Here is a 288,358-nt window from a genome sequence, read left to right as displayed (position 1 = left end):
TTCTTAACCCTTGAAACACATTTAGCATCCAATATTGCATTGTGTGGGATTGGATCTTGTGGGTTTCAACCCCTCTTTTGAATGTAAAGTCTCTCCCCTAATTGAAAACCATCAACCCTAGTGAATCTCCCTTCTCTCTCCTTGGAGTTGGAAGAGGGGAGAGCAACTAGGGTTCGATCGTGATTTTCCGCTTTACAGTTTACTTTCCAACTGCACCGATCACTTAACAATGATTGCCAACTCTCGAGCACTTCTTAGACCAAAATTAAAACATCATCGTTCAATATAAGCACGTGCAGAAACATACATCCTTAGTAACTCAAGTTTTACATGTTGGGAACCGGTAATATTAAAAGTTTGAAAGGTCAAACCGTCGCTTCACCCTTCTCCATCGAGGGCACGTGGCATCATCTTGTGATGCCACGGTCTTTATCTTCCTTGCACCTTTGACCATGGGGAAGCGTAGACCATTAGATCTATCCCGCCTTTATCAACCGACCAAAGAGTTAAAATATTACACTTGAGAAAATTAGATGGGCGCGGGCACAAATATTAAAATGGGACCGACCACAGGGAAATTTCTCATGTGACTTAGGAAAAACCATAGAGGGACCGGTCGAACACATCTTAATGCTTAGGAAAAAAAATGGCCCCGCCAACGATAATCGACCCTTGGCTAAAATGGAAAAAGTAACGATGAAACATAACAAGCTCAAGGTTTTTATTTAACAAGAAATAATCAAAAGACACAACCCCTAAAACCCTAAACCTTGAAACTTCGACAGAGGGCAAGATAAATCCAGAAAAACCAAAATTTACCCAGTGACCAAAATTTTGCAAAACATAATTTTAGGTCCTATCATGGTCTATCACAATGAAGTACATTTAATATTTGTCATTTTTTTATTAAACTATCCATAATACAAAAAAAGTGAGAGTTACAGTTAATATTACATAAATATAAATATAACAATATAGTTTTAAAATAACAATACTTTTTTGTTGGTAAAAGATGACAAAATAACCAATGTATTAAATAAAGTCAAAATATACATATGTAGGTAGCTCCCAAAAAATATGTCTACAAAATTAGGAGTCAAGGACCAAAAAGATGCCATAGATTCATAAAAATTTTAAACCCCAATCATTGGCATGATTAGAATATGGGGGGACGATGGACCAAAAAGAGGCAGTGCCATCTGTTTCATCACTTGTTAAACCTCATACCTCTCAATCAAAACCATGCAAAAAGAAAAAAAAATTACATGACAACAATACAATGTTTGTGAAGGGTGACTCAAAATCAAACACAATCAAGCTAACTTGAAGAAGCATCAAATGGAAGTAGAGAACTAGAAAAGCCACTAGTACTTGGCTCCTTTGATAGTAGAAAAGATGCAATTGGCACCATAGGAATGTGTAGTGTCACTTAGAAGGAGGTGAATATCGAGGAATTTTTCAAATGCACCATCTAGAACTTATATGTTGAGACTTGGGTGAAAGCAATTGAGAGTTAACATCATTTTCTCAAACTAATCATGCAATAATCCCATCTACACGATGTAGAGGAGTTCTACATACACAATATTTGAGCCCAAATCATGAATCTTCATGAACCTACTAATAGGATACAACCTACTAGAGAGGAAATATGAATTCAAACCACTTTCTAGATTCTTTAGAGAGAATGAAAGGTTGGACACACAAACTTACAATGGTGATGACCATTTTTGCGTCTAATAAGATGTCCATGTAGTTTGACAAAAATTAAGACATCACCTCAAAGAATACGACACTATAATTGGGAACGACTTAAACCACACACACTAAGCTTACACTTCTAGGCTTAAAAGTGTTAAACACTCAGATTTGACTGACATTTTATAGGCTTAACATATGTGGTCACACTAAGAATACACTTCTAGACTTAAAAGTATTTAACACTGGGAGTTGACTAATATTCTCTAGGTTTAATACGTTGCTTAGTGTGTGTGGTTTAAGGTTGGCCCTATAATTGACCAAAATCTTATTCTTGCCAAGAACAATCCTTACAAAAAAATTGCACATGATCACTTTAAAGTTTGAAGGCTCTGCCCAATTTTTCATGATTGTATTCTCTCGGGTCAGAGAATTCCTAAGACCAATGTGGCAAAGATAATATCCAATTTTTTACCATAATCACAATTCGAATTAGACCATGAGAAGACACAAATGATAGGAATCTGGAAAGGAAACAAATGAAATCCGTATTTAATGTCATCCTCCAATTGGAGAGTACAATGGCATTATATTGAAATTATATAACCACAATCAAAATGAAACGTGCATGATCTTTAGTAGAATGGATGAAATTATACTTGAGGCACATAGAGGAATGAACAAGTGGACACCAATTATGGACAGTCATAGAGTAATCTAGGAGAGCACCTACAAAAGGATGCAAAGGAGTTAGAAAAATAATGGCTGAGATCGAGTATAATTTGTTACAAGCTTAAAGGGATCCTCCCAAGAGCATATATGCAACAACAAATATGCTCCACACACATATTAACAATGTAAAAATGATGATAAAATCCTCCAAAGTGATTTAACATTTCAACCTTAGTATGTAATCATGAGAAAAGATGGTGGAAATTGGCTACCAAATTAGCCTTAACCATGTTGATTCATTGTTTGATCCAATAGAAAGTAAGCCACGCCCCCCAATTAGCTAAATTCATACTCTAACTTGGCCCTAAAGTCCAAATCATGAAGAAATTCCTTCTTAGTAAAGATTTTGAGTGATATCTCTTCATCTATAGTTTTATTTGCCAATCCATTTGCACAACCATGTGTTTTGGGAAAGCAATGCAAAATTTGGAATTGATTGAACTTGGTCAGGAGAGAAAGGATTTGATCACAAATGTATTTTGAATTCCCAAAGTTGATTTTTTGTTTATAAATGATTGGATTGTAATTATCGAATTACCTTAAAATGGATAATGTTTTGCAACCAAAATTAATTGTAAGGGCTAGTCAAAATTTGAGTGTTGAAAATTCTACTACATTATTTGTGCCAAAAGGAATGACCTTACATGTTGCATTTAAAACCTTACCAATATCATCTCTAAAAATGACTCCAATTACTAAAATACCTAGGTTCCCTTGAGAGGATCTATTAAAATTCAATTTTGCCCAATTTTGAGGAGGGGCAATGCATTTAGCTTGTTTTTGGAGCTCAAATATTGTTACGACATAGCTCTCTTGGGTGGAGGGGATTTTAAATCTTTTTATCTCTTCAACATATCTGCATCCTAAGAGGAGAAAATTATTTTTGAATTGTTGTTCCTTACAACCTAGGCCATTGTGACTTCAGAAATGGACTTCTCAATATTGGAAATAACCTTCAAGAGAAAGGAAAAATAATTTTTCAAAGTTCTATTGTTTCTCTCAAACCAAATGTTCCATGTTAGAATAAAAGGGCCCAGTTCCCAAATACTTGCAAAAGTTGAAGCTTTATAAAGAAGAGGATGACTTTTAAATTGTCTAAGAAGAGTGAGTGTGATGTAACGGGGATTTCTAATCCAACATAAATTTAAGCCAATTCCAACATTGTTAGGCAAAGCAATAGTCAAGCAAAATATGATCAATGCTTTCATTTGTTTTTCCATGTAAGACACAAGATAATAAAGGAGTGATCCCAAGTCCATCAAGCTACATACCAGTTAAAATTCTACCATTCACTGCAAGCCAAGTGAAGCTACTAGCTTTCAGAAGACAAGAAGAACCCCGAAATAATTTGAAAGGCCAATTGTCCAATTCATCTCTAGCAACGAGGCTAACATATCCCCTTTAATAGTGTATTATCCTAATGATAACTTAGTCCAAACGATTTCATCCTCTTTCTTAGGGAAGATAATGGTCCTTTTGGAAAAATTATTCTTCAGCTATACCTTCATACAAAAAGAAGTAGAAGGAAATCAAATGATTTTCATTTAACTTGGTGGGGAAAGGAGGAGACATCGACTAATAAATAATTTAAAACATTAGAATCCCAAATCTATTTGAGAATTAGTTTAATTAACAACCAATTACCCAAAGAACAAATATGTTTGTGTCCATTCCATACATCATCCCAAAAAATTTCTTTCTCCCCATTATGAATTACCCACACAATGTTAGGGAGAAGAACATATTTACAAAAGGACATAAATTCCACATTTTAGAGCTTGTTGGTAAGTTTCTTAGAGTAAAAATTATTTCTCTATCCATATTATCCAAATATTTGGACATCAACATCTCGCACCATCTAGATGAAAGGTTTGTATAAATTAGCCAAATCATTTTTGCTCCAAGAGCCCTATTTTAACTTTCCCTAAACCCTTTGAGGAACAAACCTTATGCCAAACCACCAAAGGAATTTTCTCCTCATCTTGAAGATTATTTGCCCATAGAAACTATTTTAGTATCATTTCAAGATGTATCATTATAACTTTTGGCATATGAAGGACAATCATTAGATATGTTGGTATTGAACTTAGGACAAATTTGATCATGGTTAGCTACCCCGACTAGTGTAAGGATTTTGAATTTCCAAGTGAGGATTCTCAAGAAAGTAGTTGAAATTACTTTTTCTCACAAATTATGTCTATCTTCACCCGTATATAAAGGGTGAACCCACAAAGCTGGTTCCCACTTTTTGGTACATCTTGATTTTTGCTGAAATCATACAATTTTTTTTTAAATATAATGATTTAAGCTTTAAGAGGTCCCATTTGAAGTAATTAATTGAAGAGAGTTAAATCAAAGGCTCTTAGCTCAAAATTTATTGGATAGAACCTCTCTACTTCTAAATCATACTTGCAATGGAGTCTCCTTTGCATCTATCAAATGCTGATAAAAAACCAATTTTACATTAGCTTTTGGGGGGTCAAATTAATTCATTTAAAAGTGTGTTTTTTAAGTATTTAGTCCTTATTATAAGCTTTCCAAATAGTATAACTTTTAATATATTTAATTTCATTAATATATTTTTATTTTATTTCTTATGAATGTAGGTTTTTCACCGAACATGAACTTCTTTGTTCAATGCATTGGGAAAAATAGTAAACTAATTCAAAAAAATTCCAAAAAATATCTATGCACTAGGTATTGGTGTTTTCTTTCTAACAAAAAAAAGAAAATTGAACTTTGATATATATAGAACAAGTTATGTGTTCAAACGTACACCTATATCCAAATTATAATTAGTCAAACTTCAAAACTTAATAAAATAAAAAATATTCAACATATCACTATCAAACCAAGTTCATGCCTTGGGTATTGATGTTACAAACCAAAATTCAAAAGAATTAAGTTTTTATCATTTATAGAAAAAAAATTATGCATTTCGGGATACACATCACTCTTAAAAAATATTGTTTGTTGTAAAGAACTACTTTTTGAGGGAGATGGAAAAATCAATAAAATTTTATTCAAACAAATTTACAAAAAATATATTTAGAATCTACAAACAAGATGTTAAAAATCACTAGTTTATATCATCTTCAAATTCTTAATGGTTTAAAAGTTATAGGTGTCAGAAAGTGAAGGTTTTTTTTAAAATATTCATCTAAGTGTCAAAGTTTGTCAAAAAGTGGGAACCAGTATTGTGAGTTCACCCTAAATGTAGTCCCAAATACTTACAAGGGAGGGATTCCCAAGAGAAGCCCCAAAATTCAATTAACCTTTGTTGTATCGGTGGAGACACATTTAGGAAAAAGACTTTCAGTTTTTAGAATTGTTGAAGTGCTTTCCCAAAGCTTTACAAGCTCTAAACATTGTTGTAAAGTAGATAGAGGGTGGTTTAAGTGCGTGTTTGACCTAGATGATGATATGAAGAGGTTATAAGCATAGTGAATAGTAATTAACCCACAAGAAGACTTTGTAACGTGACAATGTTTTTATAAGATGATAATGGGAGATCAAATTCAAATTAGAATCCTTTTGCAATGAAGACATAAATTCAAGAATAGGAGTATGTAGATGAATATATGAGAAAATTATGAGATAAAGAGGCTTTAATGAATGGGACACATGTCAAAAATTATCCTTGAATATCTCTCACACCCCGGGGAGGCTTTAGCCATTTCAATGTCTTTTTCATGTCTTTTTCACATGTCTTAAAAGCATGAAGATGAAGGTGGTGGCAGTTTTGAGAAGCAAAAGGAAATCATGAACAAGTGGAGAGCATATAAGAAAAGTTTGGTGAATTGGACAATAGATGAAATAATATCGGAGGAAATTTTATCAAGTCATCCTCACTTCTAAAAATATAGGAGCATCTTTAAATGTAACAAGTCAAAGAAATAAATAAAATCACACAACCACCATCAAGGAGCAGTTTCAATGGATAAAAATTATGAAACAAGTCTCCAAGGTGCACACGAAAGGTTTGAATCAACAAACTATCACAAAAACATACCATTTTTACCTCAAAAAATGATACAAAAGACAAGGAAATTTATTGAAAAGCTAATAAGGGGTGCTTAGGGTCATTTTTTAGTTAGTTAGATTGCTAGTGTCAACCAAGTATGGTAACTCATCTTTTAGTGTTAGAGTAATCGGGTCTTTACTTGATTAATTAAACAGTATTTGTTTAATTCTTTAAGTTCTCTATTATCTCTTTTTACATTTAAGCTAACATTAGGTGCATAATAATTAATTCTTTTATTAATTATTATGTGCAAGCCTAGGTTTTCCCTTTTAGGGTTTCTTGACCTATTTGAGGTTATTTTTCTTTTCCTTGTATTATTATCACATTACACATTTTGTGAATATTGAGCTCTCATCCTTTTTAGCATATTTTATGTGTTTTTCTTTTAGTTATATTGCTTCCTTGCTTCTCCTTGTAACAGATTATTGAGCTTGCAAAAGATCTTTAGGCTCCTGTGGTGTTGTGTCTCTCAACTCTCACATGGTATTAGAGCTTCAGATTTGCAGCTATTTGTTCTTGTTTTGAGAATTTTTGCATTGGAAGCAAATATGGGGTTTCAGGAAGTTTTTATTTTGTACTTAGGGATAGATCTTTTTTTCTGAGCACTTTGGGCCAAAACGGATCTCACCATTGTGCTCAGAAGGCCCCAAAACCCCTATAGTCACATAAAACTTGCCTAGTTTTAACTCCTGAGCATCTGGGGGTAATTTTTTCTTCAGTACCAGGTTGTATGGCCTTGGCACGCAGTTCGAGAACAAATATTGTTTTTGCCTTTTTATGACATGCAAGCTGAATTTTTTATTTTAAAAAATCAAAAATCAAAAAATCAAAAAAATCAAAAGTTTTTTTGCAAAGGCAAAGAAAAAAAAATCTTTTTTGGAAGGCTTTTTGGCAGTTGGGCGAGTCCGGCCCCCGCCGGCCCCACCCTGTCGGCCCCTGTCAGCCCCTGCCCCTGTCGCCCGGCCTTTCCTGTCGTCGTCGCCCGACCTCTCCCTGTGCCCGCCGCCCAGCCTCTCCCTGGGTCGCAGCCGCCACCACTCGGACTCTCCCTGCGCCCCTCCGCCTCCTTCGCAGCCTCGCCACTCTGCCACTCCTCCCTGGAATGTTGTCGGAGCACCATCTGAGCACCACCACCACCTGGCCCCTCCACCGGACAACCACCCTCTTGCCTTTTTGAGGGGGGGTTCATTTGTTGGCCATATCTTGAGCATCCGAAGTCATTTTTTAGAAAACGAATAGGCGTTGGAAAGATGGTTCCGAGCTGGACCTCGTGTTGTTGGATTTTTTTTCTGACTCTATTGTTTGAGTGTACTTTTTTCCAGTCAAAGTTGGGTGACTTTTCTGCACTTCCAGGTCCATAGAATGGGCAAACAGACTCTGTTTTTTGAAAACGAATAAGCGTTGGAAAGCTCTCAGCATGCTCTATTTAGATATGTGATCTTCTTTCTTAGAATTTTCATCAAGTACATGAGATTTCAGTTTGAAGTTTTTTTGCTTATGCACTACTTCCTTCTCATCAATATGTACTAGGGTTTGGGCTTATCTATTATGGGGGGTGTTTTTTCTTGCTTTCTGTCATTTATATCAGAAATCAGGAACACTGAAACTCTCAAAACAAACAAACCCTTCTACATATTTTGTCTATTCTGAAAGATCACATAATAAAAAAAACCAACAAGCAGGTGTAGGCACAAAGTTTTCATGGCAGATCCTTTAGTTGAGTTGTTGACTTCACACAACTATCACATTTGGAAGCCCCACATCATCAGGCTTCTCTAGGCATGAGGGTTGTGGTCTTGTTTGGATGAGGTTCAACCTCTCTAGCAGCGTCCTTATGAACTTCTTCAACATAGAAATAAGATGGATGAGGCCATGGGTTTGCTATCTTTGCATGTCTCTGACAATCTTCTATTTCACCTTGATGAGTTGCTCACTCCTCGGGCTATGTGGTTGAAGTTTGAGTCTCTCTTCGGGAGGGTTAATGAGATTCAGGCATTGCAGATTGAGACAGAGTTGGTTTCCTTGTCACCTAATTCCTTTCCCACCATTGAGGATTTTTTGAACAAGTTCAAGACTACCAGATCTGTTCTTCAGGGATGTGGCAAGATCAAGACAGACACAGAGTGCATTCACTTGATTCTTTCAAAGCTTCGGGGTCATTTTCAGTTTTTTGCCTTTACTTTCTACTCCACCATGGATGGCTTGGGTGCTCATTTCACCATGCCTATATTTGATGTTTTTTGTGAGTATTTGTCTCGTGAGCAATCTCATCTTTCTCAGCTAGATATTCTCTTAGGATCCAAGAACAAAGCATTGGTTGCTCAGTCCTTTAAGGAGAAGCAAAAGAAGAAACTGAAGCCAAAGAAGAATTCTGCAGGCAGTGAGCATTCCTCCAAGCCTCTTCCTAAGTCTGATTCTAAACCACCATTTCCTTTGAAACATGGGAAATCTTCACAGTCTGGTGAGTCTTCCTCCAAGACTAAGAAGAAATCAGGCGACACTTGCAGTTTTTGTGGCAAGGAAGGACATCCAGTTTCCAAGTGTTGGAAATGCTTAGAGGCTTTAGAGGAAGTCATGCAGCAACATCACATCTCCTCACCTCAGGTGTCTTCTCCTTCCATGGGGAAAGGTCATGCTCTCGCTACTTGAGCTTCGACCTATGGGTCCACATGGATACTTGATTCTGGTTTTTCTCACCATATGACTCACACTTGGCAGTTGGTTACTTCTCTTGCCTCTTATGGTACTTCACAGATTGCAATGGGTGACTCAGTTCAGCATTCAGTCTTGGGTTCAGGTTTTGTCTCTTTGGATGGGGGTACTCTACAGGATGTTCTGGTTGTCCCTGACATCTCGACAAACCTCCTGTCCATCTATCAGATTTTCCATTCTGGCTCTGGTAAGATAGTTGAGTTCTCACCCCATGATGTGGTTATTTGGGACCTCCATGACTCTGATTTGGTTGTGGCTACTAGGAGTATTGATATTGCATCTCGCTTGTACAGATTTGATGAATTTGAGCCCTTTGCGGGTGCAGGTTCGTCTCTTATAGCACTTGCAGATTTAGTGAGTAAGCTTTGGCATGAGCGCTTTGGCCATGTCAATTACAAATATCTTCAGCAGATGAGTACATAGGCACTTGTTCTTGGGCTTCCACAGATTTCCTGCACTGATGGTGTTTGTCATGGTTGTGTGCTTGGCAAGAATCACAGAGATCCATTTCCAAAGGGAAGAGTCCCTCGTGCTTTGGCATCCTTGGAGTTGATTCACAGCTATCTCGTGTTATTTCTCACTCCTTCTTTTTCTGGGGCCAAGTATGTACTCACTTTTATTGATGACTTCTCCAGATGCACATGGGTGTACTTTTTTAAGTACAATTCTAATGTCTTTGATTCATTTTGAATCTTCAAGACATTTGTAGAGAAGCAGTCTGGTTGTTATATTTGGCGGATACGTATAGATAATAGGGGGGAGTATGTGAATCAGGCTTTCAGATATTTTTGCACTGAGCATGGTTTGCAGGATCAGTTTAATGTTCCCTACACCCCTCAGCAGAATGGTGACACTGAGTGTAAGAGCAGAACTTTACGAGAGATGAATTGTATGATTCAGTCCAGGTCCATGGATTCATCTTTTTGGGCTGAGGCAGTCAATTGTGCCAACTATATTCAGAATTGGATGCCTCACAAGGTGATTCGACATATGACTCTTGAGGAGGCTTGGTCTCATGACAAGCCTGATATTTTTTTTTTTCGAGTGTTTGGCAATGAGGCATGGGCTTTTATTCCCGATGCTTAGAGGAAAGCCATGGAGTGGAAGAGCTAACCCCTCATTTTTGTTGGCTACTATGAGGATGTTAAGGCATACAGGTTGTTTGATCCTGATTCCAGAGAGGTCCTGTTTTGATGGGATGTTAAATTTGATGAGCGCCTTCCCACAATGGATACCCCGACTCTAGTGTCTACTCCTCTGCCCACTCCTTCCACTGCATCTCTTCAAGATTATTTTGAGGATGATTCTAATGATGGTGTTGATGTTCCACCATCCCCACATCCACCTCAGATGCCCAAGTGGGCTCGCTTTACTATTGAGGCGACAGGTTCTATGGTCGGTGATCCTTCGAATACTCATCACACCCGTTCTCATACTGTGGGTTCTAGTCTTTTGATTCATGCCATTTCAGATGATCCTTAGAATTTTTCAGAGGCTATAGGACACCCTAAGTGGGATTGTGCTGTGGAGGAGGAGTATTCTTCTTTGATGAGGAATCATACTTGGGATCTTTGTCCTCTTCCTAAGGGCAGAAAGATGGTTAGGTGTCATTGGTTGTATCGCACTAAGTATGTTGTTGATGGTTCCATTGATAAGTACAAAGCATGTCTTGTTGTGAAGGGTTTCTCACAGGTTGAGGGTATTGATTACTCCGAAACCTTTGCCCTTGTCACCAAGATGAACTCTATTCGCTTTGTACTATCTCTTGCAGCTTCTCGGGGATGGCCTATTTTTCAGATGGATGTGAAGAGTGCCTTCTTGCATGGGGATCTACAGGAGAAAATCTACATGGAGCAGCATCATGGATTTGTGCAGGACAGTTCTTTGGTTTACCAACTTCGGCGTTCATTGTATGGTCTCAAACAGGCCCCTCGGGCTTGGTATGAGAAGATGGATTCTTTCTTGCTCTCCACTGGTTTCACCCACAGTCATTCTGATCACACAGTGTATATTCAACTTGTTGAGGGTGAGATCCTGATTCTTGTGCTATATGTTGATTATCTCCTCATCATAGGTAGCTCATCCTCTATGATTCAGCATATTCAGCGAGCCTTGATGGACCAATTTGAGATGACAGATCTTGGCCTTCTGCACTATTTCCTTGGTCTTCAGGTGATGCAGTCTTCTGATGGGATCTACATTTACCAGTAGAAGTATGCTCTTTACATGCTTCGGTGCTTTGGTATGCTTTATTGCAAGCCTTCTCCCACTCCTTTTCAGTCAGGGGTTGTTTTGATTACTACTTGTCCCACTCCTTCAATAGATTCTACACTTTACAGGCAGTTGGTTGGCAGTTTGTTGTACCTGACTCACACTCATCGTGATCTTTCCTTTGTGGTTGGCCTTGTCTCTCGATTCTCCCATGATCCTCATGAGATTCATTGGCAAGCTATCAAACATATTCTGCGGTACATTCAGGGCTCTAGTTCTCATGGTATTCACTACACATCAAGGGAACCTCACATTGTTGGCTACACTAACTCAGATTGGGTTGGTGATGTCACTGATCGGAAGTCTACTTTTGGCTTTGTTTTCTATCTTGGCTCTAGTCCTATCACATTGTCTTGCAAGAAGCAGACTGCTCATGCATTATCATCTATAGAGGCTAAGTACCGCGTTGTTGTGCTCGCCAGTCAGGAGATCTTACGGCTTCGACGGTTGATGACTAAGTTTGGTTTTCCTTCTGATAGTCCCACTGTTCTTTGGTGTGACAATCAGAATGCTATTCATATTTCCCGTAACCCAGTAGAGCATCAGCGGACGAAGCACATTGAGCTTCACATGCATTTCAACTGCCAATTGATTCAGGATGGTTCTCTCATTCTGGAGTACATTTCCACTGCCAAGCAAGTTGCAGACAACTTCACGAAACCTATTGCATCAACGCGCTATCTTCAGTTGCGCTCTATGCTTGGGGTGAAGGAATTTGTCCTTGGGGGGTTTTATGAGGCCTTCCTTCCTTCTTCTTCTTTCAACATATTCTTTTATCTCTTTTTGGAGAGTTTTTTTCCACTGGGTTTTATCCTTTTTCTTCATTTCATAGAGATTTCATTGTATTTGGGTACCTGATCAGGCCTTGTTGTCGGGACCCATCTTTCCTGCTTTCAGTAGTTGTTCTAGATTTTAGCTTCTCCCTAAGTCTAGCTTAAGAGGGGGGTGTTAGAGTAATCGGGTCTTTACTTGATTAATTAAACAATATTTGTTTAATTCTTTAAGTTCTCTATTATCTCTTTTTACACTTAAGCTAACATTAGGTGCATAATAATTAATTCTTTTATTAATTATTATGTGCAAGCCTAGGTTTTCCCTTTTAGGGTTTCTTGACCTATTAGAGGTTATTTTTATTTTGCTTGTATCATTATCACATTACACATTTTGTGAATATTGAGCTCTCATCTTTTTGAGCATATTTTTGTGTTTTGTTTTTAGTTATTTTGCTTCATTGCTTCTCCTTGTAATAGATTATTCAGCTTGCAGAAGATCTTTAGGCTCCTGTGGTGTTCTGTTTCTCAACTCCCACATTTAGATCTTTCTAGATTTATGTTTAGTCTTGAAACTTGAATTAAGCTTTAAAACTAAGGATGGCATTGTAATTCCATTTTCTCAATTAAAAACAAGCATTTCTAAACTTACTCTAAAATATAAACACCTTTTCAAACAATTAAGATAAGCATTTTGGCCTTCTGTGATCTCCTTTATTGTGTGTAATTGAATGATTAATGTAATTTCTAGTGGTTTATGTGTAAATATTTGATGCCATGTCTCATTATCAACACCTTTAGGTATAACACATATGTATTGTGTAAGTTGTAGATTATGTACCTCGATGCAAATAGTCAATAATTGTGAAAAAAATGTTTTTGCTTTTCCTTATTAGATTGTGAATGATCAAACTTTTCTACATAATATTTATGCATGGCCATGTGTAAAACTTTTAGTTGTGTACGAAACAACATTATCATTAAATAATTTTGTGTCAAAACAACAACATAGGTCACAAAAATAATTTAGTGCATCATCTCTTTAGATATTAGGTTCCACTTTCATATAATTCCTAACCATTTTCTTCATAAATAACAATGTTTTGAGTTATTCCAAGTAATAAAACATGGGAACCAACCCTCTCTGGATGTTGATATCTAATTATCAAAGCCCACACTTCTCGAGATCTTCCCATGTTTCACTGAATAGCTAAGCTAGGTGCTTAACAAGGGTGCATGTTCTAATGATAACATGAACATTATTTATTTGATGATTTGAATTATGAATAATTGTAGATGGAAGCATTTTGAAGAAATTTATTTGCACAATAGGAGAATGCCTTATCTTTTCATAACTCTACGAAGGAATCAAGGGATGATCATGATTTATTACCAAGCTACATGTAGGTTGATTTGGTCCGTGCACTAGAGAAACCTATTTTAAATAATATCATGAAATGTGTATGATAATTTTTATGACATGAGAGAGTTCAATATGAAGTTGAAACCCAAGGGTGAGGAACTTCATAATTGTAGCTAAGGGATGTAGTGTCACAACCAATGAATCGAGAAGGTTTCTTCTTTACCAATTACAATCATGGGATTAAGTGACTATCAATTATTATTGTTGTGGTTGTATTTTTGGTTATTAGACGAGTGTTTTTGTTACTAATATTTACAAGGTATTTTTAGTATTGCAACTATTGTATCATTCTAATACTATTGGTTATTCAGGTTTTTGATTTTGGGTTGTTATTATGGATCATATTCAACTACCATTTTACAAATTTTTTGGCAAAATATGATGAATAATTCTATTGGTGAAAGACCATGTTAGTTATTTGATCTATAAAAATTAATTATTTTTAGCTATTGCATTAATGCTTTAGATGAGGTTTGGAATATGTTTTGTTGATTTGCAACCTCCTTTAGGCTTATATGCAAGTTGGTTGTTCCAAACTCATGAGGGTCACAACTTATAACATAATGGAAAGCGCTTCTATACTTTAGGTAGTTATCATCATCATGAGATAAAAAATATGGAGGCAAATTCGTATGCCAGCCCTTGAAATTGTGGGTATTTGTGCATATTTTCATTCTTCTTTGTGTCAAATGGGATTTTATGGAGAGTTAGACACTTTCATTGCTTGATCCAAGTATAATATGGAAAGTTACTAGATCCAAATACCATGGGCGCTATAGTGGGATTCATAATTTTGGCATGAGACACTTGAACATTTGGGTTTACATAAGATTCTTTGGAGGAAGATGCATCATCTAACAAGTACAAGATTTAGGCTCTATGAACATTATACCATGATTCAACTTATTAGCATAGAGAAATTGAAGCATCCCAATTTGTATTGCTTCAGGAGAAGCACTCTTAGGGAGGGAGGACTTATCATGTAACTTTTTAAAAAAATGTATAAAGGATTCTTCACTTGTGGAATCATCGGGGTTGAGGTTGGGACTTGCTACTTGAGATATGTTAGGGGATTGTCAAATTCAACAATCAAAGTTGTTTCTCGATGTAGGCCAATGATAGAGATTGGACATTGGGGGTCAAAGGTGAGGCCCGATACATTCATAAGAACCAAAGTTTGAGTTTTTAGGGTGATAACTAATCTAAGCTAGAGCATAAGAGTGGAGAACCAAAGAGTTGTCATGTGTGAAGGATCAAGGGTGAAGATAGATGTCCTAACACCATAGGAATAGTGAGAAACAATTGAAACACAACAAGACAAAGGGAACAATGGTAGCGTGTGAAATTGTGGTAAACTATAACACGATGCAAAGATTACAAGGCTATGACGTCGACTTGTGGTACTGTGTGGCATTTGCATTTGGGCCTTGGTTGACAAATTTATCTTCTAATAGTAACATATAAAATTAGAAATCATCCAATCATAATCATCATGGATATTATGTATTTTTGGAAACCTTATGTTCAATCTTTTGTGGATAAAAACCAATAGGAGATTTTGTTTAGTGGAGAAAACCCCATTCTTGTTGGAATCAGAGGACGCAAAATCTTTGGTTCTTTGAGGGAATTCCAACTTAGGGAGTGCATTGGAGCTTTACAACACTATAGGAAGGCTTTGTGAGTGATAGTGCATATCATTATTCTAACGGTGTGTTAATATAGTAATGATTATAAAACAATATAAATTTTGGTGTTGATATCAACATAAGTGTTGTGATTCAATTATGCAAGTTTATATATGTTTTTTAATTAATTTTTGTTATTGCCATAGTTTGTGCGAAATTGTGTTTATGTTACTTAGCGAATATGTTGGTGATATTGTACATCTATGTTTTTACTTAAATTCTAGAAAGGAACTCACATTTCCTCATTTGAACCATTATCTATTTATAGCTTTCACTATTCAATATTTGATCAACAAGATGACTTATTCTTCATAATACTACATTCACCTAATTCCTTCTTACATACTAACTCATCCCATCCCATTTTACTAGTCATTTCATCTATGTATCATGACACAACAAAAATATAATCATAAAAGCATCCCATTGAATATGTATATTTCCTGCATACATAAGCATGCATGTCATCATCATGTATCATCAAATCATTATCAAACTATAGTGTCCTAAATTATACTCAATTTTGTCCTCACTTAAGCCTCACTTTGGCGTTAGTCTTCTAAGGCCTAATTGAAGCACTGATTATGTTTAAACCAACTAGCAAGCACAACTTTTAACTATGTTTTTTTTTACTCCCCTTGATCTTGGATCCCTGATTTCTAAAGCCATGATCCTCTCAAAAAGGGCCCATCTTGGGGCCTACTAACGATCACCTAATTTTGGGCGGGGACCTAGATCTCGTGCCATCCCTTGTTAGAAATTTAATTTGTTTTTCATCCAACAAGTATAAAAGGAGGTCTACCCCTCTCATTTGAAACCTAAGCAATCACCTAATTGATCGGTTGAGAAATTACACTTCAAGTGTGTTTGATTTGTGCCTCGAATTCACTTGACTTGATCAACTTTGTTCTGATCTTGACGTTTTTGTTCGAACTATTTTTCATTTTGTTCTGGTCAGAGAGAGTCAGGTCGATGATGATCATGTTGGTGCGACTTGGATGGTCGAAGAGAGTTATGTTGATACAAGGATCATATCAGTGTGACTTGACTGGTCGGAGAGTGTTATGTCTATGCCAAGAGTTAGGTCTATGGAGATCATGTTGGGGTAACTGGGATAGTCAAAGAGTGTTATGCCAATGCCAAGAGTTAGGCTGATGGAGATCATGTCAGTGTAACTTGGCTGGTAGGAGAGTGTTATGTCAATGTTAGGAGTTAGGCCGATGGAGATCATGTCGGTGTGACTTGGATGGTCAGAGTGTGTTATGTTGATGCAAGAGGTTAGGCCAATGATTCCTGTCGGTCTAAGTTTGTGGGGGTTGTGTCGATGAGTGTTTGGAGGCCATAGGTGTTCAAACGGGTTAGCGATCAAAAGGTTGCCTCATGGACGGTTAAAGGAGTTGAGGCTTTGTATTTTAATGTCTAATGACTCGTGATCCGAATGAATGTGGGATAATATAATCCCATGAGCATAGAGTGACTGACAATTGAATAGATGGTCGATCCCATGAACACAGAGCAGTCGAAGGCTGGGCTCCCTGACAGTTGAATGAACTGGACAGTTGAACTATGCTTGTTTGAGACAGAAAGGAACTCGAGGTGTACAGTGATACAGTATACACTCTGTATGATTGTAATATTGTTGATCCAATGACTATACTGTTTTGTCTTATGAGGTTGATAAAAAAAAATTAAGAACAAATACCTGTGAAGAATGAATATGAAACTTTATTGAAATCTTTTGTTTACTATGAGTAAAGCGATATTTTTTTGGTGGTGGGTTTTTTTTTTCTCGTAACATAAATCTGGTGTCCATTCACTATTATAATTGTGGGTTTATTTTATTTATTCATTAGTGCACATCTTTATGATTTATGATTTGAATTTCAAGACACGTTTTCTTAATTCCCCTCTAAATTGATGTTAGGAGAGCGATTTCCACACTGATCTTTCCTTACAAGTGGTATTAGAGCCTGGGCAATTGTGTTATCCTTGATGGGTGGGGTTAGTTTTTTGTGTCAATTTGGTTCAGTGGGAGTCTTATAGAGATTTTATCTATCTTGATTGCAGATTGAGATGGCAAGCACTTCTAGGAGAATGGACATTAAAAAACTCAATGGCTCAAACTTTGAGTTGTTGAAACTCAAAGTTGAAGATTTGTTGGTTGACCGAGATCTTTGGGTTGTCGTGTCTAGAAATAAACCTTCAGGCATGAAGCAAGAAGATTGGGACTTAGCAAACTAAAAGGCCAGAGGATTGATAAGATTGAGCTTTGCAGATTCTATTCTATTAAACGTTCATGATGAGAAGATTGCCCATTCTCTGTGGAAGAAATTGGGAGATATTTATAAGGGCAAATCCTCAATGAATAAACTTTTCTTGAGGAAAAATATGTACTCTTTAAAGATGGATGAGGAACGTCTATAGCAGATCATTTGAATGCATTCTATATGGTTGTTGCACATATGACATCTGTTGGTGTAACCATTATTGAAGAAGAACGTTGTATGTTGTTGTTGTGTTCCTTACTTGACACATGGGACCACTTGGTAATGGCCACTGGGAGTACTACTACTTAGTTTAAAATGGATGAGGTGTTTAATTCACTTTTGTTAGAAGAGATGTGAAGGAAGTCTTTTGAGATAACTAAAGAGTCTCTAGCTATTCGACGCAGATGAAAGGAAAAAGACAAAAAGAAAGACAAGAAGACCAAATCCAAGTCAGAAGAGAGGTCAATGTCTCTGGGAAAGAAGTCCAAGGTGAAATGTTGGAACTATGGGTAGAAAGGCCATATCTAAAAGGATTGCAAAGAGGAGAAGAAGAAGAAAAATAGTACTTATGATACTAAGTCTTCTCCGAGCAATGCAGATACCTTTATAGTAGCTTTGGTAGTTCCTGCATCTGATGATGTATGGTTAGTTGATTCAGGGGCATCATTCCATATGACATCTCACAAAGAGTGGTTCTCAAAGTATGAATCGTATGTTGGTGGAAAGGTGTTCCTAGTGAGTGATTCAACACTGGTAATCATAAGGAGAGGAAGACTTTGAATCCAGTTCCTAGATGGAAGAATAAAGGGAATCGATGGAGCTCTTCATATACTAGGTCTGGCTAGAAGTTTACTCTATGTTAGTAAGCTTAATGATGTTGGAGTTCAGGTAAAATTTATGTCTGGTGGTTGTAAGATGACTAGAGGGTCTATTGTATTGGCTAACGGTGAACGCATTGTGATTATATATAAGTTAGATGCCAAACATGTATGCTGTAATAATGTCTCTATAAAGTCTGAAAAAACTAGTGTGTTAACACATGATGTAAACTCTATGGAAGTTAAACTTCTAGCAAAGAAAATGATCCTCTGGAATTATAGGCTTGGCCATATTGGTGAGAAAGGTTTAAAAAACTTGAAGAATAAAAACCTGGTAGATGGTCTTATCGATAATAATAAATTTAAAAAAAAAAAAAAACCTAGTAGATGGGCTGATGGATTGTACCCTTGAATTTGATTTCTACAAACATTGCATGTATGGAAAACAGGATCATGTTTCATTTTATTCAAACTCTCAAAAATCTTCTGGTGTATTGGACTATGTACACTCTAATGTTTTTGGTCTTGTGGATGTTCCTTCTTTGTCTAAGTAAAGGTATTATGTATCGTTTATTGATGATTACTTAAGGAGGGCATTTACTTATTTTTTGAAAAGTAAATTAGAAGTGTTCAGTCGATATAAAGAGTTTAAAAATCTTGTTGAAAATCAGACTAGGAGAAAAATAAAATGTTTAAGAACAGACAATGGCGGTGAGTACTATAATGCAGATTTTGACAAATATTGTGTAAACCATGGAATTAAGAGGCATAAGACTACGTCTTATACTCCTCAATGAAATGGAGTTGCTGAAAGGTTGAATCGATCTTTGATGGAGAAAGCAAGGAGCATGTTATGTATTGTTGGTCTGGAACATAAATTCTGGGCTGAGGTAGTTGCTACAGCATGTTACTTGCTGAATCATTCTCCCACTTAGGCATTGGTTGACAAAATGCCTATGGAGGCATGGTCAGGTAAAAAACCCTCTTTAAGACATCTTTGTGTCTTTGGTTGTGAGGCATGCACTCATGTGCTTGAAGTAAAAAGATAAAAATTGGATAACAAAGCTAAAAAATGTATCTTCATTAGCTATGGCAATGGTGTGAAAGGATAAAAGCTTTGGAATCCAGTTACTGAGAAGGTGTTGTACAGTAGAAATGTTATCTTTCACGAGTTGAAACCTGTCTCAATAGATCTGTAGTTAGGAAAGACAAAAAAAAAAGAAAAAAGAAGTAGTTGAAGTTCCTCTAGCTCCAAAAAAGGAGGAACTACAAACTCCTTTTGTGCCTGAAAATAAGGAGAGCTCAAGCAACTCTGAAAATTCAAAAGAAGACCAAGACCAAGAACCTCCACCTTAGTAGTTGAGGAGGTGCACACGTGAGAGAATACAACCTGATAGGTATGGTTTCTCGATGTTGGATGTAAATTGTGCCTATGCTTTGCTTACTGATACAAATGAGCCTAGGACGGTGAAATAGGCTATCAACATGTCTGATTCAAATTCTTGGTTGGAAGCCATGAATGATGAAATATCGTCATTGAAGAAGAATGGGACCTGGGATCCGGTACCTTTGCCTAAAGGTAGAAAGGTTGTGGATTGTAAGTGGGTGTTTAAAAATAAATATGGTTTGGATGGTAGTATTGAAAGTACAAGGCAAGACTGGTTGCAAAGGAGTATTCTCAAAAGGAAGGTATTGATTATGGAGAAATATTCTCTCCTATAGCTAAGCTGACATCCATTAGATTTATTTTGTCACTTGCAATGGCATATGATTTTGAAGTTGAGTAGATGGATGTGAATACAACTTTTCTTCATGGTGATCTTGAAGAAGAGATTTATATGTCCCAACCAGAGCACTTTGTGGAGAAAGGTAAAGAACATCTGGTATGTAAAATTAAAAAGTCTCTTTATGGTTTGAAACAATCTCCCAGAACGTAGTACCAGAAATATGATACATATGTTTTATCTTTGGGATTTGTGAGGTATAAATATAATCATTGTGTGTATTATAGAATTGAAGGAGATCAGATACTTATTATTGCTTTGCATGTAGACAATATGTTGTTTATTGACAATGATAAGGGTATGATCTCATATTTAAAACCTTAGTTGTGTTTGAAGTTTGAAATAAAAGATTTGGGGGCAGCAAAATAAATTCTGGGAATGAAAATCAAAAGGGATAGATCTAGTAGAAAGATTTGGTTCAGCTAGAGCAAATATATTACTAATGTTCTTGATAGATTTAATATGTTTGATTACAAGCAACAAGTAGTTCTAATCGTGCAGGGAACAAAACTATATGTTAATGACAGTCCAAAATCTCTAGATGAGATTGATGATATGAAGAATGTACCTTATGCAAGTATTATTGGCAGTCTTATGTACACAATGGTTTGTACCAAACCAGACACTGCCCAAGCAGTTGGAGTACTTAGTAGATTTATGGCAAATCTAGGTAGGTCGCATTGGGATGCTATGAAGAGAGTTTTCAGATGTCTGAGGGGAACTTCAAACTTTGCTTTGTGTTATCATGGTAAATCAGTTGATTCACAAAGGACTCTTAGTATTCGTGGGTATGTGGATTCTGATTGGGCAGGGGACATTAATAGGAGAAGGTAACCTATGGATATATATTCACGTTGAATGGTGGTGCAATCAGCTGGATGAGCAAGCGGCAAGTTGTAGTCGCTTTGTCCACCATAGAGGCAGAGTACATGGCAGCAACATGTGCCTATCAAAAGGTCATTTGGCTTAATCGGTTGTGTTCGGATATCAAATTTAATACAATTAAAATTATAATTTGTTGTGATAGTCAGAGTGCGAATTGTTTGGCAAAAAATCCTACTTTTCATACCAGGACAAAACACATTGATGTGCGATATCACTTTGTTTGTGACATGATGGAAGATAGAAAGGTAAATCTGAACAAGGTAGACACTCTAGAAAATATTGTAGATGCATTGACAAAACTTGTGAGAACAACTAAGTTCAAATGGTGAGAAGATTTAATGGGTCTTGGCATAGTTCTCAGTGACATTTAAAAGTGATTGGCAGTCCAGTGAATTCCTCATCAAGTGGGAGTTTGTTGGTTTTTGTGCCTCAAATTCACTTGACTTGATCAACTTTGTTCTGGTCTTGACATTTATATTCGAACAGTTTTTCATTTTGTTCTGGTTGGAGAGAGTCAAGCTGATGATGATCATGTTGGTGCGACCTGTATGGTCGAAGAGAGTTATGTCGATGCATGAATCATGTTGGTGTGACTTGGCTGGTGAGAGAGTGTTATGTCGATGCCAGGAGTCAGGTCGATGGAGATTGTATGCTTGTTTTAGGTGTCTACAGAGATGATGTTGGTGTAACTTTGTTGGTCAAAGGCTGTTATGTCGATGTCAGGATTCAGGCCGATGGAGATCATGTTGGTGTAACTTGGTTGGTCAGAGAGTGTTACACCAATGCCAAGAGTTAGGTCGATGGAGATCAGATCATATCAGGGTGACTTGGATGGTTGGAGTGTGCTATGTCAATGATTTCTTGTTGGTCTAAGTTTGTAGGAGTTGTGTCGTTGAGTGTTTGGAGGCCACAAGTGTTCAAATGGGTCAGCGGTCAAAAGGTTGCCTCATGGATGGTTAAAGGAGTTGAGGCTTTGTATTTTAATGTCTAATGATTCATGATCCAGACAAATGTGGGATAATGTAATCCCATGAGCACATAACAACCGACGATTGAACAAACGGTTGATCCCATGAACACAAAGTGGTCGACAGTTGGGTTCCCTGACGGTTGAAAGAACTAGACAGTTGAGTTGTGCTTGTTTGAGACCAAAAGGAACTCGAGGTGTACAATGATACATGATATGCTTTGTATGATTGTAATGTTGTTGATCAAATGATTGTATTGTTCTGTCCTGTGGGGTTGATCAAAAAGTCTAAGAATGAATACCTGTGAAGAAGGAATTTGAAACTTTATTGTAATCTTTTGTTTATGTGAATAAAGTGATCTTTCTTTGAGGGTGGTTTTTTCTCCCGTAAGGATTTTCCCATGTAAATCTGGTGTCCATTCACTATTATAATTGTGTGTTTATTATGTTTATTTATTAGTGCACATCTTGATGGTTTATGATTTGAATTTAAAGACATGTTTCATTAATTCCCCTCTGAATTGATGTTAGGAGAGCAATTTACACACTAAGCTTTCCTTACAAAGTGCAAGCAATCGGTCTTCTATCAAGCATTGGAGTTGAAGTGAAGTCAAGATTCAGGCATTGGAATAGCATTCATATTCTATGTTTTATGAAGACTATCTAAATAAAATCCTAATTTCTTTTGAAAACAAATAAAACTTTATTGAAGGTATACCATTAGGTTTTCATTCATTTTTTAGCCTTTCCCTCAAAAGGAAAGTATTGTATTGTAGTACTTCATTTACATTTCAATTCAATCTCATGGTTAATTCCAAAATCGGGGTTTGACCTAAGGGAAACCCCTATTCGCAATGATTTCCTGGTTTTTACTATGTGTAGGAACAAGTACATAGTTGCATTCAAGAGGATCAACAAGATTCACAGAGATGAACAATTTAACCTTTTGACAACAAAAAATTCAGAGGACTAAGGTGACCAGTAACACGGTCTTGAAAAATTAGGCCAAACTTCTAGGAACATATCTGACTCTTCATCTTCTACTTGGATCCAAGTTGGTGGCTCCATACGACGATTGTAGCTCACTGTTTATGTATAATCAAGCTTCAATAATTCACTATTTTGCCCTAATCTTTTGCAATTCAAAAATTCAATTCAATCTAGGAAGAAAGAGCCCCATTTAGGATGCTTGGAATTTGATTATAATCTTGGTCTATGAAGCCTAGATCTATCAAATTCCATTCTCCTCTAATATAATGGTAAATTAGGACATTTAGTGGTTTTGTTATATTAATTTTTAACCCCAACCCTAATTTTTCTCCTATTACATTTTGGTGAACCTGACGTGAAACACCTTAATTTTTTATTTGTGATCTCAAATCTGATTGTTTATGCATTTCAAAATTTAAATTTACACTTACAATTTTTATTTTCAATCGAATTACAAAAATTTAGAGGTTAAATTCACACAAACCCTAATCTATAATTCTAAATTTAAAATTGTGAGATGCCTAATTTGGATTTATTATCTTGAATCTAATTGTTTGTGCATTTTAAAATACAAATTGCACTCATAGATCTTATTTTCAATTGAATTACATAAATTTAGAGGTTAATTCAACAAAAACCCTAATTTATAATTCTAAAATCCATTTTTTAGATATAATCTTTATGACATGTTATGCTATGATTTAGAGGCATTTATCTTTCAAATTCACAAATCAAGTTGCTTAATTAATTGGTTAATCAACCACTTTTACAAAAATTTCCATTGTTTAATCACAACCTTCAATTTGTGTTCGAATTTCCCTTTGATATGCATGAGTTTTGTTACCATTAGTATACCTACAATATTCCCCTTAAAAGAAGTTGTAAAATTTTGGCTTCTCAATGTTTAATTACTAAGGATATGGAGCCTAATTTGGATAACTTATTTCATGAGAATGTCAGTGGTTCCTCCAATCCAACAAATGATGTCATTTATCCCTATTCTTTTCATAATTGTTGTGATGAAAATGAATCACTAACTAGGTTTACCATTGACCAATTGGAGAAAATTCATAATGAATTTGAAAATATTCAACAATGGATGAGTCAACAATGCCCAACAAGTGAGAGAATCCCATTGATTGAAGGACTACAAAGAATGGTGCAAAGTGATAAAACTGGTGTTGATTTGTTGTGTGGCCTTTCTCATATTGTTGATACTAATATGATGCCTATCAAAAGTTGTGCCAAAGTCCTTTTGTTATTCTCAACCCACTAGTTAAATAAATCATCTATTCCTATGCCTACATCCTTGCCTAGTGTGCCTACATTTACATTTTCTATCATGACTACTTCCACACAAAATGTTAATCCTACATAGGTTAGTCAAGGGGGAAACCTTTGTTAATCAAAATTCTTATATATCTCCTCCTTTGAGTCTTCCATTTGAGTCCCAATCATCTCCCATACCCACATATCATAGTGTTCCACCTCCTTACTCTCAACCTCTATCTACATACAACAATGTTACTCCTCCATCACAATCCAATATATTTAATTTCAACCCATCCATCGAAGCAACCATCAACAACTTAGCCCAAATTGTTTCATCCCTACAACAACAATTAACTTCCATTACCTAATCCAAGTTTTAATGTGCGCACATTTGATGTAACAAGCCCATTATCTAATGGCATTGTTTGTATTGTCCCTGTAGACACCTAAAAATGTCTCATTGATCATGTATTAATTATTCCTCTAATTGATTAAATAATTCTTTATTATTTAATTAATTTAATTAACTATTTCTTCTAATTTCATATTTCCTCATCATCTTATTAATTATTCTACTTTCCTATTCTATCATCATTTAATCATTTTAATCATTTCCTAAAATATTAATTAAATATTTATTATTTAATTAATTATGGCTAATTCCTCAATTTAAATAATCTTCATTATTTAAATAAATAAACTAATTATTCTCAATTTCTATCTCCAATCATCTAATCATTCAACCCTTTTCTAAATATTAATTAAATATTTATTATTTAATTAATTGTGATTTAATCCTTTAAATTAAATAATATTTATTATTTAATTAAATTCTATTTCTAAATAATTAAATAGTTTCTTTTAATTATTTAATTAACTAATTAATTCTTCAATTCTAAATCTCCAAATTCTAATTTCATTTAATTTCATTATTTCTTCCAAATTCAATTACATGTGCATGAATTCAAAAACCAAATTGAAAATCAAAGTCAAGTTCTAAATATATTCAAATGCTAAATTGAATTAAAATAAATTCAATTATTTGAATAAATCTCATGCAAAGATTAAATTGAAAATCTAAATCTAAATGCAAGCACGTGCTAAATTAATTAATTAAATCATTTATCTCTCCAATCTCTATTTCCATCTTTTAGTTAGCTTTTTCTAAATTAAGCTTTCTGTGTCATTTTCTTTATTTCCACCAATCATTATTTTTCTTCCTTCAATCAACTTTTTCTCAATCAATTAACTCAATTAATCTATTCAATCTATTGAGTTTCACTCCTACAATCAGCAGTTCAACTATCAATTTTCATTTGAGCTCACCTGAGTTCCACCTTTCAATCAATCTTCTCCAGTTTTCTATAAATTGAGCATCCAATCTCCATTTTCATCAATCATGAACTTCGAATCTTTGTGTCACTTGTAGGTTACCAGCGCAATATTTGAGAGCCATCATACCATGAAGAGGAGAAGAGCAATGGAAGCAATATGCGATCTTGGGATAGGGAGTTTTGATTTCATTTGATTATTTTAATTCCTATTTGCTTGATTGCGTTATTCCATTGTCTTATTTGTTAAATTCTTTGGTTATGAGGGATTCATGATTTCCCTTTTGCTTCTAATTGATTACTTGTTTTTAAGATGAATTTTACATGTATGACATTTTGGTGAACCTGACGTGAACTAACAACAATTTTTTTTTCTGTGTGATTTTTGCAGATTGTGCAGATTTTTCATTTTTTTCAGGTTGCATGAATTTCGAGAAAAGATTTTTCTGTCATGCAATCGAGCATTCATCGTCACGCAATCGCATAGATAGATTCACGCATTTGACCCTTCGAGGTCACGCATTCATTCTGACAGGGTCACGCAATCGCCCTGTCCAGATCGCGCAATCGCCTTTTCTGCATCACACATTCACAGGAAGCTTTGTTGTTTAATTTTTTCTTCCATCTATTATTTGTTCTATTTAATTCGGCCTCAAATTTGGTTAATCCGGGATCAACTTGCTTTTATTTTATGATTTAATTAATACAGTTTATGGCAAGAAAAGTACAGTTCAGGATTTCAGGTGCAAGAAGGACCAAACAACAAAGAAGAGAAGCCAAATGCTATCAAAAGGTTCTTTAGGCAGAAAAATTGATACAGGATTCGGAAGAACAACTAGCCTTATCTGTAGCCTAGTTCTTTCTTATACAGTTAAATATGATATAATCAATATTGAATGGATGATGAGGGATTTGGCTAGGGCTTCACAATTGGTTTCGCAGGTTTCTGATCGGGTTTAGTTTTCTTTTTTTTCTTTTCTTTTTTGAAACTTTTGTTGTTGTCTGCCTTCTGTCATGCAATCGACCTGTTAGTGTTACGCAATCAACCAGATATCATCACGCATTTGGTCTGTCAGATTTACGCATTCGCTCTGTCAGATTCATGGATTCGGTCTGTAAGTATCATGCAAACGCACAGGTAAAATTACGCATTCGCCTCTATCAAGTTTTGAGTTTTTGTTTTCTGTTAGTTTGATTGTACTACTAATCTTCTATTTACAGCTTGTGGCAGATTTTTAGAGAGGATTAGATTAGTATTTTTGTATGCACACTTCACACTTCATTTTTAGTGCTTAAAATCAACAACAGTTAAAATGGACATGCATGGATAATCTCACATTTCGTTGTTGGTGCTTAAAATGAACATGGGCTAAAATTGACATGCATGCATCTCACACTTGGTTTTTGGTGCTTAAAATCAACAAATGGTTAAAATTGACATGTATGCCTTCATACTTCGATTTGGTGTTTAAAATGGACATGCACATGCGTATCTAACACCTAGATTTGGGCTATAAAACGAACGTGAATCAGGCTGCATTAGATTAAATCATTTTTTCATTTTCTTAAGGTAAAGAACTTTTTATTGTGTCTGGGGAGGACCTACAGTTGCACTAACTGACTTTCTACCCGCCATCGGGCTCTTGGGAGAAAGAAGGAAGGTGACAACAACATCCAAATTTTCTTTTATTCTACGTAGTGAGGGGTATCTTTGACTGGGAATTTCATCACCCCACAGAGGTACTTCGAATTGGGATGCGTTAGGGATATCATCTCTCCTAGCGTACTCTCGAGCAGGTTTTTCAAGCCACTATATAAATATATTGGTCAGGCGGCTAGAGTGTTGAGTGAATTCGACATATGTGGGGGCCTTCCCTGCACTGATAAGCTCAACTAAAGTCTTAAGTGGCTTGCTCTGAGAATCCATTGTTGGATCGGGACCCCTCGAAACCTAATACTAAGAACCAATTTAGTTGCTAGAAAACCCTACATTCAGTGATTCTGGGAGTGCGGATCGTACCCCGTAGATACCCTTCATGTACCTTACACTATGATACAGGAATCCCTCGGCAATAAGATCTCCGGATCTTCAGGGTAAGAGAGACTGGCATGCCCGAGAAGTGTGTGCTGTGGAGTGGAGCCAGTGCTACCAGACTCTCTATCTGTTCATTTTGTCTCAATATTTTATTGTAAGGGCCTCACTTGAATGGTTTCCACTATCAAGCCTAAGATTGTATTTCGTGCTTTTTTATGTATTGATGTGCTAGACCAGTATTGAGTCGGTCCCTTGGGCTATTTCAGGCTCTTTCTCACGTATCTCCAAATTTTCCAAGATTGTATGAAAATTGAGTCAGTCAGCTATACATACCTACCAGCAATTTTTCTCAGATTTGGAAAGCTACAAAACATTGTCCTACACACAAAGCTATGGAAAACAAAGTCCATTTTGAAACCAAAATTCAAAAGTCCTTACATACTTGTGACCCTAGGCAGTTTCTTACATAGTCCCACTTACGTCCTCATTATTGTCCTACATCTTTTGCATAGTCCCACTTGCGTCCTCATTATCGTCCTACATCTTTTGCATAGTCCCACTTACATCCTCATTATCGTCCTACGTCTTTTGCATAGTCCCACTTACGTCCTCATTTTCATCCTACGTCTTTTGCATAGTCCCAATCACGTCCTCATTATCGTCCTAAGTTTTTTGCATTGTCATCTATATTAGTTACATAGTCCTACATTATCATATACATCTTCATCTAGACCTCATATACGTCTCAGTCCATAGTCAATTTTAGGTTCATAGCATGTGCCTTCATGGGTCTCCCAGGTGATGGTTTTCTCCCCTTTGAGCAACCTAATTTAGTTCCAAATGGCGGTCAATGAGAAATCATTGATGGTCTTGCTAACTTAGCTTGGGATTTAAGAAGAAGCGCACCTCAATATATAGGAGTCATACACGAGATAAACATTGAGTCTAGGATTTCCCGTATAATTGATAGAGAGATTGAGGCTGAACAACTTCGTCAACAAATGGAAAGACTTGCATTACAGAAATCTTGGAATGCTCAAAAGGTCTGACATCAAAATCCTCAATAGAGAGTCTAGTATAGTCTTGCATACCTTGCATTTACGTCTACAGTCTAGGGTTAAGTCATCGTCTTGCATAGAAACATCCTCATATAAGCAATTTTAGATGCCCGTCACAAGGTCGCAAAAAGAAAAAGGAATAATGGACCCGAACAACACACAGTCTGTAAACCCTACTTGGAATTTAGACATGTCAATAGGTCAACACTCAGGTACACAGACAATGTCCACCATAAATGAATTACAACAGCATTTGACAAAGGAAGAAATTGAGTCCGCTCAGCAAGACCCGCATGTCCTCATGATCCTAGATGCACTTATACATAGCGATAGGGACAAGTATCTTTCATTGTTAATACAAAATGGGGCAAAACTACCTGAGGATTTTGATGTCACAAAGATTTTACCACCAGGAAAAACTTTAGGTCAAGATAGCAGTCAAACACCACCCTTGACACAAATACAGCAACGACGTCCATTTTTCCTCAAAACGTACCTATCCAAACAAATGTCAACACAAATGCAAAATTTCAAACAAGTGTGTCATCCTTAGCAATCAATGCTAGTATACCATCACAGAGCATACCGATAATATCAAGTGTCTCAGCACCTATTCAAACGCAAGCAACAAGTGCAACCCAACCTCCAGTTTCCTATTCTATGGGATCCACATATAGTTATCAAAATGCAAATCTAGGTCATGCCAATACAACAAATACAACTCAACCAAACATGGGCCCGCATATCATCTATTTCACAGTACATGGTGGAACATACAACACACAAGGTTATAATCTTGGTGCCTTCCAACAACCTCCTAGTTATGCAACCACGAATCCTTTTGTGGGACATACACAAACACAAGGTATACCTTTGACACAAACAGATATTCTGACACAACAAATACAGAATTTACAACAACAAATGACAACCATGCAAACTGGTAACAACAAGAAAAGCTACACAATGCAGGACTTACGTCCTTATCCATTCGATCACACATTATACATGTCGCCTTTCCCACAACATTTTGAAATGCCGAAATTTGATAGATATCAAGGGAAGGGTGATCCTAGAGATCATATCAGAGAATTTTTTACGACATGTATAGAGGTTGCCTCGGAAGATACTTATCTAATGAGACTATTTCCTAAAAGTCTGGGAGGACCGACTTTAGAGTGGTTTTCACATTTACCACCAACCATCACATCATGGGGAGAATTAGTTGAACAATTTATTGCAAACTTCTTGCACAACATTGATGCCTCGGTTACTTTGATGGATTTGTGTGCCGCTAAACAATATGAGAATGAAACATTTGCATCCTTCATACAATGATGGAGGGCTCTCTATAGGAGGTGCAAGACGGTTATCCCAAAAACAGAGCAAGTGGATATGTTTTCAAAAAAATTGATTCCTAAGATTAAATATTCGATACAAATGCAATGTTTAACCACATTCAAACAAATCACAGAAAAAGCTCTCAAATGTGAGAAGGGACTAGTAGAACAAGGTCTTATTAAGTATGGCAATACCAACAACAATGACAAATCTAAGTTTTGGTCGAAAAACAAAAATGTGACCAATGATGGTATTGTAGATACCAGAACAATAAACAAAACTCAACCCGTTTTATCTTTGGGAACGAGTATGTCATCTAATCCACATACAAGGAATAACACAACCTCAACAAATGTAAATGCTACACAAAACATGAACACAAGATACCCCGGGGTAAATGCTCCAAGAAGAAATTACACACCTCTAGGAGAACCTATTGAGTTAGCGCTCAAAAAGTTAATACAGACAAACATGATCACTTTACCTAAGGTAAGAGTGTATGAACCAAGTCCTTTCAAACCCACATGGTGGAATGATAATGATTTCTGCAATTATCATAGGACTAAAGGTCACAAAACGGCAATTTGCTACAAATTGAAAAAATTGGTCCAAGATATGATAGACCAAGGGGACATCACAATTGATACCAATAAAACCTTAGCAAACACAAATCATATGATTTTTAAGGATCCTTTTGTTAAGCATGACAAGGGGAAAGCTACCACATCAGGTACCCAAGACAATACAACTAAATACACAAAGGTCTCATACGACTACACTATTCATGCCATTAGCTCTGGAGATATAGCAAACAATGATTCACAAGAAACACTTGATAAAGATGACCAATATCAAAACACTCACACAGATGAAAACCAAATTTGCATGATATCAAAGGCACCAAAGTACGATGATGATAGAAATCTTTGTCTCAGAGATTGGGGGCATGATCAACTATCTCTTTCAGGTTGGTTTGAAGATGAAATCATAGAACATATCATGGATGTCAAACATACCCATAAAGACTATGAAGAGGGATTTAACATAAATCTTGATAAAACAGCCTATGATACAAATGATACAATAGCTACAATCACCATTAACTCCCAGAGACAGAGACTGTGCAGTAGTTACTCGCAGATCAAAGGTAACTTTACAAGGAATACTACAAAATCAACCACCAGCAGTAGGAACTTACAATGTTGTTGACCAACTTAAGAAAACTCCTGCACAGATATCATTATTCGAACTATTGCGAATTTCACACAATCATAGAGCTATACTGGACAAAGCACTTCAAGATTCGATAGTGAACAAAGATATAGATGAAAATGCCTTCCAGTCTATGGTGGGAAATCTATCACAAGGTACACATATTGTATTCATAAAACAAGATATTCCTAGTGATAGACTGCTTCATAATGACCCTCTACATCTGGAAGCTTACATTCATAAGAGACAAATCAGAAGAGTACTCATAGATGGGGGAGTTGGTCTCAACATTTGTACTTTAAAGTTGGTCAAAGCACTAGGGTATTCTGAACTTCACATTGATTCTTCTAAGAGGAAAAATATCAAGGCTTACGATGATGAAGAACGTCCATCTAAAGGCATTGTAACCTTACTTGTACAAGTAGGACCAATAACGATAGAGGTCGCTTTTCAAGTCTTGGACAGAGAGCTGGGATATAACATGTTATTGGGCTGCCCATGGATCCACACCATGCAAGAAATACCATCCACATTCCACCAATGTGTCAAATTCCCATGCAATGGTGTTGAAATCACCATAAAGGGTGATCCAAATCCATTTCAACATTGCAATTATCTGAAAGACAGTGTGGATAATCAGGTACCTATCAATCAAGCCGCACCTCTCACTACACAGCTGGAAACATTAAAGATCACAGAAACAAAAAAGGAAATGCGTACAACATCCTCCTTACAAATCAAAGATATTGGTTGTGGAGAGTATTCTATTGCAAATACTTTAAGTGGGAAACAATTGTCTCTTTCTCCTAAGTCCTTTGAGAAACCTCACAATACAATACACAAACAGGGCAAAGGAAAATAAATTGTCAGATACACAGACTCATGCTCTTTCATTAGATCGGGTGACTTACAAGAAGAATCCCTGAACGAAGATGTTAACCATTGGATATATAGAGAAGAAGATCATATGACAATACCTAGAATACACAAATCAGTATGGCAATGAATTCAAAATACTCCAAAGACATGGATATGATGGTACCACAGGCCTTGGGTTACAGAAACAAGGAAGGCTAGAACCTGTTGTTCCTAATGATAATCCAAGGAATCGAGGATTGGGATACAAGCTTGTACAACATATCACAGAAGCAAGACAATGTAACCTTGATATTCTAAATCGACCAAGAAAACCATCAGATTACATATAACAAAGGAATTTGTCCACACAGGCACTTCCATCTTCATCTCAAATAAGTAATCAGGCACCTACATCACCTAGTGTAGAATCAGATGGAGAAGACATGAGACAACTCTTGCAAGAGCCTACCATTGAGTTACTAAATGATGCAGTTATTGACACAACAACACAGGCTAATGTGGCAACAAATGCAGGTTTACCACCACCACCCGAATCCGATCCATGGTTATTGTCACTGCTTCTACCATGAGAAGCAACTCAGGCTCCACCTAATGAAACAGATAAAGAAAGATTGCAAAGGCTTATACCAGGCTTAAGAAGGGTAACTCTAATTAAATCCCACTCTTTGGGCCTACAGAACAGGAGTACGCACACCTACAGGAGCAACACCATATTCCTTGGTCTATGGGACAGAAGCGATACTCCCCATTGAAATAGAAATACCGTCTCTAAGAATATCCTTACAGAACACCATATCAGAGGAAGACTACAGGGTAGCAAGGTTACAAGAACTCGAAACCCTTGATGAAAAAAGACAAACAATGTTTAACCATCTACAAGGATATCAAAACAGACTGAGACGAAGTTATAATAAACGGGTCCGCCCACGAACTTTTCAAGTGGGAGATCTAGTACTTAAAGAGAATCAAAGGAACCAAGCGGAACGAGAAAGGCCAGGGAAATTCGAACCTAACTGGCTAGGTCCTTTCATTATAACAAGGGTCATAGGTAATGGAGCATATAATTTGGCTACCATGGAGGGAGATCCACTCTCTGACCCTATGAACAACATGCACCTCAAGCGATATTTTACATAAGGGCTGTGTAGTTTAGGTTTTACTTTTCGCATTGCATATCATATCATTTAAAAACATTTTCATTACCTATAGTTTCTTTTTTAAATGCATTGCATTCTCAAAAGTTTCGACAATTACATATAGCAGCATCAACAAAACAAGGCAACTGTCCAAGTTTATCATCTGTTTGCATCTAAGAGAAGCAAAGGTCATCTCCTTTCTTAGATATTCGGACATGAAGTCTTTGAGGTTCTAAGGTCATTCATTCTCAACACTACCCTGTGACGATGCTTTACTTATGGTTGGGTAGTGATTTCACTGTTTGAGACTTCTTAACCCACAATCTATCAATTGCTATATCTCACACATTAAGAAGATCTCTAATTCATTCTAGACACCTAGTTGATCATATGACTAGTGGAAAATCTAAAATTCTACTTCAGCGCCGCTGTAATTGTCACACCCAAGTAGGTTTCATTACTTACAAGTCAAGGCAAGAAAAGAAAAAAGAAAAAAATAGCTATGCCAAATATCCATCTTAAGGCAAAAGAGCAATGATATATAACTGAAATATCATGTATACAAATGCGATAAAAAGCTTGACTATGGGAACATGCAAGTAACTCCATCAAGGCTATGAACGCCTACTAGCAATGGAGCAATATTTGAGCAATTACAGTCTATAACCTCGTCGGAGCTCTCAAGGCTTGCTGGTAGCGAGGCTCTATTCAGGATGCTTTTGAAGTTAGGATAAACCATGTAGCTAGTCATATAGGATGCTAAGGATCTTTAGTGAACACAAGAGTAGGAATTAACTCATCTGCACACACATGGGCAAATGAAGATCAAAGTTTCAAGAACCATTGGGGGAGTTTTCTGCATCTCCATTTGTAAATCCTAGTCACTAAGTGTGTTGAGATGAATGATCCCAGGGATCTTAGAGATCGATTGACCGCTTATCTATGAAAGGTTTTTGCACCTTCATTTCAATTGGTGTATTACAAATGCAAAAACAAACGCAGTCAACCTTGTTCGAATAGGAAATGCATCTTCCTCCTGCATATTGCATTCACATAGGTCATGTCAAAAATTCATTTGTCTCCGCATACATTCTGCAGATCATTATGTCATATAGGTCTGCACACTGGGGGCATAACTAAAAAAATCCTAAAAATCAGATAAAGTCATGAAAAAATCCAAAAAATCAGATAACGTCCTTCGAAAAATTTAAAAACAGTGAAAAACACAAAAATGCAAAAACAATGAAAAACTCAATATCCAAAAACATTGAAAAACTCAAAATCCAAAAAACATTGAAATATTCAAAATCCAAAAACATTGAAAAATCATAAAATACCAAAAACATCCATATAAAGTCTTGAAAAAATCATCCAAAAACATTCAAATATGGAAAACATAACAACCAAAAACATCCATATACGATCATGAAAAAAATCAATCCAAAAACATTCAAATATCGATCCACATTATCCAAAAACATCGAAAAAGCTCTTGGAAAAGAACTAAAAATCGAAAAATCAATCAATCAGAAAAACTTGCAATAAAATGTCTTGTGAGAAACAAATACCCTAGCAGATATCCAACAAACACTTCGCACGAAGTTAACAAAGGATACAACTATCTAGTCAAACATCTGCAATCAACTGATCAAACTGTCTTATCAATCGTATCATATCCATATCAAAGTGATTATTATCTTGTCTTAAATAGAAGAGGATACACTCGAAATCAGATAGGTCAGTCTTAAACAGGGTCCGCAACTTTCTGAGATCATACATTATCAACCATCACATCAAACAACTAAGAACGAAGGCACAAGGTCAGTATAGCTGTTGAATTTTGTCCGGGTTAGTCTTTATATTTTTATCATTTGGCGACAGATATTGTTCCTATGCTACTCAAGGATGTCTACAAGTGACTAGAGGAGGTATGATGGGAATTATCTTTTTTTTTGTTTCTTGTTTGTGGTGTGAACCGATGAAATTCTAGGGAAATTGCGCTAGTGGGTGTCTGTGATAAGAGCCTTCACATCAAGGTGAAATCGCCACACATACCTCGACCCCTAGCATAATTCCCAGAATGGAGGGTTCACTCCTTGTCTGCTACGTGTTTGTTTCTACAATGAGATATCTTTGCATTTTAGTTCCTTATACCCTAATGTGCTAAGTTTCATTGTTCAATAATAAGGCTTAGTGATGAATATATATTGACGCAATAAAATATGTGACACAGGTTCGTGATTCATTGAATTTCATTCTCATTCTCATCTCATTTGCTTATTGATAGTTTGATGATTTCGCATCTTCTCTCTAAATCACATTCTTTCTAACATTCTTTCTACCATCCATTTTTCTTTCTATCATCTAACTAACATTTCTTCAAGATGTATCTGAGTTAAAATTGGTTCAACCATTATCATACAAAAAACATTCATTATAGATCTCATTAAGCATTCATATAGATTCCATTTGCATTCATTTAGATTTCCATTACCATCATTAATACATACATGTACTATCATTGCATTCATAATTATATAGAATCGAATAGATATACATCATAAAACTCATAGCATCATATAAGTATACATGAGAAGCAAAACATACATAGATCACTATCAAAACCCGCATGTCATATATATATAACTTAAAAATGATAATGTGTGTGAATACAATAAATAAGCTCGAAGGCTCAGATAACATGATCAACCAACACTGCCTCTGTCAGCAGGTGGATCCTGGCCACTAGATCCTGCCCCGGGATGTCGAGGTGGTGCCATAATGCCACTGCTAGTCTGTTGTGAAGTAGATCTACTCGATCTCCTCCCCATAAATGCACTGAAGCTAGGCTCTCTCTGACCCTCGGGGATGGCTCTCTCATATGTCTGCCGATAATAAATAGACTCCTGCGCAGCAATGAAATACATATCTACCTGGTCACGCGCATTTGTACCTGCTCTAAAAAATTGATCAAAGGCATCCATGGTAATCTGACATCTCTGCACCACCTCATCTCTCTCCCTCCGGAGACGATCTCTCTCAGCCTCAAGGGCACCATAATCTGCACGATAAGTATCTCACTTGATATCTTGTCTAGCAACCTCATCCTCCTCACCAACCTGTCCTATCCCACCCTCAGCACCAGGCATATCCTCTAGCTTCAGCATATCCTCGTCATCACCTCCATCCTCGCTACTCGATGACTCAGAAGAATCATCGTTGTCCACACTGCTAATAGACTTGGTGTCTCCACCAATGTCTACATCCCATCTCCCTCATCTCCACCACCTCCTCCCTCAACTCCACCCTCTCCTCCTCCTCCAGCTCTATCCCCTACGTCTATCCTCAACCGTTGTCTAGGATGGCAAATTTGTTGTGCTGTAATGGGAACAACAGGATCAGTCAAAGGCACTAACCTGTGCCTAGCAAACCACGCATCATACTCCGTCGTCATCCTTGGATCCGCTCCACCTCTACCCCAACCCTAAAGTAATGGTTGGAGAGAATCAAACTTAGCAGAAGCAACATGTGGTTGTATGCACACACCCCAATCAGATACCTCTCGCGATACACAAGCAAAATACGCAGTAACCACAGGTGTCACCTATACCTCACTGAACTATCTCAGAACCCACCCTAGAAGATACATCTCGATAATTCGTTGGGTCTCAAAGGTCCTACCAATAAGATATCTCTACTGTCAGCAGAAAGACAAGTACACTACATCATCAGGCCAACCGAGGCAATCTAAGTATGGTCTCCAAATAAAATGCTGCAATATGTCCAACTGATGTCTCCAGTACAAGGTGTTCCTCGAACCTCTGTGTCTGATACCTGTTGTATACCTGAAAGCATAAGGCTCACCAAGATGCAAATCTACATGAATAACAGGCCTCGAAATAGAAATGTGCTCCCATGCCCATGTCTAGAGCAAAGTAACACCACAACTGATAGAATAGTATCCAAGATACACAATACCATGCATCTGATAGTACAACATGGCTAGTAGACAAGGACCCCAAGCATACAGTCGATGATGAACAATCATATCATGGAGCACTCTGCCCCATCCAACTGGAAACCCATGCCCTTGTCTGTCAGGTATCAGTAAACCACCGACAACACCGCATAAAACAATAGTCAGATCATCATAATCTAATCGGGCCCAAGGGATGTCATAACGACCACTGATTTGCACGTCTTGAATCTCACACTCGAAAAGTGCACATAGTCCAACAATGCCATAATCATGGTCATATACAACTCTCTCACCATGAATGGGAATCTGTAGTATACGCCATACATCCTCTAAAGTAATCGATGCCTCACCAGTCGGAAGATGAAAAGAACAGGTCTCAGAATGCCACCGCTCTATCAAAGTTGTAATCTTGTCCCTGTTGGCCGTAACCTATGGCAAATGTAAAACATGATATAGACCAAGTTGTCGGATATGCTTGATCTCCTCATCTGGTAAGTCAGCTCGAAGATCTAATCCACTAGGTCTGCTCTGTCGGCAGTATAACACTCCAATGTTCTCCTGCAACGAGAAAATGTTCAAAATATCAGATATCGGATCTCGAAAAACAAAAAATATTTTCAAATGCATGACAAAAAATTACACATACAATGAATGCGTGATAGTTATGGCTAATGCGGAACAATTATGACTCTTGTGTGATGTTTAAAGCTAATGCGTAATTAAATGAGCGCATGCGTAACACTTACGACACATGCGTAGCATTTAGAGTGTTTGCGGTATAGTTAACACTAATGCGTAAAAATTGACAAGCGATTGCATGATACAATGCAAAAATGGATCCTGGAATTTTTTTTGGAAAATGACATAAATCAGGAACAAAATTGGAAAAATACCATGCCGCCAGTCCCAGGAGGTCTATGATATGAATGTACTCAGTCAGACAGATGCAATCGAGCTCTATATCCAGCTATGATGATCAAATACTCAGAAAAAAGCACAAAAATTGCAGAGAAAACCAAGGAATTACCAAAGTGCAAATGAGCAAATGAAAACCTAAAATCTCTATTTATAGCTCAAAATTAGGGTTTTTTGACACCTCGATGCCCGTGGTCCCCGCCAGCATCAAACACCTCGTAGCTTACTCAAACGGTTTCGAAATCCCATGAAATTTCACATGCTTGCTCATTACACTGATATCGAAAACATGGTCTCAATTTTGGAATTTTCCGACCACCTTTTCCGAGGGGGCATATTTACACTATACAACAGTATCACCAAGGCATATTGGGGCAGAATTTTTCGTTTTCTTTGAAACAATGTCGTTCCGACTTTGTCTCAAAGAGGGGCAAATGTAGACACCTAAAAATGTCTCATTGATCATGTACTAATTATTCCTCTAATTGATTAAATAATTCTTTATTATTTAATTAATTTAATTAACTATTTCTTCTAATTTCATATTTCCTCGTCATCTTATTAATTATTCTATTTTCCTATTCTATATGGCTAATTCCTCAATTTAAATAATCTTCATTATTTAAATAAATAAACTAATTATTCTCAATTTCTATCTCCAATCATCTAATCATTCAACCCTTTTCTAAATATTAATTAAATATTTATTATTTAATTAATTGTGATTTAATCCTTTAAATTAAATAATATTTATTATTTAATTAAATTCTATTTCTAAATAATTAAATAGTTTCTTTTAATTATTTAATTAACTAATTAATTCTTCAATTCTAAATCTCCAAATTCTAATTTCATTTAATTTCATTATTTCTTCCAAATTCAATTACATGTGCATGAATTCAAAAACCAAATTGAAAATCAAAGTCAAGTTCTAAATATATTCAAATGCTAAATTGAATTAAAATAAATTCAATTATTTGAATAAATCTCATGCAAAGATTAAATTGAAAATCTAAATCTAAATGCAAGCACGTGCTAAATTAATTAATTAAATCATTTATCTCTCCAATCTCTATTTCCATCTTTTAGTTAGCTTTTTCTAAATTAAGCTTTCTGTGTCATTTTCTTTATTTCCACCAATCATTATTTTTCTTCCTTCAATCAACTTTTTCTCAATCAATTAACTCAATTAATCTATTCAATCTATTGAGTTTCACTCCTACAATCAGCAGTTCAACTATCAATTTTCATTTGAGCTCACCTGAGTTCCACCTTTCAATCAATCTTCTCCAGTTTTCTATAAATTGAGCATCCAATCTCCATTTTCATCAATCATGAACTTCGAATCTTTGTGTCACTTGTAGGTTACCAGCGCAATATTTGAGAGCCATCATACCATGAAGAGGAGAAGAGCAATGGAAGCAATATGCGATCTTGGGATAGGGAGTTTTGATTTCATTTGATTATTTTAATTCCTATTTGCTTGATTGCGTTATTCCATTGTCTTATTTGTTAAATTCTTTGGTTATGAGGGATTCATGATTTCCCTTTTGCTTCTAATTGATTACTTGTTTTTAAGATGAATTTTATATGTACGACAGTCCCTCCTAAGCATATGGAAGTCCCTCAATTGGAGCTCTACAATGGAAAAAGTGTTCCCTTTACTCATGTGAAAACATTCCAAACTTTGTGTAGTGACTTTGCTCATGACCAAAGACTTACATGGCTAAATTGTTTACTCTAACCTTTAGGGATAAAGCTTTGCAATGGTATTATTATTTGAATCCTTATTTTATACATCATTTCAAAAATTAGCTAATGTTTTCATTCAACAATTTCATAATAATATTGGTCCTAGGATTACTTTGATTGATTTGATTCTTTGCAAGCAAGGAGTTAAAGACAAAATGATTGATTTTATTGGTAGATATAAATATTTGTATTCTCAAATTGATTATCCTATGCCTAACCATTGTTGGCATTATGGATGAACTGATTATGTGTTGCAGTGATGTTTTGTCATTGATGTCAACACTAGTTGTTATGGTTGGTTATCGGCAGACAAGTTTTGGTTACCGGTAGTAGTGTTACCGGCAGACAAGTTTTAGTTACTGGTAAAAGATCTAGTGTTACCAGCAGAAAGGACTATATGTTGGACACTTCCAGCATGTTTGGATCAATGGAGTATGTTTGACTTTATGTATTACATGCTTCTGAAGCATGTTTTGGTCAGTTGGTATTGACTTGGTAATTGGATGCTATTATACACTCTTGTAAACCCTTACCGACATGGGTTTAAGGTTTAACCGACAGAGCTTTCACTGAGAAATCTTGACAAGATGCATAAGTGGTGTTGGTGCAGCTTCTAGATGGATTTCAAGATACTGAATATGTTCTTTGATTGTGCCTCAACTAATTGAAGACATTGCTTTGGCGTGGTGGACCCAGGTTAGATTTGATGCCTATCTAGGTTATGGATCAATATCATGTTAACGTGTTCTCTACACATTACCGGGATGATTTATGGATTGGTTATTGTTGTTTTGGTCTTAAGACGACATGGAATATCATTGTAATATGGATGTATGTAATGATCAAGTATTGTAATATCTTTTAGGTGACCAACCTAATTGGTTTAGGCATTAGGGTTGGTATAAATTGATGTAAGATCTCATTGTAGATTATAAGATCGTGGTCGTGGAATGTAATATCATATGTGAAGGAGATTTGGTTGATCATAAGTGATCGAATTGGGATTAAGGAAGAGGTCAAAGGCCTTCGGTATTGAGCTTAACCGAGACTGTAATCAGGCATGGTAGATTCTATCTCTGACAGTTCATTATTCTGGATTGTTGTCCATTTATCTTGAGGTGGTTATAACCTCTCCGTAGTCAGTGAGACTCTTTTATAATGAGCAGTACGCTCTAAGCAGTGTGCCTTCCTGCATGTGCAGACCCTCATTGTATCACATATTTTTTGCAGAAGTATCATCTGACTGTGGGTAGGCTTCCCACCGTGGTTTTTCAGGTTTTCCACATACAAATCATGGTGTTATGTGGTATGGTTGCATTGTGTTGACTATTTGTTTTATTGTCAAGTTGTATTTTTTACTAGTATCTGTTTCTGCTATTCTGGTACTTAATGTTTATGTGATCCGGTTAAAGGTTATAAAGTGGTTTGATTGACATAATTTGTTAACAACTGATTCACCCCCCCCCCTCTCAATTGTTCACCGGTTATCCTAACAACCATGATGTTCAAAAAAAAACTTTATTTCTAATTTACAAAATGACATTAGGGATAATCTTCTCTTTTCTGAGTTTACTTCCTTTACTCAGCTATGTGCAATGCTTCATAATTATCAGCTTTGAGTGAGTCAATTTGATTCATCTCTTTGAATGGCTCCAGGGGATAAGTATGAGAGTTCTCGACAATATTTTGCATAAGTTTAAACTAAATAAGGGATACATCAAGATAAATGGAAATATCAATACTCGAGTGGCAACCATGACATCAAATGTGTCCCCTTTATCCAAATAATTTAGAAAAGAATTTACTCCTCCTTCAGAGTCTTTGCATAGCATAATGTCAAAATTGATAAATAATAATGTGTTGAAAATTCCTCCCATCAAGCCAATTGATACCTCCAAACTTTTGCCATCTTATTATGATCCCAGAGCCTTTTGCCAATATCATCGTCAACCCAATCATGATATGAAAAAAAGTTATACCTTAAGGAGTACGATTCAAGACTTCATTGATAATAATACCATATCTGTAGCTAGTGTGAATGACAAAGGAAACAAATATGTAGCTCCTCCCAATCAAAACTTCCAAATCTCTACTAATCCTTTGCCTTCCCATTCTACTAATGTGTTTGAATATGAGCCTCTTGTATATTCTCTATATGACCTTGGTGTTGAGTCCAACAATGTTGTGAATCTTGTTGACAAACCTACACCTCCTAAGGATCTACACATTACCTTTGATCCCAGTGAGACTATTGATGCACTTAATGGCCCACTACATATCACTGTGAGGATCAAAGACAAACTCTCATGAGTGGTGCTCATTGATCCAACGTGTATGGTGAATGTTATCACCAAAGAATATCTTTGTACGTTACAATTGCATCAAGTAACGCACGATAAATTTTATGTAGTGGTAAAGGTGTCTAATGGTTTCTCTTTCCCTTCTATTGGTTCTATTGCTCTTTCTATTGAGGTTGGTACTAAGTGCTTAGATGTGACTTTTGCTATCATTACTACATCGGATCAATTTCCTATGAAGTTGGGACATCCTTAGCTCTCTTCCATGAACATGATCCCTTCTACTATCCATAAATGTCTAAAATTCCCTCATAATGACACTATCATAACAATAAATCATAGCCTGTACCAACCCATGGTGAGGCATGGAGATGTCACCCTCAATTACTTTTGGCCTAAACAATTTGAGTCTCTTGAGCCTCGAAGTGATGCTCTCTTTCTATCTTATCAAAGGTGGAAAAATGAAATGATCTTATCTCTGAGTAAGTCTAGAGACCCTAGACCTATTCCTCCTCCTCATGATGGACCCGGTATCCTTCCTACACCTTTTATTCCTCCTATATATGCCGCAATACCGCCTCCTACATCTTACAAAGGAGAGCACTTGGCATCTCCTATTTCTCAACCTAGTAGACCTTCTCCCATTCCTCCTTTAAAAGAAGAAAAGAATCTTATGTCTATTGATCATAAACCTTCACAATCCTCAACTAAAGCTAAACAAAACCGTTGTGTGAGAGAACACCAAGGAGATGTCATGCTAAGGCTTGTGAACTAGCTTCTCAAACCATTTTCTCCCCAAAGAAACCAAATGTTGACTTGGTCCCATTTGTCCAGCCTTTGCCTAAATCCAGGGATGAAGTTCAACCTAAATCACCAAGACTAAAAATGCTTAAGCAAAATGATGGTTCATGCTCTTTTCGTTTGAGAGATCCTATTTTTATTAATTTTGATGAAGAAATTGATGATAACATTGTTCATGCTAACAATGTTGATTCTAATGATTCCAATGATATGTATGAGCTTGTTGATGTTAATAATGATTTATCTACACAATTTTCATAAGCATTAATCCTAGCTCCTAGTGACAAACAAAGTGACTCCTCATTAGAGCATGGTCCTTGTTTGGAACTTGTAGTATCTAGTATCACTAAGGTCCGCACCCCTAGTTAAGCCTAGACTTAGCTAAATCAGATCTTTCTATGTTCACAACTCTGCTTATATAATGTTGATCATAAATGTTTCATGTAGAGGTTTTTGTTTTCCTTCCAGTTTTGTTTGAAGGTGAATGGCATCACGCAACTACAAATATCTGAAAATGAACATAAACACATCACATAACCTTATCAGATCACTATATTGCTTGCCCAAACATCATGAAAATGAACATAAACACGTCACATAACCTTATCAGATCACTATATTGCTAGCCCAAACATCATGAAAATGAAGAAGAAACAAAGGATTTATGAAAATCACAATGTATACTCAGAAAATTCATATAAACATAATGACAGAACAAGAAAAATATGTAGGAACAACTGATCTTTATTAATTATCAAGAAAAGGGTGACTACGATGCATGCATAAACTGCATAAAAACTCAAAAGTGTTTGAGTTATAAAAAATTGCTTGCTGATGCAGTAGAGACAAAACTAAGAACTATAGAAGAATGGAAGGAAAAGAATGACTTATAGTCAAAAGGATCCAAAATTTGAAAATTTGAAATGCTTGGTTGGCTTTGACTCATATTGACTATTGCTCCTCAAAATCAACTCCCAACTGACTGAAATTTTGAAATCGTAATTGTTGGGCGAGATGACTTGAAAATCCCTCAAAAAAGGGCCTTGAACTGCTATTTTAGAGTTGTTGAGACTCCCAAAATTTCCCTTGACTAATAGTCAACCCATTGGAGCCCTCAAATCAAGGGTTGAACTACTGTTAAGACCTCAAAATCCCCCTCAAATCATGGGATTTGCATATTGGTCGTCCCTTTTGAATTTGAAGGTTGTATTGATGAAATGACTTGTACTTGAGATTTAAAATTGAACTTGGATACATTAATGAGTAGGTTTGAATTTGAAATTCAAATTTTGCTTTTATTGATAATTAGCCCTATAACACTTGTACATTTGATATGACATCAAATCATCTCAACGTTGTGATCATCTCCTCAAACTCATACGTTGGTTGGTGACTATCACATCTATCATCAAGATTGTATTTTGTTATTTAATGCTTACAATGTTCTATGCCAGCCTATTCATCTTTCTTGACCTATAACCTCACTATCTTTGATAGAGGATATGATAATTGTTCCTTTGGACATCTACAATGACTGCTACTGTTCTTTGTTACCTGAGTGTGACTGTATCTTTTTGATATTGTTCCCATGATCGTTGTCTCTTGATACTATGACTGCATTCTAGTTGTTCACATGCACTGTTCTTGAATCTTTAGAGCTTCCTCCATTCTATGTCTTTCTGCTATCATTCTCATGCTCTCTGTTGCACTGACTATAAGTGTCTTGTTGGAGGATTGTCTCATGACTGCATAACAAGATTATATTTGTATACCAAATACTGTCCAAGCATTTGATTGTCTTAACCATAAAAAGACTGTCCTTTGTCTCTGCTCATACACCCTCAAGATGCACAATGCTATGTATGATTGCTATAACCTTAGTTTGTTATCACTTGTGGCAAGGTTGTAGCTTTATTATGAGACTATGACATTTACTACTTTCTTTTATGCTATAAACCTTTGAACACCTTTGAAATTTTCCCACCTTTCATGCATGAATGACACTGTCACTTCTTTAACTGTTCTTGGAGTTGCAACCTCTGAGTTTATGGAGGCTCATCTTCATTGGCATTGATAGCGTATTCACTGACCTATTGTCAATCCTTGCTTTGATAATGATGACTATCATGGCTATGATCTTTTCTGGACTGGCACATGATTACAACCTTGCACATCAATAACACATGACTATCCTTTATCCTATGACATTCTTTGTGATTGCTCTAACCACCTAGAGTTATCATTGAAACATTTCGACAAAGGCATTAACATCTGGTGAAATCTTAGAAGGCTTTTACAAAGACTCTATCATTTATGAACATGAAGGTCATGATAATCCCTTGACTGTGATTAAGTCTGTAATGTATTTGAAAAGTAGATGTGAAAAACTTATTACTGCGTGACAATGACAACATTGATTCATTGCTTATAAATTGTGATTGATCATTGCAAGCTTTTAGATTATCTGATTTTGCGAGCTACTGATTATGATCTATGATAATTACTCATGAAATGATTGTGTTGCCTTTTCAAATCTGCTACACTGTATATGCATTATCTTATGGACTGCTTTGAAGGTTGACCTTGATGCCTCATTGTTGATATGTTCTCACTAGGCCTTATGATTGATCATTATGCACCAGTCTTGATGATTGGACTACCTTGTGGATACCCTGCCCTTTTTGATGACTGGTACATGTACTGTCAAGAAAATCTCGGTGTACTTGAAGGATGATCTTCATGCAAAGATCTCTTATTGTTCAAGGTATAGCTACCCTTTGAGATAAGGACTGCTTACTTTCCTTAGTTTGCTCATTTTTCTCTGTCCTTCATCTGTCTCAGGTCTGCACACTGAGTCTCAATGGTTGTTTTGATTTTGTGACTGCTCTGACTTGGAAAGTCACTGTATTCTCTCTGCGGTTATTGAAAAGGCTTATGATTGTGGTTAATGAGTGGCCTAATTACTGTTTGCTATGAAAAGACTGCTCTTTGCTATTCTATCAAGGTAAGTTAGCGCGTTGTTTAAAAGAAAAAAAGACAAGAAACAGTAATTCAGACCGAGGCCCAATACTCCTGAACTGATGATTACTTCTTCCTTATTGTATTATTGATAGAATATCAACAGTCCCCATATGACTATCTTCATGCCATTTTATGACTGTGAATGAGCTATCACTGATCACTTTCTTTTGACAGTGAAAACAGTGTCTTCAAACACTGTTTGCTGCTGCTAAAAAATTGTTTACCATTCATCTAAAGTTTGTGACTACTCTTTTGATTATCAAATGTCAATGTGATTGCTCTATATCTTGGGGATCCTAATGATGATTTGCACCAAATAAAAGACTGTTGCAGCCTTGATGATCTGAGACAATGACTGTCCCAAATGACATTATGCTTCTATAACTTTGGGACTGCATCTTGTCTTATGTATCTCTGATGATACTGATCCATTGTACTTCAAATCAGTACATTTCCCACCATGTCTACAAGGCCTGAATGCTACTTTCAATGACCTCAGGGTCTACTATTCATCGTGCTCAACTTTTACCTGTCTCATTGTTCTATTCTTACCTCTTCTGACCTGTATCCATTCACTGTCATGGTAGAGATATTGCTTCTTTGGACTTGGAGAAAGGCTCTATCTCCGTATGAACATCTTGTTCTTCATTACTCACTACTTTCACTCTTGTATACATGCAAATATAACATTTAGTAGAGAAAACAAGAAGCTTTTAAAGAAACTATACTAACATCTTGGTAACCATGGAGAAGTCCTTATATTCCATAATGGTGAATACGTTTTGATCACAACAATAAAGATGCAACAACGAAAGCTTTTGAGATAACAACGACCTTCATAAAAATGTATGTGCATACGCCTCGGGGAGTTATTGAAAGTTCTAAAGTAGGAAAGAATCTAACCCTTCTCAAATAGTGAACAAAACCCATCACAACAAATAAAGTAACCAAATAATACAGTCATACCCGTGGAGCTCGAAGGTTTTGATGAAAACCTTGCCTCTTTTAAAAACCGTTTAATATTTACACTTGAAGATTGCAAATGTGGCTACCAATCATCAAATTTGATGCTCATACATTTCTTAAACTGTTGTTCTTGCGAGATCTCTGCTCAATAACTCTAAGTCCTCTGTTGTTCTGGGTAGATTTGCTGCTTCTTGGTGGGTGTAGAGAACAAAATGAAAAGTAGAGCTTCAAAATACATTTTCCTCTTCATACATGGGTTAGGGCAACTTTTCAAGCATTTCCTTTTGGAACACATAAATAAGTCAAAATTCCCTCCAAATGTAAGTGAACTTAGGCTACGTTGGAGCTTGAAACATAAGGCCCTTTTTTTATTGAAACCTTAAAAATTACCCCTAAAACCTCAGACTTCCTTTGACAATTCAACAACATGGTCATAAAGAAGGTTTTAACAATGATTATTGCTTTTATTCAATCTGACTTACAAACTATTCTAAATATGAACTCGAAATGAAGCTTGAAATTATACAAGTAGACCCTTTATGCACAATTGACATGAAATGTAAATTTGATAATAGTAGCTTCATCTATTGTGATCAAAGTGGCTCCTCTTGCATCTTGTCCACCTTCCCAAAACAATGTTCAACAAGATTGGGATACAAGTGATTTCCTTGATTAGCTTCCTTCCTGCCATAGAATCCATCTTCTCTCTTGCTTGTTGTAACACGTTTCCCCAATGATGTGTTATGTTAGGTTCTCTTTGGATGACCCTTGTCGCTTTGTTGCTGCAAGTTAATAAAGAGGTCGAATTTGTTGTGACATTCTTCTATTTGTTGTCCCTTGTGTTGTCTACTTGGAGACAATGCAAAGCATTGAGATCTCTTTTGGTCTTTTCCACGTTGACTCAAAATACATATGTGCTCTTCTACCATTGTATTTGTGGTTCCACTACCTTTGGGGGATGAGGTTAATTCAATACAAATATTCATGATATACATTATTTATCACAAGAGCATACTGACCTCTGAGTAAGTGAATCCCTTATGTGTTTTATGTCTTGTGACCATTATCCTTTCATTTATCCTTTCTTGGGGACATATCATTGTGGTAACATGCTTGTTTTTTGGATGCATGCTACCTTAAAGCAATTGCTCTCGAGAAGGCACATGTAATCACTTTGACATGGGGGCATGCACTCCACTCACAATTTCACTTTATGCACACACCATAACATGTTTCGACACTCAAGTTACTTTGCAAACTGAGCCTTTTGCTTTGTAATTTGGTATTTTTTCTTTTTCATGACTAATAGTAAGCAAACCTTACTAGGGTAGAAGTCATTATTATCTCTCTCTTTCCTCTTTCTCATGATGTGCCTTTTATCTTGATATTGGAGTAGTAAGACCCTAAAGTCCCTGGGGGCTTAGTATGTCTTATCTCTTTGATGTCTTGATGAAAGCTTTCAATGCAGACCTTTGAACTTTATCATGAGTATGCTTAGTCTCATACTCTTGCTAAAGTGGGGTTTAAATGCAACATCCTAAATTGTACTCACTGAAGAGGGAAAAACATATTTGAAAGGTAAACTGATCAAAACATAACGAAATAAACATGCAGAATGCTAAAATATCATTAAAAGACCATTTCACCTTGCTATTTTACCTTCTCCTTCGGATTGAGCTTGATGAAGTGAAGGCGCCCCTTGACAATGCTCCACTTGATGTGCTCCTTTTATTGCTGGATGTGGATGACTCTCCAATATTGTGCACAAATGATTAGGATGAATGATAAGGATGAGATGATCAAGTTGCCAAGATGATTTCCTGGGCTCAAAAGGGCAGCATAAGCTTACTGGATTTCAAGATGTTCTGAATGAAGGGATGGAACCCTATTTTATAGGAAGAGGAGAGGAAAACGGATGGCTAGGATGAATTCAAGATGAAGGGCTAAGATTTACTTGCGAGCTCACACAAGCTCCAAGAGAGGGTTTGGAGACCAAGAAATATGCCTTGAAGGTATTTCGTATCTCCACACTCTACAAGATGCATTGGAGGAATTAAAAATTCTCCAAAACGGATATTATGGGGATTAGAAGAATAAAAAGGAATTAAAAATTCTTTGGGAGAGGGAAATGCCTAGAGGAATGTGAGATTTCGAAAATCTTACATTCATCTAGAAAAAGATCATTTAAAGCTAGTGGTTGGATGAAAGGACAAAGAGTTGACTTTGTGGCTAATCATGATGATTAGCCATTAACGACTCATTTAGAGGAAATGTTAGGTGGGATTTATATTTGTAGGAGAGAGAATGAGTGGAGGGAATAAAAAATTAGAAGAATAATGTTAAGTGAGTTTAGGGAGTTTCTAGAAGAATTTATTAGGTTAATGATGAATTAAGAAGATGATTTGTAGGAATCATGTAGGTTAACTAATTAATTGAAATTAATTAGCTAAGAGGAAGATTTGTGAGGATTTGATTTTTTAGAAGAATAAAAAAAGGGATTGATTTATTAAATAAATCTTATGCTATAGTGACAATATTGATTATATTTAATTAATATTGAGAAGAATTTTAATTAACATAATTAATTAATTAATTATGTGAGGAATTAAAAATAATTAAAATAATTATTTTTAAGTGTCTACATTTTGCCCCTCTTTGAAGCGAGGTGTGATGACACATTGATTCAAAGAATAATCTTGTTTTGATGCTGATATTGGTTTGATAGGATGCCCTAGCTCTTGATTTATAGATTACGGTATGGTGATGCCCTCTCGGGAGATCAATTGAGGTATTTGATCTTTGGAGTTTTGCAAAATTGATATCCCGATAGATTTGATTTGATTCGATTGATAAGATCTAGATTCAATCTGGTTTCAAGAAGAATTCATCCTGTATAAGACAGAGATGATCAAAGTGTCTGGTTTCAAGAAGGATTCATCCTGTATAAGACATGATTGATCACAATGTCTGGTTTTGGGAAGGATTTATCCTATATAAGACATGATAAGAGCGTCTGGTTTCAGGAAGGATTCATCCTGTATAAGACATGATCGATCACAACGTCTAGTTTCAGGAAGGATTCATCCTATATAAGACATGATCGATCACAACGAACATCTGGTTTCGGGAAGGATTCATCCTGTATAAGACATGATCAGAGTGTCTGGTTTCAAGAAGGATTCATCCTATATAAAACATGATCAGATCGTCTGGTTTCAGGAAGGATTCATCCTGTATAAGACATGATCAGATCACAACGTCTGGTTTCAGGAAGGATTCATCCTGTATAAGACATGATCAGATCACAACGTCTAGTTTCAGGAAGGATTCATCCTATATAAGACATGATCAGATCACAACGTCTAGTTTCGGGAAGGATACATCCTGTATAAGACATGATCAATCACAACGTCTAGTTTCAGGAAGGATTCATCCTGTATAAGACATGATCAGATCACAACGTCTGGTTTCAGGAAGGATTCATCCTATATAAGACATGATCAGATCACGACGTCTGGTTTCAGGAAGGATTCATCCTGTATAAGACATGATCAGATCACAACGTCTGGTTTCAGGAGGGATTCATCCTGTATAAGACATGATAGATCACAACGTCTGGTTTCAGGAAGGAATCATCCTGTATAAGACATGATCAGATCACAACGTCTAGTTTCAGGAAGGATTCATCCTGTATAAGACATGATTAGATCACAACGTCTGGTTTTAGAAGGGATTCACCCTATATAAGACATGAATCAGAATCAGAATTGATTATGTGAGGAGAACAAAAAAGAAATAGAGGAAGAAAAATTAGGGTGGAAGGGATAAATGAGGAAGATATATGAAGTAGTCGTGAGGTATTTGGAAAGAAGAATAAGAGATGCGAGACCGTGGAGGAAAATGGGGGCAATTGAGAACTCCATGGGATTATTGAGTTTAGGATTTGATGGAATGATGGTGAGATTTTGTGCACAATAAATGTGGGGAGCCAACCTAGTTTGATGTTGCCCTGAATGACTTGCACCATTGATTATAGAAATCAGGATGCCATGAGAAACCCAGGGCGTGGACTGACTCTACAGACAAACGGGAATTTCTTGCACACAACAATGCAAGTGTTAAGAAACACTAATACAAAGTTGTGGGTTCGTGCAAGGAAACCCTCAAACACACCGATACCTCTTGTACACGAGAAGGTAAGTGTTGATAAACACTAGTACCAGGTCGCTGGTTTATACAAGAAGGATCCAAAATATGCCATACTATGAAATATGCCCCAGTATGCACCTATCATAACATACCTGGATATGGAAGAACCCAGGCAGTCGTAAATAGTGGCAGTCGTAGGGCAAAAGATGCAAGCCTATATGAAAAGATCTAACAAAATCTAACAAGTCTCTTCCTTGCGACCAAATGATACCTCTTGCCAAGAGTAGAATTAGGATGGACTTGGGATTGTTTCTCAAGACTTCTTGAAGCTTATATAGAGGCATAAAAGCTTAGTTTCACTGGGACATTTCTTGTTCATGACTTAGGCGAAGACTCATCCTCATACGCATGTTTTATTGGGAGGCGGAAAAGAAGGAATGTTGTGCATGGGTGGGCTGGATGGTAGATGATTTGTAGTATCAACATGATAGACAGTCAATCCGGTTATTTACCTTGGCGCCTGCACAGAGGTTTTCACCAAGATACTTGCCCATAGTGCCATGAATTGCTTTTCTTTCTTTTTCTGATTTTATTTTTTTTCTTAATTTTTTTGTATCATAAGGTGCCTGTTTGTCAGGTTTGCACCAAAGTGACGATTTTTTCAGGATCTTTTTTTTTTTCTTTTTTTTTTTTTGACAATTTAAGACTTTCTGAAGACTAAGCATAAAACCTTTTGAGGTGCATGATATTTATTGGATCATCCAAAGGATCGCCTTCAGGAGTAGCCAACTGATAAGCTCCTGATCCATATTTCGCTGTGATTACATATGGTCCAAGCCAATTAGGCTCAAACTTGCCTTTCTTTTCTCTTTCTTGTAGATTTTTTTGATTCTCCATGAGGACAAGATCACCAACTTGGAATTCTCGGGTTCTAACTTTTTTATGATAACTCATGCGCAGACGGTTTTGATATACCCGGAGATGATTCAAGGCCTTGAGGCACCTTTCATCTAACAATTCTAGCTCTTGTAAGCGGACAATTCTGTATTCTTCCTCTGGTAGGATGTTAGAAAGGGGATCTCGGTCTAAAGGGGAAGGATAGCTTCGGAACCAAATACTAGGGAATAAGGAGTGGCACCTGTGGGGGTGTGGATGGAGGTGCGGTAGGCCCACAATGCAGGATGGATTTGGAGGTGCCAATCACGGCCCGCTTCATTGACTATCTTTTTGAGGATTTTTATTAGGGTTTTATTAGAAGCCTCAGCTTGGCCATTGCCTTGGGGATAATATGGAGTGGAGAAGCGGTGTTCGATGTTGAATTTTCGGCAGAGTTCTTTGACATCCTGGTTTTTAAATTGTTTACCATTATCTGTGATGATAACTTTTGGGATGCCATATCGGCAGATTAGGTAGTTCAAGATGAATTTGGATATTTGCTTGCCGGTGGTGAAAGTAAGAGGGATAGTCTCTACCCACTTGGTGAAGTATTTAGTGGCGGTGATAATGAATTTATGTCCGTTGGAAGATGAAGGGTGGATTTTCCCAATGAGATCGAGCCCCCACTGCGAGAAGGGCCATGGTGTAATGAATGGCTGCAATTCTTGTGACGGTGCATTAATCTTGTCGCCGTGTTGTTGGCAAGGGATGCATTTCTTCACATAGTTGTATGCATCTTCTTCCATTTTAGGCCAATAGTATCCCGTTCTCAAAAAAAAATTAGCCAATGTGAGTCCACTTGAGTGTGCCCCACAGATGCCCTCATGTACTTCGCGTAATGCCCATTCGGCTTCTTGTTTATCTAAACACCTTAGGAGGGAACCATCAAAATGCCTTCTGAACAAGGTGTCTGCAAGGATGGTGTAACGGCCACATTGGCGGATGAAAGTTTGTTGCTGGGTTTTGGTGAGATGTGGGGGAATGGTGTTGTCTTTGAGGAAAGCCAAGGTTTCTTGATACCAAGGGGACTCGGGACCAACGAGAACACACACCATTTCAGACTCTGGTAGGTCATATGCCGGTATAAACAATTGCTCGACCAAGAACTCGCACTTCTGACTATGTGCTGGCATTTGAAGGAGGGAGCCAATGGTGGCCATTGCATCTGCAGCCCTGTTGTTTGTTCGTGGGATTTGATCAAACTTGATTGCCGTGAAATGTTGCTTAAGGTCTTCAACCATGGTACGGTAGGGAAGGAGTTTATCATCTTTTGTCTGGTATTCATCATTGACTTGTTTTATGACGAGCTAGGAATCGCCATAGACTTGTAATTCTTTTATTTTCAAGTGGATAGCCAAGCGTAAACCTGTGATGAGGGCCTCGTATTCTGCTATGTTATTAGTACATGCAAAGGTTATCTTGTATGATTTGGGGATGCCATCTCCTTGAGGTGTGACCAATAATATTCCTGCCCCCGATCCATTTTGAGTGTAGGAGCTATCAAAATACAATTTCCATGTGGAGGATGTGGTAACAGTCATAATGAACTCATCTGGTAATTCTATGAGAAGAGGATGGTCGCCTAGAAGTGGAGCTTCAGCCAACTGATCTGCAATGACTTGTCCCTTGATTGCCTTTCTGTCCACATATTCAATGTCAAACTCGCTTAAGAGCATGACCCATTTGGCGGTTCTGCCAGTGAGAGCAACTTTGGACAAGAGATATTTAAGTGGATCAATTTTAGCAATTAATTTTGTCTTATTATTTAGCATATAGTGTCGTAGTTTCTGTGTGCTGAACACTAATGCCAAACATGCTCTTTCAATGGGGGTGTAATTGAGTTCATATCCTACCAACGTTCGACTGATGTAGTAAATGGCGTGTTCCTTCCCTTGATCATCTGTTTGCGCCAATAATGCCCCCAATGCCACTATAGTAGCACATATATACAAAATGAGGGGTTTTCCAGGGGTAGGTGGCATCAAAACTGGAGGTGATGCTAGATTATCTTTTAATTTTTCAAAGGCCATTTGACAAAGGCAATCCCATTTGAATTTTGTGTCTTTACGTAACAGGTGTGCAAATGGATGGCACTTGTCGGCTAGCTGTGAAATGAAATGCCTGATAGACTGGAGTTTTCCCTGGAGACCGCGTAGTTGTCTGAGAGTTTTTGGCAGAGGCATTTCCATAATAGCTTTTACCTTTGCAGGATCAACCTCAATACCTCTGCGGGAAACAATGAATCCTAATAGTTTTCCCGATGTGACTCCAAACACACACTTTTTTGGATTCAACCGTAGTTTGTATTTTTCCAATCTTTTGAAGATCTATTTTAGAATAGGGATGTGCTCTTGTCTTGTCTTGGATTTTCCTAGCAGATCATCCACGTAGTCCTCCATAATTTTGTGCAAGAGGTCATGAAAAATTGTTGTCATTGCTCGTTGATATGTAGCTCCAGCATTTTTAAGGCCAAAAGGCATGACCCGGTAACAGAAAGTACCCCATGGTGTTGTGAATGCGGTTTTATGTTGATCCTCATCTGCTATCCTGATTTGGTTGTATCCAGAAAACCCATCCATTAGCGATAGCATTTCATGTCTTGCTGTAAGATCCACAATCATATATATGTTTGGGAGCGAGAAATCGTCTTTAGGACAAGCTATATTTAGATCTCGAAAATCTGTGCAAATGCGGATGCCCCCAGCAGGTTTGCCGACAGGTACAATGTTGGAGACCCATTCAGCGTAGTCTATGGGTTTGATAAATTCAGTGTCTAACAAATTTTGAAGTTCTGCCTTGACTAAGAGAGCAATATGCGAGTGCATTTTGTGGAGTTTTTGTTTTACAGGTTTTGCATCTAGGCGGACGGTGAGATTGTGAACCACCAAGGCAGGATCCAACCCTAGCATATCGGAATAGGACCATGCAAAATTGACTTTAACCTCTGTAAGGAAGTTGATGAAGTCTTGTTTCTCGATTTCAGTGAGGGATTTGGCAATGAGCACATTTTTCGGAATGACTTCGGTGCCCATGTTGATGCTGTCTGTTTCTTCTATCAACAAATTTGATTTGTCCTGTGGAAGGTAACCAATGGTAGGGAGGTCAAATCCCTCATCGTCAAGTGCCTTTTCTAGGTTTTCACTTTCAGATACACCCTTTGTTTTTATTTCTTGTTCATCCAAAGGCACCTTAGGGAGGTTTTCACCTAGGAAATCGTATCTTTTTCTTTTATTATATTTTTTGTGGATAAGGGCATTAACTTGACTACCAAAGTATCCCTTTTCGTGTAGTTGAATACCCTCAATTCTATTACAATCTTCCATATTTTGTGTTGTTAGGAGAGCAATGAGAGAATTATCGTCGGCGCAGATATCTAAAGTGGGTTTGTCTCGTTGGCCCCAGTCAATGAGTTCAGGATGGACAAGATGTAGCTCATGTGAAGTGGGAGGGGTTACGGGGGTGATGGTATTGATGTAAGCGTCGAAGAAGGTATCTTTCTTGTATTCATAATGCATTTCGTGGAATTCCTCTTTGTCGGCGCTTTCGATATTCGAAGAAGGACTAGAAGGGGCACCGGGGTGTACCCCAAGCCTCTGTTGTATCTGTAGGAGATACGATTTATGGGTGCTTTTCTTCCTTTCTCCTCTGGTCCCAAACCGTGTCCTTTGTAACCCATTTTTTCAACTATGGCAAATGCTTTTGGGTACATTTCTTTGGATATTCTTGTTGGATCATCATCCTCTTCCCGGTACAGCCATGAAGAGATATTTGCTTCAAGGTTCTCATTATCAAGTGGGCCCCATTGCTGGAAGGTGGTGTTTTGGCATTGCATGACTGGTTTTGGGTCCTTTTTTAGCTCTTTTGGTTTGCCAAATGACTTAGGAGAGAGAGGGAGGTTGCCTATTAATAAGACGTCCTCCAATTTGTATTCTCCACAACCATTGTCCAAGATCTTGATTTGATTATTTGGTTGGGATGATGTGGAGGCAACATTTGATGTGTCAGATGGAGGCGTTGGCGAAGGTCTATTTAGTGGGCAATGATACGGATGCTTCCCTTCTAATAGTTTGCAATATTGAAAAGGTTGGGGATCACCTTTGATAGTGATCACTTTTCCATTATAGGGGAATTTGATGCATTAGTGATAGGTGGAGGGTACGGCCTGCAAGGAATGAATCCATGGCCTCCCGAGGAGAATGTTGTAGGGGAGATCAAGATCGAGTACTTGGCAAGGGGTTTCAATTGTAATGGGGCCCACTTGAAGAGGTAAGGTGATCACGCCCCTTGAAATTCTTTCTGCATCATCATACGCCTTTATTGTGATCCTTCCTGATGTGTCTATCAGATCCTCAGAAAGTCCCAATTGTTTTATCAATTTGTATGTACACAGATTAAGCCTGGATCCACCGTCTATCAGGATACGTTTGACCTTGTGCTTATGGATGAGAGCTTCGATGTGCAAAGGTTTGTTATGGTCCTCATCTGCAGGAGCATCTTTGGAGTTAAATACAATGTGTTGTTGGGCAGCAAAGTTTCCAATTAGGGTTTGAAATTGGGTGGCATTGATGTTATCAAGAACGCGTGATTGGAGAAGGGCTTGTTCCAAAATTTCTTTATGACCGGAGAAGTCTTGAGAAGTTCCAAAATGGAGATTTGTGCGGGTGTCTTCCCAAGTTGATCAAGGAGGTCATATCGGTGGGTGGAAGACATGGGTGGGGGGTTTGGTGGGGGAGGAACTCCTTGGATGGTGACTCTTCCTCGGTGTGTAGTTGCATTACAGTCATTCTGGAAATGGGAGGTGGAAGGCGTGGCACCTTGAATGACTATTCTAGCCGAATTTGGTCTGCCTTGGGAAGAAGGAGGATTAACTCCTTGGATGGTTATGACATTGACATGATTGTCTACAGGTTCAATGCGACTTACTAGAAAATCAAAATCGGTTACGTGATTTGCATAGTCATAACCCATTGCGTTAGATGATGAGCCTTTTCCTTTATCATGCTTTGGGAAGGGTTCCTGGTACATTTTGAGTTTGTCATTGTTATTACCAGGTTTTGCATTTGCTACCTCAATCTCACCTCTATCAATGAGATCTTGTATGTAGATCTTTAGTTTCATACACTTTCGTGTATCATGCCCCTTGATACGGTGGTATTCACAATACTCATTTTCATTATACCATCTTGGTTTAGGTTGATTGGGATCAAACGGGCGAGTGACTGGAAAAACCACTATACCTGCTTGGACAAGTTTTTGAAACACCACTTCAATAGGCTCAGCAAGAGGAGTGAAATCTCTTGGAGTCCTGTTATTTGATCTGGGTGGTCGTCCCTGGATTGATACATTGTTGTGAGGTTTTTGAGATTGATTTGAATTGTTTTGATTGTTGGATTTTGGGGGAGCGGCCACGGTTTGGACCTGCTTTGCTCAGTTACACCATCATTGACCACGTTTTTATTTTTAGCCCAGAATTTTGGCTTTTCGTTATGATAAGAGGAAGAACTTTGTGATGACTTCTGGTAATGTTTCAAGGTTCCTTCCTCCAACAAGACACGTTCGAGGGCGAGGCCCTTATTGGTCAATTTTTGGAAGGATTTGATACATTGAGATATTAAAGGTCTTGAAAGTTCAGGCACCAAGTTCTTTTGAAATAGTTCAATTTGATGTTGTTCTGGCATGTCCCACTGGAATTTTTTGATAAGATGTCACCATCTTTGTAGGAAATTGGCGAAGGTTTCTCCAGGCCTTTGTTTTGTATTACATAGGTCCATCATAGAAACATCATTACCCATGTTATATGCAAACTGGGCCACAAATTTTTCTGCCAAGTCTGGAAAAGAGACAATGGAACCTCGTGGTAAAGATGAGAACCATGCCAGGGCGTCTCTCGTGAGACTCTTGGGAAAGAGTCTACGAAGATAAATGTCACTATAGGAGACTTCTTGGCATAAGATGTGGAATTCGCGGACATGGTCGTGGGGGTCTCCTTTGCCTTCATACTTGGTGAATTTAGGGATCTCAAATCCCAGGGGATACGGTGTAACTGATATGGATGGGTTGTAAGGACAAGGGAAAAACTCTTCAAATGAGTAAGCTTTCCTTTTATTAGTCTTTTCTTTCATGTTTTTGATGATATTCTTCATGTCTTGAATTTCCTTAGTGAGGTCTTGTTGTGGACTTTGATATTGATGGATTGTATTTGCCCCAAGAATTGGATGAACCAAAGAAGGTGCACCATCACCAATATATTGATATGATGAGGAGGTGGGAACGTGGGATGTGATGACTGATGTTGTTGGGGTTTGTGTGATAGTTGGTTGCGGTCTGCCAACTGTTGTGATGAGATTGAATGCGGTCTGGACAAAATTTGCGACATTGCTGGGAGAAAGGGAAGTTTGTGGAATAGAAATATGTGGTTGAATAGAAGGAGGCGGTATAGAAGTTTGTTGGAGAATGGATGAGATTGGATTTTATAGTGGTATGGATGGTAAGGAGGAAGAAGGCGGGATGGAGACCGTGGTGGGAGGTGTCGTGGGTGGCATTGATTGGGCTTGGATGATTGATGGGGTTGCAATTGATTAAGTTTGAATAGTAGGTGCAACACTTTGTGTGGGAGCGAGGTCTCCTTGTGGTTGTTGGACGAGAGCAGATCTATTAAATTCAGATGGAAGTTTAGCTCCATGTTCAAGAAGAGTTTTCAGAAGTGTAGTAGGATTGTGTTTAATAAACTTTTCCATCATCTCTTGGTTATAAGAATCCGCTAGGAAAGTTTGCACTTCCAGACAAAGTTCATCTTGGTTAACCATGTCAAGATTTTGGCTTTGATCTTGATCGCTTGGCTGCCCACTTTGTGTATGATCTTGCGTGGGATCTTCATATAAGACACCGATGTCTGGCATGCCATATTGTTGATCAACCATCTTTTTCTTTTGGGATCGAGTTGCGACCATACACAATATTTGTGATGAAAAGACTTAGGAAAAATGTGATGAAATGACTTAGAAAATTTGTGATGGAAAGATTTTAGAAACTTGTGATGAAAGGACTTAAGAAATTTGAGGATGAAAGGACTTAAGAAATTTGTGATGAAAGGACTTAAGAAATTTGAGGATGAAATGATTTAAGAAATTTGAGGATGAAAGGACTTAAGAAATTTGTGATAAAAGGTCTTAAGAAATTTGTGATGAAAGGACTTAAGAAATTTGAGGATGAAAGGACTTAAGAAATTTGAGGATGATTGATGAAGAAAGTATGGTAGTGATGGTTTAGAAGAAAACTTGATGACTAGGTTGTCTTTGGCATGAACATGAAGGATCTATTTAAATGGCAAGTTGTATGAAGGGATATGACCACCCTGATTTGGACGATAGTAGGTGTTTCAAAGGACAAACTTGAATGTTGACGTAGAGGATAAACTCTTAGCTTCTCTCTTAGGTTTATGAAAAATGGGACGAACAAAGTTTTGACGCAATTTTGGACTTGGTGTGGGTAATGACTTGGACAATTTGTTTGTGTCTTGACAAATATTTTTGCAAAGTGTTTGGGGATAGTGATGTGTTTTTAGTCTACTATTGGCAAGTATATATCAAACAAAGCAAACACAATGATTAAATGCATATTATCTCAAAGACACTCATGCTTATATACAACATTCTTAAGGCTGGCAAGGACAATAGTCATTGAATCCCAATTGGTTTCCCATCTACGCTTACCCAGAGTGGACACTTAGATGCTTGACCCCACTGGCTCCCCTCTACAACATTCACTTCTCGGGGCAACCAAGCATCAATTCCCATGAAAACTCCTCATGGAGAACTTTGTGTCTCTACTAAGGGTCGTAAGAATATGGGCCACTTCAGAGGTGTGACCTCTTGCACCAATGACTAGAGGGTTTTTGGCCACTATGAACAAGGTGTTTGGTAAGTCTTTCCGTTAGAAGCTACCCTTCGAAGTTGCGCAAGCGCAATTGAGGCCTATAGCCCAACGAAGCACCAAGAACTTAGTAGTCACGCAAGCATGATTGAGATCTCTAGGATCCTACTAAGCACCCAATGTGAGAGTGAACTCTCATATAGCCCCAACCATTAACCCTTTCGTAGTCAATGGCCTATTTATTATAGTGAGTTGGGAACCCCAAGTCCAGGTGTACTCACTTGGGTCGTTCCCCTCTTACCTTCTCAAAGAGAAAGTTGGGAGGGTAGGCCCTCTAGAGGTAAACACACAATCAAACAAGAAAAGGTTGGAGGGTCTGGATTTATGATCGTCTAGTAAGACGAGAGCATACTTTCCTACCTTTACGCTTTTCTTAAAGACACATAAGACAATGGTTCATTCCATTTTAATTAATATCTAGGTGCCTAATTTAAATAAATGCACAATATTTGGTTGAATCAGCTAGGCAACTTGCAAAACCACTTGATTAGTAGTTTGAAAAATGGAGTCTTCAAAAAGCATCCTGCAAAACAACTTGATTAGTAGTTTGGAAAAATAGTCTTCAACAAGCGTCCTGCAAAAATCAACAAAATGACAAAAATATTAATTTTTATTTTATTTTTTGGGAATGAATAGAAAAACATGAATAAAAACATTTTTACTAATGACAAATGTGGATTTGAAGAAAGCTTTGATGGGTAAATGGGGTTTGACTAGGTTTTTACCACTTTCCAAGGGATAGGCAAGCGAAAAATGGGGATTTTGGAGAGAGATGAAGGAATGGGAAAATTTGTCCAAGAGGGACAAAGAAGCAAAAGTTGAAGATGAATAATATGGAAAAAATTTGGAGGTGATTGGATGAAAAGGGAAGAAGTTATGGCAAACCCTAAAAATAGAGAAATATGGGATTTTGGGCTTCAAAAAGTGGATTTTTGAGATAAGGCCTCCAAGGAAGAAAACGTGGAAAATGACAATTTGGAGAATCTGGTGAAGTTTGAAGGGAAATGGAGTCAAGATAAAGAAGATATGGCGAAAAAATAGAAACCCTAAATTTAATAGAACAGACCCTAAATTTAACAGAACCGAAACCCTAAATTTAACAAAACAGAAACCCTGAATTTAACAGAGCAGACAGAAACCCTAGATTTAACAAAGCAAATAGTCGCACTAAACAGAATAAAATAAAAATGTCAAAGGTCTGGATTTCTAATTGTCTAGATAGACAAGACAATACTCTCCTACTTTCACACTTTCCTGTGGTCAGACAGATTATGATTAAACAAAGCAGATAACACGAAATGAAAAGAAAATGTAGACTACTGTTAGCGCCTAACAAATTTCAAACATATTAACAGAGCAGACAGTCGCACTAAACAGATAGAAAAGTGCCAAAAATCTGGATTTCTGATTGTCTAGATAGACAAGAGCATACTCTCCTATTTTCACACTTTCTTGCGGTCAAAGCATACAGTCGCGCTAAACAGAATAGAAAAGTGTCAAAGGTCCGGATTTCTGATTGTCTATATAGACAAGAGCATACTCTCCTACTTTCACACAGATTATAAATAAACAGAACAGATAACAGAGTTGTCGTGCTGAAACAGAAACAACAAATAAACAGAAAACAGAAAAGTAAAAGAATAAGGAGGAGCTGTCACGCTGAAATGCAGAGCCGCTATTCTAGAACTTGCGAAAAAGATAATTTTTTTTTTTGTTCTGCAGTCACACTATTCTGGAACCTGCATCTCACAACTCACAAAAAACATAAAAACACAACAACATTAGTTCTTAGGGACATGGGTCCCACCGGGCGTGCCAAAATGAAGAGGGAAAAACATATTTGAAAGGTAAACTGATCAAAACATAACGAAATAAACATGCAGAATGCTAAAATATCATTAAAAGACCATTTCACCTTGCTATTTTACCTTCTCCTTCGGATTGAGCTTGATGAAGTGAAGGCACCCCTCGATAATGCTCCACTTGATGTGCTCCTTTGATTGCTGGATGTGGATGGCTCTCCAATATTGTGCACAAATGATTCGGATGAATGATAAGGATGAGATGATCAAGTTGCCAAGATGATTTCCTGGGCTCAAAAGGGCAGCATAAGCTTACTGGATTTCAAGATGTTCTGAATGAAGGGATGGAACCCTATTTTATAGGAAGAGGAGAGGAAAACGGATGGCTAGGTTGAATTCAAGATGAAGGGCTAAGATTTACTTGTGAGCTCACACAAGCTCCAAGAGAGGGTGTGGAGACCAAGAAATATGCCTTAAAGGTATTTCGTATCTCCACACTCTACACGATGCATTGGAAGAATTAAAAATTCTCCAAAACGGATATTATGGGGATTAGAAGAATAAAAAGGAATTAAAAATTCTTTGGGAGAGGGAAATGCCTAGAGGAATGTGAGATTTCGAAAATCTTACATTCATCTAGAAAAAGAGCATTTAAAGCTAGTGGCTGGATGAAAGGACAAAGAGTTGACTTTGTGGCTAATCATGATGATTAGCCATTAACGACTCATTTAAAGGAAATGTTAGGTGGGATTTATATTTGTAGGAGAATTTGATTAGGAGAGAGAATGAGTGGAGGGAATAAAAAATTAGAAGAATAATGTTAAGTGAGTTTAAGGAGTTTCTAGAATAATTTATTAGGTTAATGATGAATTAAGAAGATGATTTGTAGGAATCATGTAGGTTAACTAGTTAATTGAAATTAATTAGCTAAGAGGAAGATTTGTGAGGATTTGATTTTTTAGAAGAATAAAGAAAGGGATTGATTTATTAAATAAATCATATGCTATAGTGACAATATTAATTATATTTAATTAATATTGAGAAGAATTTTAATTAACATAATTAATTAATTAATTATGTGAGGAATTAAAAATAATTAAAATAATTATTTTTAAGTGTCTACATTTTGCCCCTCTTTGAAGCGAGGTGTGATGACACATTGATTCAAAGAATAATCTTGTTTTGATGCTGATATTGGTTTGATAGGATGCCCTAGCTCTTGATTTATAGATTACGATATGGTGATGCCCCCTCGGGAGATCAATTGAGGTATTTGATCTTTGGAGTTTTGCAAAATTGATATCCCGATAGATTTGATTTGATTCGATTGATAAGATCTAGATTCAGTCTGGTTTCAAGAAGAATTCATCCTGTATAAGACAAAGATGATCAAAGTGTCTGGTTTCAAGAAGGATTCATCCTGTATAAGACATGATTGATCACAACGTCTGGTTTTAGGAAGGATTCATCCTGTATAAGACATGATAAGAGCGTCTGGTTTCAGGAAGGATTCATCCTGTATAAGACATGATCGATCACAACGTCTAGTTTCAGGAAGGATTCATCCTGTATAAGACATGATCGATCACAACGAACGTCTGGTTTTTGGAAGGATTCATCCTGTATAAGAACCCCTACTGCAGTACTTCATTTATATTTCAATTCAATTTCATGGTTAATTCCAAAATTGAGGTTCGACATAAGGCAAACCCCTATTTCCAACAATTTTTCCCCTTTCACTATGTGCAGGAACAGGTAAGAGTTGCATTTAGGAGGATTAAGAGGATTCACAGAGATAAATAGGTTCACCTTTTGACAATAGAAAATTCAGAGGACCAAGGTAACTAGCAACATGATTTTGATAAATCAAGCCGAATTTCTGGGAATAGATCTAAATCTTCATCTCATGCTTAGATTCAAATTGGTGGCTCTGTACGACGACTGTAGCTCACTATTTATGCATAATTTATTGAATAATTCACTATTTTGCCCTAATATTTTAGAATTCAAAAATTCAATTCAATCTAGGGAAGAAATAACCCCATTTAGGAGGCCAGGAATTTGATTAGAATCTTGGTCTATCAAGCCTAGATATATCAAATTCCATTCTCCCCTAATGTAATGGTAAATTAGGACATTTAGTGATTTTATTATCTTAATTTAACCCTGACCCTAATTTTTCACCTATTACACAAACCATAACATTTATACATCATCATCATCATCATCATCAACAACAACATGTGTGTGTATATATATATAAACCATAACATCATAACATGATAATTACATCATATTAATAAACCACAACATCATAACATGATAGTTACATCATATTCATCGCATAAAAGATAACATCATAACATTATAATCAAAATACATCCATCACATATAGATTTCATCAATTGCACCTGCATCATTAATAACATATACATGCATATATTATCATCATCATTATATTATCATAAAATAACCATCACATGCTTCATATATATATTACATTCACATGCATCATCATCGTATCATATAATCATCACACATCATATAAATTATTTTATCACATCATCATCATGAACATCATAATAAAATCATCACATGTTAATCACCAAAACAATGTCTCATCTCATATACACATCAAAGTTTGTGTCACGATACATCAAATGTGCAGTTGTGCATAATTAGCATCAAATCACTTGTCAATATGATAATTTTTTCTAATGATGCATTTGATTAGAACTACTTATATCCACCACAAATTTTCTCAAACCTACCCCAATAACCTAAAAGTTAAACACATATTGTTGGGGATGACTCGATTAGCTATTGAAAAGTTCACACATGCTTTGCTCAATGACTCGTTGTTGGATTACCTACCCTAGAGGCTTTGGATTTCTAATAACGAGGAATGCAAATGAATAGAAATGAACCCCTCTACACCCATTTATAGTCTCAAAACCCTAATTTTCACCATATTCTTCACCCCATCACCCATTTAACCCAATTTTCCTTCATTTAACTTTGTTTTTTTTAACCTTGATCCACTAGATGTAGCCTATTCTTCCTATGTATAGTTCAATTGAAAAACCAAATTTTCTAGATGGATCTTTCAAGGGACCCTACCTCTATCATTCAATAAATTGGGGTCCATTACTAGCCAATTTTTCGCATACTAACATGTTTTTTGAAATAATGCAATAAACATATTATCTCAAATATGGGCAAAATGTAGATTCCTAAAATGACTCACATATTCCTATCTCACCACCTCATCATTTCTCATCAATTATACAATCAATACGAATAAAATAATGTTAATTATTTAATTAAGCTAACATTAAATTCTCTCACTATTTAATTAATTTGTCAACCCTCTCCTCCACATCTAATTAATTCACTAATTTATCTTTTTCATCCACATTAATTAAATACTTTTAATTATTTAATTAATCCATTCATTTTTTTTTAATAGGTAATGGGCCGAAGCCGATAAGGTGTACTTACCCTACCCCCTTTATGGGATTTGAACTTGTGACCTCTATTTCAAGAGCATAAGTTCTCCACCACTAGGCCAACTCAAGTTGTACTAATTAATCCATTCATTTACTCCTTTTTATCCATATTAATTAAATAAATTTTAATTATTTAATTATTTCATCTATTACTTTTTCTAATCCAATAACATTTCATGTAGAATTAAATAAATAAATACAATTTACTTACTAAATTTTATATTTTTATTTTTCATAAAATAGATAAAAATTACATTTTATTTGTTTTCTATTCTTCTAGCCATACACATCAATTAATTTTTTTATCAATTAATAAAATAATATTTAGTTATTTGACTAATTCATCAATTTATCTTTTTCATTCACATACACTAATTTGTTCATTTAATTTTTCTCGTTTATATTAATTAAATATTTTTTAATTATTTAATTAATTCATCCATTAATTCTTCCAATCAATTATAATTAAACTATTTTAATTATTAATTTGCTAACATTTCCTCTACAATTAAATAAATAAATAAATTTAATTATTATTCTATTTATTTCTTCTTTTGAAATAAATAAACTCAAATATTTATTTATTTTCTATTATGTTAGCACATTATTTTCCTTTTTATCCACATTAATTTATCCATTCATTTTATTATTCTCATCCACATTAATTTGGAATAAAGGGGTAAAAACTTTATTGAAAATCAGAATCAAGAATTACAAAAGAGAACCAGAGCCTCAAAGCCCCAAAAAGGAACCAAGAGCCCAGCCAAAGATCAACCAACTTCATAACTATTCATTTCCTCAACAAAGATCTTTTCCAAGTTCTGATAGTAATCCAGGGAGAGATGCTCCCAACCTTCAACTTTCCAATCATTACCATGTTTTGAGGCCCACTTAGCCAAACAATCAGCTGCTCGGTTTCATTCACAAGGAATGTGGATGAAAGACACCTTCTCCATCATAGTACTAATTTGTAGAATCTGGTGAACAATCCCTACCAGCTACCAATGAATCCCACTCACCTTCTGCTCAATCAATAGGTTAACAATAATTTGTGAATCCGATTCACAGATAAACTTCCACCAGCCCAACTCCAAGGCACGCTCAAGGGCGTAGAAAATTGCTAATCCCTCCATAAAGTTATTAGACTGCCGCCCTTTATGCACCGAAAAGAAGAAAAATACCTCCCCCCTACTACTCCTACCAACACCACCAATCCCAGCTGGGCCCAGATTACCCCTAGAGGAGCCATCAATGTTAATCTTGATAAAATCATCTTGAGGGGACATCCACCTTCCCACCCTTTGAACCTTCTTCATAGCACGTCTACCTCTCTTGACACAAGCTGAGGTGGGAGACATCTCTTGCAAACCCAACCTACTCACAATATCAGCCTCACCTCTATCCACAGGAAAAATTACCTCACATTTAGCTTCCACCGTCTCTCGAATCATAACAATGATTTTGTTTCACACTTGTTGAACTAATAGTTTGACCTCCCTAAAGATCCTCCTATTCCTCTCAAGCCAGATCTTCCATAGTATGAAAATGGGCCCAATATGCCAGACAATGTGGAGAAAGGAGGACAAAGTAGGAGGTCTGCCCAAACTACTCCAAAACTCCACCAAAGAATCCACATGAACATGAGGGTGCTTCCACACCCCCCACCACTAATGCCAAATAAGCAGCGAGAAAGGGCATCTGAAGAACAGGTGTGAGGAATCCTCCTCCCCATTACCACACAAAACACAAATGGAAGGCCCGAGGAATCCCCACTTGCGAATATTATCCCAAGTTAGGCATCTATTCAAAGCCAAATTCCAAGCGAAACAGTTACACTTTGGCCAAGAAAAATTATTCCACACATATTTCCACCAATGCACCTCCCTCCCCTCCAATCTACGAGACAACAACTCCTAGTACCCACTAGCCACAGTAAAGACGCCCTTAGGATTCAAAGACCAAGCAAGTCCATCCCAACTACCCTTGAGGGAACTACAATGTCTACTCGCCAAAATGCCATGAAACTCAGCGCACTCTTCATCCATCCCAACAACCGGCCACTCATAATGAGCCTTCCACTGATCCAACTCTAATCTCTCACATCTATAAACAGCCTTGAAGTCACTCACCCTAGACCATTCTGCCTCCAGGAACCTCTGGCAAAGACTCCTAAGGTTAGGAAACCGATCAAGGATTGGGGGGGTATCCATCCCAAGAGTCATACTAGAAAAGGACCTCTTCCCCCCTCTTACATATCCAAAAAATTCCTTCCTTTATAAGAGAAGCCCCTTTCTTGAGACTACTCCAAATCGTTGAGCCTTTTCCCTCAAGTGGGTATCTTGGGATTTCCTCCTTCGGGATCCTCTACATATATTTGTAGGCCAAAATCCTAGCCTAGCCTTGATCCTGTTCAACGCACCACCTCCAGTACAATTTAGCTGCCAAAGCCTCCCCAAATAAAATAGACTACCTTAAGCCAAGCCCACCTGACTGTTTTGGGCTACACACCAAGTCCCAATTAACAAGACACCATTTGCAAGAGGACAGATTGCCTGCCCATAAGAATTGCCTAGCTAGAGAATCCAATCCCTTCAAGAACCACTTAGGGGCCACTTGAAGCATACATCGATAAATTAGAAGAGGTTGAACCACCGATTGGATCAATTGAGCGCTCCCAACAAAGGATAACCATCTTTGTGTCCAATGTTCAACCTTCATGCAAAAATTGTCCAAGATACCCTACCACTAATCCTTGGGAGAATTACCAAGAGAGATAGAAATACCCAAGTAAGTCAAGGGAAGAGAACCAACCTGGAATCTCAAGATATGAGCGATCCTCCTTTGAATAGTTCCAGGTGTGTTGAAGAAGAGAATGACATATTTATCCTCATTGATCAATTGGCCCAAAGCCGCAAGATAAACATCCAAAACTTTATGCAGATTTGTAGATTCTCTTATCCAAGCTACTCCCATCAGGGTCGTGTCATCAACAAACTGCAAATGAGACTGTTGCTGCAAGTCATTACCCCAACTCCAACCTTGAATAATACCCAGACCCACATTATGCTTAATCAGCCTCCCCAAACCCTCAGCCAAAAGAATGAATAAGTACGGGGAGAGGGGATCCCCCTGGTGAAGACCCCTAGAAGCACCAAACAACTCAATATGATGTCCATTAATTAGCACAGAGAAGGAAGTAGACCTAACACGATTCATTACCCATTGTGTCCAATCATCAGCAAAGCCAAAAGCCCCAAGGATCTTCTAGAGGAAGGACCAGTGGACTCTATCATAAGCCTTAGCCATATCCAACTTAATAAACATAGCATTTTCCTTGGAGGTTGTCATAGAATGAATGGTCTCAGTAGCAATGACCACACCATACAAGATTTGGCAACCTTCCACAAACCCACTCTGCTCCTCAAAGATGATATCCATAAGCCAATTCTTCAACCTTTACGATATCAACTTAGAGATGATCTTATAAATCACATTACAGAGAGAGATAGGGCAGAACTGGCCTAACCGGTAAGCCCCATCACACTTGGGGATTAGTGTAATGAAAGTTGCATTCAAAGCCCGAAGCATTTGCTTATTCCTCTGGGACTCTTGGACCACTTCCAATAAGTCCAATTTGATAATATCCCATAAATCTTGAAAGAACTCAATCGAGAACCCATCTAGTCCAGGAGCTTTTCCCTTCCTCATGTGAAAAACAATCCTCTCAATTTCTTCCAGCAAAATAGGACCCATAAGTTGCTCATTCATCTCCCTAGTAACCAGAGAAGGAATGCAAGCAAGAACTTGATTCTCCTCTTCCGATTCCCCTTGAGTATCCTTGCTAAAGAGGGACTGAAAATACTGTAAAGACTCCCTATAAATCTCCTGCAAGGATAAACACTGATCACCTATATCATTGACCAGAACAAGAATGGAATTGCCATGTCTTCTTGCTTTCACTAAATTGAAGAAGAATGCAGTATTCTTGTCCCCCGCTTGAAGCCAATCAATACGAGCTCTCTGTTTCTAGTAAATTTCCTCCCTAAGCTCTCATTCCTCTAAAGCCTTGACTGCCCTATCTTCCTCCCTAAGCAAGGATTCAGACAAACCATGCTCTCTAATTTCACTGGTAATGCCATTCAACACTATTTGAGCAACTATCTTAGCATGAAAAATATTCCTGAAACACTGGCAATTCCATCGTTTAAGTTGAAACTTAACAAATTGCAACTGCTTAGCAAAAGTGTACATAGGAGTGCCAAACGTTGGCCTCTCTTTCCTCCACCACTCCGCAACATGATCCTGCAAAGAAGGATCCCGTAACCACATAACCTGGAATTTGAATGAAGGAGAGCGAGCGACCCGAGTAGAAGAAGACACCAACTTTATGGGCTAGTGGTTCGACCCTCTCTAGTCTAGAATCTCATAACATGTGGACCACCCCCCACCAACCCAGAAACTAGAAACCAGAAAGGGATCCAGCCTCTCCGAAATCCAATACTCCCCTACCCTCATGTTGTTCCAAGTGAACAAACCATTACCAGGCTTAATGTCAACAAGCTGCAAAGATGATATACTATCCCGAAGTAGGAAGGAAGAAGGTTCCAATTGCATAACACCACCCTTCTTCTCACTCAACTCTAAGATGGCATTGAAATCACCCGCCATAATCCAAGGATGAAAAAGGAACAACCTTCGCATAAAAAAAATACGAGACCATAAATTTTGCTTACCCTGAAGATCAGTGAGGGCATAAATGTTAGTAAACAAGATATATTCCCCAATCTCAAGACTAGAGGCAACCCCGAATAAAGAAGATCTGGACGCAACCCACCAAATAGGATGAATCCTCAAGGGGTTCCAAAGATAGGCCACCCCTCCAGAGAAGCCAACTGCCCCAATACACTGACACTGATTTCTCCCCTATAGCTTCAACAACAAACCCAACATACTTTCCACATGAAGTTTAGTTTCATGCAAGAAAAGGACATCAGGAGAATTGCTCCTTATCAACTCCCATACAAATTTTTGTCTAGGGCCACTGTTCAAGCCCCTCACATTCCATGATAGCACAATCATTTATGAGGATTGGAAAAATGAGAATCCAGAGTCTTTATTGACCCTGACTCAACCAAATTCACCCCCATCAATTTGATCTTATCCAAATCCTTCTTTCTGCCAACCTTTGAAATCTTCTTCATTGCTCCTTTCTTAATGTCTTTTTGATGAAGACCCAAATGTAAGGAGATCTTGTTACTTTTGACCCCAACAGGTTCCAATTTTTGAGCTGCAGGAGAACTATCCCCCCCAACCAACTTTACTTCAGCACCAGAAATGGGTCCCAACTGAGCCACTATTGGCTAATCCATCTCCATTTGCTAACTCCCAACTAGTTGCAGAGCCTGGGTAGAGTCCCAATTCACACTATCAGGGACCAACTCTGATGCACCTTGATCCAAAGGAATTAACCCCCAGTTCACCTCCTATTGGCTAAGGTTGTCCAAGGCTTCAAATCTGTTAAAGGTATCCTCCTCCTATCTCTCCTGAAGGGACCTCTTTTGTCCCCGATTCCTGTTCTTTGTCTTAACTAGGACAAAACCATCAGCACCCACTACTTCATCAGACATGACAACTTTTCCTTTATCAACCCCATATAGGTTACGAGTCTGTTGTTGAGCTTGACGCACCACCGGTTTATACCTAGGACACTTGCACTGCAAATGACCATACTCATGACACATACGACACCGAAATGGTAAAGTCTCATAATCCAACTGCTGAACCCAAGAATAAGAGCCCACACACACATCTATAGCATCTGGCAAGGGCTTACTAAGATCAATTTCAACACAGATACGAGCGAAAGTCATTACCTTTCTCCCCAAGGTTTGCGTTGAGGATCCAATTGGCTTCTCAAGCATTGAAGCGAGCATCCACAACACATCCTCCCGACAACATTCCACTAGAAAACACGGTAAACGAACCCATATTGGGACCCTATTTGGGAGCTCCTCTGAAGGGTTAAACCCCGCATGCCAAGGTTTGATGAACAACCCCACCTAGTTGTAAAAATACGAGCCTCCTTCAAAAACCCTATTGCGATCCTCCATGCAGTTGAATGTAACCATGAAGTAGTTGTTTGCCAACAACATAATCTCTATTTCCCCTTCCGGTGCCCAAGTCCTCTGAGCCTAATTCTCCAAAATTTGCAGAGAAACCCTCATTCCCCAAAACTTGCAATATAATGAGTATTTTGAAAAGTATTCAACATCTTCAGCTATCATCTCCGAAGGAATAACCAACCTCGGCCTCTCACTGCACCTCTTCAGACAACCATTAATCTTCGTAATTCGAGAGCCACCAGCACTACCAAACCCCGGATTTGAGACAAAAAGATTATTATCAAAGGTCTTGACACTTTGGGATGGGGATTTTGAACCCACCACATCACGAAAATCCATGTTAGGAGATGCCTTTGAGGCCTCTCCACCAATACTAGACATTGCACCTCATGAAAAACCCACACCCCAAAAAGAGATGAGCAAGGGATCCACGCACCCCTGCAAGGCACCAAACTGGAAGAAGAAAGCCAAAACCGCAAACCAAAGAAGAAGAAAATATCGGCCCAAATCCCAGCCGACAACTACAAAGCACACCCCACACACTTTGATCACCCCTACCCCCCACTCAAACCGACTCAACACGCTCATAAACACCATCGCCAGACGCCTGCACAGTCAATAAGCCTGCATGCAGGCCACAACCTGCACTAGGCTTGCCCTCACAACTCCAGAGCCCTCAATCGCCATTATCATTTTTCTCATCCACATTAATCTAATAATCAAATAATTATTTAATTAAGTCGTCCATTAGTTCTTTTAATAGAATAACTAAATATTTTTAATTAATTAATATTTTCTCTACAATTAATTATTTTTCTATTTTTATTTCTTCTAAAATAAATAAAATTAATATTCTTCTATCCATGTACAAGAATTCACTTGTTTAATTCTATTAACAATCTATCAAGATCCATGGAGATTTACAAATGAGTTCACTCATAGTCACTCTCAATACCACTTATTAATCAAATCCTCTCCACTTATCAATACAATGAGTTGACTTACCATTTAAACCTCTCACATGTACACATGTCGCATGCACATTCCTCGTGTCCCTACAATCAACTTGATCCATTGATTCCACTCTCTCAATTAATCAATGTCATAGAAAACTATAAATTTGTCAACTTCCAAGCTATTAAGGATACACAAATTTTGAGAAAATTCATGCTCTTATCCAATCCATTTTCTATCAAAAGATTATGCTATAAGAAAGAGTAATCCATATATCAAACTATTTGAAGTATATCCAAAATGAATGGAACTAAGTGAGACTATGAAGAGTTAATACCATTTAATATTTAATTTGATGCATTGTTCTAATGTTCTATTGTAAGTGATTGTTGAATGTGAAATTAGGTACCTTTATAGTCATTGGACCTTTATTCTACAAATTCAAAACTTCAAATATGATATATTTTAATTCTAATAAACTTTCCACATGAAATATGATATAAATTTTTTAATTCTACTTATTTTTCTATTATTTTATAACAAAGTTCAGCAATTCCTATCTTGTATATAATGCATTTAATAAACTATATATATTTTAAATCATTTTTGGTATGAGTTAAATCTATTAAAATTTTGTTATCAATGTCTCTTGACCTTATAGATCTAATTGCTAATTAAACTTTTTCTTTTTTCTTTTTCCTTTTTTATTGAAGAAGATTTGAACTTTGCCATTAAACAACTTAAGTGCCATGAAACACATTAAGGAAAGCTATGTTTTCTCATTATTTTGTTATTAGCTATTATTTACCTATCTACAAAACTTTGCTATTGACTAGAATGCAAGTGCTAATATTCTATAGTTAATTAATTAATTAATTTTAATTGAAAACTAATTAAGCCTACATACATAATGGATGCACAAACATGTGTGAATAAAAATTACAAGCATTTAATTTGCTTCATTTGTGACATTAAATGCATGAAAAACAAGACAAAAAATATTTTATTTATCTTCCCTCAACTATTAATCAATTTTGTCTATCAATTTTGTAATTATATCAATCTAATATTTAAATAATAATAATATAAAGATATGATAATATAAAAATAATAATTAGTTTTAATAGATTTTTTTTGCTTTGATGAAGAGTTCAATAAAAACATAATAATATCTTATTAATAATTTAATATCAAATATTTATTTTTTAAATAAAATAATGAACAAATATGATCTACTTTATCTACATTTCTCATTTACTAGTTTTGCTAATTTTATAAAAGCAAAGCCAGGTTTTTATCAAATTGATGAGAAAATAATTTGGCCACGTATTAAACAAAACAGAAGTAAATAGCGACAAATTTTTCAAAGTCAAAATCCCTTCCTTCCACCCTACAAATAGTAAATAAAAGATCTAAGGAAAAAAAGAGAGGGAAAAAGGCCCAGGATTGCCGGGAGGAGGAGGAGCGAACCATGTTGTGAAGATTTTTTAATTTCCCTCTCACACAGGCAATCTTTTATCAGAAAAAAATAGTATTCGGTAAGTTTGATATGCGTTTTTTCAGTTATTATTAGTTAATTTTGTAAACTTGTTTTGAAGATCAATGGTCTTTTCCACAATTTTTCCTTTTTCCTATTCAGTCTGTTGGTTTTTTCCCCTTTTTCTTTTCAAATTTTTGCGTAAACACTGACTGCTGTTTTTGCCGACTGTTTTAATAATTATAATTTTTTTCTGGGCTAGATTTGGAAAAATTGTCTGACTTCATATAATGCCGGGGATCTGCTTTGTTTTTATCAGTAATATCGATAATTTATTTTTGAGTTAAATTTGTTCAACTTTTCCATTGCTTTTTACACAGGAGGAAAAAATTGCTTGGATCTCATTTAAATCGAACTAGCCATTTATAATTCATAAAGAAATTTGTTCTCTATCTCTCTTTCATCGCTTCTAGAAAACGTAGTGAAGATAAGCAAATTTTCTGATTAATTCTTTTCTATGCATCTCAGTTTAGAAGGTTTTCATTGTTCGGAAGACATTTTTGTTTCACTGGGTTGGGTTGTGCCCCAGGTTGCTTGGGTGAATGTCACAATTTGCTGAAATGAAATAAAATGATTCTAGTCATATTTGCAAGATCCAACTGTGCACGGGACCACAAATGTCATGAATATTGATTCTGTAGAGAGGTGAACGACCATTGTAAATGCTAGGTGGAAGTCCCAAGGATATTTTGGCAGAATAGAAAACCACTGGATGTGCCATCCTAGCAAAGTAGTTACTCGAGCTCAATGGTGTATTGCCTGAGCACTCAGAGATGACAGTGGCACTATTAACTCTAGATATGTATCCATCATTGCCAAGAAATCGATTCCATTCCCTTAGAGGTGAGTGACTACTGCAACACTTTTCGGTATAGTGATTAATGGGACAATTTCTACTTCCAGTCAGATTGCTTCATAACCTTGGTCTTGTGGCATTTTAGTGAAAAAAAATCATTTGTGTTCAATAAGAATTATAAACAAGTAATTGGAAGTTCTAGAAATGGGAGTGACTAGGGTTGGAAGTTGGTGGAAACCATAGTGTATATCTTTTTTGAAATAATGGGAAACTTGAGGACAAGTCATTGAAAAAAATAGGAAATGACATTGGGAACTAGCACAAAAAGATATGAAACATTGAAACTTGGAGATACATGTCGTAGGGTAATGATCCATAATCAGGGTGGATATTTCACACCTTTATCTATTAACACAAATTCTAATTGTGAAAGTAATCTGGATAAACTTGCACAATTAAATTAAGAGGAGAGGTATAGAAATGATATATAGTTTTAAACACAAAAGAAAGAATCAACCATAACAAAACATATACTATGGGAAAACCTTTTCGAGAGAGAACCTAACCACCAAATCTCGACTCAATTGTATTATCAACAACAAAAATAGTGTTACAATACAAATCCAGGCTCAGGCTTTCACAAGAGATTATACCAATGTACAAATCAAGAGATATTTTGACAACGTTGTTTTTTGGGTTGGTAATAGATCTAAAGCTTCCCTATCTACCCTTTACATCGCTGTATCATACAAAATGCAAAAACAAAATTTGCCACCTATATCAGACGTCCATGCATAACCTTACGACACCGCCTAAAAATCACAATACCATTATTACAGGGGTATGCAAAAAAGAAAACCCCTTTCAGCCACAACCTAGTGCCAACCCCTAGACCATTCATTCATGATTTTTAACAAAAAATACAAAAAATTACAAGACATAATGGATGCCAAAAAGAGGGACATCCCTCATTCTTTACTTGCTTCGTCCACCTCAGCTCTCATTTTCTTAGATGCAGCCATCTTCTTCCTCACTGCCTGCTTCTTCTTCTCCTTGGCTCCCATTTCTATGACCGCAAAAACATTATTTGCCTCTGCCTCTTTCAGCTGGAGATACACCTTTAGGGATTCCCACCCAATTATGGCTTCAACCCTTCTTTCATCTCTGTTACACCCTATTGGCCAATGAATGAACGAGATTAGCTCATACACCTCATTAGCATCCAAACAATCAATGCCTTCTTTGATATCGAAACCCGCTCCAGGAATAGCCCATTCCATCACAGAGTCTAACCCGTAAATTCAATCCTCCTTCACACTTGTCTTCATGACCCATTTAATGGTCTCCACCCTTTCTCCCAGGTCTAATCCCCACACTACCACCATGGCAACAATGTCCATGTTGGTCTGGTATTGATGCTTGGTTTGCAAAAAAAATCCCCCAACAACAATTCAATTACCTGCAAAAACTCCACATCACCAAATTTAAAGAGGCTTTTAAGCCTCTTTGCAGAAACCAGCCCCAAGAAAGCCACCTGCTGCCTAGTCGCGATCAACGTAAATGTCGCCTCCATCACCCTCACTCAACATAGCACTTGTCACTTCTGTTTGAGGAATAAAATCACCCTTTGCCACCTTTTAAAACCACCCTCTGCCACCTTTTAAAACCACCTAGAGACCCTTGTCCCATCAACTATCTTCCTTTAAATTCTCATTAATGCTCCCTTTGTGTGACGTGCCAAAGATGTCAGAAATTGAATGTGAGATTTTGAAAATCTTTAATACTCGCCTCTCCTTCATCATTTAAAGTTAATGCCCACTTTGATAACACATTCTCCGCCTCATTACCTGCGCGCCGTACATGTGAAATTTGGTAACTATCAAAAGTTGCCAATTCTTGCTTGATTGCCATAGATGTACTTTTGTAAATTCCAAGCTTGCACTTCACCCGATTTAATCGCATTGACACTGATTAAAGAGTCACCCTCCAAATGAATTTTTGAAGGCGCAAGCGTCTTCCAAGTTTGACACCATGAAGAGCTGCCATAGCTTTTGCAACATTATTTGTCTCATCATCTAGCCGCTTTGCCCCCAAGGTGATGATATTCCCTTGCCAATTTTTGACCATGAATCCCGCTCCTGAAGTGCTTAGATTGCCCTTGGACGCTCCATTGAATTTAATTTTAAACCATCCCTCCATCGGTTTTAGCCATGTTACCTCCTTTGAAAGACTAGTCTCTGGATGCACTCGACCATGCCCATTAACAAGCTGAAGTTTAATGTGTGGCCATTCCATTTAAATTCTTTTGTCCTCACTTGTAAAAGGGCCATGGATTCTATAAAACTGGGAAGCCGCCGCACCAACCATTTTCTCAATCAAATGATTGATCCTATGACATACCCTCTTAGTAGACTCCTTTTTCTCTTGAAAAATACGTCTATTCCTTTCCTTCCATATCTCCTAGATAATGGCAGATGGACAAATCGTCCAAATACATGAGAATATCGATTTCCTGCCCCCTTCTGGCCAACCAAGGAATAATTGCTTTAAGGTTACCGAAAGAGGCCCTTGCCATTCCAATTTTTGCATTACCATCCGCCAACATTTTGTAGCTGCCTCACAATGTAACAACAAATGATCCATTGTCTCCTGCTCCTTCTCACACATCACACATTTCAAAGGCCCCATTAATCCAAGTCTTTTCCTTCTTTCTCTTGTCAAAATTCTACCTTTAATGGCTAACCATGCAAAAGCCCCCGCTTTTGGAAGACATTCCTTTCCCCCGGATAATCGAGAAGGCAATCTTTCCTCCCCATCTCTCCCATCCAACAATTGATAGCCAAGCTTCACCGAATACTTTCCATTTGTGGCTCCACATCGCACTACCCTATCCTCTATATTTGTTAACAAAACCTTCCTCTGTTTGAAGATTACAAAAAGTTTGTTTTTCTGCTCATTAGTCAAATCCGCATTCTCCAATGATTTCCAAGCCCACTTCTTGCCTTCTTCACACCATCTCAATTACATATAATCTCGAACTTTGCTCCCCCATCTTTGGCTGAGATGCAATTTTAGATCATTTAGATCTCCATCATCACCTAAAACTTTATTGCCCTCCCAAGAATCATCCCAAAAATTTGTTGAGAGTTCATTACCTATTTGCCAAGTGATGTGATCTATAATCTCCGATCTACAAGACACAATAAAATTCCAAATTGGAGATCCCTTCAGAGGATTATGAATTGTGAAAATCCTTTTGGCTATCATCAATATCCAAATATTTAGCTTTCAGAATTTTAACCCAAAGCTGGTTCGGGTTTGAATAAATACTCTAGACTAGTTTTGCACCCATAGCCTCATTCATTATTTGCCAATCTCTCAGCCCAGCCCCCTTGTCCTTCTTGGCTATACAAATCTTTTCCCACTCTAGCAATGGAATTTTGTCTTGATCTCTAGCTCCATTCTAGAATAATTTCCGCATTTTTTGCCCAATAACGCTCACAACTTTTTGAGGTATTCTCAATCACATCATAGAAAAAATGGGGATAGCAGAACTAAGAGATTTCAGCATTAAGATTCTTCCTGCCGAAGTGAGCCATCTGCTTTTCCACCCATCCACTCTTCGCATACAGCAATCCACTAGATCTTTCCACAAAGTTGATCTACATGCTCCCCCAAACAAAGGTGTTCCAAGATACTTTCTAGGTAAGGAGCCCAATTTCATTTTAAGGATCCTACAAATCTCCCTTTGTTTTTGGCTCACCATATTTAAAAAAAAATCTCTGATTTTCTCCGAAACTCTGCTATACTTATCTATCATTTCCTTCATGGATATTTTGACAACATTTCAATACTTGCAAAATTGAAGAACTTTAAACCTCCATCGAAAGCTCTCAATAAATAGGAAAAGCAATACTTGAAACCATGAGCTAAAATCAAACAAAATGTGGCTTTCAAATCCATAGTCAAATTTAGATGCCCAAATCGCAAGATAGTTGTATAGGCTAAAATAGCATATTCTTCATACCTATTATAAGCTTTCATAACATTGTCACTATTAACTTATCAACTTGGGTGCTCCATTTTGGTTCTATTACATCCATTTAAAGAAAGATGTTTTATGATGTGTCATAAGCTGCTCAACAAGTGTAACTTTCTCTTACAACTCTTATGCATCATAGATCCTTGCACATTTTTGATGTGGGAGGCCCAACTTTGGGAGGCATAACTTTTGATTTGGGAAGCTTATTAATCTTTTTTTTTAAATTGAAAATTTTGGAGTATATTTGACAACTAAAGGTCCCAATGCTGATCTTGATGCGTTTTGGGGTCAAAATTGACCATCTAAAGTTTGAAAAACACACTCTTCTTGTTTTTAAGATCAGGGTGCAAGGTTGAGACACTTTTCCTAACATTCTCCTATTTACTGAACACCTTGCAAGACAAAGGGAATACCAACATTGACAACTATTTGCTAGGGGCCAAGAGGCCCATAGGCTTACCACTACACTCGAACTTCTCTATGTTGATTGGTTTTGTCAAAGTATCTTTAACATTCTCTAGAGTATCTATCTTTCTCCACCATATCACCAACAATAGAATTAATTCAACACTCAAACTCTCCATGTTGATTGCCTTTGTCAAAGCATCTACAACATACTCAAGAGTATCAATCTTCTTCAACATGTCTCTCTCCTCCTCCACTTTATCACAAACAAAATGATATATTATGTCATTGTGCTTCATTTGTTGGAGTAAATAATTCATACATTAATTATTCACTTAATTGCATTAATTCACTAAATAATCTTATGCCTTAATTAGTAATTAATTATTGGCATTTATTATTTAGTTAAATCAATTTTTATCTCCATACATAATGCAAACTAGGAAAAACAAACTATGTTTAGATTTTGAGAGTTTCATGCATTTAATTAGTTTATTATGTTTTTTGTGCATACATGACTGATTCATGCATTCCGTTTTAACTCTCAGTCTATCTTGTAAACTCCACCATTTAGGGTTTCTATCTTTAGAGTTAGATTTCTTTATAAGGATTTCATATCCTTCATTGTAACTCAAGCAATTTCAAAAAAAATCAATCAATTTCATTGTTATTGTCTTCAACTATTTGCTGTTCAATTCTCTCTTTTTGTGTGACAAGCATTATTGCAAAAGATAACTGGGCTTGTGGGATTCTCATTTCACGAATTTTAACATGGTATTAGAGCTCCAGATTTGAAGATTCCTGTTCGCTTTTTTTAGAGATTATTTGCATACATAGCAAATCATTCATCTTGAGTTAATTTGGAGCACACCATTAGTTCCAGAAGGCTCGAGAAAGTCAGGATTGCCTTTTGTTTCGTTGAAATTGGATACATGGAGTCCATTATCCAAGGGTTCAAAGTTCGAGGGTTTTTCTTTGTTCCAGAGAGTACTTGAAAATTCGGAGCGTTTTGGGCCCAAACGGACCTTGCCATTGGTTTCAGAAGGCCTTTCAGACGAATTTTGATATATAATTTGCCTATATTGGGTGATGGGAACCTCAGAGGCAAGTTTTTTTTAATTTTTTTATTGGCATATTTTTCGAGGCACGAAAATCCGTATGACCATACCTGCACCTGCGTCAGAAATTTTTCCAAAAAAAAATCAACGGGCTGGTAAAAAAAAATTTAATTGTTGGGTTTTTTAATTTTTTCAAAAGAAAATTCACGTGGGTGCATGCTATTTCAATAAGGTTAATTGTTTAATCAATTAAAATAAAGGAATTCAAAAGCAAAAGTACCTTCTGCAGCTTTTCCAGCCGTTGACGTCAACGGTACAGTCAGCATCATGGTCCATTTGGATCCTCTTTGTTCCTTAAAAAAGGGGTTTTTTCTTTTGGCCATAACTTGAGCATACGGAGGCGAAATCGTGCAAACTATATATCGTTGGAAAACTCTTTTAGAGCCCAATCCAGAGGTGGATGTATTTTTTTTCTGATTTTTTCAGATTGCAGGGTTTTTTTGCCAGTTGAAGTCAAAAGTTGTCGTTTGCACTCTCGGGGGCATATCTTGTGCATCCAGACTCCGTTTTCGCAAACGAGATATTGTCGGAAAGATGATTCAGAGCTCTATCCAGATCTCATGTCCATTTTTGCAGATTGCTTACCAGACCACTGTCTCTTCCTTCCGAAGTCAACGGTGTTTTTTCTGGTCCTATTCTGCCCTTCCTGTGATCCAAGCTCCACCTTTCTTGTCTTAGATCTGTACTTTTTCCAGCATTATGGAGAATAGCATTCAGATTCAATGTACCTGTCATACCTCTCCCTTGTCAGCATTATGGGGGGGTTTCTACTATTGGTGCTAATGCTTCCTCGGTTTCACATTTGAGGTTTGATGTATTCAATGTAGGATTTGAGAAATACAAATCCACAGAACCCAAAGAAACCTACATGCAAGAAACCTGTCACAGAGAAAGAGAGAGAACGAATACAAGGGTTTTGGCTCTAACAAAGTGAAAAGATGTATTATCAGAGAAAAATGAATCAAGAATATGAATAATACAAGAGATCAATCCTTATAAAGGAGATCAACACCAAAAGGAAAACCTAACCCTAAGGTGAGAGCATTTAATAATTAAATATTAATTATTAAATGACTAATGTGTGCATAAAGAGAAATCTTAAGAGGAGAGCAAAGTTAATTAATTACTTTACTCTAACACCCCTCCTTAAGATGAGCTACAATGCAGCTACAAACAATGCAGAAGAAAGCAAAGGAACTACAATGCAATAAAGGGTCCCGGCAACAAGGCCTGATCAGGTACCCGAATACAAGAAAATCTCTATAAAGCGGAGTAAAGGAGAAAACCCAGTGGGAAAAAACTCCTCTCCAAAAAGAGATAAAGAATCATGCTGAAAAGAAAACATGAAGGAAGGAAGGCCTCATTGAGACCCCCCAAGGACAACTTCTTTCACCCCAAGCATTGAGCGCAACTGAAGATAGCGCGGAGATGCCAAAGGTTTAGTGAAGATGTCAGCAACCTGCTCCTCTGTAGGAATGTACTCCAAGATGAGAGAACCATCCTGAATCAACTGCCTGATGAAGTGCATGTGGATTTCAATGTGCTTTGTCCGCTGATGCTCCACTGGGTTGCGAGAAATATGAATGGCACTCTGATTGTCACACCAAAGAGTAGTGGGACAATTTGGAGGAAACCCAAACTTTGTCGTCGACTGCCGAAGCCATAAAACCTCCTGACTGGCTAACACTGCTGCACGGTACTCAGCCTCTGTAGATGATAATGCAATAGCAGACTGCTTCTTGCAAGACCATGTAATAGGACCAGAACCAAGGCAAAAAACGAAGCCAGAAGTAGACTTCCGATCATTGACATCACCAGCCCAATCGGAGTCAGTGAAGCCAATGATGTGAGGGGATCCTGAAGTGTAGTGAATGCCATAATGTGTGGTGCCCCGAATGTACCTCAAAATACGTTTGGTTGCTTGCCAATGGCTCTCATGAGGATCATGGGAGAACCGAGAGACAAGGCCAACCGCAAAGGAAAGATCAAGACGAGAATGTGTCAGGTACAACAGACTGCCAACCAACTGCCTGTATAAAGTGGGGTCTACTGAAGGAGTAGAGCAAGTGGAAGACAAAACAACACTTGACTGAAATGGAGTGGGGGCAGACTTGCAATCAAGCATGCCAAATCGGTGAAGCATATCAAGAGCATACTTCTCCTGAAATATGGAAATCCCATCCGAAGACTGAATAACCTGTAGACCCAGAAAGAAGTGCAAGAGACCAAGATCTGTCATCTCAAACTGCTCCATCAAAGCTCTCTGAACACTCTGAATCATGGAGGATGAGCTACCTGTAATGATGAGATCATCGACATATAGCACAAGAATCAAAAGATCACCCTCCTGACGCTGAATATACACTGTGTGATCGGAATGACAGCGTGTGAAGTGAGAGGAAAGCAAAAAAGAGTCCATCTTCTCATACCAAGCCCGAGGGGCTTGTTTGAGACCATACAATGAACGGCGAAGTCTGCAAACCAAAGAAGTGTCCTGCACAAAACCCTGAGGCTGCTCCATATAGATCTCCTCATGTAGGTCTCCATGCAAGAAGGCACTCTTCACATCCATCTAAAACACTGTCCATCCCTGTGAAGCTGCAAGTGAAAGTACCAGGCGTATAGAATTCATCTTGGCGACAGGAGCAAAGGTCTCAGAGTAGTCAATATCCTCTACCTGAGAAAACCCCTTCGCAACAAGACGGGCCTTATACTTATCAATAGAACCATCTGCAACATACTTGGTGCGATACACCCACTTGCACCGAACCAACTTTCTTCCCTTAGGAAGAGGACAAAGATCCCAAGTATGATTCTTCATCAAAGAAGAATACTCCTCATCCATGGCCCTATCCCACTCAAAGTGTCCTGTCGCCTCTGAAAACTTTTGAGGATCAGCTGAAATGGCATGACTCAAAAGACTAGAACCAGATGTCTGAGCACGAGTGCAACGAGTATCGGAACGATCACCTGCCAAAGAACCAGCTGCATTAACTGTATCACGGGCCCACTTCGGCAAAGACGGAGCAACTGGTGGTGGTGGAGAAGGTGGATCATCATCTACATCATCCTCAAGAGATAAGTAATCCTCAAGAGATGAAGAGGAAAGAGTAGGCAATGAGGGAGAAGCTGGTGATGGAGAATCCATCTGAGGATAGCACTCATCAAACTGGACATCCCACCGAAACAGGACCTCTCTGGAATCAGGATCAAACAACCTGTATGCCTTAACATCCTCACAGTAGCCAACAAATATGAGTGGTCGGCTCTTCCTCTCCATGGTGTTCTGTTGAGCATCAGGAATAAATGCCCAAGCCTCACTACCAAAAACTCGGAATGTAGAAACATCAGGCTTGACATGGGTCCAAGCCTCCTCAGGAGTCATATGTCGCAATGCCTTATGAGGCATCCGATTCTGAATATAATTGGCACAATTGACTGCCTCAGCCCAAAATGAAGAACTCATAGCTCGAGACTGTATCATACAATTTGCCATCTCCCGTAAGGTTCTGTTCTTTCTCTCAGCAACACCATTCTGCTGAGGGGTGTAAGGAACGGTAAATTGATGCTGTAAACCATGCTCAGTGCAAAAATCTCTGAAAGCCTGATTAACATACTCCCCCCCATTGTCTGTGCGTATCCTCCTGATAGAAAGTCCAGATTGCTTCTTCACAAATGTCTTAAAAATCCTGAAGGAGTCAAAGACATCAGACTTGTACTTAAGAAAGTACACCCATGTACGTCTGGAGAAGTCATCAATAAAAGTGAGCACATAACGGGCCCCTGAAAAAGAAAGAGTCAGAAAGGACATAAGATCACTGTGAACCAACTCTAGGGCTGCCTTAGCACGAGAGGCTCGACCCTTAGGAAAAGGATCTCAATGATGTTTGCCAAGGACACAACCGCGACATACACCATCCGTACAAGAAATCTGTGGAAGCCCAATCACAAGTGCCTGTGTACTCATCTGCTGTAGATATCTGTAATTGACATGGCCAAAACGCTCATGCCAAAGCCTGCTCACTGAATCGACATGTGCTATAAGAGAGGAACCAACTGTGTCTGAACTCTCAAAGCCATCAAAACTATATAAGTGAAATGCAGAATCCACACTCCCAGTAGCCACAACCAAGTCAGCATCATGAAGATCTCGAATAACCACATCATGAGGTGAGAACTCAACTGTCTTACCAGAGCCAGAGTGACAAATCTGATAAACGGATAGAAGGTTTGTCGAAATGTCAGGAACCAAAAGCACATCCTGAAGACAACCACCATCCAATGAAACAGTACCAGAACCCTGAACGGAAAGTTGTGCTGAGTCACCAACTGCAATATGTCTAGTGTCGGTAGGGGCAAGAGCGGTGACCAAATCCTCTGTGTGTGTCATATGGTGAGAGGCACCAAAATCGAGAATCCAAGTGGATGCGGAGGACAATGCTCGTGCAGAAAGAGCATGACCTTTCCCTGTGGGCTGTGAAGGAGGCTGTGGTGCACTGATATTATGCTGCTGCATGGCTTCCTCCAAAGCCTCTAAACGTTTCCAACACCTGGAAACGGGATGTCCTTCCTTGCCACAAAAACTGCAAGGATCATCTGATTTCTTCTTAGTTTTGGAGGAAGACTCACCAGACTTTGAAGATTTGCCCTGTTTAGAATTGGACTGTGGTTTTGAATCAAACTTAGGTGGTGGCTTGGAGGGATTCTCGCTAGCCTCTGAATCTTTCTTAGGCTTCGGTTTCTGCTTCTGTTTTCCTTTGGAGGACTGGGCTACCAATGCTTGGTTCTGTGAACCTGAAAGTGAATCCAACTGCTTAAGCTTAGCTTGCTCACGAGTTAGACGATCACAAAAGACCTCAAAAGAAGGCATGACATGGCAAGCACCCAAGGCATCCATGGTGGAATAGAAGGTCGAAGAGAAGATCTGAAATGGACCCCGAAGCTTGGAGAGGATCAGGAAAATGCACTCTGTATCAGTCTTAGTCTTACCACAACCTTGCAAGATAGATTTTTGCTGTTTGAACTTCATCAAAAAATCCTCAATAGAGGGAAACGAATCAGGTACTAAGGAAGTTAACTCTGCCTCAAGCTGCAAAGCTCTGAACTCGTTGACAGTACCAAAAAGTCCTTCAAACTTGGTCCAAATGGCTCGAGGAGTGAGACAACCCTCAAGATGAAACTGGAGACTGTCGGAAATGTGTAAAGCCATCAATCCCATAGCCTGATCCATATTGTTCCTGTGCTGCATAACCTCAAAGGGACGTGTCAACTGAGGTTGAATCTCATCCAAACAGGACCATAACCCTCGAGACTGGAGAAGAGTCATCATGCGACCCTTCCAAGTGTGGTAATTATGCGATGTGAGAGAGTCAATAGGTTTGTCAGCGATCTTGTGAACTGTGCCTCAACTGCTCTGAATTTTTTTGTAATTATTATTAAGTGGTCTTTCAAAACTAGACAGAAGATGCAGAAGGGGTTTGATTGTTTTGTATTGGTGTTTGTATATTCTGGTTTTCTGATGTAAATAACAGAAAGCAAGAGAAAAACACCCCCCCACAATGCAAAAAACTAATCCCCTGTACAAACTGAAAGCCAGAAAATGATAGAAAGCAGTAACGGGTGGAGACAAAATTTTGAGCACCTGAAGAATTTACTGATGAAATAGATTGTAGATCTGGAAAGAGCACAGAACCACCTTTCCGACGCCTATTCGCTTTCGAAAAACGGAGCAAAAACGAGCAAGTTATGTCCCTCGGAGTGCAAAAGGGCTCATTGGACTTTGACTGCGAAAAAGGGCAATCAAACTGGAGAAATTTGAAAAAATTCCTGCACCATCAGAATGGGCTCGGAGTCAGCTTTCCAACGCCTATTCGTTTTTGAAAAACGGAGATCGGACGCCCAAGTTATGCCCGATTTTGTAAAAGATCTCCAAAAGACCCAGATGGGCCCTTATAACCCTCAAGGGCTTAAAAAAAATAAGCCCTGGGCCGCTGGGCGACCAGGGGCTAAAGCAGGCGGGTGGCTCTGCAGCGGCGCGGGGGCGGCGCAGTTGGTGTTGGCGGACGGCGGGCGGCGCGGCGGTGGCTGCCGGGCCGTTATCGGTGGTTACCGCCGGGCTGCTTACCGGCAGCGCGGCGGTTTACACTGGCTGCGCTCGGTTTTTTTTAAAAAACCGTGGTTTTTGTATTTTTTTTGGATTTTTGTGCCTCGAACTGCGTGCCTTGGGGCCGTACGGCCTTGGGGCATAAATTTTTTTGCCTTCTGGAGCAACTGTGTCCAAATCGGACGAATTTTATATGAAAATAGGGGTTTTTGGGCGCTACGAGCTCAACGGTGAGGTCCGTTTGGGCTCAAAGTGCACCGAAAAAAAATACCCCCCTATTCCAAAATAAAAAACAGAAGACAAACACAGATCTGATGCAACCAAAACCTGGATCTCAAAATCTTTCAAAAGTCTGAACAAGCTGCAGCAGATCCAGCTCTGATACCATGTAGGATTTGAGAAATACAAATCCACAGAACCCAAAGAAACCTACATGCAAGAAACCTGTCACAGAGAAAGAGAGAGAACGAATACAAGGGTTTTGGCTCTGACAAAGTGAAAAGATGTATTATCAGAGAAAAATGAATCAAGAATATGAATAATACAAGAGATCAATCCTTATAAAGGAGATCAACACCAAAAGGAAAACCTAACCCTAAGGTGAGAGCATTTAATAATTAAATATTAATTATTAAATGACTAATGTGTGCATAAAGAGAAATCTTAAGAGGAGAGCAAAGTTAATTAATTACTTTACTCTAACATTCAATACTTGTTCCTATGTACTAAGAAGATGCAGTGGCTAGTTACCTATGCATTTTGGTGAGATGAAATACTTAACATATGGACACTCTTGCATTCCTATTTCTGGAAGTTATTTTTTCAGCATCATAGCACTCTTTCTACGACAGAGTTTGTAGCTTCTTCGTGCTTCAATGTTTCTTCATTTTCTTTTTTGTTTCTCTTTTGGAGAGGAGTTTTGTTCCCACTGGGTTTTCTCCTTTTGCTCCGTTTTTGAGAAACTTGCATGTTTGTTCATGGGTACCTCATCAGGCTTTATGCCGGGACCCATATTGCATTCATCTTTGTGTGCTTTTTTCCTACTTTTTGCCCCTCTCCTAGTTGTGCATTCAAGGGAGGTGTTGGAGTAAATAATTCATAAATTAATTATTCACTTAATTGCATTAATTCACTAAATAATTTATGCATTAATTAGTAATTAATTATTTACATTTATTATTTAGTTAATTAATTAATTTTTATCGCCATGCATACTGCAAACTAGGAAAAGCAAACTATGTTTAGATTTCGAGAGTTTCATGCATTTAATTAGTCTATTATGCTTTTTGTGCATACATGACTAATTCATGCATTCTGTTTTAACTCTCAGTCTTTTTTGTAAACTCTACCATTTAGGGTTTCTATCTTTAGAGTTAGATTTTTTTATAAGGATTTCATATCCTTCATTGTAACTCAAGCAATTTAAAAAAAAATCAATCAATTTCATTGTTATTGTCTTTAATTATTTTGCTGTTCAATTCTCTCTTTATGTGTGACAGGTATTCTTGCAGAAGATAATTGGGCTTGTGGGATTCACATTTCATGAATTCTAACATCATTTGCTTGTGGAAGTTTGAGTTCTTCGCCAAGTTGATGGCAATTTTTTTTATTGCAATAAATGCTAACTATTCTTTGATGCAACCAAATGTCTGAACACAATCTTAGAAGGCAGATAGTCAACTTACATGCATGGGTAGTTGCTAGGTATATTGCTTATGTAGTGGATAAAGTGACCACAACTTGTTGCTTGCTCATCCAATTCACTACACCACCGAATAAGCTAAACATAGAGCCATTGGCAAACCTTTTGCTATCAACATCCCTTATCCAATATGAATCCACCCAACCCTAAATATCCACACCGTAGATTTCTTGTGGTCTTGTTGATGAGCCCTAAAATTGTCCTCATCAAATACTCCTTATTACTATTTTGACGTGAACTTCATACATGTATTTATCCTTTGAATAGCTCTCTTAAGTTAAAATACCTTGATAAACCAATAGTTTAATATGTACCTTGTTTATTATATGGTATATTAAAAATAGTTGTTTATTAAATAATATAGCATTTCTTGTCTTAGTTGTGATAATTGGTATGGTCATGAGTTGTTTAAGTGCAACAAAATTATTTCAACAGAGTTAGCCACTTGCTTTCAAAAACCAGGATTTACTACCTGCAGCCGTGTTTGTAGCATTTAATGCAACCAAGGTTGTGTTGATGTGTTTTTTAGGCACAATCGATCACATAATAAAATACCAAAAGTATTCTATCCTCTCTTGATCAAAATCTTCTTGGATGCTAAATGATGTGATCAACCAAGACGACTCCAAGGTTTCTATAGTCAGGTCATGACATGTGGATAGCTCAATTGGTCGATGTGATTGTTGGTAATCCAAGGGGACTTACATTGAATACTTGAATGCTTCAATTGTTGGAACTTAGACTCTCACTACTTGCTTGGAAAATAAAAAGAGCAAAAGATATGGGTTTAGGAAGACTATGCTACTCCTAAGAATGCAAGAGACAATGAATAATCTTTGGTGAAACCCCACGAAGCCTTGCTTTGACATGCAAAGTAATAACTCCGCAAAGCTTAGTGCGACCTTCTAAAGAAATTAGATGATTTTCGAATCATTATCAAGCATAGACACCATTAATTGAATGCATATCAATGATTGAATAACAATTGAACTTAAGCTCATTCAAGTATTCCAGTTGACTACACAAGGCGAATTTGCAATCAACAAATTGCTAGTGGTATGGATTAGGAGTTTCACCATGAATCATGCACAATGCTCTATCATTCAACTAATCAACATGAAAGCAAATGAGAAGTAGAAACCATGTAGCTTGTTGAAATAACACATTTCACCGTATCTTCAATGAAAAGATTATTATCCATTTACAAGCCTTAACAATAATTTCTTTTTCTCCTACTCTATTCTAACTGCTTGCTATCTAACATCTATCAACTATTCACTATTGTTGAACTATTAACTATTTCTAAAATATTAACCTGCTATTCACTATTAACCTTTACAAATGAGGGAGAGAAGCCTTTTATATTGCTCCCTTTACAAATGAATGGCTTGGATTGAATCCATATCAATGGCTGAGATTACAAGATGAAAACCCTAATTAGGGTTTGTTAAAACCTCCCTCTGGCCAATGAGAAATTTACATTTAGGTTCGATATTGAATGTGAACCAATAGAGAATGGGGGTAGGTAGCTCAAAGTTTGTGTCTCCATATGATGAGTCAGGCACATTGCATCTAGACATGTTGACATAGAACCCTTTGATTGGTTGAGTGATGACAAGGATGCCACCTTAGTTCGCTTGTAGATTTGATTCATCATCATGAATGAGTATTGAGTAATATCTCTTGATACTCAACATTATTCAGTTTTCTCAATGTGATGATGAATGATCTTCCCTTATTCATAATCATAATTTTGTCATTCCTTGGTGTCGTTCTTGACTTCATGTTGTGGGATCCTTGATTTTCTCATCACCTCCTTGTTGTGCGAATCTTCCTTGATGTTTTCTTGTTACTGAACCTAAGTTCTTCATGCTGATGTTGTTTGCCTCCTTAACTTTTGATGTTGATCAGTGATATTTGATGAACCCTTGAATGTGATGAATTCTCATCTCACATCGCTGATCTTCCTTCATATGATTGAATGATCCTTCCTTTATACTTTGGGGTTTTAACTTCTTCATGTTGTATTAGACCTGCAGGAACAAAGAAAACATTAATCTTGGAAATGACTTATCTTAAGTCTGATTTGTGGATTAGACTTTCATCAAGTTATTTCTGATCTAATGCTATGTGATTTTTCACCGAATTCTCCTTTTAAAGTAAAGAAAAATGTCTCCTTTCCAAATTGTCTTCTAAAATCACCTTCCTCGGATTTAATTTTGATCAAATGAAATGATCAAAATTAAATGCAAAATCACTGCCTTAATGAAATCTGCTGTTTGGAAGTGCAGATCAGAATTTGAAATTGTTTTGAATGGTGAATTATGTTTGAAATGAAATCCGAACCCCTTCTTATATAGGCGTTTAAGAGCTAAGGGTCATCACTTTTCACCATAACCTCCCTAGGCCGACTTGATTGTGCAATTGGATAAAATTAATATTATTTCTCAAGGGCCGATTTGTTTGTTTTATTGAACATTTCTCTTAAATTCAGACCTTAGTGCTAGCAATTATTGATCAACTAGAAGAATTTCGGACTTTTTGACCCTCAAAGGAAGAAGGTTTGGACCTTTTGACCCTCAAAGGAAGAAGGTTCGGACTTTTTGATGTGCAATGGAAGCAAGATCGAACTTTCCAATGGTCAAAGGAAGTAGGTTCGGGGTTTACAAGGAGCAAAGGAAATGAGTTCGGGGGTTACAAGGAGCAAAGGAAGTGGGATTGGACTTTTTGGAGGGCAATGGAAGTGAGTTCAAATCACCATCTCCAGCTAGCTGTTACTAATCTTCTCTAACTCGATCAATCCTCATGTCAGTCTTTCATGTGAATGAGCAAAGATAAGGTTGCATTTGAGATGAAGCACAAAAAAATGCTCAAGGTTCTTATTTCATTCTCCCAAGCTCTTCAATTCATCTTTAAAAGAACTCATCAAACCTCTTAAGATGTCAAAAAAATGTCTCCTAGGCCAGATTGCTGATTGAAGAGATCAAAGTCATTGCTTAGCCATGGCATTTTCAGACTTCCCAAGTGCCACTAGAAGTCATTTCAGACTTTCGAGGTAGCAAAGGAAGTCAGTTCGGGGTTTTTAAATGGCAAAGGAAGAGGGTTCAGGCTTTTGAAGGGGCAAAGGAAGTTGTTTTTGAATAGCTTCCTTCAAGCTTGCCTCCGTCAAGTCTTCATTAATTCTATCCTTGTTTTCAAAAGACCTCCTTGTGTCTACATCGAACCTCTTAGGATGTTAGAAAAATGTCTTCTAGGCCAGATTGGTGATTGAAAAGATCAAAGTCATTGCTTAGCCAAGGCAGTAAGTCATGATCCATGAAGAGCAAAGGCAATTTCAGACTTTTTAAGTGCCAAAGGAAGTGGGATTGGACTTTTGAGGTAGCAATGGAAGTTAGTTTGGGGTTTTGAGGAGGCAAAGGAAGTGAGATCAGACTTTTGAGGAGGCAAAGGAAGTGGGACCGGACTTTTGAGGAGGCAAAGGAAATTTTCTTATACTTAGCCGAATTTTTGCCCATGTGACTTGCCTCTTAATGGAAGTGCAATCAGACCTCTTGAATGGCAAAGGAAAATCTTCTATACTTAGTGAAATTTCCATCCAAGAGACTTACCCCTCAAACCTCCTTGCCTATCTTGCTCAAATTGACACAATTTGACACCTCCTTGCCATCCAAAGATGATGATCAATTGAAGGAATCGTCTCATACTGGCCCTCGAGAAACTACGCCTCTTCGACGCAAAGGCTAATAACCAAGACTCTACCTCTACCAAAAGTTAAACTAAGACAACTAACCTAGAAAGCGAAAAGTGGGGGTCCTTATTTGCAATGGGGCGATGTGTGAAAATGTCACAACAGGTTGTAGCTTGCCTGCTATGAAACGATGAATAGATTACTTAGGCACTCTATGAAGGCATTTCATGTTTGTCATAACTAGGAGTGAAGTTAGACAATTCGTGCAAGGATGTTGAGTTTGTCAATATGCCAAAGGAGGAGTCAAAATATGGGACTATATCAGCCGTTACCCATACCAGAGAGACTATGGGATGACATTAGCATGTATTTGTGCTTGGGCTGCCAAGAATGCAGAGGGGTAAGGACTCAATCGTTATGGTTGTTGATAGTTTCTTGTAATTGGCTCATTTTATATCTTGGAAGAAGACCAATAATGCCACACACGTTGCAAATTTGTTCTTCATAGAGGTTGTTTGGTTGCATGCTTTACTGAAAAGTATAGTTTCAGATTGTGATACCAAGTTTGTAGGACATTTTTGGAGGACTATTTGCGTCCTAATTTAAAATTTAGCTCTGCATATCATTCTCAAATGGACGGACAGACCTAAGTTGTTAATTGGAGCCTAGGAATTTGCTAGGTGCTTGGTACTACCTCAAACTGAAGTTGCATACGTCCACTCTATCAATAAAAGTATAAGAATTATTTCTAAATTGTTTATAGATATAGACCTAGAGGTGTTTTGGAATTAAGGGAACTTGTAAATGTTAAGGGTCATGTGAAAAATGTTGAAGGTGAAGACTTTTCTAAGCATATGCAAGATCTACATCAGCAAATAAAGGAAAGTCTACCTTGTAGCAGCCAACAATATAAACAAGAAGTTGATTCAAGAAGGAAAGAAAATAATTTTGAAGTGGGAGATATGGTGCTTCTCAACTACAAAAGGAAAGGTTTGTGAGTCACACTAATAAGCTCAAGTGGAAAAAAGTCAGATTCTGTGGAATTGTGAAGACATTCTCACCAAATGCTTATGTGTTGGAGTTATCACAGGCCTAGACATCTCTCTGATTTTCAATGTTTCTGATTTGTACATTTATTATAAGGGAGAAACATTGTAGCAGCAAGAGTAGGAAACACCATCAAAAATATGGATGGCATAACTACTTGAGAAGGAACAAGAGAAAATTGAGGCCATTTTAGACTCTAGAGTGGTTAGGTAGACCAGAGGCAAAGAATACAGGGAATATTTTGTGAAATGAAAGAACAGGCCGATAGAGGGTGAATTGAACTCAATAGAGATCAAGTATTCTGGGTTCAACTTGTAGCGACAGGGTTGCTAACTTGCAGCTATTCACAATTTTGTCAGTGCTAAGAGCTCACAAATTTTGTTTCTTGGGCGACTTGATGCAGGGGCATTGCTTCAAATTTACTTGCAGCAGCTCGTTGTTGTCCTCATTTTTGTTTTCAAAAAATGATGGACCGTTACATAAATTTTTTGTCAAAAAATGAAAAATTTACTCTATGGCACACTTCCCGAGGCATAATTTCGCCTTACCCTTGGACTGGACTAATCCTTAGTCCATCTGCAAACCACGTTTCAAATTTCATCGCATTTTGGTTTCGTTTGCTATGTTTTTTCCTTCAATTTCGGGTTTTTTCTCCTTGATTACAAGTGGGAAATTTTCTTTAAGTTGCAAGTTTTAATGTTTTCCTTTGTTTTAGTCTTTGTAGGGAAATTTAAAGTTAATTACAAGTGCACTTTATGAAATTAGAACTTGTAACTTACTTTTTATTTCCCCCTTGATGCTTTTTGGCTTTTTAAGTCATACTAGGAACTTTTTGGATAATTTACAAGTTAATTTTAAATTATAAATTTAAAAGTCACTTGTAATTCTTTTATAAAGTTCCTATTTAAGTGATTTTACTTGTAATAGGGATTTTATTCCCCTATTACATATTTTATTTTCAAGTCACTTGTAAAGGGAATTTTATTTCCCCATTACAAGTTCTTTTTACAAGTTAATTTATTAAAACTTGTTAAGGGGATTTTATTTTCCCCTTACAAATTATTGTGACTTGTAAATCTCTCTCAAAAACCCGATTTGCTTTATGAATGAAAATAAAGGCATTTTAAACTTGCTAAAGGGTTTTAGAAACCCGATTGCATGTGTTTGAAGGCATTTTTGAACTTGTTGCTCCTTGCCAAGAACCCGACCAAGTATTTTTTCCTCTCCTAAACTGATTTTGCCACAAATTCTTCCCAATTTTTTTGGAGAAATTCATGGACCAAGGAGGCGATATGATAGCTGTTAATGCATTATAGCTCCTGCAAGATAAGTAAAACCATACTTATATATGCTGTTATTCACACTATTTAAATCATGCTGACAATACTTATCGCATTGTTGATAATAATTCATACATCGATATTGAGTATTGATATCCATACTAATGATATCGATATCATACTATGCTATCCATGACAGCATACTACGATGCCGATATCATTAGTAATGCCTTGATGTAACTACAGTTCAATAATGTGTATCGAACTTAATTATATTGCAATGTGTATTGAACTTAACTAAATACTGTTGTTAATAGAGCGCCGATTCAAATATACAATGTGCCTTTGGTTATCGAGTGCATTAAGGCACCGATCCTAGTCATGATTTGCAATATGATTATCGCGGTTTATATGAACCGATTCATTATAGTATTTGTTAAGAGATAAAACAAACATATATTGAAAAGGCACCGATCAATGAGTGCATTGATCGGTCATGCCTAAAAGGCATGATCGGTCAATACACCTATTGACCAGTTGCCTAAATGATATATATACCAACTGAATTCATTCGGAGAAGTCATAGAAAATATTTTAATGATCTCTCTCCCACAGTCTGCACATAAATAAATCAGAATTGTTAGACACAAAAATAATAAATTGCAATCACATAGCATTACTAGTTTTAAACTTGTTCTTCAATAGAAATTGAATATACTTTACATGGTATCAGAGCCACGGTAATCGAACCTAAGGCTATTCGATTTTGATAAATTCAAGAACAAAGTTATAAACTACATCACATTTCTAAAATGGCCAACGCTATCAGATTCGAAGATAGACTCGGAGGTAGCGAAGATTTTTCAGCTTGGAAGTTTAGAATCAAAATGATTTTGAGAGAAAACAAAGTTGATTCATATGTTCAAACTGAAAATGCACAACCAGAAGATGAACCTGACAAATCAACATGGATTGAGGGAAATGAAAAAGCTATTAAAATAATAGTGGATGGGGTAAGAAATAACATAATGCCCATCATTAAAAAGTATGAGACGGCTTATAAAATGTTCAAAGCACTCGAAAGAACATTTGAGATATCAAATGCAAGTCGTACTCTGGCTTTGAAACGAGAGATCAATCATATTAGTATGAACAAAGGGGAAACAATTAACTCCTACTTTATGCGGATATCAAGCCTAAGAGATGACTTAGCTTCCCTTGGATACGAGATCCAAAGCAAAGAGTTAACACTCATTGCTCTAGATGGGTTGCCTAGTGGATGGAACACATTCGTCCAAGGCATCAGTGCTAGGTCTAAATATCCCAAGTTTGAAAGATTAAGAGATGACTGTCTACAAGAAGAATCAAGATTGAACAAGGTAGGAATAAAACAGAAGAATATAGACAAAGACTTGCAAGTCCTAAATACAAACATTAATAAAAAGTTCAAGAAGAAGCAATTTAGGAAGAGAAAAGCTCATCAAGGCAAGAACACTACAAAGAAAGACCTATCACATGTTCAATGTTATAGGCGTGACAAATTCAGACACTATGTTGCAAAATGCCCAGAGAAAGGAAAGCAAGCCACATTTGCCATAGTGAGGAAATCCAAAAGAGAAAATGACTCCGAGAACTATGTCCTCTACTCAGCACTTACAAGCCATGCTTCAAACAAATCTAACTCATGGGTGATCGACAGTGGTTCATCCAGACAAATCACCGGTTTTAGAGAAGTACTAGACTCCATGATAGAGGAGGATGATGAGGAAGTGAACATCGGAGATGATTCATCACATCCAGTCAGAGGAATTGGAACCTGCACCATCAAACTAAAGACAGGCATGTCATTACGACTTGAAGGGGTACTATATGTTCCTGGCATCAGAAGAAATCTAATCTCCATATCAGCACTAGAAGATCAAGGATACAGAGTGACCTTCATGGAAAACAAGGTGTTGGCTTGGCCAAAGAAATCTTCCATCAAGAACGCTAAGGTCATTGGTCAAAGACAAGGCTATTTGTATGAGCTATGCACAGAGCCCAATCTAGCCTTGATCCATGAAGCCACTAATGCAAATGAAGTATGGCACAGGAGATTAGGCCATGTGAATTATAGAGCTTTGTCAACTATGGGAAACCTTGTCACAAGTCTACCTAAGTTGAAGCAATATCATTTAGAGGCATGCAAAGGATGTGCCCTAGGTAATGTTGTGACGTATTCACACATCGCCCAATTGCAAATGGGGACCCCTACCTTTTTGCTTTTTAGGGTTTGGTTTGTTAGCCTTTGCATTTTGAGTGTCGCCAAGGGGATCACTTGGATAGCAGGTCCTGTTGGAGTGGAGTTCTGATCCTGAAATTTGGCTAAGTCTGAAAGTCCTGATCCTGAAAATTGGCTAAGTCTGGAATGTCCTGATCCTGAAATTTGACTAAGTTTGGAAACTTAAAAACCTCAAAAAACTAGATTTTGCAATATAGCTCGTGGAGGTCTGAAACCACTCTCAAACATCCTGAAAGTATATATGTTCTGATACTTAAATGTTATATTCCATAAAACTATCCTGTCGGAGAGTTCAAAAAGTCAAATTTCGCTCCTGACCCTCTCAGGAGGTCCAAAGTGAATCTCGCCCTTGACCCTTCTAGAGGATGCAAGGTGAAAATCAACCTAGGACTCATTCTTGGCCTTATTTGACCAAATTTTGACTTGCAAGGCATCTTTGAGGACAAAACACTTGTTTGGATGAAAAATGAGTAAATGAAGAATTTTGGCCAAGATTAGGAATTTCGCTCCTGACCCTTGCTGAGGATCCAGAGCGAAATTCATTGTAGACTTCATTTGCCACCTTGTTTGAGCTTGAAATCTTGTTCCTGGCTTTGAAAATGATCTTACCTCGCCCTGTGAAGTAGTTTGAAACTAAAAGATTGAACAATTTAGCCTAGATTGTAAATTTCGCTCCTGACCCCCTCTAAGGGTCCAGGGTGAAAATCCTATTTAAGTTTTTTTTAGCACTAATTTTGGCTAACTTGTTTTGTGCATGGTCTCCTGGAGAGAAGATTAGACATCACTTGATGCAAATTGAAGGTTGGAAGGCATTAAAGATGATGAATTTTGGGTAACAAATCAAAATTGCTCTTGACCCTCTCTGAAGGTCCAGGGCGAATTTCTTGTGGACACACTATTTTATCCTTTGTTGGACATGAAAACCTATTCATAACATGAAACAAGATAACATCTTCCTTAGCCAAGGAATTTCGAGATGAAAAGTGAAAGAATTTGATCATGATGGCAAAAAGCGCTCCTGACCCTCACTGAAGGTTTGGAGCTTGATTTTCAAATTTGCACTGTTCTTGCAGGATCAAAGTGATTTTATGATTGGAAGAGATCAAGGAAAGCATGTTCTATCCGTTGAATATAATTTGAGTGGTCAACAAAGGAGGAAATCAACCCAAAAAACAAAAGGCGCTCCTGACCCTTACTGAAGGCCCATGGCGATTTTTCAAGATTCTCCTCTTTGTTTGAAATTTTGAGGCAAAACCTGACTTGGATAGGAGGAAGAGATGATGTTTTATACCTTAGAAGCGATTGGGAGTCTAAAGAATAAGGAAATATACCAAGAAGCAAAAAAGGCGCTCCTGACCCTCACTGAAGGTCCAGAGCGATTTTCCTGAAAGACACATTATTTTATCACTTGTTGGGCTTAAAGATTTATTCATAGCATGAAAAAGGAAAGTTCTTCCTTATCAAGGTGATTTCAAAGGGAAAGGTGAGAGAAAATAGCTTAAATTTGCAAAAGCGCTCCTGACCCTCACTAAAGGTCCGGAGCTAGATTCTAAAAGTACAATTTTCTTGCAAGGACAAAACAAGTTTTGTGATTAAAATAAATGGAAGAGGGTGTGTTCTATCCGTTGAAGATAATTGGGAGAAACAACAAGACATGGACAAGCTTAAATTTGCAAAAGCGCTCTTGACCCTCACTGAAGGCCCAGAGCAATTTTTGCAAAAAACTACAACTTTTCTTCAAAATTGTGCTAAGGCAAGGATGAGATAAGGCAAAAGGACCCCAAGAAACTTGATGAATATTATATTGCCTTTGTAAATTGAGGATTTTAGTCACAAAATAAAAAATCGCTCCTGACCTTTGCTAAGGGTCCAGGGCGAGAAACTTCAAAATCATACTTTTTCCTCAAAATTTGATAAAACCAAGTTTGTGAGTCAGTGAGAAGGCCTAGTTGGAATGCCTTGAAGAGGTTTTTGACGTTGAAAATGCTAATCTTGAGCAAAAATTGAAAAATCTCTTTTGGCCTTCACCAAGGGCCCAGGGCGAAATTTGTGATATCCTTCATTTTCTACATTGCTTGAGCGTTGAAATTCTTAACGAATTCACCAAATTTGCTAATTTTGAGCCCTTTGGAGATTTTGAATTAAATTCACATTAAATTAAGGCATTTTGAATTTAATAAATTAATTTTTAAGCCTTGAAATTAATAAAAAATTCCCTTGGAGGCATCTAAAATATATTTTGGATATAAAAAATTAAAAGTTGAGCGCACAAGGCATTATTTTGCCTTTATTTGACAAGTCGGCCTACTCCTTTTGAGGTTTTATTTATTATTTCACCTTTTATTTGCTAGGTCGGCCTCATGGGTAAGTGGAAGGTGAGCGCTGTATATATTGGAGGAGTGTTGCTTCACATTTCAAATCATTCAATCATTCCTTCAAGTGCGAATTTGGAGAGCTAATTGAAGGTGCGAAATCTAGCTGGAGTGGAGCGAATTTCTAGTAAGTGTGGAGACTAAGGAGGGCGAAATTCATCTTGAAGGCTATTGGAGAGGCAAATTTCTTGCTAGATTGGAGGATAATTTCCAGATTTTTTGAAGCTATTTGAAGGCGAATTTCCAGATTTTTGAAGAGGCTAGTGGAGTTTATTCTTTTCCAAGCTAGAGGAGGCGCAATTTGTTCAAGAGAAGGCTTTGATCTACACTTTGCCTAGCAAAATCTTTTTTGTTTACATCATTTCTTAGAGTTTAAAACTCAAGAGGAGGTATGGCGAAATCATCTTAACCCCTTGTTTAAGGTTTGATTTTTGGACATTTGTTTTGGAAAAATCTAAGTATTGCATGGTTAATTAGGAAATGATAACTCAAGATTTATCATGAAGTTTCCTAATTAAAATCTTAAATCTTCCTTTTAAGTTTAATTTCTAGACTTCAAGATATATTACTAATTTTGAAATGTTGTGTAGGTATCAAGATGGTGACTCCAAAGTCTGGAGGATCTACAAGTTGGCAGGTTCTCATCCAAGAAGATCAAGCAAGGACAAGAGCGACCTCCTCCAGTCTAGCATCAACAAGGACGGCCTTCTTCGGTCAAGCATCATCAAGAATAACTTCTTCCAATCCAGCGTTCCAAGGCGAGGTACATCATCATCTTGCACATCAAAGACAAAATAAGTTAGAGCAAGGGTTCGTTGAAGAAGCAGATAGTTTCAGAAGAGTTAATTAAAGCTAGCTTCTCAACATCATCGAATTGGATATCAACCAAGTGTCAGATGAGGTGGCATCCCAGTCATCACTCCTCTCCTCCAGTCGGGTTGGTCCACCTTAGCATGTCCAAATTCAATGTACCTAACTCATGGAAGGTGGCACAAACTTCGATGTACCTACCCCAGCTATCCATTGGTTGAATTTTCCAGAGAAGACATGTGTCCAATTAATACAATTTTATCATTGGTCAAGCATTAAATGTTATGTAATGGTTGTAACAAACCCTAATTAGGGCTTTCATTATTGAATCTTGGCCATTGATCTCAAATTGATCTTAGCCATCGAATTGTATTATGGGCACTATATAAGCCCCGTCTCTTCATTTTGTAAAGGCAGTTAGAAAGAGTTAGAGAGAAGATAGATAGAGAGTAGTTAGAAGGTGATTAGCCAGTTGATAGAATAGTAATTAGAGTAGAGTAGAGAGAGAAGGCAAAGATTGTTGCCAAGATGTTGTTGTAAAAGGCTTGTAAAGCTTCATTGAAGAAATGGTGAAATTTATGGGTCGATTCAACAATTTGCATGGTCTCTATACTTCTCATATTTGATTTCATGTTATTAGATGAGTGGAAGAAATGTGCTTGATTGATGGTGAAATTCGTATATCCATACTACTAGCAGTTTGTTGATTGCAGACTTGCCTTGTGTAGTCAACTGGAATCATTCAGCTTAAGCTTAACTTCAATTGTCGCTTCTTCATTGATATGCATCAGCCTGATGGTGTCTATGCCTGTAGTGATGATTTGAACATCATAAAGCTTTCCTTCGAAGATCGCACTAACCTTGTGGAGATGGTCCTGCGATGTCAAAACAAGATTTAGTTAGAATTTCATCAAAGATCATTCATTGCTCCTACATTCTTAGTATTAGGATTAGATCCTCTCCTCGCCCTCGTCTTTTTTCCTTTTTTTCAAATCAAAGCTAGTGAAATCCTGAGTTCCAGCAATATTCAAGGCAAATCAGATGTTCAGTCATCAAGTGTAAGTCCCCTTGTGATTCCAGCAAATCACATCATACCACTGGTGCTTATCCACACGTAGAGATCCTACAGTGAAGAACCTTGAAGTCACCCTGATTGATCCTTTTCGTGATATCTTCAGCATTCAGAGGCTTTACTCAAGAGAGGATAAGGTACCCTTAGGTATTTTATTCTGTGTTTGATAGTGTACAGAATACACGTCAACAGGTAAGAATACCAAAAGTACATTTTAGAATAGTACTAGGAAAACTAGCAAAGTTTTGGAATTAGTTCATTTTGATGTATGTGGACCTACGTCCGTACCCTCTCTAGGGGGATTCTTGTACCATGTAATTTTTGTTGATGACTACTCTAGGAAGACTTGGATCTACTTTCTGAAATGTAAAGAATCAGAAGAGATCCTAAGTAGATTTAAAGAGTTTAAAACTTTAACAGAAAACCTCTCAGAAAACAAAATTAAAACCCTAAGAACTGACAATTGGGGGGAATACACATCAGAACTATTTAAAGATTTTTGTAAAAATTCTGGGATTAAGAGGGAGTTAACAATACCTTATAACCTTCAACAAAATGGAGTAGCTGAAAGAAAAAATAGGACCATAGTAGAAGCTGCCAAAGCTATGATACTAGATTAAAATCTAAACTTGAATCTTTGGGCAGAAGCAACTAGCACTGCTGTGTACATACAAAATAGATGTCCACATTCTCACCTTGAAGATAAAACTCCTAAGGAAGTCTTTACCAAAACAAAGCCAGATATCAGCCACCTTAGGATATTTGGGTGTCCTGTCTATATACATGTACCTAAAGAGAAAAGACTAAAACTAGAGCCGTCTAGAAAAAGGGGAATACTTGTAGGATATAGTGAAACTTCTAAAGCTTACAAAATCTATGTGCAAGGGCAGAAAAATATTGAACTCAGTAGGGATGTAATCTTCGAAGAAGATTTAGCCTTCAAAAGGGCCCAAAATACAATAGAACTTGAAATCTATAATCCTACTCCTAACCTAATAGAAGAGCCTACTTCTGAGCTTCAGAGGGAGTATCTTGAGGAAACTGTAGGTGAAAGACAAAACCCTCCTATAGAAAAACTCAAGAAAAGACCACTATGGGCCACCAAAACTGTAGCAGAAGCTCAGAAGTTCGTTGCTCCTTCAGGAACCTTCAGGGAAAGCAAGAGGCCTAAAAGGTTCACCAACTATGTTGCCCTTATGAATGATCTCTCTAAAGCTGAACCAAACAATGTATCAGATGCACTCAAACATCAAGTATGGAAAGATGCCATGTCTGAAGAATATCAGTCCATTATGAAGAATGATGTTTGGGAGATTGTTCCTAGGCCAACCAAGATATCTGTTGTGTCTTCTAAATGGTTGTTTAAAATCAAGCATGCTGCAGATGGTAGTATTGAAAAGCACAAGGCTAGATTTGTAGCTAGAGGGTTTTCACAGAAGGAAGGAATAGATTATGAAGAGACATTTGCACCTGTTGCCAGGTATACATCAGTAAGAGCTGTACTAGCCATTGCAGCAGCAAAGGGGTGGAAGGTACATCAGATGGATGTAAAAACAACATTTCTAAATGGCGAGATCTCAGAACAAGTCTACTTAGAGCAACCTGAAGGATTTGAAATTCATGATGCAGAGTCTCATGTGTGTAGACTCAAGAAAGCTCTCTATGGGCTCAAACAGGCTCCCAGGGCCTGGTATGAAAGAATTGACACCTATCTCTCAAAACTAGGTTTCTCTAAGAATGATGCAGATCCTAATCTCTACCTCAAAAGAAATAAAGGAGATATGCTAATATTGATTTTATATGTTGATGACTTATTAATCACAGGAAATGATCACCTAATAGATCAATGCAAGAAAGATCTATCCACAGAATTTGATATGAAGAACTCGGGGTTTCTTCATTACTTCCTAGGATTGGAAGTATGGCAGAATTGTGATAATATTATACTGAACCAAAGGAAGTACACCTTGGACATATTGACGAGATTCAGAATGCTAAACTGCAGGCCGATGACCTCTCCTATGGAAACCAACTTCCATAAACTTAAAGAAGCAGCAGCAGAGTCAAAACCCACTGACCCTACTCAATATAGGTAGATGATTGGGTCCCTGATGTATCTGGTAAATACAAGCCCAGATATTTGTTATGCTGTTAATACTCTAAGTCAGCTCATGTGTGAACCTAAGGAGATACACCTGGTTGCAGTAAAACATGTAATGAGAAACTTACAAGGTACTCTAAAGCTTGGTCTTAAATATGAGAAAATTGACATAGACCTACATGGATTTACAGATTCAGATTGGGCTGGTAGTGTGATTGACAGAAAGAGCACTTCAGGGTGCTGCTTCAGTCTAGGTTCAGTCATGATATCCTGGATCAGCAGAAAACAATCTTCAGTAGCTCAGAGTTCCACTGAGGCTGAATATATTGCAGCTTCCATGGCTGCTCGAGAGGCAGTATGGCTTAGGAAGTTGCTTGTGGGATTGTTTGGTGAACCTATGAAACCTACAGTTATTCAGTGTGATAATCAAAGCTGCATAAAACTCTCTGTAAATCTAGTATTTCATGACAGGTCCAAACATATTGAGATTCCATACCATTATGTGCAAGATATGGTTGACAGGAATGTGATTAAATTAGAATATGTGTGTACAGGAGATCAGACTGCAGATATTCTGACCAAACCTCTTTCCAGAGTGAAGGTTGATCACTTCAGAAAGGGCTTAGGTATGATAGAAAGGTAATCTGCTTTGTAATCTATACTTACATACATTTAAGATGTTTAATGTGTAAACTTCTTTGTCATGTTTGGACAATCTTTGGTTTTTCTTTGCCACCTGTGTTCATATCTAAGAGGTGACGATCTCTCAGATACTAAACACTTGTATGTAGACATCATAAGGTGACGATCTTATGGTAGTCAAACTAGCGATCATGTTGGATCTCTGGTAAGTCATGGATGTGCTATGACTGCGTTGTGATAAAACATTTATAAAATGTTATTGCACTTATCACAACCTGGATATGATGAGAATTTAAACACTTTTCATATGGTTATCCTTGTATTGCATGTTTAGGCAATACTGATATCATGTGCTTAGGTGATATCTCAACCAGTGATCATGTTGGATCTCTGGTAAAGTCATGGATGTCTCATGACTGTGTTGTGAGAAACATTTATAAAATGTTATTGCACTTATCACAACTTGGATATGATAAGAACTTAACACTTCTCATATGGATTATCCTTAAAAGTATTGCATGTTTAGGCAATACAGATATCACATGTTTAGGTGATATCTTGATAAATATTTGTATCACATGCTTAGGTGATACTTTATAAACATGCTCAGGTGATGTTCTTTTATTTTTCATATCATATGTTTTGATGATATTTCACATGATATAGATTTTGATGACTGACATTGTCTTTGTTATGAAAGAGAAATGTGATGCAGGTTACCTATCTTCCAGAGCTAAGAGGGAGTGTTAATCCATTATAGCTCCTGCAAGATAAGTAAAACCATACTTATATATGCTGTTATTCATACTATTTAAATCATGCTGACAATACTTATCGCATTGTTGATAATAATTCATACATCGATATTGAGTATTGATATCCATACTAATCATATCGATATCATACTATGCTATCAATGACAGCATACTACGATGCCGATATCATTAGTAATGCCTTGATGTAACTACAGTTCAATAATGTGTATCGAACTTAATTATATTGCAATGTGTATCGAACTTAACTAAATGCTGTTGTTATTAAAGCACCGATTCAAATATACAATGCGCCTTTGGTTATCGGGTGCATTAAGGCACCGATCCTAATTATGATATGCAATATGATTATCGGGGTTATATGTGAACCGATCCATTATAGCATTTGTTAAGAGATAAAACAAACGTATATTGAAAAGGCACCGATCAATGGGTGCATTGATCGGTCATGCCTAAAAGGCATGAGCGGTCAATACACCTATTGACCAGTTGCCTAAATGATATATATACCAACTGAATTCATTTGGAGAAGACATAGAAAATATTTTAATGATCTCTCTCCCACAGTCTGCACATAAATAAATCAGAATTGTTAGACACAAAAATAATAAATTGCAATCACATAGCATTACTATTTTTTAACTTGTTCTTCAATAGAAATTGAATATACTTTACAATAGCAAGGCGGTTTTTTGTGAGTTTGGCAACACGTTGTCATTGATTTGGTAGCCGTTTCATGCTTCCTTAAACTGCGTTTTACCTCTTCAAAGACGTTTTTGCATGCCATGATTTGGGGTTTGGTTGCCACGATTTCACTCCATGATTAGGCGTTTGGCATTGTTCTTCTCCTACGTGGTATTTCTTTGAAGATTTGACTCATTCTACTTGCATTTTGCAACACATTTTGCTGTTTATTCTTCAAATCCGAGTTTGGAAAAAACATGGCAAGGTTTTTTGGTGTCTATTTCTATTTAAGAGATTGATTCTTCCTTCCAAAGATTGTTTCATCTCTTGAAGAGGCATCTTGGTTAAGCAAGCATACCGGGTTGTTCTTCAATGTTAGATTTACCATCATCTTCCATTCCAAAGAAGATGAAGTATAAATATGACAAGTACTAGATTGAAGTTTCCCCTTCACAAGTTTCCTCTCCTTTGGATCATATCAAGGATACGAAAATAGGGCATGTTGACATGTCAGAATTCATCAAAAGGGTGGAGGATCTGCAGGATAGTAATATGCAGCGGTTGTTGGACAGCCACATTCATCATGCATCTTGTTTTCCAGTGGCTGCCGTAGAATCTGAATTTGTTCTCGCTTGTGCTCACCATTTCGACAAGGAGACGAGAACCATTAGAAATGATGATGGTGAGGCAATAATCTGCCTTGATGCAAATACTATTGAGAAAGTCTTCAGAATACCATCAACACCTGTGTATATGGAGATTTCAAAGGATAGTGCAGCTGAGTACTATGTCAAGAGGGAAAAGGACTGCAAATGCCACATTAACCAATGGATTCATGAGTCGCGAGCCGCTTTCACAAGGTGGGCTAAGTTGTACCGTTGTGACTTAAAGTGGGAAATTGGAGACATCATTACTCTCCTCAGCAGGATGTTGGGTCTTAAGCATTCTAATGTTTTTGAGCCCTGGATGTATGAATTTATCATGTTCATATGGCAGTCCCATCATATATCATGGGGAGAGATTATCAGTGACGCTTTGTGTGAACAACTTGCAGTAGTCCCTACTACCATGACATTCTATATGAGCTCATACTTAGTGTATTTGGCAACATCACTTAGACATTTCGCTGGTCTTTCTACTAAGGGTGATTGTTCGCTTATACCTGTGTGGGAATACTATGATCAGCTGCTCTTGAGACCCAACAAATTACATTTTAGGAGGGTTCAAGATGCATTCTTTGGTTACTTCATGTGCTAGTTTGACAAGACTCTAAAGAACAAAAGGGTGTTAGATGAAGCACCGGAAAGAGTGAATGAGTATGGTTGCTTGTTCCTTCAATTCCCGACTTTCACTTATATGAGAGTCGGATGCTACAGTGGGCAGCCATACATGCTTCCCAGATACTCAACTGATAAGATTATTCTTATGGAGTTGGGAAGACAGATCATGGCTGTTCATGCACATCAATCTGTCAAACATAAGGTTGGGATGGGGATTTCTACAACTAACCCATTGAAGATTGGTCGGTACTCCTTTATCACATCCACCAAAGCCAAAGTTATGGAGACCGAGATGTAGGAGATTAAACTCAAAAGGTTTAAGTCAAGGGCAAATTTTGACTACCGAGGTATGTTGGAAAGGATCAAAAAGTCCTTCATACATGTGCATCGCATTGAGGATATCTGGGTGGATCTCCGTACAAAAAAGGAGGTTCTCAAGATGGACTACTGCAGACTCACCCTTGAGCAGGTTATTGATTTGAACCTGGTGGACATTCCGCAAGGGATGATTGATGATGGGAATGTACTCGATCCGGAGTATGTCTCACGAAGAGTTGATGAAGCCCCACTTCCTTTAATCCAGTGGTCACATAAAGAATGCACTTCCCTTCTTGAGAGATTTCAGCCTATCCTAGCTAACACCAACACTTGGCTCAAAGGTAATGGTGTTAGACTCATCAAGATCAAGGTTGGAAAAGAAGATTCTATGGGGCCTCTTGGACGTAAGTCTGATATTCAGATTGACAACAAGGAAGGTGCATCATCTTCAGGCACAAGGATCAAATTGCGGGTTAGTCGGGCAATAGTGCTTCCTCATGAGGAGGCGACAGTTCGTGGGAAAGAAATGTCCCAGATTCACCTTTATGTGATTGATCCTGATGATCCGGAGGAAGGACAACAATCAGATGATGCTCCAATGTCACTGGCTTCGGAGTCACCTCATGAGATTCCCTCCTTAGTTTCCATGGAGCTGCCTCTATCTCCTCCTGACATAGTAGTGGATGAGTCTCTTCAGAATGCCGTTCTCATTTCTGCAGTTGAGCCACCTCTTGATCATCAACAAGAGAGTTTGCTGGAAATCTTCGAGGATACTCTGCATGCATTCATTTGTCAGAGATTGATACCTCTACTTCCGGCTTTGAAGAGTTTATGAAACAATCTTCATGCCCTTTGGTTACCGAGCAAACCATGGTTGCCATCCAGACAGATATTTCCCCTAGGGTGAGCATGGCTGTTCAAACAAAAACTGCTTCTCCTTTGCTTTCAGCTGCTACTGAAGGAGAACTAGTCGTTTTACCTCCATGGCTTAGTTCTTTCACTCCCAAGAGGAAGAAGCAGGAAATTTCTCCCGATGTCTTTGATTATCAGCAGCTCAAGCAATCTATGGCCAAGGTTGCTAAGAGAGCCAAGACGATCTCAAGGGTAACAGTTGACAACAACAAGATGAAAGTGGTGGAAATTGTTGAGCCCCTTGTAAATAAGCCACACGTGGAAATGCAAGCTGCTGATTACAGGGTTACAAGGATAGAATTGGGTAAACAAACGCATGAAGTGGTCAAGCATGATGCCCAACAATCTGTAGCTTCACTGGTACAACGATATGATGAACTTCTAGCGAAGAAAGACAAGCTAGAAGAGGAGAATAGGCAACTTGTTGCAGTTGTTCATAAAATCATAAAATCTGTTGGTGAAGGGAGTAATCTTTCAACTTCTTCCGGTTCACAAGAATCAATTCGGGGAGTTGAAAGAGTTGCTCAGAAGGTACAAGCATTAGACTCTTGGGTGGATCAACTTCATGATCTGTGTGTGCAAGTGTTAAAAGACATTCCAAATGATGGTTAAGTTGGAGACCATTGAAGAAAAATTGAATCATACCTCCGAGACTTTCAAACAGAACTTGGAAAGGGTTGAAGGTAGCTTAACGGTTTGGCGCAAGATGCCTCGACAACAGTTGAGTGTTCTTCAGGAGCATGCCATTATTCCTTCAAGGGTCATGTATCTGGAATTTGAAGAGCTTCTAGAGAACAAAGCCCTCGTTCTCAAATCCCTCATTGAAGAGATTGATGACGCAACGAGAGTGCGAGTTGAAGTATTCTAAGGTGTTGTTTCTCACTGTGAGAAAGCCTCTTGCAATATCATGGGTCAAAATGGGGAGTTGATACCAGAAGAAGTACTCGCAGATCTACAAATGAAGATTCATGAGTGGAGGAGTGAGCAATTTTCAGCTGCCTCAATTCAAGTTTTGATGAAACATCAAATCTTCTTGCATGAAATCCAGTCCACTTTGGAGAAGAACAACTTTATGCTTCTTCAATGCCATGATCCCATTATTAAGACCATGATTGTTGCCAAGAACACCCACGAGCCGAATCCTGCTGAGCTACGAACGACCATCTAGAAGTTCGAAGGATTCATGTCTTCACATGTTGCAACCTAAGTGTTTTTCAACACTTAGTTGCATTTTTTTCAGAATTGTAATCTTTTAGTTGTAGTTTTTTTTTTGACATGTTTAATTGTAAAAACATTTTGTAAATTGCAAGTCAAGTCGTTACTTGCACTTTTGTAATTACAAGTAGACGAGTAAAAAGTCAATTTAGAATAGGACTTGTAACTTTGAATAAGTCATAGTTAGTTATAGAATAAGTCTTGGTGGTTGAGAGAATTTCTCAAGTTAGTTAGGATCCTCCCACCTTTTTCTCAAGACTCCTCTCCTATAAATACTTGAGGGGGTCTATTGTAATCTTTATCTTTTGGAAAACAAGCAAAAACTCTGCCAAATTTGCAGCAAAGAAGACTTTGAACTTTTATGTGTAAATTGAAGAATTGAAAGAAATAGAAGAAAATTACTCAAGTATTGAGACTTTGTGCTATATTCTTGGGTTTATGTTCAACATTACCTTTCTTGCAAGTGTTTCTTAAAGGGCTTAATCAAATTTGATTTTCAGACTTTGTGCTGCAAGTATTGGAGATTAATTTAGTTAAAATAGAAGTTCTATTGAGAAAAGCTGTAAGACTTTGTGCTTACACTTGTTCTTGAGAGAGATTAGAAGTAGATTTAATAATAAGAAATAACTGTGAAATTTTAAGCTCACACTAGTTCTTGTTGTCTTGTGTAGAAAGAAATAAGTTATTTTAGACTTTGTGCTGTCATAATTTGTTCTTGATATCATTAGAATAGAAAATGGTAGATAGGACTTCACATAGTCAAGACTTTGAGCTTGATATTGCTGTTCCGTCCCGAAGGAAGTGAGGGAAGTCTTTGAACTTTCAGGAAACTTCATTTCCTTTCTCTCATTTCATTTCAAAAAGTTGTTATTGCTGTTTTATGTTAAATTGCTATCACTTTTCTGTGAAGAGAAAAGGATATTGACTTTCTTGAAAAAAGAAGAAAGACTGCTGTTCCATCCTATTTTAGTTTTAGTATTAGATAGATAGGGGGAGCCTTCCCTATTTCCAACTGTTGGTGTAATTATTTATTCTTATAGGATATAATTACACTTTACTTAAGTTAACTTAGGATAATGCATCTCATCGTAGTTTGGATATGAGACACTTAGGGAAGTGTGCACATAGGGATGATGCTTGTAGGAGAAATTCCACCTTTTGTGGTCTTATCTTGCTGTTACATTCCACATTCGGTGGGTGATCCACCTCTTGTGGACTATTATATTATTTCTCCTACCTACCCCTACTTTTTCTTACCTACCCTTGTTTCTCATTGAGCCACATGTCATGATTGTGTGCTCACATATCCATTCGGCTTTGCCTATATAAGCAGACCCATATTCATTGTATTGGTTAATCCAGCTGATCACTTTTGCATATTGATGAAAATACAGTTTGTTCTTGTCAAACTATTGTCTCTCTTTTGTGTGCTTTTCATTGTGCCCTTGATCTTGGCAAAATCTCACATGGTATCAGAGCCATTGGGGCTTCATTGATTGGTTTTGGGAGACATCTTGGAAGACTTCTAATTTCGGATCTAAGGTACTGTGCATTTTGGAGGCATCCCAGAGCGTTTTCGACCTCACCATTGCGTCTAGGAGGCTGTTTCCATAAAAATCGAGTATAAACTCGACCTATTTTGGAGGAAGTTGATTTTCGGGCTTGAAAAAAATCAGCTTATTAGGCTGTATGGTACGGATTTTTTGAAATTTAAAAAAAATAAATAAATTATTTTCTGCAATTTTTATTTCAAATATTTCGCAGAAAATATTTTGTATTAAAAAAAAAATTCAAATTTTTTTTTTTTTTGTTATAGGGGGGGTACGTTGACCCCACCCCCGTACTGGCCGTGTCCACAGAATTTGCAAGGCCGTACCCGTCGTCGGGTGCTATCCTTCTATCGGCCTTCTCCGTCAGGCATACGTTGCACACTCCAGCGACCGTCGCTTTCCGATATCTCGCCACCTGCTGGCGATCGTCCGGACTGTTGCCTGCCTTACTCTTGTCGACGTCGGCCTACACCGCCCGTGGCCTCCGCTTCCGACGACACTCCGGCACAACGACCGCCTCCCGACTGTCGGCGACCCCCGCTTTTCGGTTGAGCCGTCGTTGCAACCTTCTTGTCGGGCCACCTCTACCACGCGGGACCTCGCCACCCACGTAGACCCTGCCCAGTCAGCAGGTTGACTCAGTTGCCCAGTCATCAATCGTACGCCACCTCAGCGCACTACGTGTACTGAAACGTCATCTGACCTTACCCGCCTCGTTAGCATTTCCGTATAGTATTAAAAATTATGAGACTGTGACACGTGTCAAGTCGATACCGTACGAACATCCAATCAGGCAGGGAGGTGAAGTTTTGACGACGACCATACAATTGTCAAATTTAGGCTCACAGATTGCTGACGTCATCTTTTTTTGAAAATTTTGGACCCCTCCATTGAGTAGTTTGATTTTTTTGGGTCAACTTTGGAGGCCCATAACTGGCTCAATTTTGCTCCTTTTTGGGTGCAATTTTTTTTGATTTGGGCTAATTTTTCGTGCTCTCCGCAGTGGTGTGGTTATTTTCTGATTTTGGTGAACAGGTTGTTTAGAATTTTCAGATTCTCTCAGCAGTACCTGTCCAATCCTCAATTTTGCAACTTTAAAGGCTTCGTTTGGGCCCATATGACCTCCTTTTCAGGTGCTGTTTTTTTGAAAGTGCTTTTTTTTTCGTCTACTTTCATAATCTGTCATCAATTTGCAGAGATTTTGAGTGGATATTGTACTTTCAGAAATTGGTCTTTTTTTGGCCTACTTGGTACTTGTAATTTGCTTGGATCTTAGTTTAGATCTCTTGCATTATCAATTTGAGTCTCCTTTGACCTCTTTGAGGCAGTTGTAAAGTTGAAATCAGAAGTCCACTTTGCCATTTATTGCAAGTGGCCCATTGTACACACACTAAGTATAAAGTGCCAAATCATCATTTGGGGGGGGGGGTTCTTTGATTGAGTGAATTTGGGGGGGTGTCTTGTGTGATTGTGCCTCTCTTTCCTTGTGCTCTTTCTTTGTTGTTGCTATGAGTCCTAAATTTCCACCTTTAATTCCACATAACTATGCATCTTGGAAAATTAAAGCATGGAGCAAACTAATGGAAAAAAGACTCATGCATTACATAGATGGAACAATAGCAGCACCGACAGATCCTAAGGCTGATCCTAATGCTCAATTAGAATGGCTCACTAAAAATTGCTTGGCTCTTGGAACTTTGTGCAAGTATGTATCAGATGACCTCATCTTTCACATTGAGAAGTGTTCTACAATCAAAGAGGCTTGGGATATCTTTTAGAAATTGTATGGTCAAGTTGGTGAAATCAGAGGCTACAAGATTGACAATGAGATCACCAACTTGGATTCCAAGAGTTTTGATACAATCCAAGATTATGTCACCAAAGCAAATTAGCTAAGAGCAAATCTTAAGGATTTTGGAATTGACAAAAAGGATGCTCAGTTGATATTCAACTTGTTGGACAAGCTTTCACCTGAATATGCAGCATTTGTTTCTAGCTTCCAAACCTATCGCTTGACAGTGGGGAGTTCCTACGCTATGCCTTCATTTGATGCTTTCACAAAAATGTTGATGTTGGAACAATCTAAGTTGTTGAACATGGGGGTTCTCAAGTCTTCAAAGTCCAAGGCTTTGGTGGCTAATCAAAGGAGTCAAGGGAGTCAAGGCAAAGATTCCAATAAGAAGAAGAAGCAATCTAAGTCAAAGCCACAACAGGAAAAAGGACAATCATCCTCTCCATGACAAGGCGATTTTTCATCCTCTTCCAAGAAGGGGAATCCACCTAAGAAGGATAAACCAACTTTTGCTTATTGCAAGAAGTATGGTCATGATGAGCATCGATGCCACACCAAGCAAGTTGATGAGTTGACACATCTCCTTGAGAAGAACAATATCAATTTGCCATCTGCCTACAACAAAAAGGAATCATCGCCTTCTACTTCCTCACAATCTAAGGGAAAAGGGCAAGCATTTGTGGCTAAAACAGGTTCTTCACAGCAGTGGATACTTGACTCGGGTGCCTCTTATCACATGGGTTCTACAAAGGAGCAATTTTCTTCATTGGAGCCATCAAAGGTACCTCACATTTACATAGGTGATGATACACAAGTTGAGGTTGAAGGGAAAGGTTCGGTTGCCATGGATGATGGAACATTTGAGAATGTTCTTTATGTTCCTAACTTGTCTACCAATCTTCTCTCTATCTACCAAATCACTCACTATGGGAATGGGAAAAAGGTTGAGTTTACACTTGATTCAGTTGTGGTAAAAGAACTTGATAATGATGCCTTGGTAGCAGTGGGACAAGTCAATGACAACTCAAGGCTTTATTCATTCTCCCACTTTGTGCCAAGTTCTCCTTCTAGGGCCTTGCTTACGCATTCAACTTCAGAAAGTAAGCTATGGCGTGAGCGGTTTGGGCATCTCAACTACCGCTATCTTTAGTAGCTTAGCACTAAAGACATGGTCACAGGTCTACCTCGAATCAGTTTTTCAGAGGGTGTATGTTCAGGATGTTCCATGGGCAAGCATCTCGAGGAGAAGTTTAATAAGGGGAAAACTTGGAGAGCTTTGGAAGTTCTTCAACTTGTTCACAGCGATGTAGCAGGTCCATTTCCATCACCTTCATTTAGTAGGGCCCGGTTATGTCCTCACCTTCATTGATGACTACTCGCACTTCACTTGGGTCTATTTTCTTGTTCATAAGAGTGAAGTGTTTGATAGATTTCTAGACATCAAGGCTCATGTGGAGAAGCAATCAGGGAAAGTGGTCAAGATTCTTCGCACAGATAATGGAAGGGAATATGTGAACAAAAGACTTGAGGATTTTTGTACATTTGAGGGGATTGATCTTCAGCATTTAGTTGCCTACACTCCACAACAAAATGGAGTTGCAGAATGCAAGAATAGAACTCTCAAAGAAATGGCTAGCTGTATGATACATGCACGTTCCCTTGATCCCGCCTTTTGGGCAGAGGCTATCAGTTGTGCTACACACATCTAAAATCGGGTTCCTCACAAAGCTTTGACGGGTATTACTCCTTTTGCGGCTTGGGCTGGTAGGAAACCGATTATGAGACATTTTAGAGTCTTTGGGTGTCCAGCATGGGCTCACATTCCTCCGCAGAAATGCAAGGCATTGGAACCTCAGAGTAGGCCTTGTGTTTTTATTGGATATCCTGAGGGTGTTAAGGCATATCGATTGATGGATCCAGAGACACATGAGGTGTTTATTGAGAGGAGTGTTCATTTTGAGGAAAGCTCTCCTAGCTTAGCCTCACTTCCTCCTCTACCTTCCTCCATTGTGGATAGTGATGAGAGTGATTCAGATGATGAGACTACTTCAACTCCGACTTGCAGGGTTACACCTCTGCAGGGTCCACTAGTAGTTGAGGAGCCTCGTCCTCCACCTCCACCTAGACCTTGTTGGGCTTGACAAACACTTGAGTCAGCGAGTTCTCTTGTTGGAGATCCTTCAGATACACGGAGGATTTGATCACAACATCAGGACCTTCCACATGCATACATTGCTACCGCTTCCGATCCACAGACATTTTAGGAAACATCAGGGGTTCCCTAGTGGGACCAAGCTATCAAGGAAGAGTATAGTTCGTTGATGAGGAACAACACTTGGGGGTTAGTCCCTCTCCCTAAGGGGAGAAAGATGGTTCGATGTAAGTGGATTTATCGGACCAAGTTTGCAGCGGATGCTAGTGTGGATAAGTATAAGGCTCGACTTCTTGTGAAAGGTTTCTCACAAGTTCCAGGTGTTGACTATATTGAGACCTTTGCACCCGTAGCCAAGATGAACTCCATTCACTCGACACTTGCTATTGCTGCAGCTCATGGTTGGGCTGTCCATTAGATGGATGTGAAGAGTACTTTTCTTCATGGGGATCTTGATGAGGAGATATATATGGAGTAGCCACAAGGTTTCATCCAGGATTCTTCATTGGTTTGCCGACTGAGGAAATCTCTCGATGGCCTTAAGCAGACCCCTAGGGCTTGGTACGCCGAGATGGATTCCTTCCTTCTCTCAGCAGGGTTCACCAGGTGTCATTCCGATCCGAATGTCCACATTTTGCGACAGGATGATTCACACTTGATACTTGTGCTCTATGTTGATGATTTGATCATTATAGAGAGCACCTCATCCATCATTAGCATTGTCAAATCTGCTTTGCATGACAAATTTGCTATGACTGACTCGGGTCTTTTGCACTACTTTCTCGTGATAGAGATTTCACAGTCACCTTCCGGGATTATACTTTTGCAGCCCAAGTATGCTCTTGATTTACTTGCACGCTTTCATATGGCTGATTGTAAGCCTGCATCGACTCCCTTTCTTTTAGGAGTCAAGCTTGAGGCTCAGTGCTCTTCTCTACGAGTTGATGCCACAGTGTATTGTCAACTTGTGGGTAGTCTCATCTACTTGACTCACACACGCCTTGACATTTCATTTGCGGTTGGCATGGTTTCCCGTTTCATGCAGGAGCCACATGAGCTTCATTGGAAAGCCGCCAAACACATCCTACACTACATCCAAAGTACACGTCATTATGGGATTCATTATGCAACAGGCACATGATTTCACTTGGTTGGATACACAGACTCCGATTGGGCTGGTGATCTTGATGATCGTAAGTCTACTTCTGGTTACAGTTTCCACCTTGGTTCGGGCCCCATTTGTTGGCAGAGGAAGAAGCAACATGCTATTGCTCTCTCTTCGACTGAGGCTGAGTATCGAGGGGTTGTTAATGCAACAACTGAGACTATTTGGCTTCAGCATATTCGCATTGAGTTTGGGTTGTCCACTCCACGACCGATAGTTTTGCATTGTAACAATCAGAGTGCTATTGCAATCTTGAAGAACCTGGTTTAGTATCAGCGGACCAAACACATCGACATTCATATGCACTACATTCGAGAGCTAATTCAGGAGCAGGTCATTGATTTGTAGTATTGTCCTACAACGGAGCAGGTTGCATGATGTTTCATCAGGGGGGGTCAGCTGACTTCTCCTTCCTCTCTTATGGGTGGGCTTTTTCCTCTATGAGGTTTTGTCCTTCTTCTTTGAGAGTCTCTTTGTACATTTATCTCTCTTTTGGGGGGGAGTTTTTTCCCACTGGGTTTTCTCCCTTTCTCCGTTTGTGAGAGATTGCATTGCATAGGTTTGCTTGCATTTGCATATTGTACATGGGTACCTATCATGGCCTAGTAGCCGGGACCCATCTTGCATTGTTGACTTGAGTTTTCATTCTCCTAAGTTGCACTTAAGGGGGGGTGTTGGTGTAATTATTTATTCTTATAGGATATAATTACACTCTACTTAAGTTAACTTAGGATAGTGCATCTCATCGTAGTTTGAATATGAGACACTTAGGGAAGTGTGCACATAGGGATGATGCTTGTAGGAGAAATTCCACCTTTTGTGGTTTTATCTTGCTGTTACATTCCACATTCGGTGGGTGATCCACCTCTTGTGGAATATTATATTATTTCTCCTACCTGTTGTGACCATTTCACACATCGCCCCATTAGAATGGGGACCCCTTCTTTTTCTTAGGGTTTTTGCTTTTCTTGGTTAGGTTTTCTCTTTGCTTGCTGGGTTTTGGAGTGAAGTGAGTGGTCGCCTGGGCTGGGTAGATTAGGGTTTCTCTCTGAGAGCTCGTCTTAGGGTCTCTTTCAAGTTGAGTCCAGCCTGGTCTTGGGAAGTCCTTAGTCGTCTGCCTTGAGCCCTAGGTTTGCCTTAGTGGATCTTTTCCTTTCAGGAGAAGTGAAGATGGATAGGTGGATCGAAAGGGTGGATAGGTCTCAAATTCAGGATAGGTTTGGATTAATAGCTTTCTTGTCAAAGTCCCGATTTCCTCCAGGTCCGAGTCGATTGAGCAGAGTCGATGGTCAGAGAGAGATGGAAGTGGCGATTTCAGAAACTGATGAACAAATGCACTTGATGATGATTGAAGGAGTTTTGAAAAGATATGATCAAGGTTGTTGACTTTTGAGGCATAATTGGGAAAGTTAATACATGTTTCACCTTGAAGAAGAGTTTTTAGACTTTGAAATGATGAAAGCCAGCCTGGGAGGAGATTTTCGCTCCTGACCCTTCCAAAGGGTCCAGAGCGAAATCTTCCTTTCTTACCTTCTTTTGGCTCTGAAAACCTAGTTGGACCTTGCTTAGACCAAGTTGAATGAGGAATTCTCTTGATTATGAAAGGAGGAAGATGATTTGATCAAATTGGGAAGAAAATGAGATGAACCAAGGTGAGAAACTAGCCCAAAATAGGGATTTCGCTCCTAACCCTTCCAAAGGGTCCAGAGCAAAAATCCTTGAAGACCTCAAATTCTCACTTATCAAGGCCAAGTTTCTAGTTCCTAAGGCATGGTTGAAGGTACTTTTGAATGTTCTAGCCTTATCAAGATTGAAAAATGAAGGATTTTAGTCAAGAAGATGAATTTCGCTCCTGACCCTTCCAAAGGGTCCAGAGCGAAATTATTGAAAACACACATTTTTCCCTTGACTAAAGTTAGGATCTTGATGGAGATGCATGAGGAAGGGTCTGTGTTTGCCTCCCAAAGAGAATTGGAGTTGAAAAGGTCAATAGTCAAGCTCAAATCTTGATTTTTGCTCCTGACCCTTCCAAAGGGTCCAGAGCGAAAATCTTTGTAGCCCACATTTCCTTCCCAATTTTGGCTAGGTGTTGGTTTCTAGGGCATGTTTGAGGATGAATTGGTATGTTCTTGCCTTGAGATGGAATTGGTTGATTTTGAAGAGCAAGATTTTGGCCTAAAGGAGAATTTTGCTCCTGACCCTTCCAAAGGGTCCAGACCGAAATTCATCATAAACTTCATTTGCTACCTTGTTTGAGCTTGAAACCTTGTCCTTAGGTGGAAAATGATCTAAGTTTGCTTTGTGATGTGGTTTGAAGTTGGAAAAGTGAGTGATCAAGCCTAGAATGAGATTTTCGCTCCTGACCCTTCCAAAGGGTCCAGAGTGAAAATCCTCTTAAAGCTCATTTCCTCCCTAGTTTGACTAAATTTTGATTTGTAGGGTATCTTGAAAGGAAGGATGGACTCTTGTAGCCTTTGGAAATGTTTGGAAGCATTGAAATGTGAAGGATTTTGGACCAAAAGATGAATTTCGCTCTTGACCCTTCCAAAGGGTCCAGAGCGAAATTCCTAAAAACACTTATTTTTCATTGGAGGAGGTCAAATCCTTGGTTTCTTATGGTGTGGATGGAAGCGAGATAGCATGCCTTTGCCTCTTGAGGTTGTTTTGAATTGGAGAAATGAAGAATTTAGCCCAAATCTTGATTTTCGCTCCTGACCCATCCAAAGGGTCCAGAGCAAAAATCTCCCTAGGATGCATTTCCTCCTTTATTTGGCGAAAATTTGATGTCCAAGGCATGAGGAGAAGGAGAATGAACATGACCTTGCCTTTGAGAATGTTTGGTAGCTATGAAAATGAAGGATTTTAGCCAAGAAAGGAAATTTCGCTCTTGACCCTTCCAAAGGGTCCAGAGGGAAATTCCTTACAAGCCTACTTTTTGACCTTTCTTAGGCTTAAAACCTTGTTCCTAGGGCGAAGAAAGATGAGATTCTACCTTGCAATGAAGTTTCAAGTTGAGAGAATGATGATTTTTGGTCAAAGATGAGATTTTCGCTCCTGACCCTTCCAAAGGGTCCAGAGCGAATTTTCTCAAAACCTCTCTTTGCTATCAACTTTGTGCTAGATCAAGTTTGGGCTAAGGTAAAATCAAGAAGGAGATGTCCCTAAGAGTGACTACAAGTTGCTAGAAATCATTGAAACTAAAGGAATGGAACCAAAACAAGATTTTCGCTCCTGACCCTTCCAAAGGGTCCAGAGCGAAAATCTTAAAATCACCTTATTTTCCTTACAAAATCAAGTCAACTTTGACTCTTTATGGTGTGGATGAGTGTGAGGAGAGGTGTTCTTGCCCTGTTGAAGTTGATTGAGGACAAATGATGAAGGAGTAAGCTCAAGTCAAGATTTTCGCTCCTGACCCTTCCAAAGTGTCCAGAGCGAAAATCCCAATTCCACCTATTTTCTCTGCAAGGCAAGGTAAAATTTTGATTTTTATGGCCTAGAGTGGAGTGAGGCAAGGTGTTCTAAGTCTTGGAGGTGATTTGAAGTTGAAAGGATGGAGAAATAACCCTAAAACAAGATTTTCGCTCCTAACCCTTCCAAAGGGTCCAGAGCGAAAATCCTAAAATCTACATATTCCTTTCAAATTTGTGCGAAACCATGCCTAGTCTAAGGTGAAAGATGCCCTTGAGATTGCCTTTGAGTTGATTGTTGTCTCCAAAATGATGATTTTGGGCTAAGAGGAAGATATTCACTCCTAACCCTTCCAAAGGGTCCACGGCAAAAATTCTTCAATCACCTTTTTCTCCTTGCAAAATCAAGTCAAAATTGGATTGAATGAGAGAAGAGAGATGTTTCCTTGCCTTGTGAGGTGAATTCAAGATGAAATGATGAGGAAATGAGCTACAAACAAGAAATTCGCTCTTGACCCTTCCAAAGGGTCCAAAGCGAAAAACCCTAAAACCACCTTTTTCCTCAAGATTTGAGTGAAGTCAGGCCTAAACAAGGGTGAGAGATACCATTTGGATTGCCTGAGATAGACTCTTGACCATTAAAGATGCATATTTTGAGCTAAAATTGGAATTTCGCTCCTGACCCTTCCAAAGGGTCCAGAGCGAAATTCTGGATGGGTCCTGTCCCTGGCTAGGTTTTGAGCAAATTTGACCTTTTGGCCTTGTGAGGATCAAAACAATACTGTCAAGTTGAGATTGCCAAGTTGAGAATAGACCCTGGAGATTGCCTTAGAGAAGGTTGTTGATCAAACAAAGGTGAGTTGTGACCTAAAGGGTGAATTTCGCTCCTGACCCTTCCAAAGGGTCCAGAGCGAAATTCCCATTCTCACCTGATTTATCCATGTGAAAGGCTAAAAAGTTGAAATCCTAGGTTTTGTTAAGCCAAAACAAGCGTATATTCACCTTTTGGAGGATTTTGGAGAGAAAAATGGGGTATTTAAGGCCTAATCAAGAAAATCGCTCCTGACCCTTCCAGAGGGTCTAGGGCGAAATCCTTGAGGACACCTATTATTCACCTTTTCAAAAGCAAATTGCAAAATCATGATGACAAGAACATGGAGTGATGGCAAATCTGGGTTGTAAGGATTTTGATTAATGAAGTGAAGAAAACTTAGATAAAAAGTTCAAACAAGCCTCCTTGGAGAGACCTAAACTATGAACATTCTAGTGCCTAAGGAGAATGAAAATTCATCAAACCTTGATCAAGCTTTAGCATTCGCTAAGCTAGCCTATATTTTTCCATTAAAGTTGCCAATTAAGCACATTTGGGAGACTAAGACAAATTCGCATAAATTGAGGCACTTATAAATGGATCAATTAATTTTTCTAAGCCTTGAAATACATGAAGAATTCACCTAAGCTTTGAAATTAATTTAAGAAAATTTAAAAATCACACTTGAGCACTCAAAATTTATTATTTTCCCTTTACAAACAAGTCGGCCATGCTTATAGAGGAGTTTTATTTTATTTTATTTAAGCCTTTACAAAGTCGGCCTAGAGGCAAAATAGGGTGAGCGCCCTATAAAGGGAAGGTGTTCTTTTGAAATTTTAAATCATTCATTCACTTTCTCTCATGCGAACTTGAAGAGCAGACCTATAAGGCGAATTTCTTACTAGTTAAAGGCAAATTTCCAGATCTTGAAGGTTAATTGAAAGCGAATTTCTGATTAAGAAGGCGAAATTGAGCAGATTGAAAGATAATTTCCAGATTTTGGAAGATATTTGAAGACTAGTTGAAGGCGAATTTCTGATTGAGAAGCTGATTGAAGGCGAATTTCCACATTTTGAAGGAGGCTTGAAGGCTGATTGGAGGTTAATTCATCCAAAGGAGGAGTCTAAAATTCAGATCAAACATCTTTGTCCAGCAAATTCTCATTTTCCTTTATTCATTTTTCAAAGGTTGATAGCTAAAAAATCAAGGAAGAGGTATGTATAATCAGATTTTGAAAGTTTATTCAAGATTTAGTTTGATTTTTTCATAGCAACCCTTTGAAATTCTAAGTCTTGTACGATCAGATTTCAATTCACAATTAATATTAATTTGAAAATTCATAATTCTAGGATTTATCACATTATTTTCAAGTTAATATATAGTTAATTCCTTGAAAAGACTTGAATCCCATACCTTAAGGTATTATGCTCAAACCCTAACTTTAAGCTTTTGTGTAGGTATCAAATGACGACCCCCAGTACCAGTGGATCCACTACTCGACAGGCTCTCATCAAGGAGGATCAGAAGAACGAGAAATTGGAAGACAAGATCAGGATCATCTTTTGCAAAGAGGAGAACACAGTCATCGAAGAGCAGCGAAATCAGATGCATGCTACTATGTTCCTAATCGAGAAAACAAAAGAGCTTGAACCTGGATGGGAGGCGACCCTTCTCACAGCTTTTGATCAAGTCCTTCACTTGGAAGAACGAATGAAGAATCTTCCTGAGATTCCTATTGCTGAGATTGAGAAGATTACGTCCAGATTCATTGAATATGCTAGAAAAGAGCATAGAAAAGGGAACAAAGTTTTAGATGAAAAGTTATTATAAAATGATGTGGCTGCTTAATTCCTATTGGTCTATGTCTCCTCGTTATTTGTGCCAATTTTTATTGGCTATGGATTGATAATGTTTATCTAAATGGGGACTTTTTTGTAACAAACCCTAATTAGGGTTTAGGTGTCAGAATCTCAGCCATTGATCTTCTTTTGATCTAGGCCATTCATTGTATTTGAGAATGCTATATAAGCCCTCACTCATTTCATTTTAAGGGGTTAGAAAAAAAGTTAGAGAGTTAGAGAGAAATAAGTTTAATATCAGCAACAGAGAAATAAGGTGTGAAGAGAGAAATTTGAACAATTGTTGTTTTATTTGGCTATGAGAAATAAAATATTGAAGTTATGGTGTTTTATTGCAATCCTCGTGGCTATTTTCATGGTTGTTTATCTTCTTGAATCACTCTTAGTAGAAATAGCATTTAAGTTTTAAGTTTGAAGGACGAATGTTGTGCTTGATCTTTGATAAGACTCACATTCCAAACCACTAGCTCCTTACTGATTGTAAGAACGCCTTGTGTGGTCAACTGGAAACCTTGAGATTGATTAAGAGTTCAATCATCATTAGAAGTATTGATATGTATTTCATTGATTTTATCTATCTCCTTGGTGATTTGAAAATCGTTGAATCCCCTTAGAAGATCGCACCAATTCCAGTGGAGTTGTAATCCTTTGGTGATACTGAAATTGGTAGAATCTTATCAAGACTAGTCCTCATTAAGTCATTCTTAGGGTTAGTTTAAGCATCTCTTCCTTGAATCCTTTATCTTTTGATCTTTTTTGAAAACCAGTTAGCGTTAGGAAAATCCTGTTCCCTCATTTGAAAAGTAGTCACATGAACAAGCTTTCTCTGAAAGTACATAAGGCCCCTTGAAAAACAGTAAACACAACAACCACTGGTGCTCATCCACGAGTAGAGAACCTACATAAAAGAACCTTGAAGTTTCACCGATTGATCCTTCTTTGCGATATCTTCAGCATTCGGTAACTTTACTCAAGAGAGGATAAGATACCTCTGGGTATTTTATTCTGTGTTTGGTCGTGTACAAAATACACATCAACACTACCTACCCCTAGTTTTTCTTACCTACCCTTGTTTCTCATTGAGCCACATTTCATGATTGTGTGCTTACATATCCATTTGGCCTTGCCTATATAAGCAGACCCATATTCATTGTATTGGTTAATCCAGTTGATCACTTTTGCATATTGATGAGGATACAGTTTGTTCTTGTCAAAGTATTGTTTTTCTTTTGTGTGCTTTTCATTGTGCCCTTGATCTTGGCAAAATCTCACACAACCAACACTCGTCTCACCTTTTCTTGCAACCCTTTTTTAAACTTTAAAAACCTTGCTGATTGTTTGTTTTGAGAGGGATGTTCCACCCAATTTCCTCTGGCATAAATGCACAGCAGCTCAGAAAAGAAATAAGTGAGAGATTTAGGCGGGATTTTTGAGCTTGAGATGGAGGAGTTTGGCATTTATGATGGCAATGTATGGCACTTTTACACTTTAGATGAGATTTTGGAAAGAGATTGGGAGAGATTTAGTTAAGGTAGAAGCCTGGAAGATAGGGAACAAAATAGGCAAATAGAGAGAACAGGTAGAGACAAAGGATGGGCAGAAAGCAGAGAGAGTCAAAGAGGAAGAGGTGTAAGGCTGTGTGAGTCAGATAAGGAGGAGGCTGCCAATCCTATACTCAATCGTGTTTTGATCTTCTGTACAGTTAACACAATTTATGTTTTGTTGTTTGCTTAATCCTTATTATTGTATGTAACAAAATTTCATTTTCAGTCAATGAGATGAAGGGATCATTTAATCTGAAGCTATTCTTTCTTGGGTCAATCTCTGTTAATTTGGGTTGATTTTTGAGGCATTTGCTTGCCTACAAACTGATTTTCTGTTGTGTATGCCTGCTGGGGCTTGCACGTGATATTTTTCTATCAATACCTATATGGATATGCTGTCTCTTTAACCTACAGCAACAGGGGAATCACTTGCAGCAAATAAATATTCAATTTTCCTAAAGGCTGCATGAGTTGCTTTCAGCATGTAGCCTTGTTTTGATTATTGTTGAAATTGAAGGCATGGTATGGACTGTTTGTTGGTGCTGCAATTGGAGAGGTGCCATAAATTCCCTTGGTGAAGGCCTTGTTGAGCAATTATACTTAATCAATAGCACGATAAATTTGGTATGCTAAGAACATCAGAAGGTGTCATGATACTTCAAATTGGAAGACAAAAGTCGTGCTCTGTCCTGAAAGATATAGTCCAAAGCCCTTGATTTTTACACATTTATGGTGCAAATTCAAATTTGTGGGTGCTTGTGGACAAGTCTGTGGTTTTTAATGAACTTAGCATTAACATTAGTAATGTCAATAGGAATGGCCTAATGACTATTGGGGAAACACATTTCAGCAGAAACACTATATAGCATTGTCAAAAGGTAACTAAATATATATAGGCCTTGGGGAAATATAAATGACCTGTTTCCAGTCATGTCCCTTACATATGCGTAATTTTATTTCCTTCAATGGTATTGAATTTTTAATTTTTTTTCGAGTAGAGGATCATAGCAAAACTGGGCTTTACATAACAACTTTATTGTAAAACTTCATATTCAAAAGAATGGCGACTTTGTTAAATATCTTGTTTTTCTATGTTATAGCTCTTCACATATGGATTTGTCACTGAACTCAACCAGTCAAACACAGGAAGACGTCAGTCTTGCTACTTATGGTAAGTTTTAGAATTTCCCTGATTCCCTTTTATATTATGTTTTCCTCACACTTACAGCTTGGATTTGACTTGATCTTATCTAATTTGGTGCACTTATTGCAGCTATTCGGCAACGGGCGGAACAACTGGAGTTGGAGGAAGCTAAAAAATTTGGAATCATTCCCAAAAAACTTCTTTCCCTTGGAAATTTGCTTGATGAAGTCTATTCCATGCTTCTGCCAAGTTGGGAAGATTATGAAGCACGGAAATCACTGATTGCTTTTGTTGACAAGTTTGCGAACCAAAATATTCGTGGTAATGCAATACTTCTGAAGTTAACAAGAAGATCCAATTTGGCTCCTGTTTTATGGGCCTTTATGTGTTCAGAAATTTATTATTTTGGAGATTTTAATTTTTTAAATTTTTTTTGATATGATACGATTGGATAGTTGAGCTTGAGCATATTGGATTCAGTATTGATTAATTTAATTAGTCTATCAACTTTAGGTATATTTGTTTGTGTAAAGTAGAGTTTTTGTTTTTCAAGTTTTGAGTTGACATGGCACTAACCTCACTAAACTAAGTCTTTTCAAGTGATCAACTTGGAACACCACTTGGATTAGGGATTTTTTTGTAATATGTCTTGAAATTGGCAAAGCTAAATATGCAAGTATAGCATCCAAGATTGGGTTTCTAGAGCCCAAATCCTCCAAAATTGCAAGTTGTGTTTTGTAATTGTAATTATATTTAGCAAATGAAGAATATTCTACAACATTCCCTTTTTGTACTTTTCGGTTAATGTCTCCCATCTTCTCTCTCATTTTAATGTGTTAACATTAAAAAAAAGGCTGTCGTTTTTAGGTGGCACCAAAAGGCTTAAGTAACCATTCATAAGAACAAACAATTTTTTTGAGGAGGAATGACTCTATTTATGGTTCTTTTTTGATAAAAATGAAATAGTTCCAAGAAATGGTCCAGAATCAACCTTGAAAGTTCAAACAATGGGGTCATCTCATACTTGATCCATATTTATTTTGACCTTTTCTGTCCTGTTGCTATGTTTGGGCTAGTTTTCTGGAAGGTCAGGAGCATTAGGAGTGTGTTCTGTTTCATTTAAAGATATATATATGTATATTGACACTGAAATCTTTGAGCATCATTTAGTTCCCCTATTCAAAACAGTTGCAATGAGAGAACCTTCTTTCTCTCTTATATTGGTTATATGCTTTTTTTTAAAGATAAAATCATTTACTTTTTAACACCCATTTCCATCTTTTGGTTTCTTTTCATAGTTATGTCATTTGGTTGCATTTCCCTTGAAAAATTTTCGGCCACATGATTTCCTTTGTATTTAATCTTTTAACATTCAAAGCAATATGACACTAAGTGTGCAGAATGCTCAATGACAAGGATTATGGTACTCATCTGGATTCCATTTGTTATGTTTTATTAGTTGTATTTCTCTGCTGTATATGTGTAAATTGCACTCAAAGGGAGCCTTTTATGCTTTCAGGAGGTAGCTATAATCATACTGGTGTATCTGCAAGGGCCTTTGGTTCATATACAATGGATTTGTTTACATCTGGAAGCGACCTGGACTTGTCTGTGAACCTTGGTTATAATGGAGTTGCCTTCCCAAGAGAAAATAAAGTCAAAGTTCTCAGGACATTGTCAAAGGCATTTCATCAACTTCAAGGTACTAAGAGATTTTCATTTTTCAATTTAGACAGCTCTAGTAGACTTTGTAACTTTTACATGCTATTCAGGACAACCCTTTTCCCAATTCGGTGTTTAGTTAATGTGGAATTTGTAAGTGCTCTATTTATATTTTTAATTTTTTATATTCAAATATTATATATTTCAATTTTGAGATCATTGGAAGACAATCAAAAGGGGTTTAAACCTTTTTAGAATCTCGAAATGAATACACTGATATATCATATAATACTTCCCAAACTTGGGATAGATGCCTGTTTAAATCTTAAACCACACCCAACTGATTTGAGTGTAAAATCAGAATTTCAGTGAAATAAGGAGAGGCAGCTCACAAAGTGATGGAATGCCATGGTAGTAATATCTGGTTATTTGTTAAATTTATAGATTGGAATGCATGTCAAATTTATAGATTGGAATGCAGTTTATATTTGTGTAAAGGAAAAACGATATTCCTAATTTAAATGTAGGCTAATTAAATAAATGCATACAAGTCAAGCATAAATTAACTAAGTTGTCAGTTGGTATGGTTATGGGTTCACGGTTCAGGTCCGCTTTCTTGGGTACAGGTACATGTTTTATATATATTAATAGAAATACTGAATATAACTATAATATATAATTTTAATAGTGTAAAAAATTGTAAAAACACAGTAATATTTATAATTGCCAATAAACAAATTATCTCATAACTTGCAAATTCATTACTCATTATTCTTTGATCTTTCAAATGTCAATACAAAGTGAAAATTACAATTGATAATCTTTATATTTCTCTTCACTGAGAGCCTCAAAGTTATATATATATATATATACTAAGTCACCGCGTTCGTGTTCGAGTTCGAATTCGCCAACGATGAAATTCGACAAGAGGAAAAAATTCGAAAAAAAAATTCGCCATTAAATTTGCTTTATATAAATTTGATTTTTTATAAAATATAATAATATATCCAAAAAATATCATAATAAACAATATTAAATTTGTTTAATTATATTTATATATTTTAATTTTAATTTGTCAAATTTTAAATATAAATAATTAAAAATATTTAATTTATAATATATTAATGTTAAATTGGAAATTTTTTATAAGAAATGTTAATATATTAGTTAACATTTATATTATATCGGGCAACAAGATTATACTAAAATGTTTTCGTTATGGGTCAATCTTATCGGGCATTTTAGTTCGCATTGTATCGGGCAAGATTACAAAATTATATCCTGTCTTCCGCCGCTACAAACCCTACCGACAATCGGGCAGATTGTCGACTTGCGGCCCTTTCGCGGCCCCAATACTTGCCGACTGCATTAGTGAAGTGGTCATCCGCTGACGGTAAAAACCTCTGCCTTATCCAGCGAATTTTTAACAAATTTTAGCGAATTTCATACAGTTTTTACAAGTTCATCAGATATCGAATTCGAAGCCGAAAATTCGGCGAACATGGTGACTTTGTATATATATATATATATATATATATAAACAGTAATACTTAAATTATTGGAAGCAATAGTCTGCAAAAAATCGCAATTATACCTGATTAATCTTGAATCTTGGAGCCAGCCGATTTATTCCCCGAAAAAATCCCAATTCAAAAAAAAATTGCTGACCCAAATTTCAATGGTTTTTTGCATTTAAATCATGTTAAAACCCCCCCAAAATGGCAAAAAAAGTGAAAAAAATCATTGTAAGAACTTGCACAACCCTAGAAAAACTTGTGAAATTACTGAATTGCTTAGAAATAGGGTTGATCTGAGATGGAATTAGAGTCAATGTGGAATCAACGTTGAAATTTTTTGTTATTTTGTCCATTTTCGGGGGGTTCATCATTCCCCACACTTCACTTGTTCAAACCCACGAGCTCAAAGAACCAGCAATGGCAAAAAGCCCGCGAGCTCAATGGTCCAGCAGGGGTTTGAACCTTGGTAGCTGCCTCACCAATGGAGTCTTTCTACCACAACACTAAACATCTGAAGACATGATATATATAGATATAGATATATGATATTTAATTTATAATTGATATAGTTAATTTTTGCTCAAAAAAACACATACAATTCATTATGTGATTAATATATTGAAAGTGCTCCATGAAATAAATCTGAATGACAACAAACAAGCTTACATAGTTGTAATAAAAGAGCCTCCAACAAACAATCATTAAAATTTGTCTCTGCCTAAAATAGTAGTTGCAAGCTAGGTATTGCCAAAAATAGTGGTTTGCTAATCTTTTCTTTAGCTAAACAAATTGAAAGATCCCTGATGGATCCCTTCATTGATCTGTTGTAGTTTTTAAATTATTTTAATTGAATTTCCTGTTTATTACTATAATCTTCCAGAAATAGATAGAAGTTGCAGAAGGTTGAATTCTTTTTATGTTTTGATAGTTTTTCAGCAAGTAATAATTGAAGAACAAGTACATGAAAAGAGTACAGGAAATAAATGTTCCTACACAACCAAATCAGAATCGTACCAAGCAGATTTCTGATTATTTAAATCAAATAATTATCCAGATAGTGATTCCAAACAATTCCAAGAAGATTACAATAAGCAATGAGTCCAACCTGGATGAAGAGTGAATACTGTAATCAAGAATGAGGCTATGGCAAACACCCAAAGCTCTTACAAAGCTCCACGTGGGAAGAAAAACGGCTGCAAAGTACGGCCGTACGGTTGTGTTGACGTGTCTGAAATCGCATTGCTGCAAACTCCATACGGCCAACGCAGAATAGAATAACCAACTGATTATCCTACTCTCTCTTGAGATAAGGAAGTCTCTAATGCTGTTTTCTAAGTTTGATCAAAGGAGACAACCTCAAGGTTTCTTTTGTCAGGTCTTGACTGCGGGATTTTTCAGTGGCTTGATGTGTTTATGCTGGAAACACAAGGGGGACTTACGTTGAATGGGTGATTTATAGATAAGTTCCTTGGAACTTTTATAATCTTTCTATCAAATGATTTCGGTTAATTTGATACTGTTTTAACGAGACTGCAGATTTTCTGAATAAAAAGGGGGAAAAGGGAGGGAAGGATAGGAAAAGAGAGAGACATGAAATGTAAATTTTAACTAAGATAGCAAATTCAGTCAAGCAGACAGACACCTCCAAGAAACTAGATTGAACATCACCAGCTGCTTAAGCACAATGTTTGCATAAACCCAGTGCAATCTTCAAAGGAAAAACAAGATTTTCATGTTATCAAGTATAACATTAAAATTTTTACATTTATAGTATGTGTTTGATAACCGAACTAAGCATGAAAGGTCCAGATTAACCATGCAGAAAGAAAGGCAATCAACCGTTCCCTAATGGTGTGGACTGCAAGGATTCTATCAGATGCTTGCTTGAAAATGCTATGTAAAAGAAATAAACATAACGGAAAGATTTCTAAATTAAGTGAAGAACGAGACCATGCACTCACAAGGAAACTTGAAAACAGTCTTAGTCTTTGCATTAATTCCTGTAAATTTCTCCAGAGCTTTCGCAACAATCCAAGAACTTCTTACAAAATAAGGGAAAACCAGTCCCTTAAATAGACTTCAAAAAGGATGAATGGCCTAGATTTAATCTAAAGAAGTGGCCCAGATTCATCCATAAAGTATGGCTGCCCATACCCATAAATGGGATGCAAATATCAATAACCACCCCAAAATGGGCAAAACTACCCAAAAAGGGATAATTAAATCAATTTGAACTAATCCAAAAAGGTGTATCAATAAAGTTTTACATTTTGTAGACTAAAAGTCAAATGTCACCTTTTGGTGCAAAATTGCACTTTAAGATCTTTAAGGAAAAAAAAGCACTCTAAGAAACCACTTTTTCCTTTCCAGTTTCATATGTCTTTACTAAGAATTGATCCTCTCCATGCAAATATTCTTGCCAAAGGTCCCAACCTGCTGTGCGTTCCTCGCGAACATACACCTGGAACCTGATGCATAATTGAAATAGCAGACCGAAGGGAGGCATAGGGGGATGATGAATTTTGTACTGCATGCTCTCTAGATAATGATCTATGTGCTTCAAACCGTCTCCCTAGCTGGACCGATTAGCCTCAAAACTCAAGATATCAGAGTGTTATTTACTAGCAAAGTCTAGGTCCTCCGTAGAGTAGGCGACCTTGTCTATTTTTAATCTGTCCTCCTAGTCAGGATGGATTACGGGATCGGACAAATTGTTTTGCCAACCCAAAACCATGGACCGGAGGATTACTCCACCAAGGTCCCTGGTGTTTCTCAGAATTTGCTTGCATGCCTCTTGTTCTTTGTTAATGGTGGCCTTTGTGTCATTCTTCATGCTGATGGCCCAATACCATTCTTTAAAAATGCTGATGTCGTGGGGGCCCAAAATGTCAGACAATGGAGGAATTTGTGGATGGGTCCAGAAAAGAGCTCTCATGAGGGGAAGAGTTGTAGTAACTGCTTCGTGAATTATGAGGCATTCCCGCTTCATCTCGTACAATTTGACCAAAACGGTTTCTCAATGGTGGGTCATTTCCTTTACATCCTTAAGGATCAGCTCCCCCTTCGCCTTGAGACTTCGAATCCATTCCTTGACGGCCCTTGCGGTGTCCCGTACTCCTTCAAATTCTGTTGTGGTCCTTTGCGCCAATGCTGTCGGGGGAATATGGGATTCAGAAGCATTGTTTAGTGGCCTTAGGAGCTGATTGATGTATCCTTCGGCCTGCTCAACATGAGCCTGATACATGTTCTTTTCAGCTGTTATCTCTTCAAGCTGCCTAAGTATATTCTGCACTGAGTCTTTGAATTCTTCTTTTTCTTGCTCCTTAGTGGCTCGTCCAATGGGGACAGTTGTGATGCTATAATCTGCTAGTGTGATCTGATCTGCTGGCTTGTCTATAGGCGGGGCGGCAATGTGAAGAGTGCGGTTCCTTTGCTCGTCTTTGGTCACTCTAGAATATGCCTTAGGCTTTTTCTTCCCCTTAGCTTTCGCTTGATCTATGCGCGAGAAGATGTCCTCCAGATCAATAGGGGATTTGGTGGCGGCCTTGTGCTGAGCTCTGGCAATCAACCACTCTTGAGGAACTGTCTGCGCTGATGATGTGCTTAAGTCTACATTCTGTTTTTTGGCGTTCTCAGCTGACTCACCACAGATTCGGAGCTGTTCTGACACTAGAGGGGTGGAAGAGGTGCCAAGTTCCTACTTGCAGTTGAATTTTCTCCCACTTCATTGAACAATTGTCTGGTGCCTTCGCGTGATGGTTGCTCTTCAGTCCTTTCGGGCTCGCGAGTCTCCTCTGTCCTTTGCTCTCCTTCAACAGTAGAGTCATCTTTGGTTGTTTTGTGGGACAGCAACTCATGGCGGCTCTGTTGGGTGGACTCATGTATCTCGATCCCTTGAATAGATGGAATCTCTCCTTCCTCTGTTCGGTTGCCTAGCTTGGCTGGTTCAATGGCCCTTAGTTCAGCTTCTAGTACATCGGGCACAGGAGGATCATTGGCTTCAAATGCATCGATGTCGCTCTGGGAAGGCGGAGCAAGTATACAATCCAATTCTACTACATCGTCGGATGAACTGGGGTCCTTTGAAGATGAAGTGACCTCTGGTCTCCTTGCAGGAATCTTCTCCCTCCTTGTTCTCTTGGACGTCTAAGTTCCTCTGCAAGCCTTAGCCTTCTTTCTCTTCGTAGGCTTCTCAATTTCTTCTCTGGGTGCACTGGACGTAACTTCATCCTCGGAAGACTGAGAATCGAGGCTGCCCATTAGTGGTAAGTGAACTGGACTCCCTCATGGATTAGCCTTTCAATCTGCTGATGTAACCATTGATCTATGTACCTTGCTGGGGCTGCCATGACTGCCTCGAAATCAGTGATTGGGTCTTGGGACCAATTGACACCTGGCAAGAGATGCCTTACTGCTTCAAATTCTCGGACCTGGAGGCAATTCCTAGAGTCTGTGAGCTGATCTGGGACTCGACGGTATTCAAAGAGTCGCATTTGCTGCACACTCAGTCTAGAATATTCCCGCCTGCGGACCTCGTAATCATCAGAGCAATTCTTCCAATAGTCTTCAACTGATTCCTTTGCTCTGTACCGCCTGCCATAGGCTCCTTTTGCCAGATTATCATCATCGAAATATTTTCTTGGAAAATGGTCCTGTAGGCCATAAGAGGCCAGCTCTGCAAGGGATTCCTTTGCTAGGGTAGGGGTCTTTAGGTGGACATCGTGGTTGCCTATGATCATGGGGAATGTGAATCCAGCCTGCTTACTTTCTCTGAGTAGGATGCCGGCCGGGCGTGACTGCCTTGCGACCTCCATAAGAACTACTTTGTCGGTTGGGTACCGTGGAAGTCAGAGAGGAGCACCATCAAAGCCTGCTATTCAGATATAGGAGAACCTTGGGAACTGAATGAATCAGGCTCCATACCTCTGTACTAGAATAGTAGCTTGCTCTGAGAGCCTTATGTGTAATCCTCCCTGCATTAGCTTGACCAGGTGCATTGTGAAGGTGTCATTGATGCGCTCATACTGGCCAACTGCATAAGCTGGGCTGCTCTTTTCCCTCTGAGCTATATCTTGGTAGTGTAGTTGCGGGTAACAATCAGAGACCTTCACCTAACCAGGCCCATTTCCGATTTCTCCTTTCATTATCAAACCTGGTAGCGGCTGGTTCTTGGCGAACATGTAGACCAAATAAGAGGTCATAGTGAAGTATTTCTTTGTTTCCAGCTCAATCAGCTGAGTGTGGATGTTGTCGCTTATGATCTGGGCCCAGTCAAACTTAGACTTCCCAGCGAAGACCTGCTTTGTAAAATAGAACATCCACTCTTCAAAGTAGTTGGACTTAGGTAGTCCCATGACTCGGCTGAGTAATGTGATAGAATCCCCATGTTCATTATGAAAATCACTTCGTGGGCTCTTCTTCCCAATTCTGGCACTCAAAAGCCTCTTCTCTTTGTACCATTCTTCGTTGATCAGTGCTTTGCATCGGGTCGGATTCATATCATATGCCCCTTGTGCTTCATCTATGGTTGTAGCTGTGGGATTGTTTGGAAAGGGGATGTCAAATGCATCGCCAATGGCCTCAGGAGTGAAGTTGGTGATGGTCATGTTCTTGAGGAGCACCAGTCTGGAATTTGGCTGATAGTGCCGGGCGGCCTCTACCACCAACTCATAGTTCTGCACTGCTGGAGGAAATCCTGCTGCTTGGGCGATGCCACTTTCCACCATCTGCCTAGGCTTGCCATAGGCGTTAGGGGAGAAGACCCGATTCCTGAAGTCTTGAATGTCAATATGGCCAAGGTCGGTATTACCGATATTGTCCCAGACACTTTGAACTTTCGGCTCCCTCAATCCTCCTCTCTGATATTGGTACTTCTCCCTTTCAACCTTGCGCGGGATATCTGATTTGGATGCTCGCGATGTCCCGACTGCAATGGATGTCTTTGATGATTCTACCGCCGATTTAGGCATTTATCCTGATGAGAGTGGATGGCGATAGATTGCCCGACTTTGCCGCGTGAAGACAAATGGACGATTCTTGAATGCGATTTACACGAAATTGGCTCTGTCTCCCTTTCAAATTTGACGTGGTCTCCTTTGCACGAAATGTAGCAGCGTTGAGGGGGGGTTATCAAATTTTGAATTTCCAAATCTGGTCCTGTACGCAGCGATTTCAGAGAAGTGGAGGACTTTAAAATTTCAAATGATTTCATCTTTCAACTTCGGACCTTTTGGCGAATGCGGAGGCCCTTCGAAATTTAATTTTGGCTTTTATTCAATCCCAAGGGCAAACTTCGGACCCAATAACGTCTCTTGCAAATTTTGTGTTTCTGCGTTTTGGCGAACAGGAGGGATCTTCAGACCATGCATCGCCTTTAGCATTTCGCGATTTTCAGGCTTCTGGCGAATTTCGGAGCACTTGGGTTTTTGGCGAACTGAAATTTTCGGAGCGCTCACACTATTTGCAAGTAAAAACTTCAGACCCTTAATGCTATTTTGCAACCTTTCCAAACATCTTCGGAGCTTAAGCACGCTTTGCAAATTTCGGAGTTTTCGAATGCTTTGCAACCTTGGAGATATTTTAGGACTTTTAACAATTTCGTAAAAACTTCGGACCCTAAACGCGCTTTGGCAAATTCGCACCAACTTCGGACCTCATAACCTCTTTTGCAAATTTGATATGTTTTGAAATTTCGGAGCTAGGGTTCGAAATTGAGGACTTAAGGCGAATTTTGGAGCTAGAGGAGCTTTTTGCAACTTTGGAGACTTTTCACATTTTCGCCCTAGGGTCCGAAAATGGACGCTTTAAGTGTTTTCGGAGCTTATAACATATTTTGCAAAATTTCGCATTTTCACATTTCACCCTAGGGTCCGAAAATGGATGCTTAAGTGATTTTCGGACCTAAAGGGTCTCTTTGCAACTTTTCACGTTTTTTAATTTCGCCCCCAGGGTCCGAAAATGGACATTTTAAGTGATATTTGGACCTTGAGGGTCTTTTTGAAACATTTCGCATTATTTCACATTCTCTAGTTTTCGCCCCAGGGTCCGAAATTGGGCATTTTAAGTGATTTTCGGATTTGGAGCTACCTTTTGCAACACTTAAAAGCATTTTACATTATTTTTGGACCAAATGGGAAACATCGAATTTTGAAATTTTCGCCCTAGGGTCCGAAATTCGGCCCCCTGGGCGATTGCAACTTTTAAACCTTGCGAAATTTTAACCTTTTGGCCTCTAGGTCCAAAATTCGGCCCATAAGGCAATTTTGGAAACTTAAGTAAAATTTTGGACTCAGACTAGTTTTCGCCAGACTCTACAAATTTGGATTTCGGAGGCTTCGGAATTCTAAGGCATTTGGGCAAGTTTCGCAACCTCGGCACTTTGGTCAGGAAATTCACTCCTTTATCAGCAGGCGAAAAATCATCCTTTACTCAAATCCCACAAACATCACGGAGACAAACCTTATGTAGTCTACTTCATAGCTCTTTGTGCAAAAAACGACGACTTTGGTCCTCGTGCGACCTTTAGACGCACTGCTCTTGCTTGGCGGGCTTCGCCAATTTCCATCACCTTATGCCTATCCAAGGCGATTTTCAAAATTTTGAACAAACTCTTGGCATTCGTGCTCGAGGGCTAGACTAGTCTGATGGATTCATCGGCTCATTTTCTTGACATCATCACTTTATGGACCAGTCGTAGACTCGCTCGAAAAGACGCGAGACACTCTGCGCGAAACTCAACAGGGCAAAAACGAGAGGCTCAAAAACAGGAAGGGGGACCCTGTCGGCGACAGGGTCCGTGTGCAACACACAACAGGTTGTTAGGTGACACCAAGCTGGAAACCCCAATCTCCACGCTGAACCCTAACTTTGTCCACTGAATCCTCCAGAAAAGATGTCGTACCAACTCTAAGGCATTGAAAACTGGATGCAAGAACCAAATAATCACTGTGCTGGGGGCTACATCCCAGACAGGCAAGACCCTGGGGTTTTCGTCCCAGATGCTGAATCGCTCTCCAGAGCAAATTCTCCAAATCAAAGATGAAATGTGTAAAAGATGGATGATAATTAGGTTACCATCTCCTTATAACTCCTCCCCTTTAGCTTGAACCCTAAAAGTGTATGAAAAGTGCGCTTAGGTTTATAAAGTCTTATTTCTCATTTTTAGTCGCCAAGTATAGAGAAAACGCCACTTTTTAAATATAAAAGAATTCCGTTCATCAAAAGGGTCCCTGACAAATGGGAAACATTTAGAAAAGTTCAAGACCTTTCCAACGAGCTATAACACATGGGCACATGCATCCGGATGAAGCCAAAAACCTCTTATTACTCCAAAATGGCTATAAACATAGCCTTATTTAATTAGTTAAATGCTAACTTAGGAAATATTTAAATATATTAAAAATATAACCCAAATAGCTGTAGAAGGCTCAAATGACTCCAAAAGCTTGGAACGGAACCTGTCACCTATCTGTGACTGAAGTCGGAAATCATGGATCCACTGGCAATCTTATCCCTAAAATCTAGGGATGCTCCTAGAAACTAGGAAACATACCCAAATCTTCTAAAACTGAAACCAAGGAATAGTCTCATGGAAACCCAACCCTGGATACTGTCATAACCTCCTTAATAGTAGGAATAGCCTCCACAAATGTAGGAACTGCCTCCTAAAATTAAGGAATTGCTCCAAATTGGTCTACTACTGCCAGAACACCAAATCCCAAACATTGAATATCCTTACTGAGTCTCTATCCACCACTCTCAGCCTACAAGACCCCATTATAAGCTGACTCACATGTCTCTACTAGACAGAGCTAAAGAGGGGACATGACAGTCCTCTCCTCTCGGAGATGCTTGCGCACAAGCAACTGCAACGCTGGATGCTGCAAAATAGACTCTCCCTCCCAAGTGGCATCCTCTATGGGAAGATCCCTCCAACGTACCAAATACTCCTGAATCACCCCGCTTCTCAGCCGCTGTTCCCTCACCTCAAGAATCTCCTCAGGAACCAAAGTCAATTTACCTTCCTCATCCATGGGAGGCAAATCGGGTGATACTGTAATATGCTGTCCAAGGGCCTTTTTCAGGCATGATACGTTAAACACATTATGAATTTTACTGCCAGGTGGTAACTCAACCTCATAAGCAACCTCTCCAACGCGCCTGAGAACTCTATATGGCCCATAAAAACGAAGTTTGAGCTTCTCAGCTCCCCCCCCTTTAAGGGTGCTCTGTCGGTATGGCTGTAAGCGTAGGAAAACCATGTCACCCACCTCAAATGCCCTCTCAGTCCTATGCCGATTAGTGTACATCTTTTGCTGATTCTGAGCATGCTGTAAGTTCTCCCTGAGAGATCTCATGATGTCCTGGTTCTCCTATAACCAATCCTGAGCCAAAGGAACTCTACTGTCACTCAAAGCCAAATCAATGAAGGATAATGCCTCGTAACCATAAAGAGCTCTGAAAGGAGTCATATCTATGGACATGTGGTGTGTAGTATTGTAACAATACTCGCCCAATTACAACCTGCGTACCCATGCCTTCTGCTGCCCCGACATGTAGCTGCGCAAATATCCGTCAATCCATTTATTGACTATCTCGGTCTGTCCATCTGTTTGAGGGTGGTAACTAGTACTAGGTGTCAACTCTGTGCCTGCTAGTCTGAAAAGTTCCTACTAAAAGGAACTCATGAATCTACTATCCCTGTCACTCACTATGGTCTTCGGAAGACCATGGAGTCTAAATACCTCTCTGAAAAATAGCTCAGCCACCTGAGATGTTGAGAAATCAATTGCAATGGGAAAGAAGTGGGCATATTTTTTTAATCTATCCACTACAACATAGATACAATCTTTCCCCTGAACCCGAGGAAGACCTGTAATGAAATCCATAGAAATCCTTGCCCACTTCTGTTCCGGTATAGGCAAGGGCTGTAACAAGCCAGCGGGGTAGGTATGCTCCGACTTGTTCTGTTGACAAGTCATACACTCACGGACATGACGCAAAACGTCATCTTTGAGACCCTTCCACAAGAATCTCTCCTGGACCGCTCTGTAAGTCTTAACATACCCTGGATGTCCTGCTGTGGGAGTATCATGAAAAGCATGCAAAATTTGTTCCTTCAACTGTGAACCAGGAACAAGATAAACCCTGCCCTTGTAGTAGATAATGTCATCTACCCCACTGTATCTATCATCCGCTACCAATCCATCCATGACCTCACAAGCATGCTGATTTTTGGAATACTCAACTAAAAGTTGAGCCTTCCAATCTGCTGAAATCTCGCTCAATGAACATAGGGCAGCAAGTGAGGGTTTTCTAGAAAGTGCATCAGCCACAGTATTATTCTTCCCCTTTATGAATTCGATCTCGAAATCATAAGCCTGAATCTTGCTCACCCATTTTTGCTGTCGATCATTGAGCTCTTTCTGATCTAGGAAATATTTTAGACTGTTGTGGTCTGATCTTACCACGAATTTGCTGCCAACAAGATACTGTCTAAATTTGGCTAAGGCATGCATAATAGCCAACATTTCCTTATCATAGGTGGAGTACAACCTCTCATTATCTCGCAGCTTCCTACTCTCATAGGCAATGGGGTGTCTGTTCTGCATCAAAACCGCTCCTATGCCCAAACCTGAAGCATCACGCTCCAGAACAAATGGTTGCGAGAAGTCAGGGAGTGCCAAAACTGGGCAAGTGCTCATAACCTCTGAGTCTGTCAAAGACCCCCTGTGCCTGTTTTGTCCATTTGAATGCCCCTTTCTTTGTGAGGTCTGGCAAGGGTGCTGCCAACTGAGAGAAACCCCTCACAAATCTCCTGTAATAAGCACATAGGCCAAGGAACCCACGTAACTCAGTAATGTTCCGAGGGCGGGGCCAATCCCGAATCGCCTGAATCTTCTCCTCATTCACCTTCACTCCATCAACACTGATCACATGACCCAAATATAAGACCTCTCTAAGTCCAAACTCACATTTGGACAACTTAGCAAATAGAGACTGGCTCTCCATAATGCTAAGTACCTCCTCAACATGTCTGAGATGGTCTTCCCAAGTGCGACTGTAAATCAAAATGTCGTCAAAGAACAATAGAACCGACTTCCTCAATTGCTTGTTGAAGATATGGTTCATACAAGACTGGAAGGTGGCCGGTGCATTGGTGAGGCCAAAAGGCATTACCAGGAACTCATAGTGCCCATAGTGACAACGGAAGACAGTCTTGTGTACATCCTCTTCTCATACACGTATCTGATGGTAACCTGAACGAAGATCAATCTTAGAGAAGTAGATAGCTCCATGAAGCTCATCCAACAACTCATCAATGCGTGGAATAGGGTATCTGTTCTTGATTGTCTTCTTGTTCAAGGCCCTGTAATCTATACACATCTGCAGAGTCCCATCCTTCTTCTTAACAAGCACTACAGAAGAAGCAAAGGGGCTAGAGCTCGGACGAATGAAACCCATGTCCAACAACTCGTGAATAGTCTTCTGAATCTCATCCTTGTAGGCTCTAGGATGACGATACGGAGTGGTAATCACTGGCTTAGCTCCATCCTCCATCTCTATCCCATGCTGAAACCTTATATCTGGAGGTACACCAGGAGGTATGTCACCAAAGACTCACCCATGACGGTCCATCACCGACTGAATATCAACATGAAATGCCCTGCTATCCTGAGGTGTAGGTGTTTTGGACTTCACAAAACAATGTGTAGCCCAAATCACATCATTATGTCTAATAATAGTCTCCATCCTGCGAGAAGACACCTCTTTAAGTCCACCGTCTGAAGCTACCCTCAAGATAGTCTTCTTCCCTCCAGAAAGGAACTCTAACTACATACAATGGTGATCAATAATGTATCGCCCAATACCCTGTAACCACTGCATGCCCAAAACCACATCATAATCCTCTAACGGAAGCACATAAAAGTCATCTGTCAGAGTATAATCCCCCATTTGAATACTAAGCTGTGGAATCCGTTTAGTACAGCCCAAAACTGCACCATCTGCAACCTTAACTCCAAACCCCCCAAACTCCTCAAACTGTATCCCACGCCTATCAACTAACTTCTGATCAATAAAATTGTGTGTGGCGCCTGTGTCTACCAAACTCATAACCCGCTGACCCCTAAGTGTACCTTTCAATCGAAAGGCGTGAAACCTGGGATAACTGGAGAGTGTAGCAATAGTCACTTTGGCTGACGCCAAAGGCTCAGGGGCGTCTATCTCCAACTGTGGTTGCCCCTGTTCAACCTCCTCTGTACGATCCTCAGTATCAATGTCAGGTACCTCCTCATCTCCCAACTCAGATGTCACCTCAATCAAATGAACCTTGCCCTTGCCCATACAACAGTGCCTGGGATCCCAAGTCTCTTTGCAGCGACTCATTACAAACATCAAAAGCATATGCAACGTAGGAAGAAAATAGTGCATGTGACAAATATTATCGGCCATCTGAATTGTCTATCGGGACTATTTTCTTCCTACGTTGCATATGCTTTTGATGTTTGTAATGAGTCGCTGCATTGTCTAGGCATTAACCACATAAGCTACTTGGTCATAGTATCTTAGGAAATGCTGTTCCATCATTGCTGTCCCTGAATCGTGGATTAATTACTGTTTCGTAAGTCACCATTGTATTTGTTCTTGTCTTCATCTGTAATCGGTTTGAGCATAATTACTTCACTGTTTGACTTCTGATCATTGAGATCAAAGAAGACATGTGAATTTGTTGTCTTCCTTATTATCCCATGTCTGATACTAGTCATCTTTTCTTCAAAGCTAATTGTCCACGTAGTTGGCCCCAAATATCATCTCTTATGTAAGTAATCGTAAATAACAAATTAATAAATAATAATATTAATATTATTTTTATATCAATGAATGATTAATATTACTATTAATATTATTAACATCAATTATTAATTATATAATAAATGATAATTTATTATTATGATGAAGAATCACAAAATCTATTATTAATCACCAGGATGTGGGTTTATGACAACCCTCTCACTTTAGAGGAAAACCGTGAAGTCTCATAAATGAGACGATTTTCCAATCTTATTCAATGTTAATTAATAAATGTTTTAATTATCGTATTTAGCTAATCACAATAATCCAATGTCCAAAGAGGGGTTATGACAATGTGCTCTTCTTGTTCCAAAGGTCAACAATGATATTTTGCATGCTTTTGAAAAATGCTTCCATGGGGTCATGTTCCTTGGCTAGTATTATGCTCCTTAGTTTTTGAACGGTTTTGTCCGTATTAGCATACCTAATCATACTCATGATGGGCTGAGTGAAACTCAAAACATTTTCCACACAATCCACCTCTCATCATCTAGGATAAATATTTTGACTTTTTGGGCCGTCTCTATATTTGATTGAGTGTTGATGACCATGGTTTTGAATGGCTCTTGCATTTTGAGAAGTTGTCTTAAGGATATTTTATATGATGCAGATTGAGTCTTGGCAAGCTAACATGGTGTAAAAAATTAAACAAATTAAAAATTCAAATAGTGTTGAAATTATAGCTAAGTTCGGATTACATGTAATTATAGCTTGCTATGAATATTGGGCAAGACCTATATAATGTAACTTGTGAATAGGGCAGGACCCATATAATGTAACTTGTGGATAGGGCAAGACCTATATAATGTAACTTGTGGATAGGACAAGACCTATTGAATGTAACTTGTATTAAAACGTGTTGGAGCTGACACATATTAAAATCACTTCTAATGTGAGGGCTATTTCAGTTTTGGCGCCAACTTTAAGTTTTGTATTGTAATAAATTTCTTACATTGTAAAGCCGACCAAAGGTAAATTGGAAGGCAAGAGTCTCACATATATGTAATACCAACATCATTGTTAAGACATACAATTTAGTGAATACTTTCTATCTGCCATCAAGCGAATTACATCAGAGTGCAGCGATTGCCTTCAGTGATCAGCGAATCTTATGTAAAGGCAGAAATCATCATTGAGAGCTCAGTGAACCTTATCTAGATGACAGCGAACATCACTGACTAACTGCAGGGGCAGCGAACATCCTTTGGAGGTCACCGAATTCCATTCAAGACTGAGCAAACTCCATTCAAGGCTAAGCGAACTTCACCTTAGAATCAGCGCACCTCATTCTTGTGTCAGCATGCACTTATATTGCAGATAAGTTCTTTTGGACTGCTCTTGTGTGAAGGAATCATTCTACAGCGATTCATCTCTCTGCTGATTGCTTCAAGTGCTGAAGCATATTGTAAATTACTTCTGATTATTGATTAATAAAGATCTTAGATTTGTTGCTGTGTTTTTCACCTCCAAGAGGGAGGTTTTCCCAGGGTAGTGTTGTGACGTTTTCACACATCGCCCTATTGCAAATGGGGACCCTTGCTTTTTTGCTTTTTAGGGTTTTTTTTTTTTGGTCTTTTAGGGTTTTGTTGGTTAGCCTTTGCATTTTGAGTGTCGCCCAGGTGATCACATGGATAAGCAAGTCCGGCTTGAGTGATGTCTTGATCCTGAAATTTGGCTAAGTCTGGAATGTCCTGAAAATTTGGCTAAGTCTGGAATGTCCTGAAAATTTGGCTAAGTCTGAATGTCATGATCCTGAAATTTGACCAAGTCTGGAAACTGAAAAACCTCAAAAAGCTAGATTTTGGAATATAACTCCCGGAGGTCCGAAACCACTCTCAAACATCCTGAAAGTATATCACTTATACTTAAATGTTATATTCCATAAAAGTTATCCTGATAGAGAGTTCGAAAAGTCAAATTTCGCTCCTGTCCTTCACTGAGGATCCAGAGCGAATTTCGCTCCTGTCCCTCTCAGGAGGACCAAGGCGAAGCGCTCCTGTCCCTCACCAAGGGACCAGGGCGATAGTACTTATTTGAGCCATTCCTGACCGTGTTTGGACGAATTGAGACATCAAAGGCATGGTGAAGGACGAAATGAGCATGATAGAGCATCCAGACTTGATCAAAAACAATGAAATGATGAAGTTTTTGCCTAGAAGGTCAAATTCGCTTCTGTCCCTCACTGAAGGACCAGAGCGATTTTATTCATATGCACATTTTTAGACTTTGTTTGGACATTAACTTTTATTCATAGCATGAGGCAGGATGATATCTTCCCTAGCAAAGACATTTCATGGTGAAAAGTGAAGCATTTGGGCCTGGAGGGCAAAAATCGCTCCTGTCCCTCATTGAAGGACCGGAGCTTGAAATCCAAAATTTCCTTGTCCTTGAAAGATTTGAACGATTTGACGACTTGAGGAGAACCAAGGAAGTGCTTTTTACCAGTTGAATATAATTTGAAGGCACAAACATGAGGAAAAATAGACCAAAATGCAAAATCGCTCCTGTCCCTTAGTCAGGGACTAGGGCGAAATCCATTGTAGCTCCCGTCCCTCTCCCAGGGACCAGAGCGAAATTCTTCATAAGGTAAAATTCAGGCAAAAGCAAGCAAGTTTTAAGTTTGAAGGCAAGAAAGGAGGGTGAAACTAGACCGTTGAAGATAAATTTGGAAGTTGGCAAAGTGTAGTTGAGCTTGAAAGTACAAATTCGCTCCTGTCCCTCAGGCAGGGACCAGAGCGAAATCTTCATGAAAGCTTAGATTTTGAATGTTGATCATGTTTCAAGTGTCCAAAGGGGACCAAGGGACTTCATTTTACACGATGAAAGCAATGGCAAGTTGATGAAAGCAAGCATGAGCCCAGGACATTGAAGTTCGCTCTTGTCCCTCAGTCAGGGACCAGGGCGATATCCACCATATTTGCCAATTCATTCAAAATTCATGCCAAGTCAAGATTGTACATGGTTGCACAGGGTCTAAGGTGTCTTAAGATGATGATATGCAAAGGTTTCAAGCGTCAAAAGACTATCAATTTGAACAAGGAAGCTATATCGCTCCTGTCCCTCATCAAGGGACCAGGGCGATTTTCATTAAATCATTCGTTTTCCTTCAAGATCACGTCAAAGTCAAGGTTCGCAAGATCAAGGATATCATTTGCAAGGTGATGAACAAGGAGTAAAGCTTGAGAGATAGCAAAAGTTGGCCAGAGCATGAAGTTCGCTCCTGTCCCTCACCAAGGGACCAGGGCGATATCCACCTTAGAGGGCATTCATCCACCAAATCAAGACGATCAAGCTCGAGTTTTTTGGCAAACATGCCAGTCTCAACGTGAGGATGGAGGTTTTGAACATAAAAGGCAAGAGAATCAAGACTAAACATCAAATTCGCTCCTGTCCCTTAGTTAGGGACCAGAGCGATAGGTTTGTGTCCTTACCTCTTCCAAATTTGGCGCTAAAACATTCTTTAGATTTTATTAAATGCTAGGAAAAAATCGATAAATTTGAAATCCAATTAAAGTTAGCATTTAACATTAGCGCGTGGACTTTCAATAATTAATTTAAAGCCTTTAAAAAATCGAAGTTTTTAATTACAAAGGCATTTAATTAATTATTATTAAATTAAATTTTAAAAAAAGGGAGCGCTTGGGGTATTATTTTGCAAGGTCGGCCCCTTCTTTTATTAAATTTTATTTGTTTTTTGGGCCTATTTTCCAAGTCGGCCTAGGGGCAATTATCAAGATGAGCGCCTATATAAGAGGGGTGTGTTGAGCATGTTAATCCATCTTTCAATCATTTGTCCAAGTGCGATTTTGAAGGAGCAATAAAGGAGTGCGAAATCTGGTCCAAGAGGGAGTGCGAGTTGAAGGCTAGTGGTGGAGCGAATTTTCTTCAAGACGTTGAAGGCTAGTGGTGGAGCGAATTTTCCTCAAGACGTTGAAGGCTAGAAGTGGTGAAGTTGATAGAAGAAGCACATTTTGAAGACTTTGATCCACATTTTGCCTAGCAAACTTGCTTAATTTTGCATCTTTTCTTAGAGTTAATTCCCAAGTGGAGGTATGGCGAGATTCTCCTAGTCTCAATTTTGAATTTTCAACTTTCAATCTCAAGTGGCTTAGTAAATTTAGGAAATGATAATTCAAAGATTTATCATGAGGTTTCCTAATTTAAAACTTAAATCCTCTTTCTAGTCTATATTTCCACGTTGCAAAATATATTACTAATTTTGAAATGTTGTGTAGGTATCAAGATGGCGACTCCAAGCTCGAAGGATCTGCAAGTTGGAAGGTTCTTCTCAAGGAAAATCAAGCCAGATCAAGGACGGTCTCCTCAAGGACGATCAAGCAAGGACAAGGGCGGCCTCCTCCAATCCAGCGTTTCAAGGCGAGGTACATCATCATCCTGCAAATCAAGGACACAAGAAGTCAAAGCAAAGGGTTCGTTGAAGAAGCAGATAGTTCCAGAAGAATTAATTAAAGCTAGCTTCTCAACAATATCATGTTGAATATTTACCAAGTTACAAGTGTTAGACGAGGTGGCATCCTAGTCATCACTTCTCCAGTCAGTGTGGTCCACCTCAGCATGTCCAGATTCAATGTACCTAACTCATGGAAGGTGGCACAAACTCCTATGTACCTACCCCGTCTATCCATTGGTGGAATTTTCTAGAGAGGACATGTGTCCAAGCAATACAATTTTATCATTGGTCAAGCATTAAATGTTATGTAATGGTTGTAACAAACCCTAATTAGGGTTTTCATTGTTAAATCTTGGCCATTGATCTCGAATCGATCTAAGCCATCGAATTGTATTGTGGGCACTATATAAGCCCTGGCATTTCATTTTGTAAAGGCTATTTTTTAGCAATAGTTAGAGAGTTGAAAATAATTAGAAATAGTTAGAATAGTGAGAGAATTAGAAATAATAGAAAGCAGTTAGTAGATAGAGAGTAGTTAGAAGTTGATAGAATAGCAATTAGAGTAGAATAGGAGGACAAGGCAAGAAATTGTTGCCATTGATTGTAAACAAACTCCATTTTCATTGAAGTAATGGTGAAGTGTGTCGTTTCTTGCAATATGCATGGTTTCTTGTTGAGTCTTCAATCCTAGATTTTAGATGATTAGATGAATGGAAGAAATGTGATTGATTGATGGTAGAATTCGTATATCCATGCTACTAGCAGTTTGTTGATTGCAGACTTGCCTTGTGTAGTCAACTGGAATCATTCAGCTTAAGCTCAATTTCAATTTGTCGCTTCTTCATTGATATGCATCAACTTGATGGTGTCTATGCCTGCGGTGATGATTTGAACATCATAAAGCTTCCCTTAGAAGATCGCACTAGCCTTGTGGAGATGGTCCATTGATGTCAAAACAAGACCTAGTTAGAGTTTCATCAAAAATCAAATCATTGCTCCTACATTCTTAGTATTAGGATTAGATCCTCTCTTCGCCCTCATCTTTTTTCCTTTTTTCAAGTCAAAGCTAGTGAAAATCCTGTGTTCCAGCAATATTCAAAGCAGATTAGAAGTTCAATCATCAAATGTAAGTCCCCTTGTGATTCCAGCAAATCACATCATACCACTGGAGCTTATCCACACGTAGAGACCCTACTAAAAAGAACATTGGAGTCATCCTAACTGATCCTTCTTGCGATATCTTCAGCAGTTAGCGACTTTATTCAAGAGAGGATAAGATGCCTTTGGGTATTTTATTCTGTGTATGATTGTGTACAAAATACATGTCAACAGGTAGTTAGGTGTTCTTTGTGTGCATTGAATTGTCTATCTGTTATTTGCTATAGTTTGATCCTAAAACTAACAAATAGTAGATATGTAATTTTTTTCCTAAACATACTAAAAAATAAAATTATGTTCTGTTAATGTTGTAGCTTTGGTAGTTATCCTTCTGACTATAGAAATTAAATATGTGAATGGCCTATCGGCCTTACATACTTAATGACTCTATCTCTAGACTATGCGTAATCATGGTCTCATTCATAGATCTGATTTCTATCATTTGCCGATATCATTTATACTGAATTGTGACTACAGTCCAAAGTTCCCAGACTCGGACTCGTCTCGGACTCGGCAAGGCCAACTCGACTCGTGACTCGGCTACCACTCGGCAACGACTCGGCAATGACTCGGCAAAATCTTGAAATTATATACTTTTACAACTATATATATATGAAATTATATATCATATTCAATGACTTGGGCCGAGTCATAAAAAATCGGTGAGGTCTGCTCGACTCGGCGACTCGGATAACTCGCACAACTCGTGGCGAGTTTGGGAACTAACAATGATCGGTTTCCTATGTATAACCGATTATGGATTATATCGGTTTAATTATGATTTGAATCTGATTTAATTATGTATAACCGATTATGTATTACACTGGTTTAATTATATTGAATTGGTTAAGAATGTATAACCGATTATACATATTGATTCGGTTTAATTCTAACCGACTATAATTGAATCGGTTTACATGTATAAACCAATTCAATTATGAATCGGTAATAGTTGTGGTTCTTGGAATGAGTCACGACTTATGTATAAGTCTATTGCTTCATATTTAAAGAGATAGGACTTCGATTGTAATGTGACCTCAATAATCATATAGCCAGCAACTTGATAATTCATTCTTATATCAGATCGTACAATCTCTATATTTGGTCGGGCCATAATATGTTGGAGATTTTTGCTCTCCACATAAAGTTTATTCTTCAGAAATATACGTACAGATTAGAAGATCAAATACATATTGCAGATCATTAACCATCTTCAGCAATATCATAACCTTGAGTGGCGAATAATATTCTTAACTGATTAAACACATTGTTGGGAGACCAATCTAATGAAAATTTAACATGTTCAACAACTTGAAATGGAGGTGGTCTTGAATATGGCTTGTGACATGTGATGATTTGTGACAAACATTTGAATCTCCTTGGCATTCATGTAGATTTCTTTGACTTCTCAATCTCTTTGCCAATCTTTTGCAATATCATGTTGAGAGAGTGGATGGCACAAATATGCCCATATGTAGCCTCCGTTGTTGAACTAGTTGCCTTGGAATTTTTTGTGTTGTCCATTATGACATGGACAATGTTTGTAGGGTCCACCTCTCAATACATTGTACAAGGATGTTGGCAATGAAGTTTGCATCCTTCACTTGCTCCTCACAATTAGATGCCTTAAAGAACATTGCCCTTTTAGAGGACAGTACAATGACATTGCAATTCTTCCATCCATTAGAAACAATAGACACTCGTGTTTTAGACCATGTATCCTTGATTATCCTCAATGATGCCTCTGTGGAAGCTTTTTCCTTGACCAATAAGGTGGTGTACACCGTTTCATACCTAGGACTAATGTAATCAATAGGTCCATTGGCAATTGTTGTTACCATAGCCCACCAATATGGTGATTTGACAAGGTTGAAGGGAAACCTATTGTTATAAATGCAATGGGCAATGCTCTCATTTGCAACCTCCCTTATGTCATTCATGAAGGCATTTTCCAATTGGCCTCTTTTATGGGAAAGATAGAGGGTATCATCTTCTCATGAAGACAATGGCGTAATGAAATGATGTAGTCCAACTAGTATTATTAAGTGACTCGAATGTGATCCTTTCTTGGAAAGAGGATGTACACTTTCCTTTATTCTGTTACTTATAACATTTGTATCCTCTTGTTCTTTTATATATCTCAATTTCTTCTTTTGGCAACTCTTTTTATTTGGATTTGGACAAACTCCTATTTCTAGGTTGGTCATAGTGAGCCTTCACTCAATCATACAAGCTCACATACTTAGTCCCACATTAGCGACAACTCCAATGATAACTCACACCTCCAAGGAGTTGCTCAATCATGGATGTATGTCACCAAAGAGGTGATGTTGCATCAAATTTGAACAAGCTCTCTCCCTATAGGGCAATTGAATTAGAACTAATGAGTAAGAAAACGTTTTTTTTTTACAAATTTACAACTCTACATTGTGTTAATTTAAGAAAAACAAAAGAAATGGTATTATTAACCCTATAGTATGTATAAATCTTTTTGGAGAAACTTGAAAAAAAATCCAAAGAAAATTAAATTGTTTTACAAGATAACTCACCTTTGATAGATGTATCTTGTAGGTGCAACTCTTTCTTTCCCATCACCTTCACCTTCAAAGAATATCCAACAACTTTCAAGAATAAAAAATGTTAGCTTGGGAAAGAAATTTCTTTTGGTCACTTCTATTTGTGAAATGAGGTAAAAATGTTCAACTTTAGGCAAAAGAAGTGAATAGTAATCACTTTAGAGCAAATTAGGATTGTGATTTTTAAAAAAAAAATTAAAAAAAAGTATATTTTTGTGGGTTTGCTAGGGTTCAAGTAGGCACCAAAGGATACCTTTTGGGTCCTTAGGGTACTTGCCATCACTTGGGCTAACCCTAGACCATCTTGGCCTAGAACTAGGACTTGTTTTGTATTTGTAGGGCACATGGGCCTTTTTAGAAGGACCCAACAACATAGTAAATTAACCTAGATTTATTAATAACAGAGCTGGGTAGATAAATGTGCTATAAATACTTGGAAACTAAATAAGAGGAGAGGAGATACTTAGCTTTGGAATCTACAATAGGGAATGAGTGTTGATATAGCATAGAACCAGTTTGCCTATGCTTAGAAAAGGATATCCTTGATGTGCTTGCTCTTTGGGAATTTTAATAGACATAATTCTATGCAGTTTAGACCCATGGTATGCATGATCAGCTCTGTGCTTTGCAAAAGTGTTCTGAGGTGGGTAACTGTTTTGTAATCTGTGGGATTGATTTGGATGTCGGTGTACTTTCTGTGACCCGGTTTGCCTTGCCTTATCTTGTCTATTGATGTGTAAGGATTGGTATTATTAAAAAATACCTTTGGGTAGATTGCTGGATTGCAAGGTTGACCCCGATGACTAGATCGGCTTTATGGTTGTGAATGAATATCAAAGACAACACTCACACATACAGATGTCCTAGATATTTTTGATGCAGATTCTGGTTCTTTTCAATTCTCCAAATTTAAATCTTGCTATGGACATTCCTTGTAATTGCCTAGGATGTTAAAATGATTTAGGATGTGTTTAAATGCTCAAATGAATGTTTTAAATACCAAGACATAGCAAATAATTGCACAAATGTGCACCAAGTCAACCTCCAATAGCTAGTAGGAAAAGGGGGGATTTGGCAATATGAAAAATAAAATAAAAATTTGGGGTCAGTTCTATGCTGTGTATGATTGAACCCACTCGCATTGGGAGTGACCCAGGACACGGAATGCATATTATTGAGGTAGGGATCAGGTCCATGGATATGTGGGCTGAAGATAAGGTGGATTGGTAGGAATACGTGCAAATATGACTGGGATAAAGCTGAATGTATGAAAATGTGTTAAGGTGAGAGTAAATGAGGATGGATAAGGATCATGGAAGGAGCCAAATTTAGAACAAGAATGTGCCATGTCTATATGGAATTGTATTAAGATTTCCATCAAAATAGGTTCACAGTTGGATGGGAATTGGCATTGGGATGCTAATGTCTCCATTCCAATTTGACATCAGCAGAGCAGATATTTTTGGCTTTATTCTCGGTTCAACTGTGAAAGTTATGGAGAGTGAACAATAAAGTTACATAAGTGAGGGGATAGCTCCATTTCTTTTTCATCAGGCACACTATAGGTAGATTTTGAGAATACAATTACGAAAAGAAGTATATACGTTCAAATTTTTTCTCAGATTAAAACGGGCAAATAAAAAATGAATGACAATGAAGTTATGAAAGCATGTAGTGCTTGAACAGCATTAAAAATCTTGTAGCCTCTTATAAGTGACTTGGCATGATATCCTCGTGTTTACAAACTAGTTCATTTTTCATCTTATTGTGTCAAGTAGGACTCTATATATATACAGAAACAGGTGCACAAAAATTCTCCAGCCATGTCCTTCTTGGTAGAGAATTCATTCACATAATGGGGTTAGTACAAAATGTTTCTTACTTATATGTTGGAAAAAAATACCAAGTGTAATTGTAAATGAGAACCACAATGGTATAGGCTAAGCTGCAGAATTTTGAGCTTCTTAGTGAAAAAGTGATTTGTTTACTAAAACATAAAAAATTTCAAGTTGTAAGCACTTGCTCTTTGTAAGCATTGTTGCTGAAAATACAGTTGATATATGAATTTGTTTTCTTCTTTCTGGTTTCAGTGAATTGCATCTAACTCCATCTGTGGTGGCATCTGAAAGAAACTTAAGCGATGCTAACAATATAATAAAAATAATTACATTGGGCCCCTTAAAACTTCAAATTCTGGGGTTTCATTTTGTTTCCTTAAAACTTATTTATTTCATTATTACATTCACTTTGGTCAAATGCACCTTTGGAGTATTCATAATTACTTGTTATAACATGATGCTCAAGGCCGGGTATGCAATGCCATTTATAATTACCATTTTTGAAAAATTTGATTTGTTGGGTAGTAAATATTTAAAAGAGTTTTAAGATCTGTAAAATAGCTATGAGTTGAAAAATTTGGACCAAATCAGACAAATCTGGGCATTGCAAAAAAATCTGGAGCTATCCAGATCTGAATCCAGATCCATCTGAATTTGATTACCATGCCATTCATGTCTTTTCAGGGAATTTAAACCACATTCACTGTTTTTCCTTCACATAAAAGAATTTTTGATTCCGAGTTTTGTGTGTGATGCTTGTTACTCTATTTTAAAGATCTCTAAATCTTTTGAAGCATTATGTTCTGGAATCTATGTTATGAGTAAGTATTATGATGTATGGTACTAAACTTATTTTGTCAGCCGTAAATACCTTCATGTACAATTTTCAAGGCAGACATAAAAATATTACAAAGTTGGCCACAATCTAAGATACTCTAGTCTCAAAGTGTTAGATGAAATAATGTCATAACCCCTCTTTGGACATGGGATTAAATAAAGACGATAATTAAAACATTTATTAATTAACATTAATAATATTGGAAAATCGTCTCATTTATGAGACTTCATGATTTTCCTCTAATATATGCTTATTAATGTTTATTATTTGTTATGTTTATTATTTATTATTATTAACGTTCATATTTCAATTATTAATATTATATTAACTATTAAAGAAGTTTTACCATAAAATACTATTAAAACATAAAATAGATATATTGAATATATTACATTTACCATATAACGTGTTATTTAATAAATATAAACATGAATTGTCAAAATACATTATGAGTATTATTTGGAATAATATCATATTAATACAATGCCATTAATAGAACCGATATACAATATAAATTATTTATGCTCTCCTTAAACCACACTTAAGAAGAGCGAGTATAAAACCTGAATTGAATAATTATTACTAATTTAATATTTATTAATGAAAGATTAATTGAAATTATTAAATAGTTGTTTATTTATTAGATAACATTATTTAATTAGTATTTATTAATAATAATAATATAAGTAATATAAATAAATAAATAATAATAAAATAAATACCCGGTGAGTGCATACGAGTAAAGATAATGCCAAATTGATGTTCCCACCCTTGTCATCACACTATTGATATTTCACACCACTTATCAATTTTGTGGAGTCTCTAAAAGAGAAAAAAAATGTAAAAGGATAGACAGTTCGAGTATGTGAAGTCTGATGAAAATCACTGATACATTTTAATAGCAATACCATTACCGGTCTCCACCGATATTTTCACGACAACTATGATGTCAAAGATAGGATGAAGTATATTATGAGGTAAATTGGTATCAATGGTTTATAAGATTCAAATTGAGAAGGAATGAGCGGAAGATTATTAATATTCAGTCCTCACATCGTAATGGCATGAAGAAAAATACCCTATAGGAGTTCTGGAAGCAATGATATATTCTACTGAAGCTTATGTAAGCCAACATATGTCAAATTTATAGCTATCAAAGTTATATGCCGATATTATCATTCCTTGTGGAAGAGACAACCGTGTTGCTACTGAATTGATAGTGCGACATACCCAAACAAGCTTGGGGAACGTGAATTGTAGAAGCTGATATCTCAAGAGCCCTAATAGATTGAATAAGAAGATCATCCCTTCAACACAGTATGAGAGGGAATATCAAGGACTGATTTGAATTGCCAGTCATCCCCTCTAATCGTAACAATAATCTTCTACGAATGTAGGCATAACGATCCTCAAGGAAGAAACATATATGTTTGATATCAAAATCACTAATATCATTTGAAAACACAAGCTATCGAAAGGATTAAGGAAACTACCATTTCAAGAGGATAATGCTCGCATTAACTAATCACAGTTAGTTAATTAATTAATGAAGAGACATGAATGAATAGATATTACAAATAGACGCAAAATGGGACACATCCGTTCACCTCATAACTCATCAAGGATATTAAATGATGGTCATTAACTCCACCCAAGGACGTCGTGGGGAATGCAATATATTTTGTTTTATCGTCTAGTGTTGGATCGCTCATAAGAGCAAAGGCCAAAGGCCCAATTATCTTGTGCATAATCCGATTAGAGGCATATATCAGAAACAGCACCAAGCACTGTATCGCTGTAAGTGATATATTACCTTCTGCATCTTCATAACGGAATATCAGAAACAGCTACCGTCCAGCATAGCATACTTTTTCATTGTCATATCAGAGAAAGCTAATGTCATTTAGCAGTAACATGTATTAATGTAAAGATCGAGATAATCTTATCATTATTGAATTGCATTCAGTGTTAATAATCATTATTTGTCAACCAAATTACAAGTATAACCCATTGTTTGTTATAAGTATTATTGGTTAAATGAGGAAAGAAGTCTCTTGCAATTGGTCTTTGCAAGTTAATTGTCCTTGTTTATAAGTTATTAAAAAATGAGACATTACAAATAATCACTTATTGCTTATATTTTTGCACTTTTAATGTTCTTCCCTTCTTGAAATCCCTTAATTTTGTTTAACAACTGCAGGTAGAGGAATGGTCTATGGTGTTCTACCTGTGCTGAGAGCCATTGTTCCCGTTTTGAAATTTGTTGACTGTAGAAGTGGAATTGAGTGTGACATTTCAATTGAGAATAAAGATGGAATCCTGAAATCAGAGATGTTGCGGATGTTTTCTTCAATTGACGACAGATTTCAGAAGCTTTGCTATCTGGTTCGTTTGACATCCCTTTCTGTATGTGGAAGCTTGCTAGATTTGTTTTTCTTTTACTGCATAACAAGTGGCACCCAAACTGTTCAAATCAAAAGGACTTTGGTTTGATTGCTTAATATCGGATTATTGAGAATAAAGTAATTGATGTTTAATCTTGGCAGGCCTATTGCCATATCAGGTTTCAACCTAAGCTAATACAATAGGTTATTGTAATTACTCGGCAGTGCTGAAAGAGTTATAAATGATTTCATTTTGAAGTTATAAATTAGGATACCCACTTGCTTAATTCTGTAGACTGAAAGTTGATGAGGGGCAAAAGCAATTGTTTTTTTAAAGTGTGTTCTAACTTCTTGCTCTTCTGTAGATGAAAGCTTGGGCTAAAGCACACAATATCAATAGCTCAAGGGATAGGACGCTAAATTCTCTGTCAATCATCCTTTTAGTTGCTTTACACCTGCAGGTACCTATTTTTAATTCTTTTCCTATTTTATATTGCATTTCTTTACAGCCACTTCTCACCTTCACTGGTGGTCTTTCTGTTTCAATTGTTTTTTGTAATGTGCACACTTGAGTTGTTTGTTTGTCTTAACTATCCTCTTTAAAATTTGTAGCAACTTGAAAGGAAACCTGAATCATATAACTAAGAAGGGTGGTTGGAATATCACAAGAGACTAAGAGAAAGAGAAAGCAAAGCAAACACTCAAAGTATGGCAGTACTGCATAAGCACACAATTAATAGAAGCAGATTCATTGCATATTTGAGGAATACTACCTAATAGTTACGTGGGATGGTGCACTTTTTTCTGTCACAAGCATATTTTTTGTAAACTAAAGAAAGAGTAATAGTTGAATGACTTATTGCAATATTAAATTGCAAACGAAGCTTTTTAGTTGCAAAACTGAAAATATCCAAACAGCTATCCAAAATCAGCAGCATATTGAATTGAAACAAACTTCTCAACTATATGGATAATTCTAGGAATGCTTCATTGTATTATTGACGTCATAAATAAAAAATCTCTTTGATTTTATGTTTAGAATCATAAATGAGTACTTCATATGAATATTTTGATTGGGAATGCATTGAAATCAAATGATAGGTGAATTCCTCTTCTTGAATTCTTCATGATGTCACGTACACTCCTAAGATCTCATATGTGAACAACAATCAAGAGAGCCTTGATGAACACGTCTTTTTGAGATGCGACTTTAAATGGCTGAGATCTTTTCTCCAGATTGCCCCATCCAGGTGTCTTAAGCTGAATAGGAATAGAGTCACATAGCAAACGGGCAAGAGATCTAACCCTCAATGCTATTTAAACATGCTGAAATTTACATGGTCGCTTAAGAGGCTTAGAGATCTTCATACATAAGCTTAACCATGCAAATAATATATAAGATTGGTGGGTAAAACTGATGTACCCTGTAACGTCCTGCAACAGAACCCTAGAGGATAAGAGCTAAATACACATGAAATGCATGGAAATAATTTTTTTTTGAAGAATTAAAGTGTCATCATGCATAACATATACAAGTATCATGCTTGAACCTCAAGATAAGATCAAACTGCTGATAACCGACAATGCACAAGCAAAAGACTAAACACTTGAAACTACAAACGAACAAGGGGAAAGGTCTCCCAGACCTTAGGACAAGGTCTAAGAGGTGTTTAGGGACACACATGACCATCCCCAAAGTTGTCAAGCTTGATAAAACAAACATGACAAACTGCTAGTGTCACGGATGGGCTCCGGTGAACCCCTAGTTGCAAACGCACATCCCTGATACCATCCAAACTCGCTCAAAACCTACTCAATACCTCTTTGAGGGTTCCTTGACATTGCTACCTTCGCAATGTATCGAAAACGGGTCAAACAGGTAGGACCCTTGTGGGTCTGAGGACATTGGAGCTAACGTGCACAAGTGTTCTTAACTAGTGCATGCGTCCCTGGACGCGTTGATGTTCTTGAGACGCACATTCCTCCAAAACTAGAGAGCTTCCTGGTTGGATTGTATGAAGCCTTGGACACCCCAAACCCCTAGGTGAAGACGAAATGTGCATCCTGCCCAAGAATTAGGAGAAAATGATGAAAAGGTGAGAAAATGGGTTGAGTGACCCCGTGTCACCAAATGGCTCCTATGAGACAAGGCGAAGTCTGGGTGAACTCATTTCACCACAACTCAACCCACAACATGCACAACTAGCACATTTGGACACAAAAGAGTCCAACACAACTAAAATCCACAATTGGATTCCATGAAACACTCATCAGATGGTTTTGGTTAAGCTTGCATTGGTTCTAAAGGCTCAATTCCACTATCACTCAGTCAATCTCTTATGACCTCAATAGGAGATGATTAAATCAATCTCTGACACTATGAGAATCACAACTATGTTCATTTTAAAGAACCAATGGAAGTGTTCGTAGGATAACCACATAAAAGACCATGAAGAGAGAAACATGCAAGATCATGCTTGGTGTCCGGTTGCAACACCTATCCACATACAGATGCATTAATACGTTACATCAAGTTACAAATTACGTTCAACTCCTCTTGGAGTGTTCAAAATACAAATCATCCATGATTACAATGCTTGATACAATATGCAATGATTACGATTTGCAAGAAATGAAATGAGGAAAGGAAAGGAAAGGAAAGGAAAGGGGCTTTTATAGTTCACGATGCCAACCATCTATGTATGGGTCCACACATGGGTTAGAGCAGTATGGGGCTACCTCGTACTCCTTGCGGTAGGTACCTAACTGTACTACGAACGAGGCGTGCATTCCTTACCCCCTTGTGGGATTTGAACTTGTGACCTCTCTTTCAAGAGCACATGTTCGGAGAAAGAACAACTGTTGAGGAAGGAGGAAGAACTCTTCAAGCTGCTCACGATCCAAGTCCTCCAGTCTCCAGCGGTCGTTGGCAATGCCACTTGACCATGTGGAACCCTTAGGTCCACCCCATCGTGCTCGTGGTGATAGTCACATTGCCCAGGCCCCAAACAATCATGCAAACATGCAAGGGGAGTAATAGTCTCACACGAGCAAATATGGAGCAACACCTAACATGAATTACATCAACAATGAAGAACATAATGTCAGATCAAGGTAAAAGATGGTAAAGCCATAATTCCAAGCAATCAATCTCATGTACCAATATGACTATTCTCAACAAAGAGGAGCAACATCAAAGCATCAAGAATGAGTCCACTCATCAACCAAACATCAAAGAGATAATAAGGCCAAAGGCCAACATATAAAGATTCCACATGAATCCATAAAAGAGCACTGTCACCATGGAAGGCATATCATCTTTTGAGTGCTACTCATATCTACAGGGCTAGGTACTTAGAGAACAAGAGCATGGAGTGTCATTGTGTAGCATGAAGGGATGTCTCACACGCAACTGATTAGCTCTCTCATATAGACGAGGAGATCCGATCATGCCAAATCAACACCACACGGATGGCTAGGGCTTCCAACTTATCCTTAGTCTATTGTAATGTTCCCTTCTCATTGATGACCTTCTAGTGGTCCATTAGCCTATCCCTGAGACTCGTAGGCTAGGTTGAATGAAGAATGAAGGGTCCAGCATTGATGAAACGAGAACTTACTATTTTTAGTAAGTCAGGGGATGGCTATTTTGGTGACACTGTCCTACTGAGCTCTCCATGCTCTATCTCTGGGCGCGAAGATCATGCTTTTCGGAGCATTAGTTCTTGACTTACTAATTTTAGTAAGTGGCAGTATGGCATAATTCTATTTTTGGCAGTAGATAGGGTCCTGATTCTGCAACAGTTCAGTGGTCATCCTGGCTCAGTTTCATCCTGGTTTTGACAATTATCAGTACGGGAGTCATATGTGACAAATTAAATATTATTTCCTTATCATAAGGTTTAATATTTAATTAATCTGATTAATTGCTACTGATTTATTGAATTTGGGATTAATGCTTATTTTTATCCTAAGTATTTGGCGAAATTCATGTGTAATAAGGGATGTCAAATTTATTTGGAGGGATATTATCATTATATTACATCTCTATTATTTGCCAAGTAATTAACGTGGGTCCATGCCTTCTTGGCGTGAGGTTTGACTTAGGAGAATGGTGCTACACATGGGTCCACGTGAGGTGAAATGAAATGCTAATGAAGGAAGTGGAGTTTGGGGGAAATTTGCATTTGAATTTGGTTGATGAGAAGTTATAAATAAGAGCCTTGGGCTCTCATTTGGGGTATCTTGAAAAATTGTAATGTTATGTTGCCGGTTTGGCGACAGAACTTGAGGCTTCGGAGTGCGTCTCCCTAGTGCTACCTGGTTTCGTACTTGAAATATAGTACCTGGCTGTGCATCGTCTTCTCCTACATTCTCAGAGTTTGCTATAGACATTTTTGGTGGAAGTGATTATGGAGACTTGCTGGTTTTGCTTGTGGCTGAAGCACATTTTCTATCACACCTTTCTGCTGGAGCGACCGACGGTTATGGGTATTAGCTCTATCCTCCTTCCTAGCCATTGTGATACATTGTGTGAGTTTTTAGCAATTTTAATTAACCAATGAATTTCCTAGACAAAATCGAACTTCCTAGGCATAGCGTGGGTTTTTGTACTTGCATTGGGATGTGTGCCAAATAAATATTGGGTTGTTTGGGTTGTAGTTTGGATTGGTTGCTGTTGTGAGTGATATATTGTGGGTTTGGGACTGATTTGAGTTGATTTGGGTGAAAAATGAGGGAGTTATGAGCATTTTGGTGTTTCCATAGGCTGCTGATTTGTACTTTCAGCCTGCAGATTGGTTGTAACAGAAATTTATATTCTTGCTGTAGAAATCTGCATTACTCTTCTCATCTTATCTCTATTTTGTAAGGTTGTTTCAGTAGTACTGATCAACCATTCTTGCTGTTCTTATTTGTAATCCCCACTGCATAAGTGGAAGAGGCTGGCTTGCCGCCTTCTTGCTTTGTAATTCAGTTTATGTACTCAGTCCTCCCATTGAATAAGTGGTCGAGTGATAAGTTTAATACAATGGTCTTCCCGCTGAAATATGCGGTAGAGTGATAGCTTAATGTAATGTCCTCCCGCTGAAATATGCGGTAGAGTGATTGAGTTTCAGTTTCTTGTTATTTTTCCTTGGCTGGTTTATCGCCAAGAGTTTGGTTTCTATCCTGCTGGATAAGCAGAAGGGGCTGGCTTGCCGCCCAGGCATTGTAATTTTTCAGTTTGTTTTATGGTGCTAACGATCCTCGGAACACCGTATGCTCTCACCCTCCCAGATTTGGCTCTTGGTGAACAAAAGGTGGAAGGGTTCCCTTTCAACAGTTTGGATTATTTCTCTAACCTTAACGGGTTGTTGTGTTTGCTTGTAACTCTTACTGTTAAAAACAATTTTTTTTTTTACTGGGATATTACATCTAGACAAGCCTCAACGCATGAGAGGGGCATCCACTTAATCTTATTTAATGTCTTATCCCAACCCAAGTTTTAATCATTGTTTTCACTTGATTATCAAAATGTCTAATGAGTTACCTTGGTGGCCCCTTTGTGCTTGGCCCTCATTGGACATCACTCCCATGATTGCTATTACCTCCCTACGCTCAAAGAAATCCAAATCATGAAACCAAATGATAAAGATACCAATTTGCAAGACTATAAATTTCATCAATTGAGCCCAAGATCCTTATTGCACAACAAATATTCACATGCCATTTTCACATACAACCATAGCATACTCAATTGGTGATAATGCCAAGAAAATGGATCCGAATCAATCCTTTAATAAAATTTACTGATATAATATCATGATTCCACAAAATAAATTCTAATCTAAAATAACAAATTCCAACTTTTACTCAAATCACATTTTGGACTAAAACCATTCATGGAGGCCATCCATTGATGAACCCCCCAAAAGCTTAAAATTTCTAACAATTAAAATCGAAAATCTGGGAAAACCCATTGATCTATAACTACACAACACTCCAAAAATGCAATAAAATTCACATTTCATCCATCCATCAAAAATTGGGCCGAGTTTCCCCATATCAATCATAATTTTCAAAATTTGAAAATAGATTTAAATGCACAACGAAAAGACTAAATTCGAATCATAGAAATATTTTAAATTCATTTATAAGCCATTTGCAACAAGAATCTGTTGAAATTGTTGTGATTGATGTCAAGGGCATGCAGTCATCTGGAAGTTGTCATTGATGTCAAAGGAGCTTAGTGAAGATTATTGAACATGTTTTTAGTGTAAAGTATATTCAATTTCTATTGAAGAACAAGTTTAAAACTAGTAATGCTATGTGATTGCAATTTATTATTTTGTGTCTAACAATTCTGATTTATTTATGTGCAGACTGTGGGAGAGAGATCATTTAATATTTTCTATGACTTCTCCAAATGAATTCAGTTGGTATGTATATCATTTAGGCAACCGGTCAATAGGTGTATTGACCGGTCATGCCTTTTAGGCATGACCGATCAATGCACCCATTGATCGGTGCCTTTTCAATATATGTTTGTTTTATCTCTTAACAAATACTATAATGAATCGGTTCATATAAACCGCGATAATCATATTGCAAATCATGACTAGGATCGATGCCTTAATGCACTCGATAACCAAAGGTGCATTGTATATTTGAATCGGCACTCTATTAACAACAACATTTAGTTAAGTCCGATACACGTTGCAATATTATTAAGTTCGATATATGGATTATTACCAACAACAAGATAAGTATTGTCAGCATGATTAAACAGTATAAATAACGGCATATATAAGTATGGTTTTACTTATCTTGCAGGAGCTATAATGCATTAACACTCCCTCTTAGCTCTGGAAGATAGGTAACTTGCATCACATTTCTCTTTCATAACAAAGACAATGTCAGTCATCAAAATCTATATCATGTGCAATATCATCAAAACATATGATATGAAAAATAAAAGAACATCACTTGAGCATGTTTATAAAGTATCACCTAAGCATGTGATACAAATATTTATCAAGATATCACCTAAACATGTGATATCTGTATTGCCTAAACATGCAATACTTTTAAGGATAATCCATATGAGAAGTGTTAAGTTCTCATCATATCCAAGTTGTGATAAGTGCAATAACATTTTATAAATGTTTCTCACAACACAGTCATGACACATCCATGACTTACCAGAGATCCAACATGATCACTGGTTGAGATATCACCTAAGCATGTGATATCAGTATTGCCTAAACATGCAATACAAGGATAACCATATGAGAAGTGTTAAGATTCTCATCATATCCAGGTTGTGATAAGTGCAATAACATTTTATAAATGTTTTATCACAACGCAGTCATAGCACATCCATGACTTACCAGAGATCCAACATGATCGCTGGTTTGACTACCATAAGATCGTCACCTTATGATGTCTACATACCAGTGTTTAGTATCTAAGAGATCGTCACCTCTTAGATATGAACATAGGTGGCAAAGAAAAACCAAAGATTGTCAGTTCTTAGGGTTTAATTTTGTTTTTTGAGAGGTTTTCTTTTAAAGTTTTAAACTCTTTAAATCTACTTAAGATCTCTTCTGATTCTTTACATTTCAGAAAGTAGATCCAAGTCTTCCTAGAGTAGTGTTGACGTGGATGAAATCGCATTGCTGCAAACTTCATACGGCCAACGCAGAATAGAATAGCCGACTGATTATCCTACTCTCTCTTGAGATAAGGAAGTCTCTAATGCTGTTTTCTAAGTTTGATCAAAGGAGACTACCTCAAGGTTTCTTTTGTCAGGTCTTGATTGCGGGATCTCTCAGTGGCTTGATGTGTTTATGCTGGAAACACAAGGGGGACTTACGTTTAACTGGCAACAAGCTAGTCTGTTGTGATTCTCGAATTATGCAATAAAGAGCAAAAGGAAAGGGTTAGGAGATCTAAAACTAACAACACGGGTATGCGGGTAGACGGATTCCAAATAACCAATTCCTGTTTGGCCAGAATGGCTCACAACCTTGCAGGAACGGTGCAATCTTCAAAGGGACTTGGAAGATTTTCAGATTGGAGACGCATGGCTAAGCACCCAATTCTGGCGCAGCTCAGACGAACACCTGCAATTGAACTAAGCACAATCGAAGGCTTAGGTTAACCACACAAAAGGATACACAATCAGTATATCCTCAGTGGTATGAGCCCGAATCTATCAAATACCTGCACACCCAAAATAGAAAGATCTATCTAAAATGCTGAAAGAAACCATGCGAACAGGATGAAAACAAGACAATAAACACCAAATCAATGTTTATATATTGATCTCATCTGCCTATTACAACAATTTCTGTAGCATCTCTATGCTACTGCTAAGATCTAACCTATTCTAACTCTAAAATCTAACTATCTAGCAATTTCTAACAATCTCTAACAATCTAACTATCTAACAATCTAACAATCTAACCCTTTACAGAAGAAAGGCCTCTGCCTTTTATAGATATTACAATTTTGAATCAGAGGCCAGGATGGACTGCATCCAAGGGCCCTGATCTGTCTTCCAGAAGCTGGCAGCCTTGACCCATGCCTAATTAATCCTCAGTTATCCAACCAGCAACTATCTCAACTACCTGCCACTATTTGGCTTTAATTCAGGTCTATCCAATCTTCTTGGTGGTTGGGAATAGTTATCCACAAAAATATCTTGCACGGGACCCATAGGCAGTTTACAATAAAGCAATTTCAGCTTTTTAGGAATTGAATTCCTGGAATTAAATCCATCTGTGCACTTTTCGAGAATGCATAGACTGAGTGTTCTTTTGCCTTTTGCCTTCAATTTCGCCAGTGGACTTCATCTATGTTCAACGACACGATTCCCAATGCTCGGTTGCTCTTGCGCTCCTGCATCTTTTCTTTTCCAATCTTTAGCGCCTGGCCTTGAATTGCGATCCTTCCTCGATTTGCGTTTCAGGTCTCTCTCCTGGTTCTTCGATGACGTCCTGCGATCAACCAATTTCACTTGATTAAATTAATTTGAAAAATTAAATAATCTAATTTTAACAAACATTAAATTTAGTTACGACGTCTGGCTTGAGAAGCTCTTTGCGGGATGTATCTTGAAAATGCTTCTCTTTCTCTTCGATTGTGAAATCTGATCCTTGGTTTTTTATTTCTGCATATTTTACCTTTGGAGTCTTGGACGTTTTAAATGGGTTTATGGCGCGATTCTGGAGGTTTGGAGAACTTCTGCAAATTTTAAAACTCTAACTCTCATGCTTTTCTGGTAAATTTCGGAGAACGGAGGGCACCTTTTGAAATTTGCAAAAAATTTGCGACCCTTCGGCGTTTTTGCAAATTTGGAGCATTTGAACTTTTGAATTTTCAAAACCTTTCACTTTTGGCTCATGGGTCCGAAGTTTGAGGACTTAAGGCGAATTTCGGACTTTGCCATCCTTTTGCAAATTTCGGAGCTTACATATATTTCGCAAATTTTAAAGGCAAATTCGGACCCAAGGGCCACTTTGCAGCTCTTCACGTTTTTTAGTTTCTCCCCAAGGGTCAAAAATGGACTTTCGCGCTTTCGGAACTGGAGGCGCTTTTAAAAGATTTCGCACTTTAAACTTTTCTTCGGGGGTCCGAAAATAGACCTAAGTGCCTTTTCGGACTTTCGGACCTAGTGCGTCCTCCTCTTTTTTTTTTTTTTAAAAAAACATTTCGCCCTTTTGAAAAACCTCGGACCTGGCGTCCGAAAATAAGGTTTTAAGCGATTTCGGGGGGCGGAGGCGTTTTGCGTTTTAAACTTCGGACCTGGGGCGTGTTTTAAACATTTCGCGATTTCCTTTTACCTTTCATTTTGGAGCTAGGGTCCGAAAATGGGTCTAAGGCGAATTTTGGAACTTGGAACACTTTTGCAAAATCGCGTTTTTAACATTTCGCCCCTAGGGTCCGAAAATGGACAGTTAAAAGTGTTTTTCGGACCTTGAAACACTTTTTGCGATTTCGTCATATTTAGAAATTTCGGCCCCAGGGTCCGAAAATGATGTTTAAAGGTGAATTTCGGACCTTGAAACACTTTTAACCTTTTCAACTTTTGGCTTCTGGGTCCGAAATTGAGCATATGGAATATAACATTTAAGTATAAGTACTTTAAGTTATATTCCATATATACTTTCAGGATGTTTGAGAGTGGTTTCAGACCTCCAAGAGTTATATTGCAAATTCTAGTTTTTGGAGGTTTCCTCAGTTTTCAGAGTTAGCCAAATTTCAGGATCAGGGAATTCCAGACTTAGCCAAATTTCAGGATCAGGACAGAAAGGCACAAACTGGGGGTCCCTGTCCAAGACGGGGATGGGTGTGCGATTCGCACAACAAGTAGTCATCAACAAAAATTACATAGTAAAAGTATCCCCCTAGAGAGGGTAGGGACATAGGTCCACATACATCAGAATGAACTAATTCCAAAACTTTGCTAGTTTTCCTAGTACTATTCTGAAATGTACTTTTGGTATTCTTACCTAGGGCACATCCTTTGCATGCCTCTGAATGATATTGCTTCAACTTAGGTAGACCTGTGACAAGGTTTCCCATAGTTGACAAAGCTCCATAATTCAGATGGCCTAATCTCCTGTGCCACACTTCATTTGCATTAGTGGCTTCATGGATCAAGGCTAGATTGGGCTCTGTGCATAGCTCATACAAATAGCCTTGCCTTTGGCCATTGACCTTAGCGTTCTTGATGGAAGATTTCTTTGGCCAAGCCAACACTTTGTTTTCCATGAAGGTCACTTTGTATCCTTGATCTTCTAGTGCTGATATGGAGATTAGATTTCTTCTGATGCCAAGAACATATAGTACCTCTTCAAGTCGTAATGACATGCCTGTCTTTAGTTTGATGGTGCAGGTTCCAATTCCTTTGACTGGATGTGATGAATCATTTCCGATGTGTTGTGACATTTTCACACATCGCCCCATTGCAAATGGGGACCCCTGCTTTTTTTCTTTTTGGGGTTTGTTTTTTAAGGTCTTTTTCCGTTAGCCTTTGCATTTTGAGTGTCGCCAAGGCGATCACATGGATAGCAAGTCCTGCTTGAGTGATGTCCTGATCCTGAAATTTTGGCCAAGTCTGGAATGTCCTGATCCTGAAATTTGACTAAGTCTGGAAACTGAAAAACCTCCAAAAACTAGATTTTGCAATATAGCTCCTGGAGGTTTGAAACCACTCTCAAACATCCTGAAAGTATATATGGAATATTACTTAAAGTATAAGTGACTCACTTATACTTAAATGTTATATTCCATAAAAATTATCCTGATAGAGAGTTCAAAAAGTCAAATTTTGCCCCTGTCCTTCACTGAGGGTCCAGAGCGAATTTCGCTCCTGTCCCTCTCCAAGGGTCCAAGGTGAATCGTTCCTGTCCCTCTTCAAGGGTCCAAGGCGAAAAGGCTTATTTGAGTCATTCCTGACCTTGTTTGGTTAAATTGAGACATCAAATGCATGGTGGAGGACGAAATGAACGTAATAGATCATCCAAATTTGATTAAAGACAATGAAATGATGGAGTTTTGCCTAGAAGGGTAATTTCGCTCCTGTCCTTCACTGAAGGACCAGAGCGATTTTCTTTATATACACATTTTTAGACCTTTCTTGGACTTGAACTCTTATTCATGGCGTGTAACAAGATGATATCTTCCTTAGCCAAGGCATTTCATGATGAAAGATGAAGCATTTTGGCCTAGAGGGCAAAAAGCGCTCCTGTCCCTCACTGAAGGACCGGAGCTTGATTTTCAAATTTGCACTCTTCTTGCAGGATCAAGACAATTTTATGATTTGAAGAGACCAAGGAAAACATGATTTATCCATTGAATATAATTTAAGTGGTCCACAAAGGAGGAAATCAACCCAAATGACAAGAAGTGCTCCTGTCCCTCACTGAAGGACCATGGCGTCTTTTCAAAATTCTCCTCTTTGTTTAAGATTTTGAGGCAAAACCTGACTTGGATAGGAGGGAGCAATGATGTTTTATGCCTTATATACGATTGAGGGTTTAAAGAACAAAGAAATATACCAAGATGTAAAAAGGCGCTCCTGTCCCTCTCCAAGGGTCCAGAGCGATTTTCTAAAAGGTGCAAATTTCTTGCAAAGGACAAGGCAAGTTTGTGATTGAAATGAATGGAATAAGGTATGTTTAGCCCGTTGAAGATAATTTGGAAGGCTAGCGAAGGACGAATAAGCTTGAAATTGCAAAATCGCTCCTGTCCCTCTCCAAGGACCAGGGCGAAAAATATATTATCTAGCTCTTCTCTCCAAGTTTAGACTAATCTAGGCCAAGGCGCAAGTTTGAAAGAGTGTTTAAAATGCTTCGAAGTGGAATAGAGATGCAAGACTTGCAAATTTTGATGACGATTGGCAAAAGCGCTCCTGTCCCTCACTGAAGGACCAGGGCGAAATCTCCAAATATGCCCATTTACCTTACATTTTGAGATGCTATTTTCGTTTCTAAGACTCAAAAGGGAGTGAAGTGTGATATTCTACGCCTGGAGGGTAATTTGAAGATTAATGTGATCAAGAATTTGCACAAGGACTCAAAAGCGCTCCTGTCCCTCACTGAAGGACCAGGGCGATTTTTATGAAATCAACAATTTCCCTCCGAGATTGTCCTAAGGCAAGATTGTGCAAGATGAAAAAGTCTTCTAAGGCATGGTGAACAAGGTTTGACTCCAAAAACTTGATGATCCTAGGCTAAAATGCAAAAGGCGCTATGAAAGAGATCATCACTTACCCCACATTGAGAGTTGGCAATTAAAAGACGAAGGATTGAGAGCAAAAGTGAAAAGGCGCTCCTGTCCCTCACCAAGGGTCCAGGGCGAAATTGGTGATGTCCTTCATTTTCACATCATTTGAGCGTTGATATTTTAACTTTGAGGCCTTTGGAGATATTGAATCAAATTCGCATTAAATTAAGGCATTTTTAATTTAATAAATTAATTTTTAAGCCTTGAAATTAATAAAAATTCCCTTGGAGGCATTTAAAATTAATTTTTATTAAATTAAAATTAAATGTGGAGCGCACAAGGCATTATTTTGTCTTTATTTATCAAGTCGGCCTTGGAGGGAAGAGGGGTGAGCGCTCTATAAGAGAGGAGTGTTGTGGACAAATTCAAATCATTCAATCATCCTTTCAAGTGCGAATTTGGAGAGCTAATTGAAGGTGCGAAATCTAGCTGGAGTGGATCGAATTTCTACTAAGTGTGGAGACTAAGGAGGGCGAAATTCATCCAAGGGAGGACTATAATCAAAGCTTGTCCATCAAAATCCGGTCCTCTTCCTTCTTTTTTCAAGGTTTTGTACTTAAATACTCAAAGGAAGGTATGAAGAATGATTTTTGAAGTTCTTATTCAAGAGTTATTGTGATCCCATTGCAAATTTGTAAAGTCTAAGTCTTGAAGATCCAAATTCCATTCATTGTTAATTTGAAAATGTGTAATTCTTGATTTATCATGACTTTTTTTCAAATTAATATCTTAAGTTTTACCTTTGAAAGGTCTTAAATTTCATGCTTTAAGGTTTGATGCTTAAAAGACTAACTTTAATATTTTGTGTAGGCATCAAATGGAGATCCCAGAGTTGGAAGATCAAGCAAGGACAAGGGCGACCTCATCCAGCCTAGCATCAACAGGGACGACCTTCTTTGATCTAGCATCATCAGGATAAGGGCGAGCTCTTCCAGTCCGGTATTCCAAGGTGAGGTACATCATCATCCTGCAAATCAAGGACACAAGAAGTCAGAGCAAAGGGTTCGTTGAAGAAGCAGATAGTTCCAGATGAATTAATTAAAGCTAGCTTCTCAACAACATCAAGTTGAATATCTACCAAGTTACAAGTGTTAGACGAGGTGGCATCCTAGTCATCATTTCTACAGTCGGTGTGGTCCACCTCAGCATGTCCTGATTCAATGTACCTAACTCATGGGAGGTGGCACAAACTTCGATGTACCTACCCCAGCTATCCATTGGTCGATTTTTCCAGAGAAGACATGTGTCCAATTAATACAATTATTTCATTGGTCGAGCATTAAATGTTATGTAATGGTTGTAACAAACCCTAATTAGGGTTTTTATTGTTGAATCTTGGCCATTGATTTCGAATTGATCTAAGCCATCGAATTGTATTAAGGGCACTATATAAGCCCCGACTCTTCATTTTGTAAAGGCAGTTGGAAGCAGTTAGAGAGTAGTAGAGAGTGAGTAGTCAGTTGATATAATAGCAATTAGAGTAGAGTAGAGAGAGAAGGCAAAGATTGTTGCCAAGATGTTGTTTTAAAAGACTTGTAACTTCATTGAAGAAATGGTGAGATTCATGGGTCGATTCGACAATTTGCATGGTCTCTATACTTCTCATATTTGATTTCATGTTATTAGATGAGTGGAAGAAATGTGCTTGATTGATGGTGGAATTCGTATATCCATACTACTAGCAGTTTATTGATTGCAGACTTGCCTTGTGTAGTCAACTGGAATCACTCAGCTTAAGCTTAACTTCAATTGTCGCTTCTTCATTGATATGCATCAGCCTGATGGTGTCTATGCCTGCAGTGATGATTTGAACATCATAAAGCTTTCCTTCGAAGATCGCACTAACCTTGTGGAGATGGTCCTGGGATGTCAAAACAAGACTTAGTTAGAATTCCATCAAAGATCATTCATTGCTCTTACATTCTTAGTGTTAGGATTAGATCCTTTCCTCGCCCTCGTCTTTTTTCCTTTTTTTCAAATCTAAGGCAGTAAAATCCTGTGTTCCAGCAATATTCAAAGCAAATCAGAAGTTCAGTCATCAAGTGTAAGTCCCCTTGTGATTCCAGCAAATCACATCATACCACAGAGAGCTTATCCACACATAGAGATCCTACAACAAAGAACCTTGAAGTCACCCTGATTGATCCTTTTCGCGATATCTTCAACATTTAGAGGATAAGGTACCCTTGGGTATTTTATTCTGTGTTTGATAGTGTACAAAATACACGTCAACACGATGGTCACTTCCTCATCATCCTCCTCTATCATGGAGTCTAGTACTTCTCTAAAACCGGTGATGTGTCTGGTTGAACCACTGTCGATCACCCATGAGTTAGATTTGTTTGAAGCATGGCTTGTAAGTGCTGAGTAGAGGACATAGTTCTCGGAGTCATTTTCTCTTTTGGATTTCCTCACTATGGCAAATGTGGCTTGCTTTCCTTTCTCTGGGCATTTTGCAACATAGTGTCTGAATTTGTCACACCTATAACATTGAACATGTGATAGGTCTTTCTTTGTAGTGTTCTTGCCTTGATGAGCTTTTCTCTTCCTAAATTGCTTCTTCTTGAACTTTTTATTAGTGTTTGTATTTAGGACTTGCAAGTCTTTGTCTATATTCTTCTGTTTTATTCCTACCTTGTTCAATCTTGATTCTTCTTGTAGACAGTCATCTCTTAATCTTTCAAACTTGGGATATTTAGACCTAGCACTGATGCCTTGGACGAATGTGTTCCATCCACTAGGCAACCCATCTAGAGCAATGAGTGTTAACTCTTTGCTTTGGATCTCGTATCCAAGGGAAGCTAAGTCATCTCTTAGGCTTGATATCCGCATAAAGTAGGAGTTAATTGTTTCCCCTTTGTTCATACTAATATGATTGATCTCTCGTTTCAAAGCCAGAGAACGACTTGCATTTGATATCTCAAATGTTCTTTCGAGTGCTTTGAACATTTTATAAGCCATCTCATACTTTTTAATGATGGGCATTATGTTATTCTTACCCCATCCACTATTATTTTAATAGCTTTTTCATTTCCCTCAATCCATGTTGATTTGTCAGGTTCATCTTCTGGTTGTGCATTTTCAGTTTGAACATATGAATCAACTTTGTTTTCTCTCAAAATCATTTTGATTCTAAACTTCCAAGCTGAAAAATCTTCGCTACCTCCGAGTCTATCTTCGAATCTGATAGCGTTGGCCATTTTAGAAATGTGATGTAGTTTATAACTTTGTTCTTGAATTTATCAAAATTGAATAGCCTTAGGTTCGATTACCGTGGCTCTGATACCATGTAAAGTATATTCAATTTCTATTGAAGAACAAGTTTAAAACTAGTAATGCTATGTGATTGCAATTTATTATTTTTGTGTCTAACAATTCTGATTTATTTATGTGCAGACTGTGGGAGAGAGATCATTAAAATATTTTCTATGACTTCTCCGAATGAATTCAGTTGGTATATATATCATTTAGGCAACTGGTCAATAGGTGTATTGACCGATCATGCCTTTTAGGCATGACCGATCAATGCACTCATTGATCGGTGCCTTTTCAATATATGTTTGTTTTATCTCTTAACAAATACTATAATGAATCGGTTCATATAAACCGCGATAATCATATTGCAAATCATGACTAGGATCGGTGCCTTAATGCACCCGATAACCAAAGGCACATTGTATATTTGAATCGGCGCTCTATTAACAACAGTATTTAGTTAAGTCCGATACATGTTGCAATATTATTAAGTTCGATATATGGATTATTATCAACAACAAGATAAGTATTGTCAGCATGATTAAACAGTATAAATAACGGCATATATAAGTATGGTTTTACTTATCTTGCAGGAGCTATAATGCATTAACAGTCAGACCTGCTGCAGATACTGAGGACTTTTAATATACCTTCAACAGTGAACATCCAGGTTCAAGAGTACACCTTCAAATTATGAGCAATATCATGGTTGATATGCTTTGAACAGCTGACTTCATAAACAGAGAATTCATGCCAACTACTGTAATAGATATGCTTGATAAAAATTGATCAAGAAAGACATCAGGTATTGAATGATTGGTTTATGAACAGCGTAGTATGCAGTGATTATAAAGATCAAGACAGCAATATGAATGATAACCAGCAAACCAAGTTGTCTACAACAATATGGAAATCTGTTTAGCAATTTAGAGAAGAGTCTATGTGGTCAATAACAATATGAATCAGAAAAGCATATGATGGAAGTATAACACAAACCATCAATGGAAGACAAACTGGTGATCATCATGTTAATCATATTAACATATTCTAAGGCAGTAGTTATTGTAAAAGAAAGGCAACAACTAAAAGTCTAAAACCATTAAAAAGAAAGTCAAGCATATAAAACAAAATTTGAATAAGACAAAATTAGAATAACAACAAAAATTTAATAAGACAAAAATGTCTTATACAAATCGTAGCATATGAAAAATATAATTTAATCAGCAATTAAAAGAACAGCGATTCAAGCAAATACTCAAAAGCTGTGATCTCTTTGTTTCTGTGAATAAAGACAAACTTATATAAGACAAATTTTGTCTTATTAACACTTCATCAAAATGAACAAGTCAAATAATTGGTGTTTTCACCGATAGTTATAAAACAGTCAAATTAATTAAATTGTCAATATAAAATCACCAATGAAGTGTTGACCAATATAGAATCATCGATGATTAAATTAATCATATTTACTTTAATGAATTATTTCCTTCTATGTAAGGACAAGATCAACGGATGTGTCTCCTCACGAAGGGGTAAAGATGAAGGCATATAAAGAACATTGAAAATCGATTTTTTAATGGTGGTGATGATAAGATGATATATCGATTAATATATACACCAGATTAAAAGGTGTCTGCAGTTTGCTGCGTAGAAGTATGTTGTGTGATGTGTTAAGAGTAATGTGAGTTGAGAATGTGGTGTGTGAAAGTGTACAGTGCTGAAGAAATAATTCTGGAACAAAAAGTACACTGCTGTGTGTAGGGTGTGTGTGAAGATCAATCATATACACAAGAAGATATATGAATATGAATATACAGATTTAAAAGAGGACAGTATACAAGACAAATTAATTCACAAATGATGAATATATACAAGAAGATGATAGAGCATATAGTGAATGATTTGTGTAATTCTTGTGACTAAATTGGGAACAAACTATTGGCAGATTTGAAGATAATGTGGGAACTTCATAGAAGATATTGTGGTAGATCTATAAGTAACTTATAGCAGATTGGTGGAGGAGTTCATAGAAGATTTTTTTTGAAGAAATTATGATAGATTTTTGAAGAGATCATAACAAATTTGTGGAAGATATGTATGCAGATATAGAAGGAAGATATTCATATCATTTATCAGCAGATTTAATATGAGAAGATTATCTCAGATTTGATGAGAAGAATATGAAAAGATTATTACAGATTTGTGAAAGAAGTTATGACAGATTTGTGAAAAGGTTATAGCAGATTGTGTAAGAAGTCATCCATCACCCGTTGTCATAGCAACATTGTCTCAAGGTGGAATTTTGAAGAAGTGGGTTGGTGCTCACGAATTCTAAAGTGGGAGTTGGTGCTTCCTGTGGGTTGGTGCTCTCAAACATAGGGTTTGGTGCCTCTAGTAGTTTGTGTTACAAGTACGGTTGCCGTTGCACCAAAAGATCGACCTGTTAATGCCCGATACAACCACTAGACTTATAGAATCCACATGAGGCGGTTAAGCCATGTCACAAACCTGAGCGCTGCGCTGCGCAACACAAGGAGACCAAGGGCGCACACCTTGCAAGAATTCCCCCTCTCCAGCGCAAGCGAGGGGTTTGAACCTGTGACCAAGCTCTGATACCACTTGTTACAAGTGCGGTTGCCATTGCACCAAAAGATCGACCTGTTAATGCCCGATACAACCACTAGACTTATAGAATGCACAGGAGGCGGTTAAGGCATGTCACAAACTCGAGCACTGCATTGCACAACACAAGTAGACCAAGGGCACACACCTTGCAACAGGTTGGTGCCTACAAACATTGTAAAAGAAGAAATTTATAAAAGCATTGATTTGCCTTGGTTTTCTCCCATAAGGGTTTCCACGTAGATATCTTGTGTTCTATTTGTGTTCATATTAGTTAAATCACACATGATTGTTGGTGTGCAATGAATATGTTAATGAGATAAGTTATATACTTGTGATTGAAGTTGAAAAAGTTTAAATTGATTGTTATATTGATTACCGCCCCGCCCTCTCAATTTAACCGTGTGCTCTTCAATTGGTATCAAAGCGGGTGCCTTCTATACAACCTATCCGCTTGAAGGTAGAACGTGTGAGCACATATGGGAAAAAGAAAAGGAAATAAAGGAAAAGGAAATACTAAAAGGAGTATTAATAAAAAGGCATCAAGTATAAGGAATGAAGTAATAGATGATGAGTTCTTTGAAAGAAAAACCCATTCTATATGTAGTGATGATTGTATTGATAACTTTAATCACAAAAGCTTGCACCCTTGCTGAGCTATCAACTCAACAACCTTGTGAAACATGGAAACAACCCCGAAGTGTGGGACCTTGCGCAAGGGGGTTGAATCTCCGGAGAAGGCCGACTTCCTTCTCAATCCAGGTGCAGATGTTGAACCAACTCAACACTTCAAAACTTACTCCTAAGCCTATCCTAATTCTTGAAGAGGAAAAGAGAAGAGAGAAATGCTTAAAATAAAAAGCGCTAATGCACCAAGAAGAGATTGTTTCTTTCCCTACCCGAAATGACATAAAGAATCAACTGAAATACCCAGGAGATGCACAAACTTCAGTTGTATGAGTGACTCCAATGCATGTATGGAGGTTAGAATTTGCTGAATGTCAAGGGGTAGAAGGTTTCCCACAACTCACACTCAGAAATAAATTAACACAACATATATGAGAGAAGAGCCACAAAACATACACCTATGATGAAGGTAAGGAAACATACACAGTATACATAAGTTGAAGGAAGGCAAGAATGGTGATCTCAATTCATTATAAGGCCAATGGCCAAACTTACAATTCCATAAATGCAAGATAAATACAAGAGAAGTGAAAGAGCATAGAATAGCTCAAGCGAGCAGGGAGAGAACCCTTTACAATGAGGCTTAACAACCTTTATATAGAAAATTGGTTACAAGAGTGATCATGACCCCTGTGTGTGCAGGGAAATGTCAGTCTGGGAGTGCAAGGAAGTGCATGCACCTGACTTTCTGTACTTGCAAGCAACCTAGCCATACCTTGAAAATGCAACTATGAGAAGGGTGGATTGACTAACCTTCCAAAGTCAGAGCATGCAGACATGACATAAGTTACCACAACAAGCATGGCCCTGTACCTCTCTTGATGGAAATCCTACCAAAATCATTAAATGCATCCCTGTGGCTCCACAAAAGAAGGTGCACAATTCACAAAACTCATCAGAGCATGTAAAGCTTTGAGTGTTGATCACGCCATCTGGAAGTGTTGCAAGCCAGAAAGAAGTCTGAGGACTTCGGAAACTCGGGTTCCCGAAGTGGGGAAGACAAAGAAGGAACTTCGGAATGTCAGGGCTTCGGAGTTCCGGGAAAGAGAGAAGGAGACAAGAGAAGGAACCTCGGAACCTCGGGGTTCCGGAGTTCCGGGGAAGAGGAAGGAGACAAAGCAAGGAACTTCAGAACCTCGGGGTTTCGGAGTTGCAGGAAAAGAAAAGGGCAAGGGAAAGGAACTTCAGAACCTCGGGGTTCGCTCGGGGTTCCGGAGTTCCGGGAAAGGAAAAGGCCAAGGGGAGGAACTTTGGAAAATCGCGGTTCTAGAGTTCCTGAGAGAAAAAAGGGAGGGCTAAGGAAGGATCTTCGGAACCTCAGGGTTTCGGAGTTCCAGGGAAGGGAAGAAGAAGTGGAGGGAACTTCGGAACCTTGGGGTTCCGGAGTTCCGGAGAAGGCAAGGAAAAGGAACTTCGGAACCTCAGGGTTTCTGGAGTTCTGGAGAACAGAAGAGGAGGGGGAAGGAAATGGAGGAACTTCGAAACCTCGGGTTCCAGAGTTCCGGGAAGAGAAAGTAGAGGCAGCAAAGGGAAGGAACTTCGGAACCTCGGGGTTTCGGAGTATCGGGGAACATGAAAGAAAAGGAAGCAAAGGGAACTTCGGAACCTCGGGGTTTCGGAGTTCAGGGGAAGAGAGAAAAGGCTAAGGAAGGAACTTCCTCTAGACAAGACAACACTTCTCACCTCATAATTCTTTTGCTTTTCTCCTTGATCAATTGGGGCAGCGCTGGTCCATGGATCGTATCTCTGATCAGTTCTTACTGATAGACCAAGGGTGTCATAAAATGACAACAATAACATAGAAGTCAGCAAATATGATGAAGTGACAAGTGAAGATGACTTTGAGAGTGAAATAAAGGAAAAGACAATAGGAGAAGAGAATATTGAAGATGATGATTCAAGCAATAGCTTGAGCAATAAATCTGATGCAAAGGAAGCTCTTTTTGATAAAGATCACAAAGAAGGATTTGATGCATATGAAGAAGAAGAAGAAGAAAAAAGGCATGTAGTGAAGAAGAGGATGTAGATCTCATGAAAGAACTTCATTATGCTTACAAGGAAACTGAAAAACTCAAGAAGAAGATTGCAAAACAAAAGGCACCAATTCAAGAATTGTGTACAGCTGAAGAAGAATCAAATGAAATAATTGAAAATCTGAAAGTACAACTAGAAGAGGCCAAACGGACTGAGGATGTAATGAAAGATCAATTCGAGGAAAAGAAATTAGATTGTGATAGATTAAAAGTTGATATTGACTCCTTAAGAAAGGAATTGGAAAACTCAATGAAATAGTTAGATCATTCAAAAGAGGCTACCAGCTCTAAGGATGTGGACTCTGCACAAAAAGAAGATGAAAAACCAAGGAACTACATGAAGGCTCTTATGAAGGACAAAAAGGATGAGATTAAGAAAGAAACTACAATCCTACCAAATACTAATCCACTTTCAAACGAAAACAAGGACAATTGGAGAAAGCCTCTTCATCAAAGACAACCATATATCCGTAGGAGTTACTATTCTTTTAATGGATATTGTTTCTCATGTTACAAATTCGGTCACAAAGCAATAAACTATAGAAGTCATGAAAGGAATGTTCCAAACTTCACTCGAAGGAATTATAATTAATTGTTCTCCTTTAATGAATTATGATGTTATGTGTTACAAGTGCAACAACTTTGGACATACATCACGTTTTTGTAGAACCATCTTTGATGAGCCTCCAAGACAAAACTAGATGGAGAAGAATGCCAAGAACAAACAAAAGGGAAAACCTAAAAAGATTTGGAAAAAGAAGATAGCAAAAAGAGAAGGAGAAACCACTGCAAGTGCAACTTGCGCGTCATATACCTCCTAGTTCATTAGGAGAAGTATGATTTTAGGGGAAGCCTATAGCTGCACTATCATATAGCCCCAATGAAAAGACTAAAGATGAAAAAGAGAATTCATGGTTGAAAATAAGATGAGAATGATATTAAAAATCAATGAATTTGTAATTATGTTTTGGTAGAAGAAAACTACATATTTACCATTTGAGTAGATAAGAATATTTCAAAACAATAAAGATGTAGACAATCCAAAAGATGTATGCTTATTGGACAAGCATATGTTGATAAAAATTGATCATGTAAAGTTGAATGGTATGCTTATAATCCAAGCGTCTCTTCTGATAAAGTGATGTCATAGAAAAGAAGGATGATAGTATGATGAAAAGGAAAGCTACAACAAAGAGGAAATGATTGCATTGATGTCAAGAACCATGAAAGGAACCTTCAAATATAATCTAAAGCACAAAGAGAAGAATCAACTTGTGCATTACATCAGCAATAGGGGAAGTAATGAAGTGGTACATGCAGATTCAAGATCGTAGATATGGAAAGATTGTATCCATGCAATAAATTGAAGACTTTGAAGAGTAAGGAGTCATCATCAAAGAGCAAAAAGGCAACCTTTTAGCTATGGCAATCAGAAATCTTGAAGATAGAAGACTCTCTCAAAGAAATGAAAGATAATCTTCATCTAGCAAACATGGATAGAGAAAGAAGAAAACACATAGGAAAGTATGTCACCTATACAAATCAGGATAACCACTGTCGAGGATAATATTATGGTTGGGTAATATTAATGGCCAGTGTGCTATCTCCGAGTAACCATTGATGAGGATATGGGCGTGCTCAAACTTGTGGAGCCAAGTGGAGTCAATGCCCTGTACTTGTCGTCGCTAAAACATTCACACGTCAAGTGTAGCTGCTCATGCATATATATATAATTAAAGTAACTAAAATTATCGGAAGGGGATATTAACATTGCATGCATTCTCTTATGTTCAAGTGATGTGATATCATCCCTTTCACATATAATCATCAAATTAAAAAAACAAGAATAATAATCTCATCTAATTAACTGCATTAAATTACAACATCAATATTATTTCACTGCAATGATAAGCATATAAACATTCTCCAAATGGTTAACATCATAACATCATCATCATAGCAATCCACTAAATCTAACATGCATATCATCAATTGCATCAATAAGCATTTAATCTTTTAACGAAATAAAATAACTAAACATAATTTACTACTTTTAATTTTACTAATCAGGTTAACATCACTTGTTACATTCCAACCATTAATCAAATCAACATCCATATCAACATCTCACATATGGCACTTTGAATCACTACATCAATCCATCATAGTCATCACGTATTTCAATGTAGCTGCATACACACAAATCACAATAAGGCAATCCAACACAACAAGGGTCTAGAACAATCACAAAACGTATATCAAAAACAGCATAAGATATGCACTCAAGGCTAAGTTGCCGGTATGGGTACGGGCACTGGTACGGTATGCTGGTATGGCAATTTTTTTTTTTGGGGGAAGAGGCTGGGTACGTCCGTACAAAAAAAATGTAAAAATCATAAATATATACATATATGCAGTCTAATAAGTAGAAACAAAAATTAAATTTAGAATCCCACATATCATCTATATGCTAAACAAAACTTGGAACTATCATTAATGATATAAATATAACAAAATTACAAATTTACTGTAAGTCTACTCTAATATGAAATATCCATTTGTCAAAATTTGAATGTTATGATAGATATCGAATTCATTGTTCATTGGTTTAACAATAAAATAACACAACTAATAATCAGCAATAGCATCATATGGGTCACTAGGAAGATCAAGATCAACATCATCATTGACATTAGATGATGTAGGTAGAGTATTGGAACCACATGCAGCCTCACTGCCACTTGCATTAGCAGCAAATTGGCTATTGGTCTCCCTAGAAAGTAAAGATTGTGTGCAGCTGAAAAATCCAAATCAGTTCGCTCTGGATCTACATCCCAAAACTTTGCGTTCCCATCCTTATACTCATTTTGTTTATGAGTAAAAAGGCCCAAGTTTGAATGCACATAAACGAGCTCTTCCGCCTTACTTGCTGCCAGTCGATTGCGTTTCACTGAGTGGATAAAGGAGTATGTGCTCCAATTTCACCTAGATGAAGAGGAACTAGCAACCTATTGAATAATTGACACAAAGTGAGAGGTCGACAATTATAAAATAGTAAAAAATATAATTTTAGAGAGCAATAAAAGTTAAGAAACTTACTTGCGATAAAAGTCTGATTGCAAGAGTTTGAAGGTTTGGTGATGTATGGCCATTGAGGTACCACTAAGCATGAGCATCCTTCTTAGACTTGTCACGGAGAGTGGAAACACTTTGACCATTGGAGGCTACAAAATCAGCAAACTCACTTGTCATTAAATCCTCCATTTCAGAATCGGGGAAGAGTTTAGTAAGTGCTGTCCTACACCCTTCACTGACTTCTGAATTTCTATATGGTGGTACCCTTGATGGCTTAGCAAGCATTTCATCACTATAAAATTTGGGAGTCAATGCAAATGCAAGAAGATGTAGTGGGGTGGTCATTTTGTTCCACCGTTCAACACAATTTGACTGAACCTCTTTGAAGAAAGTTTCTTCGGGATCTTGCTTCCATTGATGATGAATTTCATTTTCTCAATCATCTAATCAATGCCATCATATACCTCTCCCAAACATGGGTGATCCATGTCAGTATAACGGATCATACTCTTGATGGGCTCAGTGAAACTCAAAAGATATTCTACTCGATCCCACCAAGTGTCATCTAGGATCATGTGCTTTACATTTGTTGCCCTTTCAGTATTGGATTGCCTCCATAGGGACCAACTTTGACTAATTACCATGCTAGCAAGTGGCTGTCACACCTTCACAAGTCGCCTCAAGATGATTGTGTTGGATGCAAATCGAGTCTCGGCAACCTGTTTCAAAAATAAAAATAAAAATTAGAATACAAAGAAGACATAATAAAAAAAATAAAAATTAATGATTACCAAAGTGAAATGTAGATTTTAAAAATTGAAGTGTTTCAATTACCTTTAGCAACTCCAACTATGAAAATGTCCCCTAGTTAGTTATGCCTTAAGATTTAACCCAAATTTACCCAAATCTAAAATAATTAAGTTAAGTTTATGGGAAACACCCCTGTTTACTGTTTTCCTGCATAAAAACTAGAGAACATATATATTGTTACACGTACTAAAAAGTATAGTTGAGTGATGTACATCTTACTGTATTACTTACCATGAGTGTGAGATCTATTAGACAAATTCAGATTGTTATATTTGTTAGGTACAGTCTGATTTGTTAGATAAAGTCAGATTATAGATTAGTTGCTCTTCTTGATTATCCAATTCTTCATTACACTAGGACAGGCTAGTTGGATAGGGTGTCCAAGAAACCATGCCTCCTAGGCCCAAGGGCAGAATACCATATCCCCCTTGGCTCCATATGGCAGGTGTTAGGCATCCATCATGGAGTGGCGTACCCAGCGAGGTGTTCTATCGCTGTTTCCCCTCATCACAACCACCATCTCTCCTTAAGCCCAAGAGCAGATGCTTCACCCCTCTTGGCTCCATGTGGTAGGTGTTAGGCATCCATCGTGGAGTGGCGTACTTAAGAGAGAGTTCCTCATTTACAATAAATCATTTGTGATACTCCAAATAAGTTATATTTATCTGTCATAATTATCTTATTATGTTAGTTCCTTGTATTGGATTATAATCATTTCCTGTTAGTATTACTTGAATTAGTATTAATTATTTATTATCATTATTTCATAAATTCATTATCCCTCATATTCACAGCATTACAATAATTTGTGCAAACCCAAATTTAAGAGTATTATACTATTATGTATCCTTGGAGGTATACACAGGCATGTTGTCCTCATTTTTGTTTCCAAAAATGAAGGACCACTATAATTAAATTTTTGTGAAAAAATGAAAATTTTTACTCTATGGCATGCTTCCCGAGGCAGAATTTTGACGAATCCTTGGACTGGCTTAATCATCAATCTATCCTCGAACTACGTTTCGAATTTCGTCAAATTCTGGGTTCGTTTGCTATGCCTTTCCTTCAAAATCGGGTTTTAAAACCCCGACTGCAGGTGGAGAATTTTCTTCAAACTGCAAGATTTAATGATATTCATTGTTTTGGTTATTGTAGGGGAATTTTTAGCTTATTACATGTGCATCTTTATTAAAAGATGTTACTTGCAATTTGTTTTAAATTTCCCTTTCTTGTTTTTGTCTTTTTTTATTGTTTTTTGGTCTTTTTTAGTTAAAATAGGGATTTTTTGACTCAATTACAAGTAAACTTGCAGTTTGGTCAAAAAACCCCTACTTTAATGGTTTTTGCATGTAATAGGGATTTTAAATCCCCATTACATATGTGCAAGCATTTCTAACTTCTTGTAGAGATTTTATTTCCCTTTTACAAGTAATTAAAACTTGCATTTCTCTCCAAAAAACCCGATTTTATGCATAAAGTGCATTTTTGACATTTTTAAAACTTGCTATTTGGTTCAAAAAACCCGAATTTGCCTTGTAAGTGAAAAAGTCAAAAATAAAACTTGCTATTTGGTTCAAAAAACCCGATTTTGGCCTAGTGAGTGAAAAAGTGAATTTTAGAACTTGTCATTTGTTCTAAAAAACCCGATTTTCATTCCCTTATGCATTTCGAACTTGTCTTTTTCTTCCAAAAACCTGATTTGCAAGAAAATCGTTTGTTGAACTTTTCAAAGCAAATTTTGTGGAAGATTTGTTGGAGGAGGAAGGCGTTTTTGTTTCTACCCTATTTTCATGCATTCTTGGACACTTTTCACGCCACATGGAGGTTGTATTGACTGGTTTTTTTGCCCCAAATCAGCAAAAACGTGTTTCCAAAATGCCACATTTTGGGGGATTAGAACTTACTGAAGTTGCATTCTTCTAAATCGTTTTGAACTATCCTACCTAGGCGTGGAGTTTAGGATAAGTTTCAAGCTATTTAATGGGCCATCAAAGATGCAATAGTTGCCACGTTTTTTCCACGTGATTCCTTTGGCTGCATATTGGAAGGGTTTGATGCCACGAATCTTCAACAATATGAATCGTTTTTGCATCTTATACTAAGGCGTTGAGAATAGATGAGGATTCATTAGCTTTTCATGCCACTTCTTTGGGGTTTGCTACCACGTTTTTATGCAAAAGGTGTTTTTCCCAAAAACATGGCAAGGGTTTTTGCATTGCGGTTTGTCTTATTTTATTGGTGTGTCTTCTCCATTCCAAAGATTGCTGCATTATTGGAGAAGCATTTGCATTTTCAAGAAAGGTATGTTCTCTTTCCTTTCTTTCCTTCATTTTATTATTTTCTTGTTTTCTTTATTTTTGTTCTTAGTTGCATTTTTGGCATGTGTTGTTCTTCCCCCAAAAAATTGGTTTTTGTGAGAGAAATTTTCCCCTTGGTATGCAATTTTTGAATTGCATTGTTCTTCCCAAAATTCCCTCTTTACTTGTATTCGAGATTTTTAATTTTGATTACAAGTTCGCTGGAAATTCTTGTTCTTCCCCTACGGTTAAGGAATTTAACCATTTTTGGTTGAAATTCCAAGTTGAAAAGTGTGAAATACCCCTCCCTTGCAAATTCGGGTTTTGAAAACCGGATTACATGTTGAAGAGTTCTTCCCATTTTCATGAAAATGACTTTCTCGGATTTTCCCATTTCTATCCATTCATGTTTCCCATATCCGTACTTTTCATTTCCATCATTTCCTGCAAGTCAAAATCTCATTTTTCGTCCATTTCTCCATTTTCGAATTTACAAGTGTACTTGTATTCGGGTTTTAAAACCTCGATTGCATGTATGTCCTTTCCAACTTGTATACTTGCGAAAATTCTCCTCAGATCCGAAATTGGTCAAAGTCAAGATTTTCCCATTTCTACATATTTCCCCTCTTCCTCTCACAAAATCGCGAAATTCAAGAATCAAAGTTTTACCCATTTGGAGAAGGAAGAATGATATTTGCACCTAACTATGATGTTGCCTTAACTCTTCTAAGTCTTCATCACAGCATTCCAGGTTCACAATCAATGTCAGATTTGCCAACATCTCCAACTCCAAAGAAAATGAAATACAAATATGACAAATATCAGAATGAGGTTGCACCTTCCCAGGTTTCTTCTCCTTTGGATCGCATCAGAGACACGGAGATAGGGCACGTTGATATGGCAGAATTCATCAACAGGGTAGAAGATCCACATGATAATAACTTGCAGCGGCTGTTGGACAGCCATATCCATCATGCATCTTCTTTCCCAGTGGCTGCCCTAGAACCTGAGTTTGTTCTTGCATGCGCCCATCATTTTGACAAGGAATCAAGAGTCATCAAAAATGATGATGGTGAAGCTATAATTCGTCTTGATGCAGATACAATCGAGAAGCTCTTCAGAATACCTCTTGCACCTGTTTATATGGAAATCACCAAAGAAAGTGCAGCGGAATACTACGTGAAGAGGGAAAAAGATTGCAAGTGGCACATCAATAGGTGGATCCAAGAGCCACGTCCTTCCTTCTCAAGGTGGGCAAAGTTGTATCGTTGTGATTTCAAATGGGAGATAGGAGACACCATCACTCTTCTCAGTAGGATGATGGGCCTTGAGCATTCCAATGTCTTTGAGCCATGGATGTATCAATTCATTATGTTCATACGGCAGTCACATCACATTTCATGGGGGGAAGTTATCAGCGATGCCTTGTGTGGACAACTTGCAGCAGTTCCTACCACCATGACCTTCTTCATGAATTCTTATTTGGTATATTTAGCAGCATCACTTCGACACTTTCCAGGTCTTTCTACCAAGGGTGATCGCTCGCTTATACTAGTTTGGGAATATTATGACTAGTTGCCATTGAAACCCAGCAGATTGCATTTTAGAAGGGTCCAAGATGCATTCTTCAGATATTTCATGTGTCAGTTTGACAGAAATCTCAGGAACAAAAGAAGTATCAGATGAGGCATGGGTCAAGGTGTCTAAGATGGGTGTTTGCTTCTGCAATTTCCCACCTTCACCTATATGAGGATAGGATGCTATGATGGTCAGCCATACATGCTTCCAAGATACCCAACCGATAAGATAATTCTTATGGAGTTGGGAAGATAGATCATGGCTGTTCACGCTTTTCAGTCTGCTAAGCACAAGGTTGGAATGGGGATCTCTACCACAAACCCATTGAAAATTGGTCGATGCTCCCTTGTCACATCTGTGAAGGCTAAGGCCATGGAGGCTGAATTGCAGGAAATGAAGCTTAAAAGGTTCAAACCTAGAGCTGATTTTGATTATAGAGGTATGAAGGAGAAGATCAAGAAATCCTTTGTGCATGTTCATCGCATTGAAGACATCTGGGTAGATCTCCGCACAGAAGCCGAAGTCCTCAAGATGGATTACTGCAGGCTCACTATTGAGCAAATTGTTGACTTGAACTTGGCGGATATCCCACAAGGGATGATTGATGACGGGCATATACTTGATCCTGAATACACTTCACGGAGGGTTGAGGAAGCTCCACTTCCTTTGATCCAATGGTCACGCAAGGAGTGCATCTCCATCCTTGACAGAGTTCAGCCTATCTTGGCCAACACTAATGCATGGCTGAAAAGTAATGCTGTTAGACTCATCAAAATCAAGGTTGGTAAAGAAGATGATTCTACGGGGCTTCTTAGACGGAAATCTGAGATTCAGATCGACAACAAGGAGGGTGCTTCATCTTCGGGCACAAGGATCAAGTTACGAGTCAGTCGCGCAGTAGTGCTTCTTCTTGAGGAGACGACTATTCGTGGGAAGGAAAAATCACGATTCCATGTTCAGGTGATCGATCTGGATAATCCAGAAGAGGGGCAACAATCTGACGATGCTCCTAAGTCTCCAGTTTTAGACTCGCCTCATGAGGTCATTCCTCCAGTTTCCATTGAGACGCCTCTTTCTCCCCCTGATTTGCTCGTGGATGAGTCTCCTCAGAATGCAATTCCCATTTCAGCATACGAGCCATCTCCTGATCATCAACAAGAAAGTGTGTTGAAAGTTCCTACGGATATTCCTACTTGCATCCAGTTATCAGAAATTGATACTTCCACTTCTGGTTTTGAAGAATTCATGAGGCAATCGTCATGCCCATTGGTAACTGAGCAAACCGTGGTCGCTGTCCCAATTGATATTCCTCCCAGGGTGACCACGGTGATTCAAACAGAAACTGCTTCTCCTTTGCCTACGGCTACTACTGGAAGTGAGTTAATGACTTTGCCTCATGGCTTAGTTCTTTCACCCCGAAAAGGAAGAACCAAGAGATCTCACCTGATGCCTTTGACTACCAGCAACTCAAACAGTCTAGATCCAAAGTTGCTAAGAAGGCCAAGACTATCTCTAGGGTAATTGTTGATAGCAACAAGATGAAAGTAGCTGAAATTGTGGAACCTATTGCAGATAAGCCACTTGATGAAATGTTAGCTGCTGATTATAAGGTTACAAGGATAGAGTTGGGCAAGCAAAGGCATGAGGTCATTAAACATGATGCTCAGTTTTCTGTTGCTTCATTGGTGCAAAGGTGTAATGATCTTCTTGCAAAGAAAGACAAGCTAGAAGAGGAAAACCGATAGCTTATGGCAGCCATTCATAAAATCACAAAACCTGCTGCTGAAGGGAGTAACTCCATAGGTTCTTCTGGTTCCAAAGAATCGATTCGTGGAGTGGAAAGGGCTGCTCAGAAAGTACAAGCACTGGATTCCTGGGTTGATCAGCTTCATGATCAATGTGTACAAGTAATGAAAGACATTTTTCAAATAATGTCTAAGTTGGAAACCATTGAGGAGAAGTTGGATCAGACTTCTAACATTTTCAAAAAGAATCTGGAAAGTGTTGAGAAAAGTCTGACAATCTGGCGTACCATGCCCGAACAACAGCTGAGTATTTTGCAAGAGCATGCCATCATCTCTTCCAGGGTCATGGACTTGGAATTTGAAGAACTCATGGAAAACAAGACCCTTGTTCTTAAATCCCTCATTGAGGAGATCAGTGATGCAAGGAGATTCCGGGGTGAAGTTTACCGAGGTATTGTCTCGCATTGTGAAAAGGCCTCTTGCAACATAGTAAGTCAGGATGGAGAGCTGATTCCAGAAGAAGAAGTTCTTGCTGATTTACAGATGAGGATTCATAATGAATGGAGGAGCGAACAATTCTCGATAGCTTCGATTCAAGCATTGATGAAACACCAAGCCTTTCTGCATGAAATCTAGTCTATCCTGGATAAAAACAATTCTGCGCTCCTCCGCTGTCACGACACTATTGTGAAGACTATGGTTGTTGCTAAGAACACCCATGAACCGAATCTTGAGGAACTACAAGCGAGCATTCGGAAATTTCAAGGATTTGTGTCTTCACAAAATGCAACTTAAGTGTTTTTTAACACTTAGTTGAATCTTCCCTTTTTGTAATTTTTAGTTGTAATTTAGTTTTGACAAGTTGCATGTAAAAGTATTTTTTGTAAAATGCAAGTTACACATTACTTGCGCTTTTGTAATTACATGTAAATCAACTACAAGTTGTGTCCGATTAGGACTGTAGTTGGAATAACTCTTAGTTAGTTAATGAAGTCTCAGTTATTTATTGAATGAGTCTTGGTGGTTGAGAGAATCTCTCAAGTTAGTGAGGATCCTCCCACCTTTTTCTCAAGGCTCCTCTTCTATAAATACTTGAGGAGTCCATTGTAATTATCATCTTTTGGAAAGCAAGCAAAAACTCTGCCAAATTTACAGCAAGAAGTCTTTGAGCTTATGTATGTGGATTGAAAGTTTTTTGAAGAATAATAAAGAAGGATTACTCAAGTTTTGAGTCTTTGAGCTACATGTTTGAGTTTGAATCTTTTATTTCTTCTATGCCAAGTGTTTCTAAAGGAGCTTAGTCCAATCTGATTTGAAGTCTTTGAGCTGCAAGTAGAGAAGATTAATTAAAATAGGAAACTCTCTTGAAGGAGCAGCAAGTCTTTGAGCTTGCGTCTATTCTTGAGGAAAAATTACTGTTTGATAAGAAATAGCAGCAAGTCTTTGAGTTTGCATTAGTTCTTGTCTTTGTGTTGAAAGAATAGATTATTCCAGTCTTTGAGCTGTTATCTTTTATTCGTTGTAAAATTTAGTATAGCAAAGGGTAGATAGGACTTCCAATAGTCAAGTCTTTGAGCTTGATATTGCTGTCCCGTCCCGAAGGAAGTGACGGAAGTCTTTGCGCTTTCAGGAAACTTCATTTCCTTTCTCTTACTTTACTTGAAAGTGGTTACTGTTGTTATTCAATTGCTATCCTTTTTTGTGAAGAGAAAAGGATATTGTCTTTCTTGAAAACAGAAGAAAGATTGTTGTCCCATCCTATTTTATTTTCCAAGTTGTAGTTAGATAGGGGGAGCCTTCCCTTAATTAGGAGAGTTTTTACTCATGTGCTGTGGTTGAAACCACAATTTTGTATATTTCCCCTAGTGTACAAAATTTTCAACCAACAAGGCATATATTTATATGTTATGTTTGACAGTGCTGTGAATTAATACTGTTTGACAGAGATATACATATCTCGTAGTAATTGCCATTATTTTAATTAAGAATGTTCACTTAATTTATTTTCATTGATGCACAAATTCGATTTTAATTTATAATGCTGGCCATCATATTAAATGTTAAATCAGAAAGTTAAGGAAATTCGTATTTGTCACTGCCGTATTATTCTTTTTATCTGCTGGTAGACCCGATCCTTGCTCTTTCTTCTTTTCTGCAGTTTGGAGTGGTTATCTTCCTATTTTTTCCATCCCAATTGGCACGGAGGGGAGGGTATTTATCCTCCTTCACATCGTGGTGAAAAGCCACAATGTTTTCCACTTGGTAGCTCTTCTTATGTGAAGAGTGGCTACCCTTCTACTTAGTGGGACCCTCCGTGAACCGATGTGGAGGTCATCCCAGTCAACCCACCATTCAAAGGAGACTATTAGGCTTCTAAGGCAATCAGTTAATGAATGTTTTAAGAACATCATTGTTCATCACGATTAAAATATAGTACATGCTATATATGGACATATAAATGTATATTGTAAATATAATGACATTATTCAATATACATAATGTAAACTAATAAACATTGTAAATATAAATTCAAGATGTAAATTGACAATAAAATATCATTTTAAATAATTATCATAATTTTTTAATATGTTTTTTAAATTTTTTTTATTATTATTATTATCTATTATTAAATTCTATTATTAGATTTGGGACATCACAATCTTGCTCTTTTGCATTGATGATGACTTTCATTTTCTCAATCATCTATCAATGCCATCATATACCTCTCTCAAACATGGGTGATCCATGTCGGTATAACGAATCATACTCATGATGGGCTCAGCGAAACTCAAAAGATATTCTAGTCGATCCCACCAAGTGTCATCTAGGATCATGTGCTTTACATTTGTTGCCCTTTCAGTATTGGATTACCTCCATAGGGACCAACTTTGACTAATTACCATGCTAGCAAGTGGTTGTCGCACCTTCACAAGTCACCTCAAGACGATTGTGTTGGATGCAAATCAAGTCTCGGCAACCTGTTCAAAAATTAAAAATAAAAATTATAATACAAATAAGACATGATAAAAAAAAATAAAATTAATGATTACCAAAGTGAAATGTAGATTTTAAAAATTGAAGTGTTTCAATTACCTTTAGCAACTCCAACTGTGAAAATGATTTGAAAATGGCCTGTGACATGTTATGGTTTGTGATGAACATTTGGATGTCTTCAGCGTCAGCATAAATTTGTTTGATCCAATGTATTTTCCTGCCTATCTTTTGTAGCATGAGTTTGAGAGAGTGGACAACACAAGGTGTCCAAAATATGTGTTCAACTGTGTCTCCATCAACATACCTGCAACTCTACAATTCTTTGCATTGCCCTTTATTACTTGGACAACATTTTGAGGTCCCACATCCTGAATGCATTGTATAAGGATTTTAGCAATAAATTGTGCATCCTTCACCTGTCCCTAACAATCCACAACTTTCAGAAACATTGCCTCTTTAGGGCACATTGCAATTACATTAATTAATGGGCGTTTTTTGGTATCCTTCCATCCATTTGAAATGATGGGCACCCCTGTTTGTTTCCATGAATTTCTAATGGGAGCCAATGCATTGTCTATGTTTTTTACCTCTTTTGCTAGTAAGGTGCTACGCACCTTCTCATAACTTGGCCCTGTGTACCCTTGTGGAGCCTCATTTACCTTTCTCAACATATCTTGGCAATATGGTGATCGTACCACATTAAATGACAAACCGTTTGCATATAGATATCTTCCAATAGATTGATCTGCAATCTCTCTAGCATCATTCTTAAATGCTCTCTCTAATGGTCCCCTGCTTCTCTTCACAATAACAGGTTCTTCACTAATTGGGTCCAAGAATGGGTGGCTCTCTACCACGATATCAAGAAAATTACTATAAGATGGAGAAGTAGGGGGCGTTGTCGATCTACTTCCTCTTCCTGTCAACAAAGGATGGTTTGAGGAACGACCAACTAGACATGGTTTTATTCCTTGTTGGGGAATGGCACAAAAATGGGCTTTGACACGACTATAGGAGCTAGTTTTTTTCACACTACAAAAGTTGCATATCCAATTAAATGTTCCACCACCTTTTACTTCATCTATTATTTTGACATATTTCCATAAAGGTGAATTTGGGTCGGTTTTGAAAGTTCGTTGAGAAGTAGAGCTAGCAGTCGTTGCCATTATGATTTCTACAACAAATTAAAAAATAATTATTAAAATTTAATATTAAAGAATAGATTATAAATTTTTAATATTTAAATTTAATAATTAATTTAAAATGAAAGTGAAATTATTATAATTATGAAAGTAACCTATAACAACATTTAAATATTTACAAACTTCTAAATTACACAATAACTAATTAAAATATACCTATTTAAAATAAATTAAATAATAATACTACAAATTCATATTTAATTTTGATTTGTATTTTAGTATTTACTATTATTTAATTACTATTATTTTAAATATGAATATTTTAAGTTAAAATATTCATATTTAAAATAATAATAATTATTAACTAGCACAATAGTTTTATTATTAAAAAATGAAAAATTATATTTTTATTAGTTTGTTTGTTTTTATTTAATAAATTTTTTAATAGAAAATATGATTTTAATTTTAAAATATAAAACAATTTAACAAACTATAGATACCTCCGATTATGCTTACAATTTAACAAACAATATAAAATCTCAAAACAATTTAACAAACTATAATAAATTTCTTTTAAAAAAATATGTTTTTGTACATGCAGCGGAAAGAAGGGGGGATGGTCGTTGGCCATCGCCCTCCTGCCGTGGCACCTCTTGTGTCGCCTCCTCTGTGCCTTCGCATCTCCCGTCACGCCTCCCGTCGTCTCCTCTGTGTTGTCGCGCCTCCCGTCGCCTCCTTTCACCTCTGTGTCGTCGCAACGAAAAGAATGGTTTCCGTTTTTTTGTTTTCCTTCTTAGTTTTCGCTGTGCGTGGCGTGGAAGGAATGGTTCTGCGTTTTTTGACTTTTGGCTTTGCTTTAGGGGTTTAAATGTTAAATGACGCGATTCCACCCGTGAAAAAAACCCTCGAAATTTGTGCTTGATGCGGATTTGTCAAAAAAACCTTATGGAATCGCCACGTCTACACCGGATTCGTCGGGATTCGTGACTCAAAAAGCGGATTCGTTTTAGGAGGAAAAAATCAGTACCTTGTTCGAATCCATAGGGATTCCAGGTCGAATCCGAATCAGATACGTATCGTATCCAGATTTGGGGGAAAAATGTGAAGTACTGGTAACTTAGACTCAAGTTCATACATTGCAACAAATGACGCATCTAGAATAATATCAAAGAACCATAGAACGATTTACATTGAAATTGCAAATGGCACAACCAATGGGACATAGCCAAATCCATATCAAGAAGAAAAAATGCAGAAGAGCGAACCAGAGGTGCATTACACCCTCCCCCCTAGGGCTAGGCTTACTCCCAGAAGTTCACAAATCAAGAACAAGGCACCCTCTGTGCAATATCGTACAATCACATCAAACATATAAAAATGACCGTTCGACTGACCCACAAGTCTAGGTCACATCGCACATCTCTCACCATCATTGAAGCGATCGAGAATTGGAGTCACCACATGGTCCAACGAGAATTAACAACTCAGTAAGCTTGAAAATGAGCCACAACATGGTGCTAGGAACTCCATCTAGCCACCTACTCTATCAGAAACAACACAAACAAAAACAACTTTACCTCATCTCGCGGCAACCAAAATCAAAATTGTGCCCTCAATGATCTCTCCTTAGATCAAGGTACAAAACTTTTAGGGCTACAACCTAAGATTAAGGGGAAAATGATCATGCCAGAAGATTGAAAAACAACATCATGCTCATCTAGAGATCATTTAATTCTTGAATAGGTCTCATTTACTCCACCATGATTCCATAATAGTGAGGATTCCTTACAACATCTGCATCTCCTCAGAAAACTAAGACTAGCACAAAGGTATTCAGAAGCATGAATGCGAAAAAATTTACCTCTCACAAATAGGAGCACCCTCATTATAGGGACTCAACAACCCCTAAATACTTCAAGAAGGGCTACACGGCTGCCAACTAACTCCAAGGCATAGGAGCAAGGTAAGGTTTCTTTGCTGCCAACTCAACCCAACTTGCTCACAATTCCACAATTCATGAGGTGGCACTGAATCCCTCACTAGGGTCAACATCCCACATTCACTACTTCAATCAAGCTCAGGATGGCAAATTCCACTTAACAAAACTACATCCTCTTCTAGCCTTAAGCTAGTAACAACACAAACCACTAAGGATAACTCCTCCAACTCACACCAACCTCCAACCTGGAGTCTAGCAAAAGGCATACATATAAATATATAGCAGATGTACATATAATCATTAAGTGCTGAAGCACTAACTAAGGGCACTTCTCGTCCCTACGTTATGCCAACCATACATGTAGTTAGGGAGTTCACATCTAAAATGACACATTGAGTACCCATAATCAACAAAATAACAAGATCAATAGTGCATTAAACACCTATACAATCACAACAAGAGCATCGAGCATAAGGCAAAACTTGGTCTTATGACCACACAAGGAGAAATAGACATCATAGGCGGATTACATCACACCAAATCATCCATGTTCAACCATTATCACATAAAGCATCCATTAATATTCAGCGAGGACAAAGAATTTGCAATTCATTATAATGTTTACTTGTGCAATATTATGAGATTCACATTTGTTCAATCACACATGTTTAAACAATTTCATATATTTCATGGAGTTTCAATTACATTTTATCATGGAAGGCATCTTTTAATTCTTCTATTTAACCACAATTTTAACTAATCAACATTAATATGTGGTACATTTTTCGCGATGTTCTCCCTTGTACATACTATCAGAGGTTCGCAATGAAGATGATAGAAAACAACACACCACAAAAAGGGGCCAGCAGCATCAAATATTCATAATAGTCATAATGAGATTCGAAAAGAGAAAACCCAAGTGGGGGAATCATCAAATTCAACATAAAATTATAGGAATGTGCGCAATGTCAACAATAAATAAAGCGTGACAAGTGTCACAAAATAGATATATAGGAGAGTTTGGTGACTAATTCCAGGCATAAGAAAGTTAAAAAATTCAATGCTAGCCCTCACAACACATGAACAATTCATCAATAACCAAAACAAATCATCAATCACATAACATATCCACATAATAGTGTGACTAGTAGCAGCCACATTGAAGGGAGTAACCGCCACATGGCACCCAAGGATACAATATCCCGGATCCGTTAGAAAATGCACCCAGATTCGACAAACACTAGAGTCATCTACATCTTATTACATACAACAATGTATGCAATTAGATTTCTTCTTAATACCACCATTTACCATTTTAATGTGATGCAATGCAATTTTCTTTCTTAGGCAAGAAGACTTGTGCAATTTGTTTGTTTATTCAAGAAAACATATGCAGGGGAATATAATGCTATGTTCACAAGACAATACATAAATGCATGGCACAAATTCACTTACAAAGTCACATTCATAGGGTAATTACGATCACAAGGATCCGTTACACAAGATCCACCTCATTCAGATATTCATGACACAAGGCCACTCAAAGGTTTGTTTTGATTTCAATACAGGGGCATTTTACTCATTTACAGTAGGAAGGCCACATTCACCTCATGATCATCATCACAAGGCCTCATAAAGGTACATAATGATTACAATACAAATGTACTTTACACATCTACATATACAATGGTGACTAACAATTGTTCACATAAAGATTACCCTCATAAGGGCATACATAAACTCTCAACACAATTCATTGTCACACAAGGGTATATTGAGATTCACATACTTACAAGAACAACTCAACAAGAGCACCTTGCCATAATGACACTAGGTTATCACAATACAAGTTTTACATTAACCATACAGGTTGCTCATAAAGCAATTAAGGTCCACCCAAGGACAAGGCCAACTATACCAATTGCCCTTTAGGACACCCTATGGTGCACACATACATGATGGAAATAATACAATGCCACATTCATAATGCAAGATGCTCATGATGCAGATGGATCAATGAACTTCATGATGCCTCTAAACAATCAACCGCATAGATATTCATACCAATGCAGTAGACAATGTAAATTGGGGACATAGGTTCTTAACCCAATTGATCTACCATGAAGATTTACACATTTCTCACTTATGATCATTCGTTCTAATTATGCTAATGTTATTTCCAAAATCGATGCACAATGCACTTCAATGCAAACACAACAATATCAACACATCACTTTCATGAATCATTCTAGTGCCTTCCATATAGACAACGGTGCATAATTACAAAACATGATGAACAATACACGCGATGCAAGTATAATGATTGATGTCACATTATGGGCATGAGATAATTCCACTTCAATCGCATCTAAATACAATATCACACTTGTTGGTATACAAAACTCAATCAAGGGTCAATCACAAGAACCTAAGTTAAGTCAAACAAGGAAACAATCATGCCATCCCACAAGGATTATAGAAGCAACAAGGCTAGTCAAGATCCTCTAAACATCCATAAAAGAAAAAATCAATAATCGAGGAGACTGTAACCCAAGAGGGAACTCCTTAGCACACACAAGGGTCATTTCAACCCTAAACACAAACACTCCTCAAATATCATGCTGAGTCAAATGAGGCAACACAACCATTGTCGCCAAAAGCATCCACACACACAAACCTCATGAAAGCCAAACAAAAACTCACTCTCATGGAGCAGCTGTAATGTCCCCACTTTAGCAGTTGACCAAGTGTATGTGCGTTAGCCTATCTCTACATGGTCCCGAGGGCTAACGAAGGGTTTAAGGGGATCCTGGAGTGTTTTGGCCTAGTCATTTCCAGTTTGGGCCAAAACGGAGTTGATTTACTTGGTTTCAGGCATACTTACTATTTTTAGTAAGTCAGCAAGACACAACGGAGGCTAGTTTTGGTGATTGGATTCGATACTCCTCGGCGACAGCTTTCCGACGAGCTATCACTTGTGCTATTCGGAGTTTGATTGCTAATATATTTTAATGCTTGAAGTGTTATTAAAGTAACATTTAATTTAATTGTAAAATATTAAAGTGTTACTTTAATATTTATTTTATGGGGATGTGTGCAAATCAAAGGGGCACCCAAGGGAGACATAAGTGAATATTTTAATATGTTTTATATTGCACATCTTTTATCCCACATTGCTCAAGTGAGTTGGGTCGTCCCTTGGAGAAAGAATAAAAGGAAGCTTTTGTGGCTTCATTCAACATGTTGAATATGAGAAGAATTGGTATGTGTGAGTTGCAGATCGATTCTTGGCATTAGAGGACGTCTATCCTCTCTTGTGACATTCTAGACGTCATTCCCCTGGGGTTTGGCCTTTGGAATCCATTGCTATCAGCTTCATTATTAGGCAGATTGGGTGCATTTCCAGCTATAGGCAGATTTAATGTTTGTTCATATCTTCTTCCCTACTTGTCCGATGCTTATGCCATTTTGAGGAGATGATTTTATGAAGATATTGGACCTATTGAAGACAAAATAATATTGCCGCAACATTATTCACGCGGATACGATTCACGTGGTTACTATTCACGCGGGTACTATTCATGTCACTGTAGCAGCAAGATTGAAAATGATTGCTGGAGTATTATGTCAATAATGCTGGAATAATTAGTGAGTTGATAATCTGCCATGTATTTGATTTTATTGATTCTGAAAATAACATCTTATCAGCACTAGTTCAATCTTCAGTTTGCATATTATTGTAGTTTTCTTCTTGTTCATGTTATGTGATTTCAAATCTATGCAAAGACATAAAAACAAACAAGCATTTCATTTCCGAAGTCATAAGGGGTTTAAACATTAAACGGTGAAATAAGGACTTGGCTGCAAACTGTTTGACCAAATTCCTATTAGCGGCTGGTTTAGTTTCTAGGCATTCTAGGGTGTCCATTACAGCAATGCACCAACAACCAATGCTTAGCCCACTCAAGGGGCTCTCGCCCAGGGGTTTCTATTCATCCATGATAGGTGCTGATGATCTAGGAGGTACTCTTCCTCCACCACACGCTACTTGGGTACACTCATCACGAAGTCTCTAAACTGCCACACAACGAGCCGAAGCAACAAACTAACAGCTAACTCACAACGCAAACACGAGCATAACTCTCTGCCAACAACACTAATTTCATGGGCAACAATGTAACCAAAGATTCCAATGCTGCAACTTGGGCTCTGATACCAGTTGTAACACTTGTATATGTTATGCATGATGACACTTTATTTCTTAAAAAAGAAATAGTTCCATGCATTTCATGTGTATTTAACTCTTATCCTCTAGGGTTCCTTGTTAGGGTGTTACAACGAAGATAAGAGTTAAATACACGTGAAATGCATGGAACTATTTTTTTTGAAGAAATAAAGTGTCATCATGGATAACATATACAAGTATCACACTCGTACCTCTAGATAAGATCAAATTGCTGATAACCGACAATGCACAAGTGGAAGACTAAACACTCGAAAGTACAAACGAACAAGGGGAAAGGTGCCCCAGACCTTAGGATAAGGTCTAAGAGGTGTTTAGGGTCACACATGACCATCCCCAAAGTTGTCAAGCTTGATACAACAAACATGACAATTTTATGTCTTAGGCATCACGAAAGGGCTCCGGTGAACCCCTAGTTGCAAATGGACTCCTCTGACACCATCCAAACTCACTCAAAGCCTACTTAAGACCCCTCTGAGGGTTCCCTTACGTTGTTGATTTTGCAAGACATCGAAAACGGGTCAATGGGCAGGACACTAGTGCATTTGAGGACTTTGGAGCCAACTTGCACAAGTGTCCAGGATAGTAGAGCGAACCTGCAGAAGTGTCCTGAGAGGACACCAACGTGGCATGCAAGTGTCCTTGACTCGTGCATGCGTCCCTGGGACGCCTTGGCATCCTTTGGATTTTTGAACTCATGCTAATGTCCTTGAGATGTGCATTTGCAAAAATGTAGAGAGCTTCCGGGTCGGACTGTACAAAGCTCCAAACACCCCAAACACCTTGGTGAAGACAAAATATGCATCCTGTCCAAGAATTGGGAGAAAATGATGAAAAGGTGCAAAAATGGGTCAAGTTGAGTGGCGCCGGGTCTTTAGATGGCTCCTACGAGACAAGGCGGAGTTTGGGTGGACTCCTTTTGCCACAACTCAACCCACAACACCCACAACCGGCACATACGGACACAAAAGAGTCCAACACAACTAAAATCCACAATTGGACTCCATGAAACACTAACTGGGTGGTTTCGGTTAAGCTCAAATTGGTTCTAAAGGCTCGAATCCACTATCACTTAGCCAATCTCTTATGAGCTCAATGGGAGATGACTAAATCGATTTCCGACACTGAGAATCACAAATACATTTATTTTAAAGAACTAATGGAAGTGTTCCTACGATAACCACATAAAATACCATGAAGAGAGAAACAATCAAGATCATGCTTGGTGGCCGGTTACAACATCGATCCTCTTAAAGATACATCAATACATTACATCGTTACAAATTACATTCGACTCCTCTTGGAGTGTTCAAAATACAAATCATCCATCTTTACAATGCTTGATACAATATACAATGATTACAATTTGCAAGACAGGAGAGAAGGAGAAAGAACAAATGTTAAGGAATGAGGAAGAACTCTGCAAGTCGCTCACGATCCAAGTCATCCAGGCCCCAACGGTGGTTGGCAACTCCACCCGACCATGTGGAACCGTTAGGTCCACCCCATCTTGCTCTTGGAGATAGTCACACGACCCAAACAATCATGCAAACATGCAAGGGGAATAATAGGCTCATAGAAGAGCAAACATGGAGCAACACTCAACTTGAAGCACCTCAATAATGAAGAACATAATTCCACATTAATGTAAGCGATCAATCTCATGTACCAATACGACTATTCTCAACAAAGAGGAACAACATCAAAGCATCAAGAACGAGTCCACTCATCAACCAAACATCAAAGAGATAATAAGGCCAAAGGCCAACATATAAAGAGTCCACATGAATCCATTAAGGCGCGCTATCAACATGGAAGGCATATCATCTTTCTAGTGTTACTCATATCTATAGGGCTAGGTACATAGAGAACAAGAGCAGAGAGTGTTGTTGCGTAACTTGAAGGGATGACTCACGCGTAATTGAGTAGTCCTCTCATATAGACGAGGTGACTTGATCATGCCAGATCAAGGCCCCACGGATTGCCAGGCCTTCCCAACTCATCCCTAGTCTATACAAGCACTCAAGGCATGAGAGGGGCATCCACTTAATCTTATTTAATGTGTTATCCCAACCCAAGTTTTAATTAATGTTTTCACTTGATTACCAAAATGCCCAATGAATTATCCTGGTGGCCCCTTTGTGCCCCAACCCCCATTGGACACCACTCTCATCATTGATCCTATTACCTATCCTAGGCTCAAAGAAATCCAAAGCCTAAAACCAAATGATAAAGTTACCAATTTGCAAGTCAATAATTTTAATCAAATGGGCTCAATTTTTTTTATTGCACATCAAATATTCACATTTACATTGCCATTTTCACATACAACCATAACATACTCAATTGGCCATAATGCGAAGAAAATGGATCCAGATCGATCCAATAATAAAATTTACTCATAATATCATGATTGCACAAAATAAATTCAAATCTAAAACAACAAATTCCAACTTTTATTGAAATCACATTTTTGACTAAGACCTCCAAAAAGATTAAAATTTCAAACATAACAAATCGAAAATACGGGAAAACCCATTGATCTATAACTACACAAGATTCCAAAAATGCAATAAAATTCATATTTCATCTATCCAAAAATTTTTGGGTAAAGTTTCCCAATATCAATCATAATTTTCAAAATTTAAACAATATATTAAAATGCACAACCAAAAGACTAAGTTTTGAATCATAGAAATGCTCCAAATTTATTTATAAGCCATTTGCAACAAGAATCAAACTCTTAAATTGAGAAATAATGGAAAAAATCAAGAACCATACCTTCAAATGGGAGAAATCTTCAAAATTAAAGAGAAAGCCAAACTCACCGAGAGAAGCCACGAAATCCGGATAGCACAAAGAGTTTACCCGCACAAATCTTTTGAGCTCCTACCCACAAATTCTAGTCAACCAATCTTCCAATCTGAGCAATTCAAAATGGCCATGTGATGCCCCCTTCTAGTTGACATCTGTCAGCTTGGTAGATTAGCCTATCACTGACCCTCGTAGGCTAATAAGATTGAATAGAGGGTCCTTTGAGGGATGCAACTTCTCCAGTGGATAGAGTTTTGCAGGGGTTGGCTTTCGTTTGGCTTCATTTGGACTCCGTATGCTCAACTTACTATTTATAGTAAGTCAGGATTTGATAGAGAGGGACCCTTACTAATTTTAGTAAGGCATTTGGTCATGTTTAGCTTCATCTGCTTAGTCCGCAATTCAGACGACGTTCAGTGTTATTGAGTAATTATGGAGATATTAATGTTTATTTGGTCAAAATAAACATTAATGTTTTTAAAGGATCATATTATAAAGTTATAATGTAACTTAATTTCATAACTTACTTGAGGGTCAAATCATCATTAAAGGGGGGGGAAATTAAATGATTAATTATTGGGCGCCAACTCCAGAGTATGTAATGAAGTTTTTAAAGTGCACATGTTATATCTATTTAATTTTATTAAATGCAATTTAATGGCTTCATGAGAAATTGAACTCTCTTGGAAAAGTATATAAGGCTTTTGAAAAAGGGAGAAGGGAGAATTATTGATGATTGCTTTTGGAAAATTGGAGAAGTTTGTGAGAAGAGGAAACCAGGGTTTCATCTTCAGACTTTGAGGAGTGAAAATTCTTCGAAGTTAGGGCATCTGAGGTGCTGTAATAATCACTGATATTTGCCTTTGGGAGTGACTTAATTTTGAGTCACTAATTGAGCGAATTGGAGAAGAATTGAAGGAATTTTTGGTGCTGAATGATTGTTTACATCTGCAGATCAATTTGTCTGATTTGAGAGGGGTTTTATCACCATTCACAGCTGCCAGTACTAGTGCCGTATCATTGCCAACAGCAGGTCCGTAATTTACCAGCCATTAATGCAGGCTGTACAACCTACAGGAGCTGCGGTTTAGTCTAAAGGCTGCAATAAATTTTGAGAATCTTGGAGAAGCATTGCAGGGATACTAGGGGTTAAAAACGCAGCAGTAGCAGGGCATTTGATAACCAAATTCAGTGCTGGCACACTTCCCAGGGCAGGCCGTACACTTTCAGCTACAGCAGATTTGCAAACTAGTCAAATTAGTCTTTATGATGTTCAATCGGGTGCACATTTCTCATTTAAAAACCATATATATGCATTGGAATGATAAAAAAGAAGTTGCATTTGCCACTTGTTTTTTGCTTAGTCATTGTAGAGTTATTTTGCAAGCCTTCAGATCATATTCGATGCCCTTTTAAGCAAACAAATCAGACTGAAAACTCAGATCAGCGTACATAGAGGTTGCGCGACAACGGTTTGACAAAATTCCTAAGTATCTAAAGCTGGAAACTTAAGTCAGAACCCGTAAGGGTTTCTACAGGCCATGTTGGGTTTTGAGAGAAAGTGTAGGAAAAATAAAACTATGTGAAATAAAATTCCAATTACAAATTATATTTCACTTTTGGAATGGGAATATAAAAATATTAAAAATTAAATTAGACTAATAAAGCCAATTATCTCCCAAAAGAGCCCCAAATATAAAATCATGCAATCCACATTAATTGAATACATGTAAGGCTGCCATAATACACAACTAAATGTTAATTCAACTTAGTAATATTAAAATATCATTAGTATATGCACATTAAATGACGACAATTCACATATGATTGACTATGCACAAACAATCTTTATTAGTTGTTCATAAACATTACCAAATTGGTAACCAAAGGTGTATACAAATGAAATTAAGGAAAATTGTTCAAATTAGGAACAATGGCTATAGCTGGGTTACATTAATGGCCATTGTGCTATCTCTTGTAACCACCATTGAGGATATGGGCGCGTTCAAATTTGTGGAGCTAGGCGGAGTCAATGCCCCATACCTATAATCACTAAAATATTCACACGTCAAGTGTACCTGCTCATGCATATACATACATATATATAAATAATTAAAGTAGCTAAAATTATCGAAAGAGAATTTTAACATTGCATGCATTCTCATATGTTCGAACGATGCAATATCATCCTTTCACATCTAATCATCAATAAAAAAACAATAATAATAATCTCATCTAATTAATTGGATTAAATTACAACATCAATATTATTTCACCAACGAAAAGCATATAAGCATTCCCCAAATGGTTAACATCATAAAATCATCATCATAGCAATCCACTAAATCTAAAATGCATATCATTAGTTGCATCATTAAGAATTTAATCTTTAACGGAATAAAATAACTTTAACATAATTTACTACTTTTAATTCAACCAATCAGGTTAACATCACTTGTTACATTCGAACTATTAATCAAATTAGCATCCATATTGTTGATGTGTATTTTGTACACGACCAAACACAGAATAAAATACCAAAAAGGTACCTTATCCTCTCTTGATTAAAGTCTCCGAATGCTGAAGATGTCGCGAAAAGGATCAGTTGAAGTAACTCCAAGGTTCTGTTATGTAGGATCTCTACTCGTGGATAAGCTCTTCGCGGTATGATGTGATTTTGCTGGAATCACAAGGGGACTTACACTTGACGACCTAAACGTCTGATTTGCTGGAATCACAGGATTTCACTAGCCTAGATTTTGAAAAAAGGAAAAGGACGAGGGCGAGGAAAGGATCTAATTCTGATACTAAGAAATGTAGGAGCAATGATTGATCTTTGATGAAATTCTAACTAAGTCTTGTTTTGACATCCCAGGACCATCTTCACAAGGTTAGTGTGATCTTCGGAGGAAAGCTATATGGTGTTCAGATCATCGCTACAGGCATAGACACCATCAAGCTGATGCATATCAGTGAAGAAGCGACAATTGAAGTTGAGCTTAAGCTGAATGATTCCAGTTGACTACACAAGGTAAGTCTGCAATCAACAAACTGCTAGTAGTATGGAAATACAAATTTCACCATCAATCAAACACATTTCTTCCACTCATCTAATAACATGAAATCAAATCTGAGAAGTATAGAGACCATGCAAATTGTTGAATCGACCCATAGATTTCACCATTTCTTCAATGAAGTTTTACAAGTCTTTTACAACATCTTGGCAACAATCTTTGCCTTCTCTCTATATTCTATTCTAAGTGCTATTCTATCAACTGACTATCCACTATTAGCTAACTATTCACCTTCTAACTACTGACTAACTATTGTTGACTCCTATTCACTAACTATTAGCCTTTACAAATGAGGAGCCAGGGCTTAGATAGTGCCCACAATACAATTCAATGGCTTAGATCAATTTGAGATCAATGGCCAAGATTTTACAATGAAACCCTAATAAGGGTTTGTTACAACCAACTTAATTCTGACCAATGAAATAATTGCATTATTTGGACACATGTCTTCTCTGGAATATTCAACCAATGGATAACCAGGGTAGGTACATCGAAGTTTGTGCCATCTCCCATGAGTCAGGTGCATTGAATCTGGACACGCTGAGGTGGACCAATCCGACTGGAGGAGTGATGACTGGGATGCCACCTTGTCTAACACTTGGTTGATTCTCAATTTGGTGATGCTTTCCTTCAAATGCTGGACTGGAAGATAGATGGAGAAGGTCGTCCTTAATGAAACTGGATTGGAGGAGGTCGTCCTTGTCCTGACTTGATCTTCTTTGATGAGGGTCCGCCAAGTAGTTGATCCTCCGACTCCGGGGGTCGCCATTTGATGCCTACACAAAGATTAAAGTTAGTCTTTGAGCATCATACCTTAAAGCATAGAATTTAGGACCTTCCAAGAGAATGATTTAAGATATTAATTTGAAAATGACATGATAAATCCAAAATTCTAAATTTTCAAATTAATTATGAATGGAGATTAGATTTTTCAAGACTTTAGACTTTAAAAGATTGCTATGAAATCAAAACAAGTCTTGAATAAGAACTTCAAAAAGGATTACCTTCTCCTTTGAAAGCCTAACTATGAACCTTGAAAAATGAAGGAAGAAGATCTGGATAAGGATTGAATTGTGGTCTTCCTTTGGATGAATTACGCCTCAATTAGCCTTCAAAAAGCTTCGCCTTCCACTGGCTTCTCAAAATCTGGAAATTCACCTTCAAACACCTTCCAAAATCTGGAAATTATCCTCCAACTTGTTCAATTTCGCACCTCCAAATATGCTCTTCAAGTTCGCATGAGAGATAATGAAAGATTGATTTGAATATGCTACAATACACCTCCCTTATATAGGGCGCTCACCTTGATTTCCCTCAAGGCCGACTTGGCAAATAGGGAATAAAATAAAATAAAACTCCTCTAAAAAGATGGCCGACTTGTTTGTAAAGGCACAATAATGATTTTTGAGCGCTCAAGCATAATTTTTTAATTTTTAAAATTAATTCCAAAGCTCAAAGGTGGATTTTTTCAATTATTTCAAGCCCTAGAAATTAATTAATTAAATTGCAAATGCCTTAATTCATGTGAACTTGATTTAGACTCCCCAAATGTCTTGAATTTGGCTAATTTGGTGAAAATTTAGGAATATGGAGGTTTGATTGAGGCTTAATGAAGCTTCCTGATGATTTCGCCCTAGACCCTCTGGAAGGGTCAAGAGCGAAATTCTCTCTTGAGCTCAAAATTCTCATTTTTGAAGGTCCAAAAACTTTTCAAGGCATTCCAAATGGCATCTTTTACTATAGCCCAGGCCTAGTTTCACTTGAATTTTGGAGGAAAAGGTGACTTTGATGTTTTTCGCCTTGGACCCTTTGGAAGGGTCAGGAGCGATTTTTTGGTTTTAGGACAATTCCTTCATCCTTTCCAACTTCGAATCACTTCCAAGGCATAGAACATCATGCCTTACTCCCCTTTGAGTCTTGAGAACCAAAATATCATCTTGAAATGCAAGGAAAATAGGAAGATTTGGAAATTTCGCCCTGGACCCTCTGGAAGGGCTAGGAGCAATTTTCCCAATTGGCATCAAAATTTGCATCCTTAGCAATCCAATTCCACTTCAAGGCAATTCAAATGTCTTTTCACACCCACATCTAAGCTTAACTTTGCCCAAACTTTGGAAAAAAGGATAGTTTTGAGGATTTTCGCTCTGGACCCTCTAGAAGGGTCAGGAGCGAAAATCATTTTCTAGGCTTGATTGCTTCCTCTTGACCGCCTCAATTATCTTCAAAGGGCAAAACACACTTCCTCACACCCATTCAAGCCATAGAATCTAGAAAGTTGCCCTGAACTTGCAAGAAATAGGTGTTTTTTAGGAATTTCGCTCTGCACCCTTTGGAAGGGTCAGGAGCGAAATTCATCATTTGGCTCAATTCCTTCACCTTTTGATGATTTCTTCCAATCTCAACTTAATCCCAGGGGCAATTCCTTCTATGTTTCTCCTTGTCTCATACTTGACTTAGCAAAATTTGATAGCAAGTGTTTTTTAAGAAAATTCGCTCTGGACCCTTTGGAAGGGTCAGGAGCGATTTTTTCAATCTTGACCAAAATCCTTTATTTTTCACCTTGAAACTTCTTTGCTGAGTGGGATTTCACCTTGCACTGTGCTAGGAATAGGATTTCATGTCCAAGAAAGGCTAAAAAATGTGTTTATAAGGAATTTCGCTCTGGACCCTCTGGAAGGGTCAGGAGCGAATTTTCCTTACCTGGCTAGAATCCTTCATTTTCAATGCTTCTAAACATCCCCAAAGGTTAGACCATGTTCATACTTCATCTCATCATGCCTTGGACATCAAATTTTGGCCAAATGAGGCAAGAAATGTCTCTTAGAGAGATTTTCGCTCTGGACCCTTTGGAAGGGTCAGGAGCGAAAATCACCTTTTGGGCTAAATCCTTCATTTCTCCCTTTCAAAATGACCTCAAGAGGCAAAAGCAAGTCATTTTCTTTCCATCCATGTCATTACAAATCAAAAACTTGACTTCCTTTATTGCAAAGTAAGAGCTTTTGGGAATTTCGCTCTGGACCCTTTGGAAGGGTCAGGAGTGAAATTTCCCTTCTTGTCCAAAATTGCTCATTTTTCAAGCTTCAAACCATCTCTCAGGGCAAAGTTGGGCCATTTTCCAATTTAGGAACAAGGTTTCAAGCTCAAACAAGGTGGCAAATGAAGTTTATGATGAATTTCGCTCTGGACCCTTTGGAAGGGTCGGGAGTGAAATTCTCCTTTAGGCTAAAATCTTGTTCTTCAAAATCAATCAAACTCCCTCTCAAGGCAAAAACATACCCATTCATCTCTCATCAAGCCAACGCCTAGCCAAAATAAGGAGGAAAACAAGAGTTATAAAGATTTTCGCTCTGGACCCTTTGGAAGGGCCAGGAGCGAAATTCCTAATCTTGGCCAAGATCCTGACTTCATTTTTACATTTCTTCATTCAAACAAGCGTTTTTACCTTCATTCAAGCCTAGGAATGCATTAGTTCTAAGTTTGGGTCAAACTAGAATGTCTTATGGAGAATTTCGCTCTGGACCCTGTGGAAGGGTCAGGAGCGAAATTCACTTTGGACCCTTTGGAAGGGTCAGGAGCGAAATTTGACTTTTTGAACTCTCCGTCAGGAGAATGTTCTTATACTTTAAGTTATATTCCATATATACTTTCAGGATGTTTGAGAGTGGTTTTGGACCTCCAGGAGTTATATTGCAAAATCTAGTTTTTGGAGGATTCATCAGTTTTCCAAACTTAGTCAAATTTCAGGGCAGGGCATTCCAGACTTAGCCAAATTTCAGGGTCAGGGCATTCCAGACTTAGCCAAATTTCAGGGCATTTGAAGATCAGGATGACATTCCAAACTTCATCACTCACCAACTCGACCTAACTCAGACCTTCAAGGATGATACCCACTCACAAAGCAAGACACAATTAGCAATAAGCGCAAAACCAGGCCCTAAGGATGACTCTCAAAGAAACCCTAATTCTGGGGCCCTGTGGACTCACCCTGGCTCAAGCAAAGCCTACCATCCTATTGATCCCCCGGCGACACTCAAAATGCAAAGGCTAACAGACAAACCCTAATCACCTAGAAAGTGAACCCTAGAAAGCAAAAAGCAGGGGTCCCCATTTGCAATGGGGCGATGTGTGAATACGTCACAACACATATCAACATCTCACATATGGGGGTTCCGAATCACATCATCAGTCCATCATAATCATCACAGGCACAATAGTCCATCATACTCACAAATCACCATAAGGCAATCCAACATATCATGGGTCTAGAACATTCATGGAACATATATCAAACAGAGCATAAGATATGTACTCAAGGTCATACTTTGCAACATATGAAGTACCAAGAGTAAGATCAAAGAACCACAAAATGATTTACATTAAAATTGCAAATGGCACAACCATAGGTACATAGCCAAATCCATATGAAGAAGCAAAATGCAGAAGAACAAAGCAGAGGGGCATTACATACCCTTAGGTTAGACCGTTTTTGATGTTGTTTTATAATTTATTGTTGTTCGATAGATGGGAGAGAGAGTACACTGGCCCATGCTATCTTTCATGACTATATGTAGTTTTAAATATGTGCTGTTAATCTTTTTTATTTTGGTCCTTGTTTGGCCTTCCATGACAACTTGAACCATCCCAGTGATAGGATACCATCACAGCAATCCATTTTCAGTTGTAAGGATAAACCTACATAGTGATTTAATCCAATATATTTTGATTCATTAGCCCCGATGTTTCAGTTGGAGATGAACCACATCCTTACAAATTGATTCAGAGAGATTACATAACACTGCTAGGGGGATTTCACTAATTGCATATTTTTCTTCATATTTGTGTGCACCTAATGACATATTACTCTGCAAGGGTTAGAAGGTAGATAAAGGTATAAATGTTATATGTGGTTGGGATAGTTAATGGGATGTGCACAAAGAGTCGGAAAGAAATTGAATTCAATCCCTTTGTATTTAGAATATAAGGTTGGCTGTATGGCTTTGAGAGGGTTGAATTATTTGGTTTTAGAGAGCTTTAAAATATAGTGTCTTGTCTCCATATCTTGCACTGCTCTCTTAAATAGTCTTTGTATGTGTGAATGCTTTGTGTTTAAACAATTTAGGGATTGAAATAAATGCTTCCTTTTTTCATGGAACATAAAAAAGAATTAATTTGCAACAAAATGGGGTATTATATAAGCAGTTGTTTGATAAATCTTGGATGACAAAATGAACAAAATCTTCTGAAAGTCCTGAGTTAAAACATCAATTGTTATTGTTCTTGGTTACCATCAATTCCTGTGTGGATTTAAATAATACACCTAATTGTTATCTTCCTATATCTATACTGGTAGTTCTATGGTCAAGGGACAGCGAAGGTGTCTTTATCATCTTCATGTCTAGCAAATCACCATAGCAATCCGTCCTTCTGCCAAGCGAAGGATCTGCACTTCTGTGTCTGATCAGCAACCACCTACAGCAGGAATCCTTCAGATAAGTCTGAGTTTTGTTCATCTTACTGTGTGCCCTAATTCAGATTATTATCTGTTGATTATATTGCTTCAAGTGTGAAGCAAAGTTGTAAGATTTCTACTGATTTTGACATAATAGAAATTGAGAATTTGTTGCTGGGTTTTTTACCTCCAAGAGGGAGGTTTTCCAAGGGTGCCGCTGTGTTCTGTGTACTCGTTATTTCATTTCTGCATGTTATTGTTAGTCTGATCCTTAAAACTAACATTTTGAAATAGCATTTAATAATACATACAAATAATAATATTACAATATAAAAGAATAAATTTAAAATTAAAATTAAAATTAGAATATAAAAGAATGAAATTATAATGATTAAAATTTAGTTAAGGTTAATGAATGTTCAAAAGGCATGAAGTGGAAAGTTGTGACTCCCTCAAACATGAGGTATAAAAGGGAGGAGAGAACTTCATTTGGAGGGGGGAATTTTAATCTGCAATCAGAAGTGCAGATCTGAATTAAATAATAAGACGACAATGAGGAGACATAAACCTTTAAAGGGACATCTCTTTCCAAAGAAATGTGTCTCCTCAATGAGAAATGAAAGTATAAAGGGAGTAAGCAATTATGATGAAGAGAGGGGAACATAAATTCAGTTTATTAGTTTAATACAGAAGGGTGCACGCATCAATCAAGGAATGGAATGAAGAGAGGAAGAAATAATGAAGCATACGGATAGAGATTAAGGAAGGGTTAATGGAAGAAGAAATGGCAAAAAATAAGGAAGTGACTTTTAAGGACAGAAATGATGAAAGGTTGTGACCCTTCGAAAGGGTGGTAATTGTGAAAGGTTGTGACCCTTGCAAAGGGAAGGCACAATGAAGGGGTGTGACTTATCCCTCACTATGGAAGATATAAAGGAAATAAGGTCTCATTTGAGGAGGGGAAAGATAAAACAATTGGGAAAAAATATATTATTCTAAAAGTTGGCAATGAAGGGTTGTTACTCAATTTTAATGAGGGGTGGTGACCCAAGTCTTATGACAGGTGGTGTCCCTTTCACCAATGAAGTATAAAGAGATCATTCCAATCATTCATTGATCACTTATCAATCATCATTCCAATCATTCAAATCAAGTGAACAATCAATCAGCAAATCAATTCTATCAAATCAGCATTCATTGAAACATCAAATCAGACTTCATTACATTATCACTCACCAATACCTCAAATCATACAATCAAGGGAAAATCAATCAACCACTCATCAATCATCAGACATCAAACAGCAAGAAAAATTAGTTCCCATAAGATAGAGAGCAGCAATCACAAGGAAACCGGTCCACTTCATCACAAAAGAACTCTAATTCAGATTATTATTATCAGATATATATTCAGTGGTATACTTGATATTTCTGCCAATCATTGTCTTATATATGGATACATGTTGTTTATACATAATAATAAATGTTTAAGTATATGTCCTTATGATAGAATATGAGATGTGCTTGGTTGACTGAAACCCACCTTGTAGGAAGGGCCTTGGGTGTAAGCAAAAGGGGTATACAAGGCTAAGTAAGTAGGCCATTCTAGAGTTGACTGTAATGGCTCCTAGGACCAGAAGGCACTTACGTAGAGAGCCAAATATCCCACTTACAACCCCCACCCGATTCCACAAGATGGCAAGTGTCTTTCGGGGGATGAGACATTGATGGGGATAGTAGATACAAGCAGCCAAGCAAGAGTGCTGTGGTAGATATCCACTCTTAGGCTTGGTGTAGAAATGGCTTCGGGCAGATCCATCATGTCCCTTCTCCTAAACCCTAATATGGTTTCATTATTGATAATCTATGAATATGATGTAATTGTGTAACCCCCAGTAATTAAATATACATATATTGTATATTTTTCTAATGTTATGATTGCAGGATTCAAATTCAGAATCACATTATTTAAAGAGATATTTTACTTGGTAAAATGTAACCCTAACCCTAATTTGTTGAATTGCGATTCTAGGGTAAATTAGGAAGGAGATATTACAACACCGCATTTGGGGGAAGAGAAGGCAGCTATGTGATTGGTAAAATGGTGTTTTCTTTCAAAGAACATAATGACAAACAACTTTAGAAAGGTCCTCCAAAGCATTTTTGAGGACAGAAGAAAATTGACAGAAACAAAGGAGGTCACTACAACCCTTCTTTACGATGAAGTCGCCATTTAGGTTTGCTTCATAGTAAATGCAGATATCCATCTCTGTAATAAGGTTTACTATTAAAATTATAAAGGTGTTTTCTTTCAAAGAATAAGGACAAGCAACTATAGGCAGGTCCTCATTAATCACATGTTTATCCATTGTCCCTTCTCTGTTGATATTTGGGCTAGATATCTGGACAACTTCAATGTCAAATGGGTCTTCCCTGAAGCTGTCCAAGATGTTTTTAATTCCTGGTTCCACTCTTCGAAGAACAATTCAGTTACTTTATTATGGAGATTTGCTTTACCCCATATTTGTTGGGGAATCTGGAAAGAAAGAAACGATAGTGTTCAGAGATAAGGCTTCAAAAGCTCAAATTATTTTTGAGAAAATCAAAAGACATATGGTGGAGAACCTCTACATCATTGGTGGAATAATGAACCCCAAAGATCAAGGTGATAACATCATTTTCAAGAATTGGAGAATAAAGGGGAGTGACATCATACATGCTAATCTTAGAGAAGAGGCGAGATGGGAATGCCCCCCTCATGGATGGATGAAAATTAACTTCGATGGTGCTTCCAAGGGTAACCTTGGCAAAGCAGGGTGTGGTGTGGTTTAAGGGATGAAGGGGGAATATGCAAAGCTATCAAATGTATTCGTATAGGTAATCAAACCAACCATGTTGCTGAGGCCATTGCTGCTTATCATGGGTTGGTTCTTGCTAAAGATTCAAATTGCACTAAAGTTTGGGTTGAAGGCGATTCTTTGAACATTATTAATTGCTTGAATAATGTTTTCCCTCCCTCTTGGTCTATACACAATGCCATCAAAACTGTGAAGGAAATTAGTGAAACTTTAGAAATGTGTATTTTCACACATGCATATAGAGAAGCCAACATGTGTGCTGATTGGGCTGCCAACCTAGCTTGCCGCTTTGACAAAATCATTGCCCTTTATGGTGAGAGTAATCTCAATTGTGAGTCGAAATCTTTGATTGAATTGAACCGTATCCAGATGAAGCAACGTGTCTTTGCTAATCACAATTTCTAATGCCTTTTCCTCATTTTTCTATGATTGATCACTACGGCAACGAGGCTTGTTTTATTATTTGTCATATCATATTTACTTGGCACGGGTTTTGGGTGGTTCTTCATAACAACAACAAAATTGTTAGGTTTCTTCACAGAGATCATGGAGAAAATAACAGAGCTGAGATAAGGAGGAATTGTGAAATTAAGGGTAATATGGGAGGTAATAAAAAGAGGTTTGAACCGGCTTCTTGCTCGGACTGGAAGACAAACAATGAAGTCTAGGAGATTCTTCAAGAGGGAGGTTTGAGTGTTTTTTATGGAAAGGCTCTGCGGCAAAGACCCTATTGTCACTAAGCATTTCATAAAAAACTAGAAGCATGGTAAGGTTCTTGTTGGTACCCAGATGATGAAGGTGGACGAAGATGTCATTGCTGAAGCTATGGGTATGGTTAAAGAAGGTATTAAATTTTACAGAGATCAAAGTGTGTTTGACAAGGTTGCAGATAGGTTTCCTGTCACTGATGGAGAAAAAAAGAAATTGGTGAAGGTGGATAATCCCTACCATTCCCCTAAGCGTATTTGTAGGTCGTGGAGGTTTGTGCTGTTTGCCACCATCAACTACATTACTCTGGACGAGAGATTCACAAGGGCTTATGGGCATCATTTTGTGCTGCTTGATCACTTTCGCCATGGTGACAAGGTTAGTCTACCTTACTATCTTGCTTGCTCTATGGATCATACTATTCGTGAAGTGCAGAAAGACTCTCAAAGAGACCATGCCCTCCACCAGGGTTTAACAGTTTTAGTTTATAAGATGTTGAAGGGGAAAACTATTGAGAAACCTATTAGTAAAGGCAAACAAATTAGGGATGATGATACTGAAAGTGAGAATAGTGGGTTCAATCTCTATTCTGAAACTGAAGGTGAGTCTGAGGATTTCAACAACAAGGGGAAGACCAAGGGAAAGAGCAAGGGGACTGCTGTGGATTCTAATCTTTCGGACGAGTCTTTTAATGATAAATTCATAAAAAGCAAAAAGAGAAAGGGTATGGGTAAGCAAATCCAAAGGACCAAGAGGACCAGTAAGGGTATAAACAAGGTGAAAAGGAAGATTATTATTTCTTCTGATGAGGATATTGAGGTTGAAAAAACAGACAAAAATGAGGGTAAGGAGGAAGATGAAATGCTGGATGGTGATCATGGGGAGAATTTGAGCACACAGAGAATGCAAAATGAGGGTCAGGAGAACAACATGGGAAATCAAAATGAATGTCATGGTGCCATTGGTAATGACAACATCAAGGGTTTTTGTGAGGTCATTAGCGAAATGGCGAAAGAGATTAGTGACTTGAAGAATGACCTCAATATGATCAAAAAGGCTACTATGGGTGAGAAGCCTCTCTCTGAAAACGTTAAAGAATTAATGGCTGCTATTAACAAGGCTGAAGCAATTGAGGCTATGGTTAGTAAAATTCTGGAAATGGAAAAGAAGGTGAAGGAGCTGGAAGGGATCAAAGATGATAAGGGCCTGAATACTAACCTGAAAAATCTGGTCAACAGAGTGGATAGGATGGAGCTTACTGTGAAGAGGATTGTTGAGCAAAACTTCCAGATCCTTAAGGCCACTGTTAACCATGTTAACATCTTGATTAACAAATTTGAACAGATTACAGGCAAGGAGGATGATAAGGATCAGATGGAGAAGAAGGGTCAGGAAAAAAGAACAAGGGCCAACACTCGGAAACAAGTTGATATCAAGGAAAAAGAGTTGGAAGAAATGAAAAATTTTGCGATCAATATGAAGCAGATGGTGATTCATGCTGAAGAACTCATGAGAAACATTTAGCTGTCCTTGTGTTGTCTCTGTGCTGTCTTTGTGCTTTCCTTTGGCTGTCTAGTGTTGCTTCCTTTGTCTCGTGTTCCCTTTTTGTTTTGACTGGGAACTGTTCTATGAGTGGGTGATCAGACACTGTTGTTTTATGCCTCTTTTTTGCTTTATCTTTCTCCTGCCATGTAACAAGGTTCCGGGTTTCTTTCAAAAACCTGTTTTTAATTAATCAAAACTATAGGTAGGTCCTCAAAAATACATAGAGAACATCGATAGAAACTTTGGAGGCTCTATAATTCTTCTTTATGATGAAGTGACCACATGGGTTGGTTTATAGTAAATGCAGATATGTATATCTTTGTAATATACCATTTATTAAAAATTAAATAGCATCCGGGTTTCGTGGATAGAGTTCTCTTACCACAATGCGGGCTTTCTCCAGAGATATATCCATATTTGCATTTATGCATGGCTGCTTAGTTGGGCTTCCTTTGTTTACTTTTTATAGCCGTTTTCTAGGGCACAAAAAGCTTAGAGTCTAGTAAACCCTATAGAGAAAGGCAAACCAATTATTGAAACATATTTTTGATGTGCCGGATTTGCAATTAAATGCAAAGTGAGATTAGACATTCTTTAGAAAATGAAGCACCAAATTTAAGAGTGATTGCAGAAAGCTGTTGCATAAAAGATACATACACTGTATATGTGAAAGTTAGACTAATAGCATATTTCAACATCATAGAATGTAGGATGAGCTTACTTGAGTGGGATGTTTCATAGAACTATAACTCAACACAGCCTATGCATTTTATTTTAGTACTTTGTGGATCTTTAACTCAACATTGCATTAGGGCTTTAATTTTGGGATTGTATTTGTATTGTGTAACATAACAGTGTATTGGGGCTTTGATAGTCTCATGGATTAGTTTCTTCATACATTTTGTGATTGGGTATTACCTCAAACTATTAAGTTAGCATTAGACATTATTTAATTTAATATTGAACAAACTGCACTCGGAATAGCCGTATTCATGTCAATGATATTATATCCTTTTTTGTCACCTATAGTCATGACACAATTCTAAAATAAAACAGAAGAACTGCAATTTTGAGCCTTGATATACTAAAAGTATTAGCTGTGAATGTGGATATAGATTCATCATTTCACATTCAAAAGATCATCCAAGAATTATATCATAGAGAGAAAGTTAAATATGCTTTTGTTTTAGGCTTAAATTGATCACACTTTTCTTCAACGGTGTTTGTATTTTTTTTAGTTCAATTAGATTACAGATTATTTGTATTATCATGTTGTATGTTAGCATGGAAAATTTATGCTTTGACAGTCTTGGATCAAACTGCTGATTCATGGTTGGCTTTAATTGTCAGACTCGGTCTCCTCCAATTCTTCCAGCATTTTCCCTTTTTTTGAAAGGTATTGTCCTTCCCTATTGGATTAGGATATCCATGAAGAACCACTTATTCAAATTAATATTGTATTGCAGATTTTATATATATATCAAATCTTTCTGCCATTTGAATGACTTTTCATGAGATTATAATTGGTTCAGTGTTCGCAGAGTAAGATACCAGAATTGGGAAAACATGCATGCAAACTCTTGGCATTCAGTTTCAAAACTTTGTTACATCAGCATAGATGTATATTCCTCTTCAAGAAAAAGCATGATCTAGAACTTGCAGAAATATATAGCAAGGGTTATAAATGTAATGGCCAAGATTTCTCAGTAAATCTCAAAGGTGTTCTAAAGACTAAGCAACTAACTTTTATGGTCATCCAACTCTTCGATCTTGTGAAAGGCTTGAAATTTGGCATTGCTAGTACTTCCTTTTGGTTACTGGTCACCTTGCACAATTTTCGGAAAGGCACACATTTGCTGTGATCTTGAGCATTGTTTTGATATTCAAATCTGCACTTTTTGTACACCTTTGTAACCCATTTAGTAGCGAATGTTGTCTTGTATTGATCCTCCTTTTTAACCTAGGTTTGGTTATAACGGAAATATATTTCTAATAAAGAAAAGTACTCAGACCTAGCAACTATCTGCAATATTTGTTCCATTGAAGGAAGGGGATAATGATATTTTAAGCATGCCTAGTTCAATCCCTGAAATCTACACAAAACCGAATTTCCCCATTTTTCCTTTGGACTGGTTGAAATTATAATTCATTATTCGGTATTTCACAAAGGAGACAAAGGCTCCTTAAATAGACATTACAAGAGGATTTTACCATAACAAAAACAAACAAGAATAGAAACATGAAAGAAAACATTCTAAATAAGTACTAACTATGAAAATGAAAGATCCTAAATTAACCAATTGAATGACCATTATAGAAACATTAAAAAATTATTTTAATACCCTCCCTTAATGGTCATTTTACTAACTACCCTACGGAAAACGTGACATAATTTGCAAGTAATTTGGCCACAAATGCAAAAAAGGCTGCTCCCTTCTCTTCAGAATGCTTCGTTATGTGAGCTTGCTGAGACCCTCCTTGATTCTGTAGAACTTTTGGATATGACTAAGATTACCACAATCCTTCAAACTTGATGTTGGGTAACGAAGCCATTGGCTTCTCAAAAACTTCGATTTTTGTTGACAAAAAAATAGGCAAAAAATTGAAATCACAATTTTGTGGAAATATTGTCAAACCCTCGATGCGATGCTGAAATCACACTTAATTTTGTGAAAAAAATTGGCAAAAAACCTTCATTTTGAGAAAAACCGGTAAAACCCCATGATCACAATTTTTAGGAAAAAATCATGGAAAACCCTACCAAAAAAGTCGTACAAGAAAAAATCATAAAACCATAGTTTTAAAACTCGGCGACTCGCCTTGGACTCGCCACGGATTTGCCTCGGACTCGCCACGGACTCGCCTCGGACTCGCCACGGACTCGCAAGTCCTTTGGCGCCGCGAGTCGACTCACTTAGGACTCGCGAGGCGAGTGGGCCTGCGAGTCCTTGTGAAAGACTCGCGAGTCTTTCGCAAAGACTCGCGCAAGTCTTTTGCTCGGACTCGCGAGTCTTTCGCAGGGACTCGCAGGCCCAAAAAAAGACGCCCGTGAAGGGTTAAAAATGCTTTTTTTTTTCATTTTTCACTTTAGTTTCAGTTTTGTTTGGTTTTAGCAGGTTTGTAGGGTTTGAAGGAGTAGAGGGAAGAAGTAAAAAACAGCAAGAGAGATCTAGGTAAGGATTTTTTCTCTTTTTTTTTTTTCATTTGAATCATTTCATTGTTTTGAAACTGAAAAAAATCTTGAAAAACAAGGGGATATGCTGTCAAATTTTTTTCTATTTTCTTTCCTAAGTTATTTCCTCATTTTTTTTTCTTGTTTTTGAATGCTATTTTTCCCAAATGATTCATTGTCATTTTTTTGTTGATTTTCCATAAAACCATGCTGATTTTTTTTTTTTCATGTTAAATCAGCAATGGCAAGTTCAACTCCAAGGGCAACCCCAAGGTCAGGAAGACAAAGAGATAAAGCATGGAAATATGGGATTGCAGGAAGCAAAAAGGGGGAGGTCACTTGCACCGAATGTACAAAATGGATGACTGGTGGAATCAATAGATTAAAATACCACCTTGCACAAATACTTGGATATGGTGTGGAGGCATGTCCCAAATCAACTCCTGAATTTATTAGAGAGATGAAGGCCATTCTTGCTGAGAATGATATGCATAAGGAAGAAAGGCAAAAAACAAGAGAAGCCATGGCAGCTGCAATGAATCCCACATTGTCCACTTCGGGTCCCATTGGTGACACTCGGGGTCGTCAGTCACTTTCATCATTTGGTGACAATGAGGGTAAGGCTAGTGGCACTCCTGTTAGATCAGACCTTAATTTTTTTGTACCACGCAATGTTCCAGGTGCACAACCATCACTTGAAGGTACAGGATGGAATAAAGAGAAGCATGAACAAGCACAGATAGCAGCTTCAAACTTTTGGTTTTACAATAATCTATCTTTCAATGCAGCAAACAATGTGTATTGGGAAAGTTTTGTTAATGTAGTAACAGTTGCGGGTAAGGGGTTTAAGGCCCCAATAGGTCATGACTTCAGTGGGCCATTGCTAGAGAAAGCTGTGCAAAATACACAAGGTGGGGTTGATGATCAGAAAAGGTATTGGAAGAGAAAAGGATGCAACATTTTATTTGATGGATGGATAGATGGACGGAATAGGACTCTTCTCAACTTCTTGGTGGCTTCAAATGGTGCAATGGTATTCATAAAGTCTGTTGATGCCTCAAATGAAATAAAAAATGCAGAGACTTTGTGTAATCTGTTGGATGCTGTGGTTCGGGAAGTTGGAGTTGAGAATGTTGTCCAAATTATCACGGACAACGCAACTGCATATGTATCTGCAGGTAGAATGCTTATGGAGAGGCATCCTTCAATTACATGGAGTCCTTGTGCTGCACATTGCTTGGACTTGGTGCTAGAGGACATTGGGAAGATTGGATGGGTGAAGAAAGTGGTTGAAGATGCAAAAAGTGTAACCAAATTCATCTACAACCATACTTGGGTGCTTGCTTTGATGAGAAAACACACAAATGGCAAGGACCTTGTGCGACCTGGAGTGACACGATTTGCTATCCGCTTCATCACTTTGCAGAGCATTCTTAGTGCCATTCCTCATCTTAAGCAGATGTTTGTGTTAGATGCTTGGTTGGGGTCTGCATACTCCAAAAGACCTGAAGCAGAGAAGATTGTGAGCATTGTTTTTGATGAAGGGTTCAATAAAAGTGGAGAAGAGTTGATTGCGGTAAGTAACAAACACAAAAGTAAAGTTTATACAATCTTGTCTATTTGCTGATTTTATTTTTTAGGGGTTGATTTTGTACTAATTTAAAATTTGTTTTCATTTTTTTAGGTGACAGAACCTTTGGTAAGGGTTCTTCGTATGGTGGATGGAGAGGGCATGCCAATGGGTTTCATTTATGAGGCCATGGATAGGGCCAAAGAGGCCATTTCACATTACGATCGTGGAAATACAAGAAAATGTGAAATCCTTTGGCGCATCATTGATCGTAGGTGGACAAACCAACTCCACCAACCGATACATGACTTCGCCTACTTTTTGAACCCGAAATTCTACTTCTCTGATTCATTTAGGGCTGATGAGGAGGTCATGGCAGGTGTTATTACATGCATTGATAAGATGACACCTGATCCTGAGTTGAGAGACAAGGTTCTTGATGAGTTGGAGGTGAGATTTGACATTTGCAATTGCTCTATCTTTATTTATGAATTCGGAAATGTTTGTTATTGAATTTGAGTTTGACACTTTGACTATCTTTTTTTGAATTTGGAAATGTTCATTGTTCAAGATCTACAAAAGTGCAGAGGGGAGACTCTTCTCATCACAACTAGCAATTGATAGGAGAGAAAAACAACAACCAGGTAAAAAATTTAGTAACTTAGTTCAATAGTGCAAGAAAAAACCTACAAACTTGATTGTTACATTTTTTTCTCAATTCTAATATTTCTAAATGTTTTTTGTAGATTTATGGTGGGAGAATTATGGTGCCGGCACGCCTAATCTTCAAAAGATAGCTATCCGTGTTTTGTCTCAGCCATGCAGTGCTTCTGGGTGTGAACAAAATTGGAGTATATTTGAGAGCATTCACACAAAGAAGAGAAATAGATTGTCACAAAAGCGGCTCAATGATCTAGTATTTGTTCGGTACAACCTTCGCCTTCGAGTTAGACAGGTGGAGGGTGTTTCACATGAGGCCATTGACTTGGATGAAATTGATCCATATGGTGATTGGACCATGAATGAACAAAATGATGGTGACGATGTCCTCCTTACCGAAGAAGAAATTGCAGAAATAGAGAGAGGAGCAGCACAAGATGCAGAAGGAGCAAGATTGGATGAAATGGAGGATGAAGATGGGGACGAAGATGAGGATGATGATGAGGACTTTGACTTTGAAGAAGAATCATCTCACCATTTAGATACCACAACACCCACTGCTACTACTTCTAGCTCAAGGCCTGAAAAATTGACCTATATTAGGAAAAATACAAAGAGGAAGATGTAGTCTTCTCTTTGGTTTGTTCATTCACATTGTTGTTTTTCACATTTGGAGTTGGACTTGGACATATCATTATATGTAATTTTGTGAACATTTATATACTTATGCTGCCATTATAGTTTATACATTTTAGAGTTGAAAGTTGAAACTTGAATATGCTGCAAAACTTGAATATGCTGCCATGAATGATGAAATTTCAAATATTGCGTGTTTGTAGATCATATGACATGTGTAATGTTTCAATTATGGCACTTATGTTCTCTAAATGCATTAATTTCTTTATGTTTCTTTTTGTAAAACTACGGTTTTTTTTTTGCCGAGTCTTTGCCGAGTCTTTCGTGAGTCTTTCAGGAGTCCGAGTCCAAATTTTTGGTTTGCCGAGTCCGAGATTTTCAACTATGCGTAAAACCCATGAAAAACTTTGTATGGCAAAACACCAGACATTATGCAGCAATAGAAACACCCACGATTTTTGTATGAAAAAGTCGTGCAAAAAATGAAAAGTCAGAAAAACTAAAAAAGGCCAGCAACACCCCTCATGCAAAACCCTCCAAAAGCATGAAGTCTTTGCTTGGTGAAACCCCAACAACTGGAAAACAGAAAAACCACGATTTTAATTAAAATATCATTAAAAATCTTTGCTGGTAAAAACTCTCGATCTCTAGCAGAAAAACCCACGAATTTTATTCTATAAAAAATCTGCCGAAAAATGTGATTTTTGTTATAAAAAAACTGATCAAAAAACGTCTAGAGATTTCCTTGATATTTTTACGTAAAAAGCACAAATTTTTTCACACAAAAAATTTGCCAAAAAAGGACCTATGCTCTGATACCATGAAATGATAATTTGATGTTGTAATTAAGGAGAGGAAACTCCTTGTATAGAAAATTATAAGACAATCTTTCCATAATGGAAAAGATCGAGAATAGAAACACGAAAGACAAAAAGGAAACTTTCTAAAACTAACTAAAGACAAAAGACATAAACAAAAGTTTCTAAGTACTAACTAAATGACTAACCTCCCTTAATGGTCATTCTATTAACTACCTGTTGATGTGTTTTTCATGCACATGCGAACACAGAATAAAATACCAAGGTATCTTATCCTCTCTTGAACAAAGTTTCCCCAAATGTTGAAGATTTCGCCTAAGGATCAATCGAGGCAACTCCAAGGTTCTTATATGTAGGGTCTCTACGTGTGGATAAGCTGTGTTGGTGTGATGTGATTTTGCTGGAATCACAAGGGGACTTACATTTGAATGCCTAAACGCTTAATTAGCTGGAACTTGAGTCCTATCTACTAGCTGGGAGATAAAAAGAGCAAAAGGTTGAGGGCTCAGAAAGTCTACTCTAAGACCTAGAATGCGAGAAGATGGATGAATGAGTAGTTGGAGTCCTACTGGGCTAGGTCTCACCATCAAATTGAACAATTCAACACCAGCTCGGTTCGATCTTCTAAGGGATGCTTCGAATATGTTCAAATTGTTACACCATCTGATACTAATCACCATTCAAGTTAATGCATGAACAATAAACGCGTAACGACTTGAGATTAAGCTCATTCAATGCCAGTTGACCAGGCAGGGCGCCCTTACAATCAACAAGAGGCTAGTGGTTTGGACTAGGCGGATTCCACGCGAGTGTATTCAGTAATTTCTTTCATTCAATCTAATTGTTTACCATCTAAAACGAAGATTCAACAAGAAACCATGCATATTGCAAGGAAACAACACACTTCACCATAACTTCAATGAAAATGGAGTTCATTTACAATTTAGGCAACAATTTCTTGCCTTCTCTTCCTAATCTACTCTAATTGCTATCTATTCAGTATTATAGCTACTACTCTTGACTAACTATTCATCAACTATTAATCTTTACAAATGAAGAGCCAAAGCTTTATATAGGGAACTCTTTACAAATCAATGGGTCTGATTGACTTACAATCAATGGCTAGGATTACAAGATGGAAACCTTAATTAGGGTTTGTTACAACAAACTCCTTTAGCCAACGAGAAAATTACATTTAATGCCTGTGAACCAATAGGAAACTGGGGTAGTGTTGACGTGTATTTTGTACACAATCATACACAGAATAAAATACCATTAGGCATCTTATCCTCTCTTGAGAAAATAGTCTCTAACTGCTGAAGATCTGCAAAAAGGATCAGTTAGGTGGACTCCAAGGTTCTTTTAGTGGGGTCTCCACGTGTGGACAAGCTCCAGTGGTATGATGTGATTTGCTGGAATCACAAGGGGACTTACATTGAACTTCCGATCTGCTTTGCTGGACACAGGCTCTTACTAACTTAGATTAAAAAAAATGGAAAAAGGATAAGGGCGAAGAGAGGATCTAATCCTAATACTAAGGATGTAGGAGCAATGATTGATTTTTGATGAAACTCTAACTAGATCTTGTTTTGACATCAATGGAACATCTACACAAGACTAGTGCAATCTTCTAGGGAAGCTTTATGATGTTCAAATCATCACCGCAGGCATAGATACCATCCAAGTTGATGCATATCAATGAAGAGGCGACAATTTGAAATTGAGCTTAGGCTGAATGATCCAGTTGACTACGCAAGGCAAGTCTGCAATCAACAAACTGCTAGTAGTATGGATGTATGAATTCCACCATTAATCAATCGCATTTCCTCCATTCATCTAATTATCTACCATCTAAGATTGAAGACTTCAACAAGAAACCATGCAAATTGCAAGAAAACGACATATTTCACCATTACTTCAATGAAAATGGAGTTTGTTTACAATCAATGGCAACAATTTCTTGCCTTGTCCTCCTATTCTACTCTAATTGCTATTCTATCAACTATATTCTAACTCTTCCAACTATTTACAACTCTCTCTAATCATCTAAAATTTTTTTTTACAAAATGAAATGCCTGGGCTTATATAGTGCCCACAATACAATTTGATGGCTTAGATCAATTCAAGATCAATGGCCAAGATTTTACAATGAAAACCCTAATTAGGGTTTGTTACAACCATTACATAACATTTAATGCTTGACCAATGATAAAATTGTATTGCTTGGACACATGTCCCTTTTAGAAAAATCGACCAATGGATAGCCGGGGTAGGTACATCGGAGTTTGTGCCACCTTCCATGAGTTAAGTACATTGAATCTGGACATGCTGAGATGGACTTCACTGATTGGAGAAATAATGACTAGGACGCCACCTCATCTGACACTTGAAGCTTGCTAGATATTCAATTTGATGTCGTTGAGAGGCTATCTTTAATTAACTCTTGTTCTAACTCCTTTTGTCCTTGATGTGCAGGATGACGATGTACCTCGCCTTGGAACGCTGGATTGAAAGAGGTCGCCCATGTCTTGGCTTGATCGTCCTGGCGAAGACCGTCCTGGCGAAGACCGTCCTTGATCCGGCTTGATTTTCCTTGAAGAGACCTCCATTTGATGCCTACACAACATTTCAAAATTAGTAACATGATTTTGCAATACATAACATAAATTAGAGAGCAATTTTTTAGGAAACTTAATGATAAGTCCTTTATTAATCATTTCCTAAAAACAACTGAGCTAAGGCAAAACAAAATTCCAAAATTAAGGCAATGACAATCAAAATTCGAAATTAAAACAATAAATCCATATCGTCATACCTCTTTGAGAGCTTAACTCTAGAATGCAAAAAGGACAAAATCGCCTAGGCAAAATTGACATTAAATAGTCTTCAACATGATCTCCTCTTCAAATTATCAACTTCACCACCCTTCAAGTCTTTAACGTGATCTCCAATGGATTTGACAAGTTCGCACAAATGGAAACTCTAAATTCGCACCACCTTGGAAGTTACTAGTGCCTTCTAGCTTGAAATGAAATTCGTTCCTCCTTTGCCTTCTCCAAGTCGCATATGAGAGATGATAAATGATGATGTGAAAATGAAATAAACTACCCCTCCCTTTATAGCGCTCACACCTCTCACCACCATTTAGGCCGACTTTGTAAAAATAAAGCAATTTAAATGATTTTTAAATGAATAACAAGGGCCGACCTCCATAAAACAAATAAATACCAAGCGCTCCATTTAATTTTTTAATGAATTAATAATCAATTATTAAATGCCTTCATTTTTAATTAATAAATTCGATTTTCTTACAAGGCAAAAATAATCAATTAATACCAAGCGCTAAATTTAAATGCCATTAATTAAATATCGATTTTCCTAGCATTTAAATAAATTCAAAAATGCGTTTGAGCGCCAAAATTTTAAAAAACATGGAAAATATGTACCTCATCGCCCTGGTCCCTGACTAAGGGACAGGAGCGATCCATCACTTGGTCTTGATTTTTGCACTTTTGACGTTCAAAGCCTTTAACCTCACGTTGGAATTGGCATTTTCGCTAGGATTTTCAAACTTGAGTGACTTGTCTTGCAAATAAATGTCCCTTAGATGTGATATCGCCCTGGTCCCTTGAAGAGGGACAGGAGCGATTTTGCTCTTGTGGGCCTCATTTCACTTCATCACCTTCGAAAATTATATCCAACGGATTCGCAATGCCTCCTTTCATTCATTCATGCCTTGAGATCGGTTGAAATTTGGTGAGAAAATCATCTACAACAAAAATCGCTCTGGTCCCTTCCTGAGGGACAGGAGCGAACTTAAGCATTTTGGTCCGTTGTTGACGTTTGATAATCTTCAATTTGTCTTCAACGGGTTCGATTGACCTCCTTTCTTGCCTTCGAACATAAAATTTGCTTGATCTTTGCCCAGATCGTACCTTATGAAGAATTTCGCTCTGGTCCTTCAGTGAGGGACAGGAGCGAATTTGACCCTCTAGGCAAAACTTCATCATTTCATTGTTTCTGATCAAGTCTGGATGTTCTATCATGCTCATTTCGTCCTTCACCATGCCTTTGATGTCTCGATTCGTCCAAACAAGGTCAGGAATGGCTCAACTAAGCATTTTCGCGCTGGTCCCTTGGTGAGGGACACGAGCGATTCGCCTTGGTCCCTTGGAGAGGGACACGAGCGATTCGCCTTGGTCCCTTGGAGAGGGACACGAGCGCATTTCGCTCTGGACCCTTGGAGAAGGACACGAGCGAAATTTGACTTTTCGCACTCTCGATCAGGACAATTTTAATGGAATATAACATTTAAGTATAAGTGACATTTCCTTCTATGTTTCTTCTTTCTTATACTTTAAGTTATATTCCATATATACTTTCAGGATGTTTGAGAGTGGTTTCAGACCTCCAGGAGTTATATTGCAAAATCTAGTTTTTGGAGGTTTTTTCAGTTTCCAGACTTAGTCAAATTCCAGGATCAGGACATTCCAGACTTAGCCAAATTTCAGGATCAGGGCCTCACTCAAGCCGGACTTGCCACCCTATTGATTTCCCCGACAGCGCTTCAAGTTATATTCATTTGATAAAATGTACCTCTTTGGACCTTCTCACATCGTCAAGACGTTAAAATCTTGCAAGGACAAAGCAAAATTGGATTTGTAGCTCCGGTCCTTCACTGAGGGACAGGAGCGATTTAGGCAATTAGCACTGTTATGAACGTCCCAAAAATCTTCAATTTATATTCAACGCATTTATCTCATGTTTTTCCTTGTTTTTGAACGTAAACTTGCCTTGACCTTTGTCTGGATTTTGCAAAATGAAGGAAATCGCTCTGGTCCCTGGGAGAGGGACGAGAGCTACAAGGTACCTCGCCCTGGTCCCTTGGAGAGGGACAGGAGCGATATGGTCAATATAGGTCATTCTCCTTCGTTTTTGCATCTCAAATTATATTCATTTGGCAAAGCGTCTTCCTTTGGACGTCCTCAAATTGCTAAGTCATTAAAATCTTGCAAGGACAAAACGAAATTTGAATCGTAGCTCCGGTCCTTCACTGAGGGACAGGAGCGATTTTCTTCCTGGAGGCCTTTCTGTGCTCATGAAAATCTTCAATTTATATTCAATGGAAAGATCTTGTCGTTCTCCATTACTTCAAACGTAAAATTTGTCTGGACTCTGCAAGGATGATGAGATATTTGAAATTGAGCTCCCGTCCTTCACTGAGGGACAGGAGCGATTTTGCTCCTACAGGCCAAAATAACAAGATTTTTCACATTTTAACACTTCACGAGGTGAAAACAAATCAATTCCAATGCCCAGGATCAAACTTCAAAAAAGTCGAAATTTGGTCAAAATATTCAGTCAGACAAAATTTCATATTGACGGTCATCATTTAGACAAGTTTAAGCTCTGCATGAACATTCCAATTGAAAATTAGACCATTTTGGCGAATTCATTGCATTTAAAATTTGCATTCTAGAAAAGAAGCTCAAAAAGCTCTCAAAAGTGACTGGATTTTGGCTTGAAAAGGCAATATTTAAAACCCTAAGGCTTGGCCCTAAATCCAGACAACTAACTAACTAACAAAACCCTAAAAAACGAAAACAAAACGAGCAAAAGAAACATGGGTCCCCATTTGCAATGGGGCGATGTGTGAAAACGTCACAACAGGTAGGTGCCTCGAAGTTTGCGTCATCACTGTTGAGTCAGGTACATTGAATCTGGACATGCTGATGTGGACCTATCTGATTGGAGGAACAATGACTGGGATGCCACCTTGTCTTGCATTTGTGCTTGGTCAAGGAACTTTGTATTTCTTCATATTCAATGTAATGATGATGAGAAGTTAACTTTGATTAACTCTTTTGAAACTATCTGCTTCTTTCAATGTACCCTTGCACTTGCCTTGGTTGATCCTCCTTCGTCTTTGATGTACTCGATGAATGATGTACCTCCTTGACTCTCATGTGCTTGATGAAGCCTCCTTGATTTTGCATTATGGTGATAGGAAGTCATGGTCAAGTCACCTTCTCTGGTAGCTCATTTCACCTTGAAGTGTTTATACAATCCTTCTGATATCTTGTGATTTCTCCATGTGGTAGAATGAGGTCCTTGAGGATGGTCAGCTCCATTGCTTGCAATTTCTTGAACACTTGAAGTCCTCCCACTTGGAAGCACCTTGAGTTCTCTCTCACGCATTTGAGGTGTTCTTGATGATGATGAAACTAGAAGAGGTCGCCCTTGTCCTGGCCTAATCTTCCTCCATCTTGATTTTGTTGATCTGCAAGACAAACAAAAGTTGATTAATTATACATAATATATTCATTCTAACATAGCATTTCTTACCTTAAATCATCAACAAGAAGGTATTAGGATCAATTTGCTCTGGACCCTCTGGAAGGATAGGCCCTATAATGAAATTTGCTCTGAATCCTCTCGAGGGACAGGCCCTATAATGAAATTCGCTCTATATCCTTTGGGAGTGTCAGGAGCGAAATTGACATTTTGCTTGATTTTCCTTCATAAAACTCCATTTCTCATCCTTTTTTTCATCAAAAACAAGTCTTTTGCCCTCGAAAATGCTTAGGAATAGGTTAGTTCAAAGGCTTAGGCAAGGTACAAGACTTCGTAAAGAAATTCGCTTTGGACCCTTTGGAAGGGTCAGGAGCTTAGGTGAATTTCGCTTTGGACCCTTGGGAAGGGTCAGGAGCGGAATTTGTCTTTAAGCCTCAGATTCATCATCTCTTTGCCACAAATTAATTCTCAAGGCAAGTGTACATCAATCTCTTCTCAATCATGCCTTAGGAACCAAGATTTTGATTTGAACAAGGAATAAATAGAGGTTTTAGGAAATTTCGCTCTGGACCCTTTGGAAGGGTTAGGAGCGAAATTTGTCTTTTGACACCATTCATCTTCCATTCATCATCATTATGCCTTGAACTTAACTTATCAAACCTCCTCCTATCATGATCAAGTCAATTTGCCATTAATTTAGCTTAAAACAAGGTTTTTTTAGTGCATTAGGCAAAATAGAGAGTCTTTCTAGGAATTTCGCTTTGGACCCTTTGGAAGGGTTAGGAGTGAAATTTGCATTTCTAGGCTCTATCCACACTCAACTTGCCTAGGACTTGTCCTTTGCACCCTTATCTTATCCTACTCAAGCCAACTTGCTCTCAAAGTGATGTCCATTCAATGCTTATGTTGAGGAAATAAGTCTTTAGAAGGATTTCGCTCTAGACCCTTTGGAAGGGTCAGGAGCGAAATTGATGTTTTAGGCTCACTTTTCCATCATTGACTTCATTTTCAACCTTTCCTCATCAAAAACAAGTGTTTTGCCTTCAAAATTGCTTGGGAATGGATTAGTTCAAAGGTTTGAGCAAGGTATAATGCTTTTTGAAGAAATTCGCTTTGGACCCTTTGGAAGGGTCAGGAGTGAAATTGCTCCTTTTGGCTCAATTCTCATCCTTTTTCACATAACTTTGTCTTAAACTTGATCTTTGATCCTTTTCTCTCCATGATCTTGCAAATTTGCCCTTACTTTTGCTCAGAATGACAACCATTCAATGACTTTGGTGAAGAATTAGGTCTTTTAGGGAATTTCTCTTTGGACCCTCGGGAAGGGTCAAGAGCTTCGATAAATTTCGCTTTGGACCCTTTGGAAGGGTCAAGAGCGAAATTTGCAATTATGCCCAAATTCTTGACCTTCTCATCACTTGACTTTGTTGCACACATCAATTCTTTCTCAATAACGTCCTAGGGACAAGGATTATAATGCAAATTAGGACCAAGAAGAGAGATCCAAGGAAATTCGTTTTTGACCCTTTGGAAGGGTCAGGAGTGAAATTGATGTTTTAGCCTTATATATCATTCAAACATTCTGACTTTACCCTCTCATATTGTTCTTACCTTAGGACATGCTACCAAATCACCTAAAGGAGGTGCCTAGCTCAAAACGTTGGATCAAAAGTGCACGTTAACAATTTCGCCTAGGTACCTTTGGAAGGACAAGACCTAAAGAGGAATTTCGCTCTCGACCCTTTGCAAGGGTCAGGAGCGAAATTTCTCTTTTTGGCACAAATTCCTCATAGAACTTCATCTCACTTGGTTGCAACTCACTCACAAGGCCTGCATGAATCAACCTTGCCTCAATCATGCCAAAATTTTTGACCTAAACAAGAAGATCAAAGGAAATTCGCTCTGGACCCTTTCGAAGGGTCAGGAATGAATTTTGTGATTTTGCTCAAATTCTTGACCTTTTCTCCAAATTTCCATGTCTAAGTTTGTCCAAGGCGTCTCCAAGGATGGATTCAAGCTAATTTCCCCTCAAGTCATGCCTTAAGTGAAGTTTTGTTGAAAATAGGAGTCAAAAAGGGAGCTAAGGAAGATTTCGCCCCTGTCCCTTTGGAAGGGTCAGGAGCGAATTTGACAATCTAGCTCAAATTCCTATTCAACTATCAAGTTCTCAAGTCTAGGCTTGGTCGCTAGGTGTTTACTAAGGATAAAGAGGCCAATTTTATACCAAACAATGCCTAGAGTACAAGGACATCATTCATCAACTGGACCAATCTCAAACCCTCAAAGGGAAGAATCCTTGAGAACACCTGCTCACATACCTCCATTCACTTCCTTAACTCAATGACATAAGCCCCAAAAGGCAAGATTCCTAGCATGATACAAAGACTTCCTCAAACTCAATTAAGACTCAACCCTAGAAGCAAGACCCAGGCCTAACCAAGAGGAAGCTTTCAACAAAGACCCTGACCTAGACCACCTACTGACCCATTTGAGCCTAAGCAGACCATCCTATCCTAACGAGCCCTTTGGCGACCCTTCAATGCAAACACTAATAGCCAAGAACCCTAAAAGACCAAGAAAACTAACCCTAGAAATCAAAAAGTAGGGGTCCCCATTTGCAATGGGGCAATGTGTGAATACGTCACAACACTACCCTACAGAAGATGTGACATAATTTGCAGGTCATTTGGCCACAAATTCATAGATGGCTGTGCCCCTTTCTCCTTAAAATGCTCCGCGACATGAGCTTGTTGCTGAGACCTTCGTTGGTTTTGCAGAACTTCTAGATATGACCAATTTTACCATAATTCTTTTACCACAATCCTTCCAACATGATGTTGGGTAACAAAGCCATCCCTCCCTTAATCTATAAACACCGAGATTAGCTTCTTAAAACTCGCACAAAAAATTCATCATGATTTTTTGTTTTTGGGAAAAGATCAGGAAATCTAGAAAACAACACCCTTCATGATTTTTTGTGAAAAAAATATAAAAACCCTCCAGTAAAGAAAGAACTCACAATTTTTTGTGCGAAAAAGTCATGCAAAAAACAAATAGAGAATCCATGATTTTTGAAGAGAAAATTGTGCAAAACTGTCCATGATTTTTTATGGCGAAAAATTAGAAAACCCATCCACAAATTTTGAGGAGAAAATTGTAGAAAACTATTAAATTTTGTAACGTTGGTGGTACTATTTCATGCTTCCGATATATATATATATATATATTTACACCGTTCATGGTATCGGGTGGTAAAGCGATTCTCAAACAAGTCGCACTCCTTCCGATCGGGTAAGTAAATGGTGACTAGTTTATATACTATGGTGAGAGGTACGTAGGGAAGAGATGTGTCTTCCCACGTGGGAAGACATCTCTTCACTACATAACCCATCATCCACTTATATAGCATGCTTACATTGAGCAGGATGGACACACCGAAATTAATAAGTGATGTGCATCTTCAAAACACGCTATAGCAGATAAAATACAACTTTCAGATCATATCTCCATCTCTTCTATTTTGATCACAGAATTTTGAAAGAACTTAACATGGTATCAGAGCCAAGTTAAGGAAGATCATATTAAAATTCTGTAACGATCTCATAAACTTTCACCAGGCTCTTACTAAGATCACATTCCCATAATCCCAATGGCAACCGGAGTTAGGTTTGAAGATAGATTAGATGGAGCATCAAATTTGGTATCTTGGAAATTCAAGATCATGCTTGTTTTGAAAGAAAATAAAATTGACTCCCATGTCAAAAGTGAAATTCCTAAAAACTCTGATGATACAGAGAAAATTCAGTGGAATAAGGACAGTGAGAAGGCCCTTAAGATAATTGTGGATTCAGTAAGAGACCACATTGTACCAGTTATTTCTAAATATGAGACAGCCTTTCAGATGTTCAAAGCACTAGCTGACATTTATGAAATCAACAACACTAGCAGGGCTCTCACCCTAAAGAATCAACTACACCATATAAAGATGAATAAAGGAGAAACAGTAACATCCTATTTCTTGAGGATCAGTGAGCTTAGGGATCAACTATCCACTATTGGACATCTAGTAGACAACAAAGAACTTGCTATGATGGCCCTAAATGGACTTCCTACCTCATGGGAATCGTTCATTCAAGGAATCAGTGCTTGTTCTAAATTTCCTAAGTTTGATAGATTGAAAACCGATTGCATTCAAGAGGAATCTCGACTTGTCACAAGAGGAATAAAACAAAACAATGGTAATGAAGACATTCAAGTTCTAAACTCTAATTCCCACAAGAAAGGAACGACGAAGAACTTTACGAGAAAAAGGGACAACAACTCAAATGGGAAGAGGTCTTCAAAGAAGAAGAGAGACATTTCTGAAGTACAATGTTTCAGATTTGACCAATATGGGCACTATTAAATGAAGTGTCCAGACAGGATTAAACAACAAGCTTCAATGGTAGAAATTAAGAAAGGGAGTAATTCCGAGAAGCTAGTCTTCTCCTCAGCCCTCTCTAGTCAAGTCACCTCCAGTTTCAACACATGGGTGATTGACAGCAGAGCATCTCGACACATCACTGGATTTCGTGAGCACCTAGATACACTTGTGGAAAGTTCAAATGAAGAAGTGACAATCGGTGATGACTCAAATTATCCAGTTACGGGAATAGGAACCTGCAATATCAACCTAAAGTCAGGCATATCCCTACAACTGACTGGAGTTCTATTTGTACCTCGTATAAAGAAAAACCTTGTCTCAGTTTCTGCACTTGAAGATAAGGGTTACATATTAACCTTTATGGAAGGAATGGTACTTGCTTGGCCAAAGAACTCCACCATCAAGAAAGCCCACACCATTGGAGTAAGACAAGGGAGCCTTTACAGACTTTGCACCACTCCACCTCTAGCCTTGATTCATGAGACTCTAGATTCGAATGAACTTTGACACAGAAGATTAGGGCACCTTCATTTCCATGCCTTACCTAAGATAGAGAAGATGGTGATCGGCTTACCCAAGCTAAGTCAAAAATATGAAGGAGCTTGCAAAGGGTGTGCCTTGGGAAAGAATACTAAAGGGTCTTTTAATTCTAGGAACAACAATTCCAAAAATGTATTAGAATTAGTTCATTCTGATTTATGTGGACCCATGTCTGTACCCTCATTAGGGGAATTTTTATATTATGCAATATTTGTAGATGATTATTCTAGGAAGACCTGGATATATTTTCTAAGGTACAAAGAGTCTGAAGAAATCCTTTCTAAATTTAAAGAATTCAAAGCTCTTGCAGAAAATATGACAGGTAAGAAAATCATAACATTAAGAACATACAATGGGGGGGAATACACTTCTGATATGTTTAAAGATTATTGTATAAATGCTGGGATTAAGAAAGAGTTAATTGTACCTTATAACCCACAACAAAAATGGGGTAGCTGAAAGAAAGAATAGGCTATAGTAGAAGCTGCTAGGGCTATGTTGTTTGACCAAAATATAGAATCCTCATTTTGGGCTGAAGGATCTAGGACAACTGTGTACATTCAAAATAGATGTCCTCATTCTCTTCTTGACAATAAAACCCCTGAAGAAGCCTTTACTGGCAACAATCCTGACATAAGTCATTTCCGGATCTTTGGGTGTCCAGTCTATATTCATGTCCGCAAAGAAAAGAGGTCAAAGTTAGAACCTTTTGGAAAGAATGGAGTATTTGTTGGGTACAGTGAAACCTCTAAAGCCTACAGAATATACATATCTGGTCAAAGACAAATTGAACTAAGTAGAGATGTCACCTTTGAGGAAGACATAGCTTTCAAGAGGTCCAAAAGCTCTAATGAATTAGAACACCACGATCCTCCTACAAGCTTGGATGAGGATTCCACCCCTGAGATTCAGAGGGAGATCCCTGAAGATGCTGAGCATGAAGTTCAAGGCTTACCTTTAGAAGAAAATTATCCCGAAACTAGGCAGAGACCACTTTGGGCTAAAAGATGCTTCAAGAAGCTGAAAATTATGTTGCTCCAAAGGGGACCTTTAGAGAAAGTAAGAGACCTAACCTATTTTCCAGTTATACTGCCTTGATGAGTGAGATCATTGATGCAAAACCTTCCTGTGTTGGAGATGCGCTCAAACATCAAGTTTGGAAAGATGCTATGTCTGAAGAGTATCAATCAATTTTGAAAAATGATGTCTGGGATAGTGTGCCTAGGTCTAAAGGCAAATCTGTGGTATCTTCTAAATGGCTCTTCAAATTCAAACATGCAGCAGATGGCAGCATTGAGAAGCACAAAGCAAGGTTTGTTGCTAGAGGGTTCTCACAGAAAGAAGGTATTGACTATGAAGAGACATTTGCTCCTGTTGCCAGATACACTTCTGTCCGAGCAGTTTTGTCTATTGCAGCATCTAAAGGATGGAAAGTCCATCAAATGGATGTTAAGACTGCTTTTCTGAATGGTAAGATTGAAGAAGAAGTTTATTTGGAGCAACCTAAAGGTTTTGTGATTCATAAGGCTGAATCACATGTCTGCAGATTAAAGAAAGCTTTATATGGACTGAAACAGGCCCCCAGAGCATGGAATGAAAGAATTGATCACTATCTCTTGGAATTAGGGTTTTCCATGAATGAAGCAGATCCAAATCTCTACTACAAGGTAATCAATGGTGAATAATTAATTCTTATTCTTTATGTTGATGATCTACTAATCACAGAAGAGGATAATTGTATTTCTCAATGTAAGAAATAATTAGCCTCTGAGTTTGATATGAAAGATTTAGGAATTCTTCACTACTTCCTTGGATTGGAAGTTTGGCAACAGGCAGATGGTATAATCCTTAATCAAGGAAAATACACCCTTGGTATACTCAAGAGATTTGGAATGATGGATTGTAGATCCATGACCACACCTATGGAGACAAATCTGCACAAACTAAAGGAAGCAGCTGCAGATTCAGAGTTTGCATATCCTACCCTCTACAGACAGATTATTGGATCTTTGATATATTCGGTAAACACAAGACCTGATATATGTTATGCTGTTAATGCACTAAGTCAGTTCATGTGTGAACCTAGGGAAATACATCTTGTTGTTGCAAAACATATTCTAAGATATCTTCGAGGAACTATTGATTTTGGTCTGAAGTATAAACATGTAGACCTTGACCTACATGGATTCATTGATTCTGATTGGGCTGGAAGCGTGGTTGACAGGAAAAGCACATCAGGATGTTGCTTCAGTTTAGGATCAGGAATGATCTCATGGATATGTAGAAAACAGTCTTCAGTTGCTCAGAGTTCTACAGAAGCTGAATACATTGCAGCCTCCATGGGAGCAAGAGAAGCAGTATGGCTTCGGAAACTGCTTGTAGGACTGTTTGGTCAACCCTTAAATCCTAGTGTCATCTATTGTGATAATCAGAGTTGCATCAAGCTTTCAATGAATCCAGTATTTCATGACAGGTCTAAACACATTGAGATTCCTTATCACTATGTTCGAGATATGGTGGAAAGGAATGTGATCCGACTGAATTATATTGTTACAGGTGATCAGATTACAGACATTCTTACCAAGCCTCTCTCCAAGATCAAGATTGAACACTTTAGAGATAAACTTGGTATGGTTGAAAATGTTATTTATTTTTGAGATAGAGTCTCATTTATTCTGATATACTAATATATTTAAAGATGTTTAGTGTGTAAACTCTTTTATTTGTCATGTGTGTGACTCCATGATTGCATGGGCCTCTTGTGAACATTACTGAAGGGTGACGACTTTTCAATAATGAACACTTGTTTCAAATTGATATTGTAAGGTGATGATTTTACAATTATCAATTTAACTATCTTGATGGATATCATGTGACTTGATATCTGTGGACATGTCATGATAGTATATATATCTCTAAGACATTATGGTAGATATCTGTTGGTTGATATCATTAAATAAACCATAATTATGATAGAGATCTTCATGGTGAATATTATCAGTATGGTAGGCATCATGAAATCATTATTAGTATGGTAGGCATCATGTGACTTGATGCCAGTGGACATACCTTACTTGGTAACTATGAGTTATGGTGAGTATCATGAGACTTGATATTCATTGTTGAACCATATCTCTGAATATCACTATGGTGTGATATCTCCTCTCTTCACAATCAATGGATGAATTGTGATGTTTTCTCTATCATGAAATGTGTCCTCCCTAGTTAAGAGGGAGTGTTAAATTTTGTAACGTCGGTCATACTATTTCATGCTTCCAATATATATATATATATTAATTTTTACACCGTTCATGGTATCGGGTGGTAAAGCGATTCTCAAACAAGTTGCACTCCTTCCGATCGGGTTAGTAAATGGTGACTAGTTTATATATTGTGGTGAGAGGTACGTAGGGAAGAGATGTGTCTTCCCACGTGGGAAGACATATCTCTTCACTACGTAACCCCTCATCCACTTATATAGCATGCTTATTGAGGAGGATGGACACACCGAAATTAAGAATTTTTGTGCATCTTCAAAACACGCTATAGCAGATAAAATACAACTTTCAGATCATATTTCCATCTCTTCTATTTTGATCACAGAATTTTGAAAGAACTTAACAAAAACCTCCCATCGCATTCAAAAACTTTACTTGCGACCATGACAAGTAGTAAACAAAAATAAAAACTCCTTGATTTTTGTGGAAAAAAATAAAAAAAACACACAAATTTTTTTAGTAAAAAAATTTGCCAAAAAAAAATGAAAGCTCTGATACCATGAAATGATAATTTGTTATTTGGTATTTTACAAAGGAGATGAAGGTTCCTTAAATAGAGATGACAAGAGGTTCTTCCCATAATAGAAACAATCAAGAATAGAAACACGAAAGAAAACATTCTAAATAAGAACTAACTACAAAAAGGAAAGAGCCTAAACTAGCTAACTGAATGACCATTATAGAAACATTACAAAATTACTTTAATACTCGAATCAAATTTAATCCTAGGTAGAATGCTCGATAGGAACTACGATCCTCGATTTAATCAATTTAGTTATAAATCAATTTAGTGAGCTCTTGTTTCATCAAAGGCTTGAGCCTTGGATTGATTAGTCTCTGTTTTTAACTGATTGGTTTTTGAGTCCATAGACAGTTCAATAGTATTTTGAATTATATCTTTGTTATACCTTTTCAATTCCTCATAGTTCCATGCCATGACCGTATCATATTTTGTGGAAAGATAAATAAGCATGTCGACTTCCTTTTGAATACAAATCTTTCCTACTTTGACCTTTTTACTCAGAGAGACATCTTTTTCAACATAATCTCCCTTACCTGCGGTGACTTCCTTTCATCTTTTTTTGCATCATCAGGATTAAAATATTTTCTAGGGTGATTAATCCTTTTGGTAATCAATCTTAGTATCGTTCTCAAATACTTGCCAATGGTCTTGATTAATTGGAATAGCAGGCTGTATTATTAGCTTGACATGATCCTTATTTGTAAGGAGATCTTTTGTTGGATCAAATTGTGATCCAATCATGGCCATCTGATTTGCTTCAATGTTTTGAGTTCTTGGAATCAATTGGAAATATGTAAAAGGTTCTATACCCTATGGCGGTATGACCTCATCCTAACATTCTTAGCAGCAACCTTTCCTTTTACTTGCTTGATAACCAATTTGGAATCTTCGAGTATCTGCAATTGGTTGATTTTCACTTTTTTCACCAAAATGAGTCCATGTATTATCAACTTGTATTAGATTTCATTATAAATTTTAAGTGCAATTGAATTGGAAGCTGAAAGTTTTGAGAATTTTCTTTCCTTCGGGTGGAATAAGATATACTTTTGTTTTCGATTCGTTAGGACATCTGGCATTGTCAAAATACATTTTCTACAATTCAGAAGATTTTTTTTCCCCCTTGACTGGCCTTAGAAGATCGTTCACTTTAGAAACAATTTGATTTTGATCATATATTTCATAGTTCCCTAGCTCAACTGTTGAAGTTACCATAGGAGTCACATTGTGATCCTTCAATTGTGAATTCATCTATATGCTGATGTGAAGCAAAAATATTGTGATTGTCTTCTCCCTCTAAGAGGTCTGTATTCACCTTCTCTTCTTTTGAAAAGATGCTATGAGTAGGTACAAAATTATCCATCACCTTATGGGTAATGTGTTCCTTATGAATTAGGTCTAATACAATTTTCAATTTTCAATTTTGAACCATATTTCGTCTTCATATGAGATGGGACCAATCTAGGGAGAGGTATCCCTCCTATTTTGGCTATAGAGTCACTTTATTAGAATAATAATCTTTAATGTTATTTAATGGTCAATTATGTAAATATTGTAAATTTAGTTTCTTTCTACTTTTTATGATTGTTTCTTTTTAGAAACATCGTTGTTGTAATTCTTTATAATGATCTTTTAGATCATTTGTTAATACAACTAATTTTTTACCAATTACATTTCCCTAATATGGTATCAGAGCCCGAAGAATTAAAAATTTGTTTTTCTAAAAATTTCCATTTTCGGAATTTTTTAAAGAATTTGAAAACATTTGTTGGGCCCTTTTTTCTTGCAAGGTCGTGAAATTTTTTCAGGTCGTTCATTTTTTCTGGGTGGAGATTATTCTCAACGAATTTCCTTTTGTTTTTCTGCGAATTGTTTTCTCTCAGCCCGACGCAATCTCCCACCCGCGTGATCTCTCGCTCGACAGTCGCGATTTTCCGTGACGACTGTTCTCTGCCTGCAGGATTTTGTGTTCGTGCTCGACATGCTTTCTTCTGCGCATGTTGTCTGTTTTGTGATGTGGGTTCCTCTTCGACTCGCGATTGTTTTTCTTGCGACTTGCGTTGAATTTTTGGGCTCCTTTTTCTGAGCCTTTGCAACTTCGCGATTTCATTTTGCGCGACTTCCTGTGAGGGGAATTATTCTGCATATTTCGCGAAGTGGTTTCAAGCGACGGATTTTCGAGTTGGGCGGCTAGGGCTCTTCTACAATTTTTTGTCTATGTAGGGTTTCTGCAACTTCGACTTGGGTTTTGACCCTTCATTTCTAGTCGAAATTTTATTCTGATTACAGATTCCTTGTGGCTTTTTCGAGACCTCTTTTGGGCCACTGTTCGATTTTTCTAGGTGCATCGTTTTTCGTGCCTCAATTTTTGAGCCATCGGATCTGCATTATGATTTCAGATTCCTTGTGGGGTTTTCAAGAGCTCTTCTAGGTCTTTGTCGGATTTTTTCAGGCTCAGCCAATTTTTTTTTCTCGAAATCCGTGCCAACCATACCTTGTATTTTTTCGAAGTCTGTACCTAATTCTGCCTTTGTTTCAGATTCACACCTTTTTTTGGAAACATGCAAGATGACATCATTGACCAACTTGATGTTGGAAGGCAGTCAACATTTTAATGGCAAGAATTATAAAACCTGGAAGCAGCGCATGTTGACAATCTTCGAATATCGTCGCCTTGATCTTGTTTTGGACAAAGAATCTCGTCCTACCGCAGCCGGATTAGATCAGGACAAATTTGATGATCGCAATAGGGAAGCTGTCATGCTTCTTAAGCTCTCTGTCACATATGACCAGCTACCTCATATTCCTTCTGGCAAGTTAGCCTCGTAAATTTGGAAGCATCTAAAGGAGTTACATGAGACATCCGACAAAAGTCGAGCATTCTTTGTGAAGAACCAGTTGTTCTCCATCATGATGGATGAACGTATGCCCTTACAGGAGCATCTGACAAAGGTTAAGGACACTCGAGATCAGCTCGAAGCTATTGGTCGAAAAATGGAGGAAGAGGATATGGTAGTCATAACCCTGAAGAGTCTACCAAAATCCTACGAGCACTTCATAGAGACTCAACATTACGTCTACAAATGTTGATTTGAAATTTCCAGAGTTGTGCGCCATACTCCTGCAGCAGGATCATTGGAAACAACAATTTGGTAGCGGTGCCACTTCATCCTCCTTAGAGCAAGCATTTGCAGCCAATTCCTTTCACAAGGATAAAGGCAAATCTCAGTCTTCCCAGTCATCTCAGCAGAAGGGCTCTAGTCAGTCTCAGGATGGTTCGAAGAAGAAGAAAGTGCCGTGCAACTATTGTCACGAATGTGGCCATATGATCAAGGATTGTTGCAATTGGATAGCTTTCGAGCAACGGAAGCAGGGAGGGTCTCAGCCTAAAGCCAATGTCGCTGAGCACAGAGCAGAAAGAGTCTACCTTTTACGCCTTCATGGCTAAAAGATCTGCAGACCACGTGAAATCTTCTGCTTGGTATATAGATTCTGATGCTTCTCCGCATTTCACTCACAGGCGTGATTGGTTTACAAAATTCTCTCCCTGTACTGATTCAGTCATATTTGGAGGAGGTGAAGAGTATACCGTTGTCGGTAAGGGCAACGTTTAGATACAGCCTAGTGGAAGGAATCTCATATTCCTCAATGTATGCTACGTTCCTAGCATGAAACTAAACCTTCTCTCTGTGAGTCAAATTATGCGGCATTCTCCTCAGCTTGATGTCATCTTCAGTGCACATAAGTGTTCAATTGTTGATCGTGCTACCCGCACTACAATTGCTGTTGGTATTGAGCATCATGGTCTTTACAAACTTGTGGATACTGGTGATTCTCTTGAGCATGCCTTCACAACAAAATCATCCTCTATCACTTGCTATGGGATCGACGATATGGTCACCTGAACATTCATTACCTTGCTCAGCTTGTTCGGGAAGATTTAGTACATGGCCTACCTGAAATTCAAACTCAGAATCAGTGAGTTTGTGAAGCTTGTCAGGCTGGGAAGCAGCATAGGACACCGTTCAAGGATGGTGACTCATGGCGAGCATCTAAGGTACTACAGTTGGTCCACGTTGATGTATGTGGTCCAATGAATACTACTTCTATTACTGGGTGCAGGTATTTCTTACTTTTTGTTGATGATTATAGTCATAAGATGTGGGTGTATTTTCTTAAACAGAAATCAGATGTGTTTCCTGTATTTCAGAAATTTAAGGCCTTAGTAGAAAAAGAGTATGGGTGTTCTATTATTACTGTTAGGTTTGATAATGGGGGGGAGTTTTGTTCTTCTTCTTTCTCCACTTTCTCTGATACACATGGCATAAAACATCAGTTAACCACACCGTACACCTCAGTAAAACGACGTTGTAGAACATCACAACCTCACCATTACAGAAATGGCTAGGTCTATGTTGGAACACATAAATGTTCCTAAGAAGTATTGGGCAGAAGTAGCGTTTACTGCAGTCTATCTCCTTAATAGGTCTCCCGCTCATGCTGTTAATGGGAAGACTCCTGAGGAAGCATGGACTGGTTGCAAACCTAGGATCAGCCATCTTAAAGTTTTTGGCTCTCTCGCATATGTTTGGAATCCAGATGCCAAGCGCTCTAAGTTGGATTCCAAGAGTTAGAAGCTTATGTTTACAGGGTACAGTGAGAACCATAAGGCTTACCGGTTGATTGATGTAGACACTGATCGTTTTATCTTTAGTCGCGGTTGTCTTTGATGAAGATCGAGGACCATTTCAGCTTTCCTCGTTTGAGCAAAATTTTGAGGATCAACCTTTGAAGGCTTCTGATTCAGGTGTTCATCTTCCATTTGGCTCATCTGATGGGAGGGATGATGCAAATTTTGTTTTTGATGATGCACTACCTAAATTTCCTCCGAACGATGCTAATCTTCAACCTGTTCCTAACCCTCCTCCACCTTCAGTTCCAGTTATTCCTCCTCCATTTGATGTTGGCACATATCCTTTCCGGCCTAAATGGTGGGCTAAGACCATCAGTGATCTTCGTCCTGATGAGCTCATTGAGGGTAGATCTTCCAGAAATAAGGGCAAGCAACAAAATACAGTTAACATTTCTCTCATGGCCAATATTCATAGTATTTATGAGCCTCAGACATATGCAGAGGCCAAAGGGATTCCAAAGTGGGAATAGGCAATGGATGTAGAATACCAGAGCCTTCTGAAGAACGACACCTGGGTTCTCTTTGATCTTCCTCCAGGGAAGAAGCCCATTAGGTGCAAATGGGTGTATAAGGTCAAGTATCATGTAGATGGTACCTTACATAAATACAAGGCCAGATTGGTTGCTCGAGGATTCACATAGTGGGAGGACATTGACTATGAGGAGACTTTTGCTCCTACTGCCAAGATGAGTACAATTCGTCTTCTTCTCGCCATTGCAGCTCAGTTTGGATGGAAAGTCTATCAGATGGATGTTAAGAGTGCCTTCCTCAACGATGAGTTGCAGGAAGAAGTCTACATGGCGCAGCCTATTGGTTTCAAGGTTGCTAACAAAGAACATCAAGTATGTAGACTCATGAAAGCACTCTATGGAGTCAAACAGGCTCCTCGAGCGTGGTACATCAAGATTGATCAGTACTTGGTTGCTCATGGTTTTCAACGAGCCCTTTTGACAATAATCTGTATATCGAAAACTTTGGTGACGATGTTCTCTTTCTTGTTGTCTATGTGGATGACTTGATAATTACTGGCAGTTCAACACATTTGATTGCAAAAATCAAACAAGACCTGTGCAAGGCGTTTGACATGACAGATTTGGGGCTTCTCCATTATTGTTTAGGTGTTGAGGTTTGGCAGACTGATGGTAGCATTTTTATTTCTTAGTCTAAGTATGCCAGGAACTTGCTTGACAGGTTTCGAATGTAGGATAGCAAACGTACTTCCACACCTATGGAGATTTGACTGAAGTTGTCAGCCAAGTCTGATTCTCCTCCTGTAGATGAAACACAATTCAGGCAACTAGTGGGCAGTCTCATCTATCTTACTGCTGCTAGACCTGATCTTAGTTTTGCAGTGAGCTACATTTCACGCTTCATGATAGCCCCCAAGGCTGATCATTGGGTAGTAGCGAAGCGTGTGCTGCGTTATGTGAAAGGCACCTCTGATTATGGTCTTCTTTACACTTGGAGTCATGATCCTAGACTCAGTGGGTTCACAGATTTAGATTGGGCAGGTTTGGTTGATGGTAGGAAATCAACTTCTGGATATGTGTTTAGTTTGGGATCTGGTGTAGTCACTTGGAATAGTAAAAAGTAGCAGGCAGTGTCTCTCTCCTCGACAGAAGCAGAGTATCGAGGAGCAATTAAGGTAGCTTGTGAGGCAGTTTGGCTTCGTTGGATGCTTGCGGATATTCAAATATCTCAAGCAGGTCCGACTCCCTTTATCTCTAATAATCAGAGAGTTCTCAAACTTGCCAAGAATCCATTCTTCCATGAAAGAACCAAATATGTAGAGCTTTATTGTCATTACATTCGGCAGTTGGTTGAAGACGGATCAGTTCAGTTGCAGTATGTTCCAATTGCGGACCGAACTATAGACATTCTCACCAAGTCTCTCAGCCCACAGATAAGTGTGTTAAATTAAGAGGGCAGCTTGGTGTTGTTGACTGATTGACCATTAAGGGAGGGTATTAGAATAATATTCTTTAATGTTATTTAATGGTCAATTATTTAAATATTGTAAATTTAGTTTCTTTCTATTTTTTACGATTGTTTCTTTTTAGAAATATCGTTGTTGTAGTTCTTTATAATGATCTTTCTGATCATTTGTTAATATAACTAATTTTTTACCAATTACGTTTCCGTAATACTGTTGACAAGTATTGGCCAAACACTGGGGCAATATCAATTATCATGACATCTTGATGGATAATGGTACTAGGGCAAACATATAGTGTGAGGGGGTACTTAGATTCCTATAGGCTGGAATTTCTTTTCCATCCAATTACATGATGACGTTATCCATATGCTCATAGGTTAACTTCAAGGCATCAACAATTTCCTTAGGCACAACTATAGTGTTTGCATTGAAAGATGTCATGGAATTATGCAACAAATTTTTGCCAGTTATCACTGTCAAATAAAAAGTCATAGGTTTTGATGTGCTCACCTCTATGCCAACATTATGGAGAGTGGTAGGCAATTTAATAAAAACAGTCTCTTTTTCCTACTATTTTTTCTGCAATATTAGTAGTTTGAGCAACCACATTAACTAGATTTTCTTGTATCTTTAGAGCTTTTTAAAGCAAATTACTTTGTTCATGGATGGATGGGATGCCCCATAGTGACATGCTTGCAGCTGTCTTCTTGAGTTGATCTATCACGTTGAGTTGTTAGATTACTTGAGGTTTTGGAAGATAGGTTGGGCTAGCTAGATATCTTGGTCTTTTGGGAACTATATTAGATGTCCCTACAAATGGCATTCACACAACCTTTGGATGCTGATTTGAATGCACAACTCATTGCTTTGGACTTGCAAGATGGTAGTTCAAAGCCGCTAATTATTTTCGGCTATGCTTCAAGGACTAGATTCTCCACCATCTCTCTTTTAGACCTTGTAAAATAGTTAGATTGAACTTGGGAACTTTTTGTTATAGTTAGATTGTTGGTGAAGATTGCCTCTTCTTCTTTGATCTATCAAAATAGTGCTTACTGTTTGTTCTTTTTGTTTGAGAGACATAGCTTGCATTTGAGCTGTTAGGATAGTGTTTTGAATCCTTGCAAACTAATAAGGTAGTTTAGGTATTGGTCCTGTCATCCTAGAAGTGGGTTGCCTTTACTTCATAACTTTTTGCTATGGGTATTGTTGACAGTGTTTTTATGCACAATTTAACTCAGAATAAAGTATTGGATACTCTATCCTCTCTTGAACAAAGACTTCTCAAATGCTGAAGATTAGCAAAAAAGGATCACTTGAGATGATTCCAAGGTTCTCGATATCAGGTCCTGACGTGTTGGATAGCTTCAATGGTATGATGTGATTTGCTGTACCTGCGAGGGGACTTGCATAGTTTTTCTTAGATTGATTCAAGTCAAGCTCAATGGTATGACATTCTTGGAATGATATTGCAATATCGCTCTCTTCTACTTCTACTGATCTTTAATAAAAAAAGTGAAAAAGGAGTAAGGTTTAGGGATGCTACGCTAATGCTAGGAATGCAAGACAATGGACGATCTCAAGTGAGCTCAACTAAGCTTTATTTTGACATATGGTAAACATCTTCACAACGCTAGTGCAATCTTCTAGGGATTGCTTAGTGATTTTCAAATTACTATAACAAACATAGACACCTTCAAGATGAAGCATATCAATGATGAATAGTAATTGAAGTTAAGCTTTGGCTAAGAATGGGTTCAGTCGACTACACAAGATACTTCACCGTCGATGGAGTACTAGTAGTATGAACAACGAGCTTCACTTTCAATCATGCACATGCATCTTTCACTCATCTAAAATACTTGAAGCAAATTCTATTCTAATATTTTTGTCTTTTCAATATTAACTTTTCATAAAAGGATGAAGAAATAAGCAAATGCTTCAAAACCCAATAAGTTACCAACATTTCAATGATTTTATTAGTTTCCTGAGCATCAAGCAACAAGTCTTCAAAACCCTTCTAATCGATCCTTACAAATAAAATGAGTTGATCTTATATAGAGTTCTCAATTAAAATGAATGGCCAATATTAAACTAGAATTGAGGGCCTAGATTTTGCCACCTAAACCCTAATTAGGGTTTGTAACAACCTGTTGGTGTCTGTTTTATCATCTACCAAACATTAGAATAGGATACCCGAAGGTATTCTATCCTCTCCTGAAAAATCACTATTGATTCCAAGGTCTATATGTGCGAACAAGCGACTTTGGTGGAATAGCTTCTTGGGTAGTGTATGCTGAAATTTCAAGGGGGACTTACGTTTGACAAGTATTTTGAATTGCTGGACTTTGATGGATTTAGCAATTTAGGCTCTTCTTTTTTTTTGGGATTTTCTGGGATTTAGACTTTCAAAAGAAAGGAGAAAAGAGATAGGGTTCAGGAAGGCTAATCTAATCCTACAAATTTTGGAGACGGTATCAACTGGGTGTTCTCGAGAAACTAAACCTTGCTTCGCCACACTAGGGACAACTACACAAGGCCGGTGCAATCTTCAATGGGTTGTGCTTATGATTGAGATGATGGGATGCACGGGGGATGGGCTCAGACTAACTTTGCACGATAGAATGGAAATCATCCATTTACCAAAAGTATGAGTGGAGATACACCATAGTTTGACACTTATCAAATCCTTCATTCAAATTAACAGCAATGAAAGCAAATCTAGATTAATTCTAACTAAGTGTTGAGGCAATTGAAACCATGCAAATCATTCAAATAATAGAGATTACAAAGCAGTGCACGTGCAATATATTATCTGGAAATGACCTTAAGCAACAATACATCAAAACCTCACACTCTCCAAATGAGAGGAGGTAGGCTTATATAGTTTTCAAGAATAAATGAACGGCCGAGATCAAACAGTGATCAAGGGTCCAGATTGAAAGCTATAAACCCTAATTAGGGTTGCCCAAAACTAACTACCCTCGACCAATTACATTTGGGACACTTGTCCTTCTTGCTAAATATAAACCATCAATGAAAATAGAAGGTTGTTGCATTGTGAAGTGCACCCTTCTAGAAGCTTCTGGATAAGTCAGGTTCATCGAACCTGGACATGCTGACTTGGAGCGATCTGATTGGTTGGAAAATGACGAGGCGCCACCTCAACGTGTTGGATGTCTTTCTTGAATTCTCCAATTTGTGTCAAGAAATCGTCTAAGTATGGAAATTTGATTCCTTCTTGTTGCCATTTGATTCTGCTTGGGAGCTTGTCTTTTTTTAATTCCTTCAGGAGATGAAATTCTTCAAGAAGTTGGAAGTTTATCTAACTTTTCCATATTTTCACCAAGTCTGAGAACTTTTCTTTCTTGATGCCTTGAGATTCTTTCAAGTGCCTCGAATTTGGAGAACAAATCCCCTCGTGAAGTTTTTCTCATACTTAGCCAAATTTTGGCCCTCTCTATACTCGGACGAACCTTGCTCGTGGTCCCGTCTTCAATTCTGAATTTGGCTCGAAACTCCATTTGTGTTTTCTATGATGATCCTGCCTTCAGTTGCCAATTTCTGTTGCGTGGGAGGAGGGTAAAAGCTCTAGATAACCCCTTGCAAATATGAAAGGATGGGATCAAGTTGTTCAGGCATTCGTTGTGATCATGTCCTTCTTCTCGATACCCTGACATGCCTTCATCATGATTGAGGAAATTGGAATTTTCTCTGTGAAATATTTCCTTTCCTTAGCCAAATTTTGGCTATCTTCACGCCTGAATGAACCTTGCCTGTGAACTTGTCCTCAATCTTTCATTTGGCTTGAAACTCCAACTGCGATCTCTATGATGATCCCGCTTCTATTTCCTCCCGCGACCTGTAAAACCAAAGGAAAATAAGTTAGAAATCTATCTTGGATTAAAGAAAGTCGAGGCTACGAACGGCTAAGTGTTTGGAAAATTTCACTTCATTTTCATACTTAGCCATGAGAATGGGATTTTCACATGTAAATTCTCCAACCTTCAAGATAACTGTGATCACAATCCAACACCAAGTGTTATAACTCCGAAAATTTCTTATACTTAGCCAAAAAAATGATTTTCCTCTCTTAGAAATTCGAACAAATTCACTAAAAATCATTTCTCAAACTCTGGAAAAACTCAGAAAATACATAAATCTGCATCATGAATTTAATTTCACCTTCAAAAATACTCAAAAATTCAGGAGAGATTCAATAATTCGTCCTTATACTGGTTGCCTTTCTCCAAAAATTTGTGAAACTTTTGTCAAAAAAGTTTATCCAACTTCCAGCAATATCCAAAACTTTCTCCAGATGAACTCCAAACTGAAAGTATTTTACTATGCTCTCCTTAATATTTTCGAACTTCTTGGTGTAGAAATGAAGTTTACAACGAAGTATTTGTAAATAAAGTTAAATCCTCAACCAGAAACCCTTAAAATCTTCCAAATCATGTTTCCAATTTTAACTTCATTCTTTTGGAAAGTGTTGTCATGTTTCCAAATTCGAAGAAAATATCTTCCAAAAGTTTCCAATTTGGCTACAAGTTCGAAATATTTATTAATCTTCCAATATTCTCTTTAAAAAAACTTTCCATTTTGGATTTAAGTTCGAAATCCTTATCAATCTTCCAATATTCTCCTTTTGAAAACTTTCTATTTTGGATTTATTTCGAGGATTTTTAATAATCCTTAGATATTTTCTTCATTTTGGATTTAATTTTGAAATCTCAGTGGATTTTGTGACATCATTGGCATCTTGTTGATTTTGTTTGACTTTTCAATACGTAGGTGGACTTTTGAAATTTATCTCCATCTTCTCCAAGGTATGGCGGACTTTGGAGACCTTTCTTCATGGCTCTCTTCAAGGCGAAATTTTTGGCTAAGGCATGGGGCGGACTTTAGCCTTCGCTCCTACATGGTGAAATTTTGGCTAAGGCATGGGGCGGACTTTAGCCTTTGCTCCTACATGGTGAAATTTTGGCTAAGGCATGGGGCGGACTTTGAAGGTCTCTCCTCATGGCTCTCCATCAAGGCGAAGTTTTGGCTAAGGCATGGGGCGGACTTTGAAGGTCCCTCCTCATAGCTCTCTTTACCCTTGGCAGACTTTAAACTTGGCACCTGCTACCTTGCTCTCTTACTTTGGCGGACTTGGGAGAGGGCTCCTACATGACCTCCATCTTGGGCGGACTTTGGTGGCGACTCCCATCTTGGGTGGACTTTGGTGGTGTCCCCAACTTGGGCGGACTTCTATCACTCATCCTCCTTAGCCTCCCAACCTTGGTGGACTTTGGAGGGCTCTCCACCTTGGCGGACTTTAGGCTAGGCTTCCACCTTGGCGGACTTCAAACCCATCCCCTAAGCGGACTTCAAGCAACCTCCCCTTGGGTGGACTTTGGAGGGCTCTCCACCTTGGGCGGACTTTGGTGTTAGCTCCCCCGTGACCTCTCTAGCCTTGGCGGACTTTGGTGAGTGCTCCCACATGACCTCTCTAGCCTTGGGCGGACTTTGGTGAGTGCTCCCACATGACCTCTCTAGCCTTGGGTGGACTTTAGAAGGCTCTCCACCTTGGGCGGACTTTAAGCATAGCTCCTACATGATCTCTCTTCTTGGGCGGACTTTGGACAAGGCTTCTCCATCACTTGGCATGCTTGGGCGGACTTTAAAGAGTGCTCCCACCTTGGGCGGACTTTGAGGCACTCTCCACATGCTTGGGCGGACTTTGAAGAGTGCTCCCACATGACCTCCCAACCCATGGCGGACTTTGAAGGTCTCTCAAGAGGGCGAACTATATATGAAATATAACATTTAAGTATAAGTGGTATTTCAATATGTCTTTTCTCTTTCTTATACTTCATTTAAGTTATATTTCATATATATTGTCAGGATGTTTGAGAGTGGTTTTGGGCCTCTAGGACTAATAATGCAAAATCTAGTTTTTGGAGGATTCTCCAATTTTCCAAACTTAGTCAAATTTTAGGATCAGGATGACATTCCAGACTTAGCCAAATTTCAGGACATTTGAGGATCAGGATGATTTTTCGAGCTGATTATCCTTTGAAGGTGCCATGACCCCCTAAAATATAGGAACTCAACTTTTTGGGTCAAAACTTGAAAATTTTGGATTGCGGTCGAAGCAAGTCAGTGGTACAAGTGTAAACCCTAGGTTTGCATCTCGAAAAAACAAAAAGCCTAAAATCTAGGGATTTAGTTTTTATAGGTCAAAACTTGGAATTTTCGAGTTCCGGTCGAAGCTGGTCAGTGGTGCAAGTGTAAACCCTAGGTTTGCATCTTGAAAAGCAAAAAGCAGACATCCCTAAAAAATAGGAAAAACTTTCTAAAAATAGCCATACTGGGGATCGGGCTGAAAATGCCAAAAATGAAACTTCCTAAAAAATAGGAAAAAACAAAAAAACAAACTTTCTAAAAATAGAAAGTTGTCCAAATTCGTCCAAATCAATTGCGATCTTCATCCTTTGGCCTTTCTAAGCACTCTGGTGGTGTTCACTCTTCGGAATCACATAACTTGCAAAAACTAACATTCAATCGTCAGGGCCTGAAATGCTCGGAACTGGACAAGGCTTGACGAAACTGCAGCAAAAGGTCATAGGACACTAACAAAACCCTAGAATGCAGGAAAAGAGAGGGTCCCCATTTGCAATGGGGCGATGTGTGAAAAAGGTCACAACACAACCAAAATTCCTAATTATTGCAAAATATTAAATATCAGCCAATGGGAATGCGACATTCATTTGGCACAAAATACGAGGAAAAATCCTCCAATATGAAAAATTGATGCCACATAGGATCACAACAAACTATTTTCTAGAATCTTGTTGCCCTTATCTTTTTCTCTTCTTGCAAATTCAACGAATTTGGACGTTATTGATTCAATCTCGGTTATCGGAACTGTAGGCTAGTTCTTCAATTGTTCTTCCAAGTAACTGACCTCATCCAAGCTTGAGACGAAGGTTGTCCTCCAATCTGACCCAAAATCTCGTCTTGTTGGCAAGTATAGTGATTGAGTGAATATCATCCAGTCGTTTCTTGGAAGGTGCTCCATTTGCTCCGAAGAAGATAGTCTTCACTCTCTCAGTTAGCTTTTTACTTTTTAGCAACAATATTAATTCCTTTATTTTTTTCTTCTTAAGAATGATCTCAGCCACTTCCAGGATCCTGTCGTGTATCAAATTAATCGCCTGATCAACCCGAGTGCATCTACCACTAATATCTTCAAATATGAGCCTCATGCAAAACAAATTACACCATTGCTAGAAATCAGGTGATTGCCTATCCTTCAGTATTCCTTTACTCATCAAATTTTGCCTCTGTGTGTTCTTCATTACTTGCAATATGGGTATAGTGAAGTCTTTGGTGTAGACGAAAGTATCATATGCTGTCATGAGCGCTTGAGTGCTTTCAAGAATTGCCATAGCTCTATCAAATATCTTCACAAACTCGCCTATGAATGCCTTTGCCCTTTTATAAGTCTTATTGATCCATGTATCCATCAACTGTGCCGAGGCTTTCATCTTATCAAAATCATCAACTGCGTTCGGTGTATTACAAATGTAATTGGTAAAATTTGATGTATATACAAAATGATCAGACCGATCATTAAATAGATTTACAATGAACGAGGTTTCTAAAAAGAAACTCGTTAGAATTAGAAAGAAACCTAATTATACAAGATATACAAAATATTGACCATTAGACATAATAGAAACAAATAAACTGAAGATATTATTCTGATACCCTCCCTTAATGGTCAATCTGTCTATGACACCAAGAAGCCCCCTAAACTTAACAAACTTATCTAAAATTAGAGACTTGGTGAGGATATCTGTAGTCTGGTCCTCTGTAGGAACATACTACAAATCGATAGATACATCTTCAACCAGCTTGCAGATGAAGTGACAACGAAGCTCAACATGCTTGGTTCTCTCATGAAAGACTGGATTCTTTGTGAGTTTCAACACCCCTTGATTGTCACAGGAGAGGGGTGTAGGACCGGATTGAGACAGTTGGATGTCTGAAAGCATCCGTCGAAGCCAAACTGCCTCACAAGTTGCTTTGATTGTTCCTCGATATTCGAGGAAAGAGCTACGACCTGCTGCTTCTTATTGGTCCAAGTGATAGCACTTGTGCCCAAACTTAAGCCATAACCGGATGTAGACTTTCTGTTATCAACAGAGCCTGCCCAGTCCGAATCTGTGTAACCGATGAGTCTGGGATCTTTGGTTCGTCCATAAAGGATACCAAAGTCTAAAGTGCCCTTGACATAGCGTAGGATCCGCCTCGTTGCAGTCCAATGTTTTGATGTAGGAGTTGTCATGATGTAGGATATGTAGCTGACTGCATAGCTCAGATCAGGTCTAGTGGAGGTGAGATATATTAAATTGCCCACGAGTTGCCTGAAATCAGATTCATTCTCAACTGAAGAACCAGATTTGGCCGACAACTTCAGGCCTCTCTCCAGAGGTGTAGATGCAGGTTTGCAATCCTGCATTCTGAACCTGTCTAGCAGAGCCTTGGCATATTGGGACTGAGAAATGAAGATGCCATTAGATTGCTGCCAAACCTCAACACCTAGGCAGTAGTGCAGAAGCCCAAGGTCGGTCATGTCAAAAGACTGGCATAAATTCTGTTTGATTCCCTGAACCAAAGATGTTGAGTTGCCAGTGATGATCAGATCATCAACATAAATAACCAGAATGATGATATCATTGGCAGTAGTCTTGACATACAGATTGGAGTCAGAAGGACTCCTCTGGAAACCTTGATCTGTGAGGTACTTATCAATTTTTATGTACCATGCTCGAGGAGCTTGTTTCAGGCCATAGAGTGCTTTCACCAGTTTGAGCACTTGGTGTTCATTGCCGGCAACCTTGAATCCAGGAGGTTTTGTCATGTAGACGGCTTCTTGTAACTCACCATTCAGGAAGGCACTCTTGATGTCCATCTGATGGACCTTCCAGCCATACCGAGCTGCCATGGCTAGGACTAATCTGATGGTGCTCATCTTTACAGTCGAAGCAAAGGTTTCCTCATAATCAATGCCTTCACGTTGAGAAAAGCCTTTGGCAACAAGATGAGCCTTGTACTTATCTAAAGTACCATTGGCCTTGTATTTGACTTTATAGACCCATTTGCACCCAATGGGTTTCTTGCCTAGAGGAAGATCTGACAGAACCCAAGTGTTATTTTTCAGCAAGCTCTGGTGCTCAGTTGCCATAGCTTGTTCCCACTCAGGTATCCCTTTCGCCTCTGTGTATGTTTGAGGTTCATACACACTGTGAATGTTGGCCATGAGAGCAAAATTGACATAATCAGGTTGCTTGCTCTTTTTCCGAGCAGTTCTACCATCAATGAGCTCATCATCATGAAGATCAGCAAGTGTCTTAGCCCACCATTTAGGCCGAAGAGTAGAAGTGCCAACATCAGATGCAGGGGGTGCAACAGGATCATGTCCATCTAATAGAAGATCGGATGAATCTTGTGGAAAATCAGGTGGTGTGGCTGCATTTCTAGGTGATCCTGCAGGAGAAGGAACTGGTGAAGGTGTAGGAGTTGGAACAGCTGGAACCCTCCCATCGGGTGGACCTAATGGAAGACGAACACCCAAGTCTGAAGCTTTCAAAGGTTGATCCTCTAAATCCACAACTGGAGAGAGCTGAAATGGCCCTCGACCCTCATCAAAAATCACATCCCGACTGAAGATGATACGATGTGTCTCAATATCAACTAGTGGGTAGGCTTTGTGATTATCACTGTAGCCAGTGTGCATGAGTTTCTGACTCTTGGCGTCCAACTTGGTGCGTTTCGCATCAAGGATCCAAACAAAAGCAATGGAGCCAAAAACCTTCAGGTGACTGATTTTGGGCTTGCGGCCTGACTAGGCCTCTTCGGGAGTCTTCTTCTTCACAATCACAGTAGGAGACCGATTAAGAAGATAGACTGCAGTATTAATTGCTTCAGCCCAAAATTTCTTCGGAACACTCTTGTGTTCTAGAATAGACCGGGCCATTTCGGTAATCGTGCGGTTTCTTCGCTCAATGACACCGTTTTGCTGAGGGGTGTAAGGTGTAGTGAGTTGGCGCTTGATGCCATGTTCACAGAAATGGGAGAAAGCAGAAGAACATAGTTCTCCCCCATTATCAGACCAAAGAGTTACAATATGATTACCAGACTCTTTTTCGACTAATGCTTTATATTTTTGAAACATAGCAAAAACCTCTGATTTCTGATGAAGAAAATACACCCACATTTTTCCACTAAAACATCAACAAAAAGTAGAAAATACTTGGACCCAGTAACAAAAGGAGTAGCCATAGGTCCACAAATATCAACATGGATTAGTCGAAGTACCTTAGAGGCTCTCCAGGAGTCTCCATCCGAAAAGGGAGTCCGATGTTGTTTGCCAGCCTGCATGCTCCGCAAACTTCGAGGTGTTGGGTCTGGATCTCTGGCAGTTCGATCACAAGATCTTCCCGAACAAGTTGAGAAAGATAGTGCACATTTAAGTGTCCATACCGTTGATGCCAGAGTGTACTAACAGAGGAGCGCTTGGCTGCCATGGCAAGCTCCTGAGAATCACCAGAATCAACTAGTCTGAAGAGACCATGATCCTAAAGACCCACATCAACAGTTGCCCAAGTCTCCCGATCAATGATGCTGCACTGATGTGAACTGAAGGTCACGTCGAGCCGAGGAGAATTTCTCAGAATTTGGCTGATAGAGAGAAGGTTGAGTTCCATTCCTGGATCATAGTACACATCAAGCAAAATTAATTTCTTTCCTCCATACTGAATCTGCACATTGCCCTTTCTGACAACAGTGTACTCTTCCCCTCCAAAAATTATTGAATCTGAGTAACGCTGAAAATCAGTGATCCAATCTCGGCGATGAGTGAAGTGGCGTGAGGCACTTGAATCTATATACCAGGCAGAGGATTTGACTTGGTCTGCAGGTCTTTTAGCCATGAAGGTGTAAAAGGCAGACTCTCTCTGCTACATTTGCTTTCGGCTGCAAATTACTTTGCTTAGCCTATGCAGCCAAGCGCTTACGACACTCAAGCTACATGTGACCAAATTTATGGCAGTAATAGCATTGAACATTTTTCTTCTTCTAGTCTTCTGATGACGAAGCAAAGTTCTTTTGCTGAGAGGGTTGAGATTTGCCTTCATCCTTCTGAAAGGATTTAGCTGCGCATGCTTGTTCTGAAGAGGATGAGCTAGTACCATTGCCAAACTGTTGCTTCCACCGATCTTGCTGTAGAAGTTTAGCGCAAAGATCAGCGAACTTCAGATCAACACCAGTTGAGGTGATGTTGAGAGTTTTGACAAAATGCTCGTAGGACTTTGGTAAGCTCTTCAGAGTTATCACGACCATGTCCTCTTCCATTTTCCGGCCGATGGCTTCCAACTGCTCACGAATTTCCTTGATCCGATTGAGGTGATCCTGTAGAGATTTCCTCTAATCGATGACAATAGAAAAGAGCATATTCTTCAGAAAGAAGGCTCTGCTCTTATCAGATGTTTCATGCAGCGTCTCGAGATGCTCCCATATCTCGGCAATTGTTTTACCGTAAGGTATCCGTTGAAGTTGATCGTCGATCATTGAGAGCTTGATGAGCTTGATTGCTTCACGACTTTGTTCATCAAAATTTGTCTGTTCAAGACCTGTTGCAGAGGGACGGGTGGCCTTTCCAAGAATTAACTAATCAATAACGTGATACTCAAATATGGTGAGCATTCGCTATTTCTAGGTGTTATAATTTCTGCCATTGAATTTCTGACTGCCCTCGAGCAGAATATTCGTCAAAGATGACATTGCTGAAAACAAAGAAGATGGTTGACCGAATAATGGCACGAATATCGAGGCAAAAAAACCACATGAAATCGCGTAAAAGCGATGCGTGCAAGAAAACAAAGGCAAAAGACTGGCACTAATTTCAAGGCAGATTTCAAGAAATATTCTGGCATAGATCCCAATGTACAGATTTCTGGAGGACCTAGAAAAATTTGGCAGGTACCCAGGAAAGTTGATGAAAAACCTAGGTCTTTGATTTTTATTTTTTGCAAATCTGGGGCCGTAGAAACAGAACAAAGGGTTCGAAATAAACCCTAGACGCATAAGCACCAAAAAACACGTGAAGAAAGCATGTCTTGCTGCAAAAGATTGTCGTAGCTGAAGCAGATGGTAAAACACGGACGGGAATGAAGCACAATCTCGTGAAGCATAATCGAGCACAAAAAAAAGTCGCCCAGTAACCCCCTTACACCTTACACCTTAGGAATAATGAAGGTTGCGAATGTTACAAAGACCTCGACGTGAAGTGCAAAAGACGTAAATTGCGAGCCGAAATCGCACGAAAAAACACGAAAAGAAATGCCGCGAAAATGCATAGAAAAGAGACGACCGTTGGGGGTGGCAGACACAAAATCCCGACGCGGGTTTAAAAGACGCATAAGTCGGGTGCGAAAAATCGTGCATAGAGCAAAAATGGGCATGAAAATAAAATCACGCAGCTCTCCTACATACAGGTTCAAAAAACCTCAGACGGAAAGCATGGACGTGGGTGGAAATTTTTTTCCCAAACAGACCCATGAAAACCCTTAAGATGAACTAAAAAATATCGAAATTTTTTTCCACTAATTGAAAAAATTTTTGAAATTTTTTCCTATGGCTCTGATACCATATTACAAATGTAATTGGTAAACTTTGATGTATATACAAAATGATCAGACCAATCATTAAATAGATTTACAATGAACAAGGTTTCTAAAAAGAAACTCGTTAGAATTAGAAAGAATCCTAACTATACAAGATATACAAAATATTAACCATTAAACATAATAGAAACAAATAAACTGAAGATATTATTCTAATACGGAGGAGGTAGTGGTGGTGGCATGGTCGACGGATCATGTTGCCTCAACGGTAGCTTGAGTTGCTGGAGATGACTTCTCAATACACTGTTCTCCTTTTCTAACTTCTTATTCTTCTCTACTCCTAGCCTAAGCATGCCATGAATTGTTTTCACTGTGTCGTTCTGTTGACGTGTCTAAAGTCGCATCGCTGAAAACTCCATCCGGCAAACGCAGAATAGAATGTACTCGCTGAGTATCCTATCCTCTCTTGAGATAAGGAAATCCCTAATGTTGGTTTTGTTGATCAAAGGGGGCGACCTCAAGGTTTTGATTGTAAGGTCTTGACTGTGGGATTACTCAGTGATTGATGTGATTTGTTGGGAGCACATGTGGTCTGACGTTTTGCAACAAGGTGGTCTACAATGATTCTCAGACTACGAAATAAAATCAAAAAGGGAAGGGTTCAAGAAGCCTAAGGACAAGGATGATAACAGCTAATGTAGCGGGTAGACAGATTTCGATAAACCAGTTCTTGTTTCGCTAGAGATACCCTCACAACTAGACAAAAATGGTGCAAGCTCCAAGGGATGAAGGATTTTTAGACTGGAGACACTCGTTTTAGGCACCCAATTCTGGGGCAGCCTAAGACGAACACCTGCAGTTGATCTAAGCACATTTTGGGTTCAGACTAACCATGCACGGTGACCTACAATCAACATACCCCCAATGGTATGAACCAGAAATGCATCAAATACCCCTCCACACTTCACCATTAAAATCCTTGCACTCTAAAATTAACCAACTGAAGGAAACCATGCAAACAGACTAAAAGAAAGACAACAAACACCATATTTCAATGTTCATATATTTGCTTCAGCTGCCATTACAACAATTTCTGCAGCATCTCTATGCTACGCCTAAAATCTAACCTATTCTAACTCTAAAATCCAACTACAAAATTCTAACTACAAAATTTTCTAACTGTCTAACTATCTAACCATCTAACCCTTTACAAAAGAAAGGCCTCTGCCTTTTATAGTTTTTACAATATTGAATCAAAGGCTAGGATTGACTGCATCCAAGGGCTGCAACCTGCCATCCAAAAGCTGGCAGCCTTAACCCATGCCCAATCAATTATCAGTTATCCAACCAACCACAATTCCAACTACCTGCCACTATTTGGCTTTAATTCGATCAATCTGGCAATTGGACATAATTGTCCACAAAAATATCTTGCGCAGGACCCATAGGCAGTTTTTAAAACAGTTTCAGTTTTTAAAGCTGAATTCTTGGAATTAAATCCAGCTTGTGCACTTTTTTTGAGAACTCATGATTGCTGTACTCGGAGTGTTCTTTGGTCTTCGGTCCTGGTGGTGGACTTTAGCTTGTCGCCTAACAACACGTTTCCCAATGTTCGGTTGCTCTCGCGCTCCTACAGCGCGTTCCTGCATCTTCTTCTTCAGCTTTTAGCGCCTGGCTTTGTCCTTTCAAGCTTCCTCTTGATTCTTCGATGACGTCCTGCAACCTGCAAACAACAATTTCATTTTAATAAATCAATTTGAAAAATTAAAATTAATTTAACAAACATTAAATTTAACGCTTGGAGGGTCATTTGAAAATTTCTCAAGTTTTAACGCTTATACTCCTTCTGTGAATTTAGTTGTTCCTGGCAATTTCGGGCAAGAGGGGCGTCCGAAAAGTTTTTAAAAATGTTCATACTGAGAGGTTTTCGAAATTCGGCCTAAATGGAACTTCCGCAAACTTTAAGTTAACACCTTACTATTTTATTTTCACATTTTCGAGGGGTTTGAGAGCAATTGCAACGTTTTTAAAACTTTAACATTTCCGCCCCTTTATGGTGAATTTCGAGATTTTGGGCACTTTTGCAAACTTAGATTTTAGCCACTTTGCAAACTTCGGAGATTTTAGCCACTTTGCAAACTTCGAGGATTTTAGCCACATTGCAAACTTCGGGGATTTTAGCCACTTTGCAAACTTTGGAGATTTTAGCCACTTTGCAAACTCTGGGGATTTTAGCCACTTTGCAAACTTCGGAGATTTTAGCCACTTTGCAAACTTCATAAAATTTCGCACTTTTAGAGCCTTTTGGAAAGTTTTGACATTTTGACAATATTTTCGCCTTAGTGAATTTCGGGATTTTCAGACTTTTTGCAAAGTTTTAGAACTTTAACATTTTTCCTCCTTGCAATCTCCCTTTGGCGAAAATCGGCATTTTGGGTCCTTCTGCGACCTTTAGACGCTTCATCATATTTGGGGAATTTTGCAAGCTTCTGCCATTTCTCACCTAACTTAGGCGATTTTACAAGTCAAAAAAAAAAAAGAACACTTTGAAGCTTCAGACTTAGCGTGTTACCAACTTAAGCGATTTTTTGAAATTTTAACGCTCGAACATTAAACTCACCGTACGGATTCCCAGGCTTACGCTCAAAAAAGACGCGAGACACCCTGTGCAAAACTCAACAGGGCGAACGTGAAAAGACCAAAAAGAGGGGGACCCTGTCAGCGACAGGGAGCGTGTGCAACGCACAACAAATGGCGACTCGGTTGGGAAATGTTCCTGAACATTTCAAGGATGACTATCCAGATCGAACCCGAGAATGTCTGGTCTATACCCCACAAAAGAACCCAAATGACAAAAGACAGATTCAAAGTAGAAATGAGGTCGCAAACTGAATCGAATCACCAAACTTGAAAATCAAGTGTGTGCAATGAGGTTCATTCCTGCTTAAAGAAAGTTTAAATATCATTGTTCAGTCAAGACAAGCTATGTAGGGCGACTCTAACTCCAAAAGCAACCTGGATAGAGCCCTGCTGGCAGCAAGCGTTTATAGCCCCGACGGAGTTATCTCCTGTAAGCTCATAGAGATTGCTCTATTTCCGATAAATTTCTTGTTGAAAATCGGTTGAGGGGATTGCTTTCCCAAATCCAAGCAACTTGATATATTTTTGCTTTTCAATTTCTTTTCTTTTGATTTTTCTCTTTTATTTTCACTTTTTCACCTTGGCTGGTAAGCAGTGAAGCCTATGTGGGATTGAGCGTTATAGTGGTCGCTGAAGCAGAGCTTCATATTTTTTCACTTGCAGTGACCTCCCTTTGATAAAACGACAGACTTAAGCGTTTTAAGCATTTAAAAGTGCAGTGATCACAACGTTGGCGACAAGATGCAGTAAGCAACTAAATTCTTAGACTGACTAAGCTTTAAACCAAATTGGATTGACTACGGGGGCAACCGTCAATTAGGTGCTCTACCAAAGTCGACATCCAAGAAATGAGCCGGAAAAAAACTTCCTGACTTCGTACACCAAAGCTAGGAAAAGCAAATAAACCTCTACAAAAACTGACAGGGAGACAGCTTCTTCCAAAAGGATACCCATACTACGAAAAAGCAAACGAAAGTGAAGCAGGAAAACAAGAAAACTAAACAGAAAATAGAAAACAAACTACTCTTAAAACAAGAAATATAACCTAGATTAACTATGTACAAGAAAAGACCGATTGTACAAAATGCGGGTTATATACATGCGTTCCCAATCCATGATGATTTCTCAGTATATGCAGCAGTAACACGGCAGTGGGAACAGTTCTTAGTTTGGCTTGTTTGTCTTTGTATTCTGAAAAGAAAATTTTCAATTGACCACTCTCAAATTTAACCAGGACATTGGGCAAAATTATCAGTTGGGGAAGTTCATTAGGTCCGTGGTTAATCCATTTATAGGTCGTTTTCCCAAAATATTCAAAATTAAATTGAAAATTTTCAGAAGTAACAACAGGAGGGAAAGAAACAACTTGGTGCGATTCTGAGTCATGCAAATTATTGTACGGTGGGTTGTGCAGCAGGAAGGCTTCAGCAGCTGTATCAGGAAGTCGCCATTGGTGGTGTAGCATGTTGGTAGCGTTCAGAGTGTCCAAATCAGCATCAGATTTTTCATCGTGTGGCCCAGGCTGACAATTGATCTCAAAACTGAACTCGAACTCAGGAAAGAGGGGTGCATCATCTGCTGGTGCATCTTCATATTGTGTGAACAATGCAGCCTTAGGCACCTCTGCTAGCACGTCTTCAAACAGCAGGGATCGTTCGATTAATTGGCCCTCAAAACATCCTCGACGGACTCTTGGACTGCATCGTCCATTGGTGAGGCTGCTGCAAACTGCTCTTCAACCTGTGGCTGATCCACAAAGCTCACTTGATCGTCCTTCTGAACACTGTCCTCATCAGTTGCAGGGATAATAAATTCATCTGTTGCCTTGGTCTGATTGATTGGTTCATCTTGCTTAGCAATTGGCAACTCCATCCTTTCATCATTAGGGAGTGCGGCTTTGCATTGATTTTGTGTTCGTCTATACTCGTCTGCAACAAGGTAGGCACTCCACACTTTGCTGGTGATGCTCTCCCCTAGATCTTCCGACAGTCCAAACTAGGCTTTGACTTGACTGATTGCTTCCATGCATAATGAGCAAGTGAATTCTAAGTGTGGGGTGCGGTGAATTCTGCACCACCAAGGTGATAGCACGCTCTCCAAACATAACTTCCCCTCGAGGCCAAACTGGTTCTCAATCAAATTCTTAAAATATGTAAACTCATCGATGCTGGATAGAGGATTGGGAATATCCGGCTGTGCTAACTTCTCCGGTTTGGGGATATCCCAAAAGAATATATGCCCCTGCAATGCGAGCTCCACCTTTGACAAAAATGTCAAGCAATTTAGTTCATCGTGCGTTGTGGTGCCGTGAATTCTGTAGTGAGCTGCAGATGCAAATTCGAACAACCGCTTGGGATATAGCCACAAACTCAACCTCTGCTGGATCTGAAAAATTTTGGACTGCGAACAACCTTCATGAAGCAACCGACTCAACATACTGACTCAGAAATATTTTTGGTATTTTCAAGTTTTTTGATTTTTTGGCTCTTCTGGTTTAAAAGGGATCTTGCATATCCCAAGTATAGCATTTAAAAGGTCTCAATGGACTCAACTTGTTGCCTGGATCCTGACAAGGGCCCTCCTTCTAGTGCCAATTCTGTTGACGTGTCTAAAGTTGCATCGCTGCAAACTCCATTCGGCAAACGCAGAATAGAATGTACTCGCTGAGTATCCTATCCTCTCTTGAGATAAGGAAATCCCTAATGTTGGTTTTGTTGATCAAAGGGGACGACCTCAAGGTTTTGATTGTAAGGTCTTGACTGTGGGATTACTCAGTGATTGATGTGATTTGCTGGGAGCACATGTGGTCTGACGTTTTGCAACAAGGTGGTCTACAATGATTCTCAGACTACGAAATAAAATCAAAAAGGGAAGGGTTCAAGAAGCCTAAGGACAAGGATGATAACAGCTAATGTAGCGGGTAGACAGATTTTGATAAACCAGTTCTTGTTTCGCTAGAGATACCCTCACAACTAGACAAAAATGGTGCAAGCTCCAAGGGATGAAGGATTTTTAGACTGGAGACACTCGTTTTAGGCACCCAATTCTGGGGCAGCCTAAGACGAACACCTGCAGTTGATCTAAGCACATTTTGGGTTCAGACTAAGTTCAGACTAACCATGCACGGTGACCTACAATCAACATACCCCCAATGGTATGAACCAGAAATGCATCAAATACCCCTCCACACTTCACCATTAAAATCCTTGCACTCTAAAATTAACCAACTGAAGGAAACCATGCAAACGGACTAAAAGAAAGACTACAAACACCATATTTCAATGTTCATATATTTGCTTCAGCTGCCATTACAACAATTTCTGCAGCATCTCTATGCTACGCCTAAAATCTAACCTATTCTAACTCTAAAATCCAACTACAAAATTCTAACTACAAAATTCTCTCTAACTGTCTAACTATCTAACCATCTAACCTTTTACAAAAGAAAGGCCTCTGCCTTTTATAGTTTTTACAATATTGAATCAAAGGCTAGGATTGACTGCATCCAAGGGCTGCAACCTGCCATCCAAAAGCTGGCAGCCTTAACCCATGCCCAATCAATTATCAGTTATCCAACCAACCACAATTCCAACTACCTGCCACTATTTGGCTTTAATTCGATCAATCTGGCAATTGGACATAATTGTCCACAAAAATATCTTGCACAGGACCCATAGGCAGTTTTTAAAACAGTTTCAGTTTTTAGAATTGAATTCTTGGAATTAAATCCAGCTTGTGCACTTTTCTTGAGAACGCATGATTGCTGTACTCGGAGTGTTCTTTGGTCTTCGGTCCTAGTGGTGGACTTTAGCTTGTCGCCCAACAACATGTTTCCCAATGTTCGGTTGCTCTCGCGCTCCTACAGCGCGTTCCTGCATCTTCTTCTTCAGCTTTTATCGCCTGGCTTTGTCCTTTCAGGCTTCCTCCTGATTCTTCGATGACGTCCTGTGACCTGCAAACAACAATTTCATTTTAATAAATCAATTTGAAAAATTAAAATTAATTTAACAAACATTAAATTTAACGCTTGGAGGGTCATTTGAAAATTTCCCAAGTTTTAACGCTTATACTCCTTCTGTGAATTTAGTTGTTCCTGGCAATTTCGGGCAAGAGGGGCGTCCGAAAAGTTTTTAAAAAAGTTCATACTGAGAGGTTTTCGAAATTCGGCCTAAATGGCACTTCCGCAAACTTTAAGTTAACACTTTACTATTTTATTTTCACATTTTCGAGGGGTTTGAGAGCAATTGCAACGTTTTTAAAACTTTAACATTTCCGCCCCTTTATGGCGAATTTCGAGATTTTGGGCACTTTTGCAAACTTAGATTTTAGCCACTTTGCAAACTTCGGAGATTTTAGCCACTTTGCAAACTTCATAAATATTTCGCACTTTTAGAGCCTTTTGCAAAGTTTTGACATTTTGAGAATCTTTTCTCCTTAGCGAATTTCGGGATTTTCAGAGTTTTTGCAAAGTTTTAAAACTTTAACATTTTTCCTCCTTTCAGTCTCCCTTTGGTGAAAATCGGCATTTTGGGTCCTTCTGCGACCTTTAGACGCTTCATCATATTTGGGGAATTTTGCAAGCTTCTGCCATTTCTCACCTAACTTAGGCGATTTTACGAGTAAAAAAAAAAGAATACTTTGAAGCTTTAGACTTAGCATTTTTCCAGCTTAAGCGATCTTTTGAAATTTTAACGCCCGAATGTTAAACTCACCCTGCGGATTCCCAAGCTTATGCTCAAAAAAGACGTGAGACACCCTTTGCAGAACTCAACAGGGCGAAGGCGAAAAGACCAGAAAGAGGGGTACCCTGTCGGCGACAGGGAGCGTGTGCTACGCACAACACGTTTTTTATATCTTCCAATGCCTGATCGGTGGTGGGAGGACCTAGATTGATGGTCTCCAAGTCATATTCCTATGTTGTGATCTCATCTTCAGGTTTGTCTACTCTTGGAGTGACAATTTGAATTACGCAGGATCCTTCACCATCCCTTGTCATCTTTGACATTGTGGTTGCTTTCTTCTTTTTGGTTTCATGATGTCTATCTAGGTAGCTACCTAGATCAACGGGATCATTCTCTTCTATCACTTCTTTTGTTAACCTCTCTCTAGGCCATGCAAGGATACCTCTCTTCTCTGACTTGTACTTCATTCAATTGTTGATCTTCTTGTGGTGGAGATGTGACTTCTTGATCTTCATCTTCAACATTCACATATGCATCATCGCCCGCCTTATCATTGACTGGCGTAGGTGGGACTACCTTGTCTTGGCTCATTGGTTGTTTTCCCTCGTCTATCCTGCTACTTTGAATTGTAGATTCCATGGACTCATGCATTCCAAGATCATTGCTGCCTCTAGGTGGGCGGTTTTCTTGAGCAATTGCCTGGTCCATGTATACTTCGTGCACGTAAGATGTACTAGTAGAAGGGCAGTGTCTTGACTTATGCTTCTTCTTTGTTGATCTCTTTCCTCTTGGATCCTTTGGTATGGGCCGATTGGTTGGCACTTCCGCCTTGGCTTTCGCTTTCCGTCTCATCATCGGAAGACCCAACCTCTCCCATCAATTCAAATGTCGTCTGATTGGCTTGATCTTTCAATATATGTTTTTGAGCATCTACCCATTGCTTTGTGTATGATAGAACTGGTTTTATCAAGTCCTTCAAGTCAGTATTCTCTACCTCAATCCAATTGACTTTTACTTCTTTGTTCTTCTCTTGTTCATATATGGGTAGGAGACACCTTCCACAGTCGTGTGCTTGATCGGGGATGTTGAAAATCTTACTTGCTCTGATAATATCAATTGATAGCCTCAAACACATTCTCTTTCTTATGTATAGATTATCCTTAGCATTCATGAAATGATCTTCTAGTTGTAGCTTATGCTTATGTCTTCTTCCACTTGATCTCTTGATGTTGCCATAAGGATCAAAGCTGTCTCTGGTAAAGTACGGGATTAGAAGGAGAGACTTCAATTCTTCATCCACCTTCTAGTTGCCTATAAGGATGGACACACTTCTAACGATTGCCTACGTGAAATGGGAAATTGAATCCTTGACTTGTGCTTGTTCGCCTGTACCTTGTTATATGCCATCAACTATCTAACCAACTCTAGCAATATTAACTTGTTGGTAGGATATCTTGGTAGCATATAAGGCAAGCAAGAGCATCCTTGCACTCGTATGTAGGTATTTTTCAGAAACTAGATGAACCAAGCATCGAACTTCTCTTTTAGCTCTTTCGCCTATGGGTGATAGTCTTTCATGAATGCCACCTTGTAATGTTCTTGTGATGTGCATAGTAAAGGCATCATTGACTCTTCTGTAATGTGTCTTGTTATGGTAATGCAACTGTGTGTAGGATTCACATGCTCTCAGCTCCCTATATCTTGTGCCGACTAGAACTCAATAGGTTAATCCTGCATATTCATGGACCCTAGCAAGTGAATATATGATGTATGAACTCACGTAGAAGGTCTTAGTTTGCTCAAGCCTCTTTAGTTGTATATCAATGTTGTTGCTAATAATCCTTGCCCAGTTGATTTTTTCCTTTGGTAGAGTCTCCACGAAGTAAAACATCCAACTCTCGAATTGATAAGCATGAGGGGTTCCCATGACTCGGTTGAGCAATGTGATCACATCACCGAATTCTTCTTTGAAGTCAATCTTGTGGAGCTTGGTGGGCATCTTGGCTAGTCTTGGCCTGCTCTTCAATAGCCAATACTTGTTAATTATCTCCAAGGCATTTGTCAGGATCATCATCATCAACAGCTTGTGCTGCTTCTTTAGTTTTGTAAATCTTGTTGCGGAATTTAGGTTTATGGAAAGCTTCACTAATAGCTTCCTCGGAAAGGTAGGTGAGCTATCGACTGTCAGGTGCCACTATCATCCTCTTGCTTGCATTGTAGTGTCTAGCACACTCAACTATCAACTCATTGTACTGCACTGCTGGAGGGAAGCTTGCCGCTTTCACTATGACACTCTTGATCATCATCTTGGAATACTCGAAAGGCTTGGTGGTGTACAGCGGTCCTCGGAATTTCTTCATGTTGATTTGGCCAAGGTTGGTATCTCCTACATTTTCCCAAAGTGACGTGAGCTTGGACTCCATTATGTATCCTTTTGAGTCCTCCTTAATGAGGGTGTGTCGCGCTCCTGCCGTGCTCTACCTGTGAGAGCTGTTTAAGTTAGTCTTAATGGTATGATATCCTTTCTTTGCAAGTAGAAATTAATCACCTAGGCTAAGAATCTCTGCCCTAGAATGATGATTCATCAAAATTTTCAATATTGCTTACAACCCTAAGTTGCTTTTCTAACTCTTAATTGCATATGATCATCTATACTAATGGATAACTCAAATGCTCAAAGATGATCTGAATGTAATAGAGAAAACACTCAATGATCAAGATCACATAAAATGATAATCATGAAGCTGAACCAGCATCGAACAAAGTCTGACTTCTTGTCAAGAATGATCAAATAAGCCTAATTCAGACCTGTGATGTATTTCAAGACAAACTGATATATCAATTCGATTGTTCTTTGGGCCAAATTTTCCGCCTTCCAATGAATTCACCCTTGATAATGATTGCTGGGTCTTGTCAAGTCTTGATGTAGGTTCAATAATCTCTTTCACATTCACTGTTTGCACTAATGCATTTGCTGTGTTCTCATGTAAAAATCGTCTTCCTTATGAGATAATTCACTGTGATCTGCAATGGCATTTGTGACAATATCTGATCAAGATCAGAATTGCTGGCCTTAAAGATGATATTCATTTGTGAAGAGGCTGAATTCGCTGTTGACAGTGATCAATCTCACCACCTCCAAAAGTCACTTTTGCCTTCAAGCTTGAAATTGGTGATGAAAGGAATGCTCTTTTGCTTTGAACCAGATCTGCTGATGAATGCTTTTGATTATGTGTTTGATTAATTGAAATGATCAAACACAATATATAGTTGTTTGAGGAAGAATCACACCTTTGTATATTTAGCCGACTTTGCAACCATCATTTAATGTTTTGCAACTAACTCATAGCCGACTTGAATCTCAAATTCAAAATTTTAAACAAATGTTTATCATCAATTGTGGTGGGGCCTTTGGAAATCACGTTGATTCAAATCGCATCTCTTTAGGATTAAAATGTTGTCTTGTTATTGCCAAGAGAGGTATCAAATCCTTATGTCACACTTTTCTATGGCCTAGGGATGGATTGATATCTTAAGTCGCTCTTTTCTATTGCCCAAGGACGGGTGTCATCTCTTAAGTCACACATTTCGTTGATCAAGGGATGCCTTGATCCCGCTTAAGTCGCACATTTCCTTGATCAAAGGACGCCTTGATGTCTTATGTCGCTGATTGGTTCAGGCAAGGGACACCTCCATCCTTATGTTGCTCTTTTCATTGATCAAAGGACGCCTTAAATTCCTTAAGTCACTTATTTGCTTGGACAAGGGACAGGTTGAATTCCTTATGTCGCTGATTTGCTTGGACATTGGACGGGTTGAATTCCTTATGTCGCTGATTTGCCTGGGCAAGGGACGGGTTGATGAGATGCAATTGGTCTTTGCCAAGGAAGGTCCGCCACAAAACTTTCAAGGAGATGAAATCACATTGGAAACCAAAGCCTCTTAATTTGCTGACGTCCTTAGTCAAGGGACGAATCTTCCCAAAGAGGCATTCCAGGCAATAGAAGAAGTAATAAAATGCTCTAAGATTTCCCTTCAAATCAAACAAAAGGAAGCAATCACCATATCTAAGTAAAATCTGCACTTGATTCTTATCAAAAGGGGGCTGAATAGCCAACTCTCAAGTCTCTAGATGAGCTCTCAGCTTCAAACCCAATCACTAAGAGGATCGGACTCAACAAACTAACCTAACAAAACCTAAGACTAAAAGCAGAAAAAGAGGGGTCCCCATTTGTGATGGGGCGATATTTGAAATGGTCACAACAGGTATCCTCTTAGGGAGGCCTTAGACGGATGTTCATCATTACATGGGAAACAACACATGTTTGGGTCACCCACAAAATTGTTTTTCCCTAGAATCATATCCCTTATAGGATTGTGTGTAATCTGTTACAAATTTGCAATGGCATTGGCATTGACACACTTTGATTTGATTGCTTTGCATGATTTTGTCATTGATTTTATTGATTTATCTATTTGGTTGGCATTGGGGCCTTTGACCTTGATTTCCTTCATACATGGGTCTTGGATAAGCTGGTTATTGCCTCTTGAGATTGACAATCTCATTTGAAAAATTGTGCAAAAAATGTTTCATGTCATTTGTTTTTGGAGCCGTTTGAAGTGTAGGTGCACGACTAGAAGGATAAACATACATGGAAGGGCTAGCTTGTTGCACATTTGGCAGGGGATGATTTAGTTTTGTTGGTTTTTTTTGTATTGGGAGTGAGAACTCAGGGAACATGGGTATAGGTAGCCTAGGAGGAAGTCTTCCTGCATCAATTAGGTTATTTTCTATTTGTCCTCTAATTCATAAGCTACAAGGAGTTTTTAACCTCCTAACATTTGAACTGTTAATGATATATTAGAATTGAAAGCCTTTAGTGTTAATTTTTGTAGCTTCAGTCGAATGATCATTTAGAATACATATAATATATGTTGATTAATAATAATATATTATTATGTTATATTATTATATTATTATTAATCATCTAAAATTTAATATTCAATATTAATCTATTATATTATTCTAAATTAATAATTGATTGATGAAACATTATAATATTGATTAAATTATTATAGTTAAAGGAGAGACATGTCCGTTCAAGGACATGCCTCTCCAAAGGAATATATATAGTATAATGTTATTCAATTTGAGAACATCTAGAATTCCAAGAATGCAAGTATCAGATTGAATCAGATATATACATTAAAATACATCCAATAAAACTTGGGAAAATCAACATTTAGGTAAAAAACAAATGCCATTTCTATTGGTGGATGTGTGGAAACGATATTCTTTGCCAAGTTTTTTGGAATCTGGAATGGTAGTCTATTATAGGTTTTTGGGGAGCTCTTTTTATAGTGATCAACTGCTGTAATAGTGAGGATAAGTCTCCTTTTTCCTTGAATATGTCAAACAGGCAGCTTTGCATTGATCCCATGAATTGAGTTTGGTTCTAGTGTTCAATACCAATTGAGAGCTTTTCTTTTGAAGGATTGTTTGAATATGATGCTATCATGGGTCATACCCTTATAGCATTTATATATTGTTCTAATATAAGATTGTAAAACCTTATATATTATATGTTTTATTAAGCATATCCCATTTTAAATAATAATAATCTAATGACTATTAGATTATTAATTATTTATTAATGAGGGTTATTGAAAAGGTGCGACTAATGTTGGCACCCTTCCTCCTATATTTAAGGAAATTCTCTTATTTGAGATAGTGTGAATTTCAGACTAGTTCCATAGAAACGGGACTCGCCCGGACTCGCCTAAACTCGGCGAGTCCGAGTCCGAGTCATGCTCGCCGAGTCTCTGGGACTCGGACTCGGACTCGTCCGAGTCTGGCGAGCAAAGACTCGTCGAGTTGGCGAGTTTGGCTCAAACTCACCAAACTCGGCGAGTCCCGAGCCCCAAACTTAGCTACTGGCTGGGTTAGTAAAATGACAAAAAAAAAACATTTTAAAAAGTTTTTTTTAAATGAATGGTATCGTCTTTGTTCACTACAACCTTCGCCTGAGAATGAGAAAAATTAGGGTTACAACATGTTAGCCGATAGAAAAATAACACCCGACACCCTTGACCCCACCTTGGGGGCGCTGCCCACAAACCCCCGTCGAAAAATATGGGGGGAAATTGCGTCGATAGAAGTAGGGAAAATTTAAGCTCCGAGTCTGACACTGATTGGATCAACCAGGTAGATATAGAGACTGAGACTGTAGCCATGGCAGAGGAGGAGCGGAGAGCATGAGCACAGACAGGAGATTCAGAGGCAGATAGTGACACGGATGTTCCTGATGTTGGTGAGCATGGCATGGTGTCATGGGGAGCGGCGATGGCTGTTGAATCATCCAGGACCTACCTTAGACACCTTCGCAGGGGGCCGGGGTCGGAGGGTGCAGGCTCCTCTGAGCCATAGGCTTGTAGTTGTATTTACCTTTGGTATTTGTATGAAACATTTGATGATGATCATATGATGACATGGATTTTTTATTCCATGAGTTTTGTAATATTGTATACATTTGACAATATTTATATATCTATGTTTGTTATTTCCTTCAGCTACAATTTGCGTTTATGCTTATGTGATTGATGTATACTTGTGTATGTAATCAAATGAGTCGAGTTTGATGATGTTATTGTGTCTTTAAGGTGTATTTAATAAAGGGTGCCTGAAACAAGTTTTAAATCTTTAAAAATCTCTAAATTTCTTGAGTTTTTCACTTTCTCGAGTCTTACGCTGAGTCTTACGCCGAGTCTTGAGTCCGAGCCGAGTCTGAGTCCCGTTTCTTTGGAATTTGGAGTCTTATCACTATGCACAGATGGTATTATTGGCCATGTGGAAGTAAGGAGAAGCATCCGGAGGCTCATTCTATTTACGGTAGAGTATATTTTATAAGTGTTTTAATAAAATGATGCTTTATGTGGTTTTTAAAGCCAAAAGGGTTTTCCTTATCTATATCTTGTGCAATGTGTTAAATTTATGTTTGTATGATTCTCATTTCAGTTATTTTATATTTTGTTTATAATTATTAGTTTCCTAAGATCCTAAATTCTAACAAGAATGTTGGAAGTAATCTCAAAGCGATGGTTTGTTTTGTGACAAAATGTATAGTGCATATGTTTACAACATCTTGCAGGTGTTTAGTAGGAGTCTTGAAATCTTCCCTTGTGGATTTTGGTAGGGATTTAAGGACATTGGCAGGCAAAGGATCCTAAGTGGCTAGAGGCATCGAAGGAATTAGAGGACTACTGCTATTCCAATTTACAAAATTAATAGGAACTCTTGGTGTTACCATTGGAATGTGCGTTGGCAGATTTGGCTGAAGAAGCCTTCTTCATGTTTTGATGACAAGAGCTGAGACCAAAATAACAGGATGTGTACCTGCAAATGATCTATTTTTAGACCTTTTGCTCATAAAATAAGCTGATATTCTAAAATCTAATCTATAGTCGAGAGGGCATCATGAATTATCAGCCGATAGGCTATTTCGGGTGGGGAAACCCCCACCGGAATGTTGTTTCACACCAGAAAAGTCACGCCAGGAAAGTCCGCTGGTTTTCGCTGTCAGCATTTTGTCTATTTTTTTTATTTCTCTGTTTGGAAAATAATGCTGCGTCCTTGTATCCCAAATCACAATGACATACCAACAGAGGGTGCACAGTACAGAGAGCTCTTCTGGTGTTGTGTGAACTGTGGCAAGTGCAGCAGGGTATAGACTCAATGAATAAAGCAAAGAATTCTATGAAATTCTCGATCAGGGCAATCACTGGAAAATGAGGTGGCTGGTGTAGCAAAAATGAAGGTGCAACAACCAGATTAGAATCACAAACTTTCTTCCACCACCTCTTACAAGTAAATGCTTAGGGGAGCTATACACTTCATTCGCCATCGCTGTACAAGTTGACATACACTACTCTGATACCAATATGAAGAGAAAAAATACTTGATCGATTTATTTAATGAATTCAAACAATTTTATATAGGTGATACAGTTGGTGTAACTGCACAATCAAAACAAAATTGTCTGCAACTGACTGCATAACCACAACAAACTAAACAATGTTGTACAACACATGATCTGCTAACAACAAAAATCATCTTAAAAATATAGCAATTACATCAAGAGAGCTGGCGTGGGGACTAATAATCTGATTTGTGATGAGAATTAGAGGACAAATTTTCATATAGGTAAAACTATGGATTCATGCTAATGGAGATATCTACATTTCTAATGGTAAGCTTGTATTGTAGAAGTGTTCTTATAATGACATTGCCAAGGTTCTACAAGGACATGACAAAATTGTGATGGTGGTCATCCTTTATTCAACAATAGTGTATGATACATATATATAGAGAATATGGTTGGGAAAGTAGGTTAATGTGATTAGGAAAGGAATAGAATCCAATTAATTTTGTATTTATGAGTTGATGAGAAAGAACACACAATATGCAAGATTGTGCTTGAATCACTCTATGCCAGCACAACATCTTAGGTACTAATCTACTTTACAGTCACTACCAAGTTTCCACCTTGCATTCTCCTTATTTCTTCTTATGTGTTATCCCACTCACCAGTTCATTATTTGAGTTTTATCTTTTATTGTTGGCTTCATCTTCGTACTTCTATCAATTACCCCATTTAAATTATTTTCTTCCACTTCATCTTTTAATCACCTTGGGTTGGCTCTATGCACACTCAATATAATCAATTCGCTTAGTATCTAATATAGACAATTGTACTACAAGTATCATCTCCAACCGTGCATCAATCTGAGTTTATCTTTATATGGTTAGGGTTCAATTATAGATAGGGTTAAGGTTAGGATAAAGTTTAGTATTATTGCTACGCTAACAATTTATTGAGTCCTTAAATCTGCATGTTAAGTTCACCCTAGATCTAATGAACACTACCACTGGTACAACTTTAACCCTAACTGAAAGCCAACCCTAATTTAATCATAACCCTAATTCCAACTAAACACTTACTCTATACCCTAAAACTAACACCGAAACTAGCACTATTGTAATTTTGACTCTAACTACATGGCCATGGTTTTGCAAAGACATGATACAAGTGTGATGAAGGTCATCCATTATTCATCAATGTTGTATGATACATATCTATAGATCTATAGAGAATATGTTAGGGAAAGTAGGTTAATGTAAATGGATCCAATTGATTTTGTATCGATGAGTAGATGAGAAAGAACACACTACATTATATTCAGATTATCATTTTATCATTTAAGTTCTTTCCCCCCTAGATTTAGACTTTTTGTGTAGAAACTAATAAATATATCTGCTAGATTAAAGAACAGTATTATTGAAAAAAGAAATAAGAAGAAAACAAAATTCTTTTTGATTTCTCATCCATTCATAGACTATACTTATAGAACGGAAATAGGATCTAAATATAGAAAGGGATATTTTTGTGGTGTAGGATGGGAATACGTATCAACCGGTGCAATAGAGATAGGTATAAAGGGCAATTCATAGGGGGCTCTCTGCATCGAGAGGGCATGGGGATTTAGTACCATCAATCTTTAGTTGATTAGTTTTTCAATCCCCACTTTAACGGGAGTATAAGTGTACGCCCATACTGCCGGTAAAGTACAAGGAAACAAGATTGAAAGACTTCTACCACGTCAAGGAGGCAATATGCACGAAGCCCCTAGTGGACTAAGGATCTTACAACATCGATTGATAGTGTAAAAGGGAAGATCAAGAAGGGAAAACCATAACTGCAAGTAGTAAGGTTCCCCTCACTATGTCATGAAAAGAAAAAAGTGTATGATGTGAGTAGTTTTAATGTCAATGCCAAGAAATTTATAAGTATTTATACTTTTTAGGGTCAACTATAATCTAATTTTGATAAAGTATTTATACATTCAATTATAAGTCTTTGCCAAATTTATAATTATATAAATTACTATTGGCGTAACCATTGCACCTTATTTAGGTGCAAGCGCTAGTTTAAGTTTTTTTGTGTCCCAAGGGGTATGCCAAAACTATTGATATTCAAATTTGCATTTATGTGTGCCTTTGTGCCAACATGAGAAACCTTGTAAACATGGAACACGATTCACAAGATGACTTCTGGATTGATAAGCTAGTTCTTATGATATTCAGTGAATTCCAATCAGAATTGAAGGAAAAGGGAAAGAAGATATTGGAAATAAAATACTTTGAATTATAAATTCTTTTCGTGTCCTATTGTACATGCCAAAGTTGTTGATATTCAGATTTGCTTTTTCGTGTGCCTCTGTACCAACATGGGAAACCTTGTAAAGGTGGGACATGACTCACGATGTAACTTCCAGATTGATAAGCTGGTTCTTCTTATGATCTTCAACGAATTCCAATCAAAATTGAAGGAAAAGGGAAAGAAGATATTTGAAATAAGATGCTAAAGTATCAGGTGGAATGCTGAATAAGATATTTGCTTTTGGCATTCAAAAAATTGCATGGTGTTTATATCAGTTGAAATGAATCATAGTAGCAAAAATTGTCTGGGGAAAATATCGACAAACCAAAAGTTTAAGACTTCTTGAAAAAATGGGCAAAAAATAAGAAAAAATGGATTTAAAAAACAAAAAAATTGTAGAAAAAGAGAAACTATTTTTTTAAAAAAACTTAAGGGCATTTCCGTAGCATAGAGATATAAAGAGCAAATAAAATAGAGTTTAACCCATGAATTGTAGAATTTTTTTTGTTTTTTTGTTTATATTCATATTGCTGATTACATACGCAAATGTTCAGTTGACTTTTTAAGAGGGCAGTCACCAAATACACCAAATAGTTGTCTGAGTTTGAGATCAAATATTAGCCAAATATTAGCTAAGTCTATTAAGTAACTGAGATCGAAAGTTAATAGACAAATAGTAAAAGTGGGGGCCATTTTGAAGTGATCCAAGAATTTCATTGTGATTGAGGCAAGGAGTTTTGTACGCTCAATTCAATATTCTAGAAATCTTATCAAATCATATTCTACAATTGCAATGCTTTATATCATAGCAACAAAATTGTTTCGGGAAAAAATCGGCAAACCAGAAGTACAAGATTTTTTGGAAAAGTGGGTAAAAATTTGGATTTTAAAAAATCGTAAAAACTTGTAGAAAAATAGACACAAACTACTTTTTAAAAAACTTAAGGGCATTTCCATAGCATAGAGATATATAGAGTAAATAAAATAGAGTTTAACCCATCATTGTAGAAAATAGATTTTTGTTGTTTATATTCATATTGCTGATTACATAGGCAAATATTCATTTAACTTTTTAAAAGGGCAGTCACTAAATACACCAAATAGTTGTCTCTGTCTGAGATCAAAGATTAGCTAAATCTATAAAGTAGCTGAGATCAAAATTTATCAGACAAAGATCCAGCTATTGTTAGGAATTTAGTAAAAGTGGAAGCCATTTGAAAGTGATCCAACACCTTCATTGTCATTGAGGCAAGGAGTTTTCTAGGGGTACTTTGATATTTGAGAAAGCTTATCAAATCATATTCCACAGTTGTAATGCTTTATATTCCCTGATGGCAATTGGTAAATCCTTTATATGGGCTAGAATTCAACAAAAGGCATTTGTTTAGCTGAAGTAAAAGATTACCAAGCCACTGGTTTTGGCAATGCCTAGCTTGCAACTACTATTTTAGGTAGAGACAAATTTTAATGATTGTGTGTTGGAGGCTCTTTTATTACAACTATGTAAGCTTGTTTGTTGTCATTCAGATTTATTTCATGGAGCACTTTGGATATATTTCTTACATAATGAATTGTATGTCTTTGTTTGAGCAAAATAAAACTATATCAATTATAAATTAAAATCATACATCTATATCTATATATCATGTATGTCTTCAGTTGTTTAGTGTTGTGGTAGAAACACTCCATTGGTGAAGCAACCGCCAAGGTTCAAACTCCTGTTGGGCCATTGAGCTCGCAGACTTTTGTTGGGTCGTTGAGCTCGTGGGTTTGAACAAGTGAAGTGTGGGGAATGATGAACACCCCAAAAATGGACAAAAGAAAAAACTTTTTCAACGTTGATTCCACATTGACTTTGATTCCGTCTCGGATCAACCCTACTTCTAAGCAATTTAGTAATTTCACGAGTTTTTGTAGGGTTTTGTAAGTTTTTGCAATGATTTTTTCACTTTTTTGCCATTTTGGGGGATTTTAATGTGATTCAAATGCAAAAAATCATTGAAATTTGGATCAACGATTGGTCAATGATTTTTTCATGAATCGGGATTTTTTGGGGAATAAATCGGCTGGCTCCAAGATTTAGGATTAATCAGGTATAATTGCGATTTTTTGAAGACTATTGCTTCTATGAAATGAATAACTTAGAGTAAGAAGGGGCATTTTGGTGTGTTTTTTATGCACATGCAACTTAGAATAAAATACCCTGAGATATCCTATTCTCTCTTGATCAAAATCTTCTATGTGCTAAACAGATTGGCTGTGTGATCACAAAGTCCACTCCAAGGTTCCAGTTTCATGTTGATAGTTTTAGTTGGTTTGTTAATTTTAAGACCAGACAGATAACAGTAAGCAGAAAATAACAAAGAAAACACACATAACACAACAATACCTTGGGAAAATCTCCCTCTTGGAGGTGAAAAACCCAGCAACAAGTCTCAAATGTTTATTAGGCAATAATCAGAAGTGATTTTACAATATGCTTCAGTACTTGAAGCTGTCAGCACATAATGGACAATAATAGCTTCAACCTAGGGAGTGAACTTATCTGCAATTCGGGTGTTGCTGTCCCAAAGATGAAGTTCGCTGCCCTTTAAATGGAATTCGCTGACCTCCCAAGGTGATAGCAGTGCTTCAGATAAGGTTCCCTGAGCTTCCAATAATATTCGCTGTCTTCTAATAGTGTTCGGTGTGCACTCAATGATGATCGCTGCCTTTAGATGATGTTTGCTGATCTCTGATCATAATATGCTGATCGCTGAAGTAATTCGCTTATGACAGTTAGGAATGTATTTTCCAAAATGTATATCTGATGTTTGTAAATTACTTTGTATATATATGTGACCAACTAACCTAGAAGCCTTAGGTCGGCCTTGCTAAATGATTTCATGATAATCTAAGGTTGGCGCCCAATATGGGGTCAGACCAATAATCATTTACAAGTTACATTTATATATATAGGTCTTGTCCTATCCACAAGTTACATTATACATGGGTGTTGTCCTATCCGCAAGTTACATTATACATAGGTCTTGTCCTATCCATAGCAAGAGATAATTACAAGTTACATGTATTTGATCCCAACGCTAAGTTACATCATTTGCCTTCACGTTACATGTGTTTGGGCATAGCCCTAAGTGGTTCGGATTGCATGAGAGATAATACATAGAAATTTTAATTGTCATTGACAACATTAAAATTCAATAGTCAAGTATCCGAGCTAGCTACAATTTTCAATAGGTTCGTTATGATTCGTTGGTAATCTCAAGGGGGATTTACATAATTGTTCGAGGAGTGAATCAATAAAAGGATTTTGCTGATTGTTGATGCTTGTAAGTTTATTCCTTTTTGGAAAGATTTTGCAATTAGCTATTTTCTATCCTACTTTTACTATGACTTGGAAAAAAAGGCAAAAGGGATGAGGTTTTAGAAAGATAGTTCTAATCCTAATCTAATCCTATGAACTCTAGAGACGGAAATTGCAAAAGTGGAATCCAAAACCAATCCTTGCTTCGCCAAATTCAACAACTACACAAGAACGGTGCAATCTTCTAAGGAATTCACAAGATTTTTATCACTCATAGTCACCAAAATTTTGAACAATGAATAAAGCGATAGAAGTTAAGTTTATGTTTCTGGTTCAGGCTAACTTTGCACGATAACTGAAAATCATGCAATCATAAAAAATATGAACACATTATTCCACATTGAGCGATTCCATCAAATCTTTCATTCAATCTAACAACTTGAAATGAAATCTATTCTATGGAGAGCCAAGAAACCATGCTAACTTGCAAAAGTAGACAAGATTCACCAACAATTGAACAATGAATTATGTCTTAGCATTGAAGAAGTATCACTACAACAATTTCTCAGAAATCTCTCTCTTTACAAATGAGAGGAGGGTTTATATAGGCACCCTATTACAAAGCAATGGCCTAGATTGATCTAAGATCAACGACCAAGATAAATAGATAAAACCCTAATTAGGGTTAACTGCAAAAAACTCCTTTTGGCCAATGAGAAAATTACAACACTTCGGATAACCAATGAGAAAATAGGAGCCACTTGTTGAGTCTGGTTTGTTGCACTTGGACATGTTTGACTTGGAACCTTAGGATTGGTTGATTGATGACTGGGTTGCCACCTCAACTAGCCTTGCAGATTTGATTCCTTATCATGAAGAAGTGTTGATGCCTGAGGCAATATCTTTTGATCCGAAGGAAATTTAAGATGATTAGAACATCTTCTTCATTCTTATTGCGTCTTGAACTTATCGCTCCTTGGTGTGGAATCTTTTGGTTATGGATTTTTCAAAAGAAACCTAAGGTAGATGTAGAGCCTTTCATCCTTGGATGACATTAATCTTCTTGAATGTCTTGATGAAGTGTAAGTCTTTCGTCTTTGTTCTACTCATCCTTGGATTCCATCTTGAAGCGTGAATGCTGTCCTTCCATCATCTTTCCAACTGGTTTTCTTTTGTCATCTTCACTTTTTTTTGGAATCCCTTCCCGAGTTGACTTCAGCTAGTTGAAAAATATGAAAAAATTCCTAAGTTAGGGAAATAGGCATGATGTTGCATGACAAATTTCAAACAATAACTGTGATTTTCTGATTAAACTTTGAAAATCAGACTGAGTATGGTCTGAGGAACAAAAAATCAGAGTTAGAATAACTAGGAATTTTGAAATTCATGACTGATAATGAACTTAGAATTGAAAATCAGACCTGGAGATAGTTGGGAAACTTAAAATCAGACTCAGAAAATTTTTGCAATTATGAAATTTAGTCTGATTTCAACTTTTAGAAGTGAAGATCAGATCAAAATCAGACCCTATGAACATTCTAGAAATCAAAGTCAGCCTCAGAAAATCATGGAATTTAGTCTGATCAAACTTTAAGAAAGATTCTAGAACTTGAAATTAGACTTTGAAAGCCCTAAAAATTATGAAACTAAGTCTGATTTTAAGGGTATCTACCTCTGAGACACAAAAGGCAGCCCTGCTCCATGGATGAAACTCGAAAATTTGATGCAAGAAAACCCTGCATTGGTCTGATAATGAGCATTTAGAAAGAAAGAAGGAATTTTGGAGCGCAAAATCTCAGAATTTTGCCTTGGAAGTGCTTCAAACCTGCAAGAAATGGAGAAAAATCTTAGAGAATGCTGCTAATAAGTCTTTGAATGCCTTGAATTCTCCCTTAGAACTCGCTGTGAACCTGCAATTACACTTCTAATTTGCCTAGAACTTTGGAAAGATGCCAAGAAAAATTCGAACTTCTTGAGGATAGAAGGAAAATTGTGAATAGTGAATTGCCAAGACTAATGTCTTATAGGAAACTTAACCCTTGCCTTGCATTGTTTTTTTGTTTTAATGAATTTTAATGGCAATGTATGTAGTCCAGTTTTGGCTTCCAAATCGAACCTTGTGTTTTATTGTTTTTTTTAATTTAAAACTCATGGCAATTTTTCCTCTTTGCTTCCTTCTAGAAACTGTTTTTCTTTATTTCCTTTTTTTTTTCATCTGATCCAACACTTAGACAAATTGTGCTTTCTTTTTTACTTTCATCTTTCCTTGTTGAGCGAATTGTTTTGTACTTAGCTTTTATTTTTGAAATTATTTTTTGTTTGGAAAACTTTTTTGCCTAGGCGGACTTTGATGCTAGCCAAGGAAGTTTTGACCATGGCATGGGCAGACCTTGACGTTGGATTAGGGATTTTTTATACTTAAACCAAAATTTTCAACCTTTTCTCAATACTTGATCATTTTCATACTCGCTCCTAGAGCGGACTTCATGATAGGATTGGGAAGTTTTCCACTTGCCTTGGGCAAACTTTGCTTATGCTTAAGGAAGTTTGCCATGGAAACAAGGAATAATTCCAAGGAAACAAGGAATTTTTCTAAGGAATTTACTATTTAGGAATTTTTCCAAGGAATTTAGGATTTTTTTTTTCAATCAAGGTTCCAGACTTAGTCATTTTCTTGTGATCTTCAATCAGATTTTAAGAAATCATCCTCTGGATTCGAAAGTTATTTCATACTTGGTGTATTTTGGATGAATTCTTTTGACTTGACACTATTCTTGAACCTGAAACAATCCAAGACCTCAAAAAAGAGAGAAAGCAACTTTCTATTTTTAGAAAAAAGCAGACTGAAAGAGAAGGTTCCAACTTTCTAACTTTAGAAAACTTTCTAACTTTAGAAAAAAGCAAAAAGCAAAATTTCCTAAAAAAAGCAAGTTGTCAGAATTGACCTTGGGAAATTGCGATTTTACTCCTTCAACCTATCTGAGCACATTTGTGACATTAGAACGTTCATTCGACCACTTTTCCTCATTGATTTCGATGACTCCTCCAAATTTTGAAAAACTTGACTCATTTGTAGAGGCTAGAGACCCGATACAAACCCTAAGATGCTAAGACACAACCCTAAAAAGCAAAAACTAGGGGGTCCCCATTTTCAATGGGGCGATGTGTGAAAACGTCACAAGGCACAAATATGCTTGATGGCAATTGCATTTGCAAATTATAGAAGGCTTAGAACAACATAGCTATTGAATAATGATAAAATGGTAGAGGGAAAATTCACAGATGGGCACAAGAAGGTGAAACAATTAATATATCAATTTCTATTACACAAAGTATGAAAGATAAGAGTTGCATAGTCATATTTTGGTTTAATTCATTGAATATAATGAAATACGATCTCTTGCCTTCAAGGCTTGAGTATCAAAAATTCTTTCCTTTTCTCCTCCTCCCCATAAAAGTCCCTTTCAATGAACATTTCATAGATATCTATATCATTCCTCATGAGCAAAAAAGCACTAATAATTCAAAATTTGGAGATTGCATTCTAGGAATCCATGTGACTGAGCTTTAAATTGTCCCTGTAAATGACAATTTTTGATGAAATACCTGGCATAAATGTCCTTCAAGATCTCTTTACTGCAATTGTTGGATGAGTTCCTTCTGAACCATAGTGAACAAATCTGAGGAGTCCATTTGTCGAATATCACATTTATGCTCTGGCAATAGTGCAACAAAAAGCACTGCTAATATCTTGCTGAGGTGCCATGTGTACTTGTCATTGTATCATATCCTATATGGATTTTGTTTCCAAAATGGGTTCCACCACTAGTTGATGTGTTCATTTTATATCAATAGTGCAACGTTCTCAAGTTGCCATAGTGACAACTTCGAAACACTGCACACATTGTTGATCTCGGAGATGATGGATGATTATGTGATGGTGGAACTCGAACTTGTATTTCTCAGCTGTTATCAAAATGAGGACCTGCTCTTGTCATCTCTGACCAATGGTGCAAATGGAAAAATCTACTAGACTGACTATATTTTTAAGAAGTGTCAAAGGTGAATATAGTATAGGTTCTCTTGCTTTATTTCTCTATATCTGCAAAAAGATATCAATGGAATTGGGCCCACTTGCTTTTCTGACTCACTGGTTTTCGTCCAACAGTGCAATGTTCTCGAGTTGTTAGATTCCCAACTTCAAAACATTGTGCTAGCTATTTGATCCTTCAGGTGAGATTGATGGTTTGCAGCATCAGAAGCTTTCCCTTGTGAACTTCATTGCTATGGGGCCCACTCAAGCTGATGTGTCAAATACTAACCAATGTGGCAACAGGAGGTGTCAGACTGACACACTCTAACTATTGTGCTGGCTGTTGATATTTGAGATGACCACCGCTGCGAACCTGCTGCTGATGCCATGTGCAAGGAAATCTTAAGGAGTCACCTGAATGTCCCACAATTTTTACAAAATATTGAGATATAATGTGTGAAAATCATGTATAATCTTGCAACTGACCAATACCTAAGCCAAAAGAGAATAAAATGGCTGGCTAGAGAAAACAGGGAAAGGAAATAGAATGTTGATTAAAATGGCATCTTAAAAGGGTGAATGGAGAGCGAAGCTCTACATATTATATGTAGCCTTTCAAAAGGCTAAAATGTAGTACTTCTCAAAGGTATTGTATTGTTGTTGAATGCCTTATGTTTTATACCACTTATATCAAATGGAAATCTGTTGGAAAGTAGTGGTTTTGACAATAGTTAGAAAATATAAAGTATAGATGGAGTCATGGAAGAGTCGTTTTTATAAAGTTGTTAAGGTACCTATGCTGGTTTGTGTGGGATGAATGACATGAAGTGGCAGTTGAAGAAATGACAGAGTTACCATGTATGAGAATGATTAGACGACAACAAAATCCTATGAATAGAACAGATCATGTAAATTGAAGTACAGAACATATTTGCATCAGACTTGAAAGTTCATTTTTTAGTCTTGCTGTTGAGTCATCAGTAAAGTTGACAGAATGTGCAATTACTTTACTTGGGGAATCACCCTCTGAAGATGTGAAAGAAAGATGCCCCTCTGTCAATCTTTTCAAGCTGCAACAACATTTCTGAAACAATTTTCTTTGCCTATTTTTATGGCAGAGTTTCAAAGTTATGTCTAAATCTAGCAGGTATGCCGATTGGAAATGTTTTGGGATTTATGGTGAGCGTAGAGTGTTTGTGAAGGTCCAGAGATGTGACACCTTCCTCGTTTTATAGAAATTAATTGGATCTCTGCAGCTATTAAGAAAGTGCCTTCTGGATGTTGAACACACCATTTTGATTTTTCATTCAATTTAAAGAGAGGGAGGGAAGGAAGGAGGAAAGTTGAGCACTGAGAAAGGAGGGATGTAAAAAAGGATTGATAATTTATGTGGAATGATTAATGAAATACCATCATACAGATATGCCCTCTGCCTAGACATCAACTAGCCACTTTATTGATGATAAATGGCTTCACAATAAACATATGATTCCACCATTTTTCAACAAATATTATTCAACCATTTTTCACTTATTAAGAGTGAGGGAGTTGGGTAAAGTTAAAAAATGTGTACAGAGATCCCATTAGAGGGATATGCCACCCCCTTGGTCATCAGCCACCCACTTGATTGATCATTAGTATTTGCATAATAAGCATAGCATTAAATATGATTAGACAAGTTTTGATTTCCTCTTCTTTTCCGTTACTGAGATGCTTCCTTGTTCATCTATGAAATCCTAAGGCCACACTGAGTTCAAATGGTTTAGCAAATACGGTAGAACCTGCATGTTACAATTCTTTGCCTTGACTCTAGCAAGCTGCAGGTATATAGCCTAATGTAATAAAAACATAATGATTGTTTCTTAGTTATGCGGTTACATCACAAGCCACTTTGTTTATGCTTCTGCTTATTCTATTCTCTTTTTGGCATGCAAGACAAACCATCATATTGTCTTTTGTTTTGAAATTCTATCTATAGTCACTGCAAGAAGTCATAGCATTTATGTCTAAGAAAGTAATTCTAGTTTATGAAGTTTTATAATTTTGTGCAGACGAAGCTGACATTTCAGTGGTGGAGAAAAGAGTCCTGCAATACATTAATTTTGGTATTCATAATAAAGAGTCTATACCTGAGTTGTTCATCTCTCTCTTGTACAAGGTATGCTTTACACTTTACAACTATTTAGTTCTTTGCGCTAGAAATGTCCTTGGTTTGTATCACTCTAGATTTTTTATCTCCATTTTACTATTCAAGAACTTCTTAAATTTCTGGAGATTTATTTTCATTACTTACGATCTTTTTGCTAAATGTCACTACTATCCACCTATTCCACAAGTATATAGCATAAATTACATTATCAAGGGCGATAATGTTACAATAATGTTCTCCAATGTGGGGCACCCCTTTGTGTCTGTTTTTCTCTTTAGCTGAATGTTAAAGTTCTGTTCTTTGTTTTACTCCGAGTTTGTTTTGGGTATTGCAAAATTAATTTGTTTGTGTTTATAGAATGGTGATGGATGGTGTAATTGATGTGCCCTCTTATAGTGATATTTAGCTTTATTGGAACAAATCATAGAAATAACCAGAACATAAAAGTCCTGTCTCACCAATTCCATTCTTAAGCTAGCATCCAAAACTTGGCAGCACTATTTTTGTACACTTGGCATTATCTTTTGTAAATTGGTGAGGTTTGGGGTGCATCATGAGAGCAAGGGTTTTGAATCAGTGAGATTCTGGGGTGGGAAGTTAAAGTATTAAAATTTGTGTCTCACCAGTTACATCCATAAGCTAGCATCCCAAACTTCGCAGCACCATTTTTGGACACTCGGCATTATCTTTAGTGAATTGACGAAATTTAGGGTCCATCATTAGAGCTAAGCATTTTGAATGAATGGGATTCTGTGGTGGAATGTTAAAGTAGTTTTTAGAAGCAATCATACTTCTGGCTATGGATCTGTAATGACACATACATCTCCCTTCTCCCACTTTCACCCGACTTTCTGAAGCATTTTCCAAATTCAATGTGCATGGCCATTTTTGAGTCATGCCACTGTTGCATTTCTGAATGTGTGTAGTTTTTCATAACGAACAATTATGTCTTGCATTTCACACCTTTACATTTGGAAAATGCAATCAGATCTTTCATATCTAGCACCTATGAGTATACGCAATTTTTGAAATCTATGTTCTGACTCAGATGGTGGATCTGTGCCTTGAATATGTTCTTAAATTTTTGCTAACAATACATGTTTTCATTTCTTCCAACACTCTGTTTATACTTTATACTATGCTAATAAGCAAACTTTTTGACAGTTTTGTTAAAGAAATGATTTTGGGCAGGGAGTATTTACATGAATGTTTTCCTCACTCATTTTCATTTCATAAAACTACTTCTCAGGGACATTTGTACAGGGTGTTGTATCCATTGACCTCTTAAATTTACTTCTTAACTTTTTTGAGATGGTTACTCATTTTATAGATTTAAGAGACTTGTGCATGAAAAACCTCTTTTAATTCTCAGTTAACATTCGTTGCAGCTATTGGCGGTTGAATCTCTTTGGCAGGAAGGGCTGTGTGCTAGCACTTATGTAGGGAATTGGATTTTCAAAAAGCTGGAGAATAAAATTAGCTGTATAAGTGTATGTTTCCCACTTTTTGGTGTTTTATCTAGTGGCTATAAATATCATTGCTCGTCAGTTTATTAAAATATCTACATGCTAGAGGTTTTTTTCTTATGAATGTTACATTCCATGCTTTTGCAAAGTCATTCTATTAGTACAACTGCCAGAAAAAATAAATGCCATATTTTCTGTCTGTGTAAGAACTTGAATTACAAAAGGACTGTCCTGAATATTTGTTTTGAATGCTTATGGACTGATGGTAACTACAGGTTGAAGATTTTACAGATCGCAATCAGAATGCTGCAAGGTCAGTGAAGAAGGAGGAATGTGAAACAATCTATAACTGCATAAGGCAAACCCTCTCTCATCTCCATCAGCATTTAAAAGGTCACTCAGAGGCATCTGATTTAAAAGAATTTCTCTTTGGAAAAGCTTTAGATAAGTCATATGAGGCAAAACACCAGCACAAGGGAAAGAGGAGCATGCCCTTTGGAGATAAGGTTGATCAAAAGAAGATGCGATTCGCTGAAGATGAACAGAGGGATGGAAATGCAGTGCATCATGTACCTGGATTTGTAGCTGATTCGATGTCTGGATACGGTCACTTGAAAGAACAAGCATGGGGACCAAGGTCTAGTCAATGGCAAGAGTCACAGCCATGGCTAAGACATCCTCCATTGCCAGATTCGCGGCAAGGATTCTGGCATGGTCAGGGGCATGTTCCAAGATTTGGGCTGGGGCATGGTCTGCCACATGAGCTGCCACACTTGGATCCTCTTGAAGCAAGGCTTTTGGACTGCCAAAAGTCACACTTGACCCTTCTTGAAGCAAGATTTGTGGACCCATTTCAAAATGGTATAATTCACAAATTGCCACCTATGATACCTTCTGAATCGAGATTTCCAAATTTAGTCCAAAATGGTCAAGCACACCAAATGTCACGCCTGACCCACCTCGAGGAGAGATTTGTGAATCCATTTCAAAATGGACGGGAGTACCTATTTCCAAATAATCATAACCTCAATTACCTGCACCGACGGTAACGTTGATCATTGTTGAGGGATTGCAACATTTCTTGCATTTCAAGACTCTTAACTACCCTGATCAATTGGAGGAAAATCAAGTTAAGGCTAAAGTGAATTTTTTCTTGTCATTTCAAAATATTTTTAACCTTAATCATCCATCCCAGTGATAAATTTGGCTGGAATGAAAGGGTTTGGAAGACAATTGCAAAACTCTTGTACACTATCAACATTGCTGGACTGCACTCTAACCTCTTGGAAGTGATTTGTCAGTTGAGGGGCTTATTTTTCTAATCTGTAGCATCATTGTAATTGTGAAGTAGTTGAAGTTTACGTTGTAATTGTCTTTTTGGAAAACAATCTGTGAATTGGAAGGATTGTTTTCCTAATCTGTAGATATGATCGTTGTATTTTTGAAATAATTGAGGCTTATAATATTGAATATCTGACAATAATATATATAATAACATAAAAACATTCCAGGTGAGTAGTTGTGTTATTTGATTCGCATGTAGTTTGCAGTAATTTTTATAAATTTCCTCCTGTCCAAAACTAGTGTCCCCCAGGAATGCAATCCTGGGTAAATCTGGCTGCATCCAGACCAGGGAGGTCTTGGGGACAGCAGGATGGGGTTGCAACACCCCTCCACCATCCTTATGGACACCACTTGCAAGGGAGTTCATCTCCAGGATGGTCCTGTAATGCAGGGGGCATTCTGCTCTGCAAGGTGCGTGTGGTGATGCCTTACAGTCTCTGGACAGCTGGTGGATGTCCAGATGCTCTTCAACTGCCCTGGAAATGACAGGATATCTCCATGCCCTTTTTGTAGTTATGCTTTGTAGATTTCTTATGTTTGTGAGTTTCTAAATCCTCATTAGCCATTACTATTTCTTGGGAAGCAGGTGAAATGAAAACGGTGAAGAAAATAAATAAAAAGAAAGATGATATGCCACTTCTTTATACTACAGCCCTCGCCTTTGCCCCCCATGCTGTTTATTACAAAGCTGTTCCTCTGTATTTAAACCTTTAATTTCAACTAGATATAAGAATCAATGCCTTTCAAGTTCGAATTTAAAAACTAATGACTTCAGGTTTGAATTTTCTACCAATGTTTGCGTGTTCGCTGTAAATCAAATAAATTATGATTTTTTACTTTTAGCAAAGCTCAGTACATTTGCCATTTGGTAATGCTCTGGTGTATAAGTTATCTCTTCTAAAAACCAGCTTAAAATGGGCAAAGAGATATGGTCTGCTTTGCGGATTTAGGAGTTAAAAATGTAATTAGCTCTTTTAGATGAGTATGCCATGGCATTTGCATCAAAGGCCTTAATTTGGGTTTGGTGGTGGGGGCTCTGCCCCTTGACTGTCCTAATCCCATTTTAATTGACCCTATTCTGCTTAGTTGTTTGTTTCTTTAGTCTTTCATTAAAGCAATTGAGCTTTAACAATGCAACTTATTTTTCAATAAGTAAAATTTGCATTAATATGAAATTAGGATAATTATGTTAGTTTTAGCAATCAGATTAGCAGTATAGAACATAAAATCAGAATGCAAAGTAAATCATACACATAACACACATGTACCTTGGGAAAACCTCCCTCTTGGAGGTGAAAAACCCAACAACTATTTCAGATTGTATTATATTAACCACAGGGCAGATTTACAATATAGCCTTCTAGGGCACAAGCACAACTTATCTGAGATATAACAATTTGAAGAATCAAATCCCTGTAGCTCAATTTGTTAGCCCAAATTTGAGTTTGCTGTCTTTGTATGAAGTTAACTCAGCCTTGCAAGATGTTCACTCAGTCTTGATAGGGTTCGCTGGGCTGTAACTCTACTTCGCTTGCAGATCGGAACACAAGGGCAGATCCCTGACTAGTAGTTCGCTCACAGCTGGAAGGAGTTCGCTGACCTCTAATACTGATTCACTATCCTTTAGATATGGTCGTTGTCTTTTAAATGAGATTTGCTGATCACTGAAGATAATTCGCTGATTACATGTGACAATTCGCTACTTGATGAAGATAGAGGATATTCGTTGAATGTGTGTCTTGTGACCTCAAGTCACTTCCTTTATATACATGCCTTTAACTCTTATGCCTAGGTCTGCCTTGGTGCCAAATTACATAGAACCTACCCCAAGTTACAAGTTACATATTCAATAGGTCCCGACCTATTGAATTACAAGTTACACAATGAATAGGTCTTGCCCCATAACCATTATAAGTTACATAAGTTGAGCGCCCAAATAGGGCCCGCCCTTAACATTCACAAGTTACATTGATATCTATTTGGGCCCAACCCAATTACACGCTATCCAAATTGAAGCTCAACCCTAAACATTAATCAATTATATCGATACAATTAATTTTCAGGCCAAGGGCCACATTAAAATTAATTACGCTAGGGATTTGACCTAGCTATATTTCAACACTCCCTCTTAGTTAGGGAGGATCCCTTGAATAATCAAGTTACAACGTGACCATGCTTTATGGACTCTTTCCATGATATCCATCATGCATTCCCACAGAGGATGGTTCCAAGGTACATCATGGATTCCTTCCATGATATTCACCATGCATGCTCGTAGAGGATGAATTCAATATACATCATGGACTCTTTCCATGATACCCATCATGCATACCCGCATAGGATGGATCCACCTTGCATTGCCTGCAAAGGGTGGAAGAGGTCTTTCAGCTCAACTTCTCCTTGAGAAGGATCCAATGTCACCTTGCATTGCCCGTAGAGGGTGACTCCACCTTGCATTGCCTGCAGAAGGTGGAAGATGCAACTTAGTGCATCACTGAGATTGAGACTCCCTCTCAGCCAAAGCTGTGTTCTCAACAACTCCAAGTCTCTCTATGAAGTATTCAAACTTCACACGAGCTAGAGGCTTGGTGAGAACATCTGCAATCTGTTCATCAGTGCTGACATATTTCAGCTGAATGACACCTCTCTATACCATATCACGAATATAGTGATAATGAGTTTTCACATGTTTTATCTGTCATGAGACACAGGATTAGCAGACATCTTAATACAACTCTGATTGTCACAATGAATGACAGTGAGCTCCCAAGGTTGTCCGAACAACCCAACAAGAAGCTTGCGAAGCCACAACTTAGCTTCTGTAGTATTTAATGCAACTAACAACTGTTTCTTGCTGGTCCAGGATATAACAACATGACCCAAACTGAAACAAATTCCTAAAGTACTCTCCCTATCGATTACACTTCCTGCCCAATTAGAATCAGAGTAGCCTTCCAAGGTGATGACAATGTTGATTGGATACTTCAACCCGTAGCCAACTGTGCCTCGCAAATATCTCAGAATATGCTTGGCTGCAACAAGATGAACATACTTCAGTTTGTTCATGAATTGGCTGAGGGCACTCACTGCATAACAAATTTCTGGTCTAGTGTTAACTAGATACATCAAGGATCCAATTAGCTGTCTATACTTCGATGGATCTGCACAATCAGAGTTAGCTGTAAAAACACTGCAATCCATTATTCAAGATATCAATTTATTGGATCCTTGTCATATTTCTAACTCTAGAGAGTAATGCATTAGGCCTAGTTTTATTCCAAATTTTGGAACTAACTCTTTCTAGTTAGAAATCATATGTAAACTAGAGTTAGCATTTCAACATTAATTCGATAGGATCAACATCATACTTACAAAGGCCTAAGCTTATAAGAATCCTTATTATAAAGTTGTGACAACCAGATCTTATGAAGATTACATAATATAAGAATCCACTAAGGGAAGCAATCATCATAAGTTTTCATAAATGAGAAATGTTAATTTATTTTTTCTTTTCCCTTACTTTCACTTTCTACGAAAAGGACCCATAGCACAGTCATTATGAAATGACATACCTTCAACCATCTTCTCAAGTGAAGGAATGAGCTGAAAGCTTGTATAGGCTGTCATGTCTATTTCCAAGCTCCCTCTGAAGCTTGGAGCATAATAGTTCAAGACTCTTGAAGAGAAACATCAATCAAACATGATTCAACATCCCAATAGAATGAATTAATAATAACATGAAAATTCATGAACATGATTCAAATATAAGAGAACTTATCTCTTTATTGGCTAGACTCCCACACAATCCACCAACGTTCTTAAGTTGTTCCATTTTCAAGCCCATGGATCTCTGATGGCTGCATGGCCTTCGGCCCTTGCCATCACATATCATCTACCTTCAACTCAAAGACAACATATTGGAGTTACACGCAAGGGTCACTTGGAACTTCACCCTTCAACCCTGTGAATTGCCTTAATTCAAATTTGGTGGCTCTCTCTGGTTGACGAATTCAATGTTCGATTCAATATATCCATTGACTTCTCAATGAGAGCAAACTATACATTGCTAGTCCAAGGAATATGAAGATGCTCACAATCATCAATCACTCTTCCTAAATGAGGTCGTTGTGATATAATATGATCAATTCAAATACCTTCAATCATAGTATAAAACTACACAACATTCTGTAAATTGTTGAACAAATAACAATAAGATAACCGTACCTGTGCAAAGAACTGAAAAATGTCATATGATGATCACATCTGATCATATTATTGTATTGCAAAAAATGATTGATTAGAAGAACTAAAACAAGTGTATGTCTTCAGAAAAACAGTGTACATAAGCCAAGTTGTCTTTCCAACCAATGCTTAAAACTAATAAAAATGAATATAGGATAATTATGTAAGAACCAACCACTCAATTGAAGAGACACATTGTATAGTTGATCACAAACATATGACTGATAAATACCAAAAAGAACCGAGGCCACAAAATCTCCATGGTGGGAGCGCCCACATCATTCTAACTGAATAATGTATGTTCAATAGGTTAGATATTTTTATTCTGCATTGTTTTTAGGTTTCATCATCAAGAAATTGAACAAAGTCTCAAGTATATTCTGCTTTAATGAAAAGAAACCAGAAACTAATCGAGCATTACTATTTAATAAACGTTCACTTCAAAATGTAATAGGGAGTGTTCCCCATACAAACTAAATACCAAGCATATGTGCCACGATGAATGAAGAAGAATAGACCACTATATATTAAATGTTTCCAACTTTATGATATATTCTGATCACCGTATCATCAATATTCAGATCAATAACATCATTGATATTTGGATCATTGCATATTCCTCATAGCAAATCATGGATTTGGGTTAAGAATAATGTTGAAGTATGCATACTTAGAATAGAGAATAACTGAATACCAACTTCCATAACTTGAACTAGGGTTGGAACAAATTCTTAACATAGACAAAGCTCGAACTAGGGTGACAGTCACAAACCCTAGGATTACAATTATACAAACCCTTAATAAAATACAAGGAATACTAGGGTTTGAAGCTAGAATAAAACAACTGCACAAAACCAACATATCTTTGATGAGATAGTTAACAAACAAGAAAACCCTGTGTTCTAGTTAAGACCCCACCCTAGGGTTACAACTAAAAGAACTAATACCAATAACAACAAAGCAAACATATACAAATCCTTAAACTAAGCAAACCCTTCTTAACAGAAGTAAACAAAAGAGAGTAGAGGAATAAGGATACCTGTATTCTAAGATTTTATTTGAAGCCTTCATACTCTTGTTACGGCCCCATCGATGCCCTCAATCTTCAAGTTGTTATGTTGTTATAGAACTATCTGATACAATCGATTCCCAATCATTCACACTAAACTTCTTTAGCCCTAGTATGCAAAAAGAATACAAGATCTATCTTCAAGTTGTTAGGCTTTATAGAAGGAACCCACTCTGATACCATGTTAGTTTTAGCAATCAAATTAGCAGTATAGAACAAAAAATCAAAATGCAAAGTAAGTGATACGCATGACACACATGTACTCTGTGAAAACGTCCCTCTTGGAGGTGAAAAACCCAGCAACAACTATCTCAGATTGTATAATATTAACCACATGGTAGATTTACAATATAGCCTTCTAGGGCACAAGCACAACTTATCTGAGATATAACAATTTGAAGAATCAAATCCTTGTAGCTCAGATTTGAGTTCGTTGTCTTTGTATGAAGTTAACTCAACCTTGCAAGATGTTCGCTCAGTCTTGATAGTGTTCGCTGGGCTGTAACTCTACTTCACTTGTTGAAGCTTGTAGATCGGAACACAAGGGCAGATCGCTGACTAGTAGTTCGCCCACAACTGGAAGGAGTTTGCTGACCTCTAATACTGTTTCGCTATCCTTTAGATATGGTCGTTGTCTTCTAAATGAGATCCATTGATCATTGAAGATAATTAACTGATTACAGAAGACAATTCGCTACTTGATGAAGATAGAGGATATTTGTTGAATGTGTGTCTTGTGACCTCAAGTCACTTCCTTTATATACATGCCTTTAACCCTTATGCCTAGGTTGGCCTTGGTGCCAAATTACATAAAACCTACCCCAAGTTACAAGTTACATATTCAATAGGTCCCGACCTATTGAATTACAAGTTACACAATGAATAGGTCTTGCCCCATAACCATTATAAGTTACATAAGTTGAACGCCCAAATAGGGCTTGCCATTAACATTCACAAGTTACATTGATATCTATTTGGGCCCAACCCAATTACAAGCTATCCAAATTGGGGCTCAGCCCTAAACATTAACCAATTATATCAATACAATTAATTTTAAGGCCAGGGGCCACATTAAAATTAATTATGCTAGGGAT

The 288,358-nt window shown here is 37.9% G+C and overlaps 3 protein-coding genes across 5 annotated transcripts; 2 read left to right on the top strand and 1 right to left on the bottom strand.

Moving 5' to 3' along the window:
* Positions 1–73,809: 73,809 nt before the first annotated feature.
* Positions 73,810–282,136, top strand: LOC131046359 (protein HESO1). Of its 3 annotated transcripts, XM_057980089.2 has the most exons (11): positions 73,811–73,963; positions 74,492–74,805; positions 123,984–124,054; positions 124,157–124,348; positions 125,547–125,729; positions 153,080–153,264; positions 153,629–153,724; positions 212,255–212,300; positions 279,046–279,152; positions 280,532–280,633; positions 280,885–282,136. In XM_057980089.2, exons 3-11 carry the CDS (start codon positions 123,994–123,996, stop codon positions 281,656–281,658), a joined length of 1,746 nt encoding a protein of 581 aa, XP_057836072.2. In that variant the 5' UTR covers positions 73,811–73,963; positions 74,492–74,805; positions 123,984–123,993; the 3' UTR covers positions 281,659–282,136. The 3 variants fall into 3 exon arrangements, with proteins under 3 accessions (XP_057836071.2, XP_057836072.2, XP_057836073.2); XM_057980088.2 differs by lacking the exon at positions 74,492–74,805 and having other exon boundaries at positions 73,810–73,963; XM_057980090.2 differs by lacking the exons at positions 74,492–74,805; positions 123,984–124,054; positions 124,157–124,348 and having other exon boundaries at positions 73,817–73,963.
* On the top strand, positions 215,522–217,035 carry LOC131857318 (uncharacterized). The gene is made up of 3 exons (XM_059209642.1): positions 215,522–216,096; positions 216,218–216,290; positions 216,393–217,035. Exons 1-3 carry the CDS (start codon positions 215,791–215,793, stop codon positions 216,932–216,934), a joined length of 921 nt encoding a protein of 306 aa, XP_059065625.1. The 5' UTR covers positions 215,522–215,790; the 3' UTR covers positions 216,935–217,035.
* Positions 282,137–284,644: 2,508 nt separating the features above from the next.
* Positions 284,645–285,580, bottom strand: LOC131857520 (secreted RxLR effector protein 161-like). The gene is made up of 2 exons (XM_059210182.1): positions 285,526–285,580; positions 284,645–285,039 (listed from the first exon to the last, which is right to left on the bottom strand). The coding sequence occupies exons 1-2, from the start codon at positions 285,578–285,580 to the stop codon at positions 284,645–284,647; spliced, it is 450 nt and encodes a 149-aa protein (XP_059066165.1).
* Positions 285,581–288,358: the final 2,778 nt, after the last annotated feature.

This window comes from Cryptomeria japonica, chromosome 8 (genome assembly GCF_030272615.1).
Source record: "Cryptomeria japonica chromosome 8, Sugi_1.0, whole genome shotgun sequence".
NCBI classification, from domain to species: Eukaryota; Viridiplantae; Streptophyta; class Pinopsida; order Cupressales; family Cupressaceae; genus Cryptomeria; species Cryptomeria japonica.
This window is presented reverse-complemented; position numbering and strand designations above follow the sequence as displayed.

Coding starts and splice junctions, on each gene's coding strand:
- LOC131857318 (XM_059209642.1), top strand. CDS start 215,791: ATGGTGGATGGAGAGGGCATGCCAATGGGTTTCATTTATGAGGCCATG. Junction 216,097..216,217: donor AGGTTCTTGATGAGTTGGAG/GTGAGATTTGAC, acceptor TCATTGTTCAAG/ATCTACAAAAGTGCAGAGGG. Junction 216,291..216,392: donor GAGAGAAAAACAACAACCAG/GTAAAAAATTTA, acceptor TGTTTTTTGTAG/ATTTATGGTGGGAGAATTAT.
- LOC131857520 (XM_059210182.1), bottom strand. CDS start 285,580: ATGACAGCCTATACAAGCTTTCAGCTCATTCCTTCACTTGAGAAGATG. Junction 285,040..285,525: donor ACTTGAGAAGATGGTTGAAG/GTATGTCATTTC, acceptor TTTGTTATGCAG/TGAGTGCCCTCAGCCAATTC.
- LOC131046359 (XM_057980088.2), top strand. CDS start 123,994: ATGGATTTGTCACTGAACTCAACCAGTCAAACACAGGAAGACGTCAGT. Junction 153,265..153,628: donor TTCAGAAGCTTTGCTATCTG/GTTCGTTTGACA, acceptor GCTCTTCTGTAG/ATGAAAGCTTGGGCTAAAGC. Junction 153,725..212,254: donor TAGTTGCTTTACACCTGCAG/GTACCTATTTTT, acceptor TTTAATTGTCAG/ACTCGGTCTCCTCCAATTCT.